The sequence below is a fragment of the Eleutherodactylus coqui genome, chromosome 5 (genome assembly GCF_035609145.1).
Source record: "Eleutherodactylus coqui strain aEleCoq1 chromosome 5, aEleCoq1.hap1, whole genome shotgun sequence".
In the NCBI taxonomy this organism is placed as follows: Eukaryota; Metazoa; Chordata; class Amphibia; order Anura; family Eleutherodactylidae; genus Eleutherodactylus; species Eleutherodactylus coqui.
Genome location: NC_089841.1, coordinates 104,654,985 through 104,943,342, shown reverse-complemented (window position 1 = coordinate 104,943,342; position 288,358 = coordinate 104,654,985).

Below are 288,358 nucleotides of genomic sequence, written 5' to 3'. Positions count from 1 at the left end.
TTGATTGGCTGAGTCACAGCCCTCAGCCAATCAGAGGTAGCACTTCCTGGAGGCAGGGATTTTCTAATCCCTGGCCAGAAGGGATGCTGAAGACAACTACTAGGGACCAGGAAAAAGATGGGCCGGAGCTAGACAACGCTTTTTTAGGTGATGTATGTGGTTTTTTCATTTCTTCCTGCAGCTAGGGCTTAGTTTAGGGCTTTGACAGTAGGATTTTCTACTGTCAAAGTTGTATCGCACGGCACGAAAACTGTTTTTTTGTGCAATGCGATGAAACAGAGAGGAAGGCTCCATAGAGAAACATGGGCTACAAAGCCTCACAAGACACGTGCATATGGCAAGGTTTTTGACTCGCAATGTAGCATGCTACAAAACATCACAAATGTGAAGGAAACCATAGTAAAGCATGGGCTTCACATACATGTGATTTGTAGCATTGTCGCATCATGAGAAAATCGTGCGACTTTGTTACTCATGTGAATGAGGCCTTAATGGCTGAGAGCAAAGAAACTTCTGATCCACTGACGTACCTATAGAGGATGCATGGGATGTGGTTGCACCTGGGCGCAGGAGTCTTAGGGGGCCCATAAGGCCTCTCTTCTCCATATTGGGAGCCCAGTACTATGAATAAAGCATTATAGTTGGAGGCCCTGTTACAGATTTTACATTGTTTCCCAAGAGCTTCAAGTTATGCCTCTGCATTAAGGGGTTAAGAGAAGTTGGGAGGCCCCAAGATAAACTTTTGCAACTGGGCCCATAAGCCTTTAGCTACGCCCTTGCTCTGATCCCAGCCAGTTATATTGTTACATGCTGTGGTGAATGCAACTGTCACATATAAAGGAGAGCCTGATGAAGGGAAGAGGCTCAATTTGTCATGCTTTGGACCCCACGATATGATCAGGGGTGGCGGTCAATCGGTTGCTATGATAGGCCTGCCATCTATGGTGGACTATGAGGCTGAACCATAGGCTGGATCTTGTAGGCCAATATAATTAACTGAAATACTGAAGTATTGCAGTGTATTATATAAGCAATTCACTGTAATAATATTCAAGTCCACTATTGGAACAAAACATGTTGGGCTATGGGTGATCCCATTCTCTACAATGAACCCTCGTTCACTTTTTGAAAAGTGGCAAGGGTGATGGAAAATGGCCCAAAGGTTGCAAATTTTATAGTAGGACTTGCACAAAAATCTTTTTTGAACAGGAAATCTGATGTACAAGGCCTGTTAAACTTCCCCTAGTTCTATAAATGACAAAAATGGTAACATTGAATAATGCAACCTTCTTATGCTTCTTTAATAGACATATTTTGCTAGGTTGCTACATAACAACTCTATAATAGATTAAAAATTTTGTAATATAAACTCACAAGCCATCGATTGCACTGCATAGGTAATAATAACATAATCATGCTTCTACTTTCTAACTATATTATTTTACTACTATGTAACTAGGCATTAATCGGCTGCATGGTTTAGAACAGTCAGTCTTGATGGTTAAGTTGTTTTGCATTTTACTAGCTAAAGGTTAGTTAAAAAAAGAAAACAACATTAATGGCAGCTAGTAAAAAGCCATGTTTGCCTTAATTCTGTGTAAGAGGTCTTATTAAGGAACAACATTATCAAGCAATTTGCTGACATTGTGACATGACTAATACCCTATTGTCATGAAGGATGACATCCATTCCACAGTATACAATGCATGCTAGTGATTATCCCTAGAGGGCAATTTAGAAAACCGCTTACTTTGAACCAAAGAGAAGAAAATAGGTTAAATGTAAGAAAACAGCATAGGATGGATAGATGTGTACAAAAATCTCTTCACGCCAGGACCAACTCCCACAGGAAGCACAAAAGAATGTAACTTCATAATCTGTCTTTTTATCAAGTCCATCAATACACTCCTTATACTCATTTACCTATTTGATTATTTTACTTTTGAGGGAGACATCTTTGCCTATATTGTCTTTCTATACCCATTGCTGGCATGGTTTAACCCCTTGAGTGGCACGCCCGGAAAATTTCCGGGACGAGCTCCACTGCCCATAGTGATATACCCCGGAAGATTTCCGGGCTATGTATCACTATGGGAGCTGCAGAGCACAATGCCACAAGCTGTGGCAGGGTGCTCTGCCTGCACAGACCCACACAGAGCAGTGCAAGGGCTTTGAAAAACCAGCAGAAGATATTGCCGACATGTCGGCAATCTCCTGGTTTGTTTACAGGTTGCCATAGAGACCATCGGCTTGTCAGAAGCAAGCCGATGATCTCTGTGGCAGGGAGAGCTGGTTGTTAGCTGTCAGAGGACAGCTAGGTACCAGCTCTTACAGCAGAGATCAGAGAAAACCTCCGATCTCTGCTGTGTTAACCCTTTACATGCTGCAGTCTATGTGACTGCAGCATGTAAAGGGCTGTCACTGCAGCATGTAAAGGGCTGTCACCATCGGACCCCCGGAATGTGATCAGGGGTCCTGATGGGTCCCTGTGGAAGTCCCCTAAAGGGACAAAAATAAAAAAAATAAAAAAAATAAAAAGTTTAAAAATTATAAAAAAAATTATAAAAACACCTGTCTCCCTTTACTTTGTAAAAAATCAAAAATACAATCACACATGTGGTATCCATGCGTCGTAATGACCCAGAGAAGGAAGTTAATACATTATTTAACCCCTTAATGACATGGCCCCTTTTTTTCTTTTTTCCCCATTTTTTTTCCCTCCCCCCTGTTTAAAAAAATCACAACTTGTCCCGCAAAAAACAAGCCCTCACATGCCCATGTCAATGGAAAAATGAAAAAGTTATGGCTCTTGAGACGCAACTGCAAAATTAGTTGAAATTCAATGATTAGACCATTTTAAAAAACCTGCCCTGGTGGGCACGACAGGGTGGTAGGAAACCCGCCACTCAAGGGGTTAAACACAGTCATGGATTTGGAGCGTGACGAATTACAGGAATGAATGATTGATGAGTTGAAAAAAACTGTTTTTGCTCTTTTTTTTGTTAGGATGAAAGGTACAGGTGCATATGAGTAAAACAAAATTGGAAGGCAATGGTGTGCATAGGCCAGGTGAAGGACGACTAGAATTTCACTGTAGGAATGCCATATAGGAAGGGATAGTGGAATGTCATGAAGACATCAGATCAAGCTGCCAATGTGTTCCAGGGGTAACATATACAGATCCTGTCCATGTGTGTTGTGTGGTGCAGTTATTAGATGAACCAGTAGAGTGGCAGGCACAGAACAGACTGCAAGTAGTTTGACAATATTGTGGGATGCCCCTCGAAATATCAGTATTACTAAGTGTAGTTTGTGGCTGCATACTATGTGTATATCTGACATCTGACATCAAAATGAAATGGACATTTGGAGAGGCATTGTCTTTCCATTACTATGAGCCAGTTATGATTGCTAAGACTACTCTGGACGACTAGCTAATAGTAGATGACTGGCACACAGCAGCCCACAGTATTTCTCCCAAAGGTCCTTTTCAGACAGATGTCTGACACAGTGCAAAACCCTATCAAAACAGAAATTCTGGGAGATGTTTTGTGGGAAATCATGATAACCAAAAGATTTTTAAAAAATTGCATCTAATAATGCCCCTTTGTCACAGTACAAGAGTTTGCCTATGGGCCAAAGAGGTTGAATTTCCATCTCTAGGCAGAAGTAGAAGTGTATAATGTGAACTACCCCATCAACTTCTGCAAAAAGAGTATTAGTTTTTTCTAGAATGTACATCTAGAGGGGCTTTCTGGGCTTTTACTATTGATGACCTATTCTTAAGATAAGTCATCAATAGTTGACGGGCAGGGATCAGTCACTGGGGATCCCCGATGTTCAGCTGATCCTCCAGCCTACTGTTAGTGCAGTGGTCTGGGCCAGAAGTATAATAGATGGCTTCACTTTCATCAAAATCAATGGGAGTGATAATTCCTATTGCACTTTTGGCTCTGACCGCAGATCGAAAATCATTTGATTGGTGGGGATCTTGAGCGGTGCATCCCCAATGACTAACTATTGATGAACTATCCTGAGGATAGACGTAGACAGTTGGGCATCTTACACTGAGGGTTTTTTTTAATTGCTCATAAGGATTATTGAAACAGTCCAGATATTCGCATTAAGTACACAATTGCAACGTTTTGGGCTTAATGCCCTTTGTCAAGCACAGGCAGAAACTTGGAACACTTAAGGTTATTGACAGTAATTTAGCATGGATATAGGTAAGGTCCGAATGTAGGTCAGACTGTGTGTCAAAAAGTCCTGTGGTATGGTATGCAGAGGGGACCTCAGTCTGAAACTGATAGAATCTGGGACAAAGGGACTCTGGAACATTGCACCATGTCTGATCTGCATGAGGGAGTACTACCAAACGCAGTTCTAGCTTCATAGGTCATCAATAGTAAAAGTCTGGAATACTCCTTTAAGATCCTCAGACAAACGGCATGAGTTAGGTATTAGGTAATAATTAGAGATGAGCGAGCACCAAAATGCTCGGGTGCTCGTTACTCGGGACGAAATTATCGCGATCCTCGAGGGTTCGTTTCGAGTAACGAACCCCATTGAAGTCAATGGGCGACCCGAGCATTTTTGTATATCGCCGATGCTCGCTAAGGTTTCCATTTGTGAAAATCGGGGCAATTCAAGAAAGTGATGGGAACGACACAGCAATAGATAGGGCAGGCGAGGGGCTACATGTTGGGCTGCATCTCAAGTTCCCAGGTCCCACTATTAAGCCACAATAGCGGCAAGAGTGGGCCCCCCCCCCAACAACTTTTACTTCAGAAAAGCCCTCATTAGCAATGCATACCTTAGCTAAGCACCACACTACCTCCAACAAAGCACAATCACTTCCTGCATGACACTCCGCTGCCACTTCTCCTGGGTTACATGCTGCCCAACCCCCCCCCCCCCCCTCCGCACGACCCAGTGTCCACAGCACTATAAATAGTCACAGGCAGCTACAACCCCGCAATGGGAATTCCGTGTGCACCTACAGCATGGGTGGCTCCCTGGAATTCACCGGCTGTACATAAATGTATCCCATTGCAGTGCCCTGGACAGCAGAGCTAACGTCAGATTAAATGCAGGTGGACTTCGGCCCAAACTACATGCCCCAACCTGACCGGGCATTTTAATTCATAGACACAGACAGGTACAACTCCCTATTGTGAAGTCCCTGTGGACCGACAGCATGGGTGGGTGCCAGGAAGCCACCGGCGGCACATAAATATATCCCATAGCATTGCCCATCACAGCTGAGGTAATGTCATGTTTAATGCAGGTGGGCTTCGGCCCACACTGCATGCCCCAGTCAGACTGGGTTTCTTTAGAAGTGGACACATGTAGTTACAACTGCGTGTGGACCGACAGCATGGGTGGCTCCCTGGAACCCACCGGCGGTACATAAATATATCCCATTGCAGTGCCCAGCACAGCTGATGTAACGTCAGCTGTAATGCAGGTGGGCAAAAAATTAATTGGATTACACTGTAGGCGAGGGCCCCAAAAAATTGGTGAATTGGTTAATGTGGCTTAATTGGTAACTAGGCCTGGAGGCAGCCCAGTTAAAATAAAAATTGGTTCAGGTGAAAGTTTCAACGCTTTAATGAGCATTGAAACGTATAAAAATTGCTTACAAAAATTATATGACTGAGCCTTGTGGGCCTAAGAAAAATTGCCCATTCGGCGTGATTACGTGAGGTTTCAGGAGCAGGAGCAGGAGGAGGAGGAGGAATATTATACACAAATTGATGAAGCTGAAAGGTCCACGTTTTTGATGGTGATAGAGAACAATGCTTCCATCCGCGGGTGCAGCCTACCTATTGCTCAGGTATCGCTGCTGTCCGCTGGTGGAGAAGAGAAGTCTGGGGAAATCCAGGCTTTGTTCATCTTGATGAGTGTAAGCCTGTCGGCACTGTCGGTTGACAGGCGGGTACGCTTATCCGTGATGATTCCCCCAGCCGCACTAAACACCCTCTGTGACAAGACGCTAGCTGCAGGACAAGCAAGCACCTCCAGGGCATACAGCGCGAGTTCAGGCCACGTGTCCAGCTTCGACACCCAGTAGTTGTAGGGGGCAGAGGCGTCACCGAGGACGGTCATGCGATCGGCTATGTACTCCCTCACCATCGTTTTACAGTGCTCCCGCCAACTCAGCCTTGACTGGGGAGCGGTGACACAGTCTTGCTGGGGAGCCATAAAGCTGGCAAAGGCCTTGGAGAATGTTCCCCTGCCTGCGCTGTACATGCTGCCTGATCTCTGCGCCTCCCCTGCTACCTGGCCCTCGGAACTGCGCCTTCTGCCACTAGCGCTGTCGGATGGGAAGTTTACCATCAGTTTGTCCACCAGCGCCCTGTGGTATAGCATCATTCTCGAACCCCTTTCCTCTTCGGGAATGAGAGTGGAAAGGTTCTCCTTGTACCGTGGGTCGAGCAGTGTGTACACCCAGTAATCCGTAGTGGCCTGAATGCGTATAACGCGAGGGTCACGAGAATGGCATCCTAACATGAAGTCAGCCATGTGTGCCAGGGTACCTGTACGCAACACATGGCTGTCCTCACTAGGAAGATCACTTTCAGGATCCTCCTCCTCCGGCCATACACGCTGAAAGGATGACAGGCAAGCTGCATGTGTACCCTCAGCAGTGGGCCAAGCTGTCTCTTCCCCCTCCTCCTCATGCTCCTCCCCCTCCTCCTCCTCAACGCGCTGAGATATAGACATGAGGGTGCTCTGACTATCCAGCGACATACTGTCTTCCCACGCCTCCGTTTCCGAGTGCAAAGCGTCTGCCTTTATGCTTTGCAGGGAACTTCTCAAGAGGCATAGCAGAGGAATGGTGACGCTAATGATTGCAGCATCCCCGCTCACCATCTGGGTAGACTCCTCAAAGTTTCCAAGGACCTGGCAGATGTCTGCCAACCAGGCCCACTCTTCTGTAAAGAATTGAGGAGGCTGACTCCCACTACGCCGCCCATGTTGGAGTTGGTATTCCACTATAGCTCTACGCTGCTCATAGAGCCTGGCCAACATGTGGAGCGTAGAGTTCCACCGTGTGGGCACGTCGCACAGCAGTCGGTGCACTGGCAGATTAAACCGATGTTGCAGGGTCCGCAGGGTGGCAGCGTCCGTCTTGGAGTTGCGGAAATGTGCGCTGACCCGACGCACCTTTCCGAGCAGGTATGACAAGTGTGGGTAGCTTTTCAGAAAGCGCTGAACCACCAAATTAAAGACATGGGCCAGGCATGGCACGTGCGTGAGGCTGCCGAGCTGCAGAGCCGCCACCAGGTTACGGCCGTTGTCACATACGACCATGCCCGGTTGGAGGCTCAGCGGCGCAAGCCAGCGGTCGGTCTGCTCTGTCAGACCCTGCAGCAGTTCGTGGGCCGTGTGCCTCTTCTCTCCTAAGCTGAGTAGTTTCAGCACGGCCTGCTCACGCTTGCCCACCGCTGTGCTGCCACGCCGCGCGACACCGACTGCTGGCGACGTGCTGCTGCTGACACATCTTGATTGCGAGACAGAGGTTGCGTTGGAGGAGGAGGAGGAGGAGGGTGGTTTAGTGGAGGAAGCATACACCGCCGCAGATACCAGCACCGAGCTGGGGCCCACAATTCGGGGGGTGGGTAGGACGTGAGTGGTCCCAGGCTCTGACTCTGTCCCAGCCTCCACTAAATTCACCCAATGTGCCGTCAGGGAGATATAGTGGCCCTGCCCGCCTGTGCTTGTCCACGTGTCCATTGTTAAGTGGACCTTGGCAGTAACCGCGTTGGTGAGGGCGCGTACAATGTTACGGGAGACGTGGTCGTGCAGGGCTGGGACGGCACATCGGGAAAAGTAGTGGCAACTGGGAACCGAATAGCGCGGGGCCGTCGCCGCCATCATGCTTTTGAAAGCCTCCGTTTCCACAAGCCTATACGGCAGCATCTCCAGGCTGACCAATTTGGCAATGTGCACGTTTACCGCTTGAGCGTGCGGGTGCGTGGCGGCGTACTTGCGCTTGCGCTCAAACAGTGGCGCTAGCGACGTCCGGATGCTGCGCTGAGAGACCTTGCTGGATGGGGCCGAGGACAGCGGAGGTGAGGGTGTGGGTGCAGGCCAGGAGACAGTAGTGCCTGTGTCCTCAGAGGGGGGTTGGATTTCAGTGGCAGGTTGGGGCACAGGAGGAGAGGCAGTGGTGCAAACCGGAGGTGGTGAACGGCCTTCGTCCCACCTTGTGGGGTGCTTGGCCATCATATGCCTGCGCATGCTGGTGGTGGTGGCTCCCCAGCTGATCTTGGCGCGACAAAGGTTGCACACCACTGTTCGTCGGTCGTCAGGTGTCTCTGTGAAAAACTGCCACACCTTTGAGCACCTTGGCCTCTGCAGGGTGGCATGGCGCGAGGGGGCGCTTTGGGAAACAGTTGGTGGATTATTCGGTCTGGCCCTGCCTCTACCCCTGGCCACCGCACTGGCTCGGCCTGTGCCCACACCCTGACTTGGGCCTCCGCGTCCTCACCCGCGTCCACGTCCTCTAGGCCTACCCCTCAGCATGGTGTATTACCAGTAGTGCAGAAACAGAACGCTGTAATTAAATGTGCCGCTTATTGGCCTGTGGTTGGAGGCTCACTTCGTTTACCGAACGCACAGCAGAGCCAGGAAATAATTTTGCGCAAGCCTGCTGTAACACTTAGCTGGCTGCATATGAATTAGGAGGACAACTACACCCAGCACAGACCCAGTACACTGAGGACAGTCACAGGCAGCCCAAATAGATTTTTTTTCCCAAATGTTTTTGGAAAGGCCCACTGCCTATATTCAATAAATATATGTCTTCTGTCCCTGCCTCACCGCTACTGGCCCTGGAGTATGTAAAATAACTGCAGACTGTTCCACTGTGGACAGGAATACAGCGGTGATGTAACAGCCAACACAGAGCCAGGAAATAATTTTGCGCAAGCCTGCTGTAACACTTAGCTGGCTGCGTATGAATTAGGAGGACAACTACACCCAGCACAGACCCAGTACACTGAGGACAGTCACAGGCAGCCCAAATAGATTTTTTTTCCCAAATGTTTTTGGAAAGGCCCACTGCCTATATTCAATAAATATATGTCTTCTGTCCCTGCCTCACCACCACTACTGGCCCTGGAGTATGTATAATTACTGCAGGGCGCAATGCTCTGCACAGCCGATATACAAAAAAAAAAAAATGTGCAACACTGCAAAAAGCAGCCTCCACACTACTGCACACGGTTAGATGTGTCCCTAAGAAGGACCGTTGGGGTTCTTGAAGCCTAAAATACTCCTAACACTCTCCCTATAGCAGCTCCGGCACCAACAGCACTTTCCCTCCTCTATGTCAGAATGCATCTGTGGCGAGCCGCGGGAGGGGCCGATTTTTATACTCGGGTGACACCTGATCTCGCCAGCCACTCACTGCAGGGGGGGGGTATAGGGCTTGAACGTCGCAGGGGGAAGTTGTAATGCCTTCCCTGTCTTTCTATTGGCCAGAAAAGCACGCTAACGTCTCAGAGATGAAAGTGAAAGTAACTTGAACATCGCGTGGTACTCGTTACGAGTAACGAGCATCTCGAACACGCTAATACTCGAACGAATATCAAGCTCGGACGAGGACGTTCGCTCATCTCTAGTAATAATCTTTGCCTCATCTCATATTCTAAAACTGCTTGGTAGAGCTGTTAGAAAAACTATGTAAACTGTAATTAGTAATTTGTTCATCTGAATCGAATAGTTACATACTCCCCCTAACTTTTTAATGTTCAGGTGACGTATTACATTTCGACAGTCAGAAATTAATTAGGCTTCTAAAGATTTGATCTTCCAAGTAAAAAGAAAACATCTTGAGATACATCAGAATCAACATAATTACAGTTCATCTTTGGTTTTCTATGACAATTTATTAGTCTCTTATCATTTTATCCTTTGTAAATTGAGCAAAATAATGTGCCAGTAAACATTACATAGTATAAATAACATATTACAGTCATTTTGCCAGCGTCTCAGATATTGAAATTTTAGGCACTTAGTTAAGTTTCATAAATTTTTAAGCTTTCAGAAATGACATATTTACACTTTTTATTTATATCTGTAATTTATGCAAATACTTCCTTTTCCTCATGCTGTGTAATGCTAGTATACACTATAGGAGTCCCCCATTTTATTAACATTACCTGAAGGAATTATTTACTTAAAATTATATATTATCACACATAACAATTTATGATATTTTGCAGCTATTTTTACATAACACTACTTATTACAGTGTAAAAAAATTGCATTGAAATCCAAGCCCTTGTCTTCTATTAGAAATTGTAATTGTGCAACCAAATAATATAACTTAATATTAGGAAGACCCAATCTTCCATATTTCCCAGTAAATTGAAAAACCTTTTGTTTTATTCTAGATGTTTTACCTCTCTAGATGAATGACATCGGGAGGTTAGAGAATTAGATTTGGTACATTACACAGGGGTGCCAATACTTTTGCAATTCACATTGAATTTTCGACTTGTGACCTCTTTACTTTTCCTATTTAGGACCTTAAGAATGCTTGTGCCAAATTTCATGCTTGTACGACAACGGGAAGTTAGAAAATTAGATTTGGTACATTACACAGGGGTGCCAATACTTTTGTACTTAGCATTGAATTTTTGAGTTGGAACCTCTTAACTTTTCCTATTTAGGATCTAAAGAATGGTCATGCCAAATTTCATGCTTTCTACACAATTACTCAGGTTTACATCCAGTGCTGGAAAAGGCCAGGAAACTGTGCTCCCACTTTTGACATCCACACCCAGCCACCTATCATCTGGCGAAGATGCAGCAACAGTTTAGGCTACCATCCAACTATCTCATTTGTGACGTGTCTACATGGTGGAATTCCAGGTTGCATATGTTTCAGAGGCTAAGCCAGCAGCAGAGAGCAATCATGAAGCATCAAATAATGTATGCCATTAGCTGACACTGCATGGAGATTGGTCACTTGATGCCTGTGGAATGGCTGCAATCCATGATGTGTACAGTTTTAGCCTGCTTTAAGGAAACAACCAAAATGGTCAATTGTGATGACCATCCCTGTTGTCTTCCTGCTGAAATAGATGATGCAGGGCCTCAGGAACAAAGACATGTTGTCACAGGACGTAAAGGAAGGTTTACCAATCTCTCAGCTGCCTGTCCAGTACTCAACACTGCTGGTAGGATGTCTTTGGGCAAGAAAGGAGAGCATCTTCATCAACACATTTCTCCATCCATCTGGAAGTATAGATGAGAAAGAAGAAAAGGAAGAGGAGGGGGATAATATATGTCCAGAGACAGGGGAGGGGGTTACGCAACTTTCCTTCCATTCATCACTAATCTCAGCTATTCTATGTGGATGGCAGGACCAGCTAAAGGACAATCTTTGGCCTGACTCCAAGGAATGTGGGCCATCACCCTTAGGGACTTTGCAACATATTGGTGTTTTTATGCTGCAGTGCATAGCCCACATCAAAACATCAGATCATTGCTGAGTGGCCACCCTCCTTCATCTCCGCTACGAGGCCAAAATAACAAATCTCATTCTGGCAGTGGAGCGGGACCTATAAATGCAGCCCTAGCACGACAGACTGTTAAGTAGCTTGAGCAGAGTTTTTTTCCCATGGCTGTAGGGATGCATCCTCAATGGATTGCAGCTCTGCAGCACATGACAGATGAGCAGCAAGCCACCGAAGCCTGCCTGGTGGCAAGAGATGTCTAACAGACGTATGACAGTTTTTTTCACAGTCACAGGCAGCATGATTATCCAAAAGTATGTCAGCTCCCGGATAGATATACTTAGGCATGGAGCTGGCCCATTTGACTTCTGGGTCTCAACATATGTGTAAGGGCTCATGCACACAAGCGTGATTTTCATGCAGTAATAGCGCCGCAAAAAAATCGCTTTAGCTCGAGAGAAAAGCGTGTGAACGGGCGATTTCCAGCTATTAAGAACACAATCGGGAGCTGTGTGGTACGTGTTATCATGCTCCCATAGGAGTCTATGGAAATGCCTGCGCAGCATGCACCAAAGATAGGTCAGGTACTGTCTTTTCGCACCCACCTTAGATGCAAGCTTTGCACAGGCATGTTCTATCCTTGTTAGGTGCAAGCTTTTGTACATCTAAAATTCTTTCATGTGAACTTTTCTATAGGAAACCATTGGTTCTATTAGACGCAATCTTTTCACATGCCTCTACTGCACTAAAACCACGCTTGTGTGAACAAAGCCTAAAGAACAGAGATGAGGGACAACCTTCTCTCAAGCCACTTCATACTGACATTTCTTAGTGATGATTCCTTCTGCTAATATTTGTACTCCCAAGTTAGAATATAGGATTCTTATCTATCTTATCTATCGAAAAAAGACAGCCTGATCCAGTTAAGGCATTAAGCCATGTAAAAATATATAAGAGCAATAATATGCAAGGCTGGTGTAAGTTATAAAAAAATGTTACATTTGCTCTCCAATCTACAGTTCTCAATATACATTAATACCTAAAGTATTCTATTAGTATAGTATGTGCTAAAGTCATTTTATGCTTTGTGATTAGAGATGAGCGAGCACCAAAATGCTCCGGTGCTCGTTACTCGGGACGAAATTATCGCGATGCTCGAGGGTTCGTTTCGAGTAACGAACCCCATTGAAGTCAATGGGCGACCCGAGCATTTTTGTATATCGGCGATGCTCGCTAAGATTTTCATTTGTGAAAATCTGGACCATTCAAGAAAGTGATGGGAACGACACAGCAACGGATAGGGCAGGCGAGGGGCTACATGTTGGGCTGCATCTCAAGTTCCCAGGTCCCACTATTAAGCCACAATAGTGGCAAGAGTGGCCTCCCCCTCCCAACAACTTTTACTTGTGAAAAGCCCTCATTAGCAATGCATACCTTAGCTAAGCACCACACTACCTCCAACAAAGCACAATCACTGCCTGCATGACACTCCGCTGCCACTTCTCCTGGGTTACATGCTGCAAAACCCCCCCCCCCTCCCGCACGACGCAGTGTCCACAGCGCACACCAAAGTGTCCCTGCGCAGCCTTCAGCTGCACTCATGCCACACCACCCTCATGTCTATTTATAAGTGCGTCTGCCATGAAGAGGAACCGCAGGCACACACTGCAGAGGGTTGGCACGGCTTGGCAGCGACCCTCTTTAAAAATGCTGTACAGAAGCAATGAGAAATAGAATCCTGTGCCACCGCCATCAGGAGCTGCACACGTGGGCATAGCAATGGGAAACCTATGTGCCACACACTATTCATTCTGCCAAGGTGTCTGCATGCCCCAGTCAGACCGCGGTTTTTTATAAATAGTCACAGGCAGGTACAACTCCGCAATGGGAATTCCGTGTGCACCCACAGCATGGGTGGCTCCCCGGAACCCAACGGCTGTACATAAATGTATCCCATTGCAGTGCCCATCACAGCTGAGGTAACGTCCGATTAAATGCAGGTGGGCACTGCAATGGCACTGCAATGAAGTCCCTGTGGACCGACAGCATGGGTGGGTGCCAGGAAGCCACCGGCGGCACATAAATATATCCCATAGCATTGCCCATCACAGCTGAGGTAATGTCATGTTTAATGCAGGTGGGCTTCGCCCACACTGCATGCCCCAGTCAGACTGGGGTTCTTTAGAAGTGGACACATGCAGTTACAACTCCCTGTGGACCCACAGCATGGGTGGGTGCCAGGAAGCCACCGGCGGTACATAAATATATCCCATTGCATTGCCCATCACAGCTGATGTAACGTCAGCTTTAATGCAGGTGGGCAAAAAATTAATTGGATTACACTGTAGGCGAGGGCCCCCAAAAATTGGTGAACCAACAGTACTAATGTACCTCAGAAAAATTGCCCATGCCCAACCAAGAGGGCAGGTGAAACCCATTAATCGCTTTGGTTAATGTGGCTTAATTGGTAACTAGGCCTGGAGGCAGCCCAGTTAAAATAAAAATTGGTTCAGGTGAAAGTTTCAATGCTTTAATGAGCATTGAAACGTATAAAAATTGTTTACAAAAATTATATGACTGAGCCTTGTGGGCCTAAGAAAAATTGCCCGTTCGGCGTGATTACGTGAGGTTTCAGGAGCAGGAGCAGGAGGAGGAGGATGAATAGAATACACAGATTGATGAAGCAAAAAGGTCCCCGTTTTTGATGGTGATAGAGAACGATGCTTCCATCCGCGGTTGCAGCCTACGTATTGCTTAGGTATCGCTGCTGTCCGCTGGTGGAGAAGAGAAGTCTGGGGAAATCCAGGCATTGTTCATCTTGTTGAGTGTAAGCCTGTCGGCACTGTCGGTTGACAGGCGGGTACGCTTATCCGTGATGATTCCCCCAGCCGCACTAAACACCCTCTCTGACAAGACGCTAGCTGCAGGACAAGCAAGCACCTCCAGGGCATACAGCGCGAGTTCAGGCCACGTGTGCAGCTTCGACACCCAGTAGTTGTAGGGGGCAGAGGCGTCACCGAGGACGGTCGTGCGATCGGCTACGTACTCCCTCACCATCCTTTTACAGTGCTCCAGCCAACTCAGCCTTGACTGGGGAGCGGTGACACAGTCTTGCTGGGGAGCCATAAAGCTGGCAAAGGCCTTGGAGAATGTTCCCCTGCCTGTGCTGTACATGCTGCCTGATCTCTGCGCCTCCCCTGCTACCTGGCCCTCGGAACTGCACCTTCTGCCACTAGCGCTGTCGGATGGGAATGTTACCATCAGTTGTCCGCCAGGGTCCTGTGGTATAGCATTACTCTCGAACCCCTTTTCTCTTCGGGTATGAGAGTGGAAAGTTTCTCCTTATACTGTGGGTCGAGCAGTGTGTACACCCAGTAATCCGTAGTGGCCAGAATACGTGTAACGCGAGGGTCTTGAGAAAGGCATCCTAACATGAAGTCCGCCATGTGTGCCAGGGTACCTGTACGCAACACATGGCTGTCCTCACTAGGAAGATCACTTTCAGGATCCTCCTCCTCCTCCTCCTCCTCTGGCCATACACGCTGAAAAGAGGACAGGCAAGCAGCATGGGTACCCTCAGCAGTGGGCCAAGCTGTCTCATCCCCGTCCTCCTCATGCTCCTCCCCCTCCTCCTCAACACGCTGAGATATAGACATGAGGGTGCTCTGACTATCCAGCAACATACTGTCTTCCCCCGCCTCCGTTTCCAAGCGCAAAGCATCTGCCTTCATGCTTTGCAGGGAACTTCTCAAGAGGCATAGCAGAGGAATGGTGACGCTAATGATTGCAGCATCCCCACTCACCATCTGGGTAGACTCCTCAAAGTTTCCAAGGACCTGACAGATGGCTGCCAACCAGGCCCACTCTTCTGTAAAGAATTGAGGAGGCTGACTCCCACTACGCCGCCCATGTTGGAGTTGGTATTCCACTATAGCTCTACGCTGCTCATAGAGGCTGGCCAACATGTGGAGCGTAGAGTTCCACCGTGTGGGCACATCGCACAGCAGTCGGTGCACTGGCAGATTAAACCGATGTTGCAGGGTCCGCAGGGTGGCAGCGTCCGTGTGGGACTTGCGAAAATGTGCGCTGACCTGGCGCACCTTTCCGAGCAGGTATGACAAGTGTGGGTTGCTTTTCAGAAAGCACTGAACCACCAAATTAAAGACATGGGCCAGGCATGGCACGTGCGTGAGGCTGCCGAGCTGCAGGGCCGCCACCAGGTTACGGCCGTTGTCACACACGACCATGCCCGGTTGGAGGCTCAGCGGCGAAAGCCAGCGGTCGGTCTGCTCTGTCAGACCCTGCAGCAGTTCGTGGGCCGTGTGTCTCTTCTCTCCTAAGCTGAGTAGTTTCAGCACGGCCTGCTGACGCTTGCCCACCGCTGTGCTGCCACGCCGCGCGACACCGACTGCTGGCGACGTGCTGCTGCTGCTGACACATCTTTATTGCAAGACAGAGGTTGCCTTGGAGCAGGAGGAGGAGGAGGGTGGTTTAGTGGAGGAAGCATACACCGCCGCAGATACCAGCACCGAGCTGGGGCCCGCAATTCTGGGGGTGGGTAGGACGTGAGCGGTCCCAGGCTCTGACTCTGTCCCAGCCTCCACTAAATTCACCCAATGTGCCGTCAGGGAGATATAGTGGCCCTGCCCGCCTGTGCTTGTCCACGTGTCCGTTGTTAAGTGGACCTTGGCAGTAACCGCGTTGGTGAGGGCGCGTACAATGTTGCGGGAGACGTGGTCGTGCAGGGCTGGTACGGCACATCGGGAAAAGTAGTTGCGACTGGGAACCGAGTAGCGCGGGGCCGCCGCCATGCTTTTGAAAGCCTCCGTTTCCACAAGCCTATACGGCAGCATCTTCAGGCTGATCAATTTGGCTATGTGCACGTTTAACGCTTGAGCGTGCGGGTGCGTGGCGGCGTACTTGCGCTTGCGCTCAAACAGTTGCACTAGCGACGTCTGGATGCTGCGCTGAGAGACATTGCTGGATGGGGCCGAGGACAGCGGAGGTGAGGGTGTGGGTGCAGGCCGGTAGGCACTCGTGCCTGTGTCCTCAGAGGGGGGTTGGATCTCAGTGGCAGGTTGGGGCACAGGGGGAGAGGCAGTGGTGCAAACCGGAGGCGGTGAACGGCCTTCGTCCCACCTTGTGGGGTGCTTGGCCATCATATGCCTGCGCATACTGGTGGTGGTGGCTTCCCAGCTGATCTTGGCACGACAAAGGTTGCACACCACTGTTCGTCGGTCGTCAGGCGTCTCTGTGAAAAACTGCCACACCTTAGAGCACCTTGGCCTCTGCAGGGTGGCATGGCGCGAGGGGGCGCTTTGGCAAACAGTTGGTGGATTATTCGGTCTGGTCCTGCCTCTACCCCTGGCCACCGCACGGGCTCAGCCTGTGCCCACACCCTGACTTGGGCCTCCGCGTCCTCGCCCGCGTCCACGTCCTCTAGGCCTACCCCTACCCCTCAGCATGCTGTATTACCAGTAGGGCAGAAACAGAACGCTGTAATTAAATGTGCCGCTTATTGGCCTGTGGTTGGAGGCTGACTTCGCTTACGGAACGCACAGCAGAGGCAGGAAAGAATTTTGCGCAAGCCTGCTGTAACACTTAGCTGGCTGCGTATGAATTAGGACAACTACCCCCAGCAGAGACCCAGTACACTTGTGGACAGGAATACAGCGGTGATGTAAGAGGCAACACAGAGCCAGGAAAGAATTTTGCGCAAGCCTGCTGTAACACTTAGCTGGCTGCGTATGAATTAGGACAACTACCCCCAGCAGAGACCCAGTACCCTGAGGACGGTCACAGGCAGCCCAAATAGATTTTTTTTCCCAAATGTTTTTGGAAAGGCCCACTGCCTATATACACTAAATATGTCTTCTGTCCCTGCGTCACCACTACTGGCCCTGGACAATGTAAAATTACTGCAGGACGCAATGCTCTGCACGGCCGATATACAAAAAAAAAAAAATGTGCAACACTGCAAAAAGCAGCCTCCACACTACTGCACACGGTTAGTTGTGGCCCTAAGAAGGACCGTTGGGGTTCTTGAAGCCTAAAATAACTCCTAACGCTCTCCCTATAGCAGCTCCGGCACCAGCAGCACTGTCCCTGATCTCTGTCAGAATGCATCTGTGGCGAGCCACGGGAGGGGCCGATTTATATACTCGGGTGACACCTGATCTCGCCAGGCACTCACTGCAGGGGGGTGGTATAGGGCTTGAACGTCACAGGGGGAAGTTGTAATGCCTTCCCTGTCTTTCTATTGGCCAGAAAAGCGCGCTAACGTCTCAGAGATGAAAGTGAAAGTAACTCGAACATCGCGTGGTACTCGTCTCGAGTAATGAGCATCTCGAACACGCTAATACTCGAACGAGTATCAAGCTCGGACGAGTACGTTCGCTCATCTCTATTTGTGATATTACAAGCACATTGAATTCATCGTGTGGAAATCCTTTATGTGAGCTGACTGGTTTCCAGAATAAAAACCTTTTGTTTGTGGCTGACTTAAGGCCATTTTACACGCAACGATTGTCACTCAAAATCCATCCACAAGGCCGAAAATGAGTGAGAATTGTTACATATAAATGCGGGCATTGTGCACTTTTCATTTGAACGTTGAATTTTACTTCACATAAAATCCATTGTTCAGCTACTGAGCAAATACATTCCATTTGAATGCCTCTCGCTCATTTTCAAAATACGGCATGATGTTTTCTCTGTGGCATGTTTACACTGGCCAGCAGCTGTTTGAACAGCCGGGTGTGTATCAAAAACACACACTGGGCTCTGCAAACAGCTTCTAAAAGTCCTTTTACATGCACATGAAGATAATAAAGTGTAAATGGACATTAACACTTTATGCAAATAGATCGCTAAATCTTTCAATCTTTCGGCCATTTGAAAGATTATTTTGCATGTAAAAGGACGTTTAGTGTTTGAACATTTATGCATTTGGGGATCCATGAGCTGCTCAAAAATCTGTTAACCCCTTAGTGACCAAGCCTGTTTGCGCCTTAATGACCAGGCCAAATTTTGCAAATCTGACACGTGTCACTTTAACATGAAAAAACACCAGAAAGGTTTTGCATATCCAAGCGATTCTGACATTGTTTTTTCGCCACATGTTGTACGGAAAAAAAGACCGATAGAATTTGTGTTTATTTATTGAAAGCGTCAAAACTGGGAACATTTTGAAAAAATCGTCATTTTTTCAGATTTCCAACTGCAATATCTCAAATATGTGCAAACATAATATAGAAATTTTTGCTAAGATATATATTTCCATCCGTTTACTTTATTTTGGGCGCACATTGGAAAAACTTTCGTTTTTTTTTTAACCATTTAGGAGACGTACAAATTTAACATTACTTTTCAGCGTTTTGAGGAACACTTTGTTTTCCTACACCAAGCCAAGATTGGAAAGGCTCATAGGAGTCAAAATGATAGATACCCCCACAAATGACCCCATTTTAAAAACTACACCCCTAAACGTATTCACTGAAGGGTGTCATGAGTATTTTAACCCCACAGTTTTTTTTAGGAGTCGATGCAATTTAGAGGAGAAAAACTAAAATTTAATATTTTTGCAAATATGTCATTTTAAAGACAGGACTTTTTTCTATAGTACACATGAAAATGAGGATTTGGACCCCAGAATGGATACCCCTGTTTGTCCCGTGCTCAGAAACATACCCATTGTGGCCCTAGTATTATGTCTGGATGCACAATGGGGCCCAAAATGAAAGCAGCAACTGGTGGCTTTCGGAACAGAAATTTTGCTTGAAGGAGATTTAGGCCCTATTGTCCACTTGTAGAGCCATTGAGTGACCAAAACGATGGAGAACCCCCACAAGTGACCCGATTTTGAAAAGTAGACTCCTTAACGAATTTATCTAGGGGTACGATGACTTTTTTGACTTCACAGTTTTTAAATGAATCTAAGTCAAGCCGAAGGGAAAAAATTACGATTTTCATTTTTTTGGTAATTCTGTCATTTCAAAAGCATTTTTTTTTGTACAGCACATATATGAATGAAGACTTGCACCACAAAATGGGTACCCCTGTTTGTCCTGTGCTCAGAAACATACCCACTGTGGCCCTAGTATTACGTCTGTATGCACAACGGGGCCCAAAATGAAAGGAGCAACCAGTGGCTTTCGGAACAGAAATTTTGCTTGAAGGAAATTTAGTCCCCATTGCCCACTTGTAGAGCCATTGAGTGACCAAAACGATGGAGAACCCCCACAAGTGACCCGATTTTCAAAAGTAGACCCCTTAACGAATTTATCTAGGGGTACGATGACTTTTTTGACTTCACAGTTTTTGAATGAATCTAAGCCAAGCAGAAGGAAAAAATAATGATTTTCATTTTTTTGGCAATTGTGTCAATTTAAAAACAGGTTTTTTTGTACAGTGTACATAGGAATGAAGACATTCACCCCAAAATGGATACCCCCATTTGTCCCGTGTTCAGAAATATACCCATTGTGGCCCTAATCTACTTAATGGAAACATGGCTAGGCCTATAATGGAAGGAGCACCCGTTGAATTTCAGTGTACAACGGAATAAATTCCAGGCCCCATTGCCCACTTGTAGAGCCATTGAGCGGCCAAAACGATAGAGAACACCCACAAATGACCTCATTTTGAAAACTAGACCCCTTAACAAATTCATCTAGGGGTGTACTGCGTATTTTGATCCCACAGTATTTGAATGAATCTAAGCAAAACAGAAGGAAAAAATTACGATTTTCATTTTTTTGGCGATTTTGTCAATTAAAAACTGTTTATTTTGTACAGTGTACATAGGAATGAAGAGATTCACCCCAAAATGGATACCCCCGTTTGTCCGGTGTTCAGAAACATACCCATTGTGGCCCTAATCTACCTATAGAACACATGGCAAGGCCTGTAATGGAGGGAATGCCAGCTGGATTTCAGGGCAGAACTGAATAAATTCAAGGCCCCATTGCCCACTTATACGGAAAAAAAAATGACTTCCTAAAAATAATCCCCCATGCCATCCCCATTTTTTGGCATTCCCTAAATATTAGATAAAGGTAATAATATAAACTGCGTTTTATGTCCGAAGACAGGGGAAATTACAGATGCTGGTTGGGTTAGGCACATGGGGCAAGAAAACCGGTATCCCCTCTCCTCTCATGCTTTTTGGGGGGTATTTCGTGACCTCAGCAGCAGGGATGGGGTGTAAAAAGCGGCGTTCCTTGAGTCTCCATAAGCTTGCGGAGGTGCGGCGGTCTCACACAGAAGACGCTCAACAAGCTGCTCCTGGAACTGCAGGAAGGCGAGCGTTCCCGGGGCTTCTTGTAAATTGCGTATTACAGGTAGCGGTCTGAATAATGCTGGGCTCACACGGACGTAGGTGGAATCCGCTTGCGGAGGCCCGCAGCGGATCCCAGCTGTGAGCCCGGCTGTGACTCTGCATACGGCCGCGTAATGTACTGCGCATAACTGCCTACTCACACAGGCCGTCATTCGCAGTACTTTTTTTTTGTTTGTATTTCCCGCATCATCGCTTAGCGATGAGGCGGGTACCCGCAGCCCGTATATAATTGATCTGCGTATTACCGCGGATCAGACGCATGCGGAATCCGTAATTCCTATCCGGTCATGTGAGAGCGACCTATGTTAGATCGCTACTTTTTTATTACGTGCCAGGGGACCGCTCAACGAGGCCACCTGTCACTGCTCCAGGCTCTCAGCGACCGTTGGTCGCCGAGAGCAAGGAGATTTTAAGTTTCCTGGGCTCCCCGACTCCTGCGCATGTGTCCGGTGTTTTGCCGGCGGTCGCATGTGCAGAATCCGGGTAAGTTCACGGATGAGGATCGCGTCGGGGTGCAAGTATGGAGGCCTCCGGTAAAAAGTTTCATCTCCTCTCACCGATCGCATCGGTGAGGGGAGATGAAACTAACTTTTTTTTTTCACTTTTACGTGATCGCTATTATCCATTGGATAACAGCGAACACGTGATCAGGAACCGCTCACCGTGGCTCTCCGTGAAATCTCCAGGCTCTCGGCTAAGTTTTGTAGCCAGGAGCAGGGAGATTTTATGTTATCCTGGCAATCCACAGCTTTTGCTCATGCATCCGCCGCTTTGGCGACGGCTGCGTGCACAGAAGCTGTGGTAAGGTCCGCGGATAAATCCGGGGGCCTTAGGTATGTAATTTCATCCTCCCTCACGGATATGATCCGTGAGGGGAGATGAAATGTAAGCGTTTTAAACTATTTTTTTACTTTTTAAACTTTTTTTTTACTTTTTAAACTTTTTTTAAAAACTTTTTTACACTTTTTTTTAAATTACTTTTTTACACTTTTTTTTACTTTAAATGATCACTGCTATCCATTGGATAACAGTGATCATCTCTGCAGGGACATCCCTCTGCTCCGAGCTACACATGGCAGCCAGGAGCAGAGGGATTTTAAATTTCCCAGGTCCTGAGCCCCTCTGTACACACGCCCGATGTCAATCGGGACACCGCTGAGGACCGGGGGTGAGTATTTTCACCTCCCCTCATGGATCCGATCCATGAGGGGAGGTGAAATGAACCTTATTTTTACTTTTTTTAAAACTTTTTTGCGATCGCCGCTATCCACTGGATAGCGGAGATCGCGGGTATGGGGACATCCCCTGGTTCCCGGCTACCCTCAGGAGCCGGGAACCAGGAGATTTTAATCTCCCTGGGGCTCCCATTCTTCTGCGCATGCGCGTGACGTCATTCGTCTGGCGCGCATGCGCAGAACAGCCGCGCCGGGTCCCGGAGGACCCATTCTCCGCAGTAGACATCGGGGATGCTGGGTAAGTACTTTCAGCTGCCCTGATGGATCCGATCCATCAGGGCAGCTGAATCTTTAACTTTTTAAACTTTTTTTTACACTTTATTGCGATCGGCGCAGCCCGGGATGACAGCTCCATGCTGTCGGCTACCTGCGGGCACCGACAGCATGGAGCTGTCACGTCCATAGCCCACGGGGCTTTATTCTCTGCAGGACGCATGTTTTTACGTCCTCAGAGAATAAAGCCCACTTAAGCAGGACGTAAAAAGACTATGGGCTGGTCGTTAAGGGGTTAAAGGAAAGGCATGGACAAATGGGGAAGACATACTTATGTTTCAATATCAGTCATCGAGTAGCTGCACTTTAATCTAACCTTAATATGCTGAAGCTCCATGCATTTTTTATTTCCTAGGACAAGTACAGTAGTTATCTGTACCATTGCCAACTACAGACCATATATTAAATATCCTGAAAGATTATCATCGATGCAGCTGATGTTGGAGTTAGCTATATGACAGCTACATCATATCACTATACTGCAGTCCATACATACAAATCCTAAGTGTAGAACAGTGCTTCCCAAACTCCAGTCCTCACAACCCCTCAACAGGTCAGGTTTTCAGGATTTCCATAGCATTACACAGGTTATGTAATTATGGTCAGTGCCTCAGATATTGCCACACGTGTTCTTACTATAGGATATACTCAAATACTGACCTGTTGGGAGGTCATGAGGACTGGAGTTTTTAAAGCACTGGTATAGAACTACAGCTGTATATACAGCAATTTTCAATGTATAACTAATAAAAGAATGTTTTTACCTGTATGGAAAATATTACAGCACAGCGCTCAGATCCAGTAGTGAATTAAGTATATAATGGGCCCTGGACTGTTCTCAACCCTGCCCCCAACTCCCTAACACTATATTTATTTTGCAGTTAGCAGCATAACTTTTCTGAAGGGCTTATCCAAATGTGGTGACTTCGACCCCACTGGGGCACCATCTATCTGCAAATATAATTGACTGTCAAATGAGAAAAAAATGCTTCAGGAATTGCACAGATATTAGAACTAACCTCTTCACATAATCATAAGTAAAGGCCCATTTACACGGAGCGATGATCGCTCAAAGATCGCTCAAATGACAGTTTGACTGACAGCTTTGAGCGATCATTTTGCATAAACTATTAAGTAGCTACTCAGCTGCTTAATAGCAATTAAGTGTGCAAATGAAGCCTTAGCTGAAAGCAGTTAATAGCCCGAGGGCTCTTATCTGCATTCAGATCCTTTGTTCTCCAACGGGAAACAATGCTATCAGCACTCCCCATGTAGAATTGCTGAAAGACATTTTTTAGGTTGGACTGAATTTAATGATCAGCTAACAGTGCACAAAAGGTGCACAATGGCCGCGCGATTAGACGCAACGATTATCACTCAAACGATCGCTTTTTAGTGATTTTTGAGCGATCATCGCTCCATGTAAATGGGCCTTAACCCTGTTTGGAGGGGAGGAGATATGAGCACTGTCCCTCCCAGAACAGACCTTTATGCTAACCTGTATGAACCATAGAGGCCTAGAACCTTCTCTGAATGGAAGAGTGGGTGTGTAAATGAGTTGCATCAGTGCCTCCACCCAGAATAAAGCCCCTGTAACTAAATATATATATATAGTCTCATGCACAATTCTCTGGACTGAAATAAAAGATGAGCCTGATGCATGGGTCCCTATGGACTACTATGGATGCAGCTTCCTCCAGGAGACTACTAAAGATCAGGGATATATATATATATATATATATATATATATATATATATATATATATATATATATATATATATATATATATATATATATAGGCTGGACCTGGGAGAGTCTATTGATCTCGTATATCTGGATTTCTCTAAAGCATTTGAGACTGTGCCGCATAATAGGTTGATATATAATATGGGGCAGCGCGGCCTGGTTGAAAACGTCTGTATCTGGGTAAAAAACTGGCTTGGAGAAAGAAAGCAGAGGGTGGTAATAAATGGTTCGTACTCTGATTGGGCCACCTTTGCTAGTGGGGTGCCACAGGTCTCAGGATTAGGCCCCATTCTGTTCAATATATTTATCAATGACCCGATAGAGGGACTGCACAGTAAAAAATCGATATTTGCAGGCAATACTAAATTATACAAGATAATTAATACAAAAGAGGACAATGTAAGACTACAAAAGGACCTAGATAAACTGGGGGCTTGGGCAGAAAAATGGCAAATAAAGTTCAATATTGATAAATGTAAGGTTATGCACATGGGCAGGAGAAACGGATGTCACCAATATACACTAAATGAGGTACTGCTAGGGAAAAGTGATATGGAAAAAGACCAGGGGATACTAGTGGACTGTAGACTTCACTGGAGCAACCAATGCCAGTCAGCTGCTGCAAAAGCAAAAAAAGTCTTGGGGTGCATTAAAAGAGGTATAGGGGCGAAGGACGAGAACATCATCCTTCCACTATATAAGGCACTTGTCAGGCCCCACATGGAATACTGTGTACAGTTCTGGACACCGGTGCTCAGGAAAGATGTTGCCGTGCTTGAGAGGGTTCAAAGAAAGGCAACTAAATTGATAAATGGAATGAGAGGACTAGAATACCCACAGAGGCTAACATGAATTTCAATGGGACTTTCTAATGTTTAAAATGCATCATAAGTTTGTGCTTTGTGACGTTTGTGTAATAGTTTTTAACATTAGAAAGTCCCATTGACAATCACGTTAAAAAAATGCAGCAAAATCGCAGCGTTAAAAAAATACAAGTAGGTAGGTGCCCTAAGTGTTGGGAAAAAAAATCACATAATCTTGTTGCTCTGATGATGGGGAACTTTCACATCATCTGTTATCAGCATATTTCATTTTTACAAATAAGAGTAAATATGTTATTTTTTCATATTTTAGCGGTACATAATTTCCCTTGTACTATACTACAACAGTTTTAGGTATTTTTGTATTAGGCCAATGTATTTTATTCATGCATTATCTCTATGAAAAATAGGTTTATTGTTATAATGCAACATAAATGTTTCATGGTTGTGGTATATTTGAAATAAATGTTATTAATTCCATTATATTTATGATTTTAATAAGGGCTGCATGAAAACTGTGTTAATATAAATTACTTTAGACTCCTATTCCACATTTGCCCTCTGAAACAAGAAGAAAATGAATAAATTAATTGTTTTCACTGTTTAGTGAATATACTGAATACTTTTTTTATTCCAGATATAAAAGTTTCTGTGTTGTTTTGTAATATATATTTTACCAGATAAAATCTAACTTTGGCAGAAGAAAGAGAAGAAAGAGTCATGCGGAACAGTTTTTAATATGCATCACTATGGAATGCCAACTTTCCATTGAATTTGTCAAATGTATGCCTTATAAGATTGCCTTTTAGTTATATGCAGAAAAACGCCTGCAAGCAATTTGTGGAGGGCACTTTTCAGAAGGTAAGAGTAAGACCCCAAAAAAGGTTTGGTGTAGAAGCTTTTTGACTAGTCTAAAGATTTGACCTCAACGTCATCAAACACATTATTAATTTAAGATAGTTATTCATTTAAGATGATGATTATCCATTTAGTCGAGGCCGGCTTTTGGTCAATTTATGGATCATCGCTCTCCTTTCTTTCCTATCCTTGACCACTTCTTTCAATTCTTCCATGAAGATGTTTGTATCCACCATGATTGCATCCAGCCAGTCAGCATGTTCTTCGTGACCCGCTAACTGTGCCGAGCATCGATGTTGTTTCCAGAGAATCATCTCGCATGACATGTCCAAAGTATGAGTGCTGATGTTTGATGATTTTACCCTCTAGCAATATTTTTGGTTTGATACGCTCTATGACCATCTTGTTGGTGACCATTGCTGACCCTGGTATACGCATCATTCTTCTCCAGCACCATAGTCCAAAAGCATCAATTTTCCTTCTATCTGCCTTTCTGAGTGTCCAAGTTGAATCTTTGTAGCAATGTTAATATCTTCCATATCCTTGCCATTGCGGCCAAGTGCGATTCTTTGTTTGATTTCTGGTTCTGCTTCTCCATTGCTGTCAATCTTGGATCCAATAAAAGGGAAATCTTTAACTGCTTCAATTTCCTCATTGTCAATTTTTACGTGGACTGTATTATTACTTGCTTTTTCATTACCTTTGTTTTCTTTATGTTGAGGTACAGCCCCATGCACTCACTTTCTTCTTTAACTCTTCATATCAGATATTCCAATTTAAGATAGTCAACCATAAAAAAACATATACATTATTACCGTATATACTCAAGTATAAGCTGAGTTTTTCAGCACAAAAAAAGCCCCCCTAGGCTTATACTCGAGTGAGGTGTTAAAAAAAAAAATGCAATACTCACCTCTCAGCCGGCGTCGCTGTCCCCAGCGCAATGCTCTACCCAGTGGTGTGGCAAGCTACTTCAGTCTTTTCCCCGTCTCGTTCAATTCCCCTGACATCAGTGCTGTGATTGGATCGAGAGCCAGCCAATCACAGCCGACGCTCCATAAACCAATCACACCAATCACACTATGTATGTGTGTATATATTTCTGAATACTACACGGTACAGTCTGTGTGTATATGGTATGTATCTGTATATGTATAATGTGTGTGTGTGTATATATATATATATATATATATATATATATATATATATATAAGCGTATATGTGCCAGATCCCATATTCCTGTATCAACCATGCGTGTGTATAGTATATGTATATGGATCTTTGTACTAGATACTACTGGTGGCCAGGCATGTCTCGGGAGATCCGCGACTTTGTTAAGGAATGCTCTGTTTGTGCACGCAGTAAAAGTCGTTGTCGTAGTCCGGAGGGGCCTCTGAGACTGTTACCGGTGCCTTCTGCGATAGACTTTTCCAAAATTTTTGTAAAAGAAATCATTCATCTACATAGGGTTCCCGAGAACATTCTATCTGTTGGCACATTTCGTGGTGTTAAAGAAGCTACCTTCTGCAATAGAATTTTCCAAGATTTTTGGAAAAGAAATCATTCGTCTACATGGGGTTCCCGAGAACATTGTATCTGATCGCAGTGTTCAGTTTGTTGCGCAACATTGACAAGCTTTCTATAGAAACCTGGGAATGTCGCTTTCCTTCTTCAGCATTCCACCCACAAACTAATGGTCAGACGGAGTGGAAGAACCAGGATTTAGTGCAATATTTAAGGTTGTTTGCTAGCGAAAAGGCTCATCAGTGGGCAGAGTTCCTGCCGTTGGCAGAGTTTGCGTTAAACAACTGTACTTGTTCTTCCACTGGGGAATCTCCATTTCTTTGTGTGTACGGTCAGCATCCTCAGTTCCTTACAGCTATTTCTACTCCGTCTGCCTATCCTGCAGCTGATGTCGCCACAGATGCGCTGCAGGGGGTATGGAAAGAAGAACCTGGAAGCAATGGGGGCTCGTATGCAGTTGTGTAGTGGGAAGAGTCTGTCAGTATCTGAACCTTACAGGATGGGACAGAAGGTATATTTGTGTTCTAGAAATCTCAAATTGAAGGTTCGGTCTTTGAAACTGGTGCCGCGTTACGTGGGTCCTTTTGTCATCACGCGTGTAGTAAACCCGCTTGCTTATGAACTTGATTTGCCAGCTACATGGAGGGTTCATAGGGTTTTTCAAAAGTCATTATTGAAACCTTTTGTCCCTTCGGTAAGCCCAAAGCTGAAAATAACAAAGCAGCAACGATATAGAGTCTCCTGCCTGGATGAACTAATAAACAAAGTTTAAAGAGTTGTATATGACAGAAGTATATTTCTCCATTTGAACATCAGTGCTCCATTTACATGTGGGGATCGACAGACCCTTACGGCGGCACCCCATGTGGAGCACTTTTCCTGATGTGTAGTAGCTTTGCGACATCTTAAGCTATGAGAATTGGCACACGACTATGTTTTAATCATTAATCCAAAACATAAGACCCATGGCACTGACCAGGTCCCTCCCTTGTTTGGGTCATTTTTTTGGCTTTGAGTCATAAACTTTTTTTTGTTTGTGTTTTTTGGTCTCTTCATGTTGGTCTCTATATAAGACATGTTTTAAGTACTGTGATTGGATCAAGAGCAAGCCAATCACAGTCGGCGCTGGATAAACCAATCACAGCCATTCAGTGATGACATAGACGCCGACTGGGAGGTGAGTATTGAGTTGTTTTTTTTACCTCACTCGAGTATAAGTCAAGGGGGGCTTTTTCAGCACATTTTTTTTTTTGCTGAAAAACTCGGCTTATACTTGAGTATATACGGTAATAATGCAAACAAAACTTTTATTTACTTTATATAAACTAAGACAATAACAATAGTCTGTATAGAGCTGAAAATAGTTCCGCTAGTGTGAAAATATACAGGAAGTGTAAGTGCAATTATCACAGTTAATGAATTGTCATACCACTTACCCTGTAAGAACACAGCACTATAAATGGAATTTACAATGCAGAACTCTGTTCTATGCATTCTTGGAAATCATATGGAATTAAAAAACAGACATGTCAACAAAATATTCCAATTTATGCACAAGAATGTATATTACATAGTTTACTGCAGAGTGTTTAAGTGGCTTTGATCTGCGGGTTTTGTAGTGCGGTGTATGAAAACTAGGTATTGTAGAAACAATGTCAACATATAATAAGTAATAATAACCAATGGTTCTATTACATTTACTGTACATTACATAGCTGCTAATGTTAAAACACCACACAAGTACTTTATGTTACAATTTAATACATAATTTCCATTATAAGTATTGGATTTATTATCTAACGATAAGGTAAAGTCTCCTGGTGCAAGTATCGAGTCATGACTGACTCCTAGGATGACGTCACAACATGACGTTTTCTTTTCAGACTGTTTTTGCAGGGTGGTTTGCCCTTGCCTTCCCAAGTCATCTATTACCCCCTACCAAGCTGAGTACTCATTTTACCAACCTTGGATGGAGTCAACCTTGACATGGCTACCTGAACCCCCTGGGGATTATCTAATAGGATACCGTTAATATGTTCTAAATCACCTTAAATTAAAAAGGTTTTATAGGAATATACATGGATGGCTTATCCTAAGAATATGGTTATTAATGTGTTATCTGCAGGGGGTCTTCTCACAATCAACAAAACAAAGGGTGACTTTATACTGGAAGACCATCGTCCAAATAATCCCTCACTCAAGTGAATGTGAAGAACAGTTGACAAGCGATAATTCATTCACTAGTCATTTCGTTTCAGCTCACCTTAAAGATAGTTGTTGGTTGATCAAGAGTCGCCTGGTCTAAACTCACAGCCATTCATATTTGAACAACTTGTGAATGCATTAAAAGGAGGTCTCCCCTACGAACAACTAATGAACAAGCATTGCTCTATATAAAACCAAATAACTATTCTTTGTATGTGTCAATGGCTTTTCTGAGCGACTATATGAATGGTAGTTACTCCGTGTAAAGGTACCCAAAGGGGCTGCCCTTCATATGAATAGAGCTGAGCTACAGTGCTAGGAATAGCCACATGAGCCATTGTACCTGGATAACCAGTAAAGGGGCCATGGCGCTTCAGAGATCATAGTAGCCCCTTTGTTGTGCTGATCAATTGGACATATAGGATGATTTTTTATTTACAGAATTTTTCGCTACTGAGATATATTGTACTTCATCACAAATGTTCTTATATTCACTTGTACTGTTGATTCATGAAAAACATGTTGAAATAACAGTGCATATTTAAGTCCTTCTAAATCTAACTATTGAAGTCAGTCATTCAGGATAACCATCAGAAATCATAATCTCAAGAATTAGACACAGCATGCATTTACTTAGAGCAGCAAGCCAATTAACGTCTAATATATGACTTCGAGAGACTATAAGGTTATCATCACACTAATGTAAAAATTAGAACATTTTGCTATGATATTCCTGATCAAAATAAATATCCTTCTTATAAGCTTAAATACGGATGAATGATGAATTAAACCCCCCTGCTACACATGCATAGTTTTGAGAACAAGTGAGCATCAAGAGTACAGTACAAAGATTATCTATCAAACCCATCTATAAATCATGACCTGCCAGAGTATCCATATGATTCATTAATACTGCCAGCACTAATCTCTTCTGAGTGAAATATTCAATTATGCTTATGAAAATGAAGAAAACCTGAGAACTTCTATGAGAAATTCTTCCTATTTACATTCTACTTTCAGCAAGCCAAATGAGTTTGGATTTTCATGGATATTTGTCCAATACATAAGAATATTGAATGAAAATGTAAAAAAAAATTAAAAATCTTAATATTTGTGGTGGCTAGCAAGAGAATGAACTAGTGAATGAAGCAGAAACAAAGAATGAGTGGAATAAAACATTGTATAAAACATTGCTTCTTCACATGGCATATTTGCGCAGGTATTTGCATCCGCAAAATCTGCAGATGCTAAACACAGAGAATAGAACCCATCAATTTCAATGGGTTTATTCTCATAAGCGTGTTTTACGTACGCATTTCATGCACGCACAAAAAATAGGACCCGGCTCTATTTTCCTGCATTTTGCGCAACAAATGTGTGAAAAAAGTGCAAAATGCATTTATGAGAATGAACTAATAGAAATCAATAGGTTCTATTCTTTGTTTAGTGTGCGCAGATTTTGTGTACGCAAATACGCCCATGTGAAGAAGCCGTAAAGCTGTACTTACAAGGGTGATTTTTCACACACAGGTTCTGTCCGAGTCCCAGATGGACATAACTCACAAGAAAAGAACAAACAATTCATTTGAATAGGTAAATTCACACAAGCAATGTTTAACTTGGACCAACCATTTTAGTTTGAACAATCCCTGCATGTCCTATTTTTGTGCGGTGCTTCTTCAAGAATTGCCCATTTTTTTTCGAAGGGAGCACTCAAAAAAAAATGATCAGACTCACATGCCATACAATGGCAGGCAAGTGCCATCTGTTTTAATGCATGTTACTGTGGGGACCACGTGAAAAAGAAGAATCAGTAAAAACTGCCTGTGAAATACAGATGCTAAACGCATGTTAATCACACACGAACATACCAACACCGCATAGCAAATTAATTAAAATTACTTGGAAATTGCATGGAAAATGTTCAGTTTTTCACTGTCCAAAATAATACTCATCCATGTCAATACAGACTAAAGGCCCATTTACATGCAAAGATTGTTGTTTGGATGAACGAATGACTCAATGACTTTTTTGCTTTCAAATGATGAGTGTTTACATGTAAAGATAATCATTTGAGATCCTCACCATTTCCCTCCTTATTAGCTGGGTCTTTGGGTAGTGTTTATATGTAAAGTGGACAAAGATAAGATAAGTGGACAATTGTTTGCTCACCTGGGTGTGTTTTTATGCAAAGAATCTCTAGCCTGGTGGTTTTTAATAAGTTGGGAAAAAAAGCCATTGTGTACTGCCCTGTGAGTCATTGTGTTTAGCTGGGCAAACAATCACTTCTTCCCTTGTTTGAATGACTGCTGTTTAAACCTAATGACAAGCGAACAAACTAACAACTATTTTTATGCAGGCTGAAACTCAGCGATCAACGACAAGTGAATGAATAGTGCGCGATGGCTTTGCATTTACACGTAATGGTTATCGCCCACTTCTGCTCTTTGAACAAATTTTGAGGGATAATCATTGCGTGTAAATGGGCCTTAAGCCATTTTTATACTTATCTAATAGACATATACATCTCAGCCTGATGTGGAGCAACTTGTTATCAAAACAACTCTGCCCTCATGTGTATGTATTATGTACCACTACACACTATACCTCACACTCATCATTTAGGGCTCATGTACACTATTACCATATTAACGGGGTCAACTGAGTTTTTTTTTCTCTGCCTATTGTCCCCTCCTTCTGCTCACACCATGGGCCCCATGTGCCTCTGAATACTCTGTGTGCAGATTGCTTGATATTGAAATAAGAAAACACATTTTTTTAGCTACCTTATTTAGATACAAAATAAATATTATGGTGGTAAAAGTATTATTTCCATTACAATCTACTGCTTGATTAATCCGCTAAGTAGAGAAAATACATGGGAAGAACCAGCGATCCAGTAATGTTATCTACCTTCTCATTTTACCACGTATAAAGTAATGTGCCATTCATAAAGTAAATTCTGAACAAGTAAATTATAATTTATGGAAATGCATGGCACGCAATAATTGCTTGCTTAGTCTATCAAAAGCTTGCTAATGGATATATTCATTAATTTGCTACATTTGGTTCATTAATTTTATGTTGTTGACAAGAAAAAAATGTAAAAATACTCATGTGCTTTGCTGCTAGATAAAGACGGCATAGGATTATATTATATCATTATTGTGTATGCAGTATCTATAAACCCAGACAAGGCAGAGGGAACGGCTTTGACAACATAAATTTAAAAACAGAGACTACCCGACCTGACAAACTGTAACCCGTAAATTATAAGGGAAAATGATTACAATGAGGGTTTAAGGAAGTGTTACAATGAATTAGACATATCATTAGGCAAAGGGATCTTTTTCTAGGGGGCAAGGACACACAGCTGCTTCATAGCTTTGTCATTATTCGTTCCTTACACCCCTCCCTCTGGTAGAGCATCTGTCTAAGCAGAAAACAGATCTCTTCTTCCGAAGACTATGACAGAAATAGGCTGCATTTATGAGACTGTGTCCAATCAGTAGCAATATGCATAGTAATATGTGACACAGCTCAAGTAATGAAGTTCCCAGCGTGGTACCTGAAACTCGAGTCTCTAGTGTACTATGATTTATTTCTGCTGTTGGGAGGAAGGACAGAGAGGGCTTATACTGCCTCATAATACCTATGAACTTGCATAGTTAACCTAGAAAAAGTGGAGCAGAATGTTTTTCCGAATATAATACGGTTAAACACTTGAGAGAATAAGATTTTTTTGTTACTTCACATTTACAGTATACAATATACTATAGGTACACGTTGTTAGAAAGAGCTGGAATGTTACATAGTTGCAAAAGGGAGATTAACTAATATATTTGGAATTTTGTTTATAAACAACCTCTTGAAATGTGTCGTCTGTATGTCTATATTTATAAATACAGAAAGTAGCAATGATTCATGGCTGTTAGTTTCTGTTCACAGTACTGTTCAGGTTTCTTAATAGTGTTATGTTAGGGATGATGGGTCAGTTTTCAAATGGATCCCAATGAATTTGTACAGACGTCATTGACTTATAATGGAGCTGTTCAATTTCTGATGCAACAGAACACAGCACCAATTGGAACAGAGCCTAACACTAATGTTCATGGTGAATATGTAACATACATTTATACTGTATGTCCAACATACTTACAACCTTTTATTACCCAGTAGTTATGAGCGAACTTTTGAAAAGTTTGGTTTGGTGGTTCACCAAATTTCGACAAAAAGTTTGGTTTAGTCCAAATTAGTAAGAACCGAACAAGAACTTTACCAATATACATCTGAAACTAGTGTATAACACTAAGAGCCATAAAAGCCCTGTACAATATTCTTAGATCACCTATAACTGAATCAAATACTTTTAAGCTGTTTTTAAAGGAAGATAAAAGAAAGAAGAAAAAGAATAAGAAAAAAGAAGGAAAGGGAAAAAAAGAAGGCAAAAGCGGAAGGAAAATGAGAAGGAAGAATAAGAAAAAGGAAAAAAATGGAAGAAGGAATAAAAGGAAAAATAATGTTCTTTTCATGTCTTTTTCTTTTTCCTGCTTCTTTGCTTGGTGGGTTCAGCAGACACAAACAGCCCAAAGTTCAAGTTTGCATATAACTGCACTTTTAGCAAAAGTCCACCCAAATTAGGGTTTGACTGTTTTGGTTCACTCAACACTATCCAGAAGTATGGCTCGTTTGTTTAATATAGCATTGCTATTGCTTAATACAACTTAATGCAAGTCTTTTTTTTCTTTTAATGGGAGTCAATGAGAGATGTATGCAAATCTATAGACATAGAGTTACAGCAATGAGGGGCACACATTTGGCAGGCTATTTAAAGGAAATGTGTCAGAAAACGACTTAGGCCTCGGTCACATGGGCGTTTTTTCCCTCGATTTGCGGATCGCATAACGGATGCACATCCGCAAATCGCATGACCGGGGCCGACGATTCACTGAAAATGCTGCACCTAGCAGCGTTTTCAGTGAAACCGCCCCGCACTGCCTGCTATTCTCTGCCACAGCTGTAACAGCTGTGGCAGAGGAGAATGATGTTCGCCCATTGAATTCAATGGAGCCGGCAATACAGCCGCCTCCATTGAAAGCAATGGGCTGCCGGCGAGCGCGGCATGAATTTTCGGGAAGGGCTTAAAAATATAAGCCCTTCCCTGAAAACCATCCTAAAATGTGTAAAAATAAAAAATAAAAATATACTCACCTTTTCCCTGCAGACGGAGTTCAGCCGCGTCCGGCCAGCAGTTCACCTGAACTGCTCTCTGTAGTATTCAGCAGCTAAGGATTTAAAATCCCCGCCTGCTGAATGGGCTGCCTCTAATTGGTCACAGCCCTCACCAATCAGAGGCAGCTCTCACTCACACCCATTCATGAATTCATGAATGGGTGAGTGAGTGCTGCCTCTGATTGGCTGAGAGCAGGGACCAATCAGAGGCAGCTCTCAGCTGTCATTCAGCCAACTGAGGCCTTAATGTGTAAATCAGGTTTTGTAAATATATATAAATATATCTATATATAATAAATTCTGTATTTTTCACCCTGACCACTCAGCCTAGCAATAAATATTCTGACTCTTACTTTTCTGTAGAAACGTTTTTCCAGCTGCCTTCTTTTAAACATCACAGGCAGGAATACAATGAAAGGTAACACCTCTGTATAGATAAAACAGAGTCCAACATCAACAAAAGGTGATGTCACATCTCCCTTCCTTCTCCTCCCCGCACAATGACTTCTCTACAAGTCACAGAGCATGTCAAAAACAGTCTCCTATAGAAGTCAATTAGCCCCCTCCTGTCCATTGTGTTAAAGACCCATGAGGCTGCTGTAAAGCATATGTCTGTTATAAAGACAAGATTGCAGTCCCCATACATGTCATGTACAGATAATAGCATAAAATATAAAATCAGAAAATAAAAACATTATAAAATAATGTTTCAGTCTTAAAATTAGATGATATATTTCCTTTAGCATTGTCCCACCACAATCACCTAGTGTTTGAGAGCCTAGCCATATCATGCATGTATCACAGAGAGGACAAAGTGGGTATCTCCTCAATGCTTCTCTTGTTCCCTGTATTCTGCTGACAGCTCCAGGACTGCAAACACTTGGAATTTTTATTCCCTGCTGCTGTTGTCCTCTATGATCAAAATCAATTTCTCTAGTAAAGGAATGCATATTAGCAATTTTGAAAATATTCCACTGTGTCTCCAAAGTTTGAGCTTCTCTTTGAGGTGTGATATTTATGAGACTAGTTAGTTTTATGTCTTTTTAAAGCACCTTTTTTGCATTGCTATGTATTAATAGTAATAAGAATGTATTCTGTTATTGGGCCAGTAGGTGTTATCCTTTCTCTCAGTCCATGGTATTATATATGTCCACATCTGAAGAATGCTAAAGCAGTTTATATATGCCACACTTTATTTCCTTAATGTTCTTAGTGATGATAACATAAAGCTATGAACTTATATATTATTGCTCTAATAAAGCATTTCATCCTTATATGAAATATTCACCAGTGGATGTCAATTATTAGTTTGTTCAATTATTCAGCTGCCTTTTAGATTAAGCTGTTTCTGGGAAAGATGGGTGAGAAGCATTAGAGCCCTCCCAGAATATACAGTATCACCCAACTTCCCTTCAGTATTGAATGGCCCATAGACCTTGTCATACAATGATACAAATGTAGCAAGAGCTGCTGGATAGAATTCTTAATAAATGACTCAGTTGCCTTTATTTTATGGTAGTTTTCAGGGAAAATGGTATTTAATCTCAGCAGTCATTTCCTCACAAATGCCCTATTCTGCATCGTATACAAATCAGTGTCCTTGCATGTATAGCCCCTTTGTTCCTGACTATTTGGAATAGACGATGTCCTCAGTTGTGGCAGATAATTTCTTACAGGAAATCTGTACAGTGATGTCATTGCGTATAATGTCTTTTTACACAGAGCACATTATAGAAGGAGAAGTCGGGAGCACCGTGGAAACGCAATTCTAGGAATCTGTCAAATGGTTGCTACACTGCCTTTAGATTGTGGGATGTTCTGTCTTCAGAGCAAGCTGACATTAGGTTTAGTATTGGAAATGCTGATTATATAAGAACAAATCAGTTCTAAATATATAATACATTATTGTCATTATATTTCTCCTTGGAGAAAAAAAAAGTTATATTAAAGCTTAAAGAGATACAGTGATGAGATGATTGGTATAAAGACTGAATATTGAGACGGTGGAATGTAAGTTTAACCCGTTCATGACGCGGCCCTTTTTTTTTCCATTTTCGTTTTTTCCTCCCCCCTTTAAAAAAATCATAACTCCTTTATTTATCCATCGACGTCGCTGGATGAGGGCTTGTTTTTTGCGGGACGGGTTGTAGTTTTTAATGGTGCTATTTAAAGTACCATATAATGTACTGAAGAACAAAGTGGAGTAAAATGTACTGAAGAAAATAAGTGGAGTAAAATGAAAAAAAAACGACATTCTGCCATCTTTTAGTGTGTTTTGTTTTTACGGCGCACAAACTAAAACAAAAGCGACATGATAACTTTATTTAATGGGTCAGTATGATTGCTCAATTATTTTCTGCCGTCATCTTGTGTGCGCAATAACTTTTTTATTTTTCCGTCGATGTAGTTGAGCAAGGGCTCATTTTTTGCGGGATGTCCTGTAGTTTCCGATAGTACCAATTTAGAATATATATGACTTATTAATTGCTTTTTATTGCATTTATTCTCAGAGACAGGGTGACTGAAAAAGTGCATTTCTGGTGTTCTTTATTTTTTTTTCAGACGACGTTCACTGTGCACGAAAAATAATGTACTACTTTGATAGATCGGACTTGTACGATACTAAACATGTATTTTTATTTTATGATTTTGATTTTAATAATCGATATGGCAAAAGGGGGGTGACTCAAACTTTTATAACTTTTTTTTTTTTACAATTAATAAAACTTTATTGATTTTTTTTTAAAACTTTACTTTAAAGTCCCCGTGGAGGACTACAACCAGTGATGCTTTGATCTCTCTTGCAGTATGACGTAATGCTATAGTATTACGTCATACTGCCATTTGACAGGGAGTCTATCAAGCCACCCCACGGGGATGGCCTTATAGGCAGTCTGCTAAGGCAGCCCTGGGGCCTTTCTAAAGGCCCCCAGCTGCATGACACCTGCACGGCTCCCTGGATCTCACCACGGGGGTGAACAGCCGACGCCCCCACTGTATGCAGAGAGGTCGCCTTGCGACCTCTCTGCATACATACCCCGACGCTCCAGGATGTAAATGTACGTCCTGGAGCAGGAAGGGGTTAATAAATAAAATTTGCCATTGTGGGACATGTGAACATTGAGAATCTGACTTTTTTTTTGCCCATTAACCCCTTAATGACCAAGGCCTTTGATGCCTAAATGTCTTCATCAACATTTCATATTTACAAAACAATACATAATATTTTTTAAATTGATTTTTTTGTGCGGCATAGATTGGGCTTTCATATCGAACCAGGACAGGGTGAAATATCTTTTCAATATTACCTTTTTAGGCCTCAGTCAGACGGGCGATTTTTCGCACGATTTGCGCATGCGCATGCGTCCGGTGATTTTTTAAAACCACTGCTTTGCAATGGTATCGGACACATAAGCGCTTTTTATGCGCTCGTCTGATAAATTATAGAACAGAAATTGCAGATCGCACCTATCTGCGATCTGCGATTCCTGTTCTCTTCTCTATATGCGCTCAATTGGGCCGGCATGAATTCATGAATGGGTGTGAGTGAGACCTGCCTCTGATTGGCTCAGCGCTGAGCCAATCAGGGGCAGCTTTGAGTCACACCCCCTTCACACCCACTGCAGGCCGGCCGCGCTGAACTCCGGCTGCCGGGACAAGGTGAGTATATATATTTTTTCTATTTTAACACATTTCTGGATGAATTGCAGGGAAGGGCTTATATATTTAAGCCCTTCCCGACAATTCATCCCGCGCACGCCCGCAGCGCATTGCTTTCAATGGAGCCGGCTGTATTGCCGGCTCCATTGAATGCAATGTGCTGGACAGCTCCGGCCCGTTTCTAATGAAACGCGGCTAGGAGCAGATTTTCGGGCGATTTTTGGGCCCCGGTCACACGATTTGTGGATGCGCATCCGTCATGCAATCCGCAAATCGCGTGAAAAAACGCCCGTGTGACTAAAGCCTCATAGGGATAAATGGACAGAAATAGTATGAAATTCTATTCTATTTTTATTTTGGTGCGATAAATTTAAAAAAAACTAAATTTATTAAAAAAAAATCTTCTTTGTCTTTTTGTTTATAATGAAACTGAATAGGAGAACTTTAACCCTTACCACCCCCCACCCCACATCAATCACAAGACTATCGCCCCCCCCCTCCCCCATTGCTCTCCTATATACCAAGATGTTAGTTTAAAAGATTCATTAATAGCTTCCTCACTCGTCGGAGCAATATGTTAATAAAGCTTTCCCAGCTCTTGAAAAAACTGTGAATGACATTATTGAATGGCTGTGATCGGCTCATCGAGTTTTGGCTGTGATTGGCTGAGGTTGCGATTCTGAGCCAATCACAGAATTCTCTTGCTGGAGGCGGGGCATTCAATCCCTGTTACCAGGAAGAAAATGCTCTTTCAGTGCTGAGGACAACACAGAAGACTGCCAGGGCATTTGGAGAGCAGCGAGTGGGATGGGGAAAATGCCTGCGAGGTGAGTTTTTTTTTTCATGGCTGGGCCTTTTTTGGGGGGAGGGCTTATATTTCAAGCACCCCCCCCCAAAAAAAAATAGGGCTGGGCTTATTATCGGGGTAGGTCTTATTTTCAGGGAAGCACAGTAGTAAGAAAGCCCATGTGAACGTATCCTAATATTTCTTGGCTGTACTGTGACCATGCGACTCTGTGGTCCAGGGGTACAGCTAAAGGCTTATGGATCCTGGTGTAAAAATTAAGTTTGGGGCCCCTGTGCACAGGTTCTTTTCATGGCTGCTGGTGAAATTTCATCCTTAACTTTCCGCTACATCGCTGGGACTCCTAGTCTGTTCACATGGAGTGAATTAAACTGTAAATTCACCTTAGTAATCTGCATGATTGCCGCAGATTTCTGACATGGATTTACATTTGATAGACCTGCAACTCCACATGCAGATTTAGTAGATAATGGGAAAAACCTGTGATTTTTGATTGCAGAATCTACATTAAGGGTGGTTCCAGATGAGCGTAGGCGCAGCTATGCTCCCCAGCACAGAGTGTAGTTGCACCTGAATGAGGGAAATTTCTTCCCTTTCGCCGGTTTTTAAACTCCACGCCAGAGAGCAGGAGTTTGAAAATCACCATGGGAAGATAGGTGCCGCCTACATGTGCGGGAAAGTTAGGGCAGGTCCTATCTTTTCTTGGCTGTACAGTTAATGGACACGAATCCCAATAATGAAAGCAAAACCACTGAAATCTTATTGAAATCAGTGGCTTCGTTTTGTCTCCCTATGCAGCAGTGATTATCACGGCTGCATAATGGGAGAAAACCACCTTTGTCTGAATTCATCGTCAGGCCTTAGTCACACGGGCGTTTTTTCCCACGATTTGCGGATCGCATGACGGATGCGCATCCGCAAATCGCGTGACCGGGGCCGAAAAATCGCCCGAAAATACTGCTCCTAGCCGCGTTTCAATAGAAACGGGCCAGAGCTGTCCAGCGCATTTAATTCAATGGAGCTGGCAATACAGCCGGCTCCATTGAAAGCAATGCGCTGCGGGCGATCTCGGGATGAATTTTCGGGAAGGGCCTTAATATATAAGCCCTTCCCTGCAATTCATCCAGAAATGTGTAAAAACAAAAAATATATATATATACTCACCTTGTCCCGGCAGACGGAGTTCAGCCGCGGCCGGCGGCAGTCCTCCTGAACTGCTCTCTGTAGTTTTCAGCAGCTGGGGATTTAAAATCCCCGCCTGCTGAATGAGCTGCCTCTGATTGGTCACAGCCTGACCAATCAGAGGCAGCTCTCACTCACACCCATTCATGAATTCATGAATGGGTGTGAGTGAGAGCTGCCTCTGATTGGTCAGGCTGTGACCAATCAGAGGCAGCTCATTCAGCAGGCGGGGATTTTAAATCCCCAGCTGCTGAAAACTACAGAGAGCAGTTCAGGAGGACTGCCGCCGGCCGCGGCTGAACTCCGTCTGCCGGGACAAGGTGAGTGTATATTTTTTTTGTTTTTACACATTTCTGGATGAATTTCAGGGAAGGGCTTATATATTTAAGCCCTTCCCGAAAATTCATCCCACGCTCGCCGGCAGCCCATTGCTTTCAATGGAGCCGGCTGTATTGCCGGCTCCATTGAATTCAATAGGCAAACATCGTTCTTCTCTGCCACAGCTGTTACAGCTGTGGCAGAGAAGAATGATTTGTCTAGTATATGTTCTCAATGGGGTCAGCGCTGCTGCCGCCGGCCCCATTGAGCGCATATAGAGAAGAGAACAGGAATCGCAGATCGCAGATAGGTGCGATCTGCGATTTCTGTTCTATAATTTATCGGACGAGTGCATAAAAAGCGCTCATGTGTCCGATACCATTGCAAAGCAATGATTTTATAAAATTGCCGGACGCATGCGCATGCGCAAATCGCGCGAAAAAATGCCCGTCTGACTGAACCCTCATGGTGACATTATGTTGCCTTTTCTTCCACACTTGGATTTCAAGTGTCATGGAATATAAAGTGTTAAGTTTCATGCAATAAGTGTATGTTTCTTACTTTGTATTGGACTATTGACCCTTAAATAGAAGACTAAAACCTATGCTTTGTAGTGCTGGTTACTAGGATTTTAAGATAAGAAGTCAACAGACAAATTAAATAAGGCTAAGCTATGTTAACAGAGAAGACACACAGCTATAGCAGAAATATTGTCTAATGCAACAGCAATATCCTGACTGAAGTAATTTCTATGTCTGAGACGGGCCTTAAGAGCTTTGAGACTATTTGGTAGATGTCAATAAGCCGTATGATCAATCAGCTTTGTCACCTATGTAACACTAACCTATGTAACACTAATCTCTGTACCAAGTAACTCTTGAATCCGCCTTCTTCTTTCTGTATAAGAGTTGGTAATGTTGATAATAAAGTAGAATTCATTGAGTTCTCATGGAGAAGTGTCTTGACATAACATGGAGTGATTTCATGCTATTGATAGATGATTGCTAGCAAATCTTCTCATCATGGGCTTTCATATCTACCAATTTGGCACCTGGCAACGAGGTCATCAGATCGGTACTGGTGTGGTCTGATAACACAAGCTTACACACAGAACATACATGCCATATACACTATTCTGTGGATTTTCATTAAAATGAATGAAAGACTTCAGATGTGGATTTTGATATAGATTTGATGTGGAATTAGTGAATATTCCACATGGTCTTACATGATCTAGTGTGTTGCTAGGGTCTTAAGCAATCAGGTGCACAATCTCCAAGATTTATGTTCCTCTCCTCCCACACAGTAATAATCCCTCTTTGTGCTCCCTACACAGTGATAGTGTCCTCTTATGTGCCCTTGCACAGTGATAGTGCCTTCCACTGTGCATTCCACAGTGTTAGATCACTTATGCCTGCGTAATAAGTAACTTTATTTCTTGCACTTAAAAAAAACTACACAAAACTCCCCTGACAGCACACATGATCACATGCTCATGACATCATCAAAGGTCTTTTGGCTTCTAGAGCAGCTCTCCTGTACATGTGACTGTTCACCTGATCATCTGATCAAAAGTCCTTTAGCCATAAAGATAGCTCATAGGGTTCACACCCACTTGTGTTTTTTTAACTCTGCGATATTGCTGCGTTTTTTCCCACGATTGGCAATTGGAGTTTCTAATGTTAAAAACGCATCGCAAGTTTGTGCTTTGCAATTTTTTTTCGATGCGTTTCTAACATTAGAAAGTCCCATTGACAACCACGTGAAAAAAAAGCAGCGATATCGGGTGAAAAAAACGAGGAAGAAAAACACAAGTGTGCAGGAGCCCTTAGGCCTCATGTCCACGGGGAAAATAAGAATTAAAATCCGCAGCGTTTTTCCCGCACGCAGATCCGCGTCCCATAGGAATGCATTGACCACCCGCGGGTAGATAAATACCCGCAGATGGTAATTAAAAAATTTCTGGAGCATGAAAAAAATGGACATGCTCCATTTTAGTGCGGATCACGCGTGCGGGAGCTCATAGAGCACATAGCTCAATTGATCTCCCGCATGAAAAATAAAAGACAATTACAGTGCATCCGCAGACCAAATCCGCGTTACAAATCCGCAGCGGATCTGATTTTTCCCGTGGACATGAGGCCTAACTCTGCTCCCCTGCATCAAGGAGTTGATTGCCTTCTTTGACTGTAGGCTGGTTTGTTGCCCCGCCCCTCATTGCACTTGGGGCACATGCCCCTTCTTTCCCCGCAGTTATGTCTCTGCTTTATCTGTGCTCTGAAAAGGCACAGAGGCATAACTATTTATAAAACAGTGAGGTACACAAGTATAACAGTTCTCATGTAGAGGCACAACTTGAACAAGGCTTCAACAGTAGAGATGAGCGAACGCGTTCGTCCGAGCTTGCTATTCGTGCGAATATTAGGGTGTTCGGGATGTTCGTTATTCGTAACGAACACCATGCGGTGTTCTGGTAAATTAAACTTTCTTCCCTGAGACGTTAGCGCTTTTTTTTGGCCAATATAAAGACAGGGAAGGCATTACAACTTCCCCCTGCAACGTTTAAGCCCTATACCACCCCCCTGCTGTGAGTGGCTGGGGAGATAAGGTGTCACCCGAGTATTGAAATCTGCCCCTCCCGCTGCTCGCTATGGATGCATTCTATATGCGCTCAATGGGGCCAGCGGCAGCAGCGCTGACCCCATTGAGAACATATAGAAGACAAATCCTTCTTCTCTGGCACAGCTGTAACAGCTGTAGCAGAGAAGAACGATGTTTGCCCATTGAATTCAATGGAACCGGCAATACAGCCGACTCCACTGAATGCAATGGGCTGCCGGCGATCGCAGGATGAATGGTCGGAAAGGGGTTAAATATATAACCCCTTTCCTGCAATTCATCCAGAAATGTGTTACACTAAAAATATATACCGGCGTATAAGGCGACGGGGCGTATAAGACGACCCCCCAACTGTCACCTTATACGCCGGTAATACAGTGGAGCAAAGAATAAAAAGCATTACTTACGTTTTTAGATGATCTGCGGCGCTCCTGCAGGCTGTCACTCCCTCCTGGTCCACGGCAGACAAGCTTTCTCCACGAAAGACTTTAAATCCCTGCCTCCAGAAGCACATGTGCCTTCAGCCAATCACAGCCAATGACAATGATGTCATTGAATGGCTGTGATTGGCTGTGTTTCTGGAGGCGGGGATTTCAAGGCTTGAAATCCCCGCCTCCAGAAACACAGCCAATCACAGCCATTCAATGACATCATTGTCATTGGCTGTGATTGGCTGAAGGCACATGTGCTTCTGGAGGCAGGGATTTAAAGTCTTTCGTGGAGAAAGCTTGTCTGCCGTGGACCAGGAGGGAGTGACAGCCTGCAGGAGCGCCGCAGATCATCTAAAAACGTAAGTAATGCTTTTTATTCTTTGCTCCACTGTATTACCGGCGTATAAGGTGACAGTTGGGGGGTCGTCTTATACGCCCCGTCGCCTTATACGCCGGTATATATTTTTAGTGTAACACATTTCTGGATGAATTGCAGGAAAGGGGTTATATATTTAACCCCTTTCCGACCATTCATCCTGCGATCGCCGGCAGCCCATTGCATTCAGTGGAGTCGGCTGTATTGCCGGTTCCATTGAATTCAATGGGCAAACATCGTTCTTCTCTGCTACAGCTGTTACAGCTGTGCCAGAGGAGGACGATCTTTATGCTGACAGTGGGGGGGGGGGGGGGGGGCACTCTTGCCGCTATTGTGGCTTAATAGTGGGACCTGTGAACTTGAGATGCAGCCCACCATGTAGCCCCTCGCCTGCCCTATCCGTCACTGTGTCATTCCCATCACTTTCCTGAATTGCCCAGATTTTCACACATGAAAACCTTAGCGAGCATCGGCGAAATACAAAAATGTTCCGGTCGCCCATTGACTTCAATGGGGTTCGTTGTTCGAAACGAACCCTCGAGCATCACGGGAAGTTCGTTACGAATAACGAACACCCGAACATTTTGGTGTTCGCTCATCTCTATTCAACAGGCATGGTGGTGGTGGCGGTCTTTTCACCTTTTTTCCAATAGCAGCTAGTCACAAATAATTGTCCTCATACAATTCTTTTAGAACAAATATATCTATAAATCTCACTTTCCATATCTCTTGTGGGAAGACTCCTTTCTCTAACTGCAGAGGCTCCTGATGCAAGGAGCTTTACTCACACATGCTCATCTCCAGCGCAGAAGACAGTGCACATTTTCTCTCTATCAGGGGCCCAGCACTCCTCACGGCCACTTGCACATTCATTATCAATAAGGGAGCCTTGCTCTTTACACACACTGCTTACCGACCACAATTAGTGCACCAACTACTGCCTTTTTTATAAACTGCATATCACTACACTCTGTTATGGCACCATAGTTCCTTCTTTGAGTATTTTACAGGCCTCTCCATTGCAGAGGGAATGTAGATTGATCCTAACAACATGACATTAAGGCTGGTTATCAAACAGCCATGTCATCGTACTGGTGGGGAAAACATCACAAGTAACAATATAGCATACTACAGTGAGATAAACCGTAGAGAATAATTCAGACAGTGTATTATTATTTATAACAATGACTAGTGATGAGGGAATTTTTGAAAAATTTGGTTCAGATGCTTCACTGAACTTGTTTGAAACGAGTCATCAAAACCCTTAAAATTGTTGTACAACATTGTCTAAGAACCATAAAGACCCTGTATAATTGTCTGAAAGTGTTATGCAGGACTTTTATGGTTCTTAGACAGTGTTACATACCAGTGTTCAGAAGTAGCGTTGAGTGAACTGAGCCAGTAGAACCCTATTTTAGGTTGAACTTTGCTAAAAGCTCAGTTTGGGTTGTGTGAAAATCAACTTATAGCAAAGTTTGAACCCAAATAGAGTTGTACTGGTTTGTTTCGCTCAACATTAATAATGATATCTTTTTAAGGCCTCATGTCCACTGGGAAAATCAGGCCCGCTACGGATTCTACATGGAGAATCTGCAGCGGGTCCCTCCTGCCCCGCGGACATGAGCGCTGAAAATAGGAATTTAAAAGAATTTACTCATCCGGAGCGGGCGGGGAAAGTCTTCTCTTCCTCACGGCCGTATCTTCTTTTTCGGCCGGCGGATGAACTCGTCACGCCGGCGGCACGTTGCCGGCACGTCGCCGACGTGCCGCGCGCATGCGCCGGGCACATCCGCCGAGCCGAAGCAAGAAATATCCGGCCGTGAGGAAGAGAAGACCTTCCCCGCCCACTCCGGATGAGTAAATTCTTTTAAATTCCTATTTTAGGTCTCCCGCGGATCCGGACGGCTTCCATAGGCTTCAACAGAAGCCCGCGGGAGCCGTCCCCGCGGGAGACCCGCACGAAAATTGAGCATGGTTCAGATTTTTTCATGCTCCATTTTTTTTAAAATCCCTTTTATTGACCATCCGTGGGTATTTATCTACCCCGCGGTTGGTCAATGCATCCCTATGGGGTGCGGATCCGCGGGCAGGAGAAGAGTTAAAATCTGCTGCAGATTTTAATTCTTCTTTTGCCCGTGGACATGAGCCCTAAGTGACAAGCAGGAGTACTTATGTGACAGAGCCCAGGTACAGCTGCTATCTCTGTACTCCCTCTAGCTATACCCCAGTTCATAACCAAAGGGAACATCAAGTTCTCATAAACTGAAACAAAGTAGAATTGTAGATGAATTTCTTCATACATAAACATCAGCTTTACCACATTAATAGATGATAATTTTTAGTTTGCTGCATCTTGTGATGTACAAACAAAAGAGGGGCCTCCAAAAAAATCATGCTGGGTCTCTCTTTATGGTGCCTGGTTTTCCACATTGACCAAATGGCCTGGTGCTTGCTTTTCCTTCTACAGTCCTTGGTCCAGTTTCCCACCCCTTTGTTGCTAATTATGTACTTCCTCTATAGAATAAACTCTTGCATAGTTTTTCATTACTCAAGAGCAAAGGGAATGAGACCAACCAGGCTTGACCCAATATTTCTCAGGGCCTCAGAGTAGGTATGTGGTCTCCTTCATGGTCTTACCTCATTACATCAAAAGAGTTTGATGCAAAGAGATGTCTAATAATCATGAAACATTTTTTTTAACCAGTATAATACTTCGAGTACATATACCATTTCATAATTATTTCTACTTTTTATTTAGACGTCATGTATTTTATCAATTTGTACCTACTTTTATGTTTATTAGTGAAATCTCAGAGTAACACTTGCTGCATCTGGTATGGTGTGATTTCTTTCAAACCTGATATTTAATTATTGGAATAGATTAATTTGACTTGATTTGATGAGGTTTTTAACTATGAAGTAGCAGCAAATATTTTTCTATACCCAAAGAATAATGTAAAAATTAATAAAACTATAAAAATAAGACATAAATGTATCATACATGTATATCCACACATTGAATGAGGTATGTCATATTTAATTTACTCTTTTATAGATTCCGTACAAGCCAAAATGAATTCATTCAAATTAACTGGAAAAAGAGAAATCCCTTTCATCATCTCCAATTTATGATACTGTTTCTTTAATTTTTTTCCTTAAATGGTCACCGCACTCGAAGACAACTTGTGTTAATATAATACACAATGTTGTCATTTTCTTTATCTGAAGTGACATTTTTGGGCTGAAAGAAAATCATTCTAAGGAGCTGGACACTAGGGGTCTTCCTTTCTTCTAACTTGCTATCCACTGCCTAGTGTCAAGAGAAGTGTGCCTCTAGTAACAAAAGCACCAAAGCAGAACACAGGAAGAGTTTGATGTTGTCTCATGCTGCCAATAGATGTCTATGCAGAGGGGAGGAAAAAGAGGAAGCTACTGCAGAAAAAAAGAAGCTGAAAGATTTATACAAATGTGCTGCAGCTAACAAAATGTATGCTATGTTACAGCTACTGAAATCAAATCTACACTGCTCTGTTAGGCAACTTCCACAAGGGTGACACAATATGGATGCAAGAAAATCACAACGATATCGCATCAGTGGTCTATGTGATATTGCTTTCATGACTTTGTAGAAGCACGAGCAAGCCCTATCTCAAAAATAAGACCTAGCTGCATCAAAAAAACCACATACATCACCTAAGAAGCGCTATCAGCTCCGCCGTGTATTCTCCCCAGTCCCCGGCCATTGTTTTCAGGCATTTCTCCCTGGTCAGGGATTTGTAAATCTCTGCCTCCAGTAAGCACTGCCTCTGATTGTGGCAGTGAGTGAGGAGATTTATACAGCCATGCACGCTCCTCTGGGTAATTTATGCAAATAACGAAGAGGGAACAATATCTCTGCAGCGCCATCCATTGGATGGCAGCATTCCTTCAAATCAATATGTGGCGCTGCAGAGGTATTGTTCCATCTTCCTTATTTGCATAAAGTACCCAGAGGAGTGTACATGGCCGTATAAGTCTCCTCACTCACTTTTCAGGTGTCTTTTCACACCCCTTCTGGGTGCTCTCCTTGGGGAGAGATGATGCAATCCCGACCCACTCACCCCCTAGGAGACTCCACACATTTTTTTTGGGGTGTTCTCCTTAAGGAGAGGTGACACCCCTCTTGACCTACATTACAGGCCTTTCACCAGCTTAGCCAGAAACCTATTGCACACTGATGAGGGTCAATCACCCCAAAACAGCTGTGTATGGTTTTCTGGCTTGGTTTCCCAAACATTGTTACACAGACTGTAAAAAAAATTATACATTGATTTGAAGGAATGCAGCCAGGGGCGTAGCTAAAGGCTCATGGGCCAAAGTGCAAAACTTTGTCTTGAGGCCCCTCGACATCTCTAAACTCCTTAATGCAGAGGTGTAACTTGAAGCTTCTGGGCTTTGAATGTTTGCAAATATAGATTTGCTGGTTATCCAGTTAAGGTATCACACCTATAATACTTTAGTTGTGTTTTGCACAAATGTATTTTCCATCATATGTGTTTTTGCTACAAAGCTTTAGGGAGCATAATCTGCTGTTTTCTCTATGTGCAGTGTATCTAGCGATCGTAGTAGATAGTCTCTACGGACCAGCTCAGAAAAAACGTGAATTAGAAATGCAGGTAAACCAGAGAACAATTCCATATAATGTATTGGCCAGACATAGTTGTATTCCTAATGTACACTCAGCAGATTATTCTGAAAACACATCTGAAAGGTCAAGTGCACTTTAAGGCCTTAGTCAGACGGGCGTTTTTAGCCGCGATTTGCGCATGCGCATGCGTCCGGCGATTTTATAAAACCATTGCTTTGCAATGGTATCGGACACATGAGCGCTTTTTATGTGCTCGTCCGATAAATTATAGAACAGAAATCGCAGATCGCACCTATCTGCAATCTGCGATTCCTGTTCTCTTCTCTATATGCGCTCAATGGGGCCGGCGGCAGCAACACCGACCCCATTGAGAACATATAGAAGACAAATCATTCTTCTCTGCCACAGCTGTAACAGCTGTGGCAGAGAAGAACGATGTTTGCCCATTGAATTCAATGGAGCGGCAATACAGCCGCTCCATTGAAAGCAATGGGCTGCCGGCGTGCGCGGGGTGAATTGTCGGGAAGGGCTTAAATATATAAGCCCTTCCCTGCAATTCATCCTAAAATGTGTTAAAATAAAAAAAAATTGTATACTCACCTTTCCGCTGCAGCCGGAGTCCAGCCGCGGCCGCTGTCAGTTCTCCTGAACTGCTTCTCGGCACTATTCAGCCGGCGGGGCTTTAAAATCCCCGCCTGCTGAATGATCTGCCTCTGATTGGTCACAGCCCTGACCAATCAGAGGCAGGTTTCACTCACACACCCATTCATGAATTCATGAATGGGTGAGTGACTGCTGCCTCTCAGCGCTGAGCCAATCAGGGGCAGGTCTGACTCACATCCATTCATGAATTCATGAATGGGTGTGAGTGAGACATGCCTCTGATTGGCTCAGCGCTGAGCCAATCAGGGGGCAGGTCTGACTCACACCCCCTTCACACCCACTGCAGGACGGCCGCGCGGAGCTCCGGATGCCGGGAGAAGGTGAGTATATATATTTTTTATTTTTACACATTTTAGGATGAATGATATTTAAGCCCTTCCCGACAATTCATCCCGGGCTCGCCCGCAGCGCATTGCTTTAAATGGAGCCGGCTCTATTGCCGTCTCCATTGAATGCAATGCGCTGGACAGCTCCGGCCCGTCTCTAATGAAACGCGGCTAGGAGCAGATTTTCGGGCGATTTGCGGGCGACTTGCGCGCACCGGTCACGCAATTTGCGGATGCGCATCCGTCATGCGATCCGCAAATCGCGTGAAAAAACGCCCGTGTGACTAAGGCCTTAGAGTTTGAGGCAGGGAAGAGTCTAACCTTTCTGCTGCCTAGGTTGGAAATTAAAATGATGTTCCTTTCACAGATGGAGACTGAAATGTTGGACACTTATGTGCAGTTCACGATATTGTGTTTTATTAATGAAAATAGCATTACAGCACATAATAAGGATGTCCCTAAAATATTTAAAATATTTATTTTTCAGTTTAATAACTTCTATGGCCTCCTGCACACATGCTGGGGATTCGCACAGCGGAGTTCGACCCCGGTGCCCGGAAGGTGACCCCAGCTTCTGCACATGCTGCGGATGTGCCGGCTGGTGCTCCATCACGCATGTGCAGTAGCCGCCAGCACTGGGGGGGATGTGTTTCCCGCGATGCTTCCGCAGTGATCACTGCGGAAGGGCCATGGGATGAATGGCTTCCATTGACTTCAATGGAAGCCAGTGGTGCGTAACCTGCACAAAATCGCAGAATGCTGCAATTTATTCTCCGTAAGTGGAAAATTGCAATCGATTTCCACTTCTGGAGATGAAATGAAATGGCATTTAGCCATTTAGCCATGCAAATAGGCCCGTGTGCAGGAGGCCTAACTTGGAGCATTTTTCCTCCAAATAATAAAACTTTGCATGTGCTCATGGAAGACAGTCAGACATTTTGAAATTATGAAACTGAGTCTGTTTATCCAAAACCTGATGAAAGTGTACATAGCAACTAGAGATGAGCGAACGTACTCGTAATGAGTACTTACGCACCCGAGTACCGCCATTTTCGAGTACTTCAGTACTCGCGCGTAAAGATTCGGGGGGCGCCGGGGGGCGGGGAGAGGCGCGGCGGTGCGGGGGGTAGCAGCGGGGAACAGGGGGGAGCCCTCTCTCTCTCCCTCTCCCCCCCACTCCCCGCTGCAACCCCCCGCGCCGCCACGGCGCCCCCCGAATTTTTTCGCCCGAGTACGGAAGTACTCGAAAATCGCGGTACTCGGGCGAAAAAGGGGCGGGGCCGAGCACGTTCGCTCATCTCTAATAGCAACCCTTTCTATGTGCTCGTTAATCTTACAGCACAGTATGGAATGCCCAAGCTCATGTTCTTTACATAGTCACAGCCAGATAGATCAATAAAACAATTCTATTCATGTCACAAATCATCAACCTCAACCAACGGACTTCATAAGTTGGGGCAGCGAATATACTCCAACCTCCTTGGATAATGACAATATAGGGATACAGTACATACATACTTAGCATTGTGAATGTTCATTTTATATCCAAGGGGATCCAAGAGGATCAATAACCAAATATATTGCAGAAAATCCTATACTTACCAGTGAATTGAATATGAGGATGTAAGCGCACCTACCTACAGCATCTGGAGGCATTGTATTAAGATCTTCTTTTTTTGTTCATGTTCAGTATATAAATTAGGCCGGCTTCACACAGGCGAGAAAATAGCGCAAGTTTTGTGCATTACGAGATGTACAAATCTTGCACAAATATCACCCCCAATCTTTTGAATGGGGTTCATACACATGAGCGATATTTTCTTGCATGGCACCACGATGCATCATGTTCTATTTGGCTGAAGTATCTCGCATCGCAGCCCCATTGTTTTCAATGGATTGGCGACAGCAGCACTGCCCCAAATTTCTCCAATTGAAAGCAATTGGAGAAACTTTACAAAGTCATGCGAGGCTGTTTTCACATAAAAACGCCTTGCATCCTCGGGCTTTTACATGGTTGGTGAGCTCAAAAGAGGGACGGAATTCACAGGCCCATATCACGCTCCCCAGTGTGAAGTTGGCCTTAGAAATACTCCTCATATATATACACCAAACATATACACCCTATCATCAGTCTGGCCCATGTGAGCACAGCATCAGCACATGCGACTTGTCATTCGATGCCTGATGCTGACACATCAACACTGGTCTGCTGCTGTAGCCAATGATTTGTCAGTGAAGAGGTTGGTTCCCGGGTTGGCCAATCAGCATTTATTGTAGTATATAGATTACAGACTCCCTTTTTAGAGGGTGTCAGTTCTTCCTCTGTATGATAGAGTCCGGGTCCGGTTCACATATTTCTGGTGCCATCTCACAGTCAGATAAATCCAAGTTGTCTATACTTAATATTTGATCCCTTACTATTGTTATCATCATTATTTACTTCTGACAATTGTAATCCCCTTTACCATCTAGGGACAGTTTAGGTTGCCTCTAGGTTTCAGACGTGGGGCTGCCCTCGTCAGGGTTTTCCTGTACTAGTTTGACAGGGTAGGCAGGGTGATTTCCCTTCCCCAATTGTTTAGTTTTGTTATTGTCTGTTTTGTTCTCCGAGTTTTTACATAGTGTGTATATCCATCCTTTCGGTTAACTATTACGTTTGATCCAGGTGTTTTGGCATCTGGCCCAGATGAAAAAATATGCAAATGTTGTAATTTTTATATATTGTCTGTAGAGATGAGCGAGCATACTCGTCCGAGCTTGATACTCGTTCAAGTATTAGGGTGTTCGAGATGCTCGTTACTCGAGACGAGTACCACGCGATGTTCGAGTTACTTTCATTTTCTTCCCTGAGAAATTTGCGCGCTTTTCTGGCCAATAGAAAGACAGGGAAGGCATTACAACTTCCCCCTGCAACGTTCAAGCCCTGTACCACCCCCCTGCAGTGAGTGGCTGGCGAGATTAGGTGTCACCCGAGTATTAAAATCTGCCCTCCCGCGGCTCGCCACAGATGCCTTCTGACATAAATCAGGGAAAGTGCTGCTGCTGGTGCTGCTGCTATAGGGAGAGCGTTAGGAGTTATTTTAGGCTTCAAGAACCCCAACGGTCCTTCTTAGGCCATAGAAATCGCAGATCGCACCTATGTGCGATCTGCGATTCCTGTTCTCTTCTCTATATGCGCTCAATGGGGCCGGCGGCAGCAGCGCCGACCCCATTGAGAACATATAGAAGACAAATCATTCTTCTCTGCCACAGCTGTAACAGCTGTGGCAGAGAAGAACGATGTTTGCCCATTGAATTCAATGGAGCCGGCAATACAGCAGGCTCCACTGAAAGCAATGGGCTGCCGGAGATCGCGGGATGAATTGTCGGGAAGGGCTTAAATATATAAGCCCTTCCCTGCAATTCATCCAGAAATGTGTTACAATAAAAATATATACCGTATATACCGGCGTATAAGGCGACGGGGCGTATAAGACGACCCCCCAACCGTCACCTTACACGCCGGGAATACAGCGGAGCAAAGAATAAAAATCATTACTCACTTCTCCTGGCGTTCTGCGGCGCTGCTGCAGGCTGTCGCTCCCTCCTGGTCCCCGGCAGAGCATTGCTTTCTGGACACAGGGCTTTAAATCCCCGCCTCCAGAAAACACACGTGCCTTCAGCCAATCACAGCCAATGACAATGACTGCTGTATTGCCCGCTCCGTTGAATTCAGTGGGCTAACATCGTTCTTCTCTGCCACAGCTGTTACAGCTATGGCAGAGGAGAACGATCTTTATGCTGACAGGGGGGGGGGCACTCTTGCCGGTATTGTGGCTTAATAGTGGGACCTGGGAACTTGAGATGCAGCCCAACATGTAGCCCCTCGCCTGCCCTATCCGTTTCTGTGTCGTTCCCATCACTTTCTTGAATTGCCCAGATTTTCACAAATGAAAACCTTAGCGAGAATCGGCGATATACAAAAATGCTCGGGTCGCCCATTGACTTCAATGGGGTTTGTTACTTGAAACGAACCCTCGAGCATCGCGAAAAGTTCGTCCCGAGTAACGAGCACCCGAGCATTTTGGTGCTCGCTCATCTCTAATTGTCTGTTAACGACCATTGTAGAAATAAGTACTGTATACTGCCCTGTATACTCTTTTGCAGTGAGGAAAAAAGGTATACGGACACATACTGCCCAAACATATGCTATAAGGACACTCTTTTGGCATATTTTAAACCCATTATAGCCTACAGACACGTTCTTGCATCTTTCAGCAGCATGAATAATCAACCAAAAGACATTTCTTCATAATCTCCCTACAAATTCACAAATAAACCACCATTTTCATACAAACTAGACTAAATTTATGACTGCAAATCTGGTTTTGCTTTGTCATTTTCTACATTTTTATTCATATGTCACATTGTACTTCAGACTAAATATGAGCTTTACTTTTTGTTTTTCTTTAATTTATTCACAATAGTCTTCATTCCATATGCACAAGTGTAAGGCTGTCTACACGTTCTCATTCTTCACATTTCAGCCAAATCTCACTGAATGTTGCTGTGACTTGACTTGTCTAAGTATGACTGTACATCAAAAAGATCCCAGCCATCAATGTTAAATGTTTTTTCTTTGATGCACTTGTCATATGAAATGTTTCTAATATTCTTTGTGCATCAGACCCGTAAAGCCGGTTAACCATTTGGATAACAACTATTCTGAAAATTGTTATTAACCTAAAGTATAAAGGTTAAGGTCACTTGTGCATTTTGAATGCTCCATTATCTCATATGTTACAGACTAAATCTGAATGCTCTTTACATGATAAAAAAAATACTGGAAAGCAAAAAAAATGTAATGTACATGATTTGGCGAACTGAAATCTATTAGAAATGAGAAGCAAAAAGATAATCAGAATTTCACTTTGCTTTACAGCCTACACAGAGGTATGAATTTTCATTCTTCTACATTATGCTAGCATATTCTGTATCCCATAGTGAGTAGTAATACATCATCCTGTTTCAACATCTGCTAGAGTTCCTATCGTTTTCTAATATACCCATATCCCAATAGCTTTCCCCACCTGTTAAAGCACCAAATGCTCATTATAACATACACTACCAGCACACTTTGCTGTCCTTTCTAGCAATTCTTCAAGGTTAGTATGGAAGCATTAAATTGCTAAAACCATATATATATTTTTCCCCATATATATATATATATATATACACACACACACACATATATATATATATATATATATATATATATATATATATATATATATATATTCTTCTATTTATGTATAAAAACTTAACATCTGAACGGCAGTAAATGACTACATGGTCCATCTAATCTTCCCTTTTATTATTTGCTTTATATCTTAAAATAAATATAGATAGAGCAAAGATTTTGGCATTCAAAGGGCTCCATTATTAAAATAGCTTTATCGAATCAGGAACTTCTTACAGGTTTCAAACAAGGTTCTTGATTATAGCTATGATTAATAACCTTTTTTGAAATGCGTAAGCAGTTTTTGTAAGATGCTTGTATTCCATATTGTTTATATAAACCTATTATTATACCGCAGTCCTTGGAGTGCAGGAATCCATGTTTTTTCCTTATTGTTGGTGTCCCTGCACCTGTCCGTATGTTTGCCAGAAATGTGTCCATACTGTGAGCTGGTGGTCAGCTTTTGTATTTAGAATAGATATATGCTTATTCCAGGCATGTTCAAAATACTCACTTGCTGTTGTTGGAATTTACTTCCAAGCATCTACTACTCTCTTAGTAGAGGAATATTTTCTGACATTTTTGGGGGCTTCTCTCCAACTAATTTCAGATGCTACCCCCTTTGTTATCGTGTTTAGTATCTAATTAAAGACTCTTCCTTCCTTCCTGAACCTTACTCAAACCGTTAACAAATTTAAAAGGGGGTATGGGAGAGTTTTCAAAAAGTGGCAGGGAATAGGCTAAAAAAATTAAGCTATGCTCACCCATAAAATGCCCCTCTATCCTGGAGAGTGGCCTTGGTTCTTTGGTTTTTGAAAATAATGCAGTGGTCAAATGCCATTCATCATTTATGTTACCACTGCATTCAATCACTGATCTCAGTGGTCACATGTCGTTCATGCACACATGACTGCTGAATGCAAGGATTGGCTACCGAAGTCATGTGAATGCAATTTGTTTCCCTATCACAAATCTGAGGCATGTTATGTTTTTGAAACAAATTAAACTAGTAACATGTAAAGTGTGTACAGTGGTATTCTAAATGGTAAGTATATACAACTCATTATCAAAAAAATTCAAGCACATAGGAGGAGTTGTTGAAATAGAATGAAACTTTCTATGTGTGATTGTATCATTGATATAAGTGATTGCAATATCAGAACAAAAGGATAAGTGATTGCTAAAAACTGAACAGTTGAAGAGAGGTACCCTGTTGGTCCGCCTCTAGCTTGAATGCAATATGTGATATAGGCGGATATGGAGGCATACAGGTTCCACATGGTATCCTGTGGCATATAGGTCAACATTTGCTGTAACTGAGCTTCTAGATTGTGCAAAGTCGTAGACTGTCAAAGTTCAAATTCCAGATAGTCACAAACATGTTCTATAGGGCAGGCCATGGACGTATTGCAATGTTGTGGAGGCATTTCTGTGACATCTTTGTGTGCAGCTGAGCATTAACCTATTGGAAGCCCTGCCAGAAGTAACACATGTGGTTGCAGGATGTCCTGAAGATATCGCTGAGTTGTCATTGTTCCTAATACCACTACTACATGTGTCTAACTGTTGTATACGATGACCCCCCCCCTCCTTCAGTGTATGATTATTGCCTTTAGTTAAGCCCTCTTTACATGATTGCTGCTACCTACCATTACCGTCCTTCAGCTAAATCCTGACTATGCTACCTGCCTTCTTCCTTGTACCGCAACAGATACTTACCGTTACCAACCCCCAGCTAAATCCTGACTACACTACCTCACTTGTACTGCAACATTACTTACAATTACCGACTCTTGGCTTTCCTTGACCATGCTATCTGCCCGCTTGGGTTATAACATGAGGCTATGAACTCGTTCCTGACCCTAACAGCTTGTTAGACAATCAGATGATCCTCTCTACTGATGTTCTGTTGAGGGCATTCTGAGTTTAGTTGCCTTCTGTGCATGAGCTCACCGTCCACTAGTCCCAACAGTGTGGTCAGAATGGCCCAGGTGGAGGGCAATTTATTGCTACAACAATCCAGTTTCTCACTTTCTAATAATGCAACCCCTCTCAAACTCTGTTAAGTGATGAAATCTCTTTAATTGCATTGTAGAGGCGTCTAGTGGTCAATAAGCTCTACACAAGCGGAAAAAGAGGTCCATTACACACAAGTAGCCTCTGAGAGTTTTTTATAGGCCAAGTGTGGAACCACTTTTAGGGCTTCAGATGGCAAAAATGTTCATCTAAATACCCACAACTGTCATTATTTACATATCTGGCTGAGATGTAACTACATGGCTAGTTTTGCAGCAAAACGAAAACTCCTTTCAGATGCTTCTTTTTTTTTACATAGAGTGTCTAAAAAGCGTTGATGAATGAAGGGTTATGGAATTAATATTTACCTCAAGAACATCTTTATTTGTCTCTTAACCCCAGCTAGTTCTGGCACTGATGACCATGTGTTTTACCGTGAGTCCTAAGATGCAAGAATAAATTTACACATAAGCTAAGCAGTAATACATTTCATTTAAAGGAATAAAAAGTGGGTATATGGTACCTTGCAAAAGTTTGGAAGTGTGGAAAAAATGTTGCAAAGTAAGATTGCTTTCAAAAATAGAAGTGTTTTAATAGTTTTTTTTGTCAATTAACATAATGAAAAGTGAATGAACAAAATAAATTTAAATCATTTGGTGTGAGAAACCTTTGCTTTGAAAGCAGCATCATTTCTTGCACACAATTCGGCAAGAATGTTGTTCCAAACATCTTGGAGAACAAACCGCAGATGATATGTAGAGTTAACCTTTCTCAAATCCTTCTGCCTCTTCATGTAATTCCAGACAGACTATACGATGCTGAGATCAGGGCTCTGTGGGGCCATATCATTACTTCCAGGACTCCTTGTTTTTATTTATGCTGAAAATAGTTCCTAAGGACATTGGCTGAATGTTTGGGGTTGTTGTTCTGCTGCAGAAAAAATCAATCAGACACCTTCAATTTTTTAAAAAATTTATAACTTTACAGCACTTTTTTCCACCTTCCTAAAACCTATGCACAGTACTGTACATACAAGATTTCAAGAGATATAATCAAAAGAGAGATATAAAAACATACAAGATGTCATCATCAAAAGAGTTAGGCATCCTGCACACTGGCGAGAGCGATATCGGGCTGTGATTCACAGCCCGATATCGCTCTCGCAATCCATGGGAAACCCCTGCATGCGAGGCGTTTTCATGTGAAAACAGCCTCACATCTCTGCGGGAGTTCCCTTCATCCAATTGCTTTCAATGGAGCGGCAGCTGCGCCAGGCTCATTGAAAGCAATTGGAGAAGATCGCGCTTCTGTGTCACTGCTGTGATAGCTGTGGCAGGGGATTCTTTCATTCCTGTGGAGAGTCCCATCATCGCTGAACACTGTGACAGTGCTTTCACAGTGTTCATGATGAGGGGCTCCCTGCAAGGATGAAGGAATCCCCTGCCACAGCTGTCACAGCAGCTTCAGCAGATCGCAATGTTCTCACTATGTTTTCAATGGGCCGGCGCTGCTGCCCTATTAATCACAAGGTGAAGTCCCTGGATGTGACATTCAAGGAATTTCAAAGCCACAGCAGGAATAAAGGGATCCTCTCCTATTGCTTTCAATGGGGCCGGTGGAAAGGGGCCCTTACAAGGATATAAAGAGGATATACAAGTAATATATCAACAAGAAACAGAAAAGCAATATTGCCTCCATGATGTGCAGTTACAGTTTGGTGAAAGCCCTGTTGATTCATCTGTCAACCCAAGAGTTCAAGAGTAGACTTCCCCTGTTACGTTCCATGGCGGGCTCCACCCTTCCTTGGTCTGAAACGACTTCATATACCATGGATGATGCTACATAATATTTTTGCAAAATATCCAATGAGGCATTATACAACTATTCTCTCATTAAATGGGAACTGAGGCCTCTTCTTATCAGGCTTTGCACAATGTCTAAATATCTTATTCTTAAAATATGTAAAGCATGTCCAGATAAGTGAATACTAAAATCAGTAAACCCTACTACACACCAGACCACTTTCAAAGTCACTCAGATCATTCCATTTCTCCATTTTAATGTAGATTCACACTGAAACTGATCCATCGAAAGCTTGCTCACTTGATTTTATGCTGCACTTTGACCTCCCATCTCATTTCCATACAAGAAAACTCCAATTATATAAAGGGCCAAGGGTCTTTAATAAAGTAGCTATTCAGAGTACATACATAGGGCAAAAAAAGTAAACCATGTAAGGTGGAGTAGTAATTATTCCTTACTACAGCTTGCAATATTTGCATATGCATACTACCATTTAATGTAAATTCTAACAGTCTGGTGACTTCTTTGTGGCTCCTTCCTTATTCATCGTTTATCTCAGTTTGTATCAGTATGTTCACCTGTTACTGATTCTCATGCAAGTCAGCTGTTATAACTGTTGATTCTCAGATCTAAAAATGTGATCTTATCCGACCAGCAATATTTTGGCATTTTGCTTGGAAATTCTGTATCACTGGAAACTAGATTCAAATTGAGTTTATAAGTAATTTTGATGGACACTACAGCATCAGAGCATCTGGAGGATTGGGCACCATTTGAAGATATTTTACTTTATTCTGAATTTGTGTTTAAATCCATTGACAATACATGCATAAAATGTCTAACTAAATGCCTGAATCCATAACTTTAATGTAACATTTCCATCATAAAGGGTAAAACAAGAAGAGCAATGCTAGAGAAATCCCCTGCGATTTCTCATCTGCTAAGAGAACAAGTCCTTTGATCACTGTACAACACACAGTATTATAGAAACATTAACATTTGAGCCTGATTAGTCAACCATAAAGGTGATTTTGAGATCTCCTCGGCAGTAGTCATTGCATCTATTACAGTGAAAGTCGTTATTAAAGACTTTTATTTACTGTATTCAGAGTGTTATTCGAAAACGCAAACAGAACATTCTATGAAGAGAAGACAAAGGAATCGTTGTAGTGTTATTATTTAAAAATACATTATTGTATTATTAGGTTATGATATAGTAATTTAGGCCTCGTGTCTACCGCTGTGATGGACTCCGCCAGCGGAATATTGCAGCAGAGTCCGTCACGGTGCCCCACAAGGACCATATACTCACCTCTCGGATTCACCGCGTGAATTCTGTCTGCTGGGCCGGCGCCAAGCGCAGTACAGCTCACAGCAGAAGTGTAGCGTGACGGGCGGCTTTCATTGATAACAATGGAAGCCGGACACACGTTTTTCCGCGGCAAATAGAGCATGCCGCGGTTTCTTTCACACTGCATAATTCAGCGGTCGCATGACGCGCTGGCAGTAAGCGATGGCGCGCCCGGCGGAGGACGCTGACATGTAATCACGCGATACAATGGAAAGATACTACAGAAAAAAGCTATGGACCTGCGCTGCTTAAAATGCCAAATCAATAATACATGTCTCAATAGTTAGTATTTCCAAGAGAGACAAATAAAACACTTTTTATTTTATATGAGTAAACAAAATGAGGTAACAACCTCCTCAATTTGATATATAAAAAAATATACTTGCGGGATCCTAATACATGCGACGCGTTTCGGCGCAATATACGCCTTTATCAAGCGATACAATGGAAGCCGGCCACGTGTTTTTTCCACAGTAATTAGAGCATGCTGCGATTACTTTCACGCTGCGGAATTCCGCAGTAGAATTCCGCAGTGTGAACATTGAGCTATTAGGTTCAATAGAACCTAATAGCTGCGGCATAACACCCTGGATTTCCGCCACATGAAACACGGATGAAATCCATCCGTGGGCATTAGCCCATACTCAAGATTGTACCGTTCGAAATTCATACTCAGTTCATTCTATCATATTTATATAAACAGACTTTAATGGCAAATCGTAAAATACAATTACAACAACTAGAATTTGATAAAGCATAGGGCGTCTGCAGAAACACAAGTCATGTAATATAAAATAATATGACAAACTATAGTTTTTGTTAGCAATATACTGGAACCGCTAGTTACGTCACTGTTGGAAACCTACACCTTGGGCTAAGTAAATAACACATGTGGGTTAACAGGCCTTAACAGGCCAGCTGAGACCTGCAGTTCCATGCACATATGCACTCATATCAAGGTATTTCTACTGCCCTGCGTTCAAACAACTCCAGGTCTCCTCCCCACAAACAGTATTATGATGTTTGCAACTTACATATCCTTTTGCAGTCAAGTCAAGTCCACTTAAAAGTTTGCTTCTTCCTCAGTAGCCATTAGTCCTCCATTAAACTCCTTCCGTATTGAGTTGTATAAAAAGTATGAAGTGGATTTCTGGAATTGTATTTATTAATACAATTTTATAGCATATCTATGAATCTGCTCACACATATAAGAATATATGATATAAACATATGCAAATAAATAATAAGCAATAAAAAAGAAATAATATAATATTACCACATGCAAATATTAAAAAAAGAAAAAAGAAAATATACAAATACATAAAGAACCTGCAACGCACCTACCCCCCTCCACCCCCCACCCCCCAAAAAAAAAAAAATCCAACTCTGCATTTAGTCCTCTAGGGATATCCGACTTGAACTCAAAGATCATTTTAGACTCTGCCCTTGACATCTTAGCACTGAAATTTCCTCTATGACAATATTTTTTAACACTATGTATGGCTAAGCAGACCAGTCCCCGTGTAATCTCTGAAATGTCATTATAATGTGTGTTTATTGTAAGCATTTATTATATTCTTAATGTGTTTGGCAATGCCTCTTTTGAAAAGTCTAGATATCCTACCAATATACTGTCACTTACAAGGACACTCAATTAAATATATCGCATTTTCACTACCGTAAGTGAGAAACTCCCTGATATTAAATACATGGTTATTGACCTTAGATTTAACGACTACTGTTCTCCTGATATTCTTATACATTGTTATTAGGTCGCCCCTCAGCCATCATTTTTCTAAACTAAATAATCCAAATTTTGATAACCTCTCTGGGTATTGTAGTCCGCCCATTCCATTTATTGCTTTAGTTGCCCACCTTTATACCCGCTCAAGCTCTGATATGTCCTTCTTGTGTAGCAGAACCCAAAACTGTACACCATATTCTATGTGGGATTTGACCAGTGATTTGTAAAGAGGAAGAACAATGCTCTAATCATGTGCCTCTAGACCTCTTTTGATGCACCCCCATGATCCTATTTGCCTTGGCAGTAGCTGCCTGACACTGGTTGCTCCAGTTAAGCTTATAGTTAACTGAAGTCCCCAGATCCTTTTTCATGTCAGTTATGCCCAGTGGTTTCCCATTCAGTGTATATTGGTGACATGTATTTCCCCTGCCCATGTTCATAACCTTACATTTTTCAGTGTTAAACCTATTTTGACACTTTTCTGCCCAAGCCCCCAACTTATTCAGGTCCATGTGCAACTGCCTTGCATTCTATCTTGTGTCAATTTCTTTACATAGTTTTGTGTCACATGAAAATATTGATATGTTACTGTGCAATTCTTCTACCAGGTGATTAATAAATATATTAAAAAGAATAGGACCCCAAATCGACATCTGTGGTATCCCACTAGTAACGATGACCCAATCAGAGTATGTACCATTTATAACCATCTTCTGCTTTCGATCACTGAGCCAGTTACTTACACACATTCTCACCAAGACCAAGCATTCTCATTCTATATTCCAACCTTTTATGCGGCACTGTATCAAATGCTTTGGAAAAGTCCAGATACACAAGATCCAGTGACTCTCCCTCGTCCAGTCTAGACCTCCTCATAGAAGCTAATCATGTTGATTTGACAGGAGCAATCTCTCACAAACCCATGTTGATACAGACATTTTATGCAACTGAAACGCTGACTGTACACGCGGACATCTCCCAATGGCCTCCATCGAAATCAGATTGTTTACATCATGTGTAATCATCGTTGGCAAAGAACAGTCATTGGAATAAAAACCTTTCCTGGCATTAAGTGCGGCACTCATCATGAACTCCTTACAGCCAAGATCAAGATCAAATTCCATAGCATTAAGAAAAGCACTCCATTGAGAAAATTCCACACCTCTAAAATCCCTCCATCCATACACTATTAAGATATCAAACAGATATAAACTGCTTGACACATCAGAAAAGCATCCAGAGGAACTATGGCACAATATACAGTCCAGGTTATGAAAAGAGCCAGTAAGCATTTCACCTATAAGAAGCAGGAAAAACAAGGCTATTGGTTGTCCGAGCAAACCCTCAGAATAGCCATTAAAAGAGAAGCAGCAAAAGCGGCCATCAACAAAGACAAAGTTCGGCAAGTAAATGCCGATTTTCAGCAATTGGCAAGCAAAGACAAGGAAATGGCAAACAACTTGAAGCAGAAGCCATGAAAGGCCACATGTGAGGCCTATTCTCATAGGTCAAGATGGCCCAAAAACCTTTCATGGCAAGCAATGGCACAATCAAAAGCAAAAATGGGAAATAAGTGAAAAACCAACAGAGTATCAAGGATAGGTGAAGGGAATACTCAGAGGAATTATATGCCTGCAACCACATACTTGGACCATTGCATGAGGCGGAACCTGTGGACTTGGAACCCTCCAAGCACAGGTATTGCTGCCAGTACCAGTGAAAACCATCAAAGCGCTGTGCCAAGCAGTATGGGCATCCACACAATGGCCATAGGACTTGAAAAGATCTGTCTTCCTCCCTCTACCGAAGCGCGATGCTAAAGATGGACAAAATCTGGAAAAGTAGGGATTTAGGCCTCATGCACATAGCAGGTCCAGATTCCGGCTGCGGAATCCCACATGAAATGCAGTGCTGACCACGGCGGGTGACCCTGTGTACCTGTTGTCTTCCTTACTAGTGTCCGCATGGACCTGTCTTCTTTCGGCTTCTCTGTGCTGTGGATGATCTGCATGGCTCGCCATTGGACATGTGCAGTACAGATTTTTTTTTTAAATTCCTGCTTCTTCTGCAGAATCCGCAGCCCGTATGAAATGTTAATTGGTAATGGGCTGTGGGTTGGACGGCTTCCATTGACTTCATTGGAAGCCTGATAGAAGTTGAAACATTGTTGTGTTTGGAACATTGAGGAATAAAGATGTATCCGGTCAGATGACTTTTTTTGCACCACTGATGCTGCCTATTTGTACTTCATTTTGTACTGCGTTTCAGATCTGAGTCTGATCTTTAGTAAGGTGTGCATCTTATAACCACTCCAACGTGTGTCGGTTCTCTGGTGGGTGCTCCTGACAAATTTTTCTTTGTAACCTTACCATGAACACATAGCCCATCATCATGGCCAGGGATGTTACATATTCTTAACAGCACACTGGGTCAATTTCCTGCACTGGGGCATGAAAACAAAAGTGGTGGTCCACATTTCATGGTACACCCAAATCTTGCGGGACATTCATCTGCATTTGTACCCTCCTCACACCCTTCTTTTCCTTCTCCTCCTCCATCTTTTTGGAGCACCTTTCAATACCCTTCGCACAGATATCTTTATGTGACAAAAGCTGGCCTCCATACAGCCCTGTCGTCACAGATATAGAATATTAAAAATATAGCTTTATTAGGAATGAATTTAAAAAGTCAGGGCCAACCAAACAAACAAATACATAAAACATATAGTGACAGGACAAGCAAACAAAAAGAGATCAAGGAAAGATGGGGGAGAGGATTAAGTATATCAAACTCCCACCCAACCTTAGACAAGATCCTTAAGAGTCTCTCATATTTCAGTTGAAGGGGCAGATGATACCCCTATTAAGGTGAGTATTATATAACACCTTGGGTGTTGAATGATATATATGTGCTTCGACAGAGGATTCTGTTTTACGATAGAGATATCCGTATCGCACAGATCAGTCAACACACTTCTCCTTGAGGGACTCTTGTGGTATTTAATCTTTCAAACCAATGTGCTATGATGTTTTTGTTTTCACTGTTTTTGAGTTTTTACATTTATATCACTCACTCTTAGGGTGTGTTATGGTACAGTGTTCACATATGTTACTTATTACCCAATACAGTGGTGTATTTTTTGCTCTATATGATGTTACCAGATGCGATGGTATTTTTTGCTCGTTTTTTGCTCGACGCGTTTCCCTATCGGAATGGCCGATAGTTCATCAGGAGCAGGGCATCGGAAAACCCCCGAGTATTGGAAAGAATTATTTTTCAAGAAAGATTACTGGATAGATGGCTAAAATGTGCCTGTCACTGTTTAGTAATAGAAATTACTAAAATTGCCTTAATTCTGCAAGGGCCCTACCCATCATTCGGGTCCCAAGTGTGCTCTAGTCAGACAAAATTGTCGATATATCAATGTATCAGGATCCAGAAGTCGGCTTAGCTGGAATTCTCTGGTTCACAATTGGGCGCTAAGGGCTGTCATAAAGACACGCCTTTATTTACTATGAGAGCGAACGATAACTAGAACATGTAGAATCACTGGGACATTTTGGACACAAATAAGTAGAGCCATTCACGGAACATTACAGTGATTAGCCCTCATTAATGTTAGTACCACCTCTCAACCCTCTGGATTGGACACCTTACTTGAGACATCCCCGATGGGAGGAGCTACACACCTTTATAACCTAGACCTACACACAGACACTTCAGATGCCTACAGCTCACCACTAGAGCCGCAGGCGCTGCTGGAGATCACTCCTAGCACCCTCTCTTGCCTTCATCTATGATCTCTTTTCTGCTCTAGAACTAATATAGCAAATCTCGATCCACTAATTGAAGTTTCTTAGCTAGCTTAAAAAATGCTTTGTGCCATTGTGGCAGTTACTAATAGTTCTTAGGTTTAATTAGGGTATTGTCCCCTGGACGCTACTTCTTTATAAGGATTGGGCTTATAGACATTTAATTTCGGAGCCACGTTTTTACGAACTACCGGTCCTGGTGGAACGTGGCAACCCTTTGCTAATTTTTCCATCCTGCACCCGGATGTCACTCCGGGCAGGTTAACTTTTATAGCACAAATAGACACCACAGAGGCCGTGTCTTCTCCGCCTTTATGTGATGTACATAATGCACAGCTACCTTGTGCAAGAGGTGCATTACCAGAGCAGCCCTTAGCGCCCAATTGTGAACCAGAGAATTCCAGCTAAGCCGACTTCTGGATCCTGATACATTGATATATCGACAATTTTGTCTGACTAGAGCACGCTTGGGACCCGAATGATGGGTAGGGCCCTTGCAGAATTAAGGCAATTTTAGTAATTTCTATTACTGAACAGTGACAGGCACATTTTAGCCATCTATCCAGTAATCTTTCTTGAAAAATAATTCTTTCCAATACTCGGGGGTTTACCGATGCCCTGCTCCTGATGAACTATCGGCCATTCCGATAGGGAAACGCGTCGAGCAAAAAACGAGCAAAAAAACGAGCAAAAAATACCATCGCATCTGGTAACATCATATAGAGCAAAAAATACACCACTGTATTGGGTAATAACATATGTGAACACTGTACCATAACACACCCTAAGAGTGAGTGATATAAATGTAAAAACTCAAAAACAGTGAAAACAAAAACATCATAGCACATTGGTTTGAAAGATTAAATACCACAAGAGTCCCTCAAGGAGAAGTGTGTTGACTGATCTGTGCGATACGGATATCTCTATCGCAAAACAGAATCCTCTGTCGAAGCACATATATATCATTCAACACCCAAGGTGTTATATAATACTCACCTTAATAGGGGTATCATCTGCCCCTTCAACTGAAATATGAGAGACTCTTGAGGATCTTGTCTAAGGTTGGGTGGGAGTTTGATATACTTAATCCTCTCCCCCATCTTTCCTTGATCTCTTTCTGTTCGTTTGTCCTGTCACTATATGCTTTATGCATTTGTTTGTTTGGGTGGCCCTGACTTTTTAAAGTAATTCCTAATAAAGCTATATTTTTAATATTCTATATCTGTGACGGCCCTAACTTTGACTATATAGATATCTCATACCGCTGTGATTTGTCCATACAGCCCTGTATATGATAACTGCCAACATGTTGCCCTAAATCTAGGGAAGTGCAGCCACATGGCCAAAGAGCTATTGTTCATGCCCGCACAATTTAAAGCCAGGCAAGGTCGTGTGTGACAATGGGGCCAACCTGCTGGCAGCCATTTGCCTTAACAATCACAAACATGTACCTTGCCTTGACAAATTATTGAACCCAATATTGACTCCGATTGACTTTAATGGGAGTTAGAATGAGTTGTTCCGATTCACAATGATATTGGTAAAAATGTCCTGATCCCGACACAACCGATTTTTCCAATAATTGCTAATCAATCATAGAGAGCAGCAATGAGAATCTGGCAGACATGCAGGAGTGGTCAGAACTGAAAGAACATTGCAATACACCTTAACTTATTGCATTAACTGTCTATACATAACAAAGCAGCCAAATAATGGGGCATTCATTAGTGATCTGCAATAGTGTTTACCCTGACTATTTTGAAGTAGTTGCTTGAATGGTTTAACAATGAAGAATGTCAGTACTCTTGTTAAATGATTTTAAGATTGTTGTAATTTATTCTTTAAAATAAGATAAAATAATGTTTTGTGTTGCAGCATCGGCTGTACATCTGGTTCAACCCATTTAATTGATTTGTTATCCTCCGGGATGTTTACAAAGTTAAAAGTAAAAGATGAGAGTTTTACCATTGAGGTTATCTACCATTTTTCCCAGCACGGCTTAATACTTTATAGAGCTTTGAAATGCTTGCAGCAAATTCTGTTTGCATTGAACTAGGGTTAAAGGCAGGGGCAGTGACTTGTCTTGTTTATCTAGAAATTGGTGCCAAAGGCATTATAACAAACCTGGATTTCAACAAGCAAAAACAAATTTTGTTTACATCTTTTACTGGTTCTCTGCAAAGTTTTCTGCCTTGTCTTTTTATATAAGACTAAAGAAAAACTTTGCAATATTCCAAACATTAGATGAACTTGTTGCTATCCTTTATTCTTTAAAATGGATAGTTACTGACTTGGTAATGATAGTCAGCCCTTTTAAACAGGCCTTGGATTGTCTGTATGCACCCAAAAAGCAATCCAGTACCTCAAAGATAAGTTTTTTTTCCATTGATGGCAATCATATTAAAGTGGTTGTCCAGTGGTAAACTATTGATGTCCTGTCTGCAGGTCATCAATCGTAGATCTGAAGGGATCTGCTGCTCAAGACCCTTCCAATCGGATGTTCACCAGGCTGCTGTGTTCTTCTGCACCGAGCTGATTTCTGCAGAAATCGAACAGCTCTGTTCCCACTGCGGTGGCCAGGCTTGGTATTACAGGCTAAGTTGAAGTGAATGGGAATATTGAATGTAATACCCAGCCAGGCAACTGCAGTAGGAACAGAAATCTGATCAGTGCACAAGCACACTAGCCTGGCAAACAGCTGACTGGCATGGATTCCAGGAGGCAGAACCCATTAAAGTACTATCGAAGGCCATCAATAGTTTACCACTGGACAGCACCTTTAATAATGCTATCAACACAAAGAGGTTTTCTCATCACAGGAAGTGATCACATATTGCAATAATTTGTTGAATAGTGGGAGTCCGACTGCCAGGACTCTTACGGTTTCTGAGAATCAAAGGGCTAAAGTGCTGATTTAATACTGTAGCCCCTGAACAGTATTTTTCTGCACATGTGCATTCCCAGTCACTAACTGTGGAGGAAACTACAACACAGCTCCATTCTAGGGAATGGCCACTACACTTTATATGATAAGATAATCCCTTTTAGGGTAGCTATACTGGTTAGATTTATATCAGCCAAACTTGCAGATTTCAGCAGGACTGGCTAATTATTATCTAATGTGTATAATGGCTTCCTGACTCTCCCCCAATGGCAGATTTCAGCTAATACTTTTGTTCTCAGAATGAAAGCCACTGCCAGAGGTGTCTGACAGTGACTTTCTCCCCTCTCTGCAATCAGAACACACAGTTGTAGACCATCAACCATAACACTGTAGCAGCACCACAGTTGTGACACAGAAGTGGGTCTGGGCTGATATCATCCTATGTGACTGCGGCATTGGCTCATTGGTCTTATCATTTGGTGGCCAATGCCAATGTGTAAACACCTCTCTGTTGCTGTTATTGACAAACAAAGAGGTCATTTCTCCTGCTGGCCAATCAGTCTTTATTGTTGTATTTAAATCCTGGAGAGTGACGGTTATTTCTTTTTTTCGTGTAGTTCTGGTCTGCTCCACATTCGCTAAGTGTTGTCTCAAATTAAGATAAGTCCCTGATATTATTTCTTATTGCTTGATGCTTTATACTTGCTACTTCATATAATCATAGAATGGTAGAGATGCAAGGGACCTCCAGGGTCATCGGGTCCAACCCCCTGCTCAATCCAGCATTCACTAAATCATCCCAGACAGATATTTGTCCATCCTCTGTTTGAAGACTTCCATTGAAGGGAAACTCACCAACTCCATGGCAACCTGTTCCACTCATTGATCACCCACACTGTCAGAAAGTTTTTTCTAATATCTAATCTGTGTCTCCTCTCTTTCAGTTTCATCCCATTGCTTCTAGTCTTTCCTTGCACAAATGAGAAAAGGGCTGACCCCTCTGTACTGTGATAGCCCTTCATATGTTTGTAGACAGCTATTAAGTCTTCTCTAAGCCTTCTTTTTTGCAAGCTAAACACTCCCTTTAACCATTCTTCATAGAACATGGTTTGCAGACCATCTTGGTAACTCTTCTCTGAACTTGCTTCAGTTTGTCAATGTCTTTTTTTAAATTAGAGTGCCCAGAACTGGACACAGTATTCCAGATGAGGTTTGACCAAGGAAAGGTAGAGGGGGATTACCTCACATGATCTAGACTTTATGCTTCTCTTAATACATCCCAGAATTGTGTTTGCCTTTTCTGCTACTGGATCACATTGTTGACTCATGTTCAGTCAGTGATCTATTAGTATATGCAAGTCTTTTTCATATGTGCTGCTGCTTAGCCCAATTTCTCCCACTCTGCATGTGCCTTTTTTCATTTTTCTTGCCCAGATGTAGTACTTGGCATTTGTCCTTGTTAAATAGGATTCTGTAAGTTGCTGCCCACTGTTCAAGTTTGTTCACATCTTTTTGAATCTTCTCTTTTCTCCAGTATTAGCCAACCCTCCTAGCTTTGTGTCATTGGCAAATTTGATCAGTTTTTCCTCAATTCCCTCCTCTATATGATTTATAAAAATTTGATTGACCTGATGTTTGCAATGCAAATATAAAATGTTTGAAAAATGTTTAAGAACTGTCAAGCCAAGGATTCGGCTTGAACTGTTTGCCGTCCACAGCTTGGCCTTCCACGTTTTTGGGGACATGGCAACAGTCAAACTGGTAAGCACTTGATATAAATGTCGCTTAGCAATGCTTGACTCTCCCTAGTAGTGCTGTTGGCTGAAGCACTGGTAGACTTAATGTAGGAACTTTGACCTTGCGTGACAGGATACTCAATGTATCAAACTCAATTTTTATGATTTTATGGCAGTGGTGGTGATGTAACAAATTTAATGACACCAAAATCATCCACCAAAAATCACGTAATGTGGTCAAATTGTAGTGCAAGAAAAAGCCTGTAGGTTTTTAAAATAGATGTTGACCATCACTGGGCCCAGGAGAGAGCCTTGTGGCACCCTACTTGAGACATTCTTCCACTTAGATGTGTAGTCATTTATGACCACTCTTTACATATGATCACTCAGCCAGCTGTGAATCCACTTAACAATTGTCTTGTCAATCCCATATTTGGTCAATTTTTTTTCAATAGGAATGGTATGAGATACATTGTCAAGTGCTTTACTAAGGTCAAGATATACTATACTGTATTTACTGCTTTTTCCTGATTAAACCAGTCCTTGATTCTGTCATAAAAGGAAATTAGATTTGTCTGGCAAGACTTGTTTGTTACAAACCCATGCTGGCTCTGGTTAACTACTCCATTCGTACCCGCATACATACTGTTTAATAATTTGTTCAAAGATCTTTTCCAGTAAAGGAGTCAGATTTGGATCACAGGCCTGTAGTTTCCTGGGTGCACCTTTTCCCCTTTTTTGAAGATAGGGAAAACATTTGCCTTTTTCCAATCTTCTGGGACTTTTCCAGTTCTCCAGGAATTATGGGGGGGGGGGGGGGGGGGTTAGCAATTACATCTGCTGCTTCCTTCAGTATTCTAGGATGCCACTCATCTGGACCTGGAGACTTGAATTCATATAAGTTAGCTAAGTGTTCACTCACCATCTTTTTGCTTATAGATAGCCTGCGTTCTTGTATTTCCTCAATAGCACTGGGAAGATCAACTGATGTTACGTCTACTTTCTGAGAGAAAACAGATACAAAATAGGAATTTAAAAGTTTGGCCTTCTCAACATTATTTTTAACCAATTCACCATTTTCATCCTGCAAACATTCTGTAGCATCTTTGACTTTGCTTTTGACATGCCCCCCAAATTCTTTTTTTTTTTACTTTGGCCTCTCTTGCAAGCCTTAATTCATTATTGGCCTAGCTTTTCTGACACTTTCCCCACAGTTTCTGCAGACTGCATTAAATTTTTCTTCAGATATGGCCCCTACTTTCCAGTTGATTAACATATTTTTCTTCCTTTTTAGCGTATATTTAAATTCTGTGTTCATCCATCCTGGCCTCTTTAAATGCTTCACATTCTTTCTTCTTTAAGGGATTGTTAACGATTGTGCTTTGAGAATCTCATTTTGCAATATTTCCCAACCTTCTTGGACATTTCTGTCCTTAACCTACATTTCTGTCCTACCCTCCTTCTGAGTTCATTAAAATCTGCCTTTCTGAAATCCAACTTTGACGTTTGAGTCTTTTCAAACTTTGTGCTGTTATTACTATTGTTATTACATCTGTCAAAGGTAACCCCCTTTTACCACCTAGGGGCAGTCTAGGTAGCCCCCAGGTTCCAAACAAGGTTTAAGGAGGGTTTTCCCATATTGGTGTGATAGGAACAAATTTCCCTTTCAGTTAGATTATTTAGAGTTTTATTATCCAAATTTTCTTACTGTGTGTATATCTGTCCTATTGGACAACTATTACTTCTGATCCAGATTAGGTGTTTTGGTGTCTAGCTAAGACATAACAACATGCATGCTCGGCCAAGTAGACATGTGTATGGTGGGGTCAGAAGAGATAGCTGTTGGCTGAATGAGCATTCGGCTGACCGCTAACTGAAGTGTATCGGCAACTTTACACAGGATCAGATTGTAATCAAGATGAGAAGAGTAAAACGTTCCTCCAACCTTAAGGGTACATTGCATACTATGCAGATTTTGACAACATAACTATTAAAGATATGAAATTTCAAAATGAAAAAAATGCATCTGTTTTAAACATAATATTGGGCAAGTGTCATGGTTCGGTAAGCATGAGTAAATATATGCATCTTCAATATAAACTATTGTTTAATTCATTAAGTTTCAGTTAAAGATCTCTGGGCTCAATATGAAAATTACATTAGATATGCAGTAATTAACTTTTCTGAAAAATAGACCTTAATTATAATTAGTGTACCTTTTGATATGCAGTTTGTAAAAGCGAAGTATTCTATATGTGCCATTCTATATAATCAAATATATTATGAGTTCTTTCAGCAGAAAATATGAGAAAATGCTTCATGCTTGGAGTCACACATAAATACGAGAGAGATAATGTATAATATGATAGCACTGAGCAAACAGCCTTTTAAAAAACCTTACAATCATGAAAAAAGTGTTATTAATTACTACATAATAAGTGCCTATAACTATCTAGGAATATAACTGCCTGACTCAGAAGTAACCATCCTCACCATCATCCATGTGCACTAGAATTCTTCACTCATCATGCGTCATATGTGTGTTTTATAACGCTGCTAAAACAGTTTTAAATGTAATATAGCTTTTAAAAATTACATAAATTAATTTGATTTAATCAACAAAGAGACTTAAAGGGGTTGTCCCGCGCCGAAACGGGTTTTTTTTTTTTTTCAATAGCCCCCCCGTTCGGCATGAGACAAACCCGATGCAGGGGTTTAAAAAAAATAATGGATAGTACTTACCCGAATCCCCGCGCTGTGGTGACTTCTTACTTACCTTGCGAAGATGGCCGCCGGGATCTTCACCCTCGGTGGACCGCAGGTCTTCTGTGCGGTCCATTGCCGATTCCAGCCTCCTGATTGGCTGGAATCGGCACACGTGACGTGGCGGAGCTACGAGGAGCAGCTCTCTGGCACGAGCGCGTCTAATCGGGTGATTAGACGCTGAAAATTAGACGGCTCCATGGAGACGAGGACGCTAGCAACGGAACAGGTAAGTGAATAACTTCTGTATGGCTCATATTTAATGCACAATGTACATTACAAAGTGCATTAATATGGCCATACAGAAGTGTATACCCCCACTTTGTTTCGCGGGACAACCCCTTTAATCTAAGATCCTTGTAGTCTGGAGATGTCCCCTTTATTATGAGTACCGCCATGGTGATCTGCTTATTGCCATAAGCTTTGCCTTCAAGACCACTTAGGGTACTTCACGCATTGCAAATTTGTTGCAGATTTTCCGTAGCACAAAAATTTGTAGCAAATCTGCATCAAATAGTGCAGATTGTGACCCATATTTTGGTGCAGATTCATCACAAATTTCACTCTTTCACTTGAAGGAGTGAAATTTGCGGTCAAAATCCACAGTATAAAATGACATGCTGTGGATTTAAAATTCACAGTGCAGGTCAATTTGTGCTGCATAATTTCTCAGCGGAGTGTAAATGGGATTTCTAATCTGCGATGTTTTTATTTTAAATGCTGTGAATTTTCAGTGTGCTAAAAAACTAAAAAATGGCAAAAGTTGCAATTGCAATATTTTTTGGAGAGGGGTCTTGTTTTTACGGTGTACTACTGCAGGGAAAATAATAACTTTATTCTGTAGGTCAGTACGATTTTGACAATACCAAATTTGTTTAGTTTTTTTTTTGCTGTACTAATTTTTTTAAATGAAATATCTTCTGCCTCCATCTTCTGACCATCAACATAGCTATGTGAGTGCTCAATTTTTGCACGACTCCCTGGGGTTTTCTATTGGTGCCTATTTGGAGTACATAAGACTTTTTGTAAATAATGAATTACTTGGATAGAGTGGACTTTTACAGACAAGGCAATACCTAATATTCCACAGCACCTAATGTTCTTTTTTTAGGTATAATTTGAGTTTTAAATTATAAATACAGGACAAGGAGGTTTAACTTTTATTATCCTTCACTTTTTCTAATAATAATAATTTTAAAAAAAAATCACTTATTTTTACTTCTTTTTTTTAGTCCCCTAAGGGAACTTGCAATCATTTGATCACTTATACCATATACTGCAATTCTTTGGTATTTATATTTTTGCTGGCATTTTATGAAGATGTAGTGTCTTAATAGGCAGAAATACATGGTAGCTCTGGGGGTCTTCTGAAAGCCCCTGCCCGTTATGGCCAATCGGGCCATTTAAATGCTACTGTCAGAATTGACAGCGGCATTTAAAGGGTTAAGAACTGCAATCTGTGTGAACTCTGATTGTTGTTGTGATTCGAAAAAGATAGCCAACTCTGTCTGTGAATGGCGCGGGCTCAGCTTCTGAGCCTACACCCTATTGTCCCTGCAAATCTAGGAAGTACTTATGTTTCCTGGGGTGTGAAGAGGCACATACTTTAACAAAATTGAAACCTATTGAAGTCAATGAGACTCATTTTGATATCTGTCTCTGACATTGGAATGTGTTTATTGTTTAACCTTGTAATGGGTCAGAAGCGGTGTCATGTCTCCTCAAGGAGAGCACCCAAAAAGTATGTGAGGACACCTAGAGGGTGAGTGGATCAGGGGATGGTATAGTCTCTCCCCAAGGAGAGCACCCAGAAGGGGCATGGGGATACCTAAAAGCTAAGTAAGGAGAATTATAAGGCAATGCTTCTCTGAAAAATTTATGCAAACACCCCGAAACAGCCTGCCAGTGCATGGTTTCTGGCTTGGTTTAATATTCTCAATTATTGGGGACTTTTTTATAAGGTCACTTTGAATTGAAGGAATGCTGCCATCCAATAGATGGCGCTGTAGAGGTATTTTTCCATGTTTCTGATTGGCATAATCTTGTAATCTAATAGTCAAGAAATTTTAAGGATAGTTACACACAGGTGATCGCTATATCGCCGTGACAAAATCGTGTCTTTGTTCACATGATTTTTGAACATCAGCGTTGCTTTTTCTTGCAAAAAAAAATTGTGCGTAGCGACAAAGTGAAAGCTCCATAGGAAAATATGGGCGATACAAAAGATTAAAACGTAGAATGATAGGACATGCCGCAACTGTTTTTCACGCAACATTGCATGAGTGAAAACATCACAAATGTGAAGGAAACCACTGAAAAGGATGGGATTCATAATTCTGTGCTGTCACACACTCTTGCATCATGCAATTTTATTGCCCAGTGTGAAAATGGCCTCACTGACTGTTAACTATGTCGACTGGGTGGATCCTTTCATGAAGCTTTATGGCTATTCTTGAGTAAATCCTAGAGCACCTGTGACCCATAAACATCTTTCTATATTTTAATAAATGTTTTATCAAAAGTCTAAGCTGGTCATGCATGACAAAATGTAACATTCAGTAAAACATATTTTCTCAGCAGCACAGAAGAATTGTAATCTTTTGCCAAAAATTACTACAAAGTCAATAAATTTTTGCAACATAGTAGATAATCCACGACAATCTGCAATGCACAACCATTAGGTGGCCACACGTAGACAAATATAACATATAGAGGGTGACCAAAAAACGCATTTCTGGCATTCTTTATTTTTTTTCTGACAACGTTCATTGTGCAGGGTAAATAATCCATTACTTTGATAGATCAGACTTTTATGGATGCAGAGGTACCAAATATGTATTTTTGTTTTATTATTTAGATTGTTTTATTTTAAATATGGCAAAAGTTTTATTTTTTTTAACTTTTCTTACAGTTTTTTTTTTAAAGTAGTAAAACTTTATTGATCTTATTTTTATTTTTTTTCTTAGTCCCAAGAACTTGCGATGCTTTGATCGCTCCAGCAGTATGATGTGATGCTATAGAATTATATCATACTGCAATCAGGCAGGCAACCTATCAAGCCACCCCAAGGGCATGGCTTGATAGGCATTCTGCCAAGGCAGCCCTGGTGCCTTTCAGAAGGCCCCCAGGTGCCATGACACCCACATGGCTCACATCATGGGGGGCCGTAAGGAACCCCTGAAAATCGGCCAGAGAATTTAAATGCCACAGTCAGAATTGACAGCAGCATTAAAACGGTTAACAGCTCAGATGAGCCGTGCAGTTTATCGGAGCTGTTGCCGGCGGGTGTCAGCTTTAAGAAACAGACGCCACCCACATTGCATTGAGGGAGATTGCCACGTGATCTCCCTTCATACATACCCCAATGCTGCAGCCTGCCCTATAGCGTTAAGTGGTTAATGTACTATATAGTGTACTAGAAAACTTTAAAAATAGATGAAATGGAAAAAGACGCAATTGCAACATCTTTGGGGTGGGGGGTCAGGAATACATCTCCTGACATAGTATTGCAATATCATGTTTTTTCATTGCTGTGGTCTCATGCCACACATCTTGGGCTATGTCAAGCAAAGAGGCAAGGCAAGGAAGGACACATCTGTATTGCAGTCCATATCCTACCAGAGGCAAAACACTGAATTTTAATGGTTTTCGCTACTTAGTATATTTCATAAAAAGTCCTACCTGAGAAGCTACATTCTGCTTCTCTGCTACAGTAGCTGGCTAATTGCAATATTAGATTTTTCTATTTATTTCTAATTATCTTGAATGAGACAAGAGATATTGGCTTCATAAATGTTCGCTGCTCTGTTGGAAGGTTAATTATTACAAGAATCTTGTTAAGTTTTAACATATCTGCGGTATAATTTCTTTAAAAGCGTATCTTTATCTTCAGTTATAAAAGAAAAACTATTGCAAGAGTTTTCACTATAATTGTTTTTCTAAATCATTGCATTAGGATAGATTGCTGTTAAACTACAGTATGGACATCTCACATTCCCTGCTATGGAAAGCAAGGTTCAGAACAATAGCGCTCCAATGGCAGAAAATAAAGGTATAAATATGGTAAAAATGTGTAAAGTGTAGACTCACCTGAACGTAACAGGACCCTTGGGGGGTATCCTGGCACGTCAAAATAATCCCAGTTGGCAAATATACTCAGTTAGGTATTATAATAATGATATCCCGCGGGGTATCCAAAAAACAATAGCACTGGTCCTGTTGACATTCCCTCAGGAGAGCGTCACAGGGTAACTCTAGGTATGTGCATACCAGAGGACAAGGAAAAAAGTACTGTGACAGCAGAAAAAAAAGACCTCCTAACGCTCCAGTGATATTGATATAAATGGAAATGAACGTACTTCATAGAGGTGCCCAGTCCACGGCACCCCTCAATCCCAGAAGGCATGTAATGAAACCAAATGTTGGAGATGTTCCAAGCCTTGACAAAGGCTTATCTTAAACTTGAAACGCGTTGCATCCATTTGATTAAATATTTGTTTCTGGGACTTTCCATTTATATCAATATCACTGGAGTGTTAGGAGGTCTTTTTTTCTGCTGTCACAGTACTTTTTTCCTTGTCCTCTGGTATGCACATACCTAAAGTTACCCTGTCGCACTTTACTGAATGGTAAGAGACAAAGCTTTCTGCTCTGTTTCTTAGGCTACAATCTTCAGTGTTGGAGTTAATGCTGTAGGATTTTACGGCAACAGGATCCTCATTTTCCAATTGGTGCAACACACAGTAAGGCCTTATTCACACCAGCGTTTTCCCACAGATTTTAGCCAGGAGAAAGCATCACTGGACAACCGTGATCATGTAAAGCATTGTTTTCCAATGCATTCATTTACATGGGCGATTTTAAACCGCGAGAAAAAATTGCCACCTTGTCGGCGATTTTCAGCTGCAATTTTTCCTCGCAGCCTCAAAAGATAGGCCATGTCCAGAGGTGTAGCTAAAGGCTATTTCTCTAAACCCCTTAACGCAGAGGCATAACTTGAAGCTCCTGGGCTCCAAAGCAAAACCTGTAACAGGGAGTCCAACTATAATGCTTTATTCATAGTACTGGGCTCCCTATATGGAGACCGATCCGTGTTGCAGTTTAATAGCAATATGGCCTAATACAAGGATTTAGAGAAATTATCACATTGGAAACTGCTATCCATTAATAGGTTTTTACTGCCTTAAGCATTCACAGACTTCTTTTGTGATATGGTCCATATAGAATATACACTGTGTAATAAATAATGTATGACCGAAGCTTATTGATAGTAATATTGAATAACTAAATATTTCCTTATCTGATTATTAGAACCTCTCCTTTAAAAAGCAGAAGTAATTTGATAAGAATCCTACAAACTTAATTCCCAAAATTAATTGACAGGTACTATGATCCAAATCTAAACAGTATTTATGGCAGCTCATGTTAGACCAATGTTGGGAGATAAAGATAAAGGGAGTAAGAGGTAAAAATTAGAGATGAGCGAGCACCAAAATGCTCGGGTGCTCGTTACTCGGGACGAAAGCATCGCGATGCTCGAGGGTTCGTTTCCAGTAACGAACCCCATTGAAGTCAATGGGCGACCCGAGCATTTTTGTATATCCCCTGCTACCTGGCCCTCGGAACTGCGCCTTCGGCCACTAGCGCTGTCAGATGGGAATTTTACCATCAGTTTGTCCGCCAGGGTCCTGTGGTATAGCATCACTCTCGAACCCCTTTCCTCTTCGGGTATGAGAGTGGAAAGGTTCTCCTTCTTCCATGGGTCAAGCAGTGTGTACACCCAGTAATCCGTAGTGGCCAGAATGCATGTAACGCGAGGGTCACGAGAAAGGCATCCTAACATGAAGTCAGCCATGTGTGCCAGGGTACCTGCACGCAACACATGGCTGTCCTCACTAAGAAGATCACTTTCAGGATCCTCCTCCTCTGGCCATACACGCTGAAAGGATGACAGGCCAGCAGCATGGGTACCCTCAGCAGTGGGCCAAGCTGTCTCTTCCCCCTCCTCCTCATTCTCCTTATGCTCCTCCTCCTCCTCAACGCGCTGAGATATAGACAGGAGGGTGCTCTGACTATCCAGCGACATACTGTCTTCCCCCACCTCTGTTTCCGAGCGCAAAGCGTCTGCCCTTATGCTTTGCAGGGAACTTCTCAAGAGGCATAGCAGAGGAATGGTGACACTAATGATTGCAGCATCGCTGCTCACCATCTGGGTAGACTCCTCAAAGTTTCCAAGGACCTGGCAAATGTCTGCCAACCAGGCCCTTCTTCTGTAAAGAATTGAGGAGGCTGACTCCCACTGCGCCGCCCATGTTGGAGTTGGTATTCCACTATAGCTCTACGCTGCTCATAGAGCCTGGCCAACATGTGGACCGTAGAGTTCCACCGTGTGGGCACGTCGCACAGCAGTCAGTGCACTGGCAGATGAAACCGATGTTGCAGGGTGCGCAGGGTGGCAGCGTCCGTGTGGGACTTGCGGAAATGTGCGCAGAGCCGGCGCACCTTTCCGAGCAGGTCTGACAAGCGTGGGTAGCTTTTCAGAAAGCACTGAACCACCAAATTAAAGACGTGGGCCAGGCATGGCACGTGCGTGAGGCTGCCGAGCTGCAGAGCCGCCACCAGGTTACGGCCGTTGTCACACACGACCATGCCCGGTTGGAGGCTCAGCGGCGCAAGCCAGCGGTCGGTCTGCTCTGTCAGACCCTGCAGCAGTTCGCGGGCCGTGTGCCTCTTCTCTCCTAAGCTGAGTAGTTTCAGCACGGCCTGCTGACGCTTGCCCACCGCTGTGCTGCCACGCCACGCGACACCGACTGCTGGCGACGTGCTGCTGCTGACACATCTTGATTGCGAGACAGAGGTTGCGTAGGAGGAGGAGGAGGAGGGTGGTTTAGTGGAGGAAGCATACACCGCCGCAGATACCACCACCGAGCTGGGGCCCGCAATTCTGGGGGTGGGTAGGACGTGAGCGGTCCCAGGCTCTGACTCTGTCCCAGCCTCCACTAAATTCACCCAATGTGCCATCAGGGAGATATAGTGGCCCTGCCCGCCTGTGCTTGTCCACGTGTCTGTTGTTAAGTGGACCTTGGCAGTAACCGTGTTGGTGAGGGCGCGTACAATATTGCGGGAGATGTGGTCGTGCAGGGCTGGGACGGCACATCGGGAAAAGTAGTGGCGACTGGGAACTGAGTAGCGCGGGGCCGCCACCGCCATCATACCTTTGAAAGCCTCCGTTTCCACAACCCTATAAGGCAGCATCTCCAGGCTGATAAATTTGGCTATGTGCAGGTTTAACGCTTGAGCGTGCGGGTGCCTGGCGGCGTACTTGCGCTTGCGCTCCAACACTTGCGCTAGCGACGGCTGGACGGTGCGCTGAGAGACATTGGTGGATGGGGCCGAGCACAGCGGAGGTGAGGGTGTGGGTGCAGGCCAGGAGGCGGTAGTGCCTGTGTCCTGAGAGGGGGGTTGGATCTCAGTAGCAGGTTGGGGCACAGGGGGAGAGGCAGCGGTGCAAACCGGAGGCGGTGAACGGCCTTCGTCCCACCTTGTGGGGTGCTTGGCCATCATATATCTGCGCATGCTGGTGGTGGTGAGGCTGGTGGTGGTGGCTCCCCGGCTGATCTTGGCGCGACAAAGGTTGCACACCACTGTTCGTCGGTCGTCTGCACTCTCAGTGAAAAACTGCCAGACCTTTGAGCACCTCGGCCTCTGCAGGGTGGCATGGCGCGAGGGGGCGCTTTGGGAAACAGTTGGTGGATTATTCGGCCTGGCCCTGCCTCTACCCCTGGCCACCGCACTGCCTCTTCCAACCTGCCCTGCTGCTGCACTTGCCTCCCCCTCTGATGACCTTTCCTCAGTAGGCGTAGCAAACCAGGTAGGGTCAGTCACCTCATCATCCTGCTGCTCTTCCTCCGAATCCTCTGTGCGCTCCTCCCTCGGACTTACTCCAATTACTACTACCTGAGTGATAGACAACTGTGTCTCATTGTCATCGTCCTCCTCACCCACTGAAAGCTTTTGAGACAGTTGCCGGAAGTCCCCAGCCTCATCCCCCTGACCCCGGGAACTTTCCAAAGGTTTGGCATCGGTCACGACAAACTCCTCCGGTGCAAGAGGAACCATTGCTGGGCATTCTGGGCAGGGGCCCGGGAACAGTTCCTGGGAGTCTGCCTGCTCCTCAGAATGTGTCATTGTAATGGAGTGAGGAGGCTGGGAGGAAGGAGGAGCAGCAGCCAGAGGATTCATAGTTGCAGCAGTGGACAGCGCAGAACTCTGGGTGGTCGATAGATTGCTGGATGCACTTTCTGCCATCCACGACAGGACCTGCTCACACTGCTCATTTTCTAATAAAGGTCTACCGCGTGGACCCATTAATTGTGAGATGAATGTGGGGACGCCAGAAACGTGCCTCTCTCCTAATCCGGCAGCAGTCGGCTGCGATACACCTGGATCAGGAGCTCGGCCTGTGCCCACACCCTGACTTGGGCCTCCGCGTCCTCGGCCGCGTCCACGTCCTCTAGGCCTACCCCTACCCCTCAGCATGGTGTATTACCAGTAGTGCAGAAACAGAACGCTGTAATTAATTGTGCCGCTTATTGACCTGTGGTTGGAGGCTGACTTCGCTTACGGAATGCACAGCAGAGGCAGGAAAGAATTTTGCGCAAGCCTGGTGTAACACTTAGCTGGCTGCGTATGAATTAGGACAACTACCCCCAGCAGAGACCCAGTACACTTGTGGACAGGAATACAGCGGTGATGTAAGAGGCAACACAGAGGCAGGAAAGAATTTTGCGCAAGCCTGCTGTAACACTTAGCTGGCTGCGTATGAATTAGGACAACTACCCCCAGCAGAGACCCAGTACACTTGTGGCCCGAATACAGCGGTGATGTAAGAGGCAACACAGAGGCAGGAAAGAATTTTGCGCAAGCCTGCTGTAACACTTAGCTGGCTGCGTATGAATTAGGACAACTACCCCCAGCAGAGACCCAGTACACTTGTGGACAGGAATACAGCGGTGATGTAAGAGGCAACACAAAGGCAGGAAAGAATTTTGCGCAAGCCTGCTGTAACACTTAGCTGGCTGCGTATGAATTAGGACAAGTACCCCCAGCAGAGACCCAGTACACTTGTGGACAGGAATACAGCGGTGAAGTAAGAGGCAACACAGAGGCAGGAAAGAATTTTGTGCAAGCCTGCTGTAACACTTAGCTGGCTGCATATGAATTAGGACAACTACCCCCAGCAGAGACCCAGTACACTTGTGGACAGGAATACAGCGGTGATGTAAGAGGCAACACAGAGGCAGGAAAGAATTTTGCGCAAGCCTGCTGTAACACTTAGCTGGCTGCGTATGAATTAGGACAACTACCCCCAGCAGAGACCCAGTACACTTGTGGACAGGAATACAGGGTGATTTAAGAGGCAACACAGAGGCAGGAAAGAATTTTGCGCAAGCCTGCTGTAACACTTAGCTGGCTGCGTATGAATTAGGACAACTACCCCCAGCAGAGACCCAGTACACTGAGGACGGTCACAGGCAGCCCAAATAGATTTTTTTTCCCAAATGTTTTTGGAAAGGCCCACTGCCCATATACACTAAATATGTCTTCTGTCCCTGCCTCACCACTACTGGCCCTGGACAATGTAAAATTACTGCAGGACGCAATGCTCTGCACGGCCGATATACAAAAAAAAAAAAAAAGTGTAACACTGCAAAAAGCAGCCTCCACACTACTGCACACGGTTAGATGTGGCCCTAAGAAGGACCGTTGGGGTTCTTGAAGCCTAAAATAACTCCTAACGCTCTCCCTATAGCAGCTCCGGCACCAGCAGCACTGTCCCTGAACTATGTCAGAATGCATCTGTGGCGAGCCGCGGGAGGGGCCGATTTATATACTCGGGTGACACCTGATCTCGCCAGCCACTCACTGCAGGGGGGTGGTATAGGGCTTGAACGTCGCAGGGGGAAGTTGTAATGCCTTCCCTGTCTTTCTATTGGCCAGAAAAGCGCGCTAACGTCTCAGAGATGAAAGTGAAAGTAACTCGAACATCGCGTGGTACTCGTCTCGAGTAACGAGCATCTCGAACACGCTAATACTCGAACGAGTATCAAGCTCAGACGAGTACGTTCGCTCATCTCTAGTAAAAATTGCACTTGAGCTATGGAAAATAAATGGATCCAAAAGCCTACCTGCCATATAAAAATAGACAATAACTGGCACATTGTAGTCGGGGATCCAGTCACAGGTAAAACACTGGACCTATGAGATTCACGTTACACCTGTTGACCAATGCATTTTTGGCAGAAGCTGCTGTGATGTACTTCCAGAACTGATGAGGCCACTCTGCTCTGAGTCTGGATTATGCTTTATACTCATAAGTGTTATAGAAATGATGACATTGAATTATGGAATTGATGGTTACTAAGATTATAATTTTTCATTTTTAACCCCTTGAGTGGCACGCCCGGGACGAGCTCCACTGCTCATAGCGATACAGCCCGGAAGATTTCCGGGCTATGTATCACTATGGGAGCTGCAGAGCACAATGCCACAAGCTGTGACAGTGAGCTCTGCCTGCACAGACCCACAGAAAACAAAGCAAGGGCTTTGAAAAACCAGCAGAAGATATTGCCGGCATATCGGCAATCTCCTGCTTTGTTTACAGGTTGCCATAGAGACCATCGGCTTGTCAGAAGCAAGCCGATGGTCTCTGTGGCAGGGAGAGCTGGTTGTTAGCTGTCAGAGGACACCTAGGTACCAGCTCTTACAGCAGAGATCAGAGAAAACCTCCGATCTCTGCTGTGTTAACCCCTTACATGCTGCAGTCTATGTGACTGCAGCATGTAAAGGGCTGTCACTGCAGCATGTAAAGGGCTGTCACCATCGGACCCCCGGAATGTGATCAGGGGGTCCTGATGGGTCCCTGTGGAAGTCCCCTAAAGGGACAAAAAAAAATTAAAAAAAAAAAAAAGTAAAAAAATTATTTAAAAAAATGAAAACACTTGTCTCCCTTTACTTTGTAAAAAAATCAAAAATATAATCACACATGTGGTATCCATGCATCGTAATGACCCAGAGAAGGAAGGTAATACATTATTTAACCCCTTAATGACATGGCCCCTTTTTTTCTTTTTTCCCTATTTCTTTTTTTCCTCCCCCCTGTTTAAAAAATCACAACTTGTCCCACAAAAAGCAAGCCCTCATATGGCTGTGTCAATGGAAAAATGAAAAAGTTATGGCTCTTGAGACGCAACTGCAAAATTAGTTGAAATTCAATGATTAGACCATTTTAAAAAACCTGCCCTGGTGGGCACGACAGGGTGGTAGGAAACCCGCCACTCAAGGGGTTAAAGGGGTTTTCAGGCTTAAGACATTTATCTCATATCCACAGGACAGGGAATAAATGTCTGATTGCTGGGGTCTGACTACTGAGTGCATCCTGAATACCTCATGTAAATGGACCACCATTCCATTCACTTCTATGGGACTGCTACCAATGCTTAGCTATCTCCCCCTGTTCCATAGAAGGGAATGAAGTAGCAATCAAGAAAGTGCACTATTGCTCCATTCACATGGTGCATTTGGGGAGCACTAGCGTCGGGATCACTGGGCAGACCCACTGGTCAGACCCCCTAGTGATTAGACATTTATTCCCTATCCTGTGGCTAGGAGATATATGCCTTTAATGGTAAAATCCCTATAATGCAATCTCTCATGTCACAGATATTTCTTCAAAATACATTGCTCACCCAGTCCTTAACTACTGTATTTTTCGATCTATAAGACGTACTTTTCTTCCCACCCAAAGTGGGGGGAAAAAGTCAGTGCATCTTATCGAGAGAACGTACCAAAATTCAAGATTTCTAACACGATCGTGAGTTTAACACACATTAACGATTTTAACACGTGATCGCACGATCATTTACTCGTACCGCTGATCGGTGGTGAGCTCCCCCATCTCCGCCAATCAGATTCTTCCCTTCCTCAGCCTCGGCTGTCTTGGAGCTCCGATGTTTCAGAGCTCTGCTGCTCCTTCTGCTCCATCGCCTGGTACTATCCCCTGCACTATCCATGGGTAAGTTCCAAATGTTTTTTCCCTATTTTTCACCTTTAAAACGAGGGTGCATCTTATCATTCGATGCATCTTGTAAAGCGAAGAATACGGTACTTCCTGACCAGATATTTTACCTCCCTTCTATACCAAACATGGGCCACCTGAATGTTTATAGTCTATAGCAGTCTGGATCTGGTTATCATTCAGTTTTTTCTGTGGAAAATTTACCAATTCATATTTTTGATGATGCGAAAAAAGAACATTTGCATACTACTGGTATCCCAATCACCCACCGCATCTGGTTGTCCTTTTAATCTGAGATTTGCTCTGCATTGTGGCTATGGAAGTCAATAATTTACCACTGCTGTGATATTATTGACTACGGACAGGGATTCCTGATATGGTCATAGAATCATAGAATGGTTGAGTTGGAAGGGACCTCTAGGGTCATCGGGTCCAATGGTTATGTGATAGTGGATAAAATGTTAGTGTTGACTACTGATACCAAAACACTGATGAACCCAGTCCTGGAACTTTGTGAATGGTCACAAATTTAAAATATAAGTCCTGTCCTGTTGACCTTAATGGTGTGTAAAACAAAAATATGTTTTTTTCCTTTCTTACAGCCTTAAAGCGTCGTTTTCTTTGCTATTTCTTGGTGTGTTCATCATATTATTGTTTTCCACGATTCTGCAATTCTATAAATACCATATTTAATTTTTGTGAGTGAATGTATCTTACAAATTTGATGCTATTTAGTAAATCATTGGCATAAAAAAAACATATTATACACTATTAATATTGAAGTGAATGCTACAAATTTTGATTTATTAAGACATTGTTATTTAGAAAAATGTAAAGAAATTTTAGCTGAGCAGAAGCAAATTACCCTAATATTGGTTATATCCGCTAATTTAGACAGTCCTAGAAATGTGAATTATGCCATTGGGATTGTTGAAGCCATTTAAGTCTCCTTTGATTTATTAGCTGATTTGTGTCACGGGATAAAAGATGAATTTTTATATGTTAATGCTTATTTTTCCTCAGTTCTTTACATCTTATTACCTTGTTACTTTCATTGCAACAAAGACAATAAAATCTCCACAGGCTAATTGCTATGAAAAACTATACTCAGTCACAATATCAAATACTGTAGATCACATGGTGAGTCTCCAAGTACCAGTATATTAGATTTACAATGTAACATTATCTTTTAGTCATATGAATGGTCAATGGAATTGCAGTCATACAAAACTTTGAATTCATACAGTTTTGTAAACCAGGTATAAAAGGGCTGAGTTTGTCACTTGGATCAATTTATGTTGATCTGGTGATCCACATGTGGTTATAGGGGATCACTGCAGCGGGTACGGGCACCATAAGTGTTATTTATATTTTGCTTCTAAATCACTGTATGGAAATTTGTTTTATACTTTAAATAATTCTGAGCACTTCAGGGACAAATGAAAAACAAAATTCACCAGAGACAAATCTTTATAATGTTGGGTTGAAAACCAATTCCACTTAAATTAGCTCCAGTATTCTAAGCTCCCATTTCTAGGGGAAGACTGATATTCTTTGGCCACCATTGCCTTCTTGATTCCTCTTAGGCCAAATGCCCACAACCAGGTCGGATTCCGACTGTGAAATCTCGCAGCGAAATCTGAACCTGTTCCTAGTCAGAGATGCATACTTACCTGTCTAGATCCACCGCATGTGTTTCAGCCAGCGCGCATGCGCAGTGCAGGGCATGGCACACCGTCACGTGAGCGATGATGCGGATCCCCAGCAATTTTAAAATTGAAATTTTGGAATCACCGTGGATCGGACGGCTTCCATTAACTGCAATGGAAACCATCCATGCGATTTACTCCACCAAATAGAGCATGTTGTGTTTTTTTCCCCTGCGAGCAGAAATCGGAAGTGATTTCCGCTTGTGTGCAGGGAAAAATCACTTAACATTGCATGCTATGCATGGACGTTGCTGTGGAATTCGCAGCGGGCATCTAGCCGCGAATTCCGCAGCAAAAATCCATCCGTGGGCATTGGGCCTTACAGTTTCTTTACTTGTCAACCCCAAAAAGTTCACTTAACTTTACACCTTTGGATATGAATAACAACAAACACTTTTTATTAAACAGGTTTAAATGCATTTATATATAATAAAACATATAGCTGCAATATTAAACATATTCTACTAATTAAAAAATTCTCATGAAGAGTTTCTCCAGCTTTAAATAATTGATGAAGGAGAGGATTTGTTATTTGTATAGCGCCAACTTATTCTGCAGCGCTTTCAGGTAATTTTTGTTTATTATACCCCAGCATGCTGGTTACTAGAGATGAGCGAACGTACTCGGTAAGGGCGATTTCGCAATCGAGCACCGTGATTTTCGAGTACTTCACTACTCGGGTGAAAGGTACTCGGGTGCGCTGTGGGGCGGGGGGTTGCAGAGGGGAGTGGGGGGTACCAGCGGGGAACAGGGGGGAGCCCTCTCTCTCTCCCTCTCCCCCCACCTCCCTCTGCAACCCCCCGCTCACCCACAGCGCACCCGAGTACTTTTTACTTGAGTAGTGAAGTACTCGAAAATTACGGTGCTCGATTGCGAAATCGCCCTTACCGAGTACGTTCGCTCATCTCTACTGGTTACTCATTTAACCGACCTCGGAAGGATATAAGGCTGAGTCAACCTTGAGACGGCTACCTGAACCATGTGGGGATTGAGCTCACAACCTTCAGGTGATGAGCGAGAGCTTGGGACTGCATTCTGCTGCCTTTACACCCTGCACCACACAAGGCCCTATTTTTAGAATAGGACATCAATAGCTGATGGCCAGAAGACCCAGGAGGTGGACCCCCACCACTCAGCTGTTTGCTGGGCTGCTATATTAGTGTATGGAGCTGGAAGCACACAGCTCTGTAGACCTTGCAGTGGCCTGTCATGGTATTGCAGACACAATTCTTATTCACTTCAATGACACAATGACCCAGCAAACAGACGATTAGTGGGGGTCCTAGGTGGCATACCCCAGCAGATCAGTTATTGATGATCTTTTGTGAGGATAACATATCACTGAAAGTGACCTACATATCTGTAAGAAGAAAACATATCACTGAAAAAAGAAATCTTAAGAAATGCTAAAACATACCTTTATTAAAACATTAAAAGGTATTGGCCACCAACATAATGCATAATGTGCTCACCCTATAAGGCCCTGGCCTATAGATCCCTGATATACGGTGTAATCACTCTGAAAAAGCAGTCCCATTCTCTAACCTAATAATGGGCCATAAAGAATCCTAATATCAAAATAGAAAAATGATTATATCAAAATATCTATTAAAGTGCTGAGTGCTCATTAAATCAACAAAGAATATGTCCATAAAGGTTGCAACACGTTTCGCTAGACCTCCTAGCTCATCAGTGGTCAATGAATATATTTATACATTTAGGAAATCGGTATAGCAACTAAACGCAGGATAGTGCAAACCATCGTTTTCCTCATAGCTATGTATGGATGTGGAATGCTGGACTGTGAAAAAAGCTGATAGCAGGAGGATTGATGCGTTTGAGCTGTGGTGCTGGCAAAAGCTGCTGTGTATGACCTGGATGGCGAGAGTAACAAATAGAGAAGTCGTGAATTGTATAAGACCCGATATATCACTGGAGGGGAAGATGACCCGGCTCAGACTCACAGATTTTGGCTATGTAATGCGAGCAGAGTTGCTAGAAGACCCGGCCGCCAAAGGACACGATGACTGATACTGTCAAAGTTGATAGTGGCATGGATATCACACAACAGAAAGAAGCAGTGCAAAACCAAAAAACATGATTGGAGCTTACCTTTAGTGTCGCCGAGGGTCGTGAATGACTAAACGGATACCAACAACATACATTTAAAGCAGCAATACATGTACAAGACATCTCATTATAAATTTCAACAATAACATAAAACAATCAGTTCATCCATAGCAAGAGACAATTAATCCATGCAATATAATTAATGAGCCACAACTAATGCACTAACACATTAATAAGATCATTTCTGTAATGATCTGGTCCTGGGTTGGAGCCTCTTGTTGCGACCAGTACAGACCAATAGTATAGTCAGGATAGCCAGTGGTCGGTATACAAGTCAATCCGTTTGCAGTGTGAAGAGCGGACAGGTAGTAGAGCTTGACTACAGGCTTGGGAGCACAATAATCTCGCAAAGAGAAAGAGACAAGGCCAGGTTTATAAAATGTAACTAATCAAGGGACAGGGTGGGGCCAATCAGGGAAACAGGACCAGGAACAAGGAAGCAGAACCAGGTCATGCAGGAGAGAGCCGCCTCCTGGAGCACAGGAGTTCCCGGGTTCGAGTCCCAACAATTTCTTAATAGCAGCATAATTAATATAATCAATGATCTGCACGTAATATGATAATTCTGAGAATAAGTCATCAATAATTTAGAGCTGAACACTCCCTTTAAGCCATGTTACTTCAGGAAGTAGCCATCTGTTCTTTGAGGCTGTGCTGTTTTATCTACAATATCGGCACCTACTTAATCTTGCTCCTAAACTGAATCACACTTATTTAAGGATACTGTCCACCTGATATTTCCCAGCAAGAAGACACACCACCATAATATTTTTCTATCTGTAGGACTCTTATATTTATGATCGGCTCCCGTTAATCACTAGCTTGACATTTATCAAAGATCTCAAGCTTACAGTAATGTATAGCCTTGCGCCAAACACAAAATTGAAAAATGGATTAGACAACTGCTTGACCACACCATTATACATAGACCTCCTTCAGGACCTGCCTATTCAGCAATTATGTAAGACTTTACAACATTTACTTACCTATCATTCTCTAAACCATTCAGTTATTTCCCTTCCAAACTCACAGTCACCCAACAACCTTTTCCTGTTAAACATTTTAATGGGGTGCCAACTCATGGGACTTTGTCTTCAATGGCACCACATTTCAAATCTGGTTGCAGGAATCTTAAATTTGGGGATTTGTTTGTTATGATCTTCATATTAGCGAGATAGCAATCACTGTTGACTTAAAAAGGTATTCTCATCTTGGACTTTAATGGCATATGCACAGGGTATACTTTAGAAGTTTAAAAGATGTGGGTCCCACGCCTGGGTCTCGCTCATATCTCAAAATCTGAAATCCCTTACTTGGCTATATGCAGTGGCTGAGGTGGACAGGAGTACAAAAAACTGTCAAAATGTCTGTCTTATGCTGTTTCCATAACTCATGTGCATGTTAGTTAAGGAAATGGCATAGCACAGCTAGCTAAACTGTTTCCTCAGCTTCTGAGCTACAAGAACAGAGTAGCTTGCAGTATGATGCTATTTCCGTAACTACAATAGAAGGTAAACAGTATAGTGTTACCAGCTTGGTTGTTTTTGCACTGCCATTGACCATGCTTTTGACAAACAGAGGGGTGATCTCATTTAGGCATGATAGCAAAACTCCTTTTAATTCAGCTAGTGCCATTGTGTCAGGGCTCAAACACACAACCTCTTGTGATCTAGTCAGTGGCTCTCCCTATTGAGCCATCCAGCTTTGGACAGTTTCCCTGCATGCCTTGACCTTGTTCACTACCTTCCATCCAGCCCCTGTTTTAGCTCCACCTGTTCCTGTTTAGGACTGCCTATAAAAGCCTGACCCTGTCACTCCTTCATTCCACAGCAGTGGTCAAGCTGCACTTCTGCCTGCTCCTCTACTCTACAAGACCTCCTGATACTGACTTCTGGCTTCTCTTCTGAAATATGCTACCCGCCTCATCTATCTCTACTGCAAACCAAGACCTACCGTTGCTGACTCCTGGCTCTTCCCTGACTACTCTCCAGACCTGCAGCTGCTTCACCTGAGGCTGCACCCTAGTGCCTAAAACCGCTACACATTGGTTTATTAGTCAGGAAGATAAACTTATCAGTGCCCACCAGTGTAAGGACCCTGACAAATATGGATACATAATTTGCCAATTTTGGGGGGGCTGATGCTTCCTGCTTTTGTCCTGCAGATAATAACAATCTCAGCATAGCACAAGCAAATAGTGATATGATCATCCCTCTGCTACATAGCCAGTTCAGTCAGGGGGAATATCATTATAACTCCATCCATATGCAAGAATAGTATGTAAGGAGCACACTTGAAATCTCAGGATTTCAGAACACCATATATGCAAAAGTTTGACACAACAGATTTACTCTAATCTTAAAATATACTTGAAATTATATTAACTATCTGAAGTCTTAAAAAAAGATGGATTTAAAGAAAAAGCATTGCCTCTAGTGTGTTGATTTTTCATGTCCATTAAGAGGTAAAGAGTTAATAAAGATTTTTCAATTTTCTTATCTTGTCACTTTTCTTCTTCTGAGTAAAAACTTTCAAAATTTCAGTTTGTGAACTAGGAAGCTAAATTAAGACAGTCACATGAATCGGTTTAATCACACAATGAATTAGATAAACAATAGGGCTTGCAGCTGAGCTATTAAAGGGTTTAGAACAATTTTTAATTCCGTAGCTTTTATTCTATTTCCACTTCTTGAAGTCTTTTTAACAATGAAATGATGAGAAGATTGGAAATAAAATATACTTAAGATGCAGAATCTGTGGGTTAAACAACATTATTACATAGCATTTCATAAACTGCAGTTTCTTTTCTTTTCGTAGAAATCATGTCCTTTGTCAACTTGTGGTCACATCAGCATTTCTGTTGATGTAATTTGCTTCAGCTGCAGAGCATAGCTGGCCTACAAATCAAAAACGAGAATAGAGGATGTCAGGAATAATTCGATGTCTTCATTGCTTAGATAATGTGCAAATCAATTCACATCCTATTTTTTCAGAAAATATGGAGCATGAAGTATCTAGCGTAAGCAAAACAGAAAACACAACAGCTGGTGAAGAGCTGATTTGTCTAGATGGTCTATTTTAGTGTTGCTCTCTAGTACCGACTGTTAAGTGACATGGTCATGTCAAAGCCAAGCCTTGGCTCCATGATGTAGATGTGCTTGGAGACTTTGATGCCATTTAATAAATATCATTGGGGAAAAAAAATAATGCTGCTTGCTTCAAATTTAGGCTCATGACAGGTCAATTTGCAATGTTTACTAACATATTAGTGATCCAAGAGTCGAAATGTTAGGTGGTTGAGCTTTGCAGATTAGTGGAGATTAACATGTACTGCACATAGTATTTGGTTACAATACTATAAAATAGACATTTTCAACTTTTTTTAGAAGCCCAAGTATTATTGATATAGCCAAAATTCTTACAAGTTTTTTTAGTATACTTCTTTAAGTTTGTATAAGTATGTATGCTGTATGAGGTTGCATGTAAGTTATAAATGTTCTGTGTGAGCCTTTTTAAGAAAGACGATCCCCATTGAAAACATAGGGAGAAGATCACGCTCATCTGCCATAGCTGTCACAGCTGTGGCAGAGGAGAACGATGCTATCCCATTGCTTTCAATGGGGCCAGCACTGCATCCACTTTGATAGCAATGGGATGAAGAATGAAGGGAACCCCCACAGAGATTTTCAGGAGGGGTGTAGGCTTGAAATATAAGCCCTACCCTGAAAATAAGCCCTAGCCGCTGGAAAAAAATGCATTCCCTAGAAGCGCTGTCGGGACTCCAGGCCATCTTCTGCCTGGGTCCGCGGCACTATTCTTCATCATTTTCTTCTGGCCAGGGATTGAAAAACCCCTGCCTCCTGGAAGCCCTATCTCTGAATGGCTGAACGCTTTGAACAATCACAGTCAGATTTTTTTCCCAGCAGCTAGGGCTTATTTAAAGGCTTTGACAGTAGAATTTCCTACTGTCAAAGTTGCAGCGAGTCGCAAAAAAAAAGCTGTCCTATTTTATGCAGGTGCGAATTTAAAACACTTGCAAAAAAAGGACATGTGACCGCTTTCATTGAAAAGCAGTGGTTCTAATAGAGCTATTATTTTCCGCACCTATACATGCGTGAAAAAAATGCTCGTCTGAGCACTTAAAAGCAACATGATAGTTACCAGTCTTAACTATTACTATCTGTGTAGAGGAAACAAAGTTAAGTTTTTGACTTGGCAAAACTAATCAAAAGAATGTTAAAGATGAACTTTATATAAACAATGTACCTTCTTAGACAAATACGCTGGGAGATTGAGAATTGCATTTCACACACCAATCTAAAACTGAAATCTATTGGAGGAATTGGCACCAAAGTCATTAAAAGGCGCATTTTGGTCTATTCCAAAGTAAGAGCAAGAAATGGATATCAGCAGATGTAGATTTGTGTTAAAATTTCATTTTCTGGTTTTGGAATTAATACATTTACAGGAAAATTGTTAGCCCCTTTGGTAAACCCTGCCCAGGTTCCTTTGCACTTTTTAAAACGCAAACAAACGTCTCATTTTGGTGCAAAATGTGCATACTGCAACACTAGCAACTTTTTTTAACTTAAAAAAAACTATCTTAACCCCTTAAGGACCAGGTTGTTTTGTACCTTAAGGATCAGACACTTTTTAGGGATTTTACCCATGTGGCAGTTTTCCTGCTCTATTTTTTTTCCTTTAGCTATAACAATTATTTTTGCTGTGTTTTTTTTCCTGTGACATATAGTGCTATTTTTTTAAATATCTTTTTTCCCTGACTTTTTTTCCCCGTTTTTTAGTTTTATTGTGGGTTAAAAGCTAAAAAAATGTTGTTTTTTTTAACATTTATACTTTTTAAAAAATATATTTTTATATTTACACTAAAATAAAGCATAGGAATGGGTTCCTGTATTTGTTTCGGATATTTTGATATATAATATGTATGGTTTTGGTTTACAGGGCGCTTATAGCAACGTTTTTGGTTAGTATCGGTTTTGGGTTATTTTCTTTCTTATGTGTATATTATTGCTTTATTCTGGAATTTTATTTTACTTATTTATTTTACTTATTTATGTAATTGTGTTTTTACTATCTATGTCCCCCATGACATCATGTAAGACCTCTGGGGGACATTCACATTTTTTTTTCTTTGACACTTTCCCACTGTAGCTGGGGCATCCATAGGAGCGCCAGTTACAGGGGAAAGCAACCCCTGTAGTGACATTAGTCACTTGCAGAGATGCCAGGTTCTAGTTTGACCCTCAGCTCTACAGTAGCAGGGAATCCTGGGAGGTCACATGACCCCCCTGGGCTCCCGTAGTGAAAGTGCATTTTACTTTCACTCTCCCCACACAGTGCTCATTGGTTAAATTCCCCTCCTGCCTTCTGCTCTGGGTTACTAGCTGTCACTAACAGCTGATAACCTGTTCCTGGCTCTGATTGATTGCAGAGCTGGAGACTTAAAGCGCCGCCGTAATTTTACTATTGGCGGTGCTTTAAGCCCAGGACCAGCTGCCATAAATTTACTGTGGCTAGTCCTAAACGGGTTAAAGTAGTTAGTAAATCTCCCCATTTTAACCATATGGTAGTCTGGTCTACCAAGTTTGAAGACATTTATTGAAAAGGTTACTACCTATTTCCTTTTTCCTTATTATACCTCAAAAATATATCACTTAGCCGGACCTCCTCTATTTTACCTTAATGTTCCATTTAATTCCCTGTATGTCTACACCTAATTCATGAGTACTGGATCGTATGAGCTCATAATAATCCCCTTCTTTGTTTTTCGATACATTTTAATCTTCAGAGCAAGAAGAATAAAATACTGAGGTATATGTTATGTCTAACTGGGAACAGTGTTGAGTAAACCAAAGCAGTAGAACCCTGTTTCGGGTCAAACTTTGCCAAAACGTTTAGCAAAGTTCTACCTGAAACAGGGTTTTCTACTGGTATGGTTTTCTCAACACTAGTCCTGAACACTGGTGCATGGCACACTCCTAGAGTATTATACAGGGCTTTTATGGCTCTTAGACAATATGATACACCAGTTTTAGAAGGTTTGGTGAACTTCAAGATTGGTTCAAACTAATTTGGACCGAACCAATATTTTTGCAAAACTTGGTTGAGCCGACTAAGCAAAGCTTTTCAAAAGCTCACTCATCACTGCTGCAGAGCTTTACAGCAAAAAAGTTCTCATTCCCATTTAAAGTTTCTCAACCCCATCAGTGTTAGTTTTGTAAAGTTGCCTGCATTTCCTTGTATTTACTTTCATAATTTGCTACCTGTAATGGAGTGCTACCTTACTTGACTTGAAGCACATGGAGTAAGCAGCATATTAACTAGCTCCATTACTCTATGCTAATAAGTGCTTCTCCACGACATCCTTTCTGGGTCCCTGCTAGTGACAGAATTGGATCACATATCTCTTCTAGCGCTCCTGCATTTTGGGGAAAGCAAAAAAGAAGCTGAATTCTGCAAGACTCAGAGAGTTCTTTCCTTCCACAAGGTCACAAAATAGGGTCAGCAGCATGCTCACTGAATCAGAGAGCAGTAGTGTTGCAGCTTCACAAGTGTCCTCACCTGTTTCAGCACATGATCCTTCTCAAGGAAGCTCTGGTAATTCACCCTCTCACCATCCTGCAACTTTGCTAGAGCTCGCAGTGCAGAAAGGAGGACCCAAACCTGTTAGACATCTAAGTGCTGCAGCTAACTCTGAAATGGTGACAGCACATGTTGTATCTGATCAGCAACACATTATTCAGCAGAACTTGCTTCAGTACGATCACTCTTTGTCCTCCTTCCTCAAACCAGCACCTGAGGATTCTCTTAAAATTACGTTGCAAATCTAAAGTGGCAGAATTCTCAACAGCTCACAATAAGTTAGTGGATATAAATAATACCCTAGAGAAGGAGGTAAGAGCACTGGAATTGAGAGTGCAGATTTGGAAGATCAGTCTTGCCGTAACAACATGCTATTCCACAGCATACCTGAAACAGTTAGGCCTCCTTCCCACGGACGGATTTCCGCTGCGTAATACGCGGCGAAAATCCGCAGCGTTGCCCGCAGCGATTAGGTTCTATTGAACCTAATAGCTCAATGCTCACAGTGCGGAATTCCATAGTGGAATTCTGCACCATGAAATCTCCCGTCCTCACCCGCGGCATGCTCTATTTGCCGCGGGTGTATGTGCTGCCAGCTTCCATTGCAGTCAGTGGAAGCCATCCGTTCACGCTATCTTCCGTGTGAAATCGCCTCTCCGCCTACCGCCGCCGCGTTATATGACGTGACCGGTGCGTGATATGACACAGCCGGCCACATCATGTGATGCTGTGGGCGTGTCTTGTGACACGATCGGTGTGTCAGATGACGCTGTGGCACGTCACACCGAAGCGTCATGCGGGACCCAGGATGCCGGATCCGCTGGTAAGTATGGGGGACGCCGTGACGGGCTCCGCCGCTGAATATTCCGCGGCGGAGCCCGTCACGGCCTTGTGCAGCCAGCCTTAAAGCAGAGCTGCTTGCAAAATATCTTATATTTCTTTGTTGCAGTCCTTACAGATACAACTTCAATTGATCTGTTAATAGACAAAAAAAAATTCTAGTTCTTGACTCTCCTGCTAAGGTCATAGAGTTTCTCTAGTACTTGGGAATCACTACAGTTCCAAATTCATCTAGAGGAAAGCAAGCTATGAGACTGCAAGATGAATGGGTGACAAAATGAACCCCCTAAAAATGTAACATATAATTTAGTGGTCATACACCTTTTCCATACGTTGAAGGGCATGCATAACTATTTCTTACCTTACAGCATCATTTATTGTGGTTACATTTTGTTCAGTTTTTTGTTTTTTCTTTTGAGCATTCTTACCAGGATGTCTTACGTACTGCATGCATCATAGCTCAGGGGTGGCATACACATATTTTGGTTAGATGTTCTTAACTTCTAAACCCCCTTTGCATCATCAAATGGTTGTTGTATACTCAAATATATGTTTGTGTTATTTAATGTTATTTCATGTTACTATCAGTTTGTGAATTGTACTTGCATTTTACTAGGTTTTTGAAGAAGATTCTGTACCCACATATTGTTAGCTGGTCACAGGGTGTTTCACTGCATTTATATAAACTTTAAAAATTCCACATAATCTCACTCAATATAAAAGACTTAATAGTCCTTTAAAAAGGTCTCCACTCTGGAGAGAGGTTAAAAGCTTGGATACGGATATCTTGTGCATACAAGAATTGCACCTCAATCTGGCAGACATTTTCTGGTTAAGACAAAAACATTTCTCATATATTTCTGCTGCTCCAGCAATTAATAAAAAGGAGGAGTAGTCATTGCAGTGAAAAATACTTAAGCTTTTTCTTCAATTCAGACCTTTATCAACCAAATGGAAAGATATATTATCTTGGTTTGTGCAATAAATAACAAATTAAACTATGGAAGTCATTTATGCCCCAAACAAAAAACAAACTAAATTTTATCATGCTTTTTTCAAGAAAATCAACCTTTATAAGAATGGGTCTGTCTTGATTGCAGGAAATTTTAATAGAGTTATGTGGCCATATCTAGACTCGTCTGCTTCTAGTTTGACAGATAAACCCACTGATTTATATCAATTGACACAAAAAGAAAAATTTTCCTAATGTATGGAAGTTGGAGCACCTTACTAAAAAAGATTTCACCTTCTTTTCACATATGAACAAGACCTATACTTGCATAGACATGTCTTTCGGTGATAATCTGTTGTTTCAACATGTAGTATCTTCTAAAATTGTTATAATTAATTGGTCTGATCACATTCTAATTCCTCTAATTACTTCTGAAACATATAATAGCCCTCCTACAATTCCTTGGAAACTGAACGACTACTTTTTACGTTTCTTTAAATACTTGACCAAAATGTCCTCATTACTCCTTCATTCTTTTCATAACAACTGCAATACAATCATCCATGATATGGTCTACTCATAAAACTTATATTTGGGGACACTTTATAAACTTAGCAGCTGAAGATAAAAGAGAGAAAAATGAATTAGGATTACATCTCTCAAATACTATTATTCACTTGAAACAATTAAACAAAGCAAAATACTGCTCAGCTAGATCAGACACGATATGTAACTTTCAAGATCAGTAACATCAACTAGATTTATATAAATATGAACAAGCTCTGCAGAAAATTAAAGTCAGGTAGTATAGTCAAAATAATAAAGCTGACGCTTTATAAGCACAATGTCTCCAATCTAGAACTGCTAACTCTAAAATATCTTACCTTAGGATGCGTTCACACGAGCGTGTTTTTGTGCGTACTTAGATGCGTACATACATCTACACCTAGGTACGAGCAAAAACACGTGTGATAGCTGTGGCAGGGGATTCTTTTGTCTCAGCTTCAGTCCCCTCATCACTGAACACTGTGACAGTGCTGTCACATTGTTCAGTGATAAGGGGACCTTCATGGAGCAGCTGCTTCAGTGAAGGGCAAAGTTTCATGCGCCAACTTTGCCCGTTCACGCATTTTCCGCTCATGCGAACAGCTTTTCTTTCATGCATATAGGCAATCAAAAAAACATGATCATGTAAATGAGGCCTTACTATAAGGCTATAAGGGAATCTTTGTCTTTACGATCTTTATTTGTGTTCACATCAATGACATTTATATCCTTGAAAGCTCAATCTTTGCAATACTTTGTGAGCAAATGTAAGAATGATCTCATGTGCCATTGTTATGTTATGTAAGTTTGAAGACAACATGGCAGAGTCTGCAGAAGATTTCACTGCAAAGGAGAGCAGAGCAGTAATGAAATTCATATTCCTTAAAGGGATGTCTGCAAAAGACTTCATGGTGACATGGTACAAACATTAGTCAACAAGGGCCCTTGTACTCCATAGTGAAAAATGAGGTTTCCAAATGTAAAAAATGCCACTTCAACAGTGACAATGAAGATCGTTCCAGGAGACTTCCAATGGTAAATGTTCTAGAAACCATAGCCGCCCACCATCCATGACATGATTCTGGAAGACCAGTGAATTTTTACCAAGACAGTAGCCAAGACTGAACATTTGCAGAGATCTGGACAGGAGAAAGGTGTCTGGCCAGTTGGTTTTAAAAGGTATGTTTGCAGATCAAAAGTGTGCCGAAGTGCAAACCTCCAGGGAAATTCTGCAATTTCTTTAGCAGGATGCTGATGCTCTCCTATCTCAACTGGTGATGATGGATGAGACGTGGATTTTTATGTTTGATCCTGAGTAAAAAAAAACTGTCAAAATAATGAAGTTACAGTGGTGCGAAAGTCATCATCCAAAGTGATGGTATGTCTTCTGGAAAAAAGATGGGATACTGCTTGTGGATTACTTTCCAAAGAGGTCTATTATCATGACTGTGTATTACAGAACACATCTGGAAAAACAGAAGGAGGCATTGAAATAAGTTGACCGAAAGTGTTGTGTTCCTGCACAACAATGCTTCACCCTACACAGCGGCCATCGCTAAGTGCACACTGGTTTATCTGGTATTCGGGATGGTGAATCATCTCCTTATTTACCTGATCTGATACCCTCAGAATATTATCTATTTTCTGATTTGAAGAAAGAACCAAATTTGCCTCCATTTCTGACACAATTGCAGTAGCTGATGCCTGGTTTGCCACCCAACCAAAGAAATTATTTCTTGATGGGTAAAAAATTGCAACACTACAGTCAGATGTGCATTGATATCTGAAGGCACTATGTAAATAACTGTGAAAATTCATTGTTCTATGTCAATTTTTGTGGTCAAATCCGAAGATTTATCAGCACGCCCTCATATTCAACAACAGTATTCTATTAGTGTACTGCCAGCACTGAACATATCTACTTTACATGTAAAGCATCATAGGTGTATGTCTAATATATAGTTGACCTTCCGTGAACTTAAGTATTAACCGCTAATGATAATAGCACATATTAACCTAAGATAATAGAAGATAATGACTTGTGAAACATTTGACTCTGTTCTCAAAATTAGACTAGTACAGTTCTTGGAAGCACAATTTCAAATTAATACATAGCCTATTCTGACTCAGTGAATGCTAATTAATCTTCTTTTCTTTGCCGTCAATGTACCGACAATGACTATGAAGCAAAGTTGATAAATAGACAAGCACCCCATCAGTGCATATTAGTGTACATTTCAAAAGATCTTCTTTTGACAATTAGAATGAATTGTCCTACATTAATCTACCCAATAAGGTCATAGTCTAGAAGGGCGGGTTTTCTAGCTGGGGGTTTAGACTTTTTAAGAATGAAGTTTTTATGCAGCATTAATTTTACACTATAGGCATGAGAATACTAAATAATAATCTTTGAAATATTGTCACAATGCAATGATATGAAAAATATCAATCTAGTGTAGATTATTGTGGGTTTCTTTATGTGATGTATTAACAATTCTGCATCAGCGTCATTGCCCTGATGAGATTAACAAACACTGGAATGTTCTATATAAGTGTTACTCTATATCTGTACTGTTAATGGTTTTTCTAGTTTAGAAAACTCATTTTCAATTGTAGAAGAGCCTCAAGAAATAGCCAAAGCATAGATTAGCTTCCAAGATCATCTTTCTCTCAGGAGAAACTGTACTATGCTATTAGGACTTGGCTTCTCTTTGTCAGTCCGATAGAGATAAATGGAGCAGTAAAGAGCATGAGAGCATACTCGACTGCCTGTATGATGGTAGTTAAGGCCAAGCTTGCATGCTGCTGCTTTCCACATCTCTATGGGACTACTGAACAGAAGCCGAATACGGCACATTCGTATCTCTGGCAGTCTCATAGAGATGAATGAAGCGTTGACACGCATACTCAACCACTGCTCCATTGATGCAGGGTGACACAGGAGCCCTGTTCTCCTAATCGGTGGGAGTCAGAGTGGCCAGACCTCATCAATCAGACACTTATCAACTTTCCTGTAAATAGATGATTAGTTCAAAACTTGGAGCAAGCCCTTTACGTTAATATTAGTCAGGGTTATTCTTTATAATGACATGTCTAGTGTCTCAAATGCTAAAAGGACTCTTCAGGCTCCCTCTTATTAAGACCATTTGCCTCAGTGTATGTGTGTCAATACCTGATAATATTTTTCACTGGTGCTTTAGCAATTTGTACTTTATATTCTACTAGCTTACCCGTCGCGCGTTGCTGCAACATCAGAGGAAAGGAAAATCAAGGAAACTCGTTCTTATAACATTGAATTTACATTGTGTCTTATGTTGTTTTAATTCTATGTATTTAATCAAGTGCTTGTGGATACACAATATTTTTTGTTTTTCCGTCTGGTGCGTACATGAATAAATCCGAAGGTTTTCTGACGCGTGAGCTGGCCACATACAGTTGTCCATGTGAGAAGCACGGATTCTCCAAATCTAGCCAACACACTTGCAGCGATTGTCCTTGTGCTCTGTTGATGGTCATTGCAAAAGCGAGTCGCACCAGAAACTGTAAACGTTTGAATTCAAATGGCATATCTGTTGGGATAATTGGAATACGTGGCAACAGAACATCTTCCCCTTTGAATTTCCCATTCAAAATTGTAGCTACGATTACATTGTTCATCATCTTTTTCACTGAAAGTCTTCTACCGTTGCAAAGTCGTGGTGGATGGATGTTTCGGAGAAGAATGATAGGCACGCCTATTTTCAATGTTAAAATGTGCGGTGGCATACCTGGAAAATCGAGTGAATTCAAGAATTCCGTTGGGTAATTGACAGCTTCATCTTGATTCATCACAGTATCGATGGACTTATACGTTGCCGCTTTGCCTGGTATTCCGTTTTGAATGCTGAAATTGATGGCATTGACATCGTTGTTGGTAGCTGCTAATATAGCCCGTGCGCTGAGCCACTGATGATTTTTGTAATTCCGCGCGATATTTGGGAACACCTTTTGGATCAATTCGTCTTTGGTTGATGTCATCTTTCCAAAGTTTGTTGGCAATGTGATACATTGTGTAGATCTGTCGATAGGCATTTTCCCATTTCCAATATCCAGCAACTGTTTTGCGAAACGTTTGGCGGATGCATCATTTTGTAGTTGAACACGCATATTGGTTTTCAAAGTCAATTTCTTAACATGTTGCCATAGAACTGATGATTTGAGACATGCATTAAGACATAATCAATGCTCATGCCAAATTTCAAGTTTCTATGACATTGGGAAGCGAGAAAATTAGATTCCGTACGTAAAATTTGGACGCTAATTCTTTGGCGCTTAGAATTGAATAATCGAGTTGGGACCCATTAACTTTTCCTATTTATGACATAATCAATGCTCCTGCCAAATTTCATGTTTCTACAACATCGGGAAGTGAGAGAATTAGTGGCAATGAAGGAAATCGAACGATCTACGTTGGGGGGGGGGTCGTAACTGTCGACGACGCACGCATGCGCGCCATTTATCGTAGCATAAATGTACTATGCCTATAATCTTCCCAGGAGTGTACTCAACAACTTCCCAAAGTTTCATGGCGATCGGATGAATGGTGTAGTAGCGCATAAAGGACAAACAGACACGCACGCAAATTCCGTACGTAAAATTTGGACGCTAATTCTTTGGCGCTTAGAATTGAATAATCGAGTTGGGACCCATTAACTTTTCCTATTTATGACATAATCAATGCTCGTGCCAAATTTCAAGTTTCTATGACATTGGGAATCGAGAAAATTAGATTCCGTACATAAAATTTGGACGCTAATTCTTTTGCGCATAGAATTGAATTATCGAGTTGGGACCCATTAGCTTTTCCTATTTATGACATAATTAGAGATGAGCGAGCGTACTCGGAAAAGCACTACTCGCTCGAGTAATTTGCTTTATCCGAGTATCGCTGTGCTCGTCCCTGAAGATTCGGGTGCCAGCACAGAGCGGGGAGCTGCAGGGGAGAGCGGGGAGGAACGGAGGGGAGATCTTTCTCTCCCTCTCTCCCGCCCGCTCTCCCCTGCTCCCCGCCACGACTCACCTGTCAGCCGCAGCGGCACCCGAATCTTCAGGGACGAGCACAGCGATACTCGGATAAAGCAAATTACTCAAGCGAGTAGTGCTTTTCCGAGTACGCTCGCTCATCTCTAGACATAAACAATGCTCGTGCCAAATTTCAAGTTTCTATGACATTGGGAAGTGAGAGAATTAGTGGCAATAATGGAAATCAAATTATCTACGTGGGGGGGTCGTAACTGTCGACGATGCACGCATACGCGCCATTTATCATAGCATAAATGTACTATGCCTATAATCTTCCCATGTGTGTACTCAACAACTTCCCAAAGTTTTATGGCGATCGGATGAATGGCGTAGTAGCGCATAAAGGACAAACAGACAGACAGACAGACACGCACGCATACAGACATACATTCAATTTTATATATATAGATTTGCATTTTCATCTCTCTGTACACTGACTTCCTGGTCATCCTGTGATAGACTTGTACTTGTACACAGCAGCCAATCAAAGGATGGAGAGTGGAGAGAGAAAGCAGCAGCCAGAACCAAAAATGAGTAGGTGGCAGATTTCTACTTCACATTCCCTTCAGACACTGTAATGCTTGGTTCTTATATTTCCGTTCCTTCATTTTTTTTCTTTCTGACATTGCCGTGAAACACCAAACGTAAATTAATGCTAGAAATTATTCCATAGTTTTCTATGGAATAGTTCAAAGCATCTGGCACATCAGTTTTGATGCCAGATGCCTTCTTGCGCCAGACAAAAAGTGTTGCATGCAATGTTTTTCTGTCATACTATGTCAGGCTATGGTCACCAGAACAAGGCAGATAGGACCTCGAAATGGCATCAGTTGCCACTGGCTTTATGTGAAAGCACTGGCTGTACACAACTAATGTATGTGAACTCAGCCTAACTAAGGGTTTGTTCACATAAGCATCAGAGATTCACTTCAGAACCTCCATCGCTGATTACCACTAGAAAACAGGACAAAATAGCCCAGCAAGCTAAGCTATTTTGTCATGTAAGCTCCAGCAAAATCCTGGACTGCTAGGCGAAAATCGAACGGATCCCCATTATAGTCAGTGGGGGGTCATTCTGCGACATTTTGTTCTATCATAAGATGGAACCATTCGGCCAGGGGGTGCTGTTTTCCTGCTCTCTAAATGGAGCAGAAAAATGGAATTCCCTAATGCTGATGTGAATGGCCCTAAGCTGTAGTAACAGGTCACAGCAATACTCCAATGTAGCTAAGCTAAAAAACAGCCAAGTAGCAGTATAAGGTAAATATAGCTACCCTTCTTCACTCACAGAGTCTAGTCTCGTAACAAACCCACTTTTTCCATTAGATATGATAACCCTTCAATTCTTGAATTAAAAATTAGAAATCTAGTGAGCTATCACTGTTCAAAAAAAGTAATAAAATGATAAATTCTCAATACATCTTCAAAGAGTTTTGAAGAAGTGGAAAAAAACCTTTAATTCATTGTGACTTGAATTTACATCTTTATGTTTCTTTTATTGTCATTAGAGATGAGCGAACACCAAAATGTTCGGGTGTTCGTTATTCGGAACGAACTTCCCGCGATGTTCGAGGGTTCGTTTCGAACAACGAACCCCATTGAAGTCAATGGGCGACCAGAGCATTTTTGTATTTCGCCGATGCTCGCTAAGGTTTTCATGTGTGAAAATCTGGGCAATTCAAGAAAGTGATGGGAATGACACAGAAACGGATAGGGCAGGCGAGGGGCTACATGTTGGGCTGCATCTCAAGTTCACAGGTCCCACTATTAAGCCACAATACCGGCAAGAGTGGCCCCCCCCCCCCTCCCAACAACTTTTACTTCTGAAAAGCCCTCATTAGCATGGCATACCTTTGCTAAGCACCACACTAGCTACAACAAAGCACAATCACTGCCTGGATGACACTCCGCTGCCACTTCTCCTGGGTTACATGCTGACCAACCGCCCCCCCTCCCCCCCACAGCGCACACCAAAGTGTCCCTGCGCAGCCTTCAGCTGCCCTCATGCCACGCCACACTCATGTCTATTTAGAAGTGCGTCTGCCATGAGGAGGAACCGCAGGCACACACTGCAGAGGGTTGGCATGGCTAGGCAGCGGCCCTCTTTAAAAGGGGCGGGGCGATAGCCCACAATGCTGTACAGAAGCAATGAGAAATAGAATCCTGTGCCACCGCCATCAGGAGCTGCACACGTAGGCATAGCAATGGGGAACCTATGTGCCACACACTATTCATTCTGTCAAGGTGTCTGCATGCCCCAGTTAGACCGGGCTTTTTAATTCATAGACACAGGCAGGTACAACTCCCTATTGTGAAGTCCCTGTCGACCCACAGCATGGGTGGGTGCCAGGAAGCCACCGGCGGTACATAGAAATATCCCATTGCATTGCCCAACACAGCTGAGGTAGTAATGTCGTGCGTAATACAGGTGGGCTTCGGCCCACACTGCATGCCCCAGTCTGACCGGGGTTCTTTACAAGTGGACACATGTAGGTTACACTCCGTGTGCACCTACAGCATGGGTGGCTCCCTGGAACCCACCGGCGGTACATAAAAATATCCCATTGCATTGCCCAACACAGCTGAGGTAGTAATGTCGTGCTTAATGCAGGTGGGCTTCGGCCCACACCGCATGCCCCAGTCAGACTGGGGTTCTTTAGAAGTGGACACATGTAGGTTAAACTCCCTGTGGACCCACTGCCTGGGTGGGTGCCAGGAAGCCACCGGCGGTACATAGAAATATCCCATTGCATTGCCCAACACAGCTGAGGTAGTAATGTCGTGCGTAATACAGGTGGGCTTCGGCCCACACTGCATGCCCCAGTCTGACCGGGGTTCTTTACAAGTGGACACATGTAGGTTACACTCCGTGTGCACCTACAACATGGGTGGCTCCCTGGAACCCACCGGCGGTACACAAAAATATCCCATTGCATTGCCCAACACAGCTGAGGTAACGTCAGCTGTAATGCAGGTGGGCTAAAAATTAATTTGATTACACTGTAGGCGAGGGCCCACAAAAATTGCTGTATCAACAGTACTAATGTACATCCCAAAAATTGGCCATGGCCAGCCAAGAGGGCAGGTGAAACCCATTAATCGCTTTGGTTAATGTGGCTTAAGTGGTAACTAGGCCTGGAGGCAGCCCAGTGTAACGAAAAATTGGTTCAAGTTAAAGTTCCAACGCTTTTAAGCGCATTGAAACTTATAAAAATTGTTCAGAAAAATTATTTGAGTGAGCCTTGTGGCCCTAAGAAAAATTGCCCGTTCAGCGTGATTACGTGAGGTTTCAGGAGGAGGAGCAGGAGGAGGAGGAGGAATATTAGACACAGATTGATGAAGCAGAAATGTCCCCGTTTTGGATGGTGAGAGAGAACGTAGCTTCCATCCGCGGGTGCAGCCTACGTATTGCTTACGTATCGCTGCTGTCCGCTGGTGGAGAACAGAAGTCTGGGGAAATCCAGCCTTTGTTCATCTTGATGAGTGTTAGCCTGTCGGCACTGTCGGTTGACAAGCGGCTACGCTTATCTGTGATGATTCCCCCAGCCGCACTAAACACCCTCTCCGACAAGACGCTAGCCGCAGGACAAGCAAGCACCTCCAGGGCATACAGCGCTAGTTCAGGCCACGTGTCCAGCTTCGACACCCAGTAGTTGTAGGGGGCAGAGGCGTCACCAAGGATGGTCGTGCGATCCGCTACGTACTCCCTCACCATCCTTTTACAGTGCTCCCGCTGACTCAGCCATGACTGGGGAGCGGTGACACAGTCTTGGTGGGGAGCCATAAAGCTGGCCAGGCCCTTAAAGACTGTTGCACTGCCTGGGATGTACATGCTGCTCGATCTACGCACATCCCCTGCTACCTTGCCCTCGGTACTGCGCCTTCTGCCACTAGCGCTGTCGGCTGGGAATTTTACCATCAGCTTGTCCGCAAGGGTCCTGTGGTATAGCAACACTCTCGAACCCCTTTCCTCTTCGGGAATCAGAGTGGGCAGGTTCTCCTTATAACGTGGATCGACCAGTGTGTACACCCAGTAATCCGTCGTGGCCAGAATGCGTGCAACGCGAGGGTCACGAGAAAGGCATCCTAACATGAAGTCAGCCATGTGTGCCAGGGTACCTGTACGCAACACATGGCTGTCTTCACTAGGAAGATCACTTTCAGGATCCTCCTCCTCCTCCTCCTCCTCAGGCCATACACGCTGAAAGGATGACAGGCAATCAGCCGGTGTACCGTCAGCAGCGGCCCAAGCTGTCTCTTCCCCCTCCTCCTCATCCTCCTCATGCTCCTCCTCCTCCTCCTGTACGCGCTGAGAAATAGACAGGAGGGTGCCCTGACTATCCAGCGGCATACTGTCTTCCCCCGCCCCCGTTTCCGAGCGCAAAGCAGCTGCTTTTATGGTTTGCAGGGAATTTCTCAAGATGCATAGCAGAGGAATGGTGACGCTAATGACGCTAATGATTGTAGCATCGCCGCTCACCACCTGGGTAGACTCCTCAAAATTACCAAGGACATGGCAGATGTCTGCCAACCAGGCCCACTCTTCTGAAAGGAATTGAGGAGGCTGACTCCCACTGCGCCGCCCATGTTGGAGTTGGTATTCGACTATAGCTCTACGTTGTTCATAGAGCCTGGCCAACATGTGGAGCGTAGAGTTCCACCGTGTGGGCACGTCGCACAGCAGTCGGTGCACTGGCAGCCTAAAGTGATGTTGCAGGGTGCGCAGGGTGGCAGCGTCCGTGTGGGACTTGCGAAAATGTGCGCAGAGCCGGCGCGCCTTTACGAGCAGGTCTGACAAGCGTGGGTAGCTTTTCAGAAAGCGCTGAACCACCAAATTAAAGACGTGGGCCAGGCATGGCACGTGCGTGAGGCTGCCGAGCTGCAGAGCCGCCACCAGGTTACGGCCGTTGTCACACACGACCATGCCCGGTTGGAGGCTCAGCGGCGCAAGCCAGCGGTCGGTCTGCTGTGTCAGACCCTGCAGCAGTTCGTGGGCCGTGTGCCTCTTATCGCCTAAGCTGAGTAGTTTCAGCACGGCCTGCTGACGCTTGCCCACCGCTGTGCTGCCACACCGCGCGACACCGACTGCTGGCGACATGCTGCTGCTAACACATCTTGATTGCGAGACAGAGGAGGAGGAGGAGGAGGAGGGTGCTTTAGTGGAGGAAGCATACACCTCCGCAGATACCACCACCGAGCTGGGGCCCGCAATTCTGGGGGTGGGTAGGACATGAGCGGTCCCAGGCTCTAACTCTGTCCCAGCCTCCACTAAATTCACCCAATGTGCCGTCAGGGAGATGTAGTGGCCCTGCCCGCCTGTGCTTGTCCACGTGTCCGTAGTTAAGTGGACCGTGGCAGTAACCGCGTTGGTGAGGGCGCGTACAATGTTGCGGGAGACGTGGTCGTGCAGGGCTGGGACGGCACATCGGGAAAAGTAGCGCCACCTCCATGATACTTTTGAAGGACTCCGTTTCCACAACCCTATACGGCAGCATCTCAAGGCTGATGAATTTTGCTATGCGGACGGTTAACGTTTGAGCGTGCGGGTGCGTGGCGGCGTACTTGCGCTTGCGCTCCAACAGTTGCGCAAGCGACGGCTGGACGGTGCGCTGAACTACACTGCTGGATGGGGCCGAGGACAGCGGAGGTGAGGGTGTGGGTGCAGGCCAGGAGACGGTAGTGCCTGTGTCCTGAGAGGGGGGTTGCATCTCAGTGGCAGGTTGGGGCACAGGGGGAGAGGCAGGGGTGCAAACCGGAGGCGCTGAACGGCCTTCGTCCCACCTTGCGGGGTGCTTGGCCATCATATGTCTGCGCATGGTGGTGGTGGTGAGGCTGTTGGTGTTGGCTCCCCGCCTGAGCTTTGCGCGACAAAGGTTGCACACCACTGTTCGTCGGTCGTCAGGCGTCTCTGTGAAAAACTGCCAGACCTTTGAGCACCTCGGCCTCTGCAGGGTGGCATGGCGCGAGGGGGCGCTTTGGGAAACACTTGGTGGATTATTCGGTCTGGCCCTGCCTCTACCCCTGGCCACCGCACTGCCTCTTGCAACCTGCCCTGCTGATGCCCTTGACTCCCCCTCTGAAGACCTGTCCTCCTGAGTAAGCGTTGCACACCAGGTGGGGTCAGTCACCTCATCGTCCTGCTGCTCTTCCTCCGAATCCTCTGTGCGCTGCTCCCTCGGACTTACTGCCCTTACTACTACCTCACTGCAAGACAACTGTGTCTGATCGTCATCGTCCTCCTCACCCACAGAAAGTTGTTGAGACAGTTGGCGGAAGTCCCCAGCCTCTTCCCCCGGACCCCGGGAACTTTCGAATGGTTGGGCATCAGTGACGATAAACTCCTCTGGTGGGAGAGGAACCGCTGCTGCCCAATCTAAGCAGGGGCCCGAGAACAGTTCCTGGGAGTGTTCCCGCTCCTGAGCAGGTGTCATTGTAGTGGAGTGAGGAGGCTGGGAGGAAGGAGGAGCAGCAGACAGAGGATTCGGATTTGCAGCAGTGGACGGCGCAGAACTGCGGGTTGACGATAGGTTGCTCGAAGCACTTTCTGCCATCCAGGACAGGACCTGCTCACACTGCTCATTTTCTAATAACCGTCTCCCGCGTGGACCCATTAATTGGGCGATGAATGTGGGGACACCAGAAACGTGCCTCTCTCCTAATCGCGCAGCAGTCGGCTGCGACACACCTGGATCAGGAGCTCGGCCTGTGCCCACACCCTGACTTGGCCCTCCGCGTCCTCGGCCGCGTCCACGTCCTCTAGGCCTACCCCTCAGCATGCTGTATTACCAGTGATTTGATTTCACAGGCAGCTAATAAATTGGCGCAAGACTGCAGGCCAAATATAATTTTTTCTGTTTTTTGAAAACGAAAGGCCCCACTGCCTCTAGTGAATGTATAATCTAAGTTTAATAACTGTGCTGTTTTCCTGCTAATGTGTCACAGAACGTGAGGGTAGCAGAGTTATTAACTGTGGCAGAGCAGGTATTTTTTTTCCCAATTAAAGGGGTTGTCCCGAGGCAGCAAGTGGGTCTATACACTTCTGCATGGCCATAATAATGCACTTTGTAATGTACATTGTGCATTAATTATGAGCCATACAGAAGTTATAAAAAGTTTTATACTTACCTGCTCCGTTGCTGGCGTCCTCGTCTCCATGGTGCCGACTAATTTTCGCCCTCCGATGGCCAAATTAGCCGCGCTTGCGCAGTCCGGGTCTTCTCCTCTTCTCTATGGGGCTCCGTGTAGCTCCGTGTAGCTCCGCCCCGTCACGTGCCGATTCCAGCCAATCAGGAGGCTGGAATCGGCAATGGACCGCACAGAAGCCCTGCGGTCCATGAAGACAGAGGATCCCGGCGGCCATCTTCAGCAGGTGAGTATGAAGACGCCGGACCGCCGGGATTCAGGTAAGCGCTGTGCGGGTGGTTTTTTTAACCCCTGCATCGGGGTTGTCTCGCGCCGAACGGGGGGGGGGTTTAAAAAAAAAAAAAACCCGTTTCGGCGCGGGACATCTCCTTTAAGGAAAGCAAATGGCGAAGCCAGGAGTAAAACGTAGCTGGGTGCGTCTGATTTTTACAGGTTGCACACGCAGCCGACACGTGTCCACCGCCCTTAGGACGGACAGAGGCAGGACAAATAGAATTATTTTCCGTTTTTTTGCACCAAAAGGCAGCACTGCGTATATTCTATGAACATGAGAAGTTTAATAACTGTGCTGTTTTCCTGCTAATGTGTCACAGAACGTGAGGGTAGCAGAGTTATTAACTGTGGCAGAGCAGGTATTTTTTTTCCCAATTAAGGAAAGCAAATGGCGAAGCCAGGAGTAAAACGTAGCTGGGTGCGTCTGATTTTTACAGGTTGCACACGCAGCCGACACGTGTCCACCGCCCTTAGGACGGACAGAGGCAGGACAAATAGAATTATTTTCCGTTTTTTTGCACCAAAAGGCAGCACTGCGTATATTCTATGAACATGAGAAGTTTAATAACTGTGCTGTTTTCCTGCTAATGTGTCACAGAACGTGAGGGTAGCAGAGTTATTAACTGTGGCAGAGCAGGTATTTTTTTTCCCAATTAAGGAAAGCAAATGGCGAAGCCAGGAGTAAAACGTAGCTGGGTGCGTCTGATTTTTACAGGTTGCACACGCAGCCGACACGTGTCCACCGCCCTTAGGACGGACAGAGGCAGGACAAATAGAATTATTTTCACTTGTTTTACAAGCAAAAGGCAGCACTGCGTATATTCAATGAATAATAACTGTGTTGTGGCCCTGCCTATACAATTCTTTCCCTGCAGTATCAATGCAGGGTGCAATGCTCTGCAGAGGCGATTTTGAGAAGCAAAAAAAAATGCAGCACAGCTAACAGCAGCCTGGACAGTACTGCACACTGTTAAATATGGCCCTAGAAAGGACCGTTGAGGTTCTTGAAGGCTACACTCACTCCTAACACTCTCCCTGCCTATGCAGCACTTCTGTCCCTAATGCCGGGTGCAACGCTCTGCAGAGCCGATTTTGAGAAAAAAAAAATTGCCACTGCTAACAGCAGCCAACACACAGCTATCAGTGGCCCTAATAAGGACCTTTGGGGGGTCTTGAAGCCTACACTAACTACCAATTCTTTCCCTACAGCAGCTCCGGTACAAACAGCACTGTCCCTCATCTAACTCACACGGCATCTGAGGCGAACCGCGGGAGGGGCCGACTTTTATGTTCGGGTGACACCTGATCTTCCCAGCCACTCACAGCAGGGGGGTGGTATAGGGCTTGAATGTCACAGGGGGAAGTTGTAATGCCTTCCCTGTCTTTCAATTGGCCAGAAAAGCGCGCTAATGTCTCAGGGAAGGAAGTGAAAGTAACCAGAACACCGCATGGTGTTCGTTACGAATAACGAACATCCCGAACACCCTAATATTCGCACGAATATCAAGCTCGGAAGAACACGTTCGCTCATCTCTAATTGTCATATTATTGCTTTTTTGCTAAATCATTTTTAAAAAGAAAATTCCAAATCTCTTTGTAGAGCAGGTACCATACAAAGAAAGTTTCTATGTTCTTCTATTAACTCATCATCAGGTTACAGCTGGCCAATTGGGGGCACTTAGGGTTTATTACAAAAGAGATGCACAACTTCATATGTTAATAAGTAATGCAGATATCAAAAACCTTGGTAGATGTTCAAATACAAAAAAACATGATCACAGGAATTACTATACACAGCTGCAAACAATATTAAAGCACTACACTCATTACAACAGTTGATGATCTAATGGATTTAGATGCCAAAAGATAATGCTGGGGATGTAAGAAGTTCTCTATCCGGATGAAACAAAAAGGTAAAAAAGTTTTAATTTTAGTTCAGGCAATGATGCAAATAATCACAGCTTTATCTGCACAATTTTGCTAAACCATATAGCTTTTGGAAGGAGAATTCTGCTTGCCCTACAAACACAACATACTAAATCTGTTTTTTCCTTCAACTATTCTATGCTATACAACACAAAAGAACAATAAAGCTCATATTTTTTTAATCAGGTTTTTTTTTAAATGCTCATGTCATGATGGATCCATCAACAGACCTAAACTGATGCTAAAAAAATCTATCAGTTTGCATTAATTACTATATTGCAATGATCTTTTTTTTTGTAACAGGAGCTACATGATTTAGACTCTGTCCAGGTCCGTAAAGGCTCCTGTCCCATTGAGGATATACCTTACCGTTAGGCCCTTCCACCAGGATTCTATCAAGGTCTCTTGCTATTCAAACAACAAAGCCTTGACAAAAAAATAATTGACCACATAATTATCCACTGAACGTGTATTCCTATCTGAAATTGTGGCTGTCTTTATGAGAATTACAGAAAGAAGTGCGTACCACTTTCCATAACTTCTACAGAAATCAATGATTCACAATATAAATTTTAAAAAGTTATAACTTTCAATCGAAATTCTTCTTAGGCCCTTTTCAGACAAGCTTATTTTTTTGCTTTGTATTTGATCCACATTTTACAGACCAGAATATGGAGCTAATGTAAATTTATGTATCTATTAAATTGGCTTTTTGCTTTCTCAGCCATGTTTTAAAAATGAAGCATATGCTACTTTTGACTGTTTTTGCAACCATATTTGCATTCATGGGTTTTATCTTCTATTAGTCACATATGGATAAAACTACTGACAGCAAATACAGAGACAAATGCAGATCAAATACTGATGACATAATGTTGCATTCAAAAGAAAAACCAAACAGGTCAAAAAAATCCTGCGCTCATAGGAGGAACATACTTAAAAAATACGACCAATATGGCACCTAAAAGAAGGAAGAATGGGAAGCATTTAAAGAAACCAGGATGGATGAACACAAAACTTGCACACATGTTAAAAACAAAGAAAAATATGTTTATCAAATGGAAAGAGGGGAAAATATCCAAAGAAGAATATAATGAGGTCTGCAGAAACTGTAGAGCAAGTGTCAAAAAAGCTAAAGCTAATAATGAATTGAGGCTTGCAACAGAAGCCAAAAGCAATAAAAAATGATTTTGGGGGTATGTCAAAAGCAAAAGAAAAGTCAAAGATGCTCTAGGATGCTTACAAGATGAAAATGGTGAATTGGTTAAGAATGATGTTGAGAAGGCCAAACTTTTAAATTCCTATTTTGTATCTGTTTTCTCTCAGAAAGTATATGGAACATCAACTAATCTTCCCTGTGCTATTGGGGGAATAAAATAATGCAGGCTATCTGTAATCAGAGAGATGGTGAGGGAACATTTAGCTAACTTAAATGAATTCAAGACTCAAGGTCCAGATGAATTACATCCTAGGAAACTAAAGGAAGCAACGAAGGTAATTGCTGAACCACTCGCCATAATCTTTGAAAATTCCTGGAGAACAGGAGAAGTCCCAGAAGATTGAAAAAGGGCAAATGTTGTCCATATCTTCAAAAAAGGGAAGAAGGTGGATCCAGGAAACTACAGGCCTGTGACCTTGACTTCTATACTGGGAAAGATCTTTGAACAAATTATTAAACAGCATGTATGCAAGTACTTGGATGAAAATGGAGTAATTAACCAGAGCCAGCATGGGTTTGTAGCAAACAAGTCATGCCAGACGAATCTAATTTCTTTCTATGACAGAATCACTGACTTGGTTGATCAGGGAAATGCGTTGGATATAGTTTTTCTTGACCTTTGTAAAGCATTTGACAAAGTATCTCATACTATACTTATTGAAAAAATGACCAAATATGGGATTGACAAGGCAACTGCTAGGTGGATTCAGAACTGGCTAAATGATCGTACTCAAAGAGTGGTCATAAATGGCTGCACATCCAAGTGGAAGAATGTATCAAGTGGGGTACCTCAAGGTTCTGTCCTAGGCACAGTGTTGTTCAACATTTTTATAAATGATCTGGAGGAGGGAATTGATGGAAAACTGATCAAATTTGCTGATGACACAACGCTAGGAGGGATAGCTAACAGTAGGGAAGAGAGAGAGTATTCAAAAAGATCAAGAAAAGCTTTCACAGTGGGCAGCGACTAACAGAATGGTATTTAACAAGGAAAAATGCAAAGTCCTACATCTGGGTAAGAAAAATGAAAAAAGCACATACAGAATGGGAGGAATTGAGCTAAGCAGCAGCACATGTGAAAAAGACTTGGGTATACTAATAGATCATAGACTGAACATGAGTCAATAATGTGATGCAGCAGTCAAAAAGGCAAATACAATTCTGGGATGTATTAAGAGAAGCATAGAGTCTTGATCACGAGAGGTCATTATTCCCCTCTACTCTTCCTTTGTCAGACCTCATCTGGAATACTGTGTCCAGTTCTGGGCACCCCACTTTAAAAAAGACATAGACAAACTGGAGCAAGTTCAGAGAAGAGTTACCTAGATGGTGAGAGGTCTGCAAATCATGTCCTATGAGGAACGGTTAAAGGATCTGGGAATGTTTAGCTTGCTTAAAAAAGAAGGCTGAGAGGAGACTTAATGGCTGTTTACAAATATTTGAAGGGCTGTCACAGTGCAGGGGGATCAGCCCTATTCTTATTTGCACAAGGAAAGACTAGAAGCAATGGGATGAAACTGAAAGGGAGGAGACACAAATTAGATATTAGAAAAAACTTTCTGACAGTAAGGGTGATCAATGAGTGGAACAGGTTACCACAGGAGGTGGTGAGTTCTCCTTCAATGGAAGTGTTCAAACAAAGGCTGGACAAATATCTGTCTGGGATGATTTAGTTATCCTGCACTGAGAAGGGGGTTGAACCCGAAGACCCTGGAGGTCCCTTCCAACTCTACCATTCTGTGATTCTATGATTCTATGTATAGATCATTGACCGAAGACTTACTTGGGGGGAGGGGGATATTGTGAACACAGAAGCCCCCTCCTAGTGATGTGGTTTGTTATACGCTGTTTCAAACAAATAAATAGTAATCAGAAAAAATACCAATTTGGCTGGAGCTTTCTGTGTCTTCACTTAACAACCCGGAATTACTTAAAAGGTTACCATCACTAGGAGGGGGCTTCTGTGTTTACCATATCTCCCTCCTCCCAAGTAAGTCTTCGGTCTATGACCTATTGGTGCCATATTTGTCCTATATTTTAAGTACGTTCCTCCTATGAGCGCAGGATTTTTTCACCTGTTTGATTTATTCTTTTGCTTGCATATCCTGGGTACCTTTTGGTTAAAAGATCCCTGAAATCCATGCTGCTCTCCCCTTATCAGTGGATGCCACAAGCATAGGAAGAGACTACCTGAGAACTATTATTGGGACCACAGATGAGGCACCTGGACACTCAGTTTGTCTGGGATACAGGTTTCCGCACCAGGTGAGTCCAGCACTTTTTTTTTGTGAGAGACTCTGAGGCACTTTCCTGAGGTTCTTTTTTCTATAATGTTGCATTGTCGTCTGTAGCATGTCCATATTACGTATGCATTATATATGCGTGTGTGCAAATAAGGAAGATGGAACAACACCTGCAGCGCCACCTGTTGGATGGCAGCTTTCCTTCAAATCAATGCATGACCCTTTCTACAGGTCTGTAGAGCAATCATTGGGAATTGAAAGCCAAGCCAGAATTCATACACAGACAGCTGTTTCAGGGTTTTTGCCCCTCATCAGTGTGCAGTAGGATCCTGGCTTGACTAGAGAGACACCTGTGACATGGGTTGGGAGGGATAACATCTCTCCTTAGGGAGAGCACCAAGAAGGTGAGTGAGGAGACTTATAAGGCCATCCATGCTCCTCTGAGTAATATCCATCTTTCTTATTTTCATATTTCCCAGAGGAGCATGGATGGCCTTATAAGTCTCCTCACTCACCTTCTTGGTGCTCTCCCTAAGGAGTGATGTTACCCTTCCTGACACATTTGCTTGTGTGAAACTGGCCTCATACAGAGTATTGTGTGTTCTCGCACACAGCTATAGGCTTTAGGTGTATCATATAATAAAAAAAAGAAACTTTGTATACTGAGTGCCACAGATATTACCCTTTTGTGCACCAAAATTGATCACAAGTTCAAGTGGATTTAGTAGAAATACATCAATATAGCACACGATTTAACCACCACATTGTCAGGTATCCAGTACTTTTTCATAAAGCTAATATGTGCTGCAGTAGAATATATCAGTCCATACAATGCATCTCATGTAAATAAAACTAATTTGTTATACTGTATACAACGTTTATTTCAAACACTCCCCTTTAACCTGCTGTTCTTTAAGATTAAAAAATCAAGAATAACCATGTTGCCTTATTTATAAACATGTTAAAGAGGTATTTCCTATGGCTTTCATCTAAGTTGTATTAATTAAATGCAAGTCTGTAGCAGTTAAATGATGTGATTGCCCTTTTTTAAAGTAACAATTTGTATTTAATTTTTTAAATCTTCACTCTGGATGGCCATATTGAAGACTCACACTTCCTTATGTATAGTCTGTAAGTACAATACAGCAGAGAGTCTGTGATTTATGGCAGCTGAAATGAACGAGAGTTAATGTTCATAGACTATTACATAAGTGTCATCCAAACATGATGGTGTACAGCCCCCTCCCTCAGAGATCAGGGTGTGATATGCAAGATAGATACAAGCATTATTTGTGGATATAGTATATTATGTTACTACCCACCTTACACTGAATGGACACTTTATTAGAAACTCTCACTCTCTTAAATTTGGAGCTTCCTTGTATGGAAATTAGAAATGTGACCATAGAGTGCACCATAAAATCAAGTGCGCAAGCTTTCCATGGATCAGTTTCAATATGGATCGACATTAAATTTAGCAATCTATGCAACTTCAAATGAGACCTGGTCATATGTGTTAGTCTAGCTGGGGCCAATATTTAAAAAACAGCCAACCATGTGGGTTTTCTCATGTAATGTCATCAACAGCCTACAGAGAATGGTATGATGGAGGAAAAACATCCAGCACAATGGGATCATGTGGATGTAAAATATTTGTTGAGTAAGGGGTCAGAGGAGGATGCCAATGACCCCTTGACAAATGGCAGCCAAATACAACACTGGTGCTCCATTTAGTATATACAAATGCACTATGGATATACAGATGGACTATAACAGCTGAAAACCAGTTCAAGTGTCATTGCTGTCTAACAGAAGCAGTAAAGCAAAACTCTAATAGACAAAACAGTGGAAAAATTGAATCACTGAGCAATGGAAAAACATCCTCACAGCTAATGAATCCAGATCTCTGTTACTGATGGAACGGTCAGAATTTGGTGCAAGCAGCATGAATCAATTAACTCTTCCTGTCAGCTGTTCAGAGCATGTCACTACCTCTATCTAAGAGCTGGCAACTGCAAGAAGCTATGCTGTCCAAATAGGCCAGTATGCCTGTGAACTAATTTAAACAATTTCAACACCAAGTAAAATCTACGCCATAACAAATTGCTGTGATTCTGAAGCCAAAGGAGGTCCAACGTGATACTAGATGGGTGTTTCCAATAAAGTGTCCAATCAGTGTATCTAGGTCTCTAGCAGTACAATGGAGCTGTCTTCTAACAGTTACAGTATGAGATGACTCTGCTCATACTGTCCCAGTCTATAAAGAATAGAGTTTATGAGCAAATACAGTAGTCGTATGCAAAATCTAAAACAAATATGCAATTTAGACATCGGTTGTCCTTGTAACACAAACACATTTTCATAATTATTGCAAAGGTAAAGTGAAAGCAAAACAAAATCAACATAGATCAGACAATATATTTTAGGCAACAAAACAAAATCTCATTTTTATGTTACACGATACATAAGTCATTGTTAATATTGGCTTTAACTTACAGAGACATCAATCACACAGCTAACTGGACTGGATTTAGACATTAACATTTCCCACTTTACAGTTTTTTTTTTTTTTTCAAAAATAGATAATTTAAAAAATATAGAAAGATTTAAGAGCGCATCATTATTACATATGTATATACATTTACATTACTTGTAATAATCTCCAAAGGTCACTTAAAATGTGCTTTTAATGTAGCACTTTAATTGCTAGCAGTTGCTGCAATTTACAGTAATGACAGTTCATACAAGTGTGCTGCAATTTAATTGTAGAGACCAGCAAAGTAGCAGCTGAATAAAAGACCACCTTCTGCAATAGGGAAGAAACTGCTAGAGGAGGAAATTGATTCAGAAAATCTGATTGCAGAGCATTTAGAAAACAAGCAGTAGCAAAGGCCTTCTTCTAACCAAATTTAAAACGTCAGTAATTGCACCAATTAGCAGAAAAATACTTTAAAAGAAGACTAAATAAAGTTTTTTTTTGTTTAACTTTTAGTTTCCTTTTTTTAAATATGAAAAGTTTGCCCCGGTTTCTTCCTTAAATGTGAAATGCAATTTGCATTTCTACTAATGTAATGATTAGTATGCAAAGTGTGCTGTGCCTCTAGACTTAAATTAGTTTGTTTTTTTCTTCTTTTTGTTTCTTTTCCGTGGAAAAGTAGTCATAAGCCTATCAATTAATTTTTGAAAGTTTTTTGTTTTGCCGCTTTTTATCCATAGATGATTTACATAGATCGTTATAGACAAGGCACCTGAGCAGATTGATAGTGATTGAACTGTCATAACACGTGATGCAATTTTGAAGTTTTGCTATGATGGGGAGGTCCTTCAAATAGTTACTTTAAAACTGTTTTCCATAAATGTAAAACAGATCATGAGTAAATACATACTTGACTTAAATGGGTTATCCAGTTTCTAAACAAGACCTAGCAGGAATCACAAATACTCTAAAATAAAAAATAATTAAAAGAAAGTATTAATCTCACTCCCTTGACAATCCAGGACTGAAGCTCCAGCAGACCCCTGGTCTTTGTTTACAAGTAGCACTGACCATTGCAGGCAATCGGTGACTTCAGCAGTAATATCACGTGGCATACTACTGGAATCATGGCTCCCATTAAAGAAATACCTGTTCTAGAATATGTTTGGCACAAGGTTCACAAGCATGAGCAGCTATTACAGAGTGGCTATCCATTCCATATCATGGTAGGGGTTATGGAATGGGAGATCTTGCTATATGATGTGCATAGACATGTCATAATAATGGCATGACCCCTTTAAATGGTAACTGCACTTTGAAACAACTGTATTAATATAGTTCCCAATATTATGTCTAGCAAAGGTGCAAATCACATAATCAAAATTACAATTTTTTGCAGAAAATATTCTCTAAAAAAATATATAACACTGGCCACTAGGGGTCTCCCTTTCTTTTAATTTGCTGTCCACTGCCCGTTGTCAAGTGAAGTCCATCTCTAATAATAGAGATAACAAGAATGATTACAGGAAGTTCAGAGGGGCGGTGGCTCATGCTGCACAGAAGAAGTCTATGGAGAGAGGAGGTGGGAGAAAAAAAGCTGCTGCAGAGGGAGAGAGACACACACAGACCTACTGTTGGAGGTAATGGTGAGCTATTGAAAATCCCACAGCTACTGAAATGACATCTACACTACTCGGTATTGCTGTATAATGTTCCTACATGATAATGTTATGTCAGTGTGAGTTACAGAGAAAGAGACAAATAGGTCCTGCTCTCCAATATGTGCAGTGTCTAGTAGACCACCTTCTGCAATAGGGAAGAAGCAGAGAGGCAGAGAGCTGCATGGCATAGCTGCTAGTCAACTCAGAGAACTGAAAATTAGATATTTAGCCTGCAGATGAGAAAACTAGTAAAAAAAAAAGATTCACATACAAGTTATATAGCAGCCATAGTGTATACACGCATGGCAGCTTATTCTGATAAATCACCTAAAAGTGAAGGTAGGCTTTAGGTTGTTACTAAGTGTTTATTGTTAATGGCTGTGTGGTTTGCCTAAAACCGTGTGGCCATTAAAAATGAACAGACAGTGAATACATCATATGGGATCTGCACCAAGCTGGAACTTTTGGCCCCATTACAGCCATGACTAATACCACCTTTTAATACCTTCCACATCAGCACAGATATCCATATGTGAGAAAAATGTGGCTTCCATATAGTAGTGCACGTGGCAAATGCCAAAAATGCTGTCCTATATACCCTAGAATCCATATATCTAGGGTAACGTAGCCTCACAGCCTAGGCTGACACATGGATGACCCCGCACAATCTGCAGCCAGGCAAGGTTGTGTATGACAATTGGGCCAACTTGGCAGAACTTCGCCTTAGCAGTGCTTCCTAGACAATTATCCAGGATTATATCTAGTGCTGAAAAAGGCCAGGAAACTATGCTCACATTTTCAGCATTCACACCGAGCCGCAAGTCTAAAGGAATGTATTCCCTTGGAAGAAGCCCTTGGGGTTTTGCATGGTTGTGAAATATTTTCCATGCTATTAAAGAGATATGGGCCAATGTGGAGAGATAGAATGGCATGGGTATTTGCCACAGAGGGATTATAAGCAGAGATTTAATTGAAACAGCAGTCACTAAGTAGTTCTCCATGTGGACCCAACGTTTCTGAGTTTCAAACCTCCACCAGGAGGCTGTTAGAGAGACGTATAGCTAGATAGTAATTGTAAATGTCTGGAATACACAGTCCTCCTACCCATCTGTCTTTTGTAAGAATTTTTTTAACTAGGTAGGGTTTCCGCTGCACCCAAATAAATTGTTACAACAGTTGGTTTGTAGCTGGTTATAAGTTGGCTATAAGCCTTTTGTAAGAGCAATGGGGAGAGTGTAGAACAAATATAGTAATTTTGGTAATAAAAGCATTTTAAAAGTAGCAATTCTTCCTAGCCGTGATATCCTGAATTTAAAAAGTCTTTGAGATTCTTGCTGTAACACTTTTAGACCGCCTGCAGGCGGGAGGAAATACCGCGGTGGGATTTCCCGCGGAATTTCCGCCGTTGGAAGCTGCCATAGGATTGCGTTAACTCGCGCGGCAAACAAACCGCGGCATGCTTAACGCACTCCCTGGCCGCCGGCTCCGCTCTGCGCATGTGCTGGCTGCCCGGTAGCCGGTACATGAAAGAGCCGGGGCCGCAGGAGCAGGTGAGCGACGCGCTGCTCTCTGCAGACGCTCGGGTCAGGTCCCGCTGCAAGAATTCTCGCAGCCGGATCAGACCCGGCCGTCTGCAGGCGGCCTTAGGATAGGCTCACAATTACATAGGACATGGGGATTTACTATTGAACTAGTCCCTTAAGTCTCTTTCAAGATAGTTCTTGTGTTCTGGCTGAGATAGCAAAAAGCCATTACTACACCACAAGCATATTTGTGTTTGATTATGTTGTTTCTCAATAGTTAAAGATATCACTGCGTGATCAGACCGCGTAATTGTCTTGATCGTCAATTTATGAGACTGCAGTAATACATTTCTATCTACTATAAATATGTCAATTCCGCAAGTAACTGCTATGAACATGTGAGTAAAAAGAATAAACCATCTCAGAGCTATGGATAAGTCACCAAACATCAAAAAGTTCTTCTTTCCACTATTTGTCATCCAGGAACTGGACAAGTCTACGCAGTTTAGATGTATCTATACTAAAGTCTGAAACTTTGTTGAAATCTCCGCAAATAAGAAGTTTGCCTTAATTAAGTTTGGAAAGAATATGTAGAACTTTGTGAGTAAAGCTGCTCTGTTTTTAATTTAGAGCTTAAATGGAAAATAGTGTATAAAATGTTTTGTTAATGGATCGGACTAATATGGCATACCTTCCTTGTGAGTCAAGTCCATTTCTCCTTTAATAAGCTGAAATGCTGCAGAATTTTTTATAGTAATTAACACTCCTCTAGATTCAGAATTGTGATGAAATTGAAATATGGTTGGGTAGCATGGATGCTTTATGTGAAAGGCATCCTTTGAGACTATGTGTGTCTCCTGCGCACAAAAAATATCTGGACACAGTTACTTCACATTTTCCCACATTTATGCCTTTTTTTGAGAGCTTTTCAGCCCAGTAACATTTAATAGTACAATCTTAATCATCCATTTTAACAGTAGGTAAAATAAGGCATAGTTGCATAGCATTCATACAGTCAAAGTTGTGGAGAGTTGATCAGAAAAAAGTGGCTTAGAATTTCATCAAGGGCCATAAAAGACTTAAAGTGAAAACATTAACCCCTATACCAAATTCCCTAAAATATAACTTTTATTACATGTAAATTGTAAATTCACTTGCTAAACATAATAGAACCAGATTGCAGGCTGCCTGAAACAAATAAACACTCATTAGGTAAATCATCCATATGAGAGTATAGCTTTGCCCTATTTCCCAGGGACATGAGTGGAAGACTCAAACTCCCTCCTCAGTATAGGAAACTGCTTAAAATGTACGATCACAATCAAGAGCAAAGGATCATATGTAAGAACTAGCTGATATACCCGGCTTCGCCCGAGTTTATTTGATACAGGCGTTTACCTGTTTGCACAGAAAATTTTATGAAGTCATGGTTACTTCAGAGGAACTGAAGAATAAAATATGTATATACACATAAAGGAGCGTTAGATTCTCCTCAGACTACATGTACTGATGTCCCTTTACAGAATGTGCCACCCCTCCCACTCTCCTCACTTTTTACCCTTAAAGGTAATATTATTCAAATTTACCCCCAGACGGGAGGTTGCAGCCCCTTTTTAGCCTTAAAGGCATGTCTATACCTGCAGCCCATAGCCGCTTCCTTATGTGCTTTACAGCCTTTCAGTGTATGCACACAGAGGTCAGTTAGATTCTCCTCAGTATACACACACAGAGGTCAGTTAGACTCTCCTCAATATACACATAGAGGAGCGTTAGAGTCTCCTCAGTAAATACACATAGAGCTAAGGTAGATTCTCCTCAGTATATACACATAAAGGTGAGGTAGATTCTCCTCAGTATACAAATCATTTCCCTAGGCTTTATGGTTTCTGAGAAAAGAACTATCTCATGTATCGTGGATTTTCACAAAAGTTTTCACGCATAGAATTGAATATTGATGACCCCTTTACTTTTCCCACTTAGGACATAAAGAACGGTCATGGCAAATTTCACGTTTGTGCGGTACACATGTTTGTTATTAGTTACATTACATAGAGGGTCACTTACTTTGGTGCTTAGAATTAAATAATCAAGTTGGAAGTTACTTTTCCCATTTACGACCTAAAGAATGGTTGTGCTAAAGTTCAAGTTTGTATGATGCCGGGAAGTTAGGGAATTAGATTAGGTACATAACATTGGAGATCACTTACCTTCGCACTTAGAATTGAATAATCAAGTTGCAATGCCAAATAGATCAATCTGCATACCTGGTATACAATGAGAAGAAAAAGTAGAGAATAAAAATATACAACATTAAGATTAAACAGTTTCCCACTGTGCTGTGAGTGAAGGAGGAAACATAACAGCTCCTTCAAAGCTGCAAGGCTTGTTTGGGAGTATAGGTTCTCAGATGCTTCCTGGTTTGTTCATCCATAGTAACACATCAACAGGGCATACAAAACAGTTATTGATGTGTTTGCTTGTGGGATTTCATGGTCTGTCAATCTCCCAACAGATGTTGAGGAATTTGATTGTCTTTTGGGTCTTTTGGCGGGTAAAATATATTTAAGTTCTATTACTTTAAAGGGCTGATTCCATCTTCCAAAGACTTGACAACAAAATTGGTGTTATCCTTAGTGATCAGAATTAGAGATGAGCAAGCATACTCGATAAGGCAAACTACTCGAGCGAGTAGTGCCTTATTCGAGTACCTGCCCGCTCGTCTCTAAAGATTTGGCTGCCAGCGCGGGTGAGAGGTGATTGCAGCGGTGAGCAGGGGGAAGGGGGGAGAGAGGGAGAGAGAGATCTCCCCTTCGTTCCTCCCCGCTCTCCCCCGCCGCTCCCCGCCCCCTGCCGGCACCCGAATCTTTAGAGACGAGCAGGTAGGTGCTCGAATAAGGCACTACTCGCTCAAGTAGTTTGCCTTATCGAGTATACTCGCTCATCTCTAATCAGAATACATCTGTATGGGATTTTGTGATCCCTGAATGTCATAGTGACAGGGAGTAATTGTGGTCTTCGAGCCAGAGTTATCGCAGACAAGTCTGAGTACAAAGATTGATATGGCGCAGGTAAAGGATTTGCTTTCCTAGCGGCATCCAGTAATTTCTCCTTTACGTGGAATAAATGGACACAGGCCAAAGCATCCATCGGCATATTATCTTCCAGTTGTTTACGGTGTGGGGGTCTGTATACCCTATCAATTATAAAGTCCTATACTGGACACTCCAGCAACAATGCTTTTATGAGGCTGTGTAGATATTGCATAAGTTCAGAGGTAGACACAGTTTCTCGCATTTCTCGGAATTACATGTTGTTGTGGTGTGACCTGCCTTCCAAGTCAGCCCCCTTAGCTCTAAGTCAATCAAGCTCTGACTCCAGGTTGTAGTAAGTATCAATGAGGGAATTATGTGATGTTGCAAAGTCCGCTATCTTTGTATCCGCATGGTTGATTCTACATTCTTCCTCAGTGATAGCGGAGTTGATGGGTTGGATAAGCTGAGCAAAATTAGATTTTATAGAGATTTGTAGAGCCTTCGACATAGCTTTCATGGTGGTAATTGTGATTGATGTGCCAGTTCCATGGATATCAACAAAAATGTCTGCTAAGGGTCAGGATGTAGCAGTACTATGTGATCAACTGCTCACCTTTGCGTCAGATGATCTTTCCAGAGTGTCCAGTCTCTGCTTCTGTTTTTCTGGGCTAGCAGAAAGAGAAGAGGCTGCAGCAATTATGTGGCCAAGTAGTTGATGATGAAGACGTTGCTGCAGTAAAGACTTTCACTTGGTTTCCGCGGGACTGCTCTCTGAAGTGGTGTTCGCAGAAGCAATTGGAACAGCATGGCTGGGAAGTAAAGCCTCACGATACAAAGGTACGGAGCTGTGCCCTCAATGCTGCTCCATGGAATCCATGCGCTCTGACGAGCACTGCACAGGCTCCGAAGTAGGAGAGCTACCCTGTGAGCGGTGTCATGTTGGTCTCTTTCCAAGGACCGAGAAAATAGTTAATTAATGGACTTGCCTAGATTAACAACCGACCGCTTCCTCCTCTGCCGCATCCTAGAATTGTAAGCAATCGATGAGGCCTGTGTAGTGTTTGTTTTGCCACTCTAATGTCGTTTTTGGTCCCTGATGGTTCAGGAGCTCTGCAATAGGCAACCATTCAGTCCAGCAGCCAAGCCACTTTCCACATGCTACCAGTTTTTAATCATATATAACTCAGCATAGATTTATTGCAGAGATCACACTGTGCGTTTAAGGTTCTGTTGCTGTTGGTGGTGGTAATGGCGCCGCTGCTCTCCATATCCAGCTTCCACCATGTTTCCTCATATTAACCCCCAAATCAAAAATATGTTATTATGGAAATATGGAGCTACAGCTCTCAGATGAGTACTGGATGGTTTATGAGTTAATTACTCCTGGAAAGCCCCTATAAAAACCAGTAACTTAGCACATCATGCAGCCAATTCTGCAGATTGGTCTAGTGCTTCAGGTTGCAGTCTCTTAAAGGGGTTTTGCGTGGAAATACTATTGATAACCTATCATCAGGATAGGTCATCAATAGTTGATCGGTTGGGGTCCGCTGCCCGGGCCCCCGACCGATCAGCTGACTAGGCGCTTGCTGTCAGCACCGCCATAACACAGAGGTCAGAGCAGAAGCTCTGTGCTTACCTCCTTATAGTGTCCGGCGCTTGTAGTCACGGCTCCCGTTCATTTCAATGAGAGCCATGCTTGCAGTTATAAGCATTGGCCACTACATGGACCTCTGTGTTATTGCCGCATTGACAGCATGCACCCGCTCAGCTGATCGGTCGGGGTCCCTATCCTGATGATAGGTCATCAATTGTATTTTCACGGAAAACCCCTTTAAGATGGTTCTATTTTCATCACTTATGTGAAGTGTGTAAAACAATCTCTAGCATGTATTAATTTAATAGACTCATCATTAATACAATAACAGGGCACAGTAAAAAGTACATGTACAGATCACTTAGGAAGCAAGAAACAGCAGCTAAACTCCTGTTATGTTTTCAAACTTAGCTATATTTAATAATGTCTTAGCATTGCTTTACTTTGTGCAATGTACTGTACTTCAGTTTCTATTACTGGAGCAAGAATAACATACAGTATACACAGGCAGATAACCAATATGAAATGTTACATACAGTATTAGCAATTTTCCTACAGAAGTTTAGATATAAGTGTACATTACTAAATCTAAGCGAAAAACAAATGGAAAATACATTTTGAGGTTCATTTAGATAAGTACTGATGGTCAGAGGTCTTGAGCTCCTTTTCCGCTAGCGGCACTTGCACAACCCTGTAATCACATGATTTACGTGTTGGTTTGTCCTTTTGCTTCCCGAAATAGAGTCAATAGAGAACAGACAACCCACACTTGCCAGTTTTTACTATCTTGTGGTTTTTGCTAAAGCCCAAGGCTTCACAGGTCTACCAGATAATGAAGACAAAACTTTTTCAGTTCCTGTATATCTGTATTCCCTCCTGATCAGCTACTCTTACCAACATGACACATTGCATAGAGATGGCAAGGGTAGTGCTTTTCTCTGTAGCTATGGTGAACAAAACACTGTTTGTTCTATCAACACGGTGCCTCGGGGTTTTGGCCCTTGACTCCTAAAAGTATGCCAATATTTATCTAAAAAAAAAAAAGTAGCACGCATTTAACGCATTGAAACAGAAAATCAATATTCTTTCAAGTGTTATAAAGTATACTATTACAAACTGCTGTAATTAAAGTGTAGACACAGTATGACCTCTTCAAGCATTTCATCCCTGGATTCTCTGTTAAATACTTACTGTAAACCCCAGGTGCCTAAAATGTAAAATATCACTGTTTTTCTGTAGGAAACAATGAAATGCAGTGAGACTCGAGTCAGCAGTGAATAAGATAGCTCAGAGTTTTGCAAGCATTTAAGAAGAATAAAAGCAGGTGGCTGGTTAATGATTAGCAATATTCATTGCTTATGATTAGAGATGAGCGAGCGTACTCGGAAAAGCACTACTCGCTCGAGTAATTTGCTTTATCCGAGTATCGCTGTGCTCGGGTCTGAAGATTCGGGTGCCGGCACGGAGCGGGGAGCTGCAGGGGAGAGCGGGGAGGAATGGAGGGGAGATCTTTCTCTCCCTCTCTCCCGCCCGCTCTCCCCTGCTCCCCGCTGCGACTCACCTGTCAGCCGCAGCGGCACCCGAATCTTCAGGGACGAGCACAGCGATACTCGGATAAAGCAAATTACTCGAGCGAGTAGTGCTTTTCCGAGTACGCTCGCTCATCTCTACTTATGATGCTTGCAATGCACTACAGGAAAACTGTTGATGGGTTCCGAACTGCATCTATATTACATCTATACAGGGAATTATACTACGATCTCCCAAGAAAGTAGACAAGTCCACTGCAGTGTCATTTTAATATGTTTTTGACCAAGCACTTGACCAAAGGCAAAAAGACCAGTTTAGGTAAACGTTAAAAGCACTAAACATGTCAGCTTGATCATTGGCAGTCATTTTCATGCATATTCCTCATAAGAAAGGAATTGTCTACTTATAAGAGAACGATATGCTCAACACATATTGCTCTATCTCCAGAAAATTATCTGCTGTAGCTTTTACAATGCGATGACTTACCCTCCCCGGCAGCTGCAGTGCACAGTTCCTGAAAGACACTGGCCATCGACGTCTGCACTGGCCATAACAGTAGCTTGAAGGGCACGCATGTTCGGACTCACTCTTATAGAGCTAGCATGCAACTTTCACATCTATCCCTTGCCAATCCCTTGCGGAGGCTGCCTAAGTTTTGAGATCCTTCTAGAGATGAGCAAACGTACTCGTTTCGGGTGTTTTTGCACTTGAGCAGTGCTTTTTCCGAGTAACTGACTACTCGGATGAAAAGATTCGGGGGGCGCCGGGGGGCGGCGTGGTGGAGCGGGGGATAGCAGTGGGGAACAGGGGGGAGCTCTTTCTCTCTCTCCCCACTCCCCACTCCCCTCTGCAACTCCCCGCTCACCCCCGGCACCCCCCGAATCTTTTCGTCCGAGTAGTCAGTTACTCAGAAAACGCAGTGCTCGAGTGCAAAAACACCCGAAAAGAGTACGTTCGCTCATCTCTAGATCCTTCTGTTCTGTTCAAGGGGCTTTGAAATTGTTCTGACTCCCTGGTTTCCTGACTTTGGCTTTTCCTTGACTATGTTCCTGACCTCATCTTGTGATATTAACTACGTTTTTGTCCACTGCAAACTCTGTTTTCTGTGACCTAACCTCTAATTTGTTCCTTGTGTTGAAGGGTGCCATCTGCCCTGACCCAGGCTGTCTGATTATACCCCTGCTCACACCCTAAAAAAAAACCTAAAAAAAATATAAGGATTTTGGTATTGTTGTAATCATACCAGCCTGCAGAAAAAATGGATTGTGTCTTTTATGCTGCATAATTAACACTTAAAAAAAATATCTATGGCAGAATTGTTTTCTCTAACTGTTATCATAAAATTAATAAAAGTTTTACGATATAGTTTATGTACCCAAAAATGACACCAATAAAATCTACAGTTCGCCATGCAAAAACAAGCCCTTATAGGGCCGTGTCGACAGAAAAATAAAAAAGTTATGGCTTTTGAAGAATGGAGATTAAAATCCGCCGAAAATCGTTGCCTCCTTCAATGTTCAATGTGCGCAAAAAGCACCGTATGTGATTTGTAACATAGTAAAATAACATTTCCTTCTAGTTAAGAGTTACCTGCACTTAATAGGCTAAGAAAGGCCAATTTTAAAATGCAAAGATCATGAAACTACATAATCAAGAACCCTCAAAATAATAGCAATTTAGGACACTGTATTAATAGTTGAAAATAGCAGGAGGTATCATACTGAGGTGAAATGTTGGGCTTCAAGAAGGGAAACAACAGTGTTTATTGTAGCTTTTCTACTTCACATAAATCAGCTTGATAAAACAAGTCATTTGCTAATATGGCAAATTAGTCTTATTATATCACCACAGGAAACAATACGCTGAGGAACTGATGAAACAACACTACAGGACAAAACCACCATGGCAACATATACTAAACCTGCCATTAACACTTCTCAAAAATATAATAGGGCTTTCACTGTGTAATGGATATGGAAAGTACCTTTTTAAGCTTAAAAAAGAAGTCTTACAAATTCCATGTTAACACATTTTGTAGACTAGGGTTTTGTTTTGCTGTTTGACTCAAGTTGTTCAGAATTTACATTAAAAGTCAAAAGTTCATTTTAACCAGCAGGGACTATTGTTTCGTTTTGTCGAACTATGTAATTTCTTTATTTTGAAAGATACAATTTAAATAAAACTTTATCTGTAATTGGTAATTATTACTTTTCACACATTTGGATCCTTGACTCTTGCCACATGTACGTATATAGTTTAATCCCTTGAGGAAGTAGCTACGCTTGGGCCTTAAGATGCATTGATTTTCCATCTGCTGATGTAGCTATATGAGGGCTTTTTGGTTGGAGAAACTGGAGGAAAACTCAAGCAATTGCTCTATTTTTTTGAAGTTTTGTTTTCAGCATGATATATAAAAAACATGTTAACTTTATTATTTGGGTCGTAGCAATTGCAGCAGTACCAAATTTATATAGATTTTTATACAGGCTGATCATAAGGCCTCTTTCACACGGGCTACAAAATCATCGCTACAAAACGCATGTATGAGAAGCCCATGGCTTCCAATAGGTTCTTTACAATGAGAGGTGTTTGGTAGCCTGAAAGAACCTATTGAAAACCATAGGCTAAACAAACATGTGCTTGTAGGGAGATTTTGCAGCCCATGTGGAAGAAATGTTAATTAAGCTACAGGTTTTCATAGGTCTATGGGGCATAACCCGATAAGAGTAGGTGTGCATAATTAGTGGGTTATGGGATTTAGATTGTTCAAAGAAAAAAAAAGTATCAAATGTTGACAATAGGTAAATATGTTGTGCTGCTGAAGTGTAGGATAGCAGAACGTTTCAATTATAAGCTAAGAACCATCCATTGTGGTTTGGTACACTATTATATCTACCGTACCATGGTTCAGTGATTTGTCATGTTGTGAAAACCTAAAGCTACAGGTCATTATGTTCTCCTTGTACATGTTCCTATAGATATGGTACAATGTGCTCTCCTTGTTCATGTTCCTATAGATATGGTACAATGTGGGCTCCTTGTACATGTTCCTATACATATAGTACCATGTGCTCTCCTTGTTTATGTTCCTATAGATATGGTACAATGTGCTCTCCTCGTACATGTTCCTATAGATATGGTACAATGTGCTCTCCTTGTTCATGTTCCTATAGATATGGTACAATGTGCGTTCCTTGTACATGTTCCTATACATATGGTACCATGTGCTCTCCTTGTTCATGTTCCTATAAATATGGTATAATGTGTGCTCCTTGTACATGTTCTTATAGATATGGTACAATGCGCTCTCCTTGTGCATGTTCCAATAGATATGGTACAATGTGTCCTCCTTGTACATGTTCCTATAGATATGGTACAATGTGTGCTCCTTGTACATGTTCTTATAGATATGGTACAATGTGCTCTCCTTGTACATGCTCCTATAGATATGGTACAATGTGTTCTCCTTGTTCATGTTCCTATAGATATGGTACAATGTGCTCTCCTTGTTCATGTTCCTATAGATATGGTACAATGTGCGTTCCTAGTACATGTTCCTATACATATGGTACCATGTGCTCTCCTTGTTCATGTTCCTATAAATATGGTACAATGTGTGCTCCTTGTACATGTTCCTATAGATATGGTACAATGTGCTCTCCTTGTGCATGTTCCAATAGATATGGTACAATGTGTCCTCCTTGTACATGTTCCTATAGATATGGTACAATGTGTGCTCCTTGTACATGTTCTTATAGATATGGTACAATGTGCTCTCCTTGTACATGCTCCTATAGATATGGTACAATGTGTCCTCCTTGTACATGTTCCTATAGATGTGGTACAACATGCTCTCCTTGTACATGTTCCTATAGATACGGTACAATGTGTGCTCCTTGTACATGTTCCTATAGATATGGTACAATATGTGCTACTTGTACATGTTCCTATAGATATGGTACAATGTGCTCCTTGTACATGTTGCTAAAGATATGGTACAATGTGTGCTCCTTGTACATGCTCCTATAGATAAGGTACAATGTGCGCTCCTTGTACATGTTCCTGTAGATATGGTACAATGTGCTCTCCTTGTACATGTTCCAATAGATATGGTGCATTGTGGGCTCCTTGTACATGTTTCTATAGATATAGTACAATATGGGCTCCTTCTACATCTTCCTATAGATATCGTACAATGTGTTCTCCTTGTACATGCTCCTATAGATATGGTACAATGTGTCCTCCTTGTACGTGTTCCTATAGATATGGTACAATGTGTCCTCCTTGCACATGTTTCTATAGATATGGTACAATGTGTTCTCCTTGTACATGTTCCTATAGATATGGTACAATGTGTGCTCCTTGTACATGTTCCTATAGATATGGTACAATGTGTTCTCCTTGTACATGTTCCTATAGATATTATACAATGTGTTCTCCTTGTACATGTTCCTATAGATATGGTACAATGTGTTCTCCTTGTACATGTTCCTATAGATATGGTACAATGTGTCCTCCTTGTACATGTTCCTATAGATATGGTACAATGTGTCCTCCTTGTACATGTTCCTTTAGATATAATACAATGTGTTCTCCTTGCACATGTTCCTATATATATATGGTACAATGTGCGCTTCTGGTACATGTTCCTATAGATATGGTACAATGTGTTCTCCTTGTACATCTTACTATAGATATGGTACAATGCGCACTTCTTGTACATGTTGCTATAGATATGGTACAATGTGAGCTCCTGGTACATGTTCATATAGATATGGTACAATGTGTGCTCCTTTTACATGTTCCTATAGATATGGTACAATGTGTTCTCCTTGTACATGTTCCTATAGATATAGTACAATGTGGGCCCCTTGTACATGTTCATATAGATATGGTACAATGTGCGCTCCTTGTACATATTCCTATAGATATGGTACAATGTACTCTATTTGTACATGTTCCTATAGATATGGTACAATGTGCTCTCCTTGTACATGTTCCTATAGATATGGTACAATATGTGCTCCTTGTACATGTTCCTATAGATATGGTACAATGTGTGCTTCTTGTACATGTTCCTATAGATATGGTCCAATGTGCTCTCCTTTTACATGTTCCTATAGATATGGTCCAATGTGCACTCCTTTTACATGTTCCTATAGATATGGTACAATGTGTGCTTCTTGTACATTTTTCAATAGATATGGTACAATGTGAGCTCCTGGTACATGTTCATATAGATATGGTACAATATGTGCTCCTTGTACATGTTCCTATAGATATGGTACAATGTGTGCTCCTGTTACATGTTCCTATAGATATAGTACAATGTCGGCCCCTCGTACATGTTCCTATAGATATGGTACAATGTGCACTCCTTTTACATGTTCCTATAGATATGGTACAATGTGTGCTTCTTGTACATTTTTCTATAGATATGGTATAATGTGCTCCCTGTACATATTCCTATAGATATAGTACAATGTGTGCTTCATGTACATGTTCCTATAGATATAGTACATTAACTGCTCCTTGTGCATGTTCCTATAGATATGGTACAATGTGTGCTTCTTATCTATGTTACTTTAGATATGGTACAATGTGCTCTCCTTGTACATGTTCCTATAGATATGGTACAAAGTGCACTCCTTGTTCATGTTCCTATAGATATGGTACAATGTGTTCCCCTGGTACATATTCCTACAGATATGGTGCAATGTGGGCTCCTTGTACATGTTCCTATAGATATGGTACAATGTGCTCCTTGTACATGTTCCTATAGATATGGTGCAATGTGGGCTCCTTGTACATGTTCCTATAGATATGGTACAATGTGCTCCCCTTGTACATGTTCCTACAGATATGGTGCAATGTGGGCTCCTTGTACATGCTCCTATAGATATGGTACAATGTGTTTCCCTTGTACATACACCTATAGATATGGTACAATGTGTGCTTCTGGTACATGTTCCTATAGATATAGTCCAATGTGCACTCCTTTTACATGTTCCTATAGACATGGTACAATGTGTGCTCCATGTACATGTTCCTATAGATATGGTATAATGTGCTCCTTGTACATATTCATATAGATATGGTACAATGTGTGCTCCATGTACATGTTCCTATAGATATAATACATTAACTGCTCCTTGTACATGTTCCTATAGATATGGTACAATGTTTGCTTCTTATCTATGTTACTATGGATATGGTACAATGTATCCTCCTTGTACATGTTCCTATAGATATGGTACAAAGTGTGCTCCTTGTTCATGTTCCTATAGATATGGTACAATGTGCTCCCCTTGTACATGTTCCTACAGATATGGTGCAATGTGGGCTCCTTGTACATGCTCCTATAGATATGGTACAATGTGTCCTCCTTGTACATGTTCCTATAGATATGGTTCCATGTGGGCTCCTTGTACATGTTCCTATAGATATGGTACAATGTGTTCTCCTTGTACATGCTCCTATAGATATGGTACAATGTGTTCTCCTTGTACATGTTCCTATAGATATGGTACAATGTGTGCTCCTTGTACATGTTCCTATAGATATGGTACAATGTGTTCTCCTTGTACATGTTCCTATAGATATGGTACAATGTGCGCTCCTTGTACATGTACCTACAGATATGGTACAATGTGCTCTCCTTGTACATGTTCCTATAGACATGGTACAATATGCTCTCCTTGTTCATGTTCCTATAGATATGGTACAATGTGGGCTCCTTGTACATGTTCCTATACATATAGTACCATGTGCTCTCCTTGTTCATGTTCCTATAGATATGGTACAATGTGCTCTCCTCGTACATGTTCCTATAGACATGGTACAATGTGCTCTCCTTGTTCATGTTCCTATAGATATGGTACAATGTGCGTTCCTTGTACATGTTCCTATACATAAGGTACCATGTGCTCTCCTTGTTCATGTTCCTATAAATATGGTACAATGTGTGCTCCTTGTACATGTTCTTATAGATATGGTACAATGCGCTCTCCTTGTGCATGTTCCTATAGATATGGTACAATGTGTCCTCCTTTTACATGTTCCTATAGATATGGTACAATGTGTGCTCCTTGTACATGTTCTTATAGATATGGTACAATGTGCTCTCCTTGTACATGCTCCTATAGATATGGTACAATGTGCTCCTTGTACATGTTGCTAAAGATATGGTACAATGTGTGCTCCTTGTACATGCTCCTATAGATATGGTACAATGTGCGCTCCTTGTACATGTTCCTGTAGATATGGCACAATGTGCTCTCCTTGTACATGTTCCTATAGATATGGTGCAATGTGACCTCCTTGTACATGTTCCTATAGATATGGTACAATGTGTTCTCCTTCTACATCTTCCTATAGATATAGTACAATGTGTGCTCCTTGTACATGTTCCTATAGATATGGTACAATGTGGGCTCCTTGTACATGTTGTTATAGATATGGTACAATGTGTGCCCTTGTACATGCTTCTATAGATATGGTACAATGTGCGCTCCTTGTACATGTTCCTATAGATGTGGTACAATGTATGCTCCTTGTACATGTTCATATAGATATGGTACAATGTATGCTCCTTGTACATGTTCCTATAGATATAGTACAATGTGCGCTCTTTGTACATGTTCCTATAGATATGGTACAATGTGCTCTCCTTGTACATGTTCCTATAGATATGGTACAATATGTGCTATTTGTACATGTTCCTATAGATATGGTACAATGTGTTCTCCTTGTACATACTCCAATAGATATGGTACAATGTGTGCTTCTTGTACATGTTCCTATAGATATGGTCCAATGTGCACTCCTTTTACATGTTCCTATAGATATGGTACAATGTGCGCTCCTTGTACATGTTCCTATAGATATGGTAAAATGTGCTCCTTGTACATATTCCTATAGATATAGTACAATGTGTGCTCCATGTACATGTTCCTATAGATATGGTACAATGTGTGCTTCTTATCTATGTTACTATAGAAATGGTACAATGTGCTCTCCTTGTACATGTTCCTATAGATATGGTACAAAGTGTGCTCCTTGTTCATGTTCCTAGAGCTATGGTACAATGTGCTCCCCTTGTACATGTTCCTACAGATATGGTGCAATGTGGGCTCCTTGTACATGCTCCTATAGATATGGTACAATGTGTCCTCCTTGTACTTGCTCCTATAGATATCGTACAATGTCTTCTCCTTGAACATGCTCCTATAGATATGGTACAATGTGTCCTCCTTGTACGTCTTCCTATAGATATGGTACAATGTGTCCTCCTTGCACATGTTTCTATAGATATGGTACAATGTGCTCTCCTTGTACATGTTCCTATAGATATGGTACAATGTGTGCTCCTTGTACATGTTACTATAGATATGGTACAATGTGTCCTCCTTGTACATTTTCCTATAGATATGGTACAATGTGTCCGCCTTGTACATGTTCCTTTAGATATGATATAATGTGTTCTTCTTGTACATGTTCCTATATATATGGTACAATGTGCGCTTCTTGTACATGTTCCTATAGATATGGTACAATGTGTTCTCCTTGTGCATATTCCTATAGATATGGTACAATGTGCACTTCTTGTACATGTTGCTATAGATATGGTACAATGTGAGCTCCTGGTACATGTTCATATAGATATGGTACAATGTGCTCTCCTTGTACATGTTTCTATAGATATAGTGCAATGTGTGCTCCTTGTACATGTTCCTATAGATATGGTACAATGTGTGCTCCTTGTACATGTTCCTATAGATATGGTACAATGTGTGCTCCTTTTACATGTTCCTATAGATATGGTACAATGTGTTCTCCTTGTACATGTTCCTATAGATATAGTACAATGTGTGCTTCTTGTACATTTTTCTATATATATGGTATAATCTGCTCCCTGTACATATTCCTATAGATATGGTACAATGTGTGCTTCATGTACATGTTCCTATAGATATAGTACATTAACTGCTCCCCTTGTACATGTTCCTATAGATATGGTACAATGTGTGCTTCTTATCTATGTTACTTTAGATATGGTACAATGTGCTCTCCTTGTACATGTTCCTATAGATATGGTACAATGTACTCTATTTGTACATGTTCCTATAGATATTGTACAATGTGTTCTCCTTCTACATGTTCCTATAGATATGGTACAATGTGTGCTTCTTATCTATGTTACTTTAGATATGGTACAATGTGCGCTCCTTGTACATGTTCCTATAGATATGGTACAATTTACTCTATTTGTACATGTTCCTATAGATATTGTACAATGTGTTCTCCTTCTACATGTTCCTATAGATATGGTACAATGTGCTCTCCTTGTACATGTTCCCATAGATATGGTACAGTGTGTGCCCGTTGTACATGTTCCTATAGATATGGTACAATGTGTGCTCTCCTTGTACATGTTCCTATAGATATGGTACAATATGTGCTCCTTGAACATACTCCTATAGATATGGTACAATGTGTGCTTCTTGTACATGTTCCTATAGATATGGTCCAATGTGCTCTCCTTTTACATGTTCCTATAGATATGGTACAATGTGTGCTTCTTGTACATTTTTCTATATATATGGTATAATCTGCTCCCTGTACATATTCCTATAGATATGGTACAATGTGTGCTTCATGTACATGTTCCTATAGATATAGTACATTAACTGCTCCCCTTGTACATGTTCCTATAGATATGGTACAATGTGTGCTTCTTATCTATGTTACTTTAGATATGGTACAATGTGCTCTCCTTGTACATGTTCCTATAGATATGGTACAATGTGTCCTCCTTGTACATGTTCCTATAGATATGGTATAATGTGCTCTCCTTGTACATGTTCATATAGATATGGTACATAGTGTGCTCCATGTTCATGTTCCTATAGATATGGTACAATGTGTTCCCCTTGTACATGTTCCTATAGATATGGTGCAATGTGGGCTCCTTGTACTTGTTCCTATAGATATGCTACAATGTGTGCTCCTTGTACATGTTCCTATAGATATAGTACAATGTGTTCTTCTTGTACATGTTCCTATATATATGGTACAATGTGCTTTCCTTGTACATGTTCCTATAGATATGGTAGAATGTGCACTCCTTGTACATGTTCCTATAGATATGGTACAATGTATGCTCTTTGTAAATGTTCCTATAGATATGGTACAATGTGGTCCCCTTGTACATACACCTATAGATATGGTACAATGTGGGTTCCTTGTACATGTTCCTATAGATATGGTACAATGTGCGCTCCTTGTACATGTATCTATAGATATAGTATAATGTGCTCCTTGTACATGTTTATATAGATATGGTACAATGTGCTCTCCTTGTACATGTTTCTATAGATATGGTACAATGTGTGCTCCTTGTACATGTTTCTATAGATATGGTACAATGTGTGCTCCTTGTAAATGTTCCTATAGATATGGTACAATGTGTGCTCCTTGTACATAGTCCTATAGATATGGACAATGTGTTCTCCTTGTACATGTTCCTATAGATAAAGTTCAATGTGGGCCCCGTGTACATGTTCCTATAGATATGGTACAATGTGCTCTCCTTATACATGTTCCTATAGATATGGTACAATGTACTCTATTCGTACATGTTCCTATAGATATGCTACAATGTACTCTCCTTGTACATGTTCCTATAGATATGGTACAATGTGCTCTCCTTGTACATGTTTCTATAGATATGGTACAATATGTGCTCTTGTAATGTAACTATTGATATGGTACAATGTGTTCTCCTTGTACATACTCCTAAAGATATGGTACAATGTGTGCTTCTTGTACATGTTCCTGTAGATATGGTCCAATGTGCTCTCCTTTTACATGTTCCTATAGATATGGTCCGATGTGCACTCCTTTTACATGTTCCTATAGATATGGTAAATTGTGTGCTTCTTGTACATTTTTCTATAGATATGGTATAATGTGCTCCCTGTACATATTCAAATAGATATGGTACAATGTGTGCTTCATGAACATGTTCCTATAGATATGGTACAATGTGTGCTTCTTATCTATGTTACTTTAGATATGGTACAATGTGTACTCCTTGTTCATGTTCCTATAGATATGGTACAATGTGTACTCCTTGTTCATGTTCCTATAGATATGGTACAATGTGCTCCTTGTACATGTTCCTACAGATATGGTGCAATGCGGGCTCCTTGTACATGTTCCCATAGATATGGTACAATGTGCTCTCCTTGTACATGTTCCTATAGATATGGTACAATGTGTCCTGCTTGTACATGCTGCTATAGATATGGTACAATGTGTCCTCCTTGTACATGTTCCTATAGATATGGTGCAATGTGGGCTCCTTGTACATGTTCCTATAGATATGCTACAATGTGTGCTCCTTGTACATGTTCCTATAGATATAGTACAATGTGTTCTCTTTCTACATGTTCCTATATATATGGTACAATGTGTTTTCCTTGTACATGTTCCTATAGATATGGTACAATGTGCACTCCTTGTACATGTTCCTACAGATATGGTACAATGTGTTCCCCTTGTACATACACCTATAGATATGGTACAATGTGTGCTTCATGTACATGTTCCTATAGATATAGTCCAATGTGCACTCCTTTTACATGTTCCTATAGATAAGTTACAATGTGCGCTCCTTGTACATGTTCCTATAGATATGGTATAATTTGCTCCTAGTACATATTCCTATAGATATGGTACAATGTGTTCTCCTTATACATGTTCCTATAGATATGGTACAATGTGTACTCCTTGTACATATTCCTATAGATATGGTACAATATGTGCTCTTGTACATGTTGCTATAGATATGGTACAATGTGTCCTCCTTGTACATGTTCCTATAGATATGGTACAATGTGTCCTCCTTGTACATGTTCCTATAGATGTGGTACAATGTGTGCTCCTTGTACATGTTCCTATAGATATGGTACAATGTGTACTCCTTGTACATGTTCCTATAGATATGGTACAATGTGTGCTTCTTGTCCATGTTACTATGGATATGGTACAATGTGTCCTCCTTGTAAATGTTCCTATAGCTATGGTACAAAGTGTACTCCTTGTTCATGTTCCTATAAATATGGTACAATGTGCTCCCCTTGTACATGTTCCTATAGATATGGTACAATGTGTCCTGCTTGTACATGCTGCTATAGATATGTTACAATGTGTCCTCCTTGTACATGTTCCTATAGATATGGTGCAATGTGGGCTCCTTGTACATGTTCCTATAGATATGCTACAATGTGTGCTCCTTGTACATGTTCCTATAGATATAGTACAATGTGTTCTCTTTCTACATGTTCCTATATATATGGTACAATGTGTTTTCCTTGTACATGTTCCTATAGATATGGTACAATGTGCACTCCTTGTACATGTTCCTATAGATATGGTACAATGTGTTGCCCTTGTACATACACCTATAGATATGGTACAATATGTCCTCCTTGTACATGTTCCTATTGATATGGTACAATGTGTGCTCCTTGTACATGTTCCTATAGATATGGTACAATGTGTGCTCCTTGTACATGTTCCTATAGATATGGTACAATGTGTACTCCTTGTACATGTTCCTATAGATATGGTACAATGTGTGCTTCTTGTCCATGTTACTATGGATATGGTACAATGTGTCCTCCTTGTACATGTTCCTATAGCTATGGTACAAAGTGTACTCCTTGTTCATGTTCCTATAAATATGGTACAATGTGCTCCCCTTGTAAATGTTCCTACAGATATGGTGCAATGTGGGCTCATTGTACATGCTCCTATAGATATGGTGCAATGTGGGCTCCTTGTACATGCTCCTATAGATATGGTACAATGTGTCCTCCTTGTATATGTTCCTATAGATATGGTGCAATGTGGGCTCCTTGTACATGTTCCTATAGACATCGTACAATGTGCTCTCCTTATACATGTTTCTATAGATATGGTACAATATGTTCTCCTTGTACATCCTCCTATAGATATGGTACAATGTGTCCTCCTTGTACAAACATGTACAAGGGGAGCACATTTACCATAACTATAGGAACATGAACAAGGAGTACAATGTGGGTCCCTTGTACATGTTCATATAGATATGGTACAATGTGTTCTCCTTGTACATGTTCCTATAGATATAGTACAATGTGGGTCCCTTGTACATGTTCATATAGATATGGTACAATGTGTGCTCCTTGTACATGTTCCTATAGATATGGTACAATGTGCGCTCCTTGTACATGTTCATATAGATATGGTACAATGTGTGCTCCTAGTACATATTCCTATAGATATGGTACAATGTGTGCTCCTTGTACATGTTCCTATAGATATGGTACAAAGTGTACTCCTTGTACATGTTCCTATAGTTATGGTAAATGTGCTCCCCTTGTACATGTTCCTACAGATATGGTGCAATGTGGGCTCCGTGTACATGTTCCTATAGATATGGTACAATGTGTCCTCCTTGTACATGCTCCTATAGATATGGTACAATGTGCTCCTTGTACATGTTCCTATAGATATAGTACAATGTGTTCTCCTTGTATATGTTCCAATAGATATGGTACAATGTGTCCTGCTTGTACATGTTCCTATAGATATGGTACAATGTGTCCTCCTTGTACATGTTCCTATAGATATGATACAATGTGTTCTCCTTGTACATGCTTCTATATACATGGTACAATGTGCTTTTCTTGTACATGTTCCTATAGATATTGTACAACGTGCACTCCTTGTATATGTTCCTATAGATATGGCACAATGTGCGTTCCTTGTACATGTTCATATAGATATGGTACAATGTGATCTCATTGTACATGTTTCTATAGATATGGTACAATGTGTGCTCCTTGTACATGTTCCTATAGATATGGTACAATGTGTGCTCCTTGTACATGTTCCTATAGATATGGTACAATGTGTGCTCCTTGTACATGTTGCTATAGATATGGTACAATGTGTGCTCCTGTTACATGTTCCTATAGACATAGTACAATGTGGGCCCCTTGTACATGTTCCTATAGATATGGTACAATGTACTCTATTTGTATATGTTCCTATAGATATGGTACAATGTGCTCTCCTTGTACATGTTCCTATAGATACTGTACAATGTGCTCTCCTTGTACATGTTCCTACATATATGGTACAATGTGCTCTCCCTGTACATGTTCCTATAGATATAGTACAATGTGTTCTCCTTGTACTTGTTCCTATAGATATGGTACCATGTGCTCTCCTTGTACATGTTCCTATAGATATAGCACAATGTGACCTCCTTGTACATGTTCCAATAGATATGGTACAATGTGCGCTCCTTGTACATATTCCTATAGATATTGTACAATGTGTTCTCCTTGTACATGTTCCTATAGATATGGTACAATGTGTGCTCCTTGTAAATGTTCCTATAGATATGGTACAAAGTGTACACCTTGTTCATGTTCCTATAGATATGGTACATTGTGCTCCCCTTGTACATGTTCCTACAGATATGGTACAATGTGCTCTCCTTGTACATGTTTCTATAGATATAGTACAATGTGTTCTCCTTGTACATGTTCCTATAGATATGATACAATGTGTTCTCCCTGTACATGTTCCTATATATATGGTACAATGTGCGCTTCTTGTACATGTTCCTATAGATGTGGTACAATGTGTTCCCCTTGTACATGTTCCTATAGATATGGTACAATGTGTTCTCCTTGTACATGCTCCTATAGATATGGTCCAATGTGTCTTCCTTGTACATGTTCCTATAGATATGGTGCAATGTGGGCTCCTTGTACATGTTCCTATAGATATAGTACAATGTGTCCTCCTTGTACATGTTCCTATAGATATAGTACAATGTGTTCTCCTTGTACATGTTCCTATAGATATGATACAATGTGTACTCCTTGTACATGTTCCTATATATATGGTACAATGTGCGCTTCTTGTACATATTCCTATAGATATGGTACAATGTGTTCTCCTTGTACATGTTCCTATACATATGGGACAATGTGCACTCCTTGTACATGTTGCTATAGATATGGTACAATGTGATCTCCTTATACATGTTTCTATAGATATGGTACAATGTGTTCTCCTTGTACATGTTCCTATAGATATGGTACAATGTATTCTCCTTGTACATGTTCCTATAGATATGGTACAATGTATTCGCCTTGTACACGTTCCCATAGATATGGTACAATGTATTCTCCTTGTACACATTCCCATAGATATGGTACAATGTGTTCTCCTTGTACATGTTCCTATAGATATGGTAAAATATGTGCTCTTGTACATGTTCCTATAGATATGGTACAATGTGTCCTCCTTGTACATGTTCCTATAGATATGGTACAATGTGTGCTCCTTGTACATGTTCCTATAGATATGGTACAATGTGCGCTCCTTGTACATGTTACTATAGATATGATACAATGTGTACTCCTTGTACATGTTCCTATAGATATGGTACAATGTGTGCTTCTTGTCCATGTTACTATGGATATGGTACAATGTGTCCTCCTTGTACATGTTCCTATAGCTATGGTACAAAGTGTACTCCTTGTTCATGTTCCTATAAATATGGTACAATGTGCTCCCCTTGTAAATGTTCCTACAGATATGGTGCAATGTGGGCTCATTGTACATGCTCCTATAGATATGGTGCAATGTGGGCTCCTTGTACATGCTCCTATAGATATGGTACAATGTGTCCTCCTTGTATATGTTCCTATAGATATGGTGCAATGTGGGCTCCTTGTACATGTTCCTATAGACATCGTACAATGTGCTCTCCTTATACATGTTTCTATAGATATGGTACAATATGTTCTCCTTGTACATCCTCCTATAGATATGGTACAATGTGTCCTCCTTGTACAAACATGTACAAGGGGAGCACATTTACCATAACTATAGGAACATGAACAAGGAGTACAATGTGGGTCCCTTGTACATGTTCATATAGATATGGTACAATGTGTTCTCCTTGTACATGTTCCTATAGATATAGTACAATGTGGGTCCCTTGTACATGTTCATATAGATATGGTACAATGTGTGCTCCTTGTACATGTTCCTATAGATATGGTACAATGTGCGCTCCTTGTACATGTTCATATAGATATGGTACAATGTGTGCTCCTAGTACATATTCCTATAGATATGGTACAATGTGTGCTCCTTGTACATGTTCCTATAGATATGGTACAAAGTGTACTCCTTGTACATGTTCCTATAGTTATGGTAAATGTGCTCCCCTTGTACATGTTCCTACAGATATGGTGCAATGTGGGCTCCGTGTACATGTTCCTATAGATATGGTACAATGTGTCCTCCTTGTACATGCTCCTATAGATATGGTACAATGTGCTCCTTGTACATGTTCCTATAGATATAGTACAATGTGTTCTCCTTGTATATGTTCCAATAGATATGGTACAATGTGTCCTGCTTGTACATGTTCCTATAGATATGGTACAATGTGTCCTCCTTGTACATGTTCCTATAGATATGATACAATGTGTTCTCCTTGTACATGCTTCTATATACATGGTACAATGTGCTTTTCTTGTACATGTTCCTATAGATATTGTACAACGTGCACTCCTTGTATATGTTCCTATAGATATGGCACAATGTGCGTTCCTTGTACATGTTCATATAGATATGGTACAATGTGATCTCATTGTACATGTTTCTATAGATATGGTACAATGTGTGCTCCTTGTACATGTTCCTATAGATATGGTACAATGTGTGCTCCTTGTACATGTTCCTATAGATATGGTACAATGTGTGCTCCTTGTACATGTTGCTATAGATATGGTACAATGTGTGCTCCTGTTACATGTTCCTATAGACATAGTACAATGTGGGCCCCTTGTACATGTTCCTATAGATATGGTACAATGTACTCTATTTGTATATGTTCCTATAGATATGGTACAATGTGCTCTCCTTGTACATGTTCCTATAGATACTGTACAATGTGCTCTCCTTGTACATGTTCCTACATATATGGTACAATGTGCTCTCCCTGTACATGTTCCTATAGATATAGTACAATGTGTTCTCCTTGTACTTGTTCCTATAGATATGGTACCATGTGCTCTCCTTGTACATGTTCCTATAGATATAGCACAATGTGACCTCCTTGTACATGTTCCAATAGATATGGTACAATGTGCGCTCCTTGTACATATTCCTATAGATATTGTACAATGTGTTCTCCTTGTACATGTTCCTATAGATATGGTACAATGTGTGCTCCTTGTAAATGTTCCTATAGATATGGTACAAAGTGTACACCTTGTTCATGTTCCTATAGATATGGTACATTGTGCTCCCCTTGTACATGTTCCTACAGATATGGTACAATGTGCTCTCCTTGTACATGTTTCTATAGATATAGTACAATGTGTTCTCCTTGTACATGTTCCTATAGATATGATACAATGTGTTCTCCCTGTACATGTTCCTATATATATGGTACAATGTGCGCTTCTTGTACATGTTCCTATAGATGTGGTACAATGTGTTCCCCTTGTACATGTTCCTATAGATATGGTACAATGTGTTCTCCTTGTACATGCTCCTATAGATATGGTCCAATGTGTCTTCCTTGTACATGTTCCTATAGATATGGTGCAATGTGGGCTCCTTGTACATGTTCCTATAGATATAGTACAATGTGTCCTCCTTGTACATGTTCCTATAGATATAGTACAATGTGTTCTCCTTGTACATGTTCCTATAGATATGATACAATGTGTACTCCTTGTACATGTTCCTATATATATGGTACAATGTGCGCTTCTTGTACATATTCCTATAGATATGGTACAATGTGTTCTCCTTGTACATGTTCCTATACATATGGGACAATGTGCACTCCTTGTACATGTTGCTATAGATATGGTACAATGTGATCTCCTTATACATGTTCCTATAGATATGGTACAATGTGTTCTCCTTGTACATGTTCCTATAGATATGGTACAATGTATTCTCCTTGTACATGTTCCTATAGATATGGTACAATGTATTCGCCTTGTACACGTTCCCATAGATATGGTACAATGTATTCTCCTTGTACACATTCCCATAGATATGGTACAATGTGTTCTCCTTGTACATGTTCCTATAGATATGGTAAAATATGTGCTCTTGTACATGTTCCTATAGATATGGTACAATGTGTCCTCCTTGTACATGTTCCTATAGATATGGTGCAATGTGTGCTCCTTGTACATGTTTCTATAGATATGGTACAATGTGCGCTCCTTGTACATGTTACTATAGATATGATACAATGTGCTCTCCTTATACATGTTCCTATAGATATGGTACAATGTGTCCTCCTTGTACATGTTCCTATAGATATGATACAATGTGTTCTCCTTGTACATGTTCCTATATATATGGTACAATGTGCTCTCCTTGTACATGTTCCTATAGATATGGTACAATGTGCACTCCTTGTACAAGTTCCTATAGATATGGTACAATAAGCGCTCCTTGTACATGTTCATATAGATATGGTACAATGTGCTCTCCTTGCACATGTTCCTATAGATATGGTACAATGTGCTCTCCTTATATATGTTCCTATAGATATGGTACAATGTGCTCTCCTTGTACATGTTCCTATAGATATGGTACAGTGTGCTCTCCTTATACATGTTCCTATAGATATGGTACAATGTGCTCTCCTTATACATGTTCCTATAGATATGGTACAATGTGTCCTCCTTGTACATGTTCCTATAGATATAGTACAATGTGCGCTCCTTGTACATGTTCCTATAGATATGGTACAATGTGCTCCTTGTACATGTTCCTATATATATGGTACAACGTGCTCTCCTTGTACATGTTCCTATAGATATGGTACAATGGTTCTCCTTGTATATGCTCCTATAGATATGGTACAATGTGTCCTCCTTGTACATCTTCCTATAGATATGGTGCAATGTGGGCTCCTTGTACATGTTCCTATAGATATAGTACAATGTGTGCTCCTTGTACATGTTCCTATAGATATGATACAATGTGTTCTCCCTGTACATGTTCCTATATATATGGTACAATGTGCGCTTCTTGTACATGTTCCTATAGATGTGGTACAATGTGCTCTCCTTGTACATGTTCCTATAGATATGGTACAATGTGTCCTCCTTGTACATGTTCCTATAGATATGGTAAAATATGTGCTCTTGTACATGTTCCTATAGATATGGTACAATGTGTCCTCCTTGTACATGTTCCTATAGATATGGTACAATGTGGGCTCCTAGTACATTTTTCTATAGATATTGTACAATGTGCGCTCCTTGTACATGTTACTATAAATATGATACAATGTGCTCTCCTTATACATGTTCCTATAGATATGGTACAATGTGTCCTCCTTGTACATGTTCCTATAGATATGATACAATGTGTTCTCCTTGTACATGTTCCTATATATATGGTACAATGTGCTCTCCTTGTACATGTTCCTATAGATATGGTACAATAAGCGCTCCTTGTACATGTTCCTATAGATATGGTACAATGTGCTCTCCTTGTACATGTTCCTATAGATATGGTACAATGTGCTCTCCTTATATATGTTCCTATAGATATGGTACAATGTGCTCTCCTTGTACATGTTCCTATAGATATGGTACAGTGTGCTCTCCTTATACATGTTCCTATAGATATGGTACAATGTGCTCTCCTTATACATGTTCCTATAGATATGGTACAATGTGTCCTCCTTGTACATGTTCCTATAGATATAGTACAATGTGCGCTCATTGTACATGTTCCTATAGATATGGTACAATGTGCTCCTTGTACATGTTCCTATATATATGGTACAACGTGCTCTCCTTGTACATGTTCCTATAGATATGGTACAATGGTTCTCCTTGTATATGCTCCTATAGATATGGTACAATGTGTCCTCCTTGTACATCTTCCTATAGATATGGTGCAATGTGGGCTCCTTGTACATGTTCCTGTAGATATAGTACAATGTGTGCTCCTTGTACATGTTCCTATAGATATGATACAATGTGTTCTCCCTGTACATGTTCCTATATATATGGTACAATGTGCGCTTCTTGTACATGTTCCTATAGATGTGGTACAATGTGCTCTCCTTGTACATGTTCCTATAGATATGGTACAATGTGCGCTCCTTGTACATGTTCCTATAGATATGGTACAATGTGTCCTCCTTGTACATGTTCCTATAGATATAGTACAATGTGTTCTCCTTGTACATGTTCCTATAGATATGATACAATGTGTTCTCCCTGTACATGTTCCTATATATATATGGTACAATGTGCGCTTCTTGTACATGTTCCTATAGATGTGGTACAATGTGCTCTCCTTGTACATGTTCCTATAGATATGGTACAGTGTGCTCTCCTTATTCATGTTCCTATAGATATGGTACAATGTGCTCTCCTTATACATGTTCCTATAGATATGGTACAATGTGTCCGCCCTGTACATGTTCCTATAGATATAGTACAATGTGCGCTCCTTGTACATGTTCCTATAGATATGGTACAATGTGTGCTCCTTGTACATGTTCCTATAGATATGGTACAATGTGTTCTCCTTGTACATGTTCCTATAGATATGGTACAATGTATTCTCCTTGTACATGTTCCTATAGATATGGTACAATGTATTCGCCTTGTACACGTTCACATAGATATGGTACAATGTATTCTCCTTGTACACATTCCCATAGATATGGTACAATGTGTTCTCCTTGTACATGTTCCTATAGATATGGTAAAATATGTGCTCTTGTACATGTTCCTATAGATATGGTACAATGTGTCCTCCTTGTACATGTTCCTATAGATATGGTACAATGTGTGCTCCTTGTACATGTTTCTATAGATATGGTACAATGTGCGCTCCTTGTACATGTTACTATAGATATGATACAATGTGCTCTCCTTATACATGTTCCTATAGATATGGTACAATGTGTCCTCCTTGTACATGTTCCTATAGATATGATACAATGTGTTCTCCTTGTACATGTTCCTATATATATGGTACAATGTGCTCTCCTTGTACATGTTCCTATAGATATGGTACAATGTGCACTCCTTGTACATGTTCCTATAGATATGGTACAATAAGCGCTCCTTGTACATGTTCATATAGATATGGTACAATGTGCTCTCCTTGTACATGTTCCTATAGATATGGTACAATGTGCTCTCCTTATATATGTTCCTATAGATATGGTACAATGTGCTCTCCTTGTACATGTTCCTATAGATATGGTACAGTGTGCTCTCCTTATACATGTTCCTATAGATATGGTACAATGTGCTCTCCTTATACATGTTCCTATAGATATGGTACAATGTGTCCTCCTTGTACATGTTCCTATAGATATAGTACAATGTGCGCTCCTTGTACATGTTCCTATAGATATGGTACAATGTGCTCCTTGTACATGTTCCTATATATATGGTACAACGTGCTCTCCTTGTACATGTTCCTATAGATATGGTACAATGGTTCTCCTTGTATATGCTCCTATAGATATGGTACAATGTGTCCTCCTTGTACATCTTCCTATAGATATGGTGCAATGTGTTCTCCTTGTACATGTTCATATAGATATGGTACAATGTGCGCTTCTTGTACATGTTCCTATAGATGTGGTACAATGTGCTCTCCTTGTACATGTTCCTATAGATATGGTACAATGTGCCCTCCTTGTACATGTTCCTATAGATATGGTACAATGTGTCATCCTTGTACATGTTCCTATAGACATAGTACAATGTGTTCTCCTTGTACATGTTCCTATAGATATGATACAATGTGTTCTCCCTGTACATGTTCCTATATATATGGTACAATGTGCGCTTCTTGTACATGTTCCTATAGATGTGGTACAATGTGCTCTCCTTGTACATGTTCCTATAGATATGGTACAATGTGTTCTCCTTGTACATGTTCCTATAGATATGGTACAATGTGCTCTCCTTATACATGTTCCTATAGATATGGTACCATGTGTCCTCCTTGTACATGTTCCTATATATATGGTACAATGTGCGCTTCTTGTACATGTTCCTATAGATATGGTACAATGTGTTCTCCTTGTACATGTTCCTATAGATATGGTACAATGTGCACTCCTTGTACATGCTCCTATAGATATGGCACAATGTGCGTTCCTTGTACATGTTCATATAGATATGGTACAATGTGTTCTCCTTGTACATGTTCCTATAGATATGGTACAATGTGCTCTCCTTATACATGTTCCTATAGATATGGTACAGTGTGCTCTCCTTATACATGTTCCTATAGATATGGTACAATGTGCTCTCCTTATACATGTTCCTATAGATATGGTACAATGTTTCCTCCTTGTACATGTTCCTATAGATATAGTACAATGTGCGCTCCTTGTACATGTTCCTATAGATATGGTACAATGTGCTCCTTGTACATGTTCCTATATATATGGTACAACGTGCTCTCCTTGTACATGTTCCTATAGATATGGTACAATGGTTCTCCTTGTATATGCTCCTATAGATATGGTACAATGTGTCCTCCTTGTACATCTTCCTATAGATATGGTGCAATGTGGGCTCCTTGTACATGTTCCTATAGATATAGTACAATGTGTGCTCCTTGTACATGTTCCTATAGATATGATACAATGTGTTCTGCCTGTACATGTTCCTATATATATGGTACAATGTGCGCTTCTTGTACATGTTCCTATAGATGTGGTACAATGTGCTCTCCTTGTACATGTTCCTATAGATATGGTACAATGTGCGCTCCTTGTACATGTTCCTATAGATATGGTACAATGTGTCATCCTTGTACATGTTCCTATAGACATAGTACAATGTGTTCTCCTTGTACATGTTCCTATAGATATGATACAATGTGTTCTCCCTGTACATGTTCCTATATATATGGTACAATGTGCGCTTCTTGTACATGTTCCTATAGATGTGGTACAATGTGCTCTCCTTGTACATGTTCCTATAGATATGGTACAATGTGTTCTCCTTGTACATGTTCCTATAGATATGGTACAATGTGCTCTCCTTATACATGTTCCTATAGATATGGTACCATGTGCCCTCCTTGTACATGTTCCTATATATATGGTACAATGTGCGCTTCTTGTACATGTTCCTATAGATATGGTACAATGTGTTCTCCTTGTACATGTTCCTATAGATATGGTACAATGTGCACTCCTTGTACATGCTCCTATAGATATGGCACAATGTGCGTTCCTTGTACATGTTCATATAGATATGGTACAATGTGATCTCATTGTACATGTTTCTATAGATATGGTACAATGTGTGCTCCTTGTACATGTTCCTATAGATATGGTACAATGTGCTTTCCTTGTACATGTTCCTATAGATATGGTACAATGTGTGCTCCTTGTACATGCTCCTATAGATATGGTACAATGTGTGCTCCTTGTACATGTTCCTATAGATATAGCACAATGTGACCTCCTTGTACATGTTCCAATAGATATGGTACAATGTGCGCTCCTTGTACATATTCCTATAGATATTGTACAATGTGTTCTCCTTGTACATGTTCCTATAGATATGGTACAATGTGTGCTCCTTGTACATGTTCCTATAGATATGGTACAAAGTGTACACCTTGTTCATGTTCCTATAGATATGGTACATTGTGCTCCCCTTGTACATGTTCCTACAGATATGTTACAATGTACTCTCCTTGTACATGTTTCTATAGATATGGTACAATGGTTCTCCTTGTATATGCTCCTATAGATATGGTACAATGTGTCCTCCTTGTACATGTTCCTATAGATATGGTGCAATGTGGGCTCGTTGTACATGTTCCTATAGATATAGTACAATGTGCGCTCCTTGTACATGTTCCTATAGATATGGTACAATGAGCGCTCCTTGTACATGTTCCTATAGATATGGTACAATGTGTCCTCCTTGTACATGTTCCTATAGATATAGTACAATGTGTTCTCCTTGTACATGTTCCTATAGATATGATACAATGTGTTCTCCCTGTACATGTTCCTATATATATGGTACAATGTGCGCTTCTTGTACATGTTCCTATAGATGTGGTACAATGTGTTCCCCTTTTACATGTTCCTATAGATATGGTACAATGTGTTCTCCTTGTACATGCTCCTATAGATATGGTCCAATGTGTCTTCCTTGTACATGTTCCTATAGATATGGTGCAATGTGGGCTCCTTGTACATGTTCCTATAGATATAGTACAATGTGTCCTCCTTGTACATGTTCCTATAGATATAGTACAATGTGTTCTCCTTGTACATGTTCCTATAGATATGATACAATGTGTACTCCTAGTACATGTTCCGATATATATGTGACAATGTGCGCTTCTTGTACATGTTCCTATAGATATGGTACAATGTGTTCTCCTTGTACATGTTCCTATACATATGGGACAATGTGCACTCCTTGTACATGTTCCTATAGATATGGTACAATGTGATCTCCTTATACATGTTCCTATAGATATGGTACAATGTGTTCTCCTTGTACATGTTCCTATAGATATGGTACAATGTATTCTCCTTGTACATGTTCCTATAGATATGGTACAATGTATTCCCCTTGTACACATTCCCATAGATATGGTACAATGTATTCTCCTTGTACACATTCCCATAGATATGGTACAATGTGTTCTCCTTGTACATGTTCCTATAGATATGGTAAAATATGTGCTCTTGTACATGTTCCTATAGATATGGTACAATGTGTCCTCCTTGTAAATGTTCCTATAGATATGGTACAATGTGTGATCCTTGTACATGTTTCTATAGATATGGTACAATGTGCGCTCCTTGTACATGTTCCTATAGAAATGATACAATGTGTTCTCCTTGTACATGTTTCTATAGATATGGTACAATGTGCGCTCCTTGTACATGTTCCTATAGAAATGATACAGTGTGCTCTCCTTATACATGTTCCTATAGATATGGTACAATGTGCTCTCCTTATACATGTTCCTATAGATATGGTACAATGTGTCCTCCTTGTACATGTTCCTATAGATATGGTACAATGTGCTCTCCTTGTACATGTTCCTATTGATATGGTACAATGTATGCTCCTTGTACATGTTCCTATAGATATGGTACAATGTGCTCCTTGTACATGTTCCTATATATATGGTACAATGTGTCCTCCTTGTACATGTTCCTATAGATGTGGTACAATGTGCACTCCTTGTACATGTTCCTATAGATATGGTACAATGTGATCTCCTTGTACATGTTCCTATAGATATGGTACAATGTGCTCTCCTTATACATGTTCCTATAGATATGGTACAATGTGTCCTCCTTGTATATGTTCCTATAGATATGATACAATGTGTCCTCCTTGTACATGTTCCTATATATATGGTACAATGTGCTCTCCTTGTACATGTTCCTATAGATATGGTACAGTGTGCTCTCCTTATACATGTTCCTATAGATATGGTACAATGTGACCTCCTTGTACATGTTCCTATCGATATGATACAATTTGACCTCCTTGTACATGTTCCTATCGATATGATACAATGTGTTCTCCTTGTACATGTTCCTATATATATGGTACAATGTGCACTCCTTGTACATATTCCTATAGATATGGTACAATGTGCTCTCATTGTACATGTTTCTATAGATATGGTACAATGTGTTCTCCTTGTATATGCTAATATAGATATGGTACAATGTGTCCTCCTTGTACATGTTTCTATAGATATGGTGCAATGTGGGCTCCTTGTACATGTTCCTATAGATATGATACAATGTGTACTCCTTGTACATGTTCCTATATATATGGTACAATGTGCGCTTCTTGTACATGTTCCTATAGATATGGTACAATGTGTTCTCCTTGTACATGTTGCTATAGATATGGTACCATGTGCTCTCCTTGTACATGTTCCTATAGATATGGTACAATGGGTTCTCCTTGTACATGTTCCTATAGATATGGTACCATGTGCTCTCCTTGTACATGTTCCTATAGATATGGTACAATGTGTTCTCCATGTACATGTTCCTATATATATGGTACAATGTGCTCCTTTTACATCTTCCTATAGATATGGTACAATGTGTGCTCCTTGTACATGTTCCTATAGATATGGTACAATGTGTGCTCCTGTTACATGTTCCTATAGATATAGTACAATGTCGGCCCCTCGTACATGTTCCTATAGATATGGTACAATGTGCGCTCCTTGTACATGTTCCTATAGATATGGTACAATGTACTCTATTTGTACATGTTCCTATAGATATGGTACAATGTGCTCTCCTTGTACATGTTCCTGTAGATATGGTACGATGTAGTCTATTTGTACATGTTTCTATAGATACGGTACACTTTGCTCTCATTGTACATGTTCCTATAGTTATGGTACAATGTGCTCTCCCTGTACATGTTCCTATAGATATGGTACAATGTGTTCTCCTTGTACATGTTGCTATAGATATGGTACCATGTGCTCTCCTTGTACATGTTCCTATAGATATGGTACAATGGGTTCTCCTTGTACATGTTCCTATAGATATGGTACCATGTGCTCTCCTTGTACATGTTCCTATAGATATGGTACAATGTGTTCTCCATGTACATGTTCCTATATATATGGTACAATGTGCTCCTTTTACATCTTCCTATAGATATGGTACAATGTGTGCTCCTTGTACATGTTCCTATAGATATGGTACAATGTGTGCTCCTGTTACATGTTCCTATAGATATAGTACAATGTCGGCCCCTCGTACATGTTCCTATAGATATGGTACAATGTGCGCTCCTTGTACATGTTCCTATAGATATGGTACAATGTACTCTATTTGTACATGTTCCTATAGATATGGTACAATGTGCTCTCCTTGTACATGCTCCTATAGATACGGTACAATTTGCTCTCCCAGTACATGTTCCTATAGATATGGTACAATGTGCTCTCCTTATACATGTTCCTATAGATATGGTACAATGTGTTCTCCTTGTACATGTTCCTATAGATATGGTACAATGTGCTCTCCTTGTACATGTTCCTATTGATATGGTACAATGTGTGCTCCTTGTACATGTTCCTATAGATATGGTACAATGTGCTCCTTGTACATGTTCCTATATATATGGTACAATGTGTCCTCCTTGTACATATTCCTATAGATATGGTACAATGTGCTCTCCTTGTACATGTTTCTATAGATATGGTACAATGTGTTCTCCTTGTATATGCTCCTATAGATATGGTACAATGTGTCCTCCTTGTACATGTTTCTATAGATATGGTGCAATGTGGGCTCCTTGTACATGTTCCTATAGATATGATACAATGTGTACTCCTTGTACATGTTCCTATATATATGGTATAATGTGCGCTTCTTGTACATGTTCCTATAGATATGGTACAATGTGTTCTCCTTGTACATGTTCCTATAGATATGGGAGAATGTGCTCTCCTTGTACATGTTCCTATAGATATGGTACAATGTGATCTCCTTATACATGTTCCTTTAGACATGGTACAATGTGTTCTCCTTGTACATGTTCCTATAGATATGGTACAATATATTCCCCTTGTACACGTTCCCATAGATATGGTACAATGTATTCTCCTTGTACACATTCCAATAGATATGGTACAATGTGTTCTCCTTGTACGTGTTCCTATAGATATGGTACAATATGTGCTCTTGTACATGTTCCTATAGATATGGTACAATGTGTCCTCCTTGTACATGTTCCTATAGATATGGTCCAATGTACTCTATTTGTACATGTTCCTATAGATATGGTACAATGTGCTCTCCTTGTACATGTTGCTATAGATATGGTACGATGTAGTCTATTTGTACATGTTTCTATAGATACGGTACAATTTGCTCTCATTGTACATGTTCCTATAGTTATGGTACAATGTGCTCTCCCTGTACATGTTCCTATAGATATGGTACAATGTGTCCTCCTTGTACATGTTCCTTTAGATATGGTACAATGTGTGCTCCTTGTACATGTTTCTATAGAAAGGTTCAATGTGCGCTACTTGTACATGTTCCTATAGGTATGATACAATTTGTTCTCCTTGTACATGTTCCTATAGATATGGTACAATGTACTCTCCTTATACATGTTTCTATAGATATGGTACAATGTGTCCTCCTTGTACATGTTCCTATAGTTATGATGCAATGTGTTCTCCTTGTACATGTTCCTATATATATGGTACAATGTGGGCTCCTTGTACATGTTCCTATAGATATGGTACAATGTGCTCTCCTCGTACATGTTCCTATAGATATAGTACAATGTGTTCTTCTTGTACATGTTCCTATAGATATGGTACAATGTGTTCTCCTTGTACATGTTCCTATAGATATGGTATAATGTGCTCTCCTTGTACATGTTCCTATAGATATGGTACAATGTGCTCTCCTTGTACATGTTCCTATAGATATGGTACAATGTGCTCTCCTTGTACATGTTCCTATAGATATGGTACAATGTGCACTCCTTGTACAAGTTCCTATAGATATGGTACAATATGCGCTCCTTGTATATGTTCATATAGATATGGTACAATGTGCTCTCCTTGTACATGTTCCTATAGATATGGTACAATGTGCTCTCCTTATACATGTTCCTATAGATATGGTACAATGTGTCCTCCTTGTACATGTTCCTATAGATATGATACAATGTGCGCTCCTTGTACATGTTCATATAGATGTTGTACAATGTGCTCTCCTTGTACATGTTCCTATAGATATGGTACAGTGTGCTCTCCTTATACATGTTCCTATAGATATGGTACAAACTGCTCTCCTTATACATGTTCCTATAGATATGGTACAATGTGTCCTCCTTGTACATGTTCCTATAGATATGGTACAATGTGCTCTCCTTGTACATGTTCCTATTGATATGGTACAATGTGCTCCTTGTACATGTTCCTATATATATGGTACAATGTGTCCTCCTTGTACATGTTCCTATAGATATGGTACAATGTGCACTCCTTGTACATGTTCCTATAGATATGGTACAATATGCGTTGCTTGTACATGTTCATATAGATATGGTACAATGTGCTCTCCTTGTACATGTTCCTATAGATATGGTACAATGTGCTCTCCTTGTACATGTTCCTATAGATATGGTACAATGTGCTCTCCTTATACATGTTCCTATAGATATGGTACAATGTGTTCTCCTTGTACATGTTCCTATATATATGGTACAATGTGCACTCCTTGTACATATTCCTATAGATATGGTACAATGTGCTCTCCTTGTACATGTTTCTATAGATATGGTACAATGTGTTCTCCTTGTATAAGCTCCTATAGATATGGTACAATGTGTCCTCCTTGTACATGTTTCTATAGATATGGTGCAATGTGGGCTCCTTGTACATGTTCCTATAGATATGATACAATGTGTACTCCTTGTACATGTTCCTATATATATGGTATAATGTGCGCTTCTTGTACATGTTCCTATAGATATGGTACAATGTGTTCTCCTTGTACATGTTCCTATAGATATGGGACAATGTGCTCTCCTTGTACATGTTCCTATAGATATGGTACAATGTGATCTCCTTATACATGTTCCTTTAGACATGGTACAATGTGTTCTCCTTGTACATGTTCCTATAGATATGGTACAATGTATTCCCCTTGTACACGTTCCCATAGATATGGTACAATGTATTCTCCTTGTACACATTCCCATAGATATGGTACAATGTGTTCTCCTTGTACGTGTTCCTATAGATATGGTACAATATGTGCTCTTGTACATGTTCCTATAGATATGGTACAATGTGTCCTCCTTGTACATGTTCCTATAGATATGGTCCAATGTACTCTATTTGTACATGTTCCTATAGATATGGTACAATGTGCTCTCCTTGTACATGTTGCTATAGATATGGTACGATGTAGTCTATTTGTACATGTTTCTATAGATACGGTACAATTTGCTCTCATTGTACATGTTCCTATAGTTATGGTACAATGTGCTCTCCCTGTACATGTTCCTATAGATATGGTACAATGTGTCCTCCTTGTACATGTTCCTTTAGATATGGTACAATGTGTGCTCCTTGTACATGTTTCTATAGAAAGGTTCAATGTGCGCTACTTGTACATGTTCCTATAGGTATGATACAATTTGTTCTCCTTGTACATGTTCCTATAGATATGGTACAATGTACTCTCCTTATACATGTTTCTATAGATATGGTACAATGTGTCCTCCTTGTACATGTTCCTATAGTTATGATACAATGTGTTCTCCTTGTACATGTTCCTATATATATGGTACAATGTGCTCTCCTTGTACATGTTCCTATAGATATGGTACAATGTGCACTCCTTGTACAAGTTCCTATAGATATGGTACAATATGCGCTCCTTGTATATGTTCATATAGATGTGGTACAATGTGCTCTCCTTGTACATGTTCCTATAGATATGGTACAATGTGCTCTCCTTATACATGTTCCTATAGATATGGTACAATGTGTCCTCCTTGTACATGTTCCTATAGATACGATACAATGTGTCCTCCTTGTACATGTTCCTATATATATGGTACAATGTGCTCTCCTTGTACATGTTCCCATAGATATGGTACAATGTGCACCCCTTGTACATGTTCCTATAGATATGGTACAATGTGCTCCTTGTACATGTTCATATAGATATGGTACAATGTGCTCTCCTTGTACATGTTCCTATAGATATGGTACAATATGCGCTCCTTGTACATGTTCGTATAGATATGGTACAATGTGCTCTCCTTGTACATGTTCCTATAGATATGGTACAATGTGCTCTCCTTATACATGTTCCTATAGATATGGTACAATGTGTCCTCCTTGTACATGTTCCTATAGATATGATACAATGTGTCCTCCTTGTACATGTTCCTATATATATGGCACAATGTGCTCTCCTTGTACATGTTCATATAGATGTGGTACAATGTGCTCTCCTTGTACATGTTCCTATAGATATGGTACAGTGTGCTCTCCTTATACATGTTCCTATAGATATGGTACAATGTGACCTCCTTGTACATGTTCCTATCGATATAATACAATGTGTTCTCCTTGTACATGTTCCTATATATATGGTACAATGTGCACTCCTTGTACATGTTCCTATAGGTATGGTACAATGTGCTCTCCTTGTACATGTTTCTATAGATATGGCACAATGTACTCTCCTTGTACATGTTCCTATAGATATGATACAATGTGCTCTCTTTGTTCATGTTCCTATAGATATGGTACAATGTGTGCTCCTTGTACATGTTCCTATATTATATGGTACAATGTGTGCTCCTTGTACATGTTCCTATAGATATGGTGCAATGTGTTCTCCTTGTTCTTCTTCCTATAGATATGGTACAATGGTTGCTCCTTGTACATGTTCCTATAGATATGGTACAATGTACTCTATTTGTACATGTTCCTATAGATATGGTACAATGTGCTCTCCTTGTACATGTTCCTGTAGATATGGTACGATGTAGTCTATTTGTACATGTTTCTATAGATACGGTACAATTTGCTCTCATTGTACATGTTCCTATAGTTATGGTACAATGTGCTCTCCCTGTACATGTTCCTATAGATATGGTACAATGTGTTCTCCTTGTACATGTTGCTATAGATATGGTACCATGTGCTCTCCTTGTACATGTTCCTATAGATATGGTACAATGGGTTCTCCTTGTACATGTTCCTATAGATATGGTACCATGTGCTCTCCTTGTACATGTTCCTATAGATATGGTACAATGTGTTCTCCATGTACATGTTCCTATATATATGGTACAATGTGCTCCTTTTACATCTTCCTATAGATATGGTACAATGTGTGCTCATTGTACATGTCCCTATAGATATGGTACAATGTGTGCTCCTGTTACATGTTCCTATAGATATAGTACAATGTCGGCCCCTCGTACATGTTCCTATAGATATGGTACAATGTGCGCTCCTTGTACATGTTCCTATAGATATGGTACAATGTACTCTATTTGTACATGTTCCTATAGATATGGTACAATGTGCTCTCCTTGTACATGCTCCTATAGATACGGTACAATTTGCTCTCCTTGTACATGTTCCTATAGATATGGTACAATGTGCTCTCCCTGTACATGTTCCTATAGATATGGTACAATGTGTTCTCCTTGTACATGTTCCTATAGATATGGTACCATGTGCTCTCCTTGTACATGTTCCTATAGATATGGTATAATGTGTTCTCCTTGTACATGTTCCTGTAGATATGGTACCATGTGCTCTCCTTGTACATGTTCCTATAGATATGGTACAATGTGCTCCTTGTACATGTTCATATACATAGGGTACAATGTGGGCTCCTTGTATTTTCCTATAGATATGGTACAATGTGCTTTCCTTGTACATGTTCCTATAGATATGGTACAATGTGCTCTCCTTGTACATGTTCCTATAGATATGGTACAATGTGTTCTCCTTGTACATGTTCCTATAGATATGGTACCATGTGCTCTCCTTGTACATGTTCCTATAGATATGGTACAATGTGTTCTCCTTGTACATGTTCCTATAGATATGGTACCATGTGCTCTCCTTGTACATGTTCCTATAGATATGGTACAATGTGTTCTCCTTGTACATGTTCCTATAGATATGATACAATGTGCTCTCTTTGTTCATGTTCCTATAGATATGGTACAATGTGAGCTGCTTGTACATGTTCCTATAGATATGGTACAATGTGTTCTCCTTGTACATGTTCCTATAGATATGGTACAATGTGCTACTTGTGCATGTTCCTATAGATATGGTACAATGTGTTCTCCTTGTACATATTCCTATAGATATGCTACAATCCACTAGTATTACCACCACGTGACTTGGGCATTCAATTATTTGATCAAGCTGAGTGAAGAGGAGAAACAAGAAGGAATTACTGGAGGGAAACAGAGCGTTTCCTACTATTGTATCTCACACAAGTATATGCAGAAATTTGAACTGCTCACTCACTGGTGTTTTCTTAGTGATGAGATATCCAGGATATGATGAAAGCTGCACGGACCACTTGTCAGACAGCATGTTTCATTAGCAGGGGTAACGGAGGGGCGTGGCCTGACCGGCAACAGGAGCGGGCGCCATTTTGGAGACTCCTGAGAGTGCTGCGCTTCTGTGAGGGATCCCGCTGAATAGAGGCCACATCCGGGCCTCAAAACAGCACCGCTGGCACAGCGCAAGGGAGAGCTTTAAAAAGAGACCATCCCGGGCCTCCTAGCGGCACTTTTACCGGCGCGGCCTACATCACCAGGCGGATCCCCAGGCTAAAGTGCCAGTCTCGGCCGACCGGAAGTTGCGGCGGCGGCCCGATCGCAGCGGAACCTGGTTGCTGAACTACCCACCAACCTGTAGCCCTCCCCGGCTAGGAGACAGCGGTGAATACAGCTTCCCTGCAGTGGACTGAAGAGGAGGAGAGGAGGCAGAAGAGCCAGAGGAGAGAGGTTAGTTCCATCAGAGGGGAGAGGACCTGTGCCCACAGAATAGCAGAGCCCTACTGAGAGCCTGAGAGATCCCTGTGCACAGGGGGATAACCCCCATACCGGCCCACTACAAACTAGCAAGCCCAAGGCTACCTAAACAGCACAGGGGAACATATCTCCCCCCCCCCCTCTCTCTCCTTCTCCCATCCACATACCTAACTGCCTGCAACTGCATGTAAAAGATTTAAACAGAGAGCCTAGCTCTAATTTTTCCGGAACTCCGTGAAGAAGAGGGGGCGGAGCCTAGGCGTCAAGCGCAATGGCGGCCTGAGAGAAGCGCTCCTATGACCAAGCACCCACGCTGACCCCTAGCAGCAGTCAAACGACGGAATAATGGGCAAGCCATCAAAAGAAAAGAACACTGACCTTCAAGGAACACCTAGAGTTACAAAAGGCCAAGTAGATATGCAGCGATTCTTCAGAGATCGGTCTGCAAGGTCCCCACGCCCCTCTGCCAAGATAGCACCGGCAAGGGAACTCATATCTGCTCCCAGCAAGGGGGAGGATGAGGAGACGTGCTCTGAAGGTGACGAAGGGGAAACGGTCTCTAAATCCTTTATGAGAGACCTGATCTCCCATGCCCTGTGCCCCATAAGCGCTGACCTAGCCGAGATTAAGGAGGACTTTAGACAGATGGGGCACAGGGTGGAAGAGCTTGAGACCGCAACATCAGCCATCACTACCCACTCCCTGCAGTTAGAGCGGGTCTTAAAGGAACAGCACAATCACCTCAACAAGACGCTCCTGATGCAGGAGGATCTCGAAAACAGAAATCGGCTCAATAACGTCCGCATCAAAGGGTTGCCCGAATCCCACCCCGGCGAAAGTTTACCGAAAATTGCGAAAGAAATTTTCGAATCACTGCTGGGAACAGAGAGGGCAAGCTCCATAATTATCGAAAGAATTCATAGAGCGCTCAGACCCCGGCTGAACGATTCTGACCCTCCCCGGGACATCATTTGTAAGGTGCTCGCTTTCCCTGATGCTGCCGCCATACTGAGAGCTGCAAGATTTAACAGAGATCTGAATTATGCTGAATCTCTGATACAAATCTTCCAAGACCTTGCCCCTTCCACCTTGGCAAAGCGCCGCATTCTTCGACCACTCTTGGAGACACTCAAATCTATGGATATAAAATATTTATGGCTTTTCCCATTTGGTCTGAGCTGCTTTCACAAGGGCAAAAGAATCAATATTCGCACCAACGAAGATCTACAGAATCTTTGGTCAATCCTTGAGATCGACCCTATTGAACTTCCTAATTGGCAACCACTCCCGGACCCTCCCCAATTTCATCAACTGGAGAATCCGGAAAGATGGCTTCCAACGAGTAGCTCTAAATCCCCCAGAGTGAAAAAGAAGAAACCCAGGGACGACTCGACCTGAGTCCCCCCTCAGTATTGCTGAGTTTCATCTCGGGAACCCCGATTCTCGTCTGGCAATCGGACGATCAGACGTTGCCGCCGGCCTCCCCCCCCCCCCCCCCCCCCCCCCGTCTGCGGCCGCTGTGGTCAGAGATCTCATGACCCAATTATTGGGGCCTTGGCTTCGGCGCCGTGGGTTGCGGGGAGGACGGTGTGGAGGCTATGTTCTCGTCCCGGGTCAGACCAAGTGTTCCTTCGATATCCTATGTTATTGCTAGATTCCTATTACATCCGCTTACAGAATTGTTATGTACACCCAAGTTGAAAATTCTGTCGAGTTTTGACTGCTACAGTTTATTGCATTCTGGGCTGTTGGCCCAGCTATCCTTGTTTTCCTTTTTCTTCCCTAGGGGCCGTGGGTTGCTGGTCTGCCCAGGCTGTTATAAAAACTCTGATCTCTCGCCGGGGCCGTGTCCCTGCGAGACCTCAGTAGCCCGCCCAACCGTGAGAGGGAGATTTGGGGTATCCCGGACCCCTTCTCCTTGCCTTCCCATAAAGCATTAAAGGGGTTGTCCCGCGAAAGCAAGTGGGGTTCAGCACTTCTGTATGGCCATATTAATGCACTTTGTAATATACATCATGCATTAAATATGAGCCATACAGAAGTTATTCACTTACCTGTTCCGTTGCTAGCGTCCTCGTCTCCATGGAGCCGTCTAATTTCAGCGTCTAATCGCCCGATTAGACGCGCTTGCGCAGTCCGGTCTTCTCCCTTCTGAATGGGGCCGCTCGTGCTGGAGAGCTGCTCCTCGTAGCTCCGCCCCGTCACGTGTGCCGATTCCAGCCAATCAGGAGGCTGGAATCGGCAATGGAACGCACAGAGCCCACGGTGCACCATGGGAGAAGACCTGCGGTCCACCGTGGGTGAAGATCCCGGCGGCCATCTTCGCAAGGTAAGTAAGAAGTCACCGGAGCGCGGGGATTCGGGTAAGTACTATCCGTTTTTTTTTTTTTAAACGCCTGCATCGGGTTTGTCTCGCGCCAAACGGGGGGGGCTATTGCAAAAAAAAAAAAACGTTTCGGCGCGGGACAACCCCTTTAAGTTAGTTGTTCAAGCTAAGTTTGTCTGTTTACTGTGCTACACGTGTAGTGCATTCATCGTTTCGTGTTGTCTTCCTCCCTACCCCCTTCTGCCTCCTTACCCCCTCACCCCTCTTGTATCCTCTCCAATACCCCTTACCCCCTCTAGAACTCCAGGCACCCAGACTAACGGCGCCTCTCAATAACTTGTACCGACTGTTCATATATTTTTCTTTCTGGACCTGCTCGAGTTCCCTCTCTAGCTCTCTCACTGGACTGCCCTCCCGTACCATAGCTCAAGATCGTCACCATGGTGGGACTTCGCATCACCTCGTTTAACATCAGAGGACTTAACTCCCCCTTCAAGAGACACAACCTCGCCCTTCTCCTGAAAAGGTATGACACCAAAATACTTTTCCTTCAGGAAACGCATTTTAAAGGAACCAAATACTTTTCCCTTCCGGGCAAACATTTCCCCAAAGCGTTTCATAACACTCACCCCTCGTCGGCCTCAAAAGGGGTCTCGACCCTTTTCCACAAAATAATCAATTTTGTTGAAGAGGCCCAATACAAGGACGGCGAGGGTAGAGTCCTTTTTGTGAAAGGTACAATAAATAATGTTAAAATAACCTTCGCAAAGATTTATGCTCCTAATGTAGATTAGCAGGGGTAACTGACTCAAAGCAAGCATAACAGGCATTAGCAGTATGCTGCTGACATTCTTATTTTATTGATATAAAATAAAGCATCAAGATTATATATATATCTTGAGTGCTGAATTTTACATTTATGTTACCCAGGCCCAGTAGCCTTAGGGGGCCCATAAGGCCTCTCTTCTCCATATAGTACTATGAATAAAGCATTATGATTGGGGGCCCTGTTAGAGGTTTTGCATTGGGGCCCAGAAGCTTCAAGTTATACCTCTGCTGTCATGTCCTCCATGCTGCTGTTGCTCCCGTGGGTGTTTGCTGTATGGGAGACATCTAGCCTCCACTAACCTGATGGTCCCACCTGAATATACACAAGACTTAACCTAATTGCAGATGTAGTGCACTCTTAGGTGCCGTCTCTTCTACGGTGCAGTCACCTTTGTTCCTCTTTTTCCCAGACCTAGATCCTATCATAAGAACACCTGTGGAAATGTCTGAGGCACTGACAATAAAATTTCAACATTCTAAGTGCCTGCAGCCACCATTGGGAATAGTTTACTGCATACGGTACAATTTATTCGTTAACAGGGTTGTCTAGGGAAACAAACTTACCACAATCTGCTCTAGGTGCATTGCCTCATTTCAGTAACTAAGCCAGCCCCTTTATTTGGTTATGTAAAGCTGTGACAGAGAAGGGGACTGACTTAGTTATTGAAAAGAGTCAGTTAGGCAGTTACTTGTAAATAAAACACCCACACCAGGAGGAAGAGAAGAAACTGTATATTATTGGATTTGCTATTGGAACTAGGCTGGAAGTCGAGGTGCCCATACAGTTGGACCTGCACTGGATTCAGACAAATTTATCTTCAAGGACAACCCATGAAACATTATAGAACAATCTCATAAGCACCCTCTTGTGCAGCACCTCCCAAACTGTGCTATGCGGAACCCTTGGGGCTCCGCGAGCGACAGTCACGGGCCCTGACCAAGCCGTGGTGGCGAACCTATGGCACGTGTTCTGGCATGGGCACACAGAGCCCTCTCTGCTGGCACGCGCCAATGGCAGTTCACCACTGTAGTAATTACCAGCTGGGGTGCCGCAGCTGCCTGGCTGGTAATCACGCAGCAATGCTGATCCTGGTTCACACTTTGACTTCAGTGTGTGCACCCGGAATCCTCCTCCTCTGAGTCCTCTCCTCCTTAGTACCGCAGGAAAGGACAAGGTAAGAAACGTTCTGGGATCACACACTGCCATCAGTGTGCACCCGGGCTCAGTGCTGAGAAGAGGAGGAGTGGTGCTGGCTGCAAGCAGGAGGTAAGTATATGGGTTGGGGGGCTATTACTGGGGCTATTGTGGGGTTAATATTACTGTGGCTGCCTATTGTGGGGTTAATATTACTGTGGCTGCCTATTGTGGGGTTAATATTACTGTGGCTGCTTATTGTGGGGTTAATATTACTGGGGCTATCTATTGTGGGGTTAATATTACTGGGGCTACTGTGGGCTTAATATTACTGAGGCTACTGTGGGGTTATTACCGGAGCTACCTACTCTGGGGTAATATTACTGGTACTAGCTACTGTGGGGTTTATATAACTGGGGCTACCTATTTTGGGGTTAATATTACTGGGGCTACCCACTGTGGGGTTATTATTGGGGCTACTGTGGGGTTAATATTACTCAGGGCTACCTACTTTAGGGGTTAATATCACTGGGGCTACTGTGGGTTTTTATATTACTGAGGGCGTTAATATCAGTACTTGGGCTATTGTGGGGTTAAAATTACTACTGGTGCTAATGTGGAGTCAATATTACTGGGGCTACTGTGGGGTTAATATTATTGGGCTAGATATTGTGGGTTTAAAATTACTGGAGCTACCTACTTTGGGGTTAATATTACTGGGGCTACTTACTGTGGGGTTAATATTACTGGGGCTATTGGGGGGGTTAATATTACTGGAGCTGCCTACTGTGGAGTTAACCCTTTCCAATCCAATTTGTATCCTGGTTTTCCTAGGGGGCTTACTATTTTTCTGTCGTTATACAATGGCGCTATATGCTGGCTAAAGCCAGTACTGCCTGAGGTGACACATTGGATAGGCTCCCACAGCAGAGAGGCTGGAAATATACAGTAAGAGAACCCTGACGGACATTTTTTAACATCGGTGCTGTACAGCCTTAAATCATAATGTCTTCAGAGGTCAGACAGTGGATTGGAAAGGGTTAATATTACTGGGGCTATTGTGGGGTTAATATTACTGGGGCTAGTTACTGTGGGGTTAATATTACTGGGGCTACTAACTGTGGAGTTACACTGTGGAAAAAAATCATCACAAAACCCATGTGGATATTGGGTGGGATTTAATTCCGCAGCATGTTAATTTTAAATATAATGTGTATCAATAGCCCATCCAGCCCTCCAGCGTTCCTTCCTGTTTTTTCGTTTGTTTTTTTCAAAAGGCCCTGTCATTTTTATAATGATAGGATCATAGGGTGCATCAAAAGAGGTCTAGGGGCAAAAGACAGGAATATTTTTCTTTGTCTTTACAAATCACTAGTCAGATCACACATGGGATATTTTTACAGTTTTGGGCACCGATGCTTAAAGAGGAAATATCAGAGCTTAAGCGGGTTCAAAGACGAGCAACTCAATTAAAGGGGTTGTCCCGCGAAAGCAAGTGGGTCTATACACTTCTGTATGGCCATATTAATGCACTTTGTAATGTACATTGTGCATTAATTATGAGCCATACAGAAGTTATAAGAAATTTTTCACTTACCTGTTCCGTTGCTAGCGTCCTCGTTTCCATGGAGCCGTCTAATTTTCAGCGTCTAATCGCCAGATTAGACGCGCTTGCACAGTCCGGGTCTTCTTCTTTTATGAATGGGATCGCTCGTGTCGGAGAGTAGCTCCGTGTAGCTCCGCCCCGTCACGTGCCGATTCCAGCCAATCAGGAGGCTGGAATCGGCAATGGACCGCACAGAAGCCCTGCGGTCCACCGAGAGAGAAGATCCCGGCGGCCATCTTCAGCAGGTAAGTAAGAAGTCACCGAAGCGCGGGGATTCAGGTAAGCACTCTCCGGTGTTCTTTTTTAACCCCTGCATCGGGGTTGTCTCGCGCCGAACGGGGGGGGGGGGGGGGGGGGGGGGTTGAAAAACAAAAAAAAACCCGTTTCGGCGCGGGACAACCCCTTTAATAAATAGAATGGGTGTACTATAATACTCAGGGAGGTTATGAAAATTGGGAACATAATAACTATGTATAAGTATATCAGTGTTCAATACAGAGATCTCTCCCACGATCTTTTTATACCCAGGACTGTGACAAGGAGGCATACTCTATGTCTAGAAGAAAGAAGGTTTCTAGACCAACATAGAAGGGGGTTCTTTACTGTAAGAGCACTGAGACTGTGGAACTCTCTGCCTGAGGAGGCGGTGATGGCTAAATCACTAAAAGAGTTTAAAAGGAGCCTGGACACCTTTCTTGAGTGTAACAATATTACATGTCATAATCATTGATTACATCACAAGTATTGGTGAGCCAAGGAATTTTCTGAATGATAGATTGGAGTCCCTCAAATGAGGAAAATTGGCTTCTACCTTATTGTTTTTTTTTTTTTTGTCTTGCTCTGGATCAACATTGGAGGCGGGTAATAGGCTGAACTAGATGGGGATATGTCTTTTTATAGCCTTAGGCTCCCATAATGCTGCGTATTTATGGAATGAACAATGCTTTTTTGAGCGTACATTGGCGTATTTTACTCTACTTTTTGCACCTAAAAGGCATATTCATTTGTGCTCAGGAAACAAAAATGCACTGGTTGAAAATGGCTAATTAGTCTGATGAGTTCCAGATGTGTTCTTTTTCCTGTGCAATTACGCAGCGTTTCATGCCTCTCCTAGCGCATTGTGTGCACATTTGCACATCCCCATTTACTTCTATGGGGGCTTTGGGTGTGCAAATGCACAGTAATACGTGTAGGCGAACAAACAATGGATTTTATTCTCTGCGTATTGCACATGCAAATACGTCCATGTGAAGGGAGCCTTACAAACTGTGTTACTAACTGCCTGATAACGCTTATGTGATACAAGTCTGATTGAAGGAGACATGTATAAGGATACTGTTACCTTCTATCATCCTCTTACTCCCTACACAAAAACAAATATTATGCTGTCTAGGTGTCAGTCATACCTACTTGTATTAAATTAATTTTAGCATTTATGCTGTAGATTATCATAAAGATATTGCTATGGCAACATGCCTTTCTTTCCCTTTCCACTAATTGCTATAACACAACCACCGGCGACATTCTTTGAATTTCTAATGTGTATGTGAAAAGAAAGTGCATCTTTCCATGGCCCTCAACAGATGAATATCAGCCAGAAAGATACTTGTAAGGAGCTCCTTTAATATTAGATATGTTCTTACATAAACAAGGTAGATTTTCTTGGAAATAAGCAGCTGTAAAATGATAAAATGCAATATTATTTTGATTATCTTCATTTTTAGTATAAGATATGATATTCTGATTGCTGCTGTAGCCGGTCGGTTATTATTAGACACAGAGTTTTATTTACAGATTGTTGCACGTTATGTTTAATAATAAGGAAATACTATACTTCCCTTATAAAATTGACTCATTGTCAACATACCTTAATATATCTTTAGAAATAGAGAGTTGCAAGAAGGAGAATATCTGCTTCTAGTTTGTGGAATGTAAAAACTTTGTTGCCTTTGTACTTTTAATAGACTGCAATAGGAGTCATTCAATGTACTGTAACCAAATAGTAAAGTATAACTCCACCTGTCCTAATTAATATCTATAAAATATATAAAAAATACTTTGCCCCAAATTTCGTAGTAATTTAGTTCTTCCAATGATCATGGAAAGAAAAAGAGAGCACTCTTTTGTTACAGTTGCTAAGGCTACCGTGTGTCACCTGAACAGTCTTGCACATGAGTCCTATTCTATTTAATAAGACCCATGTACCACCCAGCATGTTTCCAGTCCAGATGTTTGATTGGATGGGAGAACATAATGGGGAATATTTTAGCCTATTAAGGACTAAGCGCCAGAAATAGATAGCACTTGACCCTGGGCTTTAACCTCACTTCATTGTAAGTATATGGTGTGGGTTTAAAGCTCCTGCAAGCTAGCAGGTTAGGTGCTTGGCTGTCAGAAACAGCTGAGGACCTCGAAGGGGAAGGCAGAAGTGGTTTATAACTGCTTACACCTATTTTTGCCTTCTCTTTTCCAGACGTATAGAAATATCCAAAACAAAATCGGGAACTCATTTTTGTTCTTTAGCTTAGCACAATTATGCTAATATTAAAAATAAAGAATTGTAAATTTAAAAAAAAATCTAAACTTTTTGTACATATTACCCCCAAATAGAACAAAAAATTAAGTGAAAAACAGCCCTAAAATTATCCTATATGTTATGAATAAAAAAAAACTGCGCAAAAATCATTTGGCAGACCAAGAATAAAATGGAGCCATGAAACCACCAAAAGGATCATCTTGTCCTTAAGCCTTGTTCAGATGAGCGTTTTTTTTTTTTGCACAAATAGCAATGCAAAAAGAACACCTCTTGCATGTGTATACAAAAAAAATGTGTGAACGAAGCTAAGTACGCAATCTACATTTGTGCATAATTAGCACGTTCACAGGAGGGAATCATGTGCGACTAGCAGCAAAGATAGGTCAGGTCCTAGCTTTTTCACATAGCACGGACCTTAGATGAGTGCATTGTAGCCACGCATGTCTTATCTTTTGCAGATGTGAGTATTTTGCGGCCTCGTTCATGTAAATGCTTCCATTGAAAACCATTGGTTCGAATAGACGCAATCTTTTTGTGCACGTATAATGTGCAAAAAACCCGCTCATTTGAACGAGGCCTCAACGGGTTAAAGAACTCTCAGGCTAACTTCACACGGCGAGTGCGATATCGGGCCATGAATCATGGCCAGATTTTGTACTCGCCATCATGCATTTTCCTTGGAGATGCAAAGTGTTTATCTCTCAAAAGTGCCTCGCATCACTTCAGGGAAGTTGTGATCCGGCGCCGCAGCTGTTTTCAATGAGAGACCTTGGTACTGCTGCCGACCCCTTTGAAAACAATGGGAGATGCGACAGTACGCACAAAGATAGGACATGCCGTGATTTGTTTCATGCATCGCATCATAGTGTATGTATATGACCCCAACTAATTGGGGTTCACATTTGTGATAGATTTGTTGCTCTCACGTTACACAAATCTCGCGCAATTTTCTTGCCCCGGTAAAGCCAGCTTTAGGGTATCTTCACACGGCAAATCTTGCTGTAAAATGTTTTAGCACAAAATCCGCCTATCCTGCCATGGTTTTTGCTGCAGATTTAGTCCTTTCAATGGACAAAATCCATGTGCAAAATTTCCAAAACATGACCACGCAGACCCACATATAGAAGTGACATGACACTTTCGTTTTGGGATCCACACAGAAACGCATCAGAAATTATACATGGGGATTTTGTACATTCACAGGACTAAATTCGCATGCCACGATTTTACAGGCAGATTCTATATAGAAAATTCAGCTGTGTAATCGGCCATGTGAACATACCCTAGAGCCTGGTTTAGACACAACGATTATCACTCAAAAGATGTCTTTTGAGCAACTTTTGAGCGATAATCGTTGTGTGCATTTACAGCGTAAGGTGATCGCTCAAATGTTGAGCGATCACTTTGCGCTCCCAACCAGGGTATACAGAAGACAAGCGGCCCCACTTGTCTTCTGCATCCAACTGTTTTCTGCTCGGAGCGCCCGGCTGTTATACAGCCGAGCGCTCTGAGCAGGGTATGCAGAGCACAGCTGGAGCGCTGTGTTATTCATACCCTGGCAGTTCACATGGCACTCAGCTGTTATACAGCCGAGCGCTCCGAGCGGCATATGCAGGACACAGATGGAATGCTGTGTTCTTCATGCCCTGGCAGTTCACGGAGCACTCAGCTGTTATACTGCATGATGTCAGTGCAGTTAGACCTAACGATTATCGCTCAAAAGACGGCTTTTGAGCAAATTTTGAGTGATAATCGTTGTGTCTAAATGGGCATTTAGTATAGCAGCAGCAGATGCTAAATGAATAGTAAAATCTGTTACCATTCACATACAAAAGTAAATGTCTCTGAAGGTTCTCAGAGCTGGAGATATGTGAGAGAAAGCTGTGAAGATTGAGCAAACATCTTTCTGGACTTCCTGTTAATAATCCCATTGAAAAACACTATGGTCAATCCCTCGCCTTCCAAAATGGCTACTTACATGGAACAAGTGATAGTATTTAACTACAAAGTGAATAGTTAGGGTGAAGGTTTAGTGTCCTTTTCATTACCGTATTTTTTGCTCAGTAAGACTCACCTCAGTTTTAGAGGAAGAAAATAGGAAAAAAATATTTTGAACTCACCCAGGAACTTTAGGTGACAGTGCAAGGGATAATACAGGGCGACGGACGGCCACTATAACTCCTTTTCTTTTGCATCCGCAGCAATAGCAGCAGAGATCTGTAACAGCCAAGCTCTGTTACAGTGGCGTGGTACAGCGGGTGAAAGGGAGAAAGTGGATTGGTGGAGGAGAGAGCAGCAGCAGTTCCCGCTGGTGCTCACCACCAATCAGCGGTATGTACGGAGGCAGTGCAGAAGAGAAAGAAAACTGCTCTCCTGCTCTGCTATGGAGCGGACTCGACCGGCAGCTGTGTGATAAGGACGTGCGATCCTTATCACACAGCTGCCATCCGGGTCCAAATTTTGGCATATTCGCTTTATAAAACATATTGACTTTTTTCCACATTTTGGGGAGAAGGGGGGGAAGTATGTCTTATAGAGCAAAAAAATTACTACTTTTATAATATTAGTTTACTTATAATCTCTTCCTTTTTCATTATCCATATTCAAAGTTGCTGTCACAACACCATGCTTACTCTTTGAAGAAAAAACAGCAGCAATTTTCATCCAAACATAATAAGCACCAAAAAGATTTTAAAAATTGATAAAAGTTTCTGTAAATTCCAAACAGGTTCCGCCTGCTCAGCTTTAAATCCAATCTATAGGATGGTATGCTGTGATGTGGTGAATCATGTGTGGTTTCCTAGGTGGTCTAGTTTACCCTCATAGAAACATACTTATACTGGTTTGCTACAAAAGAGCGCATAGTGTATTGTGCATGTACCTGGACATCAAAGGTTAGTGGAAGAAATGTAAATGAATACACTGATGATGTAAAGGCCCATTTAGATGGGACAGCTGTTGGGCAAACGATGCCTGACACTCTTCCCTGTGTGTCCTTGCTCCCGTGCTCTTGCGCAAGAGCTAGTATCTCTGGCTCGCTCCCAGAGTGGCCAGCAGGGCAGTGGGGAGGCTTCAGGAAATTTCACTCCTCGCTCTCCCCTGCCCCTCTCCAGTGACTTAACATAGATGCTGTTCAGTACTGAACGGCTGCTATTTACACTGAGTGATCAGTGATGAACTCATCCTCCATCGTTTATGCAGCATAAGTGATGGACCATGAGCAGATCGCTGATCATTCAGTGTAAATAGTAGCCATTTAGTATTGAACATCCGCTATGTTAAGCCAATGGAGAGGAGCAACGGAGTGCGAGGAGAGAAATCCCCTCCTGCCGCCCCACTGTGAACCTGTAATACTAGCTCCTGTGTAGCAGCACGAGAGCAAGTATGTGCGGGGACGAGTGTTGAGCATCATTTGCCCTACATTCATCCTGTCTTAAAGGAGCTGGATCTATAAGGCTCAGGTCACATTTGCTTTATTCTTCTGCCAATGTAGACAGTATCAATTACATTTTTAAGTGGGAAGATGGAACAATACCTCTGCAGCACCTTGGAAAGCATTATTCCCGCAAGTCAATATCAGACTTTTTAAACAAGCCTTATAACAATGACTGGAAATTGTGAGCCAAAGCCAGAATAACCATGCACAGACAGCTATTTTGTGGTGATTGCCCCTCATCGGTGTGCAGCAGGTTTCTGGCTTGGCTAGAGAGATGCCTATGATGTGGGTCAGGAAGGGTATTGTTTCCTCTTAATTAGAGCACCTAGAAGGCATGTGAGCAGACTTATAAGGCCATCTATGCTCCTCTCCATGTCTATAGGCCTCTCACTAAATGATACTCTTCTTTGTATCTGTTTTTTTTAAACTTGTTGTATTGCACTTTATATCTTGGGATAAGTTGAGCAAAAAAACTAAGGTAAGGAAGGGCAGCTCTGTAGTCTGTAAAATAAGGGACTTGGTCCAGGGTCTTATGAATATCAGATGCAACCAGGCAGAGGTTAATCTTGAAGCTCCTGGGTCCCAATCTACTAAATCTTTATTGCTGTTTCATACCCATATGCCACGTGCCATTTGTACTATTGGTGTCTGGGAGCTTGGGTGTGACAACTACCTCTGTCCCCTTTATGGCTAAACTCTTTTGTCCACTATACTTTTAACTAAAGTACTTGTGCAGGTTATTGCGATATGCTGCCACTGGGGATACATTTCTATTCTTTTGGAAGGCAGCATTCCTGCAAGTCAATGTCAGACTTTTTAAACAAGACTTATAGCAATGACTGGAAATTGTGAGCAACAGCCAGTACAACCATGCACGGACAGCTGTTGCAGGGTTTTTGCCCCTATCAGTATGTAGTAGGTTTCTGGCTTGGCTAATGAGAGACCTATAGATGTGGGCCAGAAAGGGTATTGTTTCTCCTTATGGGGAGCACCTAGAAGGTGTGTGAGGAAACTTATAAGGCCCATAAAAACAGCTGCCTGTGCATGACTTGGTTTACAATTCTCAATTATTGTTGTGAGGCTTGTCTAAAAAGTCTGACATTGATTTCCAGAAATGCTGCCTTCCAATAGATGGCGCTGCAGATGTATTATTCCATTTTCCCCTTTGCATATTCCCAAGATGGCCTTAGAAGTCTTTTCACACACCTTCTGTGTACTCTTCTTAAGGAAAAACAATACCCTTCCTGACACATTAATATTCTGACTTACAATCAGGTATTAAAAACATATAAACATAGAAAATTGATGGCATAAAAAAGCACATAGTCCATCTAGTCTGCCCTTACATTATTTCCCTGTTTATTTCTCTCCTATGATAGATCTATGCTTATCCCAGGCATACTTGAATTCATTTATTGTTGATTTTCCAACCACATCTTATGGAAGTTTGTTCCAAATATCTACTACTCTTTCAATTAAATAATATTTTCTGAAATTGCTTCTGATTTTTCCCCCAACTAATCTCAGATTGTGCGCCCTTGTTCTAGTGCTTCCTAATAAAACACTCCCTTCCTGAACCTTATTTCTACCTTTAGCATACATAACGGTATCCATCATGTCTCCCCTCTCCATTTTTTTCTCCAGGCTATACAGATTCAGTTCTTTAACCCCTTCTCATCACATATGCAGCTATATATATTTTAACTGCACAAACTCCATGCAGTTAGAATGGCTATAGTTGTCCACAGCATATGAATATGAATGGGTGAGTGCTGCCTCTGATTGGCTGAGCGCAGGGACCAATAAGAGGCAGCTCTCAGCTGTCATTCAATAGCTGAGAGCTGCCTCTGATTGGTCACAGTGCTCAGCCAATCAGAGGCAGCCCATTCAGCAGGTGGGGATTTTGCAGGAGAAGAGCCGACTGGACGCGGCTGAGCCCCGGCAGCTGCAGAGAGGTGAGTATAGATTTTTTTTTCTTTACACATTATTGGATTGATTTTCAGGTAAGGGCTTATATTTTAAGCCCTTTCCCGAAAATCACTGCAGTGCTTGCCAGCAGCCCATTGCTTTCAATGGAACCGGCTGTATTGTCGACTCCATTGAATTCAATGGTAGAACATCGTGATCTACATTATATGTTCACAATGGGGTCGGCTCTATATGTTCTCAATGGGGTTGTCAAAACGCCTGTGCGACTGAGCCCTTTTGAGCGGATAAACGCTGCTAGCAGAGTTTTTCTCGCTGTGACGCCAGCTTAGGTGATGCAAATTTTTGAACACATCAATTATGCGTTCAAAAATTTGTGCGTCAAAATGACTGTGTGACTGAGCCCTCAATCGGGATTTAAATGTCTTGAATGGCACCTCTGTGATCGTGCCATTTGGGTGTCATGATAGGCAGGGATATGCCTGTGCCCTGCCTTTTTATAGGCAGCCTGTTAAAATACAGCATAATGCAATACTAGTATCATATTATATTGTATAGGCAATCAAAGGATCGCAAGTTCAATTTCCCTATGGGGACTAAAAGAAAAAGTAAAAATAGTAATTGTTTAATTTAAAGGCTAAAACTAAGAATATTAAGTATAAGAATTTTTTTTCCCCATACATCACATAAAAAAATAAAAACATTTAAAACAAAAATCAAACAACTAATATTGCTACATTCGTAAATATCAAATTTATTAAAATATCACATTATTAATCATGCATGGTTAACTCCAACGGAAAAAATGGCAGAACTGTGCTTTTTAAATCACTCCATCTCCAAGAAAACATCTGAAAAAAATGATCAAAAAGTCATATGTTCTCAAAATTTTACCAATACAAACTACAAGTTTCACAAATCACAGTGGTATGAAGTATCTATATTTTTTATAGGTTGAGGCCGTCACAGATATAGAGTTAAAAAGAATAAATTTTATTAGTAATTAATTTAAAAAGTCAAAGCCTACCAACAAAAAAACAGTCACATAGAACATATAGTGACAGGACAAACAGTTAACATAAAAAGGGAGGATCTTATGGGGGGTAAGGGAGGGGGGAGTATATCTACAGTTCCCGTGTAGCCCTCCAGAGGTCCTCAGGAGTCACTTATATAAGATGGTTCACTATCAAGGTAAGTATTTAGTACTTGAGCTGTTATGATTCGCATCCCCTTGAGATGGCGATTGTTTTTTAGTGCGAACCAGACAGCCCTTTTATTTATAAGGACTCGTATGATTTTTAGTATGGTATTCAAATCAGTGTCGTTTGGTGTATTGTTTACACTGTATCATTTCGTGCATTGTTTACACTGTATTCATATCATTTTTGACTCTCATTTGTTTTTGCTCTACGCGTTTCCCTATCGGGATAGCCGATAGTTCGTCAGGAGCTGGGCAACAATACGCCCCTAGAGAAGTAGGAGAGAGTTTTCTATCAGAAATGATCACCAAAACGATGGCTAAAATGTGCCTGTCACTTTTCAATAAAGAAATTCCTAGATTCCTCAAAATTGCCTCATTTATAAATTGCGCTTGGATTCTATCTGTATCGGCTATCCCGATAGGGAAACGCGTAGAGCAAAAACAAATGAGAGTCAAAAATGATATGAATACAGTGTAAACAATGCACGAAATGATACAGTGTAAACAATACACCAAACGACACTGATTTGAATACCATACTAAAAATCATACGAGTCCTTATAAATAAAAGGGCTGTCTGGTTCGCACTAAAAAACAATCGCCATCTCAAGGGGATGCGAATCATAACAGCTCAAGTACTAAATACTTACCTTGATAGTGAACCATCTTATATAAGTGACTCCTGAGGACCTCTGGAGGGCTACACGGGAACTGTAGATATACTCCCCCCTCCCTTACCCCCCATAAGATCCTCCCTTTTTATGTTAACTGTTTGTCCTGTCACTATATGTTCTATGTGACTGTTTTTTTGTTGGTAGGCTTTGACTTTTTAAATTAATTACTAATAAAATTTATTCTTTTTAACTCTATATCTGTGACGGGTACAAACTACAAGTTGCACCACAAAAAACAAACAAAAAAAAACAAGCTCTCACACAGCCCCATTGATAGAAAATTTGAAAAAGTTATGAGGGCCAAAATATGGCGGCATTAAGCAATTATTTTAATCATTACTATATTAAAAAAATTTATATAAGGGCTCGGTCAGATGAGCATGTTTTATGTGCACGCAAAAAGAGTGCTTCTAAAAGAACCAATGGGTTCCTATAGAAGCTCTCACGTGAGAGAATGTAGGTGCGCTAAATGAAGCGCACCTAAAAAAGATAGGACATGCGTGGCTACAATGCCAAAACACAGGTCTGTGCTGTACGCTGTGTAGGAGTTTCCATTGACTCCTATAGGAGCAGGAGGTAATGGAACCCCCTGCGCTGGCAATGTATTACCCGCTGCTTACAGCAGGGCTTTTAAAAGGTGCTGCCCAGAAAGCACATTTTAAATATCCCACTGAAAAACTCATGTTAGTCCCGGCTGGGATAAGCGGACTCTCCGAGGGTTCCATTAGTGCCCACGGGGACTAACAGGAATTTACAATGGGACATTTAAAAAGTGCTTCTGGGCAGCACCTTTTAAATGCCCTACTGTAAGCAGTGGGGTATCCCTTCTGCCCAGCAGCGGGGCAGTATGGAACTCCCTCCCCCTCTCTCCCCAAGGGAATTCCATATAGCAAAGACAGAGAGGGAGGTGGAGTTACATGGCTTTCCCCCAGGGCTTTCCCGAGAGCATGGGGGAAGGTGGGGCTAGAGAGATTCAATGCTTGCACCACCCTCTAGCTCTGCTACCTCTATAGTTTGCTAAATGGAATCTATGTGAGAATCCATATAGCTCCGCCCACTCTTTAAAGCCCTGCCCACACTCCCTGCGCTATGGGGATATCCTTAGGGATTTACCCATAGCAGGGAGATGGAGTGGACCTATGGGGGTTTTCCTCAAAGCAAGGGGGAGAGAGCGGAGCAATGGAGGATTAACCCATAGCCCCACTCTGTCTCTCCCTGCTATCGGGGGAATCCCCCATGGGTCTGCTCCTTCTCCCTGCTCTGGGGAAATCCGAAAACCTGCAGGGCTTCTTTTTTCTCTGCTCCTGGAGCAGCTGCACTTCTCCAAGTGCAGCTGCCCCAAGGAATGTGCGATTTTCAGGCGTATGGAGCTTGGGTCTTCTTCGCTTAGAAAATTTGCCCATTCACGTGATTTGCGGACATTCAACAGGTGATTTTCTTTTTGGCGCACTTATTCATGCGCTAAAAAAATCACTCGTCTGAGCCCTAAATATGGTGTCACTGTAATAGCACTGAGCAAAGACATGTCACTTTTACTTTGCCATGAACACCATAAAAATGCAACCCCCTCCAATGGTACAATTGCCATTTTTCCACTATTTCGCCCCACATAGATATTTTTAAAAGTCTTCCAATATATTTTATGGTATGTAAAATGCTACCATTGAAAAATACAACTTTTCCAGCAAAAAACAAGCCCCCATACAGATAGATATATCACCCAAAAGTAAAAAAGTTATGATTTTTTTTAAAAACGGGAATACTTCAATGTGACCTGGACACAGGCGCATCAAAGATCCTTGGTCATGAAAGGGTTAAGTGACCCCTTTTAAACTTTGTTCCTGAGAACTTTCACCATTTCTGTAGCCTATTTTTGGACGTGTTCTATTGATCAATGTTTCTTTGCAGGTGAGGTCTCCAGAACTGGACACAGTATTGCAGATTACTTATAATGTTTATCAGTTATTTTCCTTGTTTGCCCATAATTTTGCTTAAGTTGTTTAGAAAAGTAAAAAAGGAGGTTGACAGCCCTGAGTCTATAACATGGTAATACGAGTACAGTTATACCGTACAGATGTAGCACTGCTTCCCCTGCATTGCACATAAAATCTATTTGATTTACTTGTTTCTTTTCTTGTTTCTACATTGTAAATAAACATTAAGACATAGGCCTAAAACATCAGGTGCCAATGCTGTCAGCACTGGTCAACTCAGGATATGCAAAACTAATTCAATATTTACAAGGAATGTTTGTCAACATTGAAACCTTTTATGCGTATTTCCAGTAATGTTGTTTCAAGGTCAGACATGGAGTAAATGCATTCTCTTTGAAAATCAATCTCCTTCACATTGCCCTATTTGTTTTGTTTACTGGAAACACAACAATGAGTGAACACTTTACATTTAACAGAAAACGCGCAAACGTGTCAAATACTTGGAGCTTCAGAGAAGAGTTTATTGCATCAATTGTCATTAGCTTCTCCATTTTTTTTCTACAATCATACGTTGTGAGGGCTTAGTCAGACGGGCATTTTTTCGCGCGATTTGCGCATGCGAATGCGTCCGGCGATTTTTTTAAAACCATTGCTTTGCAATGGTATCGGACACATGAGCGGTTTTTATGCGCTCATCCGATAAATTATAGAACAGAAATCGCAGATCGCACCTATCTGCGATCAGCAGCGCCGACCCCATTGAGAACATATAGTAGACAAATCATTCTTCTCTGCCACAGCTGTTACAGCTGTGGCAGAGAAGAACGATGTTTGCCCATTGAATTCAATGGAGCCGGCAATACAGCCGGTTCCATTGAAAGCAATGGGCTGCCGGCGAGCGCGGGATGAATTTTCGGGAAGGGCTTAAATATAGAAGCCCTTACCTGCAATTCATCCAGAAATGTGTAAAAATAAAAAAAAAATATATACTCACCTTGTCCCGGCAGACGGAGTTCAGCCGCGGCCGGCGGCAGTTCTCCTGAACTGCTCTCTGTAGTATTCAGCAGTCGGGGATTTAAAATCCCCGCCTGCTGAATGAGCTGCCTCTGATTGGTCACAGCCTGACCAATCAGAGGCAGCTCTCACTCACACCCATTCATGAAATAAGTGGTTGGCCAATCATAGGTTATAGTAGGTGGGGCTAGATAGCCCCAGTTCATTAATGAAGAAAAAAAAAAATAAAAAAATCGGTGAAGGGGAAAGGAGTGAGATCTTACCGCATAGACTGATGATCCATATGGATCATTTTAGGTCTGAGATTAGTCGTAGTAGAATCGCCGTGGTGTAGTGTAATCGCGCATGCGCGCGCGGCGCTGTGACGTCATCGCGTTCATCATGTGACCGGCGTCATGACGTGGGATAAACTTTATATAACAGAGAGTATACGTTGCCCTAGCAACGGCGATCATGTGATGAGGGATAAATTGAGAGGGTTAACAGAGTATACTGTTAATCGCGCTTATGCGCGTTACGTCATGACGTCATCACGTTATATCATGTGATCGGCGTCATGACGTTCAAGATATCGCTGGATACCGCTTATTACAACGGGGAAAATGCATCACCCCGGTAACGGCGGTCATATGATAGGATGACATAGTAACATCACATGATCGGATAACTCCGTAAGTAAAACATGTTAGAAGTAGATCCAAGTTACAGGAATCAGCGCCGAACTGAAGGTAAAGACTACTTGATGTTTCTTATAGAGGTTTTGGGAAGATGATTCCTTTGGCTCAAGATGGAATGAAACGTATAAGTACCTCAATATAAACTTGTTAAATAAAAGAGATGTTATAACAGAGGTATAAGGCTAATCTTGATCAGACAAAAGACATACACAAATTCTTATGTTATGCCATATGATTGATAAACCGGACCTAAAGCAGTAGTACGGTAATTACGATACATATCATGTCAGATAAACGCGGATGGTAAATATAGGTAGGCCAATTCTAGTTAGTCCATAAGAGGACGCAGCAGTGATCATTAATGAAAAGATGATATGATAATCTCATAATAGAGAAAATGGTTGTAGATATCGATTGTAGACTCCGAAGTAATGAGAAAATCAAAAGGAATTTTATAGAAAGCAATTAAAGCAGAGATTCTCGTTTAAACCGTTGGGGTTGATTGTGTTCAAACGGTAAATCCAAGCAGCCTCTTTGCATAACAATTTTTTATCTATATCGCCACGTCGACCATGAGTCCTTAAGATTTCAATACCCTGAAACTTCAATAGTTTTGTATCGCCATTGTGGAAATTCCACATATGGTCAGCTAGAGGGGTTGACTCGTGACGTCTAATGTTACCCAGATGATCAAGTATTCTACGCCGGAATTGTCGAATCGTCTTGCCCACATAATTCATGGGGCAAGAACATGTAGCTAGGTATACTATATTTTGCGTCCTGCAATTTATGAAGTCTCTACATGAATAAACCGTATCAGTAGAAGATGATTTAAAGGTGTTACCACGTAGAATAAATGGGCAGGCGAGACAGCCATGGCATGCAAAGGTACCCTGAGGTCTGCTGGAACCAAGCCAAGTAATTTGGGACTCACTAGGAGGGAGATGGCTTTTTACCAGGTGATCCTTTAAGTTATGGCCTCGGCGGAATGTTAAGGAAGGTTTGTCGGGAAGATGGTCTTGGAGGTCTCTGTCGCGTTTGAGGATATCCCAATAATATTCAAGGATATTCCTTACTTGCACTGAGCACGTATCATATGTACCAATGATCCTAGCCTTGTTGTCAGATTGGCGTATTTTGGGTTGGAGAAGATCAGTTCTTCTTTGTGTTGAGGCAAAACGGAATGCTTCATTGATAATATGTTCGGGATATTTGCGATTTTTGAAACGATTGTATAATTTCTTACTTTCCAACTCGAAACTGAGATCATCTGAACAATTCCGCCGAAGGCGGAGGAACTGGCCTTTAGGTATACCACGTTTAAGTGGTATAGGGTGAAAGCTATCCCAAGTGAGTAAGCTATTTGTAGCCGTGGATTTACGATATAAGGAAGAGGTTATTTGACCCAATGGGTCTTTCTTGATCTGAAGGTCAAGAAAAGACAATGTGGTGGTGTGGATTTCTGAAGTAATCCGAAGATTTAGATCGTTGTGATTAAGATTCTCAATAAAAGACTCAAGGGACGACCGACTGCCATTCCAGAACAGTAACACATCGTCTATATATCGTATCCATAATAAGATGTTATCTAATTCAAGAATGTTGTCACTGTTGAAGATTAACCGTTCCTCCCACCAGCCCAGGTACAGGTTGGCGTACGATGGGGCACAAGGAGTCCCCATCGCAGTACCCCTGAGCTGGTGGAAGTACTTGGCTTCAAACAGGAAAAAATTGTGGCATAAGATGAATTCCAGAAATTCCAGGACACATTTGTTATGTGTGTCGAACAAAGGACCTCTTTGTTTGAGAAAGAATTCTGTTGCTTTAAGGCCTCCTTGATGTGGGATAGAACTATACAAAGATTCAATGTCCAAGGAGGCCATAATCGTGTCAGGATTGACTGTGAGGCCTTCCAGAATACATAAAACGTCCATCGTATCCTGGACAAAAGAACGTAAAGATGATACAAAGGGTCTTAGAATTCTGTCGACGTATGTGCTGAGGTTCTGGGTTAGATTGTCAACTCCAGAGACAATCGGTCGTCCCCTGAGTGGGCTAAGGCCCTTATGCACTTTTGGAAGTGCATAAAAAGTAGCAGTGGTTGGTTTTTTGGAATACAAAAATTGGTATTCAGTGTGATCAATAACCTTCAGATCAAGGGCTTTTTGTAACATTTTTTGTAAATCCCGTAAGAAATCAACTGTTGGGTCATGTGATAGAATACCGTAGGTGGTAGTATCATTCAGTAAACGTTGACACATGTCTACATATTGTACTCGATCCATCATGACGATATTCCCGCCTTTATCGGCAGCTTTTATAATGATTGCTTTATTGCTTTCAAGTTTTTTAAGGGCAAAAGATTCTCCTTTAGTAAGATTAGAGCGATTATATTTTGGAGGATTCAATGCTTTTAATTCTTTAAGAACCAATTTTTCAAATATGTCTATTTCTGGGCTACATAAGGATGGTGGATTAGCACGACTTGTTGGTTTCAAATTCGTGAAGGGCCCAATTCCAGCTGGTCTCTGGTTTTCGTCCTCTAGATCTTGTAGGGTTTGAATGGCTGGATGGTCGCTAAAGTCAAGGCCCAATTCCCTCATTTCCTCTTTCTCCTTAATGATAAAGTGTTTCCTCCAACGTAATTTTCGCGTGAAGAGGGAGATGTCCTTCGTCCACACGAACAGATCATAACGGGTCGTGGGGACGAAGGACAGCCCCCTCTCCAGCAAATCCGTCTCTTGTTTATTGAGACGGTACCCTGACAGATTAACAATTTGCAATCTGTCCTCAATTTGTGGACTATGCGAATTGAGTGAGTCCAGATTGGGAGTACTCATTGGAATGGTAGCGATAGGGATATCTGATGGAGGTGAAAGACGGTAAGTTTCAGTATTACTTATTGTCATGTTTGACCTGTTGGATCCCGTCTCCCTCGTAAAAAATAGTGGGAAATTGGAGGTTCAGAGAAGTTACTCTCCACTGGTCTTCTCCCTTTCCCCCTACCTCTATTGCGAGAGGTAAATCGGTTACGATTCCTTCGCTGAAAGGGACGGCTGGAGGATGTGTAGTCGCTTTCTGATAATTCCTGTTAGGAGGAACTTAAGTCAGTTTCCGAGCGGGAGTTACGTTCGGTGTAGGCGCGATTCTCCTTAAAATCGAGGAGATCACGACCAAATTGAAGATGCTTTCTTTCTTTAATCTGATTCGTGAACTTCTCAATATTAGAATGAAGGATTTTTTCTTTATTTGAGAATTCCGGATCAGACGAAAAGCGTTTAGTAGACTCTATTTGGTCCTCCAACCGTTTTTGATTAAGGGCTAGGGTGGATTTTTCTTCCTCCAATAGGAGGTTGATAAGACGTAGTGACGATTGAGTGGACTCCAATTCCCACTTTTTGAGGAAATCGGGATTTTGTAGCCTTTTAGGTGGTCTTATTGGATTACGTAGGCCTCTTGGAACAATTTGGTTCTCTGCGTATTTTTGAAGGCCCTGAACCTCCCACCAGTTACGCACGTATTCTCTGCAGTGGGAGGTTAGGTCCTGAAAGCATTTTTGTATAGAGATATCACTCGATTGTACCCTATATTCTCCTTCGGTATCACTCAGGGATCATCTTTCTGTTCCATTTTCGGAGCAGAGAAAGACTGAGTTAAAATGGAAATAAATGGATCCGTTTTTTATCCTCATTGCTTTCAATGAGTTTTCAAAAAAACTGAAAGCGAATGGAAAGCTTTCAGTTTGCTTCTATTCCTTTTGGTTCCAGTATTTTAACTGAAAAAATAGCGCAGCAGATTGTATTATTGTTAAAAAAAAGTAAGGCAAATGGAACGGACGCAAACCGAAAGCTTTCCATTTTTTTAAAACCCATTGAGGTAAAAAATAGATCTGTTTATTTCCTTTTCTCTGCTCCAAAAATGGAAGAAAAACCCTACTGTGAACAGAGCCTAACAGTGGTCCCTCTGTGCCCCTGCCGCCCTTTTTTAAATAACAGTGGTCTCTCTGTACCTTTGTCCCCAGCTTTCCAAGTAAGAGTGGTTCTGCTGTGTACCAGACCTCATCCTCAGGGCTCATTCACACGAGCATGCATGCAGTATAGGTGCACACAGAAAGTGCTTCTATAGGAACCCATGGTTTCCTATAAAAGCATTCACATGAAAGAATTTTAGACGCGTTAAATTCACACACCTAAAAAAGATAGCACATGCGACTACAAGGTTGCATCTAGGCTCAGTGGTACGCGTAAAAATAGGACCTGACCTATCTTTGGTGCATGCTTTTCATAGACTCCTATGGGAGCTGCAAAACACACACCCCGCACCTTGGATTGTGTGAATGGGTTAATTCAAGTAGCTGGAATGAACCTGTTCATACAATCTTTAGTGCAGTATAGACGTGATCTTTGCACGTGGCTATACTGCGTGCCGACAACACTCGTTTGAACAAGCCCTCAAGTAATGGAGTGTTCAATAGACTATGATTGACAGCTGCAAAAAACAGCACTGTAATTGAACCCCTGAATGGAAATGAATGGAACCATTCACTTGTACTGTGAAATAGTCACCCCTTTGGTGTCTGTTTTACAATGTTTCCGCTCATTTCCGTTTTTAATTTGGAATATAGAATAATATTGTCTAGTGCGCTATTCTGTCCTCCAAATTAAAGTAAAACAAATGGACCCCTTGCAAAACGGAAACCAAAGTGATGTCCATTTCACAGTATAAGTGAACGGCTTAATTCGGTTCAGTTCACCGGTTTTATCACAGTGCTATTTTCTGCAGCAATCACGGAACCCCTGAATGGAATCACACAGCATATTAAAAAATGTGTGGATGTTCCCAAACTGTGATCACTCTGTGCCCCTGACCACCTCACTAAGTAATACTGGGGGCCATTCTTTGTGGTATCCTTTGCTGTCATTTTTATATTTTTGGCCCATTATTTTTCTTCTGTTTTAACATTTATGAGTGTCCCAGTCTGATCGTAGGTCTTCTGACCTGAACTCAGAGCATCATAGATTTGTATATTGCTCTGAATTAGGGTCAAGAAACCAGCAGTCAGACCGGGACAACCATCTGAATTATGGATGCATAAATGTATGGATTTGGATTTCTGGACCCAGGTAAACACTATGCGATGCCAAAAAAGATATTTTATCAGTATTCTCATGACAGTCTTGTATGTATTGATTTCCTTATTTGAGACATGTAGAATTTTTATCAAGGTGAATTGAAGAACAGTAGTTAATTATTTTATAGCATTGGAGCCAAGGTAATGATCATAAAAAGGCTAAATATAGTCAATCAGTGGAGAGATACAGAGAACAGAACTTTTCATTAATAGATTTGTTTAAGAAATGATACATTTGATTGCTACTGATCTTGAAATTTCAGTACATTATGATTACAAAGGAACAAACTTTGGACATTGATTGAAGATGTCTCATCTTTTAGCACTTAAATTATAGGTACCTGTGTGGTCAACTGTTTTCTTTTCTTTCAATTGCTTTAACTTGTAATATACACTGTATTGATAAGTTAAAGAAGAACTACCAGAAGAAAGTTTCTTTAGTGACCATTAATATGTAAAACTTTACTAGTGTACTTCATACTTATTATCTCATGTCTTGAAGTTGTAAGTTAGAAAATGGAAGCATTTCCATTTGGATATCTTCAAGACCACACTTACCATCCTGCGGGACACTACTGAATCCAAATCAGTGTATACATCTATGGTTAAATCCTTCTTGACTGCTCTGAGTTATGTGTGTTTATGTGTGATTTTAATGGTAATTTGGATCCACACAATGTTACTATTAGTGTTGAGAGAGGCAAAATAGTAGAACCCTGTTTCGGGTCGAACTTTGCTAAAGGTTTGGTTCTGAGTGAGCCTGAACCTCGGGCGATTGGTCCCAACTAGAGCTGAGACAGCGTACTCGCTAAGGCAAATTACTCGTGCGAGTATTGCCATTTTTGAGTACATGCCCGCTCATCCCAAAAGATTCAGGGGCCAGCGGGGAGGAATGGGGGGGAAATCTCTCTCTCTCTCCCCCCCACTCCCCCATGCTCACTCCCGCAACTCACTGCTCACCCCCACGGCCCCCGAATCTTTTGGCACGAGCGGGCATCGACTACAAAATGGCAATACTCGCTCTAGTAATTTGCCTTAGCGAGTACGCTCGCTCATCTCTAGTCCCAACCAAACTCACAATAAGAAGCCAGTGCTGGCTCCTCCTGTGGCTAAACAGTTTGTATTGGCTTCCTCCCACACTCCAAAAACATGCTAATAGGTAAATTTCAAAATTGTGAGCTCCAATGAGTGCAGAAAATATCAAGTGATGTAAAGTGCTGCATAATATGTAGGTGGTATATAAGGAAAGGTGATTATCATGAAAATACAATTTCCATACAGATGTCAGATTTGAACCTAGGGCTCCAGTTCTGCAACTCAACAGTGTTAACGGCTGAGCCATATGAGAAACAACCACAACACCAAAGGTGGTGAAAGAGGGTAAAAATCTATTTAAAAATGTGCACGTTTTACCTAAACACTGTCAAAATCTTAACCTTTTTTGGCAGAATATTCACACAAAGGCATTGGTAAATTTTATCTTTATGACTTATCATTACTTGTCTACTTAAGTAGTTATAAATGTAAAATAAATGTTTTATATGCCTGAAACATTGGCAGAAGGGAATGTATTGTAGCATCTGCAAATCTTAGTTAAAGGGGTTGTCCCGCGGCAGCAAGTGGGTCTATACACTTCTGTATGGCCATATTAATGCACTTTGTAATATACATTGTGCATTAATTATGAGCCATACAGAAGTTATAAAAAGTTTTTTACTTACCTGCTCCGTTGCTGGCGTCCTCGTCTCCATGGTTTCGGACTAATTTTCGCCCTCCGATGGCCAAATTAGCCGCGCTTGCGCACTCCTGGTCTTCTGTTCTCTTCTATGGAGCCTTTCGTGCAGGATGCCGGCTCCGTGTAGCTCCGCCCCGTCACGTGCCGATTCCAGCCAATCAGGAGGCTGGAATCGGCAATGGACCGCACAGAAGAGCTGCGGTCCACGGAAGAAGAGGATTCCGGCGGCCATCTTCACAGGTAAGTATAGAAGTCACCGGAGCGCGGGGATTAAGGTAAGCGCTCCGGTAAACTTTCTGTACGTCCCTGCATCGGGGTTGTCTCGCGCCGAACGGGGGGGGGGTTGAAAAAAAAAAAACCCGTTTCGGCGCGGGACAACCCCTTTAATTAGAATAAAATAAAAAAAAATGTTAAATTGAATTTTAAACAAGTCAACTGCATTTTTCTAATAACTTTGGTACACACATTGATTTATTGTTTATTATGAACAAGAAAGGTTGTAATAAGCAGTTTCATCCAAAACTATTTCTACTTAACATTTTTTATTATTATCTAACCATCTCTCTATCCATCTATCTACATTAATAGTAATATGTAAAAGTTTTATGCAGTTAAAATGCTTCAAAATAAGCATTTTTTTCAGAAATGGAAGGTATCAGATTGTCTACAAATTTATTCAGCGACCCCAAACATACAGCCAATGTCATTAACAACAATCTTCAGCGTAAAGAAGAACAAGGAGTCCTGGAAGTGATGATACAGCCCCACAGAGCCCTAATCTCAAGATCATTGAATCTGTCTGGGATTAAATGAAGAGACAGAAGGATTTGAGCAAGCTACATCCATAGAGGATCTGTGGTTATTTCTCCAAGATGTATGGTTCAACCTCCCTGCTGAGTTCCATCAAAAAATGTGCACAAGCCTACCTAGAAAAACGAATGCGGTTTTGAATATTTAGCGGTCTCACTAAATATTGATTTGATTCAGATTTCTCTTTTCTTCATTTACTTAGAATCTCGTAAATGTTCAAGAAAACTAAAACTTTTGCACACTATTTTTTCTTAAAGCACACCTTTAAGTGACTTTTCAGAATAAGTGGTCATGTTTTTGTACATTTGGAAGAACACTATTTCATTATATTGCTAGAATTCTAGTTCTTTGTGCACCAATAAACTGCTGTATATGCTGTGCATCAAATTTATTATGCGTTCTAACTCATCAGGTGGGCATGATCTAGCAGGAAAATAGATAATGGGCACAAAGAGGTGTAGCTTAAAACATGTCAATGTTCACAAACAATTGTGGCTCAAAGTAAGCCAAATAGTAGTTAGTGAAATGTTAGACAAAAATGTCTAAAGGGTGCTACATTTAGCATACAGAATGAGCCCCTGTGTATTAAATTTGGTGCACTTTCAGTCTATCTAGTCTAAGTTTACACTCTCTAAATATTCCACAAGATCAGTAAGCCTGCCCAAGTATTCCTCAGTCATTATTTTACTGATGGTCAATATTTTTGTCCCCGTGTAATGTGTTAGTTAGAGATGAGCGAGCACCAAAATGCTCGAGTGCTCGTTACTCGAGTCGAACTTTCAGTGATGCTCGAGAGTTCGTTTCGAGTAACGAACCCCATTGAAGTCAATGGGCAACTCGAGCATTTTTGTATATGACTGGTGCTCCGCTAAGGTTTTCATTTGTGAAAATCTTAGCAAATCACCAAAGTCATGTAAAAAACACAGAAATGGATAGGGCAGGCGAGGAGCAACATGCAGGGCTGCATTTCGGGCTCCGAGGTCTCACTATTAAGCCACAATAGTGGCAAGAGTGAGATCCCCCCCCCCCCGCACTGTCAGCATAACGATCGTTCTCCTCTGCCACAGCTGTAACAGCTGTGGCAGAGAAGAACGATGTTAGCCCATTGAATTCAATTAAGCCAGCAATACAGCCGGCTCCATTGAAAGCAATGGGCTGCCGGCGATCGCGGGATGAATTTTCGGGAAGGGCTTAAAAATATAAGCCCTTACCTGAAAATCATCCTAAAATGTGTAAAAAAAAAAAAAAATGTATACTCACCTTTCCGCTGCAGTCGGAGTTCAGCCGTGTCTGGCCGGCAGTTCTCCTGAACTGCTCTGAGTAGTATTCAGCAGCCAGGGATTCCAAATCCCCGCCTGCTGAATTAGCTGCCTCTGATTGGTCACAGCCTCACCAATCAGAGGCAGCTCTCACTCACACCCATTCATGAATTCATGAATGGGTGAGTGAGTGCTGCCTATGAATGACAGCTGAGAGCTGCCCCTGATTGGTCCCTGCGCTGAGCCAATCAGAGGCAGCACTCACCCATTCATGAATTCATGGGTGTGAGTGAGAGCTGCCTCTGATTGGTGAGGCTGTGACCAATCAGAGGCAGCTCATTCAGCGGGTGGGGATTTTAAATCCCCAGCTGCTGAATACTACTCAGAGCAGTTCAGGAGAACTGCCGGCCAGACACGGCTGAACTCCGGCTGCAGCGGAAAGGTGAGTATACATTTTTTTTTTTTTTTACGCATTTTAGGATGATTTTCAGGTAAGGGCTTATATTTTTAAGCCCTTCCCGAAAATTCATCCTGCGCTTGCCGGCAGCCCATTGCTTTCAATGGAGCCGGCTGTATTGCCGGCTCCATTGAATTCAATGGGCTAATATCGTTCTTCTCTGCCACAGCTGTTACAGCTGTGGCAGAGAACGATCTTTATGCTGGCATAATTTTTATTTTTTTATTTTTACACATTTAAGGATGATTTTCAGGTAAGGGCTTATATTTTTAAGCCCTTCCTGAAAATTCATCCTGCGCTCGCCGGCAGCCCATTGCTTTCAATGGAGCCGGCTGTATTGCCGACTCCATTGAATTCAATGGTCAGTGCTCGTTTAATCGAGACGAGTACCGCGTGGTGCTCATCTCGAGTAACGAGCATCTCGAGCACCCTAATACTCGAACGAGCATCAAGCTCAGACGAGTATGCTCGCTCATCTCTAGTGTTAGTTCAAGTTCGTGCACCAGGGCTGAAATGTAACAGGTATAACTTTTACAAAAGGTGGTAATTTTAAAATGAAGTTAGCACTTTCCTTATAATACAGACATGACTGTGAACATGATTTCATCTGTATAAACAGTAAATCATGTATCCATTTCATTTATTGTTGAAATTAATATTAAGTGTGAGCTGTAAGCTGCCTGGTATAAAAATGGCTAGTTCATATGTAAATGTAAAATCGTGATTGATTTAGCGCTTTAAATGAAGAAAATGATCTCCAGTGCTTCTTAAACAGACAAATTATAACTCAAGAACATCAATTTGTGAAGATTAAACAATTAGCATTTTTCCAAAGAAGCAAACACTTAACTAGGTATAATTGCTTGTCTAGTATATGTATGCCTCAAATAGCACATTTTATATCTCATTTCACTTAAAATAAAATCCGACATTCAGCTGTACAAAATAAATATCTCCACTAAAACGGCATAATAAAAAGGCACGTTCCACTTAATGCATTTTATTATTTATTGTTCTTTAATATTCATAGATAGATGGACTATACTATGCCCTAAATAAAGTAGTAGCCATTTAAAAACTGTTACTGAAAATGCCGAACATTGATTTGGATTAATGTTCCGGTGATTATATAGTATATGAATACAATAAATTAGGTGCTTTAAAGGAGCATCATTCCTAAATGCGCTTTTTTTGCAATTAAAGGAGTAGTCCCATCTGCGACTTCATGCCATATTCACAGAAAATGCCATAAAAACTGATAGTCTCAGTTGCATGGTTGCTGTACTATGCTATTTTAGTAACTCGCATTGACTTCTGTGGGAGTCATGGAAACAGCATAGTGAAGCTCATTTGATTCAGGCTACAGGTGGTGGGGGACCGAACTAGAGATAGGTGTAGATCCCAGGCATGGGACCTACACTTATAAGACTTCCATGGAATATCCTGTAGATATGCCAAGAACGTTACAGATTAGAAATGCTTTTCAAAATGTAAAGAGTAGCATGATGACTTGCTGGTTGGCAGCGGGTTATCTCATAAACAATTGACAATGGTCAGGCAATCTGCTACCCACAATGATATCTGTCCCCAAGGACTGCATCCAGCCAAACACTTAATTATAAGGAGTCAATGTCTGTGTAAGGGCTTAGTCACACGGGCGTTGTTTACAGAGGGCGCAGGCTGGGTGGTGGATTGAGATGAGGGAATCAATGTAGGGTGGTGCAGTGCTGTGGAGGACTTTGTGGATGAGGGTGGTCAGTTTAAACTGAATTCTGTGTTTGATAGGCAGCCAGTGCAGTGACCGGCACAGGGAAGAGGCGTCTGAGTAGCAACTGGACAAGAATACGAGCCATTCAGGATGGATTGGAGAAAGGAAAGTCTGGTGCAGTGGAGGCCGATCAGCAGTGAGTTGCAATAATCAAGCTGAGAGTGCATGAGGGCAACAGTCAGCATTTTTAACATGTCCACGGGGAGAAAGGGAGCATTCTTGCGATGTTCTTGAGGTGCAAGTGACATGTTTGGGCCAGAGATTGGATGTAGGGGGTAAATGAGAAATTGGAGTTGAATATAACACCAAGGCAGCAAGCATGCTGTCTGGGGGTAATGGTGGTGCCACACACTAGATGGAGATGTCAGGATGAGTTCGGTTAGAAGAGGGCGGAAACATGAATAGGTCAGTTTTTGAGAGGTTCAGCTTTAGGTAGAGAGAGGACACAGTGTTAGAGATAGTGGATAGACAGTCGGTGGCATTCTGAAGGAATGGTGCTGTGATGTCATGGGAGGAGGTGTATAACTGGGTGTCGTCAGCATAGAGATGGTACTGAAAGCCAAATCTTCTGATGGTTTGTCCAATAGGGGCTGTGTAGATGGAGAAGAGGAAGGGGCCAAGGACCGAGCTCTGGGGTCCCCAACAGCAAGGGAAAGGGAAGAGGAGGTGGAGCCTGCAAAGGATACACTGAATAAGTGGTCAGATAGGTAAGAAGAGGACCAGGAAAGAGCATTGTCTCTTAGGCCAATGGAGTGACATTGGACAACTACATTACAATTTGCAGTGTTTAAATTCGGTTTTCAATGCCATCTTCTTTAACTCATAAAAGTCAATGTAGGAAAAACAGAACAAGGTCATGACAGGTTATTAAGGAACAGGGTCTAAAAATACTTGACTTTTATAAAAGCAGATTATGAATGAGATATTTAGAGAAATTACAATTGTATCAAGGTTAGCCAATTTGCCTCCATGTAAAATTAAAAGTACAAAGGATACTGATTAGGTTTTGATACTACATTAAACAATTAAAAATGAAAACACTTTTAAGTTTACACTATGAAATAAAGATTTTGCTGTGAAAATTCAAGCATCAAAAGACATTAATTCTGAAAAAATTCCCCAAAATGCAGCATGTCCTGTATGTAAGCACCTAAGTACGCACAAAAACACGCTCGTATGAACGCAGCCTAATGGTGTGTTTCCAAATGTTACATTGTAGTAAATGGGATTTACTAAAATTCCATAAACACAGTAGTGTCAAAAACATGACATCCCCGACTCTGTAGATCTCAGCTAACAGCATGTTGGGATTTAAAATCCCCGCCTGCTGGTAGCTCTGATTGTGATTGGCTGAAGCGCTCCTGGCTGACAGGCAGGAGAAGACGTGGCTGAGCCCAGCAGCTGAAGAGGGGTGGGGAATATTTTTTTTTGTTTTTTTTTAACACTTTTCTCTGTTTTTCTGGAAAGGGCTTATATTTAAAGCCCTTCCCTGAAAAACATTTCAGGGGTGCTGGCAGCAGGAATCCTTTATTCCCCGCAGGGATTTAGAATTCCTCTGCTGCATCAGTCACAGATGTGGCAGGTGCAGCAGGGAATTCTTTTTCCTTGCGGGGATGCAGGAAACATCTGCAGATGTGTTCTGCATTCCCGCTGGACATGGCAGCAATGGAGAGGTAAGTTTTTGGGGTTTTTTTACACTAAAATTTGTGTTTTTTCAGAGAAGGGCTTATATGTAAAGCCCTTCCCTGAAAAACATTTCAGGGGTGCGGGCAGACTATTGTTTTCAATGGAGCCGCCGGCAGCAGCCACGGCTCCATTGAAAACAAGTCAGGCAGCTACCGAGCATCAATCACCCTGAAAAATGCTCGGGTCTCCCATTGACTTCAATGGGGTTCGTTACTCAAAACGAGCTCTCGAGTATTACAGAAAGCTCGGCTCGAGTAACGAGCACCCGAGCATTTTGGTGCTTGCTCATGTCTAGTTGGTACCATTTTGGAATGCATACAACTTTTTGATCGCTTTTTATTGCATTTTTTTCTTGGTGACAGGGTGACTAAAAAAGTGACATTTTATCACTTTTTTAAAAAAAAATAATTAGTAAAACTTTATTGCTTTTATTTTTACTTTTGCTCTTAGCCCCCAGTGCGGACAACAACATGCAATACCTTGATCGCTCCTGCAGTATGATGTAATGCCACAGCATTACCACTTGCAGATAGACGTAGTTATGAAATATGTTTTTATTTTTAAATTTAGATTTTATTTGTACCTGTCAAAAGTATGAAAATGTTCCTTCCTACTAAAAGGTACAAGAAATCAAGAAATACATGGCAAAAAAGTTAAACACAGCAAAATTATGAGTGATGGAGGCTTAAAGGATTCATTATGGATGGAATAGCATAATCTGCAATAACCAGGGGGTGGACTGGTACATAATGGATTAAATCTTAACCCCTGAGTGACCTGCCTATTTTTTTGCCTTAAGGACCAAGTGATTTTTATTGTCACATTGCAAGAGTCATAACTCATTGACATAGCCATATGAGTGTTTGTCTTTGTTGTGCGAGTTGCTTGACATTTATTACACTAAGGCCTTGTTCACATGAGCATGCATTTGCACATGCGTAGGGGCGCACAAATCTGCGCGTCCATGCACGTGCCAAAGTACGCGTGAATGAAGATACGTGCAGCATTGCTCTTAATGGGGCTGCTGCTGCTGGCAGCCCTGTTCAAAGCAATGGCCTGCCGGCAACCCCTGCAGTGATTTTCAGAGAAGGGCTTTAAATATAATCCCTTCCCTGAAAATCATCTCTAGCTGTGGTAAAAAACAAAATATATACTCGCCTGACTGCCGCTGCCGGGGCTCAGGCGGGTCTAGCCTCTTGTTCTCCTTGCACTGTAATGAGGTTCTTTCAGCAGAAGGGGATTTTAAATCCCAGCCTGCTGAAAGGGCTGCATCTAATTGGCTGAGTGCTCATCCAATCACAGGCAGCGCTCAACCATTCATTGAATGACAGCTGAGCGCTGCCTGTGATTGGTCACAGCACTCAGCCAATTACAGGCAGCGCTCGGCCATTCAGGGAATTCAATGAAGACCATGGGCTAGATACACCAGAGCGTCAGCAGCGGCGGAGAGGTAAGTGTAAATAGATATATATTTTTTTATTTTTTACTACAGTTTGGAATGATTTTTAGGGAAGGGCTTATATTTACAGCCCTTCCTCGAAAATCACGGCAGAGGTGCCAGTATCCTATTGCTTTCAATGGGGCTGCCGGCAGCAGCGGCCCCATCAAAATCAATGGAAGTGCTTCATGATCCTCTGCCACAGCTGTAGCAGGGGATTCTTTACTCCCGGCGTGGAGCCTCCTTGTCACTGAACACTGTGACAATGCTGTCACAGTGTTCAGTGACAAGGGGACTCCCCACGAGGGAATATTGATGTGCAGCATGGACCTATGCAGCATGCATATCCTATGTTTTGCAGGTGTGCATGTTTGCACGCTTGTAAAACAAGGATATGAGAACACAGCATAGGGAAACAATGGTTCTAATAGATGCGCGGTTTTGTGCGGACTTACATACGCACATAAACACGCTCATCTGATTGAACCCTTAATTGGGGGAAGATGGAAAAATTCGACAGAAATTCTGCCAATGTTTTTAGGTTTGTACCAGTTTGACGTACATGTGGCTTTTGGATTTCTTTTAATTGTGTTTTTTGGGAAGCGAACAAAACTAAAATAGGCAATTCTGGCATGGCTTTTTAAAATTATTTTTACAGTGATCACCGTGCACAATAAATAACGAACTATTTTGATTGCATTAGGAATGCGGTAGCACCTATTACATGAGGCTTCTATAAGCTTTTTTTAAATTTAAAATGGGTATTGAGTAGACATGAGCGAACATACTCTTTTCGGGTGTTTTTGGAATCGAGCACCGCTTTTTCCGGGTACTGAGTACCCAAATCTTTTCGTCCGAGTAGTCAGTTACTCGGAAAAAGGAGTGCTCAAGTCCAAAAACACACGAACCGAGTACGTTCGATCATCTCTAGTATTAAGAGGAAAATGTGGGGTTTTTTTAACTAGATTTTTTTTTTTTAATTAAACTTTATTGATCTTCTTTTGATGCTATTTGCTTTTTTGGTCACTGAGAAGACTTGAAGATGTAATTGTTTGATCACTTGGACAGTACACTGCTTTACTTATGTGGTACATTCTACTAATGCTATGACAGCAGCCAATTTGACTATGCTGGATACAGGGGTGGGGTTGTCTAATTGAGTTGGGGTGTCTAATGAAGTTACATGGCAAATATGGTGACCTTTGTCAGGCTTTCAGCTACCATGGGAACCCATTGGTACCTTGCAATCACACTGCAGGGTGCTGATGAGTGACAGAAAGGGACTCCTCCTGCCACGTTATCTGCTCACATGCTGCAGTTGCTATTGATTGTGGCATGTAAGAGGTTAAACTCCCAGGATCGGAGATTTCTTTGTTACTGGAAGTTCGAAAAGGAACCGGGCTGTCAGTAGTCAGCCAAGCCACTGCCTTAAAAAGATGTATGTGCAGGTTTAAAGCCCAGTAGGCAGGTCAGTAAAAAGGTGTATTGGCTATTACAAAGGGGTTAAGTCTAATGTTTGCAATACCTAGAGCAGGGGTCCCCAACCACCGGTCCGCGGACAGGGGACGGGCCGTTGGGTGTTTAGCGCCGGTCCGCGGCACCGCCGGGAACTTTTGCTCTAAACACAAGGCCCGCGGGCCGAATCTGGCCCGCTGCCTTGTGCTATGTGGCCTGCGGCGTTCCGACGCCGCTGACCACCAAAGCGATTACCAGCGGCGGCGCCGCAGCTCCCCGCTGGTAATTGCGCTGATCCTGGCGCACACACTGACGTCTGTGCAGCCAGGATTCTCCTCCCCGAGTCCCCTGCTCATTAGTTCCGCAGGAGAGGACTCGGGAGGAAGCGTTCCGGGCTGCACACGTCAGGGCAAGCATACAGAGAGCGACAGCAGGGACGAGGTAAGTATATGGGTTGGGGGGGTGCCTATTACTGGGGGGGCTGCATATTACAGGGGAGGGGGCTGCCTATTACTGGGGGGGGGTGCATATTACAGGGGAAGGGGCTGCCTATTACGCGTGGCTGCCTATTACTGGGGGGTGGGGGCTGCTTATTACTGGGGGGGCTGCCTATTACTGGGGGGGGACCTGCTTATTACTGGGGGGTTTGCTTACTGGGGGGGGACTACTTATTACAGGGGAAGGTGCTGCTTATTACTGGGGGGCTGCCTATTACTGGGGACTGCGGCTGGTTATTACTGGGGGGGGGCTGGTTATTACTGGGGGGGTACTTATTACACGGGAAGGGGCTGCCTATTACACGGGAAGGGGCTGCCTATTACAGGGGAAGGGGCTGCTTATTACTGGGGGGCTGCCTATTACTGGGGTGGCTGGTTATTACTAGGGGGGGGCTACTTATTACAGGGGAGGGGGCTGCCTATTGCAGGGGAAGGGGCTGCCTATTACAGGGGAAGGGGCTGCCTATTACTGGGGTGGCTGGTTATTACTGGGGGGGCTACTTATTACAGTGGGGGCTGACTATTACAGGGGGCCTGGTTATTACTGGGGGGGCTGCCTATTACTGGGGGGGACCTGCTTATTACTGGGGGGTTTGCTTACTGGGGGGGCTACTTATTACAGGGGAAGGGGCTGCTTATTACTGGGGGGCTGCCTATTACTGGAGGGGCTGGTTATTACTGGGGGGGGGGCTACTTATTACAGGGGAAGGGGCTGCCTATTACAGGGGAAGGGGCTGCCTATTACAGGGGAAGGGGCTGCTTATTACTGGGGGGGCTGCCTATTACTGGGGTGGCTGGTTATTACTGGGGGGGCTACTTATTACAGGGGAGGGGGCTGCCTATTACAGGGGGGGGCTACTTATTACAGAGGAGGGGGCTGCCTATTACAGGGGAGGGGGCTGCCTATTACTGGGGTGGCTGGTTATTACTGGGGGGGGCTACTTATTACAGGGGAGGGGGCTGCCTATTACAGGGGGGGCTACTTATTACAGGGGAGGGGGCTGCCTATTACAGGGGAGGGGACTGCCTATTACTGGGGTGGCTGGTTATTACTGGGTGGCTGGTTATTACTGGGGGGGCTACCTATTACAGTGGGGGGGCTGCCTATTATAGGGGGGGCTGGTTATTACTGGGGGGGGCTACTTATTACAGGGGAAGGGGCTGCCTATTACTGGGGGGACCTGCTTATTACTGGGGGGGGGGGCTACTTATTACAGGGGAAGGGGTTGCTTATTACTGGGGGGGCTGCCTATTACTGGGGGGGGGGCTACTTATTACAGGGGAAGGGGCTGCCTATTACTGGGAGGGGACCTGCTTATTACTGGGGGGGCTACTTATTACAGGGGAAGGGGTTGCTTATTACTGGGGGGGTTGCTTATTACTGGGGGGGCTGCCTATTGCTGGGGGGGCTGCCTATTACTGGGGGGGGCTACTTATTACAGCGGAAGGGGCTGCTTATTACAGCGGAAGGGGCTGCTTATTACAGGGGGGACCTGCTTATTGCTAGGAGGGGACCTGCTTATTACTGGGGGAGGGGCTACTTATTACAGGGGAAGGGGCTGCCTTTTACTGGGGGGGGGCTGCCTATTACTGGGGGGGTGGGGGCTACTTATTACAGCGGAAGGGGCTGCTTATTACAGGGAGAGGGGCTGCTTATTACAGGGGAAGGGGCTGCTTATTACAGGGAGAGGGGCTGCTTATTACAGGGGAAGGGGCTGCTTATTACTTGGTGGGGGCTGTCTATTACTGAGGGGTGGGGGTGATAAATTATATGCTGCCCTATGTGTGTGCTGGGGGGGGGATAGATTATATACTGCCCTATGTGTGTACTGCCATGACATTCTAAATGTCATAATTAAATAAGAATGCACTAAACTCCAACTCCCTTCATAACCCCGCCCCATATAACCAAAGCCCCGCCCATGTCCCGCCCCACCCTGCCGGGCCTTGTAAAAATGGTTTTGCTTGAAGCCGGTCCCTGGTGCCAAAAAGGTTGGGGACCACTGACCTAGAGCATTGGGCCCAAAAGTTTAAAAATTAACATTGCTGAAGACCTGGAAAATTACCAACAATTAGCTCCCAGAATATTATTTAATGATGAAAAACGAAAATGTACAACTGGATCTGCAGAACAATCCGGCTTCTAAAAAAATCACATATTAAATCTTTCATTTCTTACACCCCAGATATTGGCCAATAAGATTGCTCTCAGATAAGCATATTTTCACTCCGTATCTGGTGCATGTTTTATGGACCGTAATATGAAGCTGATATAAATCGATGTGTTTATTCACATGGCTGTGTTTTTCACGGCTGCATTTTAAAAATGCAGCATGCTCTACTTTTGTCTTCGTATTTGCACTCATTGGTACTGTTTTCTATTTTGCAAGTACGGATCAGTATTTGACCAGTATAAAATAAAACCAGTTACATCAAATATGGAGGCAAATACAGATCCCACAATGATAAAATAGTAATGACATTCAGTTGAAATGTCATGTGTAACATGTCTGTATTACAGATCTGTATCACGGATGTGTAACAATACGCTCATCTGAAACTGGCCTAGTTTTCCTTTTCTATGGATTATAAATGAAGGCAACTGAGGTTGTGTAGTTTTGGCTTTTATTTTCTTGCTAGAAAATAGATATCTAAAGTCATAGTTCTCTTGCAGACTACAGGAGGTTTTTATTTTTGTGCACAGATCAGACACCAGAATAAAGAAGTATGATCTGAGTGACTTCCACCTCGGAATGACTGTTGATGCTAAATCACGTAAACTGCTGATTTTATATGTGCATATCCAAAAAGTTACCATTTGGTAAGAAAATGAGTTTATAAAAGTTTCTGGTCAATTGGATAACGTTACAATTTTAGAGAGTTTTTGTTAAAAAAAAATCACAGTTCTTCACACATAAAACAAAAACTATTTGTCCTATAAAACCTGATCATAGTGTCATTTTTTTGATAATGTGCTTGTCCACAATTACTTTAACCCCTTTTTAGGTATGATTCAAATATTTGAGGATATTAGTAAATTTTCAGCACTGGCCGTGTTCTGGATTCCCAAAATCGATATTTGCTGAAAGCACTCAAGTTCATGGCTAAATGCGATTATCTCTGATTTTAACGTCAATGAATTTCTTTTATTGTGTTTATAATAAAAAAAAAACTGTTAATATAAGGTACTGAATCTGTTTTATAGAAATTTTGACAAACCCAACATGAAAAAGGGTATTGTATGAGAAGAACAAAAATCTGAATAAATTACAAGAAATGTATTTCACACAAAAAAGATGATTTATACATATTACAAGATAGAATATGTATTACCAAAAGGAGTATTAAAGTGTATTGTACCAACTAAAAAAAACATAAAAGAAATATATTTACTTAAATTTTACATGATTTAAACATCAGGAAGAGGCTTAGAGAAGGGTGGCTTTTGCAGTATCAGGGTAAAGTTTCCTACATTCTGCTACAAATTGTAACAAGAACTGGCGTTGCTCTTTGTTTTTGGTAATACTTGAATTAAATCTAGGGTCAATTTGACACCCCTCTCTGCCGTGTCATTTACAACCTTTAATTTTCTACTATCATTTTACCTTTCAAGTAATCAGGGTTTTCAAACCAAACACCCAGATCACTTTCCAAGAAAGAAGTTGCAATTTTGAACCGTTTGAAAAAATCTAAAGTTTGATAAGCAATAAAAAAATCTATTTCCTTGATCAACAGCGAATGTACTTCTTCAAGGCTGAATTTTGCTTTTACATTTCAGTCACCTGATTCATTTTAAACCTCCTGCTCTCGAAAAGATAATAATTTCCCCCTAACTTCTTCCTTCAAAGTTTCATCAAAAAAAAAACAAATGCCACTGGTTCTGAATTTAGATACCATAGGTGATTTATAAATTTGCCTATTGCTTTCTCTGATACCTTTATAATTTTTTTTTTTTACAATTTATAAGCAATTTTAACAATTGCAAATCTTGGCTGGGGACCATAGCCACCTTGGGGACATTACACCATGCTTTCACGTAAATATTAATAAGAAACAAACAAATTTGGCCTATGCCATTCTTTTCCATGTCATTCAGAGGAAACTGATCCCTAAAAATATATATTTTAGTGAATAAATGGCTTTGGCCATCCAACTAGCATGATGAATGGAATCAGGTATCCTGAAAGAAATTTTTTCTTCAGTAGTACATCCAAAAAAAATTAAACCTAATTCGAGAAATTCTTTATAGTCATCCCTGCTGTTTTAGTTGTTCTAATGGAAAGCTTGAAATTTATTTAGAATCATTTATTTTGTTTTTAATATATTTATCCTCAATACCACTTTTGTATTTTTTTGTCTATCTTAGACCACTTAACTTGAAACTTTAAAAAAATAACTGGTTGAGGACCAATTTTAGAGCCAATTTTGCAATCGAACACTGTCGTTAACAAGACTTCTAAAATGTGGGTAGGACATGCCAGGTATAAAAGATTTTTCTCAAACATTTGTTCTAACAGAACACATTTTCCTCTGATATGACCTGTGTTTACAGCAGTGGTATCAAAACATATTGCCTTAGTTTTTCCAACTGTCTTCCACTCTTCTACTTCAGAGAATACAGCTTTTGCTTAAGTGATCTATTAAGCATACTATTTTCAAGCTGAGTAACCCCTATCAGTTGATCTTCTTTCTCACAGCTAATGAAACTAGCTAGCCTCTCTACACTTTCTCTATTCAAAATATCTGGAAGCAATTTTCCATCCCAGTGTAAAACAGCCTCTAAATCAGAATTTTTAAATCTACATTTAATTAGCTGGGCCCTTTTCTGTCGAAAATGTTGTCTACAAAGTTACACTGTACTCTTACTTAAAGGGGTTGTCCCGCGCCAAAACGGGTTTGTTTTTTTTTTTAACCCCCCCCCCCCCCCGTTCGGCGCGAGACAACCCCGATGCAGGGGTTAAAAAAACAACCCGCACAGCGCTTACCTGAATCCCGGCGGTCCGGCGTCTTCATACTTACCTGCTGAAGATGGCCGCCGGGATCCTCTGTCTCCGTGGACCGCAGGGCTTCTGTGCGGTCCATTGCCGATTCCAGCCTCCTGATTGGCTGGAATCGGCACGTGACGGGGCGGAGCTACACGGAGCCGGCATTCTACACGAGCGGCCCCATTGAAGACAGGAGAAGACCCGGACTGCGCAAGCGCGGCTAATTTGGCCATCGGAGGGCGAAAATTAGTCGGCACCATGGAGACGAGGACGCCAGCAACGGAGCAGGTAAGTATAAAACTTTTTATAACTTCTGTATGGCTCATAATTAATGCACAATGTACATTACAAAGTGCATTAATATGGCCATACAGAAGTGTATAGACCCACTTGCTGCCGCGGGACAACCCCTTTAACTCTTTCCAATCCACTGTCTGACGTCTGAAGACATTATGATTTAAGGCTGTACAGCTCCGATGTTGGAAGACATCTGGCAGGGTTCTCTTACTGTTTATTGCTAGCCTCTCTGCTGTAGGAGTCTATCCAACGTGTCACCTCATGCAGTACTGGCTTTAGCCAGCATATAGCGCCGTTGTATAACAGCAGAAAAAGAGTAAGCCCCTAGGAAAACTAGGATACAAATTGGATTGGAAAGGGTTAAGGCTTAAATGTCTACATCTTCACCTAACACCTCTTCAGTGGCTGATATATTTTTGCACTGCATCCCTGTCCAAAATAAGGGAGATTTCTGACCCTGTCCGAAAAGTTACATCTATCCAAAAATAATGACAACTTTTTCATAATAATTTCTTTACTTCCTCGAGAGTACTTCATTTCCTTTGCACTTGGCTCCTCTTCCTGATGTGTTCTTGGGTTGTCCTCAAATTCATCTTGTGTCAGCTTCTCGTTTTCTGATGAGCTGCTCAGACAAAAGTCTAAGTCTACTTCTTTGTCGCCTGAAAAGTAAAAAACACAAAAATAGCCTATTAGTAGCTCCCCTCTAATAAAACGACATTCAATTAAAAATATCTTAAGTGCGTGTTGTTAAATTACAGATTAAAAAGGTGGAAAGGAAATGTTAAAAAGAGAGCAAACACACCTACTTGTTGTGATTTTTCCAATCTTGCAATCAGAGCCGAGTTCCTCTCTTTTCTTCATTTTTCTGCTTACACAAATTTCAAGTCAACTCCTCCCATACAGCCAGGATGTCCTGTTTGTCTCTAGAGTAACAAAAACGCACTGTCTACTTCAGTAGTATTGGTGAGTGCATTCTGATGAGCAATATCAAAAAGGTCATCAAGGGTTGACTTGATGGCTTCCACTTTTTATTTGGAGCTGCATTTAAAGTTCTGCCAACATTTTCTTTGCAGTTTTCACCTTTGTTCATAAAGTTTTTTAAGCTTTGCAACCCAATCTTTTAAATGTCTTGTTGGAATCTTAGATTTCTCCCAGAAAATTATCATATATACTCGAGTATAAGCCGACCCGAGTATAAGCCGAGTCAATACATTTTACCACAAAAAAATGGTAAAACTTATTGACTCGAGTATAAGCCTAGCTATACTCGAGTATATACGGTGTGTGTATAAGTATATATATATATATATATATATATATATATATATACTTATACACACACATACATACACACACTATACATATACATACCATATACACACAGACTGTACAGTGTAGTATACAGACATATATACACACATATAAACAGACATTAATACACACATACATAGTATACAGACATATATACAGCCATATTCCCCCCATATGGACAGACTACTTACATACAGCAGGCTCAATCTTCCCTCCTTCGGGCGCAGTAGGAGCTCCCAGGATGCGGAGCCACTCACCATTATCTTCTCGGGCCCAGGAGACTGTCTGGCGGGGAGGAGAGGAGGATCGGCAGCAGCGCTCACCGGGGAATGGGGACTCCAGGCAGTAGGAGGAGGAGAAGACCACCCACTACTCCACGGATGTACGGCAGGAGAAAGAGCCAGCACTGTGACTGGATAGAGCGCTGGCCAATCACAGCCGGCGCTCGATAAACCAATCACAGCCATTCAGTGATGTCACTGAGTGGCTGTGATTGGTTTATCGAGCGCCGGCTGTGATTGCCCGGCGCTCGATCCAATCACCGCACTGATGGCGGGGGAATCGAATAAGCCAGGGAGATGACAGCGGGGAGAAGAATGATGTCGCTTGCCGTACCGCCGGGGAGAGCATCGCTTCGGAGAGAGCAACGCCGGCTGAGAGGTGAGTATTGCTTTTTTTTTAAACACCTCACTCGAGTATAAGCCGAGGGGGGCTTTTTCAGCACATGTTTTGTGCTGAAAAACTCGGCTTATACTCGAGTATATACGGTAATACCTTTTGGATAGTAAATCTTAATGCTTCTTTGACACTCAGTTCGACTTGGCGCATATTCTAAAACAAACTTGAAAATTTGATAGTAACTTACTACCAGTAATTTGATGAGATGCGTACCCGATCAAATAAAATCTTGTCTTTATGCCTTAAACTCATGCTAGCTGCTGCTTTGGAAGACGAAGGTTCTGAAACCATTTTCACTCAAAGTCAAAACTAAAAAAAAACAATATAACGTTTACCACTTGAAATTCAAATATTGACTGCACTTCCTGCCATTCGCCACAGAAGCCCCCACCCAAGAGCAGAAGGGAAGATATCTAGTAAGGTTGTTCCCTTTGTACTTTTAGAAAGGGTCCCTTCCCTAAGAGCAACAAGTAGTCTGTTACAAGGAAAGTAAGGCCTCAACTCATACTCAACATACCATTCATTTAGAGACCTGGAACACACAATGCCCTGAAAATTGCCTAATATCTTCAAATCTATGAGTCAGACCCAAAAAGTGGTTGAAGTAATATTTGTAAGTAAGAAAATTATAAATAAAATGAGACCATGATCAGGTTTCTAGGACAAATAGTTTTTATTTTACAGAAGAACTGTGATTTTTTTAACAAAAATGCACTAAAATCATAACTTCAAGGTTGATGAGGCACGGGTTAATGTAATTCAACTGATCTGAGACTGCGGGAACCTTATTTTCTTACCAATCAGAAACTTTTAGATGGGTCTCCCAAAAGATATTGCAAGAATTTTTTTTCTCCATATACCCTGCGGCCACCCTATAATACAGCATATCAGCAAGCCCAGCACATACTGTTTGTATGGAACTGTTCTTTATGATTACAATAATGCTCTACTGACTAGTAGTCAGTACTACATATTATGATTCCATCTATATCTATTTTATACTGATGGCTATAGAAAAAACACACAGAAAACTGTTAGTATTTATAAACTTCAATTAAATGGGAGAAACCTGTAAATACCTTTATGTAGTGGCCCCATGAACTGAATTGCACAATGGATGTTTTTGTTCTAGATGCATATATAAACAGAAACTTTATGTGTAGAAATTTGCATAAATATAGTGTACAGGAGAGGAGAAGCTTCTGCCAGGTATCATTTGAAAAGATGTCAAGCTATCAGAAAGACACATTATTATTATCAATCTTAGACCAGTGTTATTCCAGTTATCATAGTGGATGTGAAAAGGCCATTATGTCCTTATCATTTGTATATTGGTATAATTAGCAGTGTGATGGCTTTAACCTGAAATAGGAAGGTCTCCAGACAATACCTAATTATCAGTCATCTGACCCTTCCTCTATCATTACTTACACTTTCTTCTGAACTTTTCACAAAGAAGTAATTATACTTGTAGAAACTGATAGCAAAGAGTTGATCCATCCAAATCCAAATTTCTGGTTTCGATGGGAACCGTCTGAATAAAATAATGGAAAAAAATGCATGTAATTTACAAGTTACAAAATTGTGATGGATGTTTAGAGCACACTAGAAAACTACTTAATTCATAACTTTTTAAGGATTTTCTTCAAAATGCCCCTTCAAATGTATGTAGAAGACATGTGTAAGCTTATACCAATATGTTACTTATATCTGCCATTCAAACCCATTGAAAGAAAATGTAGTCCTTAAGGCCTACTGCCTACGGGTGGATATTTGCTGTCGAATCTGTGGCGGGCGTCCGCACGTTGGATCCGCAAATATCACCCATAGCATGCTATGGGAAATCGATTCTTCCTGCACACTTCCAGAAACCAATTGCAGTTTCCGCTCGCAGAGGAAAAATCGCGGCATAATCCATTTTTGCACGGAATCCGTGCAGATAGCTTCCATTGATGTCAATGGAAGCTGTCTGATACGCGGCACTTCCGCAATGACATCTAGGTAATGACTTGGGGAAAGCAGTAGTTTAAAAAAAAAAATCTATAATGTGCATGTCAGATGGCTGGCCGTGCGGACCATCCACAGTACAGATGAAAACAAAAGTAACAATGTATGCGCAGACGCCAATGTTCCGGGGCTGGATTCCGCATGCAAAATCTGGCTCTGCTGTGTGCAGGAGCCCTAAAGTATTCTTTTTTGCATACATTTCTATTTAGAGGGTTCAATGATCCTGATATTTAATGAATATCAAAGTATGCAGGCATATACCAGCCAAATCTATGCCAAAATATCCTTTTGTAGCATACACTCATGGTGTATTCGGGCAAATAGCTATCAGCTGAATGCTTATGTGCATAGTCACCTTAAAGGGGCTATCCCAGGAAAAGCTTTTGTTTATAGTTAGATACAGCTCATAATTGTAAACATTTTTTGTATTTACGCTTATTAAAAATGTTTACTCCAGAACTGTTAGAATAGTAGCCACTTGTACTTCACCAATTGCTACCCTCTCTGTTGCACTGGGTATGTAAAGGAATCTCTGATGTGGAGAATGGCTGCTTTTAAAGTTGCTATGTCTTCCCTGATGACAGAGCAAATGCTGAAAAAGTGATAAGAGAGTGAGGCAGGGTTAGGGCCCTTTTACACGGACTGATTATTGTTCTGTGTAAACGCATGTCCTAACTGAAAGATGAATAAGAATTTGTTCGCTTCTCATCTGTCGTTCCATTTCTGCATACAGAAAACTGAACAATAGAGATGAGCGAACGTACTCGTCCGAGCTTGATACTCGTTCGAGTATTAGCATGTTCGAGATGCTCGTTACTAGAGGCGAGCACCACGCGATGTTCGAGTTACTTTCACTTTCATCTCTGAAACGTTAGCGCGCTTTTCTGGCCAATAGAAAGACAGGGAAGGCATTACAACTTCCCCCTACGACGTTCAAGCCCTATACCACCCCCCTGCAGTGAGTGGCTGACGAGATCAGGTGTCACCCGAGTATATAAATCGGCCCCTCCCGCGGCTCGCCACAGATGCATTCTGACAGAGATCAGGGAAAGTGCTGCTGATGCCGGAGCTGCTATAGGGAGAGTGTTAGGATTGATTTTAGGCTTCAAGAACCCCAACGGTCCTTCTTAGGGCCACATCTGACCGTGTGCAGTACTGTTGAATCTGCTTTTTGCAGAGTTGCACATTTTTTTTTGTATATTGGCCGTGCAGAGCATTGCGTCCAGAGCATTGCGTCCTGCAGTAATTTTACATAGTCCAGGGCCAGTAGTGGTGGTGAGGCAGGGACAGTGAAAGACATATCCAGTCTATATAGGCAGTGGGCTTTTCCAAAAAAATTTGGGAAATAACATCTATTTGGGCTGCCTGTGACCGTCCTGACTGTACTGCGTCTCTGCTGGGGGTAGTTGTCCTAATTCATACGCAGCCAGCTAAGTGTTACAGCAGGCTTGCGCAAAATTCTTTCCTGGCTCTGCGTTGCCTCTTACATCACCGCTGTCATCCTGTCCAGAGTGAAACAGTCTGCAGTAATTTTACATAGTCCAGGGCCAGTAGTGGTGGTGAGGCAGGGACAGTGAAAGACATATCCAGTCTATTTAGGCAGTGGGCTTTTCCAAAAAAATTTGGGAAAAAAAATCTATTTGGGCTGCCTGTGACCATCCTGACTGTACTGCGTCTCTGCTGGGGGTAGTTGTCCTAATTCATACGCAGCCAGCTAAGTGTTACAGCAGGCTTGCGCAAAATTCTTTCCTGGCTCTGCGTTGCCTCTTACATCACCGCTGTCATCCTGTCCAGAGTGAAACAGTCTGCAGTAATTTTACATAGTCCAGGGCCAGTAGTAGTGGTGAGGCAGGGACAGTGAAAGACATATCCAGTCTATATAGGCAGTGGGCTTTTCCAAAAAAATTTGGGAAATAAAATCTATTTGGGCTGCCTGTGACCGTCCTGACTGTACTGCGTCTCTGCTGGGGGTAGTTGTCCTAATTCATACGCAGACAGCTAAGTGTTACAGCAGGCTTGCGCAAAATTCTTTTCTGGCTCTGCGTTGCCTCTTACATCACCGCTGTCATCCTGTCCAGAGTGAAACAGTCTGCAGTAATTTTACATAGTCCAAGGCCAGTAGTGGTGGTGAGGCAGGGACAGTGAAAGACATATCCAGTCTATATAGGCAGTGGGCTTTTCCAAAAAAACTTGGGAAAAAAAATCTATTTGGGCTGCCTGTGACCGTCCTGACTGTACTGCGTCTCTGCTGGGGGTAGTTGTCCTAATTCATACGCAGCCAGCTAAGTGTTACAGCAGGCTTGCGCAAAATTCTTTCCTGGCTCTGCGTTGCCTCTTACATCACCGCTGTCATCCTGTCCAGAGTGAAACAGTCTGCAGTAATTTTACATAGTCCAAGGCCAGTAGTGGTGGTGAGGCAGGGACAGTGAAAGACATATCCAGTCTATATAGGCAGTGGGCTTTTCCAAAAAAATTTGGGAAAAAAAATCTATTTGGGCTGCCTGTGACCGTCCTGACTGTACTGCGTTTCGGCTGGGGGTAGTTGTCCTAATTCATACGCAGCCAGCTAAGTGTTACAGCAGGCTTGCGCAAAATTCTTTCCTGGCTCTGCGTTGCCTCTTACATCACCGCTGTCATCCTGTCCAGAGTGAAACAGTCTGCAGTAATTTTACATAGTCCAGGGCCAGTAGTGGTGGTGAGGCAGGGACAGTGAAAGACATATCCAGTCTATATAGGCAGTGGGCTTTTCCAAAAAAATTTGGGAAATAAAATCTATTGGGCTGCCTGTGACCGTCCTGACTGTACTGCGTCTCTGCTGGGGGTAGTTGTCCTAATTCATACGCAGCCAGCTAAGTGTTACAGCAGGCTTGCGCAAAATTCTTTCCTGGCTCTGCGTTGCCTCTTACATCACCGCTGTCATCCTGTCCAGAGTGAAACAGTCTGCAGTAATTTTACATAGTCCAGGGCCAATAGTGGTGGTGAGGCAGGGACAGTGAAAGACATATCCAGTGTATATAGGCAGTGGGCTTTTCCAAAAAAATTTGGGAAATAACATCTATTTGGGCTGCCTGTGACCGTCCTGACTGTACTGCGTCTCTGCTGGGGGTAGTTGTCCTAATTCATACGCAGCCAGCTAAGTGTTGCAGCAGGCTTCCGCAAAATTCTTTCCTGGCTCTGCGTTGCCTCTTACATCACCGCTGTCATCCTGTCCAGAGTGAAACAGTCTGCAGTAATTTTACATAGTCCAGGGCCAGTAGTGGTGGTGAGGCAGGGACAGTGAAAGACATATCCAGTGTATATAGGCAGTGGGCTTTTCCAAAAAAATTTGGGAAATAACATCTATTTGGGCTGCCTGTGACCGTCCTGACTGTACTGCGTCTCTGCTGGGGGTAGTTGTCCTAATTCATACGCAGCCAGCTAAGTGTTGCAGCAGGCTTGCGCAAAATTCTTTCCTGGCTCTGCGTTGCCTCTTACATCACCGCTGTCATCCTGTCCAGAGTGAAACAGTCTGCAGTAATTTTACATAGTCCAGGGCCAGTAGTGGTGGTGAGGCAGGGACAGTGAAAGACATATCCAGTCTATATAGGCAGTGGGCTTTTCCAAAAAAATGTGGGAAATAAAATCTATTTGGGCTGCCTGTGACCGTCCTGACTGTACTGTGTCTCTGCTGGGGATAGTTGTCCTAATTCATACGCAGCCAGCTAAGTGTTACAGCAGGCTTGCGCAAAATTCTTTCCTGCCTCTGCTGTGCGTTCCGTAAGCGAAGTCAGCCTCCAACCACAGGCCAATAAGCGGCACATTTAATTACAGCGTTCTGTTTCTGCACTACTGGTAATACAGCATGCTGAGGGGCAGGGGTAGGCCTAGAGGACGTGGACGCGGGTGAGGACGCGGAGGCCCAAGTCAGAGTGTGAGCACAGGCCGAGCTCCCGATCCAGGTATATCGCAGCCGACTGCTGCGGGATTAGGAGAGAGGCACATTTCTGGCGTCTCCACATTCATCTCACAATTAATGGGTCCACGCGGTAGACCTTTATTAGAAAATGAGCAGTATGAGCAGGTCCTGTCGTGGATGGCAGAAAGTGCATCCAGCAATCTATCGACCACCCAGAATTCTGCGCCGTCCACTGCTGCAACTCTGAATCCTCTGGCTGCTGCTCCTCCTTCCTCCCAGCCTCCTTACTCTATTACAATGACACATTCTGAGGAGCAGGCAGACTCCCAGGAACTGTTCTCGGGGCCCCTGCCCAGAATGGGCAGCAATGGTTCCGAATCCTCTCCCACTGGAGGAGTTTGTCGTGACTGATGCCCAACCTGCCACTGAGATCCAACCCCCCTCTCAGGACACAGGCACTACCGTCTCGTGGCCTGCACCCACACCCTCTCCTCCGCCGTCCTCGGCCCCATCCACCAATGTCTGTCAGCGCACCGTCCAGCCGTCGCTAGCGCAAGTGTTGGAGCGCAAGCGCAAGTACGCCGCCACGCACCCGCACGCTCAAGCGTTAAACGTGCACATAGCCAAATTTATCAGCCTGGAGATGCTGCCGTATAGCATTGTGGAAACGGAGGCTTTCAAAGGTATGATGGCGGCGGCAGCCCCGCGCTACTCAGTTCCCAGTCGCCACTACTTTTCCCGATGTGCCGTCCCAGCCCTGCACGACCACGTCTCCCGCAACATTGTACGCGCCCTCACCAACGCGGTTACTGCCAAGGTCCACTTAACAACGGACATGTGGACAAGCACAGGCGGGCAGGGCCACTATATCTCCCTGACGGCACATTTGGTGAATTTAGTGGAGGCTGGGACAGAGTCAGAGCCTGGGACCGCTCACGTCCTACCCACCCCCAGAATTGCGGGCCCCAGCTCGGTGGTGGTATCTGCGGCGGTGTATGCTTCCTCCACTAAACCACCCTCCTCCTCCTCCTCCAACGCAACCTCTGTCTCGCAATCAAGATGTGTCAGCAGCAGCACGTCGCCAGCAGTCGGTGTCGCGCGGCACGGCAGCACAGCGGTGGGCAAGCGTCAGCAGGCCGTGCTGAAACTACTCAGCTTAGGAGAGAAGAGGCACACGGCCCACAAACTGCTGCAGGGTCTGACAGAGCAGACCGACCGCTGGCTTGCGCCGATGAGCCTCCAACCGGGCATGGTCGTGTGTGACAACGGCCGTAACCTGGTGGCGGCTCTGCAGCTCGGCAGCCTCACGCACGTGCCATGCCTGGCCCACGTCTTTAATTTGGTGGTTCAGCGCTTTCTGAAAAGCTACCCACGCTTGTCAGACCTGCTCGGAAAGGTGCGCCGGCTTTGCGCACATTTCTGCAAGTCCCACATGGACGCTGCCACCCTGCGCACCCTGCAACATCGGTTTCATCTGCCAGTGCACCGACTGCTGTGCGACGTGCCCACACGGTGGAACTCTACGCTCCACATATTGGCCAGGCTCTATGAGCAGCGTAGAGCTATAGTGGAATACCAACTCCAACATGGGCGGCGCAGTGGGAGTCAGCCTCCTCAATTCTTTACAGAAGAGTGGGCCTGGTTGGCAGACATCTGCCAGGTCCTTGGAAACTTTGAGGAGTCTACCCAGATGGTGAGCAGCGATGCTGCAATCATTAGCCTCACCATGCCTCTGCTATGCCTCTTGAGAAGTTCCCTGCAAAGCATAAAGGCAGACGCTGTGCGCTCGGAATCAGAGCCAGGGGAAGACAGTATGTCGCTGGATAGTCAGAGCACTCTCCTGTCTATATCTCAGTGCGTTGAGGAGGAGGAGGAGCATGAGGAGGATGATGAGGAGGGGGAAGAGACAGCTTGGCCCACTGCTGAGGGTACCCATGCTGCTTGCCTGTCATCCTTTCAGCGTGTATGGCCTGAGGAGGAGGAGGATCCTGAAAGTGATCTTCCTAGTGAGGACAGCCATGTGTTGCGTACAGGTACCCTGGCACACATGGCTGACTTCATGTTAGGATGCCTTTCTCGTGACCCTCGCGTTACATGCATTCTGGCCACTACGGATTACTGGGTGTACACACTGCTCGACCCACGGTATAAGGAGAACCTTTCCACTCTCATAGCCGAAGAGGAAAGGGGTTCGAGAGTGATGCTATACCACAGGACCCTGGCGGACAAGCTGATGGTAAAATTCCCATCCGACAGCGCTAGTGGCAGAAGGCGCAGTTCCGAGGGCCAGGTAGCAGGGGAGGCGCGGAGATAAGGCAGCATGTACAGCACAGGCAGGGGAACACTCTCTAAGGCCTTTGACAGCTTTATGGCTCCCCAGCAAGACTGTGTCACCTCTTCCCAGTCAAGGCTGAGTCGGCGGGAGCACTGTAAAAGGATGGTGAGGGAGTACGTAGCCGATCGCACGACCGTCCTCCGTGACGCCTCTGCCCCCTACAACTACTGGGTGTCGAAGCTGGACACGTGGCCTGAACTCGTGCTGTATGCCCTGGAGGTGCTTGCTTGTCCTGCGGCTAGCGTCTTGTCAGAGAGGGTGTTTAGTGCGGCTGGGGGAATCATCACAGATAAGCGTACCCGCCTGTCAACCGACAGTGCCGACAGGCTTACACTCATCAAGATGAACAAAGCCTGGATTTCCCCAGACTTCTCTTCTCCACCAGCGGACAGCAGCGATACCTAAACAATACGTAGGCTGCACCCATGGATGGAAGCATTGTTCTCTATCACCATCAAAAACGTGGACCTTTTAGCTTCATCAATCTGTGTATAATATTCATCCTCCTCCTCCTGCTCCTCCTCCTGAAACCTGACGTAATCACGCCGAACGGGCAATTTTCCTTAGGCCCACAAGGCTCAGTCATATAATTTTTGTAAACAATATTTATACGTTTCAATGCTCATTAAAGCGTTGAAACATGCACCTGAACCAATTTTTATTTTAACTGGGCTGCCTCCAGGCCTAGTTACAAATTAAGCCACATTAACCAAAGCGATTAATGGGTTTCACCAGCCCTCTTGGTTGGGCATGGGCAATTTTTCTGACGTACATTAGTACTGTTGGTACACCAATTTTTTTGGGGCCCTCGCCTACAGTGTAATCCAATTAATTTTTTGCCCACCTGCATTAAAGCTGACGTTACATCAGCTGTGCTGGGCACTGCAATGGGATATATTTATGTACCGACGGTGGCTTCCTGGCACCCACCCATGCTTTCGGTCCACAGGGAGTTGTAACTGCATGTGTCCACTTCTAAAGAACCCCAGTCTGACTGGGGCATGCAGTGTGGGCCGAAGCCCACCTGCATTAAACATGACATTACCTTAGCTGTGATGGGCAATGCAATGGGATATATTTATGTACCGCCGGTGGGTTCCAGGGAGCCACCCATGCTGTCGGTCCACACGGAGTTGTAACTGCATGTGTCCACTTCTAAAGAACCCCAGTCTGACTGGGGCATGCAGTGTGGGCCAAAGCCCACCTGCATTAAACATGACATTACCTCAGCTGTGTTGGGCAATGCAATGGGATTTATTTATGTACCGCCTGTGGCTTCCTGGGACCCTCCCATGCTGTCGGTCCACACGGACTACACAATAGGGAGTTGTACCTGCCTCTGTCTACTTATAAAGAACCCCAGTCTGACTGGGGCATGCAGTGTGGGCCGAAGTCCACCTGCATTTAATCTGACGTTAGCTCTGCTGTCCAGGGCACTGCAATGGGATACATTTATGTACAGCCGGTGTGTTCCAGGGAGCCACCCATGCTGTGGGTGCACACGGAATTCCCATTGCGGAGTTGTACCAGCCTGTGACTATTTATAAAAAACCGCGGTCTGACAGGGGCATGCAGACACCTTGACAGAATGAATAGTGTGTGGCACATAGGTTCCCCATTGCTATGCCCATTTGTGCAGCTCCTGATGGCGGTGGCACAGGATTATATTTCTCATTGCTTCTGTACAGCATTGTGGGCTATCGCCCCGCCCCTTTTAAAGAGGGTCGCTGCCTAGCCGTGCCAACCCTCTGCAGTGTGTGCCTGTGGTTCCTCCTCATGGCAGACGCACTTATAAATAGACATGAGGGTGGTGTGGCATGAGGGCAGCTGAAGGCTGCGCAGGGACACTTTGGTGAGCGCTGTGGACACTGGGTTGTGCGGGGGGGGGGGGGTTGGGCAGCATGTAACCCAGGAGAAGTGGCAGCGGAGTGTCATGCAGGCAGTGATCGTGCTTTGTTGGAGGTAGTGTGGTGCTTAGCTAAGGTATGCATTGCTAATGAGGGCTTTTTCAGAAGTAAAAATTGTTGGGAGGGGGGGGGGCACTCTTGCCGCTATTGTGGCTTAATAGTGGGACCTGGGAACTTGAGATGCAGCCCAACATGTAGCCCCTCGCCTGCCCTATCCGTTGCTGTGTCGTTCCCATCACTTTCTTGAATTGCCCAGATTTTCACAAATGGAAACCTTAGCGAGCATCGGCGATATACAAAAATGCTCGGGTCGCCCATTGACTTCAATGGGGTTTGTTACTCGAAACGAACCCTCGAGCATCGCGAAAATTTCGTCCGGAGTAACGAGCACCCGAGCATTTTGGTGCTCGCTCATCTCTACTGAACAAATAATTGGCTTGGTAAACAGGCAGTTGCTCACTTATGAACAACTGCCTGTTTATTGTGAGTAGAGGCAGGTGGCCCGCTCCTCCTTCTTCTTTCACTGAGCGATGCTCATTCCTGTGTAAAAGCACAGGAATGACTATTGCTGAGGCAACTTGTTGGCATCTGCGCCCGCCAGGTCATTCTGGGTTTGAGGGCCCTTACTCCAGAGAAGTAACACTGAGTAGTTGTGACCACCCTCGAACATTTACTAAGGTGGACCAGACACAGAAAGTCTCTTTAATAAAAACAGAAGGTGGCGCTATTCTAACATTAGTTCCTGAATAGCTGATGATAGAAACATATTTAAAATTAATTTGCCTGCATTTAACTAGGAACAATGTTTTTAATGGTACTGTACCTGGCTTTAGAACAAACATTGCTGGTTTATCACTGATCCAGTATGCAATTACATAAAGAATATATATATTTCTTGAATATAATCAGTATTCTATTATATCGGTATAACTAGCATGATATAGGTAGAGTAGAGGATCCCCAGCCACCTGCCTCTATTAGTCTTGGCAATTCCATTATGTATGCATAGTTGTCCATAGACCATACTCTGACTATGACAATCTTCAATTTGTGGAGCTCTTTTTCAATATGTATATATATAGTTTTATAAACTATGAAACAAATCTCATAGAACCCTCATATCCAGTGCTCTAAGCCCAATACAATCCATTTTTCTGTAGTTTTCTTAAATTAATTTCAATGTGCATTTATAATTAAAAGAAAAATACATTTTTGTACAATCTTACACACGTTAAAAGCCCAATGATTAAAAAAGCAAATATTATTGGATGTGCATTAGAATGGTAACCTGCCCTATCTGTCACAAAATATACCTCATTTAGCCTTAAATTCTGAAAATTGGGTTGTCTGATCTCTCAACAGGTTCCCCAATGTGGTAGCTGGGGTAGTGAAGCTTTAGGACTAGAGATGAGCGAACGTACTCGGTAAGGCTGATTTCGCAATCGAGCACCGCGATTTTCGAGTACTTCACTACTCGGGTGAAAAGATTCGGGGGGCGCCGGGGGTTGCAGAGGGGAGTGGGGGGGAGAGGGAGAGAGAGAGAGCTCCCCCCTGTTCCGTGCCGCTACCCCCGGCTCCACCATGCCACGCCCCCCGGCGACCCCCGAATCTTTTCACCCGAGTAGTGAAGTACTCGAAAATCGCTGTGCTCGATTGCGAAATCGGCCTTACCGAGTACGTTCGCTCATCTCTATTTAGGACTTATTCTCAGGAGCAAATACAATTTGGGTGTGAAAAAATGCACCGTTTTCAATGCATTATTTGGTATGTATGTGCATATTTGGTGTGTGTGTGTTTTTTTAAATGAGTACTCGCTGAATTTTATTTACGCACAAAGAAAAACGCAAGAAGGCAAGAAGAGATGAAAGTTTGATGAAAGTCACCCATTTACATTTCAAAATGGCTCTAGTTTTACATCACTAAGTATTGATAACATTAGCAAACAAAAAAATTTCATAATTATCTATGGAGAGAGCCGAGTCCATAAAAATGAATGCAGTGATGCTCATGCATGCATACCATTGCTTAATTTTCTTGGGAGATTTTTAGGGGGTGCACTGTTCTCATAATCCTAGGAGGTCTCAGGGGTCAAACCCCTAGTGATCAAACATTTATAACCTTTCCTGTTGATAGCTGATAAAATGTTTTTGGTGGGATATCCCTGTTAAGGCACCTTTATCCAATTAGTATGGTAATTAGTAGTTAGTAGACTAGCAAGGATACTCCGCAAATTAGCACATATTGTTAGTATAAAAAGCAATTTTTTAAGTAGCTACTGTGAGTCTGAAAAGTCTTCAGAAACTTTCAATTTTTTATATTTTTTTTTTGTTATTGCTTTGTGCAAATTTAAAAGAAAGTCAAATTTTCCCCCATCATTCTGCACTTAACATCTAGAGATGAGCGAACGTACTCGTCCGAGCTTGATATTCGTGCGAATATTACGGTGTTCGGGATGCTCGTTACTCGTAACGAGTACCACGCGGTGTTCTGGTTACTTTCAGTTTCCTCTCTGAGACGTTAGCGCGCTTTTCTGCCCAATTGAAAGACAGGGAAGGCATTACAACTTCCCCCTGTGACGTTCAAGCCCTATACCACCCCCCTGCTGTGAGTGGCTGGGGAGATCTGATGTCACCCGACTATAAAAATCGGCCCCTCCCGCGGCTCGCCACACATGCCTTGTGACTTAGCTGAGGGAAAGTACTATCGTGCTGGAGCTGCTGTAGGGAGAGCGTTAGGAGTTAGTGTAGGCTTCAAGAACCCCAAAGGTCCTTCTTAGGGCCACATCTACCTGTGTGCAGGCTGCTGCTAGCAGTGGTTTTTTTTTTTTTTTTCTCAAAATCGGCAGTGCAGAGCATTGCACCCGGCATTAGGGACAGAAGTGGTGCTTAGGCAGGGAGAGTGTTAGCAGTGAGTGTAGCCTTCAAGAACCTCAACGGTCCTTTCTAGGGCCACATTAAACTGTGTGGAGTACTGTGCAGGCTGCTGTTAGCTGTGTTGCTTTTTTTTTTTTTTCTCAAAATCGGCGGTGCAGAGCATTGCACCCGGCATTAGGGACAGAAGTGGTGCTTAGGCAGGGAGAGTGTTAGGAGTGAGTGTAGCCTTCAAGAACCTCAACGGTCCTTTCTAGGGCCAAATTTAACCGTGTGCAGTACTGTGCTGGCTGCTGTTAGCAGTGTTGCATTTTTTTTTTTCTAAAAATCGTCTGTGCAGAGCATTGCACCCTCCATTGATACTACAGGGACAGAATTGTGTAGGCAGGGCCACAACACAGTTATTGTTCATTGAATATACGCAGTGGGGCCTTCCCTTTGCAAAAAAGCGAAAAAAATTATATTTGGCCTGCCTGTGTCAGTCCTAAGGTCTCCGTGTACGTGTGTGCTGCGTGGAGAACGTACAAAAATCAGACGCAACCAGCTACGGTTTACTGCAGGCTTGCGCCATTGTCTTTCCTGACTGGCAAATACCTGCTCTGCCAGAGTTAATAACTCTGCTACACTAAAGTTGTGTGACACTTTTTCAGGGCCACACCACAGTTATTAAACGTATTGTTCATTGAATATACGCAGTGGGGCCTTCCCTTTGCAAAAAAGCGAAAAAATTATATTTGGCCTGCCTGTGTCAGTCCTAAGGTCTCCGTGTACGCGTGTGCTGCGTAGAGAACGTACAAAAATCAGACGCAACCAGCTACGGTTTACTGCAGGCTTGCGCCATTGTCTTTCCTGACTGGCAAATACCTGCTCTGCCAGAGTTAATAACTCTGCTACACTAAAGTTGTGTGACACTTTTTCAGGGCCACACCACAGTTATTAAACGTATTGTTCATTGAATATACGCAGTGGGGCCTTCCCTTTGCAAAAAAGCGAAAAAATTAAATTTGGCCTGCCTGTGTCAGTCCTAAGGTCTCCGTGTACGTGTGTGCTGCGTGGAGAACGTACAAAAATCAGACGCAACCAGCTACGGTTGAGTGCAGCCTTGCGCCAATTTCTTTCCTGCCTGGGAAATCAAATCACTGGTAATACAGCATGCTGAGGGGTAGGGGTAGGCCTAGAGGATGTGGACGCGGCCGAGGACGCGGAGGGCCAAGTGAGGGTGTGGGCACAGGCCGAGCCAGTGCGGTGGCCAGGGGTAGAGGCAGGGCCAGACCGAATAATCCACCAACTGTTTCCCAAAGCGCCCCCTCGCGCCATGCCACCCTGCACAGGTCAAGGTGCTCTACGGTGTGGCAGTTTTTCACAGAGACGCCTGACGACCGACGAACAGTGGTGTGCAACCTTTGTCGCGCCAAGATCAGCTGGGGAGGCACCACCAACAGCATGCGCAGGCATATGATGGCCAAGCACCCCACAAGGTGGGACGATGCCCGTTCACCGCCTCTGGTTTGCACCACTGCCTCTCCCCCTGTGCCCCAACCTGCCACTGAGATCCAACCCCCCTCTGAGGACACAGGCACTACCGTCTCCTGGCCTGCACCCACACCCTCACCTCCGCTGTCCTCGGCCCCATCCAGCAATGTCTCTCAGCGCAGCGTCCAGACGTCGCTAGTGCCACAGTTTGAGCACAAGCGCAAATACGACGCCACGCACCCGCACGCTCAAGCGTTAAACGTGCACATTGCAAAATTGATCAGCCTAGAGATGCTGCCGTATAGGCTTGTGGAAACGGAGGCTTTCAAAAGCATGATGGCGGCGGCTGCCCCGCGCTACTCGGTTCCCAGTCGCCACTACTTTTCCCGATGTGCCGTCCCAGCCCTGCACGACCACGTCTCCCGCAACATTGTACGCGCCCCTCACCAACGCGGTTACTGCCAAGGTCCACTTAACAATGGACACGTGGACAAGCACAGGCGGGCAGGGCCACTATATCTCCCTGACGGCACATTTTGTGAATTTAGTGGAGGCTGGGACAGAGTCAGAGCCTGGGACCGCTCACGTCCTACCCACCCCCAGAATTGCGGGCCACAGCTCGGTGGTGGTATCTGCGGCGGTGTATGCTTCCTCCACTAAAGCACCTTCCTCCTCCTCCTCCTCCAACGCAACCTCTGTCTCGCAATCAAGATGTGTCAGCAGCACGTCGCCAGCAGTCGGTGTCACGCGGCGTGGCAGCACAGCGGTGGGCAAGCGTCAGCAGGCCGTGCTGAAACTACTCAGCTTAGGAGAGAAGAGGCACATGGCCCACGAACTGCTGCAGGGTCTGACAGAGCAGACCGACCACTGGCTTGCGCCGCTGAGCCTCCAACCGGGCATGGTCGTGTGTGACAACGGCCGTAAGCTGGTGGCGGCTCTGCAGCTCGGCAGCCTCACGCACGTGCCATGCCTGGCCCATGTCTTTAATTTGGTGGTTCAGCGCTTTCTGAAAAGCTACCCCCACTTGTCATACCTGCTCGGAAAGGTGCGCCAGCTCTGCGCACATTTCCGCAAATCCCACACGCACGCTGCCACCCTGCGGACACTGCAACATAGGTTTAATCTGCCAGTGCACCGACTGCTGTGCGACGTGCCCACACAGTGGAACTCTACGCTCCACATGTTGGCCAGACTCTATGAGCAGCGTAGAGCTATAGTGGAATACCAACTCCAACTTGCGCGGCGCAGTGGGAGTCAGCCTCCTCAATTATTTACAGAAGAGTGGCCTGGTTGGCAGCCATCTGCCAGGTCCTTGAAAAATTTGAGGAGTCTACCCAGGTGGTGAGCGGCGATGCTGCAATCATTAGCGTCACCATTCCTCTGCTATGCATCTTGAGAAGTTCCCTGCAAAGCATAAAGGCAGACGCTTTGCGCTCGGAAACAGAGCCGGGGGAAGACAGTATGTCGCTGGATAGTCAGAGCACCCTCCTGTCTATATCTCAGCGCGTTCAGGAGGAGGAGGAGGAGCGTGAGGAGGATGAGGAGGAGGGGGAAGAGACAGCTTGGCCCACTGCTGACGGTACCCATGCTGCTTGCCTGTCATCCTTTCAGCGTGTATGGCCTGAGGAGGAGGAGGAGGATCCTGAAAGTGATCTTCCTAGTGAAGACAGCCATGTGTTGCGTACAGGTACCCTGGCACACATGGCTGACTTCATGTTAGGATGCCTTTCTCGTGACCCTCGCGTTACACGCATTCTGGCCACTACGGATTACTGGGTGTACACACTGCTCGATCCACGGTATAAGGAGAGCCTTTGCACTCTCATTCCCGAAGAGGAAAGGGGTTCGAGAATGATGCTATACCACAGGGCGCTGGTGGACAAACTGATGGTAAACTTCCCATCCAACAGCGCTAGTGGCAGAAGGCGCAGTTCCGAGGGCCAGGTAGCAGGGGAGGCGCAGAGATCAGGCAGCATGTACAGCGCAGGCAGGGGAACATTCTCCAAGGCCTTTGCCAGCTTTATGGCTCCCCAGCAAGACTGTGTCACCGCTCCCCAGTCAAGGCTGAGTCGGCGGGAGCACTGTAAAAGGATGGTGAGGGAGTACGTAGCCGATCGCAAGACCATCCTCCGTGACGCCTCTGCCCCCTACAACTACTGGGTGTCGAAGCTGGACACGTGGCCTGAACTCGCGCTGTATGCCCTGGAGGTGCTTGCTTGTCCTGCGGCTAGCGTCTTGTCAGAGAGTGTGTTTAGTGTGGCTGGGGGAATCATCACGGATTAGCGTACCCACCTGTCAACCAACAGTGCCGACAGGCTTACACTCATCAAGATGAACAAAGCCTGGATTTCCCCAGACTTCTCTTCTCCACCAGCGGACAGCAGCGATACGTAAGCAATACGTAGGCTGCACCCGCGGATGGAAGCTACGTTCTCTCTCACCATCCAAAACGGGGACATTTCTGCTTCATCAATCTGTGTCTAATATTCCTCCTCCTCCTCCTGCTCCTCCTCCTGAAACCTCACGTAATCACGCTGAACGGGCAATTTTTCTTAGGGCCACAAGGCTCACTCATATAATTTTTCTAAACAATTTTTATATGTTTCAATGCTCTTAAAAGCGTTGAAACTTTAACTTGAACCAATTTTTCGTTAAACTGGGCTGCCTCCAGGCCTAGTTACCACTTAAGCCACATTAACCAAAGCGATTAATGGGTTTCACCTGCCCTCTTGGTTGGCCATGGCCAATTTTTTGGATGTACATTAGTACTGTTGATACAGCAATTTTTGTGGGCCCTCGCCTACAGTGTAATCAAATGAATTTTTAGCCCACCTGCATTACAGCTGACGTTACATCCGCTGTGTTGGGCAATGCAATGGGATATTTTTGTGTATCGCCGGTGGGTTCCAGGGAGCCACCCATGCTGTAGGTGCACACGGAGTTTAACCTACATGTGTCCACTTGTAAAGAACCCCAGTCAGACTGGGGCATGCAGTGTGGGCCGAAGCCCACCTGCATTAAGCACGACATTACTACCTCAGCTGTGTTGGGCAATGCAATGGGATATTTTTATGTACCGCCGGTGGGTTCCAGGGAGCCACCCATGCTGTAGGTGCACACGGAGTTTAACCTACATGTGTCCACTTGTAAAGAACCCCAGTCTGATTGGGGCATGCAGTGTGGGCTGAAGCCCACCTGTATTAAGCACAACATTACTACCTCAGCTGTGTTGGGCAATGCAATGGGATATTTTTATGTACCGCCGGTGGCTTCCTGGCACCCACCCATGCTGTGGGTCCACAGGGAATTATAAATGCATCTGTTTCCACTTGTAAAGAACCCCAGTCAGACTGGGGCATGCAGTGTGGGCCGAAGCCCACCTGTATTAAGCACGACATTACTACCTCAGCTGTGTTGGGCAATGCAATGGGATATTTTTATGTACCGCCGGTGGCTTCCTGGCACCCACCCATGCTGTGGGTCCACAGGGAATTATAAATGCATCTGTTTCCACTTGTAAAGAACCCCAGTCAGACTGGGGCATGCAGTGTGGGCCGAAGCCCACCTGTATTAAGCACAACATTACTACCTCAGCTGTGTTGGGCAATGCAATGGGATATATTTATGTACAGCCGGTGGGTTCCAGGGAGCCACCCATGCTGTGGGTGCACACGGAATTCCCATTGCGGAGTTGGACCTGGCTGTGACTATTTATAAAAAACCGCGGTCTGACTGGGGCATGCAGACACCTTGACAGAATGAATAGTGTGTGGCACATAGGCTCCCCATTGCTATGCCCACGTGTGCAGCTCCTGATGGCGGTGGCACAGGATTATATTTCTCATTGCTTCTGTACAGCATTGTGGGCTATCGCCCCGCCGCTTTTAAAGAGGGTCGCTGCCTAGCCGTGCCAACCCTCTGCAGTGTGTGCCTGCGGTTCCTCCTCATGGCCGACGCACTTATAAATAGACATGAGTGTGGCGTGGCATGAGGGCAGCTGAAGGCTGCGCAGGGACAATTTGGTGTGCGCTGTGGACACTGGGTCGTGCGGGGGGGTTGGGCAGCATGTAACCCAGGAGAAGTGGCAGCGGAGTGTCATGCAGGCAGTGATTGTGCTTTGTTGGAGGTAGTGTGGTGCTTAGCTAAGGTATGCATTGCTAATGAGGGCTTTTCAGAAGTAAAAGTTGTTGGGAGGGGGGGGGGGGGGCCACTCTTGCCGGTATTGTGGCTTAATAGTGGGACCTGTGAAATTGAGATGCAGCCCAACATGTAGCCCCTCGCCTGCCCTATCCGTTGCTGTGTCGTTCCCATCACTTTCTTGAATTGCCCAGATTTTCACACATGAAAACCTTAGCGAGCATCGGCGAAATACAAAAATGCTCGGGTCGCCCATTGACTTCAATGGGGTTCGTTACTCGAATCGAACCCTCGAGCATCGCGATAATTTCGTCCCGAGTAACGAGCACCCGAGCATTTTGGTGCTCGCTCATCTCTATTAACATCCCATAATAACAAAGTGAAAGCAGAATGTTAGAAATCTTTGTCAATTTTTTAAAATGAAAAACTAACATTTTGTAGTGACATAAGTATTTGGACCCTAGACTCAGTACTTAATTGACACACCTTTGGCAGTGATTACAGCCTCCAATCTTCTTGGGTATGATTTCACAAGGTTTTGTGGATTTTCTGCCATTCTTCTATGCAGATCCTCGCAAGCTCTGTCAAGTTGGATGGTGACCGTCTGTGCAGAGCCATTTTCGATTGGGTTCAAATTAGGGCTCTGGCTGGGCCAGAGTTGTTCCTAAACCACTCCTGTGTTGTCTTGGCTGTGTGCTTAGGGTCATTGTCTTGTTGGAAGATGAATCTTCTGCCCAGTCTGAGATCCTTTGCTCTCTGGATCAGGTTTTGATTAAACTTTCATTTCATTCCATTCAGCTTTCCATTAACCCTGACTAGTTTTCCTGTCACATCCTTTGAAAAACATTCCCCCCCTAGCATGATGTTGCCACAACCATGCTTCACTGTACAGAAGGTATTGGGCAGGTGATAAGCAGTGCCTGGTTTCCTCCTGATATACAGTACTGTATTATTTTTTTTAGGCAGATGTGTAAATAATGCTGCAAAGTAAGAATTATAAAAAAAATATATGTTTGGCTCCAAATTTTTTTCTGCAGCAGGACAAGCCCAAACATACAGTCAGTGTCATTAACAACTATCTTCAGAATAAAGAAGAACAAGGGATCCTGGAAGTGATGAGATGGCCCTAACAGAGCCCTGATCTCAACATCATATAGTCTGTCTAGGATTACACGAAGAGGCAGAAAAATGTTAGCAAGCTGCTTTCATAAAAATCTCTGGTTAGTTCTCCAAGATGTTTGAAAAAAACCACACTGTCAAGGTCATTCAAAAACTGTGTGCAATTATAACTGAAATTGTAGATATTTTCGAGACAAAGGGCGATCACAACAAATATTGACTAGATTTAGATTTCTCTTGTGTTTGTTCAGTTTACATTTTGTTTATTGACAAAAAATTCTTAACACCTATTTTTGAAGGCATTCTTACTGTGCAGCATTTCCCCCACACCTGCCTGCACTTTCAAGTGACTTTTCTGAATAAGCGGTCATGTTTTGTACATGTGGAATAACACTATATCACCGCATCAAAATCACTGAAAAAAGGTTTTCTAGATTCACTGAGAAAGTGGGTAAATATATAAAGTAAAATATAACTCTTATTTAAATACTTTAAAAGAACCTGAACTCTAGGCACTATACACATATGGACATACAATGAATAATAGTGTTATCCACTCGATATGTCCGACCCGTATTGCATCAGCAAAAATCTGAGGCGAGAGGAGGTACTCTATATAGGTGAAGAAAACAAGTGCTGTAGTGCGACTTTGGGCACATATGCCCCGTAGGTAGATATCACAGTGTAAATATACCCTAAGAATGGTCTCAATGTGTTTCAACTGTACCAAGTCTCACCAAGTCTTCTTAAATTAAGAAGTGTCATTTTGTAAAAACATAACATCTTCATCTTGGATTTCCTCTCCTTAGTACTGGAACATGTCTTCTCCTTTGCTAACAAGAGCTACCACCAGACCCTCGGGACCACAATGGGCACATCCTGCGCACCGATGTACGCAAATTCATTTGAATTACATCATTGAATGGCTGTGATTGGTGCATCGAGCACGGGCTCTGGTTGGCTGAGTCGGCGCTCCTGAACCAATCAGAGCAATCCCTGTCACCAGCAATTGATGGTCTATCAGTGCTGACAAGTGCCCGGCAACCTGCCCAAAGCTCTGAAAAGCAGCGGCGGGTACTCCGACGGCACCTGCTAAGTGAGTATTACTTTTTTTTTTCAGCTTCCTTGGCTGTGTTTTCAACCAAAATGCTGGCAAAATGCATGCCAGCACTGCTGAAACCGCAGTAAATGCATTGTTACAAAATTTCTGCTAACGCCTGTGTGAGGGAGGCCTTAAACAGTACTGTAATGCTTAGAATTGAGGACAAAAAGTTCAACCTTTCTTTCATCAGACCAGAGAATCTTACTTCTCAGCCTGAGAGTCCTTTAGGTGCTCTTTGGCAAACTCCAGGCAGACTTTCATGTATCTTTTACTGAGGAGAGGCTCTGTCATGAAGCCCACATTGATGGAATGCTGCAGTAATGGTTGAAGTTTCTCCTGTCTGCACACAGGAACTTTAGAACTCAACCAGAGTCTCCATTGGGTTCTGGGTCACCTCTCTTACCAACGCCCTTCTTCCCACCCCCCACCCACCCCAATTACATAGTTTGGTTGATCGGCCAGCTCTAGAACGAGTCCTGGTTGTTCCAAACATCTTCCATTTAAGAATTATGGAAGCCACTGTTCTCTTGAGAACTTTCAGTGCAGCAGACATTTTTTTGTAGCTTTCCTCAGATTTATGTCTCCACACAATCTTGTCTCTGAGCTCTAAAGGCAGTTTTTACCTCCTCATGCCTTCGCTTTGGCTCTGACATGCATTGAGAGCCGTGAGACCTTATATAGACAGCAGTGTGTCTTTTAAAATTATGTCCAATTGACTGAATTTACCACAGATGACTCCAATCAAAGTGTAGAACCATCCCAAGGATGATAAAGAGAAATGGAAGGATTCAAAGCTAAATTTCAAGTGTCATACCAAAGGGTCAATGCTTACGTCAATGCGAAACGCTGGTTTTTAATTTTTAAAAGAATTTATAAGGATTTCTAACATTCGGTTTTCACTTTGTCATTATGATGTATTGAGTGCAGAGTGATGGGGAAAAAGCTAGATTTTATTTAATTTGCACAAGACCACAACATAAAAAATGTGAAAAAACAGATTGGATCCACTCTACAATAGGCCCTTCTAAGGGAACCCTTTTTACCAGAATCCGTCACTTGTCCTATTTACATTAGGGTTTCACTTGTTTAATTGCAATACACACACATTGTAATGACACGGCCTTGTAGCCCATGTTTATAAATCAGTTGGAATTATTTATAGTGCATGATTTTGTGGCTATATGAGTATGTATGTCTATGTATCTGTCTGTGTCTCTAATCCTGGGTCATAGCTTTAGTAAATGGAATTCCTTCTGAATTTTTTAAATAATTCATCACTGTCTGTAGTTTGTGAACAGATGTTGTAGAGTTGAATAGACTGGGTTATCTATGAATAATAGAATGTTTGTTGTGTCTGTCATCCTCTAACATTGTATTTATGCTTTAAGAAACCAAGTACTGTACGATTTCAAGAAAGGACAGATTCTGAACACAAATAAACTCCATAGAAAATAACTCTTAATAGAGATCATTCTATTGCTGTATGGGAGCATTTTTCTCTTTACAATGTACTTATAAAAGGGAAAACACAAATATCATATAAAAAGCTAGAATTGATTTATAAAAAATATGATTTGCTTTGAAAGGTGCACAAAGAAAGCTATGATATGTTCAAGAACGCGCACATCCTCATAATACTAGGCATCATTTCCACTTGAATTCTTTTGGAAGGGTGATGCTTAGAAAGGTACAGATGGAGCAAACATTAACTTGACGTTTACCGTGTTAGGGCTGCTTACAATGAGCATAAGCACAGAAATGCTCACGATAGTGTGACTTTTTGCACTGCGAAGATTGCGCTATTGTGTGCATATCTGGGCTTTTTACTGTACTATCTGCGATGCCAGGGACCGTTCTCATCGGCATGGGACACACCCATGCCGTGATCTAAAAGACTGTGCAGCGTAATTAGTCCCTTTTGTTTTCGATTTCCTGCAAAATTCCCTAGTTCAATTGTGTGGGGATCCGGTGTGCATTTGGGCCCCTCCATAGACTCCTATGGAACAAGTCATGAAACTGAGAATGAACCCATTGAAAACAGTTGGTTCTATTCTCTGCACAATGTGCATGCAGTTTTTGTGCTCTTGTGACTAAGCCCTTACAATAGCCAAGTTGCAATGCACTACAATTCTGGAAATTGATCCATCATGATGCAGCAGTCATAATAATAATTGCTAAATCTGATATCTGCTGTCAAGTGTACATGCATACCCTAATTTGTACCCCTAAAGTATTGTCATTTTCATGTGTTGTGAGATGTATAAATTTTACACAAATATGAACTGTGTGGTGCAGAGTGCTAAGGCAGCAGAAATGCAGTTCTAAGCTCTCTCTCGTGACCTGAAGGTTGCAAGTTCAATCCCCGCGTGGCTCAGGTAGCTGGCTTAAGGTTGACTCAGCCTTTCTTCCTTCAGAGGTCAGTAAAATGAGTTTGGTGGGGGGTAATAAATAAATTACTTGAAAGCGCTGTGGAATAAGTTGGCGCTATACAAATAACAAGATTTATTTATTTATATATGTGAGTCATTCTTTCCTTCATCGCATCATTGGAAAAATGGCGGCATGATCTATGTTTGGGCATACCTTCGGAACGCATCGCCCATTGTTTCCAATGGAGGAGCAAAAAGATTACATGGTGTGCCTGGTGCACAAAGGTGCAATGCGATGTTTCCCATTAAAAACAATTTCCCTGTAGTGATGCAAGGCGCTTTGTGTTACAGTCGCATAACAGGACAAAACAAAACCATTGATTTCAATGGTTTTATTTTCGCTAGCAGTATTCTCATCCGTTAATAGTACAGACGAGTGAAGATACAACTTGCCCTATTTTTCCCACCTATCTTCCTGCTGTCTTATTCAATCCCGCACGCTATAGCATGGAGTTTGAATACTCCAAGACGAAAAAAATCTGTTCATGTGCAACTATGCTCCGTAGCGGCTAGCGTATTTGCCTATACGTCTGTGCGTTTTTGTCGTTATGTTGCTATATTTCTTGGTAATTGATGTGGATGAAATGGTAAAAGACCATCAATTAGAAGGGGTATCTGCATAGTTTTGGCTATTTAGAGTGTGTACAGTATATGGACAATTAACACTATTCACTGTATATAGATATATCAGAAGTTTTACTGCTACTGTATGTTTATATGTTCTTTTCCATGTAAAGCAGAAATGGACTTGTAACAACTATTACAATCAGGTACCTGTGTGGTTACTAAAATAGAAATCTCTGCTCTAGCTTATACTATAGCTTTTGTCTGCTATTTAATATTTCACACATTATTTTCTGTCACTGTTCACTTTGAAAATCAAAGTTAGATAAACATGTACCAATTAGAAGTGCACAGAGATACGTGTGTCATGTGAGCTATCTCCCCGTGGGAATTTCTGTGCCACAAATAGCTATTACTCAAGCCTTGTACACAAATGTTAAAGATTACAGCCATGACATGCGAAAGCTATTTTTGGACCCTATTTTTTTAGCAAGGATATGTAACGTTTTATGCTGATATCACGGTGACAGAAATAAATTATGATGTCTGAGAATCAACATTGTGATCTTTGGCTTAACTTTTATCAGTGTTCTTTTACACAATTAACTTCTGTCTACAAGTTATGTCTCTTAAAAATAATAAAAAAAGCATTAAAGGGTCTGTTTAAGAATCAACATTTTATCACCTATTCACAGACCAGTTGATAAAACTCTGATCAGTGGCGGTCTCACAGCTAGTACCCTTATTGATCCCAAGAACAAAGATCCCTTGTACCCATCTCCTTCTCTCTGCATCCCCAAACGGATGGGAGGACCTTGAATGGAATGGTGGTCAGGCAGATTTTTGTGACCTATCTTGTGTGTAGCTGCTAAAAATTGATTCTGGTACAACCCTTTCAATGGTGCTTTCACGCAGACATATAACAACATCTACAATGGGGACATGAGCATCAAAACTTGTCCGTTAAAGGGGTTGCCTGGGACTTTTGGAATTTTTCTATTGATGACCTATCCTTAAGATAGGTCATCAATTAGATGATAGGCGAGAGTTTGCTGCTTAGGATCAGTACGGACTGCTCAGGAAGCAGATTGAATGGTCTGCATTGCAGTGGCCCAGGTTGGTAATGCAGGTACAGCTACTACTAAATTCAGAGAGCTACACCTGCAGTACCAACCATGGCCACTGCAATACAGACAGAGTCACCTGCATCCTGCGCTGTCTGGGGTGACAGTGGTGCAGGGAATCAGCTGATCAGCAGGGATCCTGAGCAGCAAACCCCTACCGATCATCTATTGATGACCTGTCCCACTTTGACAGCATGAGTTGTACCCATACAATATAAGGCAGGTGATGTTTTTCTCTACATCCAATGTATGCAGAGCTATAGCTAAGCTATAAATACTTAATAGAGAACATGTCTCCTATGTAGTCATGTCTGTCTGCAACATTTAGAGGGTTGACGAAAACCATTTAGTAGCCATTAAGGGAAGCATCAAGACTATAATGGACTAAAGAATAAAATCATCTTGCACATTAGCCACAAGGAAATCTCAATCTTATCAAGGTTATAAGCTTTCCAGTTTGATATGTTGCTATTCAGAGTTAGACACTGAAAGTTAGACTATGCGAACTTCGACATGGTATTGTCTCTGATGTATCCAAGACTAAGTGTATTGAAAAAGTACTCCTAATTTGAATGTCTTCCAGCAAGAATTAAAATGTAATAAAATATTTAAATATATCCCCACTGGAACATTGGCAAAATATACAATTCTACTAGTATGAAACTCTTACCTTTATTACTAATTAATCTTAAAAATGTAAAACAATAACTCTACAATTTGACTAGTGTTGAGTGGTTAGCCAGGTGAGAGAAAGTGTATGTGCATGCATGTTCTTCTGTGAATTTAGCACAGTTGTTAGTACTGTTGGTCTTTAGTGCTGAGGTCCTAGGCTCAAATGCCATCAAGCATAACATCTGCATAGACTTTGAAAAACTCCTTCCAGCTGTTGCTCTTGGACAGATTGGAATCTACAACTCCAGTAATATAAGGCAGCAGTGCTAACAACTGAGACCCCACATGTGTCTGTTCTATTCCTGATGAGAAGAACAACAAGAATGAACATAAAAACAACATTCAGATGTTGTCCTTGGACAGTTTTAAACGTACAACATCAGCAAAGCAGTGGTAACAACTGAGCCACCACACCTGTCTTTTCTGTTCTGCTCCAGAGCAAAACAGGAAAAATAAACACAGACAGAACATACAAGCCCCAACCAGATGTTGATCTTGAACATATTTGAACTTGCTTCATGACTGCAAATCAGCAGTGCTAACAACTGAGCCACCACACAGGGCAACATCCGGATGTTTTTTTTAATTTTAGTGTTTATTTTTCCTGTTCTTCTCCTCCTCTGGGGCAGGGTTTGGTGAGTCAGTTGTTAGTGCTGCTGCTTTGCAGTGCTGCAATTGTAGGATCAAATCTGTTGAAGTGCAACATCTGCATGCAGTTTTTTAAAGTTCATGTATACATTATACTTGATGGGATTTAAACCTAGGCCCCCAGTCCTGGAAGGCAACAGTGCTAAGAACTGAGCCCCATTCATGGAAAAGAAAACCACACATGTTAGTGAAGTCAATTTTTACTCTCAGGCCTTAGTCAGACGGGCGTTTTTTCGCGCAATTTGCGGATCGCATGACGGATGCGCATCCGCAAATCACGTGACCGGTGCCCGAAAATCGCCCGAAAATCTGCTCCTAGCCTCGTTTCATTAGAAACGGGCCGGAGCTGTCCAGCGCATTGCATTCAATGGAGCCGGCAATACAGCGCTGAGCCAATCAGGGGGCAGGTCTGACTCACACCCCCTTCACACCCACTGCAGGCCGGCCGCACGGAACTCCGGCTGCCGGGAGCAGGTGAGTATATATATATTTTTTATTTTAACACATTTCTGGATGAATTGCAGGGAAGGGCTTATATATTTAAGCCCTTCCTGACAATTCATCCCGCGCACGCCGGCAGCCCATTGCTTTCAATGGAGTCGGCTGTATTGCCGGCTCCATTGAATTCAATGGGCAAACATCGTTCTTCTCTGCCACAGCTGTTACAGCTGTGGCAGAGAAGAAGGATTTGTCTTCTATATGTTCTCAATGGGGTCGGCGCTGCTGCTGCCGGCCCCATTGAGCGCATATAGAGAAGAGAACAGGAATCGCAGATCGCAGATAGGTGCGATCTGCGATTTCTGTTCTATAATTTATCGGACGAGCGCATAAAAAGCGCTCATGTGTCCGATACCATTGCAAAGCAATGGTTTTATAAAATCGCCGGACGCATGCGCATGCGCAAATCGCGGCAAAAAACGCCCATCTGACTAAGGCCTCATTGATTTTAATGTGAGTTGGAACCAGTTGTTCTGATTAACAATTATTTTTAAAAAATCTGCTTGGACATGCCTGATCTGAATATTTCAATAATTCCTCAACATGCGTTCTGAATACTGGTGTATAATATTGTCACTTTAGCAGTGATTAATAACTAAGGGAGACATTTAGACAATGATTGACTATGGGATAAAATCTTCTTGCACATTAGATACAAGGAAATACCAATGTTGCCAAGGTTCAAGCATTTCTGTTTGTTAGCTTCTATTTGTTATAATCCTGCTATTCAGAATTAGACACTGAAAGAAGGAAGCGCTATATGAACTATAACATTGTATTTTCGTAGTCAGATGTATCCAGAACTGGGTATATAGAAGAATTTCTATAGAAATTTATATCAACTTATAATTTAAATGCCTTCCTGCAAGAATTAAAGTGTAATGGAAATTTTAATCGTACTTCAGTTTTTAACAAGTTTTCAAAAATATAGCAGGTTCTCCTTACCCAGTCATTTGTTACTGTTTGCACACTGGTTCAGATTTTTAAGTATTGATTTTCAGGTGGTCTTCCTCATTTTTCTGCTGCTTTGCTATGTGCAATCCACTTTCAGTCAGGGGGTATGTAGCGAGCCTGGCATTCTGGCAATAGTTCACTATTCTGTACTTTTTTTTCCTCAAAACCCAGGCTGCATTGCTCTGTCTCTGTTCCAATCAGCAGGGAGCCAGAATCTGAATCTCCACCCATGTATTTTCCCAGGATGGTTTGATTGTATGAGTTAAGCATTCACACACATTCTAGCCAAATGGTTAGTAAGTCCAATATAAAATATGTACACACGTGTGCTTTAACAGCAGGGGAGACATAGATTGGGGAAATTGCAGACACTGTGTAAAAAGATCTGTCAGCCAGTGAGGGGATGGTACTTACCTGTAAATATAGCCCCTCCCCCACAGCTAAGAAAACATCCCAGCATACCAGTTACTACAGAAGCTCAATACCTAACAACAAACACTTGTTATTTTAGAAAGTTTTGAAAAATGTAGCCTGTTGTGTTTTTTTTTTATGTCTGTGCTCTGTACGCCCTCGATGTTTCGTGTTTTTTTTTTGTGAAAATTCACAGCATGCTTTGGCTTTAGCACTTTTTTCTGTCATTTTCCCATACGGTTCTCTAAAGTAAAAATGCCAGAAACAAAAGCATGCGTGACCAGAGAATGTCAATGCAAAATATGCCATTAAGAAATGCAGACAGGATCCAAAAAATACATATGATTTTGCTTGCTTTTTTCACAGAAAAAGACTGTCTGAAGGAAGCCTAAGGGTTTCTTTTCTGAGAGTGTATTCCCCGCTGACTTTTCAAAGCAGAAAATCAGCAACGAGAACAAAGTTAATTCTACACCTAAATTATGCAAATTGTTCCGCAGGTTTCAATCTTTGCATTTGAAAAATTGAAATCTAGGGGGCATGGCTAGGCTGAGGAGGTAAATGGCTGAATGGGTGCAGAGCTCCTTCACCACTAGGGTCTACCAGCAACTCCACAGCAGTGTGAAGCACAGCTACACAGGCCTTACCTATTGGTTACATATCCAGGATACCGCAGAGGGGAAAGCAAGGATCTGTTAAGTCAGAAAATCAATTTTTACTTTTTCCCATTCCGAGGTGAGCCCAAGATGGCATAGCCAGAAGTTTGCAGGAAATCTCTCCAGCATCAGAACCCATGAAGCGCTCGTCCGAGCGACCTAATTTTGTGGAGCAGCATCAAAAGAGCAACTCTGTCCCTTCGGAAAGTTAAGCCTCTCACCTTCATCATGCAGTTATGATCTCTACTGCAACCAGCGGTTCGAAGGAAAGACCCATGGAAATTATGGAAGAGCCACCACAACAAACCTGTCATCATCATCTACAGGACCACATGGCGGCAGCAGTTTATTCCCCTTCCAATAGTCCATTTAGTTACATTTTTACAGGATGACAGAGATTGTGTCAGCCTCTGAATTGATGCAATATCTGCAGAATTTTATGAAAGCATTGCTGCAGGACTTCATAATTTATAGGATGCACAGACTTCCTTGCTCTAAGAATTTGGCTGACCTCATTCCAAAGATGTTCTTACCCGTGTCCATTTCTAACACATGTAAGAGCAATTACTGGAGGCTGCTAGGAAAGCTAGTTTGCTACCTACACCATATCAATCATTATCTCTCTATACACATGTGGCAGCAAGAACTTTAGCACACAGGTGACAACTACTCCTTGCTACCACAACACTTAGGGAAAACAAAAATTCCATACAAATGGATATTCTCTGGGGATTACCACAACAACACCAATTTTGTCATTGAATCATAGGACAATGGGATCAACCTCTTACGTAAACAGAGCCTATGGATTCCGTACCTACTTAAAACTCTCATCAGCCTACCCAACATCTATTAGGAGAATAGCATGTGGTAAAACCTCGTAAACAAGTGCACTGTTGACTAACAAGGCTGCTCTGCTGGAACACTAACCCTTTGGATACACCTTGAAGCTTTTACCCACACTCTCTCTACCAAGCTCTGGAAGAGTTGGGATGTTTCTTTCTTTACTCATAGCAGTGTGAAAGCCTGGTTGCTGTTATTGTTTTCTCTCTAGTTTCTTTTTTTCCTATCTCACACCAGGTATATCCACTGGCCTACTTGGCACAAGACAGATGTCTCCAAGATGGCAAGTCTGCACAACTGCGATTACATGAAATACTATGTAAATATGCTTAATTTATAGAATGTTAATTATGGTGATTAAGGTAGCATCATTAAATGTGAAGAGGCTAAACAGACTCCCAAAATGGGTATTTATGCCGGAAAATGTTAAAAAGTTATCCCTGAATATTTTCAGTCCACAGGAGACACCAATAGTCTCCAAAGATGCTTTCTGTATAAAACACACAAAGTACCCTACAATACTTCAGTCCCATTACGCCTCCAAGTCCAGAAGAGTTTTAATTGTGATTAAAAAAAACTCCATAGCATTTATGTTACGGCACTCTGCCCCCCGAGCGCCAGTTGGGGTGCCCTGATCTCCTGCACCCCACTGTCCCTGCCTACTTGCCTCGGCCCTGGCTAACCCCAGGCGGACAACTGGGCGGCAGTCCCTGCGCTGGCTAGGGACCTGGCGACTACCTGGATGGAACTACTAACAGGGGACAGAGTGCCGACAGAAGAGGCAGGTGTAACAGACCAACAAAACAACTAGGAGAATCAAGGCTGGAGGTGTAGCTCACAGGCAAACGGAAGGATACTGACAAGCAACTAGGACAGACTAGAATAGACCTGACTAGAGGCTAGCAGAACCAATAACTGGCAGTGAGTTCAGGTCACTGCCAGCCTTTTAACTAAAAGCCTCCGCCCCGGGGCGGAGAGTGGGAGGAGCCGACTCTCCCACTGTTGCATAAGGGAGGTGGATGAGAGCGGGGGCGGCGCCCTACGGGCGGACACGCCCACGCCGCAGCACGCTGGCTGCTCCACGCTGCTGCACGCTGGCTGCTCCACGCCGCCGGGAGATCCCTGACAGCACAGCTCCGGGACGCCGAAGCCGAGCTCGAAGCGGCGCGCGCCGGCCGCGGGACCCAGCGCCGCCCTGCATGGTAACATTACCCCCCCTCTGACGGGGGACCTCCGGGCCCCCGGAAACTCGACCAGGCTTATCTGGAAAACGACGGTGGAACCGCCGTACCAACACGGGAGCATGAACATCACATGCGGCCACCCAGGAATGATCTTCTGGTGGAAAACCCTTCCAGGCCACCAAGTATTGTAGGATTCCTCGACACCGACGAGAGTCCAGTATCTCCTGGACCTCGTATTCGACTTCATCCCGGACCAGGGTGGGCGGAGGGGGACCGGAGGTGGGTATCACCGAAGGGACAAAAGGTTTCAGCAGCGACTTATGGAATACCCTGTGAACCCTCCATGTGGTTGGCAACCCCAGCTCGTAGGCGAGTGGGTTCACCACACGTGTGATGGCGAACGGCCCCACGTAACGTGGCGCCAGCTTCAAGGACGGGACCCGCAATTTGAGATTTTTAGAAGACAGGTATACCTTCTGTCCCACCCTGTAAGGTTCAGACACAGACAGACTCTTCCCACTGCGCAACTGCATACGGGCCCCCGCTGCCTCCAAGTTTCTCTGCACCTCTTTCCATACTCCCCGAAGCGTATCTGTGGCGTCATCCGCTGCCGGACAGAGCGACGGAGTAGGGATTGCTGTAAGGAAGCGAGGATGCTGACCGTATACACTAAAAAATGGAGACACCCCAGTAGAAGAACAAAGGCGGTTGTTTAGTGCAAACTCTGCCAACGGCAGGAACTCTGCCCACTGGTAAGCCTTTTCGCTGGCAAACAACCGTAAATATTGCACTAAGTCTTGGTTCTTCCGCTCAGTCTGACCATTAGTCTGCGGGTGGAACGCTGACGAGAAGGAAAGCGACGTTCCCAGGTTTCTGCAGAAGGCACGCCAAAACTGCGACACAAACTGAACCCCGCGATCAGATACAATATTTTGGGGAACCCCATGTAGGCGAATTATTTCCTTTACAAAAATCGTGGCAAATTCTTTTGCCGAGGGTAGCTTTTTTAACGCCACAAAATGTGCCATCTTTGAGAACCGGTCGACCACCACTAGGATAGTGGTGCATTTCTGGGATTCTGGTAGGTCAGTGATGAAATCTACTGATAAGTGAGACCAGGGACTGGAAGGAACCGGTAGTGGTCTCAGAGGACCCTCCGGAGGACGCCGCCGACTCTTATTGCGAGCACAGACCGAGCAACCCCTTACAAAGTTGCGGATCTCCTGAGACATGCCTGGCCACCAGAAGTATCGGGAGCAAAGCTCCAGGGTCCCCTGGAACCCTGGATGCCCGGCGAGAGCCGACGAGTGGGACTCGTCCATGACTCTAGGGCGTAGGGTCTCTGGCACAAACCATCTGCCCTCCGGCACCCCTGACGGAGCGTCCTGCTGAGCATCCTGTAGTTGAGGGACGAAGTTAGACTCTAACACTGCCACCACCACGCCGGGGGCTAAGATATTCTCGGGAGTCATGGTCCCACTGTCTGGTACCCCGAAACTCCGTGACAGAGCATCCGCCTTCACGTTCTTCTCTCCGGGGATATATGTCACGACGAAGTTAAACCTGGCGAAGAACAACGCCCACCTGGCTTGACGAGCAGTGAGTCTTTTCGCATTGGCGAGATATACCAGATTCTTGTGATCAGTATATACGGTAATTGGGTGTCTAGCACCCTCAAGATGGTGTCGCCACTCTTCCAGAGCCCATTTGATAGCCAACAATTCACGGTTACCCACGTCGTAGTTGCGCTCTGCTGAATTGAACTTTCGCGAAAAGAACGCACATGGGCTATAGCCAGACCTCCCACTGACTTCCTGCGACAATACTGCTCCTGTCCCCACTTCCGACGCGTCTACCTCAATAAAAAAGGGTAGTCGTGCGTCTGGCTGTATTAGCACCGGGGCAGTCGTGAATGCCTTTTTTAGACGGCTAAAGGCCTCAAGGGCTGCAGGCGACCACTTACCCAAGTCAGCCCCCTTCTTAGTCAGGTCGGTCAGAGGTTGAGCAATAACTGAGTAATTTCTAATGAATTTGCGGTAGAAATTTGCAAAACCTAAGAACCGCTGGAGAGCCTTGAGGTTGTCGGGTCTGACCCATTGGGAGATAGCTGCTACTTTATCAGACTCCATCTGAATCTCTGTGGGGGAAATTACATAACCAAGGAAGGATACTTGTTTAGAGCCAAATGTACATTTCTCTAATTTGACAAAAAGTTGATACTCGCGCAAACGGGTCAGGACCAACCTCAGGTGCCGCACATGTGAATCCCAGTCAGGTGAGTACACCAGGATGTCGTCCAGATAAATGACCAGAAATACCCCCAGGAAGTCGTGGAAGACTGCGTTCATAAAACCCTGAAACACAGCGGGGGCATTACAGAGTCCAAAAGGCATGACCAGACATTCAAAATGTCCTAACGGGGTGTTGAACGCTGTCTTCCATTCATCTCCCTCTCTGATGCGAATTAGATTGTAAGCCCCCCTTAAGTCCAGTTTGGAGAACCAGTGAGCCCCTACCACCTGATTCAACAAGTCAGGAATTAGGGGCAAGGAGCACTGGTTCTTCACAGTGATTTTATTCAAGCCCCGATAATCCACACAAGGCCTTAGTGTCCCGTCCTTCTTCTCTACAAAGAAGAGACCTGCCCCGGCAGGGGACCTGGACGGCCGGATATGTCGGTTGGCCAGAGCTTCCGAGACATAGGACTTGAGGGCTTCATGCTCACGACCTGACAGATTGAAAATGGCTCCCTTAGGGATGGGACCGTCGGGAATCAGGTCGATACCACAGTCCCACTCCCTATGAGGGGGCAGAGCCTTAGACAGTCGTTTGGAGAATACATCCTGAAAGTCTGACAAATACTCCGGAATGAGCACCGTATCTGCGGAGCACACAGCTATGGTAGACAGGTGATTGTGACACGATGACCCCCAATGAGTCAATTCCCGGGTGGACCAATCAAATTGGGGGTTGTGCAGTGCCAACCAGGGCATACCAAGCACCACATCAACCGACATTTTTTCCATAACCAAGAAAGACAGTTCTTCCGAGTGGAGGACCCCCACCGTGAACTGTAATCTTGGGGTCCTCCATCGTACCAAGCCTGTAGAGAGAGGGGTAGCATCAATGCTGGTAAAATGAATTGGCGTCTTCAACGCCACAAATTCCGCCATCAGAGAACGGACAAAACCCAGACTTATCAAGTTAGCGGCTGCTCCGGAATCAATAAACGCCCGCCCTGATCGGGAAAAATCCCCGAATCTAACATGACACGGTACCAAAAGTTTAGGAAGTACCTGAAGTCCTAGGCGATCCTCCCTGCAATCGCCTAGGACTCGGAGTTTTCCGCCGGTTCCGGCTGCGGGCGTTGAGACTTCAGTGGGCAGGTTATCACCCGATGTCCAGCTTTCCCGCAGTAGAGGCAGAGACGATGCAACAAACGGATCCGGCGTCGCTCTTTGGGGTCCAGCGGGTCCACCTCCATCGGCTCGGGCGCAGAGACTGGTAAGAAGGAGGAGGGACCAGGGCCACTGACCTCCCTGACTCTACGGGTCTGCCTGTCCTGCTCCCTAGACCTGAGCCTCCTATCTGCTCTCACCGCTAGCTCCATAGCCTCCCTTAAGGACCCGGGAACGGGATGGGAAATTAACAGGTCTTTAACAGCGTCCGAGAGGCTCTGCAGAGAAACGTCCTTCAGCGCGCTATCGTTCCATGTCGTGTCCCCCGCATAGTGTCTGAAGTTGGAGCAATAATCCTCCACACACGACAACCCCTGCCGCAGCGCCAACAACCGTGAAACCGCCAACCCCGCTCGGTCCGGTTCGTCGAAGATACCCCCGAGTTCCTGAAAAAAGGAGTCCACGGACTGCAGGCAGGAGGAACCCTCGGGGATGGAGAAAGCCCATGTCTGTGCCGAGCCCCGCAGCAGGGACATTATCAGCCCGACCCTCTGAGCCTCCGACCCGGAAGAACGGGGACGCATGCGAAAAAACAGGCGACACGCCTGTCGGAAAACAAAAAACTTGTTCCTCTCCCCAGAAAACACCTCGGGAAGAGGGCACTTGGGTTCGGGGCTGGTTGAGGCGTCCGACCCCTGCGACACCCCCCGCTGCTCCTGGGCCACCATGCGGGCGGATAAATCCTGGATCACAGGCACCAGGGCCTGCAGCTGGTTCGTGAGGGAACTGATCGCCTCCATGACAAAAACGGTTTTAAATGGCCAGTTATTATGTTACGGCACTCTGCCCCCCGAGCGCCAGTTGGGGTGCCCTGATCTCCTGCACCCCACTGTCCCTGCCTACTTGCCTCGGCCCTGGCTAACCCCAGGCGGACAACTGGGCGGCAGTCCCTGCGCTGGCTAGGGACCTGGCGACTACCTGGATGGAACTACTAACAGGGGACAGAGTGCCGACAGAAGAGGCAGGTGTAACAGACCAACAAAACAACTAGGAGAATCAAGGCTGGAGGTGTAGCTCACAGGCAAACGGAAGGATACTGACAAGCAACTAGGACAGACTAGAATAGACCTGACTAGAGGCTAGCAGAACCAATAACTGGCAGTGAGTTCAGGTCACTGCCAGCCTTTTAACTAAAAGCCTCCGCCCCGGGGCGGAGAGTGGGAGGAGCCGACTCTCCCACTGTTGCATAAGGGAGGTGGATGAGAGCGGGCGGCGCCCTACGGGCGGACACGCCCACGCCGCAGCACGCTGGCTGCTCCACGCTGCTGCACGCTGGCTGCTCCACGCCGCCGGGAGATCCCTGACAGCACAGCTCCGGGACGCCGAAGCCGAGCTCGAAGCGGCGCGCGCCGGCCGCGGGACCCAGCGCCGCCCTGCATGGTAACAATTTAAGCTTATCCAATAGCATTCACAAGGTAGATATGTTATAGCCTCTGTTTGTGCCCGAAAAAAAGCAGGGGAGCTTCACTCATAAAAGTTTACATGTCATCTCCAAATGCAAACAAGTTAAACTTCTAATTTACAGGAAATTTTATGCAGTCTCAGATGCTAGTGTAAATACAACTTCCAATTTATGTAGACATGTTCAATCTTTAGGTGATATATTGTAGGAGGAAGAACTTTTTGATGTATGGCCAGTCATGCATAGGTCCAAGAAAAACTATTCCTTCTATTCAAACACTCACAATAGCTACTCAAGGATTGATATATTCATACTTGCTTACTGCCTCCTCAGGAATTGACGATCGAAACAATTACCTGGTCCAATTGTGCCACGACCTCTCTGACCTTTGTGAAACAATATAACCAAGCACCTACATACCTTTGGCAAAATAACAATTTCTTGCCATCTGTACCAGGACATAGAATTAATGTATACTTTGCTCTCAATGCATCCCCTGAAGTCAATCCCCATGTTCTCTGGAATGTCCATAAAGCTTATATAAGAGTCTCCTTTATCAGACTAGGCACTTTGCAAAGAAAAAAAAAAGAACTAGGCTTTTAGATGAACTGTGGGATAAAATGAAGACCCCTGAAGCACAAAATAAGCTAACACAAATGGCACAGCAGGCAAAAGACTTTTTTTCAACGCTGGCAAAAACTCTGCAATATGTTACTTCAGATTTATGAAAGTAAACTAAAAAGTTAAAATTAAAGCCCACTACTACTCACAAATCAGTGACTTTGGGAAATTATTGGCTTCTTGCCTTAAAGCCAAACACCTCCAATCTAGAGTCCCACATCAATTAGGTCCACACAATGTAGGGAAATGAATGAATCCTATAGACATAGTGAACAGCTTTGGAGACTGCAACTCAACTCTATATAATTTGAAAGATGATCCCTTTATATTCCCTAACACATTGTGTTGTGTTCAATCGATTTTACAAAGTATTAATCTTCCTACACTCTCTGAAGCTCAAAGGGAAGTCCTTGACTCCTCAATTACAGTAGCGGAAGTGCTTGACCATATCAGTTCCTTACCAGCTGGTAAATCAGCAGGACCAGATGGGCATACAAATGCTTATTACAAGTTTTTTCGAGACATTTCATCCCCACATATGTGTAAAGCATTTCAGCTAGCAGTTACGGAAGGTTCTTCTCTTAGGGAAAATCAACAGGCACTCCTCTCCAGATCATGGAAGTATCCGGATGTCTCTCAAAATTTCTGACCCATTTCTTTACCAAATATGGACATTAAAATATTTGCCCAAACAAAAGGCCTCTAGAGTGGCACATATCTTGCCAATATTGATCAGGGAAGACCTAGTGTGATTTGTGAAAGGTGGCCAAGCAGATGACAACTCCAGGAGGGTTTGAAATCTAATGCATTATGTTGAATGTAGAAAAATACCTGCAGTTCTTCTCTCTTTGGGTGCTAAAAAGGCCGTTTACTGCATAATTTGGCCTTATGCCTTTGCAGACCTTGGGCAAAATGGGCTTTGGGGAACTTTTCCTTCAAGCTATTTCCTTGTTTTATTTGAACCCCTCAGCCCAAGTATTTACAAATGGAGCTCTGTTGGGCAAATTTAATATAATGAATGATACTAGAGAGGACTGGCCACTGTCCTTGTTGATATTCATACTGTCACTAGAACCATTAGCTCAGGCCCTTAGAGAAAGCTATTTAATCAAAGGCATACAGATTGGGCATCGCACCCATTTAATATTGTTATATGCAGATGATATTATTTTGGTGTTATCTAATCCAATAGTCTCTTTCGACAGTGTACTGGAGATTATCAAAGAGTTTGAACAGATTTTCTATTATAAAATAAATACACAGAAATCAATTACATTATTTATATAACCAGCATTCATTTGATTGACAATATGAGGGTATTGAATATCTGGGCAAAACAATAACTGTTTTATATAAGAATCTCTAACAATATAATTTTGAACCCATGCTAAAGGCATTGCATGATGAATCTCAAAAAACATCTAAATTTATGATTATGTGGTTTGGAAGAATAGCTACTTTTAAAAGGCTTTTGTTGCAAAAACGCATATATTTACTTCGGAAACTTCCCATTGAATTACCAAGATGTTTCTTGCAGCTACGAACCAAACACTATCTAGGTTTGTTTGGGTGGATCATAAACCTTGCCTAGCTCACTTAGTTAACTATACTCACAAAAGGTAGGTGGGTAGGAGGTCTGTGCCTCAATATCTATGACTATTACCTGGCTACACGTTTCCCAATTAGCCCCAGGGAGGCGGTCTGAGACACAGAAACACTGGATACTTATCGAGAATTGTTTAACATCTCCTGTCTCAGTCAAATCTTTACCTGATATACCCTACAGCAATTTGACAGGCAGCCTATCAAGCCACCCTACGGGGATGGCTTGATAAGGCCCCCGGCAGCCATGACACCTGCACGGCTCCCCCGATTTCACCGCGTGGGGGCCGTGCGGGACCCCCGAAAAGCATTCGGGGGATTTAAATGCCGCTGTTAGTACTGACAGCGGCATTTAAAGGGTTAATAGCCGCGATCGACCAAACGGGCAGATGCATCATCAAGGCTACCAGATGCTGCTAAATGACATCACACGTCTTCCTAATGATCCCAGAAATCGTAGATTTCTCACTGAGAAACTTGAAATGCAGTAACGCATATGAATTCCCATGTACTTACCTCAGGGCAGGGTGACTAGGAGTCTTTCTTCAGGATATGTACTGATCACACCTTCTCCAGAGTCTTATCGAACAGTTTGACTGACAAACAACAGAAGGCAATGAACTTCTCCGGATTTCATCTCAAGGCAACATAAAGAGTTATAGAGTATAGAAATGCCCCTTAAGATGACTGTAACCCCAGAGGATGAACCCAGAACCTCCTTCTCCTTCTAGGTCCATTCTCCAGAATCTCACGTGACTCTCCAAATTGGCGAGACAGCAACCAAGTGAAAAGCATATCATTTTGATAAGAAGACATGTCTCCAGGCTCAGCAACTCTCTCACAAATCCAGAAAGTCCAAGACAAATGGAGGAATGGCACCTGGCCGCATATATGACCTATTTATGGTTGATTACACTGGGCAGGAACAATTATGACAACTTCTGGTCTTGATTTTTTTTTGCACAAGGCATGTGTGCACAAAAACACCAAAAAATGTACACAGACGCATGCAAAAATGCAAATGCCCACTCTGCAAATACGCAGGGCAAATGCCCGTGTAAATGCACTTACACCCGTGTGAATCTGACCTTATAGCTTTTATAATGGTTATACTGCGTTAAGTAGATTGACAACAGCAATGGTAGGTTTTGGAAAATTTAGATCAATGCAAGAACTTTCCTCCCAGCAAAAAAAAGCTCTTCTCATATAACAAAAACCAAACATCTGCTACACAGTGATAGAAGGATGAGAATGTAGAACCAACCCTATCTGTCCAGTCCCCTATCTTACTGGTCTGCAGACTAAGAGCGATTGTGTTAATGGGAACTATATTCAATTTACAGTACAGTATACCACATGTTTTAATGACTGCAATGGTTTTCTAATTTATTTTTCACTTTTCAACTGGATAAAAATTAAAACACTGTATGAAAATTCAAATACTAACAGATGGAACCATTTTTGCAACCATCTGAAGTGGGGAAGGAAAAAAAAACAAGCATTATACAAAGATTACTTTGTTTAATGGCTGCACACGCACCACTGTCAATCCAGTTATATAACATTTATAGGCTTTTTATGGGGTTTTTTTGCCAAACCACATTAAAGAGCATCATATTATTCCACATTGTCTTTAACCAGACTCAAAGCAATGGACCAAGAACAAAAGCTGAAATTTTGCAGAAAAATGAATGACATCCATTCTCAGAGGAATATTTAATCTTGAGCTATTTAAGGAAAAATCTTGAGTGCTGACTGTATGGAGAAAATAGACATAAAGATATAGTATTAAGCGTAAATTCCTTTCATTGGCTTGCACCGAAATTGGGAAATTTAACCCTTTGAGAACTTGGCCATTTCTTGCTTTTTCATTTTTGTTTTCTCCTTGAACTTTAGTGAAAGTGTAGTGAAATGGGAAAAAAGGGAATAGCACCATATTTTGGAGGATCGGGTTTTATAACCTCCATGTATAGTCTGTGTTTTAGTATAATTAAAATGATACTATATATATAAAGTTGTATGTTGTAGTACGTGTAAAAAATGCATTATCTTTGAAAAAAAATCTATAAATATTATATTATATAAAAATATATATATATTTTTTTTTTTTTAATTTTATGTTGGGGTACATACAGCTTTAGGATCACTGTTTATTCCTTTTTTTAGCTTGGAGACGGGGTAACCAAAATAGCGCAATTCTTGCATTGTATATTATTTAGCATTTTTGTTTTAGATCCTTTTATTACGGAATGTGGCAATACCAAATATTTATTATTATCAATATGTGAAAATGTTTTTTTTTAACCTTATAATAATTATAAACTTTATTTCACTAATTCCCACTTTTTTTTTGATCCCCAAAGAGGACTTGAACTAATGATTGTTTAATCACTTATACAATATACTGCAATATTTCAGTATTGCAGTATATTGTATTTCTGCAGGCATTGTGTTAAGACATGCCATAGGCAGAGAAGAGAGCTGCTGCAGAGTGAAAAACGCAGAGAGACACACACAGGTATGCTGCTGCAGTTAATGCTAATTGTATTATTGTCTCTCAGATACTGGACTCACATATACACTGTTCCATACTGCTGTAGAATGTCTTCCATGATGCTGTTACTTATGTGCTACATAGAGATAGAGAAGAACAGATCTTGATCCTCCATTTGTGTAGTGTATGAGAGATATCATAGCAGATAGTCTACACTTATCAGATCACGGGCAAAAATGACGAAGTATACCATATGCAAGTCATATATTATTTCTGATGAATGCAGACAACAAGTAATTCTGAAAAGTCATCTGAAACATTAGGTATGCTTTAAGAAACTGATAGCATATTACCATCATTACAAATGTGGCACTCACCAGATAATATGTCATTTCTCTCTGATTGTTTAGTTGCATGCTAATTCTGCCCATGCTCCAAGGAAAATCGACTCATACACTAACTTTGTGCTGCAATTTATACTGTAGCACAAAGTAGCCCATTAAGGTACATTTCAGACTAATAAAGAAGCATTTTTGTGACCAAAGTCAGGAGTAGATCTTAAAGCAAGGAAAAATATAAAGGAAGGTCTTTTATGTCCTCCCTTTTTTATATTACTTAACTGAAAAAGATGTATCAAAAACTGGATAGTGTACCTGGCTTTATGGGATACCATTTTTTATGCTGGGCTACTGTCACGCTCGCCCTGATCGTAAGATGCACAACCAGAAAAACATAAGGTTGTGTTCACACAGGGAGCGAACTGCGAAACAGAGTAAAATATCATAGAATCTAAACAAAAGAAAGAAAGGACAACCTTACCCTGACTACTAGGACAAGAACTGCCCAGCCTAAAAGTGAGATTATCGCCCCGATAAAGGCGGACCCATATTTTGTGCCTCAGACACTAACTTTAGCAACTGAAAGAAGGAAAACACTAATGAACAAACAAAAGCATCGCTTAGCTTTTCAGCAGAACTCTTACACCATGAATATGTCCTCTCTCCACAAGGACTGAGAAAATAATCAGCAATAACCAGACCCAGAAGCAGACTTAAATAATGACCGAGGAAATGTAATCGGACAGACAGAGTTCCAGAAACACCTGGGTAAAATCTGCATAGAAAACAAGAGAATAAAATCAGTGACAGGGGAAACACTGAGGGAATACAGACAAGCAACCAAAGTAACACCTAAAGAAATGACAAACCACAAAAACATAAACATCAATCTGTCGGACAGACTGGAACAGTACAGTCAGTCCATCTATGCGTCGAGACCACCGTGACACAACCTCGTCGTGGCCAACAGACCGTAACAAGTACAAGACTGAAGCTATTGGCAATTTACAAGTGAGATAGAAATATTTCACCTGTATTGTGTGGGCACACATGGAGAAAAGCAAAAGTTCCTGATCCCTGCAGTCATATTATGCAATATTGGCAGTCATTCAATAACAGTTGTAAAACACATACACTGCCATTTATGCATTGTACATGGAATTACCTTTGTGTGGGTGTTCTATTGTTCCTCCTACAATTTGCTGCATAAATGTGAACTATTGAAGAATTTAAAAAAACCTTTTCTTGTAGGAAATAATTTATTACAGTAAATTATTATATGCTAAAGTCAAAACCACTAGGGAAACCTAAAGAAAGGAGGAGTGTTAAGGTGAGAAGTTAAGTTTTCTTTGTCCCCTCTAAATCACACACGGACCACAAGTAGAGATGAGCGAACGTACTCGTCCGAGCTTGATACTCGTTCGAGTATTAGCGTGTTCGAGATGCTCGTTACTCGAGACGAGTACCACGCGATGTTCGAGTTACTTTCACTTTCATCTCTGAAACGTTAGCGCGCTTTTCTGGCCAATAGAAAGACAGGGAAGGCATTACAACTTCCGCCTGCGACGTTCAAGCCCTATACCACCCCCCTGCAGTGAGTGGCTGGCGAGATCAGGTGTCACCCGAGTATATAAATCGGCCCCTCCCGCGGCTCGCCACAGATGCATTCTGACAGAGATCAGGGAAAGTGCTGCTGGTGCCGGAGCTGCTATAGGGAGAGCGTTAGGAGTTATTTTAGGCTTCAAGAACCCCAACAGTCCTTCTTAGGGCCACATCTGACCGTGTGCAGTACTGTTGAGGCTGCTTTTAGCAGTGTTGCACAATTATTTTTTTTTGTATATCGGCCGTGCAGAGCATTGCGTCCGCAGTCTGCAGTCATTGTACAGAGTATAGGGCCAGTACTGGTGAGGCAGGGAAAGAGATATTCAGGCTATATAGGCAGTGGGCTTTTTCCAAAAAATTGATCGCCATCATCCCGCCAGAGGGAAACAGTATACATAATATTATACGCTGCCTACAGTATCTATCTGCTGGGGGTAGTAGTCGTAATTAATATGCAGCTAAGCGTTACAGCATGCTTGCGCAAAATTGTTTCCTGGATCTGCTGTCTCTGTTACATGATCGCCGTCATCCCGCCAGAGGGAAACAGTATACATAATATTATACACTGCCTACAGTATCTATCTGCTGGGGGTAGTAGTCCTAATTAATACGCAGCTAAGCGTTACAGCAGGCTTGCGCAAAATTGTTTCCTGGATCTGCTGTCTCTGTTACATGATCGCCATCATCCCACCAGAGGGAAACAGTATACATAATATTATACGCTGCCTACAGTATCTATCTGCTGGGGGTAGTAGTCCTAATTAATACGCAGCTAAGCGTTACAGCAGGCTTGCGCAAAATAGTTTCCTGGATCTGCTGTTTCTGTTACATGATCGCCGTCATCCCGCCAGAGGGAAACAGTATAGATAATATTATACGCTGCCTACAGTATCTATCTGCTGGGGATAGTAGTCGTAATTAATACACAGCTAAGTGTTACAGCAGGCTTGCGCAAAAATGTTTCCTGGATCTGCTGTCTCTGTTACATGATCGCCGTCATCCCGCCAGAGGGAAACAGTATACATAATATTATACGCTGCCTACAGTATCTGTCTGCTGTATCAACTCAGTATTTAAAAAAAATAGAAGCAAAACACTTAAGGCCTACTACTGGCCTTTGGCCACTTGACTGCTTCTGCGCTGTGAATTCCACTAGCTCAGTCATACGCACCTACGTCTCCCTACAGGCGTGCGCAAAATTGTTTCCTGACTCTGATGTGCGTTCCGTAAGGGAAGTCAGCCTCCAACCACAGGCCAATAAGCGGCACATTTAATTACAGCGTTCTGTTTCTGCACTACTGGTAATACACCATGCTGAGGGGTAGGGGTAGGCCTAGAGAACGCGGACGCAGGCGAGGACGCGGAGGCCCAAGTCAGGGTGTGGGCACAGGCCGAGCTCCTGATCCAGGTGTATCGCAGCCGACTGCTGCGGGATTAGGAGAGAGGCACGTTTCTGGCGTCCCCACATTCATCTCACAATTAATGGGTCCACGTGGTAGACCTTTATTAGAAAATGAGCAGTGTGAGCAGGTCCTGTCGTGGTTCCAGCAACCTATCGACCACCCAGAGTTCTGCGCCGTCCACTGCTGCAACTCTGAATCCTCTGGCTGCTGCTCCTCCTTCCTCCCAGCCTCCTCACTCCATTAAAATGACACATTCTGAGGAGCAGGCAGACTCCCAGGAACTGTTCCCGGGCCCCTGCCCAGAATGGCCAGCAATGGTTCCTCTCCCACCGGAGGAGTTTGTCGTGACCGATGCCCAACCTTTGGAAAGTTCCCGGGGTCCGGGGGATGAGGCTGGGGACTTCCGGCAACTGTCTCAAGAGCTTTCAGTGGGTGAGGAGGACGATGACGATGAGACACAGTTGTCTATCACTCAGGTAGTAGTAATTGGAGTAAGTCCGAGGGAGGAGCGCACAGAGGATTCGGAGGAAGAGCAGCAGGACGATGAGGTGACTGACCCCACCTGGTTTGCTACGCCTACTGAGGACAGGTCTTCAGAGGGGGAGGCAAGTGCAGCAGCAAGGCAGGTTGGAAGAGCCAGTGCGGTGGCCAGGGGTAGAGGCAGGGCCAGACCGAATAATCCACCAACTGTTTCCCAAAGCGCCCCCTCGCGCCATGCCACCCTGCAGAGGCCGAGGTGTTCAAAGGTCTGGCAGTTTTTCACTGAGAGTGCAGACAACCGACGAACAGTGGTGTGCAACCTTTGTCGCGCCAAGATCAGCCGGGGAGCCACCACCACCAGCCTCACCACCACCAGCATGCGCAGACATATGATGGCCAAGCACCCCCTAGGTGGGACGAAGGCCATTCACTGCCTCCAGTTTGCACCGCTGCCTCTCCCCCTGTGCCCCAACCTGCCACTGAGATCCAACCCCCCTCTCAGAACACAGGCACTACCATCTCCTGGCCTGCACCCACACCTTCACCTCCGCTGTCCTCGGCCCCATCCACCAATGTCTCTCAGCGCACCGTCCAGCCGTCGCTAGCGCAAGTGGTTGAGCACAAGCGCAAGTACGCCGCCACGCACCCGCACGCTCAAGCGTTAAACGTGCACATAGCCAAATTGATCAGCCTGGAGATGCTGCCGTATAGGCTTGTGGAAACGGAGGCTTTCAAAAGCATGATGGCGGCGGCGGCCCCGCGCTACTCGGTTCCCAGTCGCCACTACTTTTCCCAATGTGCCGTCCCAGCCCTGCACGACCACGTCTCCCGCAACATTGTACGCGCCCTCACCAACGCGGCTACTGCCAAGGTCCACTTAACAACAGACACATGGACAAGCACAGGCGGGCAGGGCCACTATATCTCCCTGACGGCACATTGGGTGAATTTAGTGGAGGCTGGGACAGAGTCAGAGCCTGGGACCGCTCACGTCCTACCCACCCCCAGAATTGCGGGCCCCAGCTCGGTGGTGGTATCTGCGGCAGTGTATGCTTCCTCCACTAAACCACCCTCCTCCTCCTCCGCCTACGCAACCTCTGTCTTGCAATCAAGATGTGTCAGCAGCAACACGTCGCCAGCAGTCGGTGTCGCGGGGCGTGGCAGCACAGCGGTAGGCAAGCGTCAGCAGGCCATGCTGAAACTACTCAGCTTAGGAGAGAAGAGGCACACGGCCCACGAACTGCTGCAGGGTCTGACAGAGCAGACCGACCGCTGGCTTGCGCCGCTGAGCCTCCAACCGGGCATGGTCGTGTGTAACAACGGCCGTAACCTAGTGGCGGCTCTGCAGCTCGGCAGCCTCACACACGTGCCATACCTGGCCCACATCTTTAATTTGGTGGTTCAGCGCTTTCTGAAAAGCTACCCATGCTTGTCAGACCTGGTCGGAAAGGTGTGCCGGATCTGTGCACATTTCCGCAAGTTCCACACGGACGCTGCCACCCTGCGCACCCTGCAACATCGGTTTCATCTGCCAGTGCACCGACTGCTGTGCGACGTGCCCACACGGTGGAACTCTACGCTCCACATGTTGGCCAGGCTCTATGAGCAGCGTAGAGCTATAGTGGAATACCAACTCTAACATGGGCGGCGCAGTGGGAGTCAGCCTTCTCAATTCTTTACAGAAGAGTGGGCCTGGTTGGCAGACATCTGCCAGGTCCTTGGAAACTTTGAGGAGTCTACCCAGATGGTGAGCGGCGATGCTGCAATCATTAGCATCACCATTCCTCTGCTATGCTTCTTGAGAAGTTCCCTGCAAAGCATAAAGGCAGACGCTTTGCGCTCGGAAACGGAGGCGGGGGAAGACAGTATGTCGCTGGATAGTCAGAGCACCCTCCTGTCTATATCTCAGCGCGTTGAGGAGGAGGAGGAGGAGCATGAGGAGGATGAGGAGGAGGGGGAAGAGACAGCTTGGCCCACTGCTGAGGGTACCCATGCTGCTTGCCTGTCATCCTTTCAGCGTGTATGGCCTGAGGAGGAGGAGGAGGATCCTGAAAGTGATCTTCCTAGTGCGGACAGCCATGTGTTGCGTACAGGTACCCTGGCACACATGGCTGACTTTATATTAGGATGCCTTTCTCGTGACCCTCGCGTTACACGCATTCTGGCCACTATGGATTACTGGGTGTACGCACTGCTCAACCCACGGTATAAGGAGAACCTTTCCACTCTCATACCCGAAGAGGAAAGGGGTTCGAGAGTGATGCTATTCCACAGGACCCTGTCAGACAAACTGATGGTAAAATTCCCACCCGACAGCGCTAGTGGCCGAAGGCGCAGTTCCGGGGGCCAGGTAGCAGGGGAGGCGCGGAGATCAGGCAGCATGTACAGCACAGGCAGGGGAACACTCTCTAAGGCCTTTGACAGCTTTATGGCTCCCCAGCAAGACTGTGTCACCGCTCCCCAGTCAAGGCTGAGTTGACGGGAGCACTGTAAAAGGATGGTGAGGGAGTACGTAGCCGATCGCACGACCGTCCTCCGTGACGCCTCTGCCCCCTACAACTACTGGGTGTCGAAGCTGGACACGTGGCCTGAACTCGCGCTGTATGCCCTGGAGGTGCTTGCTTGTCCTGCGGCTAGCGTCTTGTCAGAGAGGGTGTTTAGTGCGGCTGGAGGAGTCATCACAGATAAGCGTACCCGCCTGTCAACCGACAGTGCCGACAGGCTTACACTCAACAAGATGAACAAAGCCTGGATTTCCCCAGACTTTTCTTCTTCACCAGCGGACAGCAGCGATACCTAAACAATACGTAGGCTGCACCCGCGGATGGAAGCATCGTTCTCTATCACCATCAAAAACGGGGACCTTTTAGCTTCATCAATCTGTGTATTCTATTCATCCTCCTCCTCCTGCTCCTCCTCCTGAAACCTCACGTAATCACGCCGAACGGGCAATTTTTCTTACGCCCACAAGGCTCAGTCATATAATTTTTGTAAACAATTTTTATACGTTTCAATGCTCATTAAAGCATTGAAACTTGCACCTGAACCAATTTTTATTTTAACTGGGCTGCCTCCAGGCCTAGTTACATATTAGGCCACATTAACCAAAGCGATTAATGGGTTTCACCTGCCCTCTTGGTTGGGCATGGGCAATTTTTCTGAGGTACATTACTACTGTTGGTACACCAATTTTTGGGGGCCCTCGCCTACAGTGAAATCCAATTAATTTTTTGCCCACCTGCATTAAAGCTGACGTTACATCAGCTGTGCTGGGCACTGCAATGGGATATATTTATGTACCGCCGGTGGGTTCCAGGGAGCCACCCATGCTGTCGATCCACACGGAGTTGTAGCTGCATGTGTCCACTTCTAAAGAACCCCAGTCTGACTGGGGCATGCAGTGTGGGCCGAAGCCCACCTGCATTTAACATGACATTACCTCACCTGTGATGGGCAATGCAATGGGATATATTTATGTACCGTCGGTGGGTTCCAGGGAGCCCCCCATGCTGTCGGTCCACACGGAGTTGTAACTTCATGTGTCCACATCTAAAGAACCCCAGTCTGACTCGGGCATGCAGTGTGGGCCGAAGCCCACCTGCATTAAATATGACATTACCTCAGCTGTGCTGGGCACTGCAATGGGATATATTTATGTACCGCCGGTGGCTTCCTGGCACCCACCCATGCTGTCGATCCACACGGAGTTGTAACTGCATGTGTCCACTTCTAAAGAACCCCAGTCTGACTGGGGCATGCAGTGTGGGCCGAAACCCACCTGCATTAAACCTGACTTTACCTCAGCTGTGATGGGCAATGCAATGGGATATATTTATGTACCGCCGGTGGGTTCCAGGGAGCCCCCGTGCTGTCGGTCCACACGGAGTTGTAACTGCATGTGTCCACTTCTAAAGAACCCCAGTCTGACTCGGGCATGCAGTGTGGGCCGAAGCCCACCTGCATTAAATATGACATTACCTCAGCTGTGCTGGGCACTGCAATGGGATATATTTATGTACCGCCGGTGGGTTCCAGGGAGCCCCCCATGCTGTCGGTCCACACGGAGTTGTAACTGCATGTGTCCACTTCTAAAGAACCCCAGTCTGACTCGGGCATGCAGTGTGGGCCGAAGCCCACCTGCATTAAATATGACATTACCTCAGCTGTGCTGGGCACTGCAATGGGATATATTTATGTACCGCCGGTGGCTTCCTGGCACCCACCCATGCTGTCGATCCACACGGAGTTGTAACTGCATGTGTCCACTTCTAAAGAACCCCAGTCTGACTGGGGCATGCAGTGTGGGCCGAAGCCCACCTGCATTAAACCTGACTTTACCTCAGCTGTGATGGGCAATGCAATGGGATATATTTATGTACCGCCGGTGGGTTCCAGGGAGCCCCCCATGCTGTCGGTCCACACGGAGTTGTAACTGCATGTGTCCACTTCTAAAGAACCCCAGTCTGACTTGGGCATGCAGTGTGGGCCGAAGCCCACCTGCATTAAATATGACATTACCTCAGCTGTGCTGGGCACTGCAATGGGATATATTTATGTCTGTCGGTGGCTTCCTGGCACCCAACCATGCTGTCCGTCCACACGGAGTTGTAACTGCATGTGTCCACTTCTAAAGAACCCCAGTCTGACTGGGGCATGCAGTGTGGGCCGAAGCCCACCTGCATTAAACCTGACTTTACCTCAGCTGTGATGGGCAATGCAATGGGATATATTTATGTACCGCCGGTGGGTTCCAGGGAGCCACCCATGCTGTGGTCCACACGGAGTTGTAACTGCATGTGTCCACTTCTAAAGAACCCCAGTCTGACTGGGGCATGCAGTGTGGGCCGAAGCCCACCTGCATTAAACATGACATTACCTCAGCTGTGCTGGACAATGCAATGGGATATATTTATGTACCGCCGGTGGCTTCCTGGCACCCACCCATGCTGACGGTCCACACGGAGTTGTAACTGCATGTGTCTACTTCTAAAGAACCCCAGTCTGACTGGGGCATGCAGTGTGGGCTGAAGCCCACCTGCATTTAATCTGACCAGTGCTCTGCTGTCCAGGGCACTGCAATGAGATACATTTATGTACAGCCGGTGGGTTCCAGGGAGCCACCCATGCTGTGGGTGCACACGGAATTCCCATTGCGGAGTTGTACCTGCCTGTGACTATTTATAAAAAACCGCGGTCTGACTGGGGCATGCAGACACCTTGACAGAATGAATAGTGTGTGGCACATAGGTTCCCCATTGCTATGCCCACGTGTGCAGCTCCAGATGGAGGTGGCACAGGATTGGATTTCTCATTGCTTCTGTACAGCATTGTGGGCTATCGCCCCGCCCCTTTTAAAGAGGGTCGCTGCCTAGCCGTGCCAACCCTCTGCAGTGTGTGCGTGCGGTTCCTCCTCATGGCACACGCACTTATAAATAGACATGAGGGTGGTGTGGCATGAGGCAGCTGAAGGCTGCGCAGGGACAATTCGGTGTGCGCTGTGGACACTGGGTTGTGCGGGGGGGGGGGGGGGGGTTGGGCAGCATGTAACCCAGGAGAAGTGGCAGCGGAGTATCATGCAGGCAGTGATTGTGCTTTGTTGGAGGTAGTGTGGTGCTTAGCTAAGGTATGCATTGCTAATGAGGGTTTTTCAGAAGTAAAAATTGTTGGGAGGGGGGGGGCACTCTTGCCGCTATTGTGGCTTAATAGTGGGACCTGGGAACTTGAGATGCAGCGCAACATGTAGCCCCTCGCCTGCCCTTAGCGAGCAACGGCGATATACAAAAATGCTCGGGTCGCCCATTGACTTCAATAGTGTTCGTTACTCGAAACGAACCCTCGAGCATCGCGAAAATTTCGTCCCGAGTAACGAGCACCCGAGCATTTTGGTGCTCGCTCATCTCTAATCAATACATAAGAAGTTAATCCTTTAGACCTTAATTGTAAAAGTCATGTAGAAGTGAAATTTATGGTTTAGAACCACAAAATAAATAAAATGCCAGTGATTCATTCTTTACACCTGGTCCTCTGTGCTGCTCAAAATGTGCGACACCTGCAACCATGCACATATACAACTAGGGACTAAACAACCAAAAAACAGGAACTTTGAGTGCTACTAGACCATGATACTAGTGGTAAATATTACAATTCACCTATATAGAACACTGCGGAAACTCCATGCACGTAAGTATTACACATAAGCATTACCACAAAAAGGTATGCACATGTCAAAAGAGATGAGCTTACTCAGATGTAATGTGTGCCATTATAAGTCGAAGTGCTTTAGCTTTGTATGAGTATAAAGTTCATTAGCGCTCATATGGGTGGAAATGTAAAAAGCTGAGTGATATATTTCCTGTTCCATTTTACCATTTGGCACATTAGCATATTTGTTAATCTATGGACATGACAGGCCCCGGTTATAGCCTAAGAGACTATACACATTAACAATTTTTAACATGAACCATTAGTCCGCATCTAAAACCGCAGTGCATGTTCTACCTTTGTCCATATTACAGATGAGAAACAAGACATGTACATGCATATCAATGTACTGCCTCCATGTAATTCACACTGCACACCGACTGATGTGCTGTCTGATGCAAGTTGCCCCTGAACTTCACAGGCACAACTTACACACAAGTATGCACCAGGCCTAAATTGTATACTCAAAGTAGCACGTAAAGGATGTAGATTGGGATGCTCTGGGGCATAAAAAATTGACTTCTGCCAACAGTCCATTGGTTCCAGTGATGTCACTAAGTCTGTTACAATGCTATACAAGAGCACTTTTAGAGGCTGAAGTTGTCTTTGTCAGAGATAATCTCCTGTAGATTGCCACTCCATTTTATAATCCACAGGAAGCAGAGCCAAAGGAAGGCTTGTAATAGTATCTACAGTGTTGTATATAGGTGGATTGAAATATTCATGTCTAGTGTCATGGTCTATTAGTACTCAAACTGCCTGTTTCCTGAAATTTAAGTTTATTAACTATTTTTACGTATCTTCTGAGAAATAATGAAAGACATGTTCAGAGGGAGAAATCACACTTTAAAAGGATTGATGAAGCCTTTGTTATTCTCCAATAAATGACAGCATCAAGAGGTTACATACAGAATTGCTGAATTACCTGCTTTTAAACTTCCAGGCTCTTCACCTGACAAGACAACTATTTATCTTAAAGTCGAAGTGGCAAACAACAGTGCGGTCCTTTCACATAGACCATGGACACAATTTGTCTTCTCTTGCTACAGACAGACCCTAATGGACTACCAGCAGGATCCAACAACACAACAATGAGTTTCAGCCCTTCACTGATGGCACGTTGCATACCTCAAGTAAAGCAGCAAATGCAGGATGGAAATCTATTACAAAGGAGACTCTTACAGTATGTTCTATAATGGACCAACAAGAGAGTTTTTGATTTATACAATGCTTTTACATTAATAAAAACCTTTTTTGCTTTTATGGACTAACAAAAATAGTAACAAAATGTTTGCATGCATTTATTATTACTATTCATTTGATTTATTTAGCCATTTCTGAAACATAGTCAGGAAGGTTGACCTCTAGTTCAGCACATTATGGTTTGAATATTATAGCAATATAGCAGTATTATTCATTATTTATTACATTTGATATATTTTCTTGTGCACGTTAGCGATGCTTTTCAACTGCTTGGATCAGGAAGGTACACTTGAAATAAATCAAATAACTGTGTGAACCAGCTCACCTGCATAAACAAATTCACATCCATACAATGCTGACGTACAAGGATATAGTGAAAAAGACTGCTTCAGCCTCGACATATGAATAGACAAATAGAAAGTTATATCCAGCACTTAGAATACATCATATAACCACTTTTATTTCATCCTCGTAAAAAATAATGTAGGAGAGTGCGGTACATACTTATGCGTTTCAGCATGTTGTAGCTGGGACCTTACTCATGAGTAAGATCTGAAATGTTTAGGTCTAGAGATGAGCGAGCACCAAAATGCTCGTTACTCGAGTCGAACTTCCCGCGATGCTCGAGGGTTTGTTTCGAGTAACAAACCCCATTAAAGTCAATGGGCGACTCGAGCATTTTTGTATATCGCCGATGCTCGCTAAGGTTTTCATTTGTGAAAATCTGGGAAATTCACGAAAGTGATGGGAACGACACAGAAACGGATAGGGCAGGCGAGGGGCTACATGTTGGGCTGCATCTCAAGTTCCCAGGTCTCACTATTAAGCCACAATAGCGGCAAGAATGGGTGAGTGAGTGCTGCCTCTGATTGGTCCCTGCGCAGGGACCAATCAGGGGCAGCTCTCAGCTGTCATTCATGAATTCATGAATGGGTGTGAATGAGAGCTGCCTCTAATTGGTGAGGCTGTGACCAATCAGAGGCAGCTCATTCAGCAGGCGGGGATTTTAAAGCCCCTGCTGCTGAATACTACTCAGAGCAGTTCAGGAGAACTGCCGGCCGCCGCGGCTGAACTCCGTCTGCCGAGACCAGGTGAGTATATTTTATTTTTTTATTTTTACACATTTCTGGATGATTTTCAGGTAAGGGCTTATATTTTTAAGCCCTTCCCGAAAATTCATCCCGCGCTCGCCGGCAGCCCATTGCTTTCAATGGAGCCGGCTGTATTGCCGGTTCCATTGAATTCAATGGTCAGTGCTCGTTTAATTGTACCGCGTGGTGCTCGTCTCGAGTAACGAGCATCTCGAGCACCCTAATACTCGAACGAGCATCAAGCTCGGACGAGTATGCTCGCTCATCTCTAGATATTAACCATAGCTAGTCAGGATAGAGCTCACAGTAGCAAAGGATTGAGGGCAGAGACTAGACAGTGTGCTGGCTGTAAAGTGACACTTATGTATTTGTCCATCCTCTACATTAATGTCTCCACCCTGTGCCAGTTAATGCATTGGCTGCCCATCCAATATGGAATACAATATGAACTCATAATTCTCATCCATAAAGCTCCCCACACTGCTGCACCTCCCTATATCTCCTCTCTAATCTTCGTCTACCACCCTACCTATGCTTTCTGCTTTGCTAACAACCTTAAACTAATTTCCCCTTTAATCCAAACTTCCCACTCCCAACTTCAAGATTGTTTTTAAAGCTGCACCTATTCTCTGGAATGTTCTACTCCAGACAATTAGGTTAATTCTGAATGCCCGCAGCTTTAAATGTGTCTTAAAAACACATCTTTATAAGGAGGCCTACCATATTTTCTAATGTAAATTCTTCTCCTTCTACCCTGCCTCTACACCCTCCTGTGGAAACCTGACCATCTTTTTCCCATTGTATCACTCAGACACCCTATTCTACCACTTACCTGTTTACTGTTTACCACTTACAGATACTGCTGGTCATTGACTCATACAGCATCATAAATATATGTATAGCATCCTATATATTTATAGTTTTTTTTCTCTCTACCTGAATTATACATAACAAACTTTTACACTTTTTGTCTCACCCCTGTTTCCTTATAGTCTGTAAGCTCCTGCAGGCAGGGCCCTCCCTCCTATTGTAGAAACTATCGGTTTCATTTTGCATGTTGTGTCTTATTTTACGAATGTTTTTTCTGACTTGTAAAGCACTGCAAAATATGTTGGAATTATACAAATAAAGATTTATAATTATTATTTTTCATGAAACCAATTTAATACAATATTGCAACATGCTAACAAAAGTCTTGACAGATAGGAAAGTGTTGAGCAAATGTTTAAAAAGTTTGGTTTGGCCGGTTCAATGAAATCTGGCAAAAAGTTTGTTTTGGTCTGCATTAGTTTGAACCAAACTGGAACTTCACCAATTCACATAAAAAATAGAGTATAACATTGGTGGTGGGCCTCCTGTGACTCAGCAGTTAGCACATTTGCCTTGCATTGCTAGGTCCTAGGTCAAAGCTGATGCAAGATCTGTATGGTGCTTGTAAGTAATATAAATAGAGATGAGCGAGCATTGCCCTTAGCGAGTACCTGCCCGCTTGAAAGAAAAGATTCGGCTGTCGGCGGGGAGCGGGGGGGGGGGGGGGGCGGAGGAGAGATCTCTCTCTCCCTCTCCCCCTCCCCCCGCCCGCTCCCTCCCGCAACTCATTGCTCCCCCGCGCCAGCAGCCGAATCTTTTCTTCTGAGCGGGCAGGTACTCGCTAAGGGCAATGCTCGCTCGAGTAATTGCCCTTAGCGAGTATGCTCGCTCATCTCTAAATATAAACTGTTGTGTAAAATGAATGTACTATATAAATAAAGGTGATTTTTATGAACACAGGGAGAACATACAAACTCCATGCAGTTGTTTTCTTTGGTCAGATTTGAACCTAGGACCTAGCTTTGAAAGGCAACAGAGCTAACCACTGAATTACTTTTTTTCATTTTTTGCAGAAACATAACTACCTCAATGGCTGATTGCTCAAATTAATATTGTCTTCTGATGACAGTTTTCCTTAAAAGATGATATATTTAGCATGGCAACAAAAGCTGGTGCATAAATTGCAATAGGCTCCATAAAACTCCATGAATCAAACCAGTCAAACTCTGTTTCAGGTCAAACTTTGCTAAAAGTCCGGTTTGAAATGAATCACCAAACAGAAGAGAAAGAAGAAGAGGAAGAAGAAGATCCTGTGGCTCAGCGTTTAGCATGGTCCGAGCTTGAAATCTGACCAAGGACAACATCTGCATGGAGTTTGTATGTTCTTCTTGTGTTTGTATAGGTTTCCTTCCACACTCTAAAAAAATACTAAGTGGTGAATATAAATTGTGAGGCCAAATGGTGAGAGAAAACATCAAGTGATATAAAAGATATGATGCGTAATATATATATATATATATATATATATATATATATATATATATATATAATTATTATAACGCACAGGAAGAACATACAAACTCCATGCTGACGTATTTGATCACGTTTGGCCTTAGGCCCCCAGAGCTGCAAGGCACCACGATTGATATTATACACCAATTTTTGGGGTATTGGTGAAGTTCTAGTTCAAACCCTTTCACTTTTTTGCCAAAATTCATCAAACCACCTGAACTGACATTTTCAAAAGGTCACTCAACACTACTAAATAAAAAAGGGAAACAAAGGCACTTGAACCATACTATTTTTGCCTCGCACAGCCCTTCCACGACCCTAAAATTGCTGTTTTTGTGCTGTGCACGCAGTATGCAAATTAGTTGCAACTGGCTCAATGGACATTTCAGTTGCAGGACTATTCTGGGCTATCTATCCTTCCGTTAGTTGAAAACACACTCCTTAGCTTTTGATTGACTTCTCCAGTTCAATGTAGCTAGAGACACTCTAGCACACACTTTTGAACACATGATGTGAGTAAGTTCAATGGCCACAGCAAGGAGCATCATCTTACATGTGCTGATTCTGGAAGTACAATGCATGCGCAATGTGTGGAATGCTCAAGGAAGCAAAAGATATCAGTCAAGAACTGAAGGGTGTGTTTTGAGCCGATGAAGGAGAAGAAAGCCTGGACCAGTCCTGCAGCTGAAATGGACATCAGACTAGTTCCTCCTGATTCGCCTTCCATGATCCACAAGTGAAATGGTAATTCTGAGCCATGGTGTGGCTGTGGATACAACTGTCTTTACATCCCCTTCTTCGGCTAGGTTTATTTTCTGACAGTAATTTTTGGTAACAGACTTCCTTTTGTTACGTGTGCTGCTGGGATCTGTAGTTCTAGGCTTCCTAGCAGCACAGCTGCACAGGAGGTGGAGGGTTAATTGATTGAGCCGTCTGGGTGTGGTTCTTCCTGCCAGCCAATCTCCTGGGTCTGTGTGTACATATAAACCCAGCACTTGGTCAGTCTATGTCTGGAGTTTAAGGTGAGTAGCCATGAATCCTTGGCTGGTGAAGTTTGCAGTGGGATCTGGTTCATGTCCATTTGTATGTTTAAATTCTGTCAGTTTTGTGTTAGCTTGCTGTGTGACCTGATATCTGTGTCTTGTCCTGTCGCAGCGTGTGGTGAACTGTGTCCGGTTCTGCTGGACTCCTGGTTAGTGTAGGGACTAGCAGTATAACCAGGAGCCGTGAAGTGGCCTGCTAGCTTCCACATATTGTTCAACATGTCAACTAATACCTGGTATTTAAATATCAGCTTATCTGTTACTAGTGGTTACATTTTGTATGCTGTGTATCCTGTTGTACAGTCCCTGTTATGTGGCATGTGTATGTATCCTGTACGGTGCGTGGCTCCTAGGATCAGCTAGGGCCCAGATCTGAAGACCGCTGGGCTGCCCTTATTGGGGCAATATCCCCGCTCAGGTAGGGCCATGCCAACCTCCCTGTAGCACAGGGTCAGTTTGCTAGAAACCCGTGTGAATACCATGTGCAACCTGTGTACGTGCATCCCTCTCTCTTTGGGTACGATCGCGTGGGCCCCGTACTTAGTTTGCCCACACGATCGTAACACCTTTAGCCTAGAGCTATGTGGTGATAGGGGTTGAATAACCAATAATCACTGTATAGTCTTGCAACCTCACATTCACATTAAAGTAACCTACAGCAAACTAAGTATCGCACTGTGACCCCAATCACTTCAATGTGAGCATGAGATGGCACTGATACAGTGACTTTTAGTTCCACAATGCCTGTTGTGGTCAATGGTTGCCATATAGCCCTAGCGGTAAGATACAACATTGGGGCTGACAGGTTCTCTTGTACCTATACATAGAAGTTTTATTTATACCTATACTCATTTTTCATCTTTTATAAGCTTTGTTATTGTTCTATACATTCCTTGTTTTCAGTGTTAGAATGTTACTTGTCCTTTTTACCTATGAAACTATACTCATGTGGCTCCCAACTTCACATACAAATAATTCTGATATATTTCCCAGAGTTGTTAGGACTTTGGCATACGTAAATCTACCAGGCCAGCATTTTTTAAAATTACAACGGAAGAAGCTTCACAAGAAATGTAATCAGAATTTCTGTGCACTAATGGGATGTCAGCCAATCACACTTGGCAGACATTTCACATACAATCTCTCCTCTTCAAGTCATTACATCTGAATTAAGATTTTTTTTCAAGATCACAAAGAAGCTTGTGTCACCTATGGCATATAGATCTATTATATGCACATAAGGGAGATTGGAGAACACGACCATCATTAAATGTACAATATACATTATTACTATTAATTCCTATTTTCCTTTATTATTTTTTTTTAGGAAGCTGCAGCATTATAGGGTATTTGTGATGAGAAAATGAGCCAATCAAAGTGATTGTTTTTCAAAAGCATGGCTCATAATGGTGGATACAAATGATACAATGTGGAATATGTCTTATTTCAAGGAATAAAAATAGAAATGTAAAAGAAGTGTCTGAGCAATCAGTTATCTGCGGAGATGCGGGCTTATTTGTACGTCAGTGGAGTTTGACTGCTACTAGGTTTGACCTTTAAAAAAATAGTACATCCTTAGAACTGCAATAATTTCTCCTTTCATTTGTGTATTACGATGGTGTTTCAAGCACTGAACATAAGTTCCTGGCTTTGTAAAACCTACATTTTTTATAAGTCATAAAATTTCAAATTTAAGAAGTTGGAAGTCACATATGTTACAGGAAACAGGTACTTTAGCAAATGCTTCAACCACAATCGCTTTCAATTCAGCTTCATAAACCTAATATTAGTGAAGAGAAAGACTTTCATTGTTTTTTTGTACATTTATTGTTATTGAATGCTTAGTTCCTTTATTAAATGTTGGTGAGATGGTCAACTCCACACTATCGACTTAACATCATATTAATGTCAATTAGTATGCTATTGACATGCAGTGAAGAGAAAATGGATTTCCTCATATCATCTAGGATTGGAACTGGCCAGAATTAATCTGTGGAGCCTTAAGGGATTGTTGGACTTCCTCATGGAGACCTTGCAGATCACAACTTTAATAATGGTCTCCCAGGTAGTAGAGAGTTCTCCCAGGTAATGAGAAAAGTTGGGAACCAGAAGTTGAAGTGAAAAGTCCAAAATGGTATTCAGAAGCAAAGTCAAGAAATAGTCCAGATCCAGGTGATATTATCACAAGTCACCTTCGTTTTTGATGGGCTATTTAAAGCAGCTTACCTGTTTTAGGTGTCCATGTTGAACTGCTTTGTTATAGTTTCTCATAAGATAGGAAATGAATATTTCCTTTTCAATTTTGCTATTACTCTATGCTACTATACTACTGTTAATATCATGCTACAATGCTGTAAACTTCCCATATAAATCCAGATCTCTCCTTATTTGTCCTATTATTAATATCATATTTGTAAGTGAAATAAATCAAACAAACTTCCTTCAAAGGAGGGTCTATGGAAAATACAGGCCCTCCCTATGTCCCAGGAAGCTTGAAATTTCATGCTGATGTGTCAGTCTCAATGGATTCACTGCACTAGTGAAGCTGCAGCAGGGTGTGTCTGCCTTTATAGCCTCAGACAATAGGATAGACTCTCTGAGCGCGGGAATATTTTCTTTATACACTTCTGTGTGCATTAGTTTCCGAGACCCTTGTATGCCCTTGGAACTGACCCGTTACACTCTCAAGCTTTGGATATCACTTTGACAAAGTGTCATACCTACAATCCTCCACATCTGTTTGGTCAGCTGGTACCATAAGGCGCGTCGACCTACCATACAGGTGGGGGTCGCTCACGCCAGGCGAGTCCCCCTCTTTTTCAATATCTATTTCCATACATATAACATTTTATCTCTGCGGCGCTGTCCTGATTGTGTTTCCTTATTTGTCCGATATTTGTCACACTGAATGATTGCCAAACTTATAAAATAACATAGTGTAACAATGCAGGCGTTTAGATCCTCTGGTATGGTGCTAACTACTTTGAGACTGTAGGACTCTGCATGCAAAGTTCTTAGAAACAGTACTATGCAATTCATTAGCCAAAGCACTGGCTACATTTAGTAGTGATTGTGGTAGGTATTGCAGGGTTGTCCCATTTAAACACAATCACTACTACATGTAAGGTGTGCAGGTGCATTGCGCAATGTTCACAATGAAGAGGCCACAGCACTGCCCCTGGCACCACAAAACCTTGAAATAGCTGATCTGATGGGCACAGAGTTGTATTTTGTTATTGTGTCAGGAACTAGGCCCATCAGAGGGTCCTTTAAAGGCTATTAAAACCTTTGTATATAAAAAAAATCAATACACACATATCTTACTAAATTCCCTGCAGAAACAAATTATGCACCTATCTGTTTTTCCATTGGGTTTACTACTCATGTATTTAGAAAGTCTAATACTTGGTTTGTAGGCTCTTCTACATTCATGTTTCTGCCTCAAGGCATTCTCAGCATTGATCAGCTGGTCTCTCTCATAAATGTGTAGAAACTCAGCTTCCTCTCCTTTCTCCTCTTTCTGAGTCTGTGTAGCATAGCCAGGCCCACTTAGAGAGAGGATGAGTGATGGCTGTATACTGCTGAGTAGTTGCTGGTTCTATTTTCCCTCACTGTTGGTAAGCACAGAAAATTCACTCAGAGTGAATCAAAGCCCTCTGTGGTAGTAGACTTCCCTACTCTCTGTCCTCCTGATCTCCTCCACCATACCCTATCACTGTCATACAGTCTTCTATAATAGTTCAATAGAAAAGCAGTGAATGAACATTCACAGTAGGAGAACAGGCTTGGGAAGAAGTTGTCAGTTTACCCTGACAAATTTAGCTAAGATTTCAGTTCTTCACTCTGCAGTACCTTAGAAAACAATTAAAGCATAACATTAATCAGAAAATTTAAATGAAAACTAGAGATGAGCGAGCATACTCGTTCGAGTATTAGGGTGTTCGAGATGCTCGTTACTCGTAACGAGTACCACGTGATGTTCGAGTTACTTTCACTTTCTTCCCTGAGAAATTTGCGCGCTTTTCTGGCCAATAGAAAGACAGGGAAGGCATTACAACTTCCCCCTGCGACGTTCAAGCCCTATACCACCCCCCTGCAGTGAGTGGCTGGCGAGATTAGGTGTCACCCGAGTATTGAAATCTGCCCCTCCCGCGGCTCGCCACAGATGCATTCTGACATTAGTTCAGGGAAAGTGCTATCGTGTTGGAGCTGCTATAGGGAGAGTGTTAGGAGTATTTTAGGTTTCAAGAACCCCAACGGTCCTTCTTAAGGCCATAAATCTTCTCTATATGCGCTCAATGGGGCCGGCGGCAGCAGCGCCGACCCCATTGAGAACATATAGAAGACAAATCCTTCTTCTCTGCCACAGCTGTTACAGCTGTGGCAGAGAAGAACGATGTTTGCCCATTGAATTCAATGGAGCCAGCAATACAGCAGGTTCCACTGAAAGCAATGGTCTGCCGCCGTGCGCGGGGATGAATTGTTGGGAAGGAGTTAAATATATAAGCCCTTCCCTGCAATTCATCCAGAAATGTGTTATAATAAAAATATATACCGGCGTATAAGGCGACGGGGCGTATAAGACGATCCCCCAACTGTCACCTTATACGCCGGCAATACAGTGGAGCAAAGAATAAAAATCATTACTTACTTCTTCTGACGTTCTGCGGCGCTCCTGCAGGCTGTTGCTCCCTCCTGGTTCCCAGCAGAGCATTGATTTCTCTACGAAGGGCTTTAAATCCCCGCCTCCAGAAACACACGTGCCTTCAGCCAATCACAGCCAATGACAATGATGTCATTGAATGGCTGTGATTGGCTGTGTTTCTGGAGGCGGGGATTTCAAGCCCTGCGTCCAGAAAGCAATACTCTGCCGTGGACCAGGAGGGAGCAACAGCCTGCAGGAGCGCCGCAGAACGTCAGAAGAAGTAAGTAATGATTTTTATTCTTTGCTCCACTGTATTGCCGGCGTATAAGGTGACAGTTGGGGGGTCGTTTTATACACCCCGTCGCCTTATACGCCGGTATATATTTTTATTGTAACACATTTCTGGATGAATTGCAGGGAACGGCTTATATATTTAAGCCCTTCCCGACAATTCATCCTGCGATCACCGGCAGCCCATTGCTTTCAGTGGAACCTGCTGTATTGCTGGCTCCATTGAATTCAATGGGCAAACATCGTTCTTCTCTGCCACAGCTGTTACAGCTATGGCAGAGAAGAACGATCTTTACGCTGACAGGGCGGGGGGGGGGGGCCCACTCTTGCCGCTATTGTGGCTTAATAGTGGGACCTGGGAACTTGAGATACAGCCCACCATGTAGCCCCTCGCCTGCCCTATCCGTTGCTGTGTCGTTCCCATCACTTTGTTGAATTGCCCAGATTTTCACAAACGAAAACCTTAGCGAGCATCGGCAATATACAAAAATGCTTGGGTCGCCCATTGACTTCAATGGGGTTCGTTACTCGTAACGAACCCTCGAGCATTGCGAAAATTTCGTCCCGAGTAACGAGCACCCGAGCATTTTGGTGCTCGCTCATCTCTAATGAAAACCAATTACAAACAATCTTTATTTCCAAAAACACATTTGTTAAAAAAAAAGAGTGAAAAGGTGTGTATAGCCTTTAAAGCTCTGGTAGGAGAGTCCATCATTAATTAGATTAAAACTGGAGTTCTATTGAATGGAATGAGGTTGTTAGCCTCAAATCAGATTGATGAAGGAAAGCTTTAATTTCTAGCTACATCCTCTTTAGCTATTTGTACAAGGATTAGTTACAGTTTATTGTAACCTGCTTGCTTCAAAATAGAGTGCAGATAGATAAAGCATGAATACAACAGTTAAGGCCCCCATACACCTTACATTACAGGTGTGGAAAGCAGTCGTTTTTGGCAGGACTGGACAACTATAGAATGTATATAGGGGCCTCTTGACTTTCTCTTAACAGGTGATATGAGGGGAAGGAAGTATCAATGACACTTTGTTTAAATGACCAATTCTTTTGTCTCCCTGGAGATAAGCCACTGACAGATCTGTGTGGCTATGGCTTACTTACCTCTCCCCATGTAAAATACATGAATGCTTGGCAGAACTAAGTGTTGTTGTGTTTGAGGGAACTGAGAGAAATACCTAACAGCAAAGCAAATGTTCAGCTGATAGCTATTGAAGGTGTATGGGAACCTTTAATGTTAACATTTTTTGTCAATTTTCTTTTTATTCAAAATCATGAAAGATGAAAAAGATGAAACAGAACATTACAACTGTCTTTGGTGAATAGTAAACCAGAATTACATCAAATGTTTAGTTGACCAGAGGATCATAGTCGGAAGGGACCTCCAGGGCCATCGGGTCCAACCCCCTGCTCAATGCAGGATTCACTAAATCATCCCAGACAGATGTCTGTCCAGCCTCTGTTTGAACACTTCCATTCAAGGAGAACTCACCACCTCCGGTGGCAACCAGTTTCACTCATTGATCACCATCATTGTCAGAAAGTTTCTTTCTAATATCTAATTTGTGCCTCCTCCCTTTTAGTTTCAGCCCATTGCTTCTAGTCTTTTCTTGAGCAAATGAGAATGGCGCAATCCCCCTACATTGTGACAGCCTTTCAGATACGAATAAACCGAGTTGGATAGAATGAGGAGAGGGCCGGGGAGGAATGTAGGAGAAGGGGAATCCATGAGTTAGCATGTCTGTAATTTGTCTCCTCAAATAGTGTAAAGGTAAAACCATTGTAAATATTGTATACAGTAAGTCTAAAACACAATATTCTAAGATTCAAGGGGGGTGGATGGGGAGATTCAATATATTATGCAGCTGCTATTTACATTGTCCCTAAACTCCTTCCACAGTTTTCATAGGTTAACAAACTGGGCATGTATTTTCAGTCTGTTAACCTATTGAAGCCAGAGAAGGAGTGTACTATTTTAAAGCTTTTAGTTGTATTTCAACATTAACTTTTTCAAATAAAACTAAAAGCTTTAATTTATTACACCCAGTTATGTTTTGAACTAATTCCCTTTCAAAATTTGGCACATTCAGTTGGATAACCAGATAGGTTATAGGACAAAAGTTACAAAATCACCACCCACTGTAAGATTAGGAAGTCCATGTTTTTCCTAAAAATTTTTATTGCAATTACAAGTATAGCAGTTTAATTCCAACATTGGTTACATCATATGAAACTTGTATAAACATTTTATAAAAAACACATTTATGTATTTTAACTTTTTCCAAGGGTTAGGGTAAGAAAAGGATAAGGTAAGATAGACTGGTTGGGTGTGTGTGAGTAAGGGTGGGGAGGGGGGGAGGAAGGTAGGAAAGGGGGATTCCATTTCAGTTAAGAAATCATACAACTTGAGAGTAAGCCTCCGGAGAAAGGTCAAACCAGAGGTATATGTATAATAGGAGACACATATTGCATATATATATTATTGACATCAGACCTGTTATTCGTCACTAATTCTCCTTGACTGCAGTAGAAGGATGAGAAAGGGGGAGTGCACTTAATGTCTTCTAGACCATGGTTCCCATATAGCTCTGAATTTCTCATGAGATCTGTTAGACCAACTTGTTAGCTCCTCTAATCTACGAATATCGCTCACTTTAGCCACCCATTGGGTGATTGTTGGAGCTAGAGTCTGAAGACACATTAGAGGAGTTAAAGATTTGGCTGCTGTAATGAGGTGAGTGATTAGGTTAATCTTAAAGGGTCTATACCTTGGAGAGGGTCTAGACAAGAGCACATGTTCAGGAAGGAGACTGAAGTCGCTGTCGAGTATATCTCATATTACCCCTTCGATCTGGTTCCAAAAGGGGCATAGAGTCGGACATGACAACCAGTTATGAGTTAGAGAGCCCACATTATCATCACATTGCAAACAGCTCAAAAAAGAAGCAGGGTGTTGTAGCTCCTTAAGAAGCTGAAAACATCAATCACATTCTTACAGGAAACCCACGTTGAAGGAAAAACATCACCAAAGTTCCCTAGAAGGCCCTTCGATAAATGATATTTTAATAACCGCCCGTCAAATGATTCTATAGGTAGTCCATTTTCACATGCTTTTGATACATGTGATGGCCATCAGTGTTAATTATTAGAAAAATATTTCTACAAATTGCAAGTAATAACTATCTTTATTTTCAAAATTATTAAAAGATTACAGTAGATGACATAAAAAAACAATCCTGTATCATCAATAGCACCTAATATGTATCCTTATTTTTTGTAACAATATACCTTTCATTTTCCTACTACCAAATTTAAGTTATTCTTTGACATATAATTATTTCAGGTAGTCAACACCTGGTCTACATTTTAGAGATCATTAATTATTGGATTAGGTAACCTGCCAGAAGCAAATCACTTTTCTCCTAAAATAGAAGATGGTAGATTTCATTGCCTACTCATCTGCCATGCAAATTGTTCTGAGTCTAAAAATTGGACATGAATTTCATATAGTTTGTTTAAAGCCAATACTAGCATCTAACAGTTATATGTCTTACAAGCTTATGATTTTAGACAGAGATGTATCCTAATTTTTTTAAGGGCAAAATTGATTATTTCAACTTTTTATATTGTAATGTAGACTTTTGAAAGTTACCTTATACTGAAATTACATTTTCTTGTTTTCAGACTAATAGTAAGAGCATCTTATGTGACTATTACATTTGATATTGATGTTTCAAATGCAATATATTAGTTTAGGACTAGAGATGAGCGAACGTACTCGGTAAGGCTGATTTCGCAATTGAGCACCGCGATTTTCGAGTACTTCACTACTCGGGTGAAAAGATTCGGGGGTCGCTGGGGGGCGGGGCGTGGCGGAGCCGGGGGTAGCAGCGCGGAACAGGGGGGAGCTCTCTCTCTCTCCCTCTCCCCCCCCCCCACTCCCCTCTGCAACCCCCCGCTCACCCACGGCGCCCCCCTAATCTTTTCACCCGAGTAGTGAAGTACTCGAAAATCGCGGTGCTCGAAATCGGCCTTACCGAGTACGTTCGCTCATCTCTATTTGGGACCATTTCTTTCACCTTCTGATTTGATATGCTATTAAATGCAAACAATCGATATTCTAAAGCCATGGTCTCCAACGTATTGTTCTCCAGCTGTAAGAAACTGTGGCTTTTCAGTGAATGACAATGGCCTAAATAACTTTTTTCCCTTGAGATGTACATTAGATGCAGATAGGTGCGATCTGCGATTTCTGTTCTATAATTTATCGGACGAGCGCATAAAAAGTGCTCATGTGTCCGATACCATTGCAAAGCAATGGTTTTATAAAATCGCCGGACGCATGCGCAAATCGCGGCAAAAAACGCCTGTCTGACTAAGGGCGCCCACCCACTGGCGATTTTTTTTCCCTGCGAAATTCGCAGCATTTTTTTCTCTGCAGGGGTCTATGGGACTTGTAATGTTAAAATCGCGATCGCGCAAAATCGCGATTTCGCGGTAAATTGCGATTTTGCGCGATCGCGATTTTAACATTACAAGTCCCATAGACCCCTGCAGAGAAAAAAATGCTGCGAATTTCGCAGGGGAAAAAATCGCCAGTGGGTGGGCGCCCTTAGGCCTAAAGCTGACAACAGCTACCACCTCCCTGGGAGAATTTTCTCCCAGAGTTTTCATAGCACACATCCCACCTCCGCCTCAAAGGGGGTGTCCATTATGCTCCATAGATCTATTGCATTCTCCCTGAAGGCTAAATACTCAGATGAGATGGGCAGAGTATTATTCTTAAAAGGTTCCATGGAAAACAAAAAGTTAACAGTAGCAAATTTATACGCTCCCAATTCCAACCAAGTAGGTTGGTTGATAGAACAACTCAACACATTAAAAGAATTCGCCGAGGGCCCAATTGTGCTAGGAGGGGACTTTAATGTCTTCCTCAACCCCACATTGGACTCATCAAAAGGCAGATCGTGGATCGCCCAGAGACAAGTTAGTAAACTTATTAAAGTACTCCAGGAGGTGGGAGTCGTGGACGCGTGGCTAACAATCAACCCCTCAACAAAAGATTTTTACATATTTCTCCGAAGTCCACACCTCTTTCCAGAGATTGGACCCCATATTTGTCTCTCAAGACATTTTGACAAAGATAAAGGGGGCTAGAATAGAACCTATTTCCATCTCGGATCATGCCCGAATACAGGTAGACCTTAGCCTCACTGCGGAAGGACACAGGGAATGGATTTGGAGACTAAACACCTACCTATTAGACTCGGGGCCGGAGAGGGACCGCCTCTCATGTATGCTAGAGGAATTTTTCCAATTAAATGATACTGGCGACCTAGATTTCCCGGTTTTATGGGAGGCTCACAAGACGTACATGAGGGGCCTGTTCATCTCCTTAGGCTCAAAAATTAAAAAGCAACAACAGCTCGAGATCGACAGACTCCTAACTAGGATAGAGAAAGCGGAACGACTTTCCAAACTATCCCAAGTAATAAACAACCTGGAGGAACTAACAGATTTAAGACAAGAACTTAAGTCCAGGCTAGACTCTAGATACAATAAAAATCACTTGTACCTTAAATATAAGTTCAATGCCCATGGCAACAAAGGGGGCAAGTTGCTTACATCTATGATTAAGAAGGCCAAAACCAAAAACCATATTTCTTCCATTAAAGATCACACAGGGACACATTTCAAAAGAAATAGCAGAGGCCTTTCAAAGATTCTACACGGAACTATATAACTTAAAAGATCCGGACCCCAACATACACCCCATCTGCAATAAGGAACAAATCGATCTTTTTTTAAACTCAGTAGACCTTCCAAAGGTGGAAGATTCCGAGGCCCAAGCCTTGGCGCTCCCCATCACCTTACAGGAGGTAGAGGATATAATAAAAGATAGCCCCACCGGTAAGAGCCCTGGCCCTGATGTCTACCCAGTACAATATTACAAGGCTTTTAAAGAGACACTTGCTCCCAAGCTAAAAGACCTGATGAATGCCCTCATGTTGGGTAAACCATTACCCAAGCAAGCACAAGAGGCGCATATAGCGCTTATTCATAAAGAGAACAAAACTCCGGAGCTCTGTGGCAGTTATAGGCCCATCTCTCTTATTAATGTAGACGTCAAGTTTTGGGCTAAACTATTGGCCAAAAGAATCGAAAACCTAATTCCTTCTTTGATCGATAGAGAGCAAGCAGGTTTTGTTAAAAATAGAGAGGGTAGAGACAATTGCTACAGAGTGCTCCACGCTATCAGATATGCGCAAACACACAATATAGAGCTAGCACTTGTTGGAACAGACGCCGAGAAGGCGTTCGATAGGGTGAGCTGGACTTACATGGAGAGAGTGCTGACCCACTTCAATTTTCCACCCCCATTCCTCACTGCAATCTTCTCCCTATACAAGGAACCATACACCAGACTGAAGGTCAATAACCTACTTTCCCCTCCATTTGACATTAGGAATGGCACCCGTCAGGGCTGCCCGCTCTCCCCGACCCTCTTTATTCTTTCGCTGGAACCTTTGTTGAGGAGCATTAGGTTAGCCCTGGGTATCAAGGGACTGAAAGTTGGCTCAGCTAACCTAAAAACGGCTGCATTTGCAGACGATATTATGTTTGTAATATCTGAGCCAGAAATAGGAATCCCTAACCTGATCACCCACCTAAACTCCTTTGAATTTATATCAAATTTCAAGATAAATTATTCCAAATCCACCATTCTGAACATATCTATCTCACTGGACCGCTGTCGCCGTCTTAAGTCCAGCTCACCCTTCGAATGGTCTGAAACTTCAATAGACTATCTCGGCGTAAAAATTACGAAAAAAACTGAAGATCTATATAGCGCTAACTTTACGCCCCTGTTATCCCAGGTCAAATCCCTACTACAGAGATATGACACGCCGTAAGCCTCATGGTTCGGCAGGAAAAATATCTTAAAAACATATATACTACCGCAAATTCTTTATAAACTAAGAATGCTCCCTATCCATCTCCCACAATCCTTCTTCAAAGCTTTACGCTCCGCCTTCACAGGGTATACATGGAGGCAGAAAAGACCGAGACTGGCCTTCAGCCTTATGGTTAAAAGGAAAACCGAGGGGGGGAGTGGTTTGCCATGCGTCCACGACTTTTACCAAGCGGTCCAAATTAGATACTGGATAGACTTAACCTCTCCCTCTGGAGATAAATTATTACACTCTCTGGCCATAGGCAGGGAAAGTGACACCTTACTTGAGGATCTATGGTACCCCACAAAAAAAAGTCTATAGAGCCAAAAACTTTAATCCATTGCTACATGGCCCCTGTGAGACTTGGGATAAATTTAGGCAGACTCTAGCACCAGATACATCCCCCGAAGCTCCGCTGAGTATCTTAAGTAAACATCTAGGTAGATCAACTGACAGAGATGTTAGAGCCCTCTGGAGGAAGTTTACCCCTCTGAGGGTAAAGGAGTTACAGTTACTCGCCCACAAACAACCTGATGAGATTCTGACTACTCTAGCCCCGCAGCTTTCCCTCTCTTTCTTACAAAAGGCACACATACTGCAGGCGTTTAAAGGGGTTGTCCCGCGGCAGCAAGTGGGTCTATACACTTCTGTATGGCCATAATAATGCACTTTGTAATGTACATTGTGCATTAATTATGAGCCATACAGAAGTTATAAAAAGTTTTTCACTTACCTGTTCCGTTGCTGGCGTCCCCGTCTCCATGGTTGCCGTCTAATTTTCGCCGTCTAATGGCCAAATTAGACACGCTTGCGCAGTCCGGGTCTTCTGCTGTTCTCTATGGGGCTCCGTGTAGCTCCGTGTAGCTCCGCCCCGTCACGTGCCGATTCCAGCCAATCAGGAGGCTGGAATCGGCAATGGACCGCACAGAAGAGCTGCGGTCCACGGAGGGAGCAGACCCCGGCGGCCATCTTCAACCGGTAAGTATAGAAGTCACCGGAGCGCGGGGATTCAGGTAAGCGCTGTGCTGTTTTTTTTTTAAGTCCCTGCATCGGGGTTGTCTCGCGCCGAACAGGGGGGGGGGGGGGTTGAAAAAAAAAACCCAGTTTCGGCGCGGGACAACCCCTTTAAGGAGTTTCAGAAATCCTCTAAGTCCACCAGACCAGAAACTCCATTTGAAAAAATACTAGTTAGTGACCAGCCAAGAAATAAATCTATCTCTATTATCCACAATAAGATCCTTAACCCGGAGATATCCTACAAACCAGCCTTCCTGACTTCTTGGGAAAGAGAGCTCAAAATCTCCCTCACTTCATCAGATATCAAACTGATTCTGCAAACCGCCTTTGGACTTTCACCCTGCATATTGCTCCAGGAAAGTCACTACAAAATCATGGTCAGATGGTACAAGACCCCATAGTGGCTCTTTATACATAAACTAGCGGACCATGACAAATGCTGGAGGTGTAACGCGGAGACGGGATCATATAGCCACATCTGGTGGGAATGTAGGGAGCTGACCACGTTCTGGAGGGAGTTGGGAGATGTGCTACGCCTCCTTAAACCCAATTTCCATATCACAGCAGAAGCACTATTCCTCTGGAGACCCTCGGTGAACTTCCATCCCCTGAAAGACAAATTGCTGGCTTTTCTACTCGATGCCGCAAAAGCCCTAATCTCATCCCTCTGGCTCCAAAGAGTGCCCCCCCCACTCTGGCTTCTTGGAAATCAAGAGTGGACTCCATATATAATATGGAAGAACTACATAGTTGGAATACAGGAACACATGAGGGATTTATAAACACTTGGCACCCCTGGAGGCAAATCAACCTCATTTAGACTTTACCCCCCACCTGATCGTTGGGAGGAGTTGATGGCAGAGACCCTCCCCCTGGAGCCAATACTCTGCCCACCCTAACTTAACCCCCTAACCTTTGAGACTTTGCCCCGGACGGTTGAAGGACCATCCTGGCTCGGATCATTATCATCAAAATGTCGAAACGACCCACGGCTTGCATACTCTAGAGAAAGCTCCTATGATTCGGAACTGTTTTACTGGAGGAGCAGTCATGTAACCATAGTCTAAGACAGTCTGCCCTCTCCACTTCTTATGCTCCCCCTACCCCACCCCACCCTTCTCACCCCTCCCTTTTACCCTTATATTCTCCCTATTACTTATTACTAAAGTTGATAATTTTATGTTTCTCTCACATGTAAAAAATGTGGAGTTGATCCTGGTGTAACATAGCTCCTTTTAGGGGCTCTCTCTGAGCCAGGTGAGACCTCATTTTATCTCTCACCACACACCAGTTTCTCCACCAACAGATGCATACTACACTCTGTTATGTACAAGGTTGATCAGAGATGTGAGATTTATGTGTATTACGTATTTTGGAAAATTTCAATAAAACTTGATTTTTAAAAAAAAAGTCAAAAAAAAAAAAAAAAATATTATGATTTTCATTTTTTTGGCAATTGTGTCATTTTAAAAACAGTTTTTTTGTAAAGCATACATATGAATAAAGAATTTCAACCGAAAATAGATACCCCTGTTTGTCTCATGTTTGAAACATACCCATTGTAGCCCCAATCTGCTTACTGGACACATGGCTAGGCCTGTAATGAAGGGAACGCCCATTGGATTTCAGGGCACAACTGAAAACATTCCAGGCCCCATTGCTCACTTGTACAGGAAAAATTAACTCTCTAAAAATCCTCCCCCCCCCCCCCTCCTGTTTACATTCTCTAAGTCTTAGATAAATGTAATAATATAAACTATGTGGTATTTCCGAAAACAGGTGTAATTATGGAGCCCTGTTTGGAATGGGCACATGGGGCAATAAAACCAGGTATCCCTTTTCCTCCCATGCTTGCTGCAATCCGAACACTTTTTTGGGGGGTATTTCTTGACCTCAGTGGCAGGGATAGGGTGTAAAAGGGACGCTCTGTGAGACTTCGTAATCTTGTTTGCGGTCTCAAACAGAAGGTGTTCAACAAGCTGCTCCTGGAACTGCATTAAGGCGAGCATTCCCGGGGCTTCTTGTAAATTACGTATTACAGGTAGCGATCTGAATAATGCCGGGCTCACACGGCTGTATGTGGAATCTGCTTGCGGAGGTGATAGTTTACGTCTTGAAGGACTAGAATGCTGCTAGACATTGCAAAGAACGGAGGTGAGTACATTCAGCTCCTCTCATGGTTCTGATTTGGGAGAGGAGCTGAAACTTTAACTTTTTTTAACTTTTATGCGATCGCCATTATTCGGTGGATACCAGTGATTGCGTGACCGGGTGTCAGATACCACGGCCCCTCATGACAGATCCAGGCTGTTGGCTACCTCCAGGAAAGCCGATAGCAGGGAGCTGTCACCTGCACAGACCCCTGGGCTTTATTCCGCAGTGAGGCTGTCAATTGACCGCCGTGTGGAATAAAGCCAAGCTGGTAAGGCCGTCAAAAGGTGTATCAGTGGTCACAAAGGGATTATGTATTTTTAATTAAATTGTTTGGGTTTTTGTCCCTTCTTTTCCTCTTTTTTTGTTAATATAGATTGCATTACATCCTATTTCTTTTAGTGTGTGCCTTTTGCGTGGACCCGATTTATCTTTAGTTTTTTTTTTTAAATTTTTTTTAAGGACTGCATTAAAAGTTATTGTACCAGGATTACAAGTTATTTTCTGTGCACAGGATAAGAGAGAACTTGCTCTCCCAGATGTCACTGTCACTTCTCTCCCCGCAGCGTGATCATAACTTCATTCATTTCAGTGGGGCTAATGAAAATACCCCTGCACTTTTCACTTGTGCATCTCAGCAGTTCCATTAAAATTGAATAGAGTGCTAGCGCGCATGCATGACCAATGCTCTGTTTAGTGTCCGCCTCAATATGCTATCCTGTGGATAGGGCATAACTTGTAATCTTAGTAAAACCCCTTTAAGTGGATTTCTAGATGTTTTCGGCCTTGTTTACAAGGCAGAATTTCACCATGAATTCTGGTGCAGATACCATGTCCAAATCCGCATCATATTAGCATTCTGTTGATTACAATCAAAATATGCACCATAATTCATATAACGCAGACTTTTCTGTACACAGATTCTGAAATCCGTGTTGTGAAAAAAAATAATTATCATGTCAGTTCTTGATGTGATACTACATTGGGCAGCCACACGCGGATTCGCCCCAATGACAGAGGCTAGGTTCACGTGCCAATATACATCAAAATCCGCTGTAGAACTCCAAGGCTCAGCCACATAATTATCATCAGGTTTATGCTCCCCCATTTAAAAGCACCATAACCCAATGACAGAGACCCTGATTTCAGGGACAGTTCAGTTATTTTATTCCATACAGTAGTTTTAAAAAAATCAGTTTTTACAAGCTGCAGCCCAGAGTTCTCACATTCATGAGTTGTAGGTTAGCCCCATTCTCTCATCGCTGATTGACAGCTATCTTCCTATATATTGTGCATAAGAACAAAGCTGTCAATCAGTGGGGGGTAGACAAGGGTAACTGCAGCATATAAATATCGAGGACTAACTGGAACATGCACACAATGGAAAGGACTACTAGGAGAAGAATTATGAAACTGTCTAAAAGAACAACTGTCAAAGTAGCCCATAAAAAACAATTTTGCATTCTGCTCTTTAAAATGAGAACTGTGCTATGCTTGGTTGCTATGGGCAACTGACAGTTTTCTTTTAGACATTCTCATAATTCTGCCCCATTCTCATTCACCGATGCAGCTTGTAAAAACGTAAATGAGCAATCACTGGAACTGAGATCTTTATCACTAGTTTATGCTGCCCTCAGATGATGATGATGATAATCTGTTCTGTCGAGGCCGACCTTCAGTTACTTTATTGATCATCGATCTCCATTCTTTCCTATCCTTTCAGTTCTTCTTGTATGTACATGTTTGTATCCGCCTTCATTGCGTCCAGCCACCGTGTTCTTTAGCGTCCTCTTCTTCGTGATCCAATAACTGTGCCGAGCATCCATGTTGTTTCCAGAGAATTGGCTCGCATGACATGTCCAAAGTATGAGAGCCGCTGTTTGGTGATTTTGCCCTCTAGTGATATTTTTGTTTGATATACTCTAGGACCATCTTGTTGGTGGCCATTGATGACCCTGGTATACACAGAATCCAGTACCATAGTTCGAAAACATGAATTTTCTTTCTATTCACCTTCCTGAGTGTCCAACTTTCACATATATAAGGAGATCGGAAACACGATTGCATTTATCATTTGGATCTTTGTAGCAATGCTAATATGTTTGCTCTTCCATATCGTTGCCATTCCTTGTGTTGCACTGCAGCCAAGTGCAATTCTTCATTTGATTTCTGGTCCCGATTCTCCATTGCTGTCAATCTTGGATCTGAGGAACAGGAAATCTTTCATTTTTTGCATTGTCGATATTTATATGGACTGTACCATTAGATGCTGTCATCATTACCTTTGTTTTCTTTATGTTGAGGTACAGCCCCATGCACTCACTTTCTTCTTTAACTTTTCGAATCAGATATTCCAGGTCCTTTTTACTTTCCACAAGCAACGTTGTATCATTAGCTTATCAAAGTTTGTTGATGTTTCTCCCACCAAATTTCAGTCCAGTTGTTGGTTCGTCCAAGTTGCATCGTCTCATGATTGTTTCGGCATACAGATTGAACAAGACCGGTGATAAAATGCAGCCTTGTCGGATGCCTTTCTCGAAGCAGACAGTGCTACCAAAAGCTGTCCATACGGTGACTTCTTGGTTCTCGTGAAGTGATTCTGTCAGTTCTTCCAGATACTTTAGGATGCCGATTTGCTCATAAATTTCCACAGCTTGCATTCAATGCAGTCAAATACTTTGCTGTAGTCTCTGAAGCACATGTAGTCTCTCAAGCACCCTTCTGATACATAACGTAGTAACATAGTATGTTAGGCTGAATGAAGACAACGTCCATCTAGTTTATTCGCGTGTCTTCTCCATGATCCACCGCAGGTTTTCAATTTGATCTCTGGTTTCATGTCCTGTGCAAAATCTGGCTTGAACGTCATGGAGCTCCTTCTCAACAAATGAGTTCATGCATCTTTAAATAATCTGGAGCAAGTTTTTGTTTACACGTGATATGAGTGTAATGGGCCAATAGTTTTCAGCATTCTTGCGTATCGCCTTTTTTTGGAAGTGGAACAAAGACTGATTGTGTCCAGTCTTTGGGCCATGATTTGGTCCTCCAGATCTGTTGACAAAGCATTGTTAACATTGAGATTGGCACTGGTTTGAGTAACTCAGCTGGTATGCGGTCAGATAGGGCAACATAAAGCCAGTGACAGATTCCCTTTAATGATTGTTCATATTCACCATCTGTCTGAAAGACCTCAGTCATCAAGCAAAAAAATTGAGTCATTCCGTTTTAGGTCAATATTTGTAAAAAGCCTTTTAGCTGTTTGTGCATATTGTTAAATATTCATTAGCAAGTAGTCTGGTTATATTCTGTGCACTGCTGGATAATATAATAGAGGAATATATATGAATGTTAAATCTTAATGTGGAAGTCGTATCATAATCTGGTTACATTTTGTAAATTATAATATGTTTTATCAGTGCTTGAAAGCCCTTTATTAAAATAAAATCTGAATGAATTGAAGCAGTTAACCTGCAGTGTGCAATTGTTATAAAATCAGTCTTTATTCCTCAATATAAGAGCCGTATTTCTCTATCTACTGTACAAGGTGAACTTTTTGACAAGAAAAAAAACTTGCTAAACAGTGCTCGTGTCTTATTTCCAAAGTCAGGAGGGTCCAGCAATGCCAGATTCCATGACCATGTACATAATGATCAGGAAGAGATCTGATAAAGCACTCTACTGTCTTACTATATATGTATGTGCAACAGAGCTGCGCGTATATGAACTCTGTGTGTATAGTGTGTGCTGCAGAGCTGGGTGCATATGTACTGTCCATGTTGTAGAGTTGTATGTAGTGTGTACATTGGAGAGCTGTGTGTGTATATTTAGATGAATTTCTTCAGCTCATCATACGAGACTAGCACCAAAGCACCACCAAAGCCTTTGGTCCTTCATCACACGCAATTTTCTTCCAGCAGTCAATTCTGCCAATGTACATGATCTCGGCTTCTTTCCATCTAGACTGCATCATCACACACAACAACTATTGAAATGTGAAATGGTTAGGGGACAAAACTGGCCACTGCTATTGAGTAATCATCCAGCTTATGATGATGTGTGTGTTCTTAGGATCTGGAAGCATGCCTTTAGCGGTGTTGTAGATTCCAAAGTAGGCAGCTCTGTAGAGGATGATGCCCTGAACAGACACACCGATGCCCTGGTACAGGCCTTTAAGCCCAACAGATCTGAAAAACAGATCTGAAAGTCCACTGGTATTTATAACCTTTTTTATAATATTAATCTTTCTTTCTTATACCTTTTTTTTTATATCTTTTTTTAATTTTCCATTTTAAATAGTTAAAACATTAACTGAACCTGTATAAGTATAGAGTTGTGCAAAAATAGCAATTTATCCGTTATCTACTGCTGAGACTCCTACCGATCTCAAGAATGGGGGTCACTCATCCTCCTTACTTTGGGCTTACTGCACCCCCCGCAGTGAGGAGGAGACTAACTGGAGTGCTGGTTGTGCAAGCTCCATTCACTTTCAATAGAACTGCTGCTCGGGTTGTTTCACCTTTCTCATGGAAATGAGTGGAGCGCTGACCACACACGCTCGGCCAGTGCTCCATTCAGAGTGATATCACTGCGAGAAGAGAAGTGACCCCCTGCACTGATAGGAGAGTGGGGCACAAGACCCCCTTCTCCATATCAGCACCAATCAGAAAGTTATCCCCTATCCTGTGGATACGGGATGACTTGTAATATTTGTACAACTACTTTAATACCTTCAGAAATCGGGAATGGAAAAACAAATCTAAATGTGTAATATAGTGCTTTACAATTCGAAAAAACAGCTGACCAGTCAGACAATATGTGGTATCCTCTCATATCACATTAAGAATTTGAATATAATATTAGCACTAATATAATGAGGAAGCAACTGTGCTAATACTCGAACAAGGAGATTTGTAACTGATCCCATTGGGAAAAAATGAAAGATGGTGGTTTACAATTTGGCACTGTAGTTGATATCCTCTAGCAATTTAATGTATAAATAGCCACTAATATTTCAAATAGCTTTTGGTTACATGATAGCCAGTATGATAAGCAGCAAAAGTACAATTTACTTTATTTACCTAAAATGATATTTTTGTGCTGAAAAGCCCATATGAAAGGCTAGCCACTAGAGGTCTCTCTTCTTTCTAATTTTCTGTCCAGTATCTGTTGTCCAGTGATGTTTTCTCTGTTGCTGGAGATGGCACAAAAGCAGAAAAGGAAATGTAGGAGGTGGCTGAATCATCCTGCTCATTGAAGTCTATAAGAGCAGAGGGGAAGGGGGAGGTGGGACAAGCAGAGACTCACATAGACATGATGTTATGGCTAATGGTGAGTTATTTACTGCACTTCATTCACCAGTGCACTGTCGTACATGATAATATTATGTATTTGTTGTGTGTTACAGATAGAGAGCAGAGTCTGTAGTTCTCTGTGCAGTGTATAGAATAAAACTACTCCCACTAGTTATGAGAGAACAGAAAATCATATACATAGCCTGCAGAGAGGAGAAATAAGGGAAAAAAGTCATACAATAGCCAGACATAGTGTTACTCATTGTGTACACATGGCAGCTTATTCTGGAAAGTTATCTGAAAAGGTAGGTACATTTTATGTAATATTTAGTAATATCACATTTGGTAGGTATAGAACATAGGGATATAAAACCAATCTCTTTTTTATTTGACAAGTTCTTTCTTATGTGCTGTGATGTCTCATTTCAAAACCATTCTCAGCACTAGTAGATCCTTCAATATCTCTCCAACTGTGCTCCTATTCTAAGCTGCATATCTTATCATTATTTTCTACCTCCAGCCACACAGGGTGATCCTCAGACAATTGTATTACTACAGTGAGGGAGGAGTGATCAAATATTTTCCCCAGCAAGTATTCATCTTGTCTAATCAAGGCCAAGAGGTCACTCTATGTGACGTTCTTCATCCTAGTTGGGACAAAGAAAAGTAGTGACAGATAATACTGTTTAAATGTGTATGCTTCACTCTTCTGTTCATGAGTGTGACTGAGAAATTGCACTGCCCCCTGTTAATAGTGCTGGCTACTCAGGTAAGTGAGCTTGGCTGCTCTAATTATATGATTAATTCAACCTTACAGAAACTGGCCTTACAGGTGAGCATTTAAGCAGCATCTCCACTTCTGAAGGTGCTTTGACTAAACTATATAGTAATTACATTATATACGTAGTGAGTCAAAAGGCTCCATACAAGTATGCTTTATGTTTTTCAGGTCCACATAAGAGGTGCTGCTCGCAAAGGAGGAAGAGATTGATTTGCTACTGTTGGCGGGGTTGGGGTCAACACATCACGTAGCCCAAACATTGCTTAATTGTTTCATATGCTGTGAAACTAATTTAAAACTTCATGTATGTGGACTTTTGACTCACTGTGTAGAATTTCTTATGTTATTTTTAGGTCTGGGGGAATATAGTTGGCACCCTCCTCAAGGAGAAACTTTAGCCACTTCCCCCCACTCGACCAAGATACACGTTATGAACCTCTGATCTAACCAGTCAGTTCTATGCTCTGTATTGTCAGAGGGAAAGCACACCAAAAAACCTGTCTGCAGATGTTTTTCTCCTGATGAAGACACCAGTTTGGCTTATATACTTAGTCATGTTGTCAAGTTCTGTTGAAAGGTTCAACACTGACTTATAAGAAAGTCAACTTCCAATAGGTGGCACTATGGAGGTGAAACGGGTGACAGGTTCATAATATGACCCAAAAAATAGAAACGCTTGTTTATCCCAAAAATTACTGAATGTTAAGTAATAAAATTATATGGAGAATAAATTGTACTCATAATATTTTAAACAATGTGAACAGTTTTCTATAACTGAAATCATTGTATACATAAAGAGACTAGTAATTATTAGGAAATTATAGTACCACACGCACATCACACACACACAGCTCTGCTACGTTGCTTTCGCTTTTTGGGCTCATGCCCACGGGCAAAATATGATTTAAGATCCGCAGCGGATCTCCCGCATGCGGATCCGCATCCCATAGGGATGCATTGACCACCCGCGGGGTAGATAAATACCCGCGGATCGTCAATAAAAGGGATTTTAAAAAAAATGGAGCATGGAAAAATCCGGACCATGCTCCATTTTCGTGCGGGTCTCCCGCGGGGACGGCTCCCGCGGGCTTCTATTGAAGCCTATGGAAGCCGTCCGGATCCGCGGGAGACCTAAAATAGGAATTTAAAGTATTTACCATCCGGCGCGGGCGGGGAAGGTCAGCTGTTCCTCACGGCCGCATCTTCCTTGCTTCGGCTCGGCGGATGTGCCCGGCGCATGCGCGCGGCACGTCGGCGACGTGCCGGCGACGTGCCGCCGGCGTCAGGAATTCATCCGCCGGCCGAAAATGAAGATCCGGCCGTGAGGAACAGCTGATCTTCTCCGCCCGCGCCGGATGGTAAATACTTTTAAATTCTTATTTTCGGCGCTCATGTCCGCGGGGCAGGAGGGACCCGCTGCAGATTCTCCATGGAGAATCTGCAGCGGATCTGATTTTCCCCGTGGACATGAGGCCTTTAGCTGCACATGATTTATGAACTTCAGCAGCTTGCTGAGGAGACATGTTCGCTCGTAGCTTTTGCATATCTGCTACACGAGCTGGTGGCTGAGGTGAAATCATGGATTGTTGCTTTGTCATGAAAGGCTGCATTAGCTTCATGGCGGCGTTGAACCCTCTGTGGTGACATGTTTGCATGACAGCAATGGTTTGTTTCAACACTGGACAATAGTTGACGATTAGATGAAGGCTGGACTGTTGTTGGTGGCATTAGCACTTGAGATGACAATATTATATTCAGGAGATGTGAAGATAGTGGTGAAGAACTATGCTTCAATGTTGTTAGTCAATATGCACTGTCAGCTATGTATGTGGACATCTGTGAGGTGTCACTTATTGAAGTCTCCATACAGGTGTGCAGCTGTGTCACAACATACAAACTGATAGACTGAGTACTGCTGTATCCATAGCAACTGAGGCCATGGGGGTTTGTGGGGGATGTATTCCACCCATAATCCCTCATTCAGTGCACAAGGAGGATAAAGGACCTGTGATGACATCATCGTCATGTGATCAGGGGGCAGAGCTAAGAGACGGTAACTGACATCACAGATGCTGTCAGGCTCTGAATTCAACTCACTATCTAAGGAGGTAGCACTTGAGGAACCCTATTTTTCAACCTTGACCCATCTAAGTAGGAATTAGTCTTCACTATGGGGTTCCCAAGTCGTTATTCACAAATATAGTCTTGGATGTGTGGCTGCTGATGCTGTACAGGGCAAAGGGGAAGTACCTGATGGCAGCACAACTTAAATAATAGTATCCAGGCAAAGGTTAAGACAGGCAGCAGACAAATATCTGAATCCAAGAAACATAGCTGAGGTCAGGGATTACAGAAGTCAGACAGGTCAGAAATACGCAGAGAGCAGAACTAAAATACAACATGAACTGAGGCTTTGTCACAAACAGTATGAAACCAATTGCTTAGGTAACCTCCATGGAGGGGGGGGGGGGTGGATGCTAATGTATCATGAGGTGTGGTGAGTAGTGGGGAAATCCTTTTAGGAAGTGTGTGCTAACCCTTTAAGAGAGGGACAGGAGTGAACACGAGCTCTATGGGCTGACTGCAGGGAGTGAACTGTGGTGTGAGTATGGAACGTAACGTGTGGATGACAGCAGCGCCTGAACACATCCTCAGGTTCAGGTGAGTGGTGTGGACAGTGGTGATGTGCCATAACAGTAGCTCCTTTAGTATACTTGTGTTATAATCCAAAGTATCTGGTAATACTTTAAGGAGTTCTTGGTAAATACTGTCTGTACAATAGCTTCCTATCTCCTAGAAAGTATATATGATCTCCTTAGGGATAATCCTTATCCATACACGAACATGCAAGGACAGTATCTCAAACTGCATACTGTCCTTTATGTGTCACTCTCTTTGCGCAGAGCGGAGCCGGCGGCCGGTGAGTTAAGTTTCTGTGCGGGGCTCTGCGAGCTCCGCACAGAAATAGAACATGCTGCGGTTTGTTTGCCGCAAGAGATTTCGCGCGAGCACACCGCGGCCGTCTGCATAGGATTGCGTTTGCTAACGCAATCCTATGGCAGCTTCCACAGGCGGAAATTCCGTGGGAAATCCTGCCGCGGAATTTCCGCCCGTTTGCAGGCGGCCTTAGGCAGTCAGAATCTGCACAATCACCTGTGGACTCTCCCTCTTGGATACTCACAAAGTCTAGCACTCTATAAAACTGCAACATCAAACCTGAGCCTGGGAATAGGGCCAATCTTTTATATGCACAGTCCTTCAGGTAATCAGAGTGCAGCTGAACTCCTGTAAGTCCAGAGCAACAAAATCAGAGTAAACAAAGTCATGTGACCTCTCTCTGAAGGTCCTGTCAGCTAGATATATAAAGTGCAGGTAACAATGAATGTGTACAATTAGAGTTTAACCCTTTACATACAGTGGCATAGCTATAGTGGTTGCAGTTGTGATGGGGCCAATAGGCCAGGGGGGACCAGTGGCCCCCTTGCGACTGTAGCACAGCAACCAGAAGAATCACCCCCCACCGCAACTCTGGGTTGTTATCTGTACTCACGTCATCACAATGTTTCAATCAATGGCTGTGATTGGTTCATCAAGCGCTGGCTCTGATTGGCTGAATTGCGGTGTTGAGAACCAATCAGAGGCAGAGCTTCCTGGAGGTGGGGATTTTCAAAGTCCTGACCAGGAAGCTCTGCTGGGGAACTTCAAGCAAGTGTCGGGGATCTTCAGAGGAGACATGCGGGAAGCTGTAAGCGACTGAGAGGTGATGTATCCTATTTTTTATGCAGCTGGGGCTTAGTTTAGGGCTTTTACAGTAGGATTTCCTACTGTAAAAGTTGCATCACACCACACGAAAACTACATTTTCATGCAATGCGATGCAACTCATATGAAGGGTCCATAGGAAAACATGGGCTACAAAAAAAAATTGCAAATCGTGGCTGTATTGAACATGCTGCGATTTTGAATTCTAGCAAGGTCATAGGCTACAAAATATCGCTTATGTGAAAGAACCCATTGGAAACCATGGGCTTCTCATATATGTGTTTTTGTAGAACTGTTGTGTGATTTTGTAGCCTGTGTGGAAGCAGCCTAATTGTGATAGCAGTATGCAGAAACTTATCTTAACCAATTAAAAATATTGCTCTCTTAACACAACAAAACCCATTGTAAGCTAATTCAAAGTGTAAATAAACCACCCTGATAGCTTGGCACATCATGATATCATGTTTTGTTAAGAGTCAAGCTACAGAGCAACCCATCTGTAAATTGACAATGAGGTGTTACCATTCCCCTTGTCAATGAGGAAACTACCTGCACACTTGTGCATTGCTCAATAAGTGCTGTCCATATTAGACTAGGCAAGGGCACACCCTATTGACAAGGGGAGTGGTATGGCCAAGTCGTCAATTTATTCATACATTTTCAGAAAATGAATGATAAATGACACAATGCAAACCTGTAAAAGAAAATGTTCCAGAATTGTTATTGCGGTTGGAGAGGGGGGGGGGGGGGGGGGGGTGCAAGTATTTACGAAAACAGACATGTCAAGAATGCTAAAGGGTCTTCTTTAAATGGTCTTATGGTACATTGTCCAAAAGTAGAGCTTCTCCTATACTATGTTATAAAATGACATGCTGTAACAGCAGACTGTTTGGGAAGCAAGGTGGGTCAGTAGTCAGCACTGTTTCATTGCAGTACTGAGGGCCTGGGTTGACATCCAACCAAGGGCAACTTTTGCACAGAGTTTGTATGTGTAGGTGAATCACTGTAGATTGTGAGCCCCCATGTAAAAGTGTTTTCATGTGCGACAACTATTGACCAAGCAATTTTGAGTGATATATGTCCCATGTAAACACAAGACCCAATGGGGTACTTAGTGACAAATCACTTAGCAGTTGCTAGTCGCTTGGTTTCAGCTAACTGAAATTTAAAAAAAATAGAGAGCAGGCTCTTGCTCAGTGTATATAGGCAGTTGTTCAACTTTGACCGGCTGCCTCTTCACAGTGAATGGAGGTGGGTGTCATAGAATTATAGAATGGTAGAGTTGGAAGGGACCTCCAGGGTCATTGGATACAACCCCCTGCTCACTGCAGGATTTACTAAATCCTCCCAGACAGATATTTGTCCAGCCTTTGTTTGAACACTTCCATTGAAGGAGAACTCACCGCCTCCGGAGGTAACCTGTTCCACTTGGTTGATAAACCCTCACTGTCAGAAAGTTTTTTCTAATATCCAAGTAGTGTCTCCTCCCTTTCAGTTTCATCCCATTGCTTCTAGTCTTTCCTTGTGCAAATGAGAATAGGTCTGATCCCTCTGCACTGTGACAGCCCTTCAGATATTTGTAGACAGCTATTAAGTCTCCTCTCAGCCTTCTTTTTTGTAAGCTAAACATTCCCAGATCCTTTAACCGTTCTTCATAGGACTCGATTTGTATATCGCTCACCATCTTGGTAACTCTTCTCTGAGCTTGCTCCAGTTTGTCTATGCCTTTTTTAAAGTGGGGTGCCCAGAACTGGACACAGTATTCCAGATGAGGTCTGACCAAGGAAGAGTAGATCGGGATAATTACCTCGTGATCTAGTATCTATGCTTCTCTTAATACATCTCAGAATTGTGTTTGCCTTTTTGGCTGCTGCATCACATTGCTGACTCATGTTCAGTCTATGATCTATTAGTATACCCAAGTCTTTTTCACATGTGCTGCTGCTTAGCACAATTCCTCCCATACTATATGTGCTTTCTTCATTTTTCTTGCTCAGATGTAGGACTTTGCATTTCTCCTTGTTAAATACCATTCTGTAAGTCACTGCCCATTGTTCAAGCCTTTCTAGATCTTTTTGAATACTCTCTCTCTCTTCCCTAGTGTTAGCTATCGCTCCTAGCTTTGTGTCGTTGGCAAATTAGATCAGTTTCCCAACAATTCCCTCCTCCAGATCATTTATAAAAATATTGAACAACACTGGGACTAGGACAGAGCCTTGTGGTACCCCACTTGATACATTCTTCCACTTGGATGTGCAGCTGTTTATGACCACTCTTTGAGTACGATCACTCAGCCAGTTGTGAATCCACCTAACAGTTGCCTTGTCAATCCCATATTTTGTAATTTTTTCAATAAGTATAGTATGAGATACTCTGTCAAATGCTTTACTAAGATCAAGATAAACCACATCCACCGTATTTCCCTGATCAACCTAGTCGGTGATTCTGTCATAGAAGGAAATTAGATTCATCTGGCATGACTTGTTTGTAACAAACCCATGCTGGCTCTAGTTAATTACTCCATTTTTATCCAAGTACTTGCATGCATGCTGTTTAATAATTTGTTCAAAGATCTTTCCCGGTATAGAAGTCAGGCTCACAGGCCTGTAGTTTCCTGGATCCACCTGCTTCCCTTTTTTAAAGATAGGGACAACGTTTGTCCTTTTCCAATCTTCTGGGACTTCTCCTATACTCCAGGAATTTTTAAAGATTATGGCGAGTGGTTCAGCAGTTACCTCCACTGCTTCCTTTACTATCCTAGGATGTAATTCACCTGGCCCTTGAGACTTGAATTAATTTAAGTTAGCTATGTGTTCCCTCATCATCTCTCTGCTTATAGATAGCTTGCATTCTTTTATTCCCCCAATAGCACAGGGAAGCTCAGTTGATGTTCCATCTACTTTCTGAGAGAAAACAGAAATTTAAAAGTTGAGCCTTCTCAACATCATTCTTAAACAATTCACCTGTCAGGTCCAGTGGCTCTTGGGGTCTCCATACTCACACTACCGGTCCTAGTACCCCAGCTGCAGGGGTGCGGCGCAGGGGTACCCCAGTTCTAGTGACCTCCCTTGGCCGCCGCCGTGATATTTTGTATAGTTTGACGGAGCGCTGAGGAGCTTTTCTCTTTTTGATTGCACATGACAGTCATCCTGTGTAAAGCAACCCTAAGGGCCCAATGTGATATAAAATTGGTGTACTACATAGATAAGTAAAATAAAAACTGCAATACATAATTCAACATTGGTGAGAAAAACTTTAAAGACACTCATTTATATTCATAGAAGGAATAACATGTA